The sequence below is a fragment of the Balaenoptera acutorostrata genome, chromosome 1, assembly GCF_949987535.1.
Source record: "Balaenoptera acutorostrata chromosome 1, mBalAcu1.1, whole genome shotgun sequence".
NCBI classification, from domain to species: Eukaryota; Metazoa; Chordata; class Mammalia; order Artiodactyla; family Balaenopteridae; genus Balaenoptera; species Balaenoptera acutorostrata.
This window is the reverse complement of record NC_080064.1, coordinates 122,498,793-122,758,412: the sequence shown is the minus strand read 5'-3', so window position 1 is coordinate 122,758,412 and position 259,620 is coordinate 122,498,793. Positions and strand designations below refer to the sequence as shown.

Genomic DNA, 259,620 nt, shown 5'->3' with positions numbered 1-259,620 from the left:
AGACATATTAATACGTCTTTTGTTACCCAAACATTGTTGACCGGAGTGTTTCAATATTCACTTACATAACAAATTGCTGGCCACAAGCATTAGTTTCTGCAAAAATCCTCCGGTCAATAATGTGTTAAAAGAGGAAGAGAGAAAAGCTCTTCCAGCTTCTAGCCTGTGATCACCTAGTGTCTTAGAGCCCTGCTGTCTGCTGGACAGTGACCTCCTTGAGGGTAGAAACTGTGTCTAACTGACATCACAGCCAGCCTATACAGCCCATCTTGCTCAAGTCACCTTCCTGCCATCTGCAGAAACAGGACTTAATGGATACACAATTCTATGCCCCTTAGGGTTGTAGAGTATACAACCTGAACAGCCGCACATGGCTTACCTTCTTCATACCACCAGAACCTGACCTGGGGTCTGGCATGCAGTAGGCACATAGTAAAAGTGTGTTGTTGAATTGGGTTTCACACAACTGGAAAGAATTCCCTAAAGGTTTTTGTGATGGCAGCTGCGTCATTCCGCATCAGCAAGTTGTCCTCTCAGAAAAACCCCAGGGCTAACTCTCCAGTCCAAATATATTCATCAGTGATCAGGCAATTTTCGAGAAATAAAAATTGCTTTATTCCTGGGAAAGAAAAGTTTAGGGATCCCTTAGACTTGGACATTAAACAATGGAATTAAAATCAATTATGCTGTTTTTTTCATTTTGTTTTTCATCTGCATTTATTTGTGAACCATGATGAAAATGATTGGGGTGGGAGGAGACTAGAATTTAATGCTGGGCTCCCTGACCTCTTCCCTCTGCCAGCATAACTCACTGGACATCTTCAGCTGCCTTATAGGTAGCATGGGGCTTCCATGGAAACCCATCATGCCCCAGGTGTGATAACCCGAGTTCCATTCCAATCTTTGATCCCTTCCTCACTGAACCCTAGCTCTTGCCTGGAGCAAAATTCAGGCTGATGAATGCCCAGCAGGGCGTCTGAACATAGATCACGTGGTGTCTCCTGGAATTGTTGCCCCAGAACCCGCTGAGTTAGGCAGGAGCTGGTCAGGCATCTCTCCCCAGGCTTGTCCCATGACATTCGGGGTCCCTAAGGCCACCTCCTTCCTGACCTGGTCCCCCTCACACCCCAGGATGAGTAACTGAGTGAATGTTCAATATTCTTTAAGGCTCTGATCCACAGCAGCTACGAGAAGCTTCTAGAGCCTACACCCCGGATGAGAGACTTTCCTCATTCAGCTCACGTCACTGACAAGAGGAGTCGGCTCGTGGAGAGAACAGATTGTCCCAACAATGCTGATTAATGTTCCCTGAGACTCACAGCCCCATACTCCCCAGGCTGACTTACACAGATAACAAAATCAGGGGAGTCAGTCTTGTGTTCCCAAGAGTTCTCATGGAGCCGGGACTCAAGGCTCCGGAGTGAAGAGTATGGATTCTGGACACAGCCAGCCAGAGCCTGGCTCCTGGATCCACCTGCTGGTGGTCTTGTGCTTGGGGGGAAGTTGCTTCACCTTTCTGGCTCTTCTTTCTTTCCCTTATTTGCAAACATCAGATAATAACACCCACCTCGTAAGGATAAAAGATAAAAAGATGCAGGAAGCCCAGTGTAACGGCATGCATGTGCCTTGGCACAAGACATACTTGAGTCTGAGTCCTGACTTTGCCATTCGTGATGGACATCAGTCTTGCCAAGCCTCAATGACCTGATCTGTAAATTGGGATAATTATACTCTTTGCCCTAGGATTCTTGCCAAGATGATATAGATAATGTGTGCAAAGCTTTTATCACAGTATCTGACATAGAAGATGGGCAAAAGTATTAGTTAATTTTCTTCTGAAGTGTGAGACTGTAGTTAAAACTTGATCTCTGGTTCTGAGATTACAGAACATTCTATTCCACATTCTGGTCAGGATCATCCAACGTACCGTGCAAAGAATCACACCATTCTGGTTTCTCGTTTTGGTTTAACCCCTGTATTCTAGTTTGTATCTTCATCAGTAAAATGGGACTAAGGCCCTACTTACCTATCAGTGCTGACACTACACATCACAGGGGAGAGCCTTGTGTGAGCTGGGAAGGCTACACAAGTGGAAGAGGTTTGGAAACTGTAGAGCCTATGTTCTGAGTTACACGCTGGAAACTAGTTTAGGATGTTGCCGTGGTTATAGACAAGGGCTCTGGAGTCAGCCCAGCGGCTTCCGTTCAAATCCCATCTCTGATCACTGAGTGACCTTCGGCACGTGACTTAACCTCCTGGAACTTAGTCTTTGCAAACTTAAGACTTTGTAAACTGGGAATAATAATATTACCTGCTCATGGGGCTTATTGAGAGACTTAAGTGAGGGGATCTATGAGACACACAGCCCATGGTCAGCTCTCAATTAATTTCAGTTACAGTACCTATTATTACTGATCCAGATATTTTCTACAGGATTCCTGCTCTGAAAAGAAAGTCCTAGACTCCATGGAAAACCCCCTCTCCACTTCTCTCCTCCGAACCCTTATTCTTCAGCCTGATGGCTCCCCATATTAGCCTCTTCCTCTGTGTTTACACTTCATCAGTGAAACACGGTCCCCTACCTTCCTCAGATGGTGGCTGTGGAAATGAGTGAGATAATGTAATGTATGTGATGTTGTACATTATGAGGGATTATTAAAAAGATGCCATTTGCACAGCACACATTTCTTGGCCTTGGCCACTCCTGTTCATATCATTCGGTGAAACCAATCAAATGATATTTGATGATAATTTTATGTTACTTCCTTGCTCAAAAACTTTCAATGACCTCCTTTTTTCTGTTAGGCAGTAGTTCTCATCAGGAGGCAATTTGGCTACCTCCCCGCCCCCCAGGGGATGGGAGGTTTAGCAATGTCTGAAGAGGTTGTCACAACCGGGGGAGATCTATTGGGTAGATGCCAGGGATGCTGCTAAACATCTATGACACACGGGGCCGCCCCTACAACAAAGAACTATCAGCCCCCAAATGTCAATCGTGCTGACAGTGGGACTCTGCCCTCACGCATCACTAATGGAACAGAAAACGGAATGGAATTTTCCTATTGTTTTACAATTTTGGCTCAAACCCCAAGGTGAGGCCAGGAGGTCCCCTCATAGTCTAAAGAGGAACTACTAGATGCTTCCACACAGGACTTATTAAGATAGATGAACTGATGTATGGGATTTGTGGGAATGTAAATTGGTGCAGCCACTGTGGAAAACAGTATGGAGGTTCCTCAAAAATTTAAAGATAGAACTACCATATGACCCAGCAATTCCACTCCTGGGTATATATCTGTAAAAAACAAAAACACTAATTTGAAAAGATATATGCACCCCAGTGCTCATGGCAGCATTATTTACAATAGCAAGGTATGGAAGCAACCCAAGTGTCCATCAACAGATGAATGGTTAAAGAATGTGTGGTATATATACAATGGAATACTACTGGCCATAAAAGGGAATGAAATTTTGCCATATGAAGCAACATGGATGGACTTGGAGGGCATTATGCTAAGTGAAATAAGTCAGACAGAAAAAGACAAATACTGTATGATATCACTTACATGTGGAATCTAAAATAAAACAAACTAGTGAATATAACAAAAAAGAAGCAGACTCACAGATATAGGGAACGAACTAGTGGCTACCAGTGGCTGTGGCAGGGAGCGGGGGCAATACAGGGGTAAGGGATTAAGAGATACAAACTATTGGGTATAAAATAAGCTACAAATATTAATTGTACAGCACAGGGAATAGAGCCAATATTTTATAATAACTATAAATGGAGTATAACCTTTAAAACTTGTGAAACACTATATTGTACACATGTAACTTACATAATATTGTACAGCAACTATACTTTAATAAAAGAAAAAAAATGTTGAGCTGATTCTGTGACTTTTACCCTATACTTCTTGAGCCAATATTCATAGAGGATTGAAATTGAAGAATAAGGGGTACTCGGGGGCAATGCTGTGGCTTTACCCCACCCCTTCAGGGGGCCCAGGAGGGGGAAGGGACCCCCATATCCAAGCCAAGTGAAGGGGACAGAAAAGAACCCCTTCATTGAGACTGGATGCAGGTACCTACGAGAAGGGGAGGCTGGTCCCTCGCTCCTGGCTGGATGCTTGCTGAGTGGCAGAAACACAGAGCCACCTTGATGGGGGTGAGAGAGTGCTTGGAGAGGAGATACCTGTGAACATACAGACTGATGCCTTCTTCTTGACTAGAGCACTCTGAAGACAGGAGTCCATCTTGAGGGTGATGGTGGGGTAGAGAGAGAGGGCAGCAGTGCATGCCTTACCCCCCGTACTTGGCACGGTCAGGATGCGTTATTTTCTTTCAGTCAAGTGAATATCCTGGAAGAAAGTCATGCTTAGAATACCCAAAAGGTACCAAGTTCAAGGGGATGGCCAGTCAATTTCAAGGGACCCCCTTAGTAAGAGGCCACTGGTTGAACTCCTATGGGCAGTGACTAAGGGTCAAACAGAGATTGACATCATCTCAAACTGGAGGTCAAGCTGAGCATGCATTGGATATACCTGGTTACTGGGCAGCGAAACATCCCCGTGGGGCCTCTTGAAGAACTCACATATGCCCCTAACAAGAGACATCTGGCAGGGACTTGCTACACGAAGGCACTGATAGCACTTCATCCTTAAGAACTTTCTTAAGAACCTTCCCTGTCTTCCCATCCTTTCTCCAGGGCCCCGATTTCCTGGTGGAGAGAGGGAAGGAAGACCCAGGAGAGGAAGGAGGGAGAAAAGTGGAGGAAGAGTGAAGGAATAGTCCTCACCTTCCTCCCAGAGCAGGTCCCTGGGCCAGCGGTCAGGCCGATGGGAAGGGACTTTGAATTCAGTGTAAGACTGAAGTTCAGATTCGACTGGATTTTTAACGACCAAAGTGAAATGTTCTAAGCATTGCCTGAGGCACCATCAGTGGGCAAAGAAAGGAGATACCACAGGGCAGTTTGGAGGCTGTGGCTGGAAGAAAGAAAGCCCTTTCCTGTCTATATCCCACTGACGTTAGAGGCTTCACAGTACCACTGCACTGGTCAAAACTGGGGCCAGCGTGCACCACCTTGACTCTGCCTTCTTTGGTCGCCTTGGCAATGCCATGTCCACTTTCCCCTCGGAGTCAGCCCAGATGGCCCATCTGAGCCCTTCGGCCGAGTGCATCAGCTGTAATGATTTCATTTTGCTTCTGAGATGAGCCCAGGCTTTCTAGCAGGACAATCAAGGCTCCCCAAGGCTAGGTCCCAAGGCAAAACTTGCCAGCTTTCTCTTTCTTACACGTTGCCCAGTGCTCACTTCCCCCCAGTGTAATCTTTCTCCAACAACCTGCTGACTATGTCTTTGCTCAGATTGTCTTCTCTGCCTGGCACGACTTCTGCACCAGTTGCACTTATCCAAGGCCTATTCATCCTCTAAGGCCAGCTCAAATGCAACATCCCTAGGAAGCTTGTCCTGGTCTCTCTGTCTTTGTAATTTTATCGTTATTTGGGGCCTCCATTTTGATTATACTAACATGGTGTTCTGCATTATTGGCCATTTGTATGTACTATCCACTTTACTTGTAAACTCTTTGAGAGCAGAGATCATGTCTGATTCAACTGTGTATCCACAACAACTCTGAGCAGAGTGCAAGGTGGTGTTCAAAACATGTTTAGTGGGATTGGTACCTTTGGCTTCATTCCCAATAGATGGCAGCCCGTTGCAAGTAGAAGTCCCATAGCAAGCCCAGGAACCTCCCCATTGGAGCCACGAGTCAGAAAACCAGCCTTGGGTAGACTGTTAACAGAAGGTATAAGGTCCCCACTGTCTTCCGAGTTACTCTTCATGGCACGGTGGGCAGTGACCAGGAAGTTGAGGCACGTTCTTTGTCTTCAAGGAGCTTATAATTGAGAAAATAGAAAGCACAAAGATCACAGGATACTGAGAAATGAAATGTCTATAGCATTTTGGAGTTCACAAAGCACATAAAGGTCTGCAATTGTAATCTGGGCTCAGAGAAATAGGCAGGGGAGCTCTTGTTATCCCCATCTTAAAGATGAAGAAACTGAGACCCTAGAGATTCATGACTTGCCCCAGGACCTCCAGGTGGGCAGTATAAGGACCTCAGCCACCCTCACTGCCAATGGAGAGCAAGTGCCACTGAACTCCAAGGTCTCTGGTCCTATATCTTCAGCACTACCTTTGTATTTGATGCCCAAGAAATACACGTAGGTTAAGGGATTGATAAATACAATAAGCAAATATAAAATAATAAAGTGTTTTTTAATACATGTGGGACTTGGGCAAACAAATCACATTTATGTTTGAAATCTTCGAAACTTTGGCTGCAATGATATATTCTTTGGATAGTTCTCTTACATTTGTCTTCAGAACTGATTTAGAGGTCACCTAAGAAAAATGGTCTCATTGTTCTAAATCAAAAGCTCATTAAATGACAACTGCAATAACTACCAGAGGACCCAGATTCATGTCACCCCCATCTATCCAGAACCCACTATACACTAGGTCCTGGGCTCTGTACTTTCGTACCTCCAGCTATATTTCATCCCTTATTTAATAGATTTGGCTGCTTCCAAAAAAATCAAATATACCCTATGTGAGTACTAATTTGTCACCACTGATGTAATTCAAAAGACTGGGACTCAGGCCCTGGAGGATGCTTCCCCTAAATGATCTCAAGGTTTCAGGCAAAAAACCAATAATGCCTTCCCCCCTGGAGAAAGATTGGGGCCCCTGATACAGGATTAATTTAGGGCGTTCCTGGGAGGGACTGAGCAGGGAACAGAATAGAAAGCACTCCCCTCCCCCTTTCCCCAAGGCAGGCAGGAAAGGAGAATCTGGGAAAGGACCCTCACCCCTCTCCATGGAAAACTCCATGGAAATGTCTCTCGTGACAGTTTTGGAGCGCACAGCCATCTCCGACCACATTGAGCTGGCCCAGGTCCAGGCCCCCAGGGGAGGATCTTCTCGGTCAGCGCAGCTGCGGGAGGCTTGTAACCCGCTCAGCCCCAGCTGAACGTTCAGTGCCAAGATTGTTAGGCATGGGCGCCCTCTGCTGCCGGCTCGGAGCATCACAGTCACTTTCCGGAGAAAGCGGCTTCTAGGAGGGGCGGGATTTTTAAAATGGAAAACAAATAATAGTTTGAAAAATGAACCTCAAGTGGACTCAGAAGGTCAAATAGGCACTCACTCAATGGAGGTTTAGCTTCCGGAGAAATGGGCTCAGAAGAGGAATCTCAAAGAAGAAAGAATGGAGAATCTCATGGAGAATGCTTAGAAACAGGAGTTCGTCTAAGCTGGGAAGGAACAATCTTCTGGGTGAACGAAACACAGACCTGTAGCTGCTAAACCACCAATATTACATATGGAGTCCAAGGACAAGGCCACGTCAGGACTGGTTCATTGCAACAAGGGACGTTCCCATGGCAACACTGACAATTAGACTTCATTCTGAGAGGTAGAACTGGGGACTTTTGAGAGTGACTGAATGTGAGTCTTCAATGGGACTGTGTTATAGGGTCTGTTGCTCTTTTCCTGTAGAGGCCATGTGCCAATTGCAGTGTAGAGTGTTAAAGTGCTAGATCAACCCTTCCCAAGTGTGCAGAGACAGACATGGACATTCAGAGCAAGCTGAAGTCGTGGCACACTTGGAAGTAGCAATGCTAACGTCAGGCTACCTGGTGGAAAAAAACAAAGGACAAGGAGTCAGAAGACTGGGGTCCCCTCTGGTCACAGGCAGCAGGCTCTGTGTCTGACCTTGGGCAGTCACTGGACCCCTCAGGACTTCAGATCCCTCTTCGGCAGGGCCAAAGATTCTGACAAGAAGATCTCTAAGGTTCTCTCTACCTCACTGAATCAATAATGTCTTTTAGAAATTGATTGATATTTTATTCCATGACCTTATAAGGAAGCAGGGGATCACCCTGAGCTCTCAGCACTGATTCCAGAGGAAATTCTGAAAGATCCTATATCTTAGAAAGTCCCGAATTTAAAGGATAAAACAAATAGATTAAAAATTGTTAAATTATTAATTGAGCACCTGCACCTACTATGGGTTAGTGTTCTGTCAAATGATAGAGCTATATAGCTGGTTTCTAACCCCAGTGGACATAACTGAGTTTATCCTTCTCAATAGATGGCAAAGAAGACCATTCAAGGCACCTCTTTTGTTTCTTTTTCCCCTTCATCTGCTATCTCAAATCGAAATCCTCCCAAAGGTACCCTCTTCTTATGTATTTATAGTAGGTCCTTGAAAATCCACCTTCCATTTGTTATGTCTACATATGACATCTATGGGAAATATATAGTATTGTTTTGTATGTTTTAAAAATGTACATGGATAAACAACAAGGTCCTACTGTATAGCACAGGGAACTATATTCAATATCCTGTGATAAACCATAATGGAAAAGAATATATATATGTATAACTGAGTCACTTTGCTGTACAGCAGAAATTAATGCAACATTGTAAATCAACTATACTTCAATAAAGTTTTTTTAAATGTACATGAATGACTTTTTGGCTATCAATCTCCTTTTGATTCCTTCTTCTTTGTTTTACTCAGCATTATGCTTTGAGATCCATCAATGATGCTCTACGTAGCTCTAGCCAATTCCTTCTGATTGCTGCACACTATTCCATTAGAGTCCTCAGTGGTCTAGAATCCTTTCCCATGACAGGCACTCTTGCTCAGAGTCTCCTTGTTTACCTGTATGGGAGTTTCTCTGGGGCCTATCCCAGTGGCAGGACTTGCCTAATTGTAGAGTAGTCACATGTTCATTTCACTCATACTTCCACCCTGCTCTCTAAGAATTTCACCAATATATGCTACCACCAGTGCTTGAGTGGCCCATTTCTACACATCCTTCCTTGCATTTGGTCAAATTCTTAATTTTGTCAGTGTGTTGCACATCAAGTGAGACTTTTCTCTGAATTTCCTTTCTCTGATTACTGAAAACGTTGGGCTCCATTCAGTGTTCTTCTTAGCCATTCAGATTTCCTCTTCCACGAATTTCCTATTTATAGTGTTCTAAGGGACTCGACCAAATTCTCTTCAGTGACCCAAAGCCCCCCAACATTCCCAAAATTGATTATTTTTTTCTTTCTCACCGGAAACCAATGGGCTCAGTAAGTTGTTCCTGTTATCTCTTTACTTAAATAGACTACAGCAAGATTTATATGCTTCCTCCAAGAGATAAATTTCACATCTTGGCAACAAACAGAATACATCATGCATGCAAAGATCCTATGAGAAATTTTGTTCAAAATGTGGACCAGCTTGCTGTTCATTGCAGCTGCTAAAGAACAGAGAGGAGGCTGCTTGTTTAATGAGCCTCAGGTGACCAATGGGATTCTGACTAATTGTTAACACTGCCAGTCATTGCTACCCTAAGAGGGTGCTGGAATAACCATCTCTCACATTCTGAAGCAGACACATAGGTACAGGTAAGGCCCCTAAAACTGTCTGGGGGAAGGGTCCAGGTTTGCTTGGGCACAAGAAAAAGTAAATCTCAGGAAGAGGACTGAAATACAAATGGTAAATCTCTGGGTTGAATGATAATGTGTTGGGTAGAGACTAAAGAGGAAACTGAATTAAAATTTGAAAGGATCTCAAGTTTCTGCTTTGTTGCCTATCTTAATTAAAAATTAGGCCTGGCCTGTGGGGGGCAGGTGTTACTCTTTTTTGGCAAGTGCCCAATATATATGTCCCTCGTCCAGCTTTCTATTGTGTTTCTTGACCTTTACTTACAGAATGGCAGGAGTTCCTTAAATAATTTATGTATTATACCTTTGAAAACTATAGATGTTACAAGTGTGTTCTCCCAATCTAATATCATTTATTATCTTGAACAGAATCTTTAATTTTGATGTAGTCAAATCCATCCATTTCCCATTTTATGGTGTGCAAATCTGGAGCCTTGTTGGAGAAATCTCTTTCGTCCCAAAGTTTTAGAAACATGTTCTCATTCTAAAGTATGTAGTAAATTAACCTCACCACAGACTCCAGGAGTCAAGTGAGGGTCCAAGTATCTGCTTTGTAAGGGGTAGATTTAGACTGGAGACATGACAGGCTTTTCTTCCTGGATTAAAGATGTCCAGATCCACAGTGCAGGCTGACTTGATTCACCCCAGCCCCTTCCCAGGTGGAGAAGCCGGAGAATGGGCACCTGAAGTGGTGCGAGTGGCCCTGCTCGAGGGTTCATGCCATGGGTCCCTGGAGCACGTGGCTCACGCACTTGAACACACACAGGACGAGGCAGCAAGTCAGGGCTGTGCTGATCCACGTTGTCGGAAGGGTAACGTGGCTGAGCGATTGCCTGCTCGCTCCATTCCCACCAGTCAGACTAGTCGCTTTCCCTTCCATGAGGAGGAACAAGTGACAGGACAGAGAGGGAAGCTGAATGGTTTTTCCAGTACTTCTATCTCCCGTCGAGAAGCAGAAGCCTTTCAGCTTTGGGCTGAGATGGCAATGTGAGATTAGGAAGAGGAGGGAAGTGTAACAATTCCTCTCACTAGATAGTCTGAATATCTTCATATTACAGTTGAAGAGAATGAGGCTCAGAGAGGTTGATAACTTGTCCATGGTCACACAGGAATAGTACAGCCAGAGTTCAAAACCAGCTCTTAATTTCTCCTCTGTGACCCCAAACAGAGGGACGGACTCTGATCCCCTCCATGCTCTATCTTCCTCAAGTCATTGCCTCCCAGGATACTGGAGCCTCGGTGATCACTTGTCACCGTGGCCTGATCTTACTGCTGAGAACCTAGAGAGTAAAGGCACTTGTCTGAAGCTGCCAGCAAATCAGAGGCAGAGGATGTGTGTCTTCCAAACATGCCAGGAAGGGTTCTGCCTAATTGCTGGATGCTTTTAGTCTTGAGCTTCTGTTCCAATGAGACTAATGTAAACAACAGAGACCCAACTCAAACTGACTTAAGCAAAAAAGGGACTGTATTGTCTCCCCAACAGAAAAGTCTAAAGGCAGGTCCAGCTCTAGGCACAGCAGGATCTGTGCACCTGGATGGTGTCTTTTCAATTCCACGTGCCATCTCTTGGGTCTGCCTTTCTCTCTGTTAGAGCCATTCTTGGTAAGTTTGACCAAAGAGGACTTACCAGGAGCTCTAAGTGGGCATCCTGGCAGACCAGCGACCCTGGCAGAAAGAGAAGAGTATTTCTCTCTTCCCCTATTCCAGCAGAAATCCTGGAGCAGGCGTTCACAACCTCTAACTGGTTGAGATCAAGTTCCAGAACAACACATGGGGAGGGCGGTAGGAACAGCGACACCTGAATCACAGGGGCTGAGAATGTATAGGGGTGGTTTCCTAAACTGAAATGAAAACGGAGGTATGGTCACCAGAAGAGGTGGGAATGGATGCTGAGAGGCCAAAAAAGCAAGATGTCAACAAAACTGGCAAATGCAAGCTGCGGTCACCTATGTTATTTCCCTGTGACTGCATCTGCTGTAATCCCGGGCACCTATGCTGCACACACACGGCATGCCGGACACTGGGCTCAGGGCTTTATATACATGACCTCACTCTGTCCTCCATGCCCTTCCGTGAGGTGGGTACCACCATGAGCCTCATTTTAATGATGCGGATAGAAAAGCTCAGGGAAGCTATATTACTAACTCAAGGTCACATAGCTAGTAAGGGATGGAACCTAAACTCAAACTCAGGAACGCCTTCACTTAAATCACATACCATTCACCGCTACGTAGACACTGTTGAAATAAGACAGCTAATCCCAGGGAAAGAGGACTGCCTGCGTTCTGCAGATAATACAACATAAGCCCTTCCCCCCACCATCATTGCCAAATTGTAGAACAGAAAGCACAAATCCATACTTTCATTGCCTATGATTTCTGTCTTGAAATTCTGGATTTCCGCTCCACTCACAGACACTTCCTCCCTTGGAAAAAAGCTGACCACCCACGTGGGAGAGCCGATGTTATAAGGGGACAGCTGTTTGGGGGTTGTCCATGGCCGGAGACACACTTTGTTTTAAAGCTAAAGAAAAATATTCTTCCCCCCCAAGCTGCCTTGTTCCAAACTGGCTACACCACTTTTGTTCAGACTTTCCAAGCAATTTCATCCTTGGGGTGGAAACAGAGCATAGAATGATTTGGAGCAAAAGGACAATTTGGGGACAATTATAAGTGAGTGAAAACAGAAGGTTATAATGGATGTTGTCTTTCAACCCTTAACTCCGGCATTTTGTAACCAAGAATTCTGTCCCTCAGGTTTTGGTGGTGGGAACGTAATGCCGAGCAGTTGTCTGGAACTGCTTCTAGATGTTCAATAATTAGAAACAGGGACGCTGACTCAGGAGCGCATCAGTTGGGTTGCAGAGCACCAATTCACATACGAAAAAAAGAAAAAGAAAAAATGTGGAAATGTGCAAAGATGAAAGTTGAACAAAAATGAACAAATATTTCCTATATATTTTTAAAGTGACTTGTAGTTCTCCTTTCAAAATTGAATTGTCAGATGTCTAAAGTAAATTAGTCCTATATGAGGAATGAGCTGGAAGCAAAGTTGAAAAGTTTTCAGTAATGACGAGAAGGCGAAATCTTCTATTGGGGGCACATGGTCAGTGCAGGGAGGCGGCGGGGTTTAGGAGAAACTCAGGTGACACACTAGGATGTTGATTTGTCTGCAAAAATGTATGTTGAAATTTGGTCCAGGATGGGATCAGGCATGTTTCCATTTCCTCAAAGAGCTTTAAAAACTGGAAAACACCCAGCTATTGTCCATGACCTAGACACAGTCTTCCTGGAGGCAGAGGAATGCTTTTTGGGGTGTCCCTTCCAACTCAATGGTTCTTCAGGGCCTTTCCACCTTATCATGGGTGCCGCAGCATGGAGCGTGTGGAGAGGCTGTGCACACGCACTCACTCACACATACACAGGCACACGCAGAATGTAACCATTTAGGCAGCGCCGCAGGATGCGGTAGAAGAGAGAACAAGAGGCTTCGGTGGAAATAGGAAAATTTCCCACAGCGTGGAGCAGGGCTGGCTTGCGTTTTCCACCCATGTAGGAGTGTATCATTTGTAGCAGCTGCAGACGTCACAGCCACTGGTTTCTGTCTGAGTCTGTCCAGGGCAGATGAAACCACGTGACAAGCAGGATGCAGACTCCTGGATCTTTATCTGTCTCGTATCCCACTCTGCTCCGCTCTTAGGAATATTCTGTAAGCAGACATGACCAGAGCCTGGCACACTGTTAGTACTGGGTTGGCCAAAAAGTTCATTTGGGTTTTTCTGTAACATCTTATGGAAAAACCCAAACGAACTTTTTGGCCAACCCCATATATAACCTACTGTGCAAATGTCTGTTGAGGGAATAAATGACACTTCTCAGACCAGGGTTAAGGGCTGGTCTGGGGCTGTCCCAAATCTTCAACACAGAGTCTTCTGCATCTCCAGGGAGTATTGAGTGATGGAGTGCTGGAGCCAGGGCGGAGGTGGGGGGGGGGGGGGAGAAAAGACTCTACACATTGAAGTCCGGGTGTCCTTTCAGGGGGAGCCACCCAAACCTCTCCCAGGCAGCTGACTGTTGCCTTGTTCACACCCCTTCTTTGTACCCAAGGGGCTCGCCAGAGCACATGCGCATTAACAGAGGGGCCAGAAGGACCTAGCCCTGATGCTCAGCATTAAGGGGGCCTTTGGAGAAGTTTAAGAAATTTAATACTCATCAAACAGCCACTATATGTAGAACAGACGTTTACTCTACGTGAAATTCTATGCCAAGTAACAGGGTGATGCATAAAGTACTATTCTATTTATGAAAAAATAACTGTATATGGGTTTATATGGTATATATAAATGCATGGAAAAAGAAAGGATGTACATTATTAATGATAGTTACTTCTGGGAGCAGAGTGGAATTAGAGGTGGTACTAAAGTGTACTTTTACTTTATAATCATCTTCTCTACTTCTTTTCACAATGAGCATGTATTTATATATCACTTCTGAAATTCTCCAAGACATTTGTCATTTCTTGTCATTAAATACTTACAAATGTATACATATTTGTTTATCTTCTGTCTCCCTCATGAAGACATGAAAACTATTTGGGGGATGTCAAGGACCAGGAGCATCTATTTTGTTTACCTTTGTACCCCCAGAACCCCAAACAGTGTCTGGCACAGAGTGTTAAATATATATTTATTGATTAAATGAATGAATTATTTATAAAATAAAAAAATTGGAAAAACATATGTGCTCCAAATGGAGGGCTTAAGTCTCTGGAACAGAGCCTGGCTCATGCTAAGTAATTAATGTGTGAATTTAAATTAAACACTTTGGTGTAGAAGGCTTGGTGCCTGCTCTTAGAGATTTTAAAATCCAGACATCCACATTTATAAGCATGTTACGAAACAGATTATGACAAGTCTCATAAAGAGGTACAGACAAAGAGTAAAGGGGCTCAGAAAAGGGAGCTGCAGTTTCCAGCAGAGGTAATCAGAGCAGGCTTCATGGAGAAGGTGAGGCCTGAGAAGGATTTGAAAGATGATATCATAGTTCCTGGATCTGCCATACAAATTACTACAAACTTGGAGCTTAAAACAATAGAAATTAATTTTCTTGCAGTTCTGGAGGCCAGAAGACCCAAATCAAGGTGTTGACAGGGCTGTGCTTTCTCCAAAGGCTCCGGGAGACCCCACTCATCGCTCTTCTAGCTGCTTGTGGATGCCTGGCAACCCTTGACATTTCCTGGCTTGTGGCTGCATCTCTCTGATCTCTGCCTCTGTCTTTACATCACCTTCTCCTCTGTGCGTGTCTGTCGAATATTGCTCTGCCTCCCTCTTGCAAGGATACATGTAATTGCATTCAGGGCCCACCCAGAAAATCCAGGATAAAGTGCTTCTCTCAGGATTATTATTAATCACTTCTTCTGCCACATAAGGTAATATTCAAGGTTCTGGGGATTAGGAAATGACTATATCTTTGGCGGGGTGGGGGGTGGATTTTTCTACCAAACACGGATGGAGAGGACTTCGTGATGTGGAGGAGAGAAGAAAGGTGTTCTAGGTGGAGAGATCAGTATATACAGGGCTCTGGGAACAGGAAATCACGAGTCATGTTCAAGGACTGGTAGGTGGTTTGTTCAGTGTAAACCTAGGTGTGTGAAAGGGAAGAGTGGGCAATTCTATGTCTTAGCACGGTCCACCCTCCATATCTGTGGGTTCCACATCCACAGATTCTACCAACGGTGCATTGAAAATACTGAAAAAAAATTCCAGAAAGTTCCAAAAAGGAAAACTTGAATTTGTCATATGCCAGCAACTATTTACATAACATTTATATTAGGTATTATAGGTAATCTAGAGATGATTTAAAGTACATGGGAGGATGTGCAAGGGTTTTATGCAAATACGATACCATTTTATATAAGGGACTTGAGCATCTTGTATTTTGATATCTGCGAGGGGTCCTGGAACCAACCCGCCTCGGATATTAAGGAATGACTGTGTACACCCCCAAGAATTTGAAAACAGCGACTCAAACAAATATTTGTATGCCAGTGTACATTGCAGCATTATTCACAATAGCCAAAAGGTAGAAACAACTCAAGTGTCCATTAACAAATGAGTAAACAAAACATGGTATATTCATAAAAAGGAGTATTATTTAGCTATAAGAAGGAATGAAGCTCTGATACATACTAAAACATGATGAACCTTGAAACTATTGTGCTAAGTGAAAGAAACCAGACACAAAAGGAAAAGTATTGTATGTTTCTACAGATATGAAATCTCTAGAATAGGCAAATCCATCAAGACAGAAAGATTAGAGATTACAGGGCTGGGGGAATTGGGGAATGGGGGATTCCTTAATTATCATAGAGTTTCTGTTTGGGGTGATAACATTTTGGAAATAGATAGTGGTGATGGTTGCACAATATTGTGAATAGAATTAATGCCACTGAATTGTACACTTAAAAATGGTTACAATGTACATACATTTGTCAACACCAAGAGTGAACCCTAATGTAAACTGTGGACGCTGGGACACATAATGGACATATAATGCTGTGTGGGTGTAGGTTTATCAGCTGTAGCACATATACCACTTCAGTCGAGGACGTTGATAATGAGGGAGGCTGTGAATGTGTGGCAGCAGGGGGTATATGGGATATCTTGGTAACTTCTGCTCCATTTTGTTTTGAACCTAAAATTGCTCTAAAAAATAAAGTCTATTTTTAAAAGGGTGCAACGGCACATTTTATGTTATACAAGTTTTACCACAATTAAGAGAAAGAAAAAAAAGGAAGGAGTGGGTCTTATGGGTGAGTGGGAGGCGGGCATGCGTACCAGGCTGAGGGAATGGAGTGGAAAAGGGGTTCCCTGCCTAGAGCCTTCCTCAGGGTCCACACAGCCATCTCCCCGATGCTGGGAATAACAGGCACGGATGTCTCAGAGCTGCATCTCTCCCTGCACTGGAGGGGGCCGCCTTGCCCAGAGTTATGGCCCCTTCCAGGTGGCAGACTGTGACCAGTAACTGGCTGACGTCTGAACCCTTGTCTTAATTTGGGACCACTCTGCAGAGCCATCCGAGATCCAGAACGCCGCATCAGATCAGCAGAGACCTCTGCTACCATCGCATGTGGTCCAGCTTCCCCACTCCCCAGCCTCCGGCCCATCCCGCCCTCACTTCCTTACAGGTCTGTCTCCTAAGAGGACTCCCCAGTAAACCTTCTGCATGCAGTTCTCCCATTGAGAGCTGTTTCAAGAGGACCTACCCTACAACAGGAGCAACTGGGAATTCTGTTTTGGTTTTTAATTTAGGGGTGGCAGCCTGAGAGCTGTGACTTGGGGAGATCATCTAGGCAGAACCACATAGGATTAGTTGGAAGAGGAGAGAGCAGGGGCAGGAAGGTCATTTGGGATCCCATCAGAGGACCCAAGGACTTTCAGTAGGATGTTGGCAAGAAAAGGGAGAGAATAGGAAAAACAATTAGAGGCAGAATTGGCAGGTGAGGGCGGTTAACTGGATAGAGGCTATAAGGTGATGTTGAGATTCCGAGCCTGAGCCACTGGCGGTGCTGGTTTTGACCATCACGGGGCATGCGGGGCAGGACAAGGATTGCAGTGAGACGATGGTGGGTTTGAGATGCCGATGGGGCACCCTGGTACCCCAGGAAGAAGAGAGGACACGGTAGTTTAAGGTCTCCCCCAGGATGAGAACAGAGGCTCAGGACAGAACTTTGGGGAATATGCACCTTTGAGGAGAAATAACCAGTGAAGGAGGTGAAGAAAGAGCATATACAGCCAAGGAAGCCCAAAGGGGAAGCTGAGTGAGAGAGTCAGATGCTACAGTGGGAACCAGGGTGGCTGTGGGTGTGGCTCTGTATGCGCTTGTGTGCTAGCAATTTTTCTCAAGAAGAACAAAATGATGTGTCCCTGATTGGAGTGGGACCTGGCTCTTTTTTTTTATTGAAGTGTAGTTGATTTACAATGTTGTGTTAATTACTTCTGTATAGCAAAGTGATTCAGTTATACATTCTTTTTTTAATATATTCTTTTCCATCATGGTTTATCATAGGAGATTGAGTATAGTTCCCTGTGCTATACAGTTGGACCTTGTTGTTTATCCATTCCATGTATACTAGTTTGCATCTGCTGACCCCAAACTCCCACTCTCTCTACCCCCCCCCCCTTGGTAACCACAAGTCTGTTCTCTATGTCCGTGATTCTGTTTCTGTTTCATAGATAGGTTCATTTGTGTCATAATTTAGATTCCACATATAAGTGACATCATATGGTATTTGTCTTTCTCTCTGTGACTTACTTCACTTATTATGATAATCTCTAGTTGCATCCATGTTGCTGCAAATGGCATTATTTCATTCTTTTTCATGGCTGAGTAGTATTCCATTGTATATATGTACCACATCTTCTTTATTCTTTCATCTGTTGACGGACATTTAGGTTGCTTCCATGTCTTGGCTATTGTAAATAGTCCTGCAATGAACACTGGGGTGCATGTATCTTTTGAAAGTATGGTTTTCTTCAGATATATGCCCAGGAGTGGGATTGATAGATCATATGGTAATTCTATATTTAGTTTTCTGAGGACCCTCCACACTGTTTTCCACAGTGGCTGCACCAACTTACATTCCCACCAACACTGTAGGAAGGTAGAACCTGGTTCTTGAACTCTCATCCCTCAACCACCCTCATCTATTCTCTCCTATACTTTACCTACTTGCACCTTCCTGCTTTTGAGGGTTCGTGCAATTTGAAACCCAGATTGCCATCCTTGGTTTGACCCCCTAGAAGCCATTTCAGGCCCCATAGAAGCCATAAATATATATCCATAATAACAAATACCCAGCCCAATCACTGCAAAGTATAATCTTAAAATATATTACTCTACATAAGGAATCTAAAAAAAAAAAAAGGTTCTGATGAACCTAGGGGCAGAACAGGAATAAAGACACAGACGTAGAGAATGGACTTGAGGACATGGGGAGGGGGAAGCGTCAGCTGGGACGAAGTGAGAGAGTGGCACTGACATATATACACTACCAAATGTAAAATAGATAGCTAGTGGGAAGCAGCTGCATAGTACAGGGAGATGAGCTCGGTGCTTTGTGACCACCTAGAGGGGTGGAATAGGGAGAGTGGGAGGGAGATGCAAGAGGGAGGGGACATGGGGATATATGTATACATATAGCTGATTCACTTTGTTATACAGCAGAAACTAACACAACATTGTAAAGCAATTATACTCCAATAAAGATGTAAAAAAATAAAATAAAATTGAAAAAATATATATATAGTACTCTAGCTTCTTATAGAAATATCACCGCAAAATGACAATTTATCATTGTTCTTTCTAGACAGGTCCCTTTTGGTGAAACTAATTTGGGAGATATTATTTCATCGTTCAGTGATATTTATACAAAGATCTTGAAAATAAAATGTCCTCATCATTTCAGAGCTAGGAAATGCTTGCCTTTCCACACCATCTCTTATATTTTCTCTTATAGAAAACTAAGGACATTGTAATGTACCCTTATTCCTATTTTTTATGTTGGCCCTCAGGATGCTTACGGTCAACTGTGGGAACACCTTCCATTTGGTCTTCTGGTACAATCACTCTTCTTATCTCTCCCCTTCACCCCAGCCTTCTTCAATACCTGTCCCTTGGCCTCCTTCCTTTCTCTTAATAGTTTGATGGGTAAAAATGTCATTTATGGTACGTCTCTTCAAATTCTTTTTGGAGGTTGGCAAGATGTAGAAACTAATTAAGTGGGTGATGAAGTCAGGTTTTGGTACCCTGATGGGCAGATAACTGAGTTATTTGGGATCTCGGGCTTCGTCGACACTTCTCAAGTCACACCACAGAGGCAGTGGCCAAGATATAGGTGTGGCTTGTGGCACCAGGACTGTGTCCAAAACATGAACCTCCCTGGCACTCTGTAGCATGGAGGAGATGGAGGTTGCATGAGGTTGCTATGCCAACAAGGGGAGCAAAGGCAGCCGATGGATGCCCTAAGTACCTTCAGGCAAGAGAGACTGGCCTTGGAGAGAAAGACCACACTGCTGATACCACCCTGGATGTTCCTGGTGTGGCTCAGGAGCCACAGGGAGGGGTGTGGAGCCAGGTGAGGCTTTTCCTCTGTTACCTTATGCAGCACCGCCTGTGTTGATGATGAAGTAGGTGTTAGCCTTTGGTTGCCTTAATTGGATGGCTAATTTGCAGCATGATCCTACTAGACTCCTAGGAACCAGAATATACTCACCCATCAATAAGCCACACACTCTGCCCTCCACTGTGGGGTCTGGCACTAGGACCAGGCAAGTACCCAGCAGCTTGGCTGCAGCATGTCAGCCAAGAGGCCACCCTGAGCTCTGCCAAGAGGCTGCGGGGAACTGGAGGTCATCTCTGCTGGCTCTCTGGCACTCCTGTGGCTTCTCCTCCAACAAACCCCACAGCTAATGCCCCGGGTGTCAGGAGGACCGTTGTAAACGCAAGGAGGCCCTGGAGTACGGCTCTATCGAGAGCCAGATCTGAAGAAGCTTGGAGGTCGGCTCCTAGTTCTGTGTGGGTCAGGAAAACGTGGCCTGGAAGATGGGACTTGACAGTGAGAACGATGCCCAAGGCAGGAGCGCAAGGACCATCTTTATGACGAACTCCCTCTGGTCCAGAAGCGTCACCTACCGTGCATGTTTAGGGGCTGTCCCCAGGAAGTCTTCTGCTTGCTAACCTTCCTAGCCCCACCAGCCCTTTGTACCCAGAAAAGGAGGCCTTATTCACAATGGTATCGCTTGAGAAGTGGGTTTGGAGCCCCTAGGAACCCCACTGCCCCTCTGGAGCCTCTGACTTTGAGTGGCCCCCAGAGTTCTGATGGACCTGTTTCTCCCAGAGGTCTGAGGTGGACTCTGGAAATGGCCGGAACGCACTTGACCAAAAACAGACCCCAGCAGTGTTAGTCCGGTGGCCTTTCTGAAATAACAGAAAGGTGTCCTGGAATGATCTAGTCCGATGATACCCAAATCTGCCCATGTATCAAGTCCTTTAAAAAAAAAAAAAAAGCCTCTGAAAACTATGTAGTCCTGTGTGCTGCCCGAGCCACTGAATCACATCTCTGAGGGTGGCTGGATATTTGTCTGTTTAAAGCTCCCCAGGTGGTGCTCATGTGTAGGCCACGTTCAAATCCAAGATGCTTCTTCCACTTCTGGGCAATGGGCCCAGAAAGGTGACTCACCAAGACTGGAGGGGCCAGGCCTGGAGCCCGAGACTTCCAGCACCCAGGCCAGTCTTACATCACCCGTGACCCTCAGGCTGCCCTGGCTGAAGCCTGCACGCCCACCCGCACTGCACCCCCAGGGGACCCCCCAACCAACCCCCCAACCCCACTCAGCTGCACAGCAGTGCTTTTCCATGGGTTCATGCTATGCCTGCTCTTTAACCTGCTTTTTAGGAAAAAAATGTGTTTACTTGTCTCTCTGATTCCCTCATTAAATCATAAAGTCCATGAGGCCACAGACCACAACAAATCAAACTCTAAGTCATCATTCCAGAACAAGGGCTGAGGACCCCATGGGGTCTGGAGAAATATAAAAGTTGACTCTCTTCCAGAGTAGGAGACGTCATAGTATCGTGGAGAGGGAATCAGCTTTGGAATCAGTTCCTGAATCTGAGCTTTGAATCCCGGCCTTGCTGAGTTTCAGTTTCCTCAAGTGTCAAATGAGCCTCAGAGGGTTACAGTGCCATCACAGGAATTAACGTAGGTGGAAGCATCTGGCTTATTAGGTATATGATATTGGTCAGGATAGGCTAGGTTTGCTGCTATAACAAACCTCAAAATCTCAGTGCATAAGACAAGGCTTTGTTTCTCTCACACACTACCTGCTCAAGGAAGGGGTGGTAGACGGTGGGACTCTGTTGATGGTAGGCACTCTGGGACCCAAACTGGCAGGGTCTCCACAAGCAGCTCAACATCAGGCTTTGGGGTTCACAGTGGCAGGGAAATAAAACACGGAGAATCACACGCCGGCTCTCGAAAGTTCTCCCCTAGAATTAACATACATCATTCCATTCACATTTCATTGGCCAAAGTCAGCTGCAAAAACACATCTAACCTTGAGGGACACGTGATCAGAAGGAGAAGAGAATCTGGAACCTTGAGGAGCACTAGTAATGCCCACCCCTGTATGGAAGGACTTATTATTGTCCAGGTAGCAGAAGGAGACATGACCACAATGAGACTACAGCCCAGCCTCCTGGACTCTCTTCAGACGCTGAATCCCATTCCTAGCGTCACGCAGCTGTCGATGGGCAGTTTTCTGTTGCACGAACTCCTCTCCCTTCCGAGTCATTTGCTTCTCCACCAGTCAAATGCCAAAGAGAAACATTGCCAATGCGTTACCAAAATGTCTGAGCAAATGGAATGAAATTCCACTGTCAAGCCGTGCAGTTCAAGGATTGTTCCTTCTTGCAGGGTTCATAACTCCTGTCATATTTCTAAATGGCTTATGCTTGTCAGTAATAGTCCTTCCTCTGTAAACAATGGAATTTGAGGTATGACTTAACAAAAGATATATCGTTTTTCAATACATGCTTTTGACTTGGGGTGTAAGTTTACATTATGGGTCCCTGAGCAGTCATTTGCAAAGACTTCCTCTTACAGCCAGCCTCCTCCAGAAGAATCGTCATCATTCTCACTGGGGGAGCCCTGGATTTTGGGGGGTGTCCCAGCTCTGCAGAAGCTGCTCTGACAGCAGGTCCACTGAAACACTGATGAATTAAATAAAATCAAAAAGCTCAGGGGGAAGAGGGGAGAGATTCAGCAACCGAGACCCTCCCAGCATACGTAGGATTCTTCCCTAGGAATCACAAACGTACCTGGAAGTTCTTTTAGTGACTGATTATATACGCATATTATACTGTGCTCCTGCTATAAGTCAGCTTTTGATCTAGATTTCAGGATGTGCCGACGAGTGGAACAATTCTCTGCTCTCATGGAGTTTACATTCTGAGAAAAGAATAGAAAAACAAACAAGGGGGCCCATAGGTAAAGAATTCTATTTTATGTAGAGTCCCTGAGGAAGACAATAGTGCAAGGTAAGGGAAGAGAGCGTGACCTGTGTTGGGGAAGGGCAGTGCTATTTAGACAGAGTGGCTAGGAAAGACCTCCTGAAGAGGAGACGACTGATCAGAGAGGTGAATGAAGAGAAGGTGCCAGGGATGCTAAGATATGACAGAGTATTCCTTTCAGAGGATGTGTGTGTGTAAGGGTGTGAGTGTGTGTATAAGTAGCAGTGGTCACAGGCAGGGCAGGTTATAAGCCATCATATTTTGTGCAGGTTGGCACATTCTTGGGGCACTAAGTTGTACATGCCATACAGACAGGGGTGACAGCAAGCATCAAGGCCCTGAGGCAGGAAGTAGCTTGGCTTGTTTGAAGAGCAACAAGAAAGTAACAGTGACTCAGTGACCTGGTGAACAAGAGGAGGAGAAGGAGGGGATGAAGGGCCACACTGAGGGGAGCCTGTTGTCCATGGTGAGGCTCAAATTCTGATGCACCAAAATATAGCCCTTTTCAAAGCCCACACAGACCTTCATCATCCAACACCACTCTGCTGTACAAAGGGGCACGGTTGCCATAAGCAACTGGGGAGATTCTGGTCATGGCAGGCCCTGGGGTTCCGGCAGGAGAGAGCAGAGCTCCATGAAAACCCTCAGTGTCTCCCGGAGGCATTTTATTTAGCATGACTCAGTGGCTGGCGTGGGAGGAGGGCAGATCCCCTTCCCACCCTCCTCACTTCTACCCACCCCACCCCACCACCCAGCCTTACGATTCTCAGTGTTTTTTAATCTACTTTACTTCTGGGAAGTTTCCAGGGCTCTTACTGAGCCCTGCTAAGAGCTTGAGGATCTGAGGGAAAGACAGGAGCCTCTCCCTCTTTGGATGGATTGTAGGACCCTGGACCACAGTAAGTGGGGAGCTCTGCGAGCTTCTAGCCAAAGGTCCTGCTGGTCAGCCCTGAGGTGGGACGGGAGTTCAGAAAACAGACCCATCCTTGTCCAGTGCATCCTCGCCCCCCATCTGCTGACTGCACTGCATCGGCGGCCCGGTAATTGTTTATCTTGGCATTCCGGGGTAGTAGGTCAGGTTAGATTCTTTTCTCTCAGATATTCTCCTGACATCAAAGTGGAAGGGATGTAAGGTAAAAAGAAATAAATCGGGGAGGATTCCGCGTGCTTCACAACTGCTTTCATGTCTGGGATGCGCAGGAATGCCGGGGTGGGCACAGATTCTGTTATCTCCCCCAGTTCAAGGAAGGGTGGTGGGTGGGAGTGTGGTGTCCAAGGGGAGAAACGATCTGGACAGATAGCAGAGCAGCAGGCTGCATGAAAGCAAGAGTCAAGGGCAAGATTTTTCAAATTGAGATAGCGCGGTGGATAACACAGGGCTCAGGCTGAGCCATAAAGCATGCAAACTGGTGGGAGGTGGCCCCATGGTGGGAGGAATGCAGAGTGACTGGGAATGTCGATAGAGGGGGCTCTATGGCTTATGTGTGACCTCTGGAAGGGCCCAGCCCCTGCTGCAGCCCCCATTTTCTACCTGTGAAGTAGCATCTTTAAGTACGGCATTTTCGGGTATTCAGATCTTCTTGAATACTTCTGACTTGGGGACAATTTATTCTCTTCCAAAACAGCAAATGGTTAACCAAAGAGCTCAAAGCGAGTTCATTTTCCTAGCTTAGTTTTGGTCTTGGGCCTCAGAAGTTTACAGTCTGATGGAGGAGACGGTGGGAACATGTGGCAGAGATTGCAAAAATCTCAAGCAACACACGGTGAAGAAGCAAAGTGTTCAGTAGAGAAGGGTCTTAAAAGAGGGGTTCCCTGGAGGAAACCATAGAGGATCTGTCTAGGAATACTCCACAGAGGAGGAAACTTTTAGGAGAGGGAGGGAGCTTGTGGAGAGAAGGCTGGGGAGCAGCCAGATGATAACATTTGAAAGGTTGGGAGGGTTCACTTCTGTCCTTGTTCCTGAATGCGCCTGTGACAGCACAGGCACACAGGGCTCAAGGCAAGTTCAATTTTTAAAAATTTCTCCGTGCCTCCTTCTTCCTTTAAATGAAATTTATATGCTTTTTTTAAAAAGTGCAGCTTTGCAGTAGCCTCAAAAAACTTCAAAATGGTCAAACCACTTCACCGGAAAGTTCTATTTCTAGGAATGTATTCCAAGGAAATAATCAGAGTTAACAGCTACCTAGGTGCAGGTATGATCAAAGCAATTATTTTATTATAATTTATTCTTTATTTAAATAATAATTTGTATTTTGTTCTCACAATAACCCTATATGGAAGATACTATTATCACCATGCTGTGTGTGAGAAGAATGACATCTATGAAAAGTTAATTTGCCTAAAGTTATAGTGAACAAGTGGTAAAGCCAGGATTTGAATCCACATCTGAGTGATCCAAAAGCCTATTTCCAACCTCCACAATTTTCTCCCTTTTTAGGGACAAACACCATGATTTATGTATAAGGATTGATTAAACCAATTACGGTTCATATGTCATATATTATAAAGACGTGAAAAACGACATTGTGGGACACTTCGATGTCATGGAAAACAACGTATAATATGTTATGCTAAGTAAAAAATAGATTATGGGACATTGTGCACAATGTGAGGCTAATTTTTGGAAAAAACAGAACAGTGATTAGATCATAATAAAATAAAATGATATTTATTATATGTTAATATTGGAATTGTGGATGATTTTTATTTTCTTATTTATGCTTTCTGTAGTTGCAAAACTTTCTTAAAAGAAATGACAGAGAAAGGTAATTTTTTACCTTTTTTTTTTACTTTTTGATAACTATTATCACAAAACTGTTTCTTTTTTTTTTTTTTTAAAGCTTGATGGTATTCACATTGCTTAATTTGTGTCATGTTTTATTTATTTATTTATTTATTTAATTTATTTATGGCTGTGTTGGGTCTTCGTTTCTGTGCGAGGGCTTTCTCTAGTTGCGGCAAGCGGGGGCCACTCCTCATCGCGGTGCGCGGGCCTCTCACTATGCGGCCTCTCTTGTTGCGGAGCACAGGCTCCAGATGCGCAGGCTCAGTAGTTGTGGCTCACGGGCCTAGTTGCTCTGCGGCATGTGGGATCTTCCCAGACCAGGGCTCGAACCCATGTCCCCTACATTGGCAGGCAGATTCTCAACCACTGCGCCACCAGGGAAGCCCGGTTTGTTTCTTTATTATAAAATGAATATATGATCAGTATTAAATTTTTGGAAACTACCTAAAAGCAGAGGAAGGAGATAGTTACCCTAATCTGGATACTTAGCTGTCCAGGGACAACTATATTTGTATATTTCCTTTCAGTCATTCATCTGTGCATGTCTGTTTAATGGTTTATTTTACATAGCTGTGCTCAGGTTTAAATATGAGCTATGTCGTTTCAGTAGCAATTGGGAGCAAGAAAGTTTCATTTTTTTTTTTTTTAAACTCTGTAGTGACTTTTATATATATATATATTTCGGCTGCGTTGGGTCTTCATTGGTGCACACGGACTTACTCTAGTTGCAGCGAGCGGGGGCTATTCTTTGTTGTGCAGGCTTCTCATTGCGGTGGCTTCTCTTATTGCGGAGCACAGGGCTCTAGGGCACAGGCTTCAGTAGTTGTGGCACACAGGCTCAGTAGTTGTAGCGCACAGGCTCTAGAGCGCAAGCTCATTAGTTGTGGTGTGTGGGTTTAGCTGCTCCGCGGTATGTGGGATCTTCCCGAACCCGTGTATCCTGCATTGGCAGGCGGATTCTTAACCACTGCGCCACCAGGGAAGTCCAAGAAAATTTTCTTTCTTAACTGTCTTGCTCACTTGACCCTACAAGTCTGTGAGGGCGGAGGTGATTTTTTTTCTTGTTCTTTATTGTATTTGCAGCCCATAGTTCAGTGGTGTCACTTTGTAGATGCTCAATAAATACTGACCAAATGACAAAGTGGTGGGGCAGGGGAGGGAGTGGCTATAAAGTTTTGCATAATCGGAGCAGTTCTGCATTGGAAGAGTTTGGAGAGAGGGCCTCGAGGTGAGGCAGGCAAGATGGGGAGCTGTGGAGGAGGATCTGAATGCGTGGTTAAAGATTGAGACTTGACATATAAGGCCACTGGGACTGAATCCGATCTTCCACGTGGGGATGTTACAAGATCAAAATCAGGCAACGGAAACGCGATTCTGGCAGCTGTGCCGAAGCTGGTGGGGGGAGGGGAGCAGCAGAGGGAAGGAGGCTGGAGGCAGGGAGGCAGAGAGGCTGTCCTCGCTAGTTCTAGCCAGAAGACTCTTGACCAGATCACTGCCTGGGGAGGTTGGGCTGGGACTGGGACTTGTGAGAGCTACATGGAGAGGAAATTTCACTCTGAGCTCTGCTTCTAGGGACCCGTCGGTCTGAGCGGGGGAAGGAAGAGTCCAAGAGGATGTGGGAGGGCGGGGCTCAGAGCTGGAGAAGCTCCGGTGCCAGCAGCAGAGTGAAAGTGCCGTTTAGGCAGCACCCCGATCCCCCCACCTCTTTTGGCTTCTCGGTTGCCTGGGTGTACAGAGGAACAAATTTGTGGTGTGGAAGGATTCCAGGCCAGTCATCCATCATCCACAATGAATACTCACTGAGCGCTCATCACACACTCTGCAGCCTCACCCTTTCCAAGAGAGAGTTCTGGAAGTGGTCCAGGGGTCTGCCCAAGGTGACTCGCCAGATTCTCCCTTGAACTTTGCTCCCTCTCTTGCTCTGTTCCCCGGTTTTCTTTTAATTCAGAAAAAGCAACAACAAACAGTTCCCAGCGCCCTCCCTCCATCGGCCTCGTCCCTCCCTGTGGTTTGGCAGGAAAAGCGCCTTGGCTGCCCCGGAGATTATCTAACGCCGCGTGCTAAGGGCTGAGCAGCTGAGCCTGCAGGGCGGAGCCCGAGCGCCCCTGGGGAGCCCCGAGTCTCGCCAGCGCCTGCCCTCCACGGGGCGACTCCTCCCTGCAGCGTTCCGGGCCCAGCGCAGCGGGAGAAGCTGGGCTGCCTGCACCGGCCACTGAGCACCGGCCGCCCTGAGCAGAGGGGAGGGGCGGGGCTCAGCCCACCAAAGGCAGATCGACAGCTCACCCAAGCCTCAGTTTCTTCATCTGTAAAATGTGAGTGATAGAACCCGGCCTACTTACAGGTTTGCTGTCAAACTCAGATGCAGGAAGTCTTCTTGTAAGCGCTCTGAGTACTGTGATTTGTATTAAACAAGTACTAGTTTTTAATATTATTCATTATAAGTGGGAGTGTGCTCAAGCACTACCTTGAAAGGTAATATGAGGGGAGTAACGGGCGATTTTCTTCTCATCCATTCTTGTAATGCTGTGCTGGCTTGTCCTGACAATGGGCTTGCATGCCCCCATGTATTAGAACTTTTTACAATGATGTTTTCCATTGATTATTTATGCACTATTATGGACCGATCAAATAAAATATTTCATGTTTTAAAAAGCGATCACATTCAAAGCACAATGAAAACCCATAAAATTAGAAAGGCTTGCTTAATGGGCTTATCAAATTGAACTCAATAGACATATAGGACAGTTGAAAAATGGAGATATAATACCAAGGAAGGGGATTTAACACAAAATGCTAGGAGGCAAAGCCATGCTTCAAGGGTTCCATGAACAATTTTTGGAGGGTGTCATTCCATGCCGCTTTGGAATGCCTGGAACGCACACCTGGCTGGGTCTTACTTGGAGACATCACCCTATGCTCCCACCACACCTGCGTCTATCTTGAAGCACCCACTGTCCTGCTCTGAAACCTCTGCTTTCCTTGGCAGTCTCCTCCAGCAGTCTGTGGGCTGCTTGGGGGCAGGGAGGGGCTGGCATGAGGCAACCTTGCAGCCAGCTGAGAGCCATAGAAAGTGCCCCACCAGAGATCATTTGCATACTGAATGGGTGGATAGGCGTGACCAGCGAGTACAGTGGGGGTGGGGCACATTGTGGAGGTGGGTGGGATGAGAGGATCTTTTACCCAAACGGTCCCCTCTCCTCTCCTTTCTTCTCTCAACACGCAGGATGGCTGCAACATCCCAGCCACATGAGGTAAGTACAACAAAGGTGAGAGGTTTGCTAGTGTGATTGACTCAAAAGGAAACAAGCTCTAATTGTTGCCAGGCTTATCTTGTGATCCATTTGGGTAATTTCATTTTGGAAGGTGATTAACTTGTGAGCGTTCATGAAATATGTTTTCAGCCCCTCTCCTGTCGGCTGATGGAGCCCACCCTTGATGACTCTAAAGGGAGTCTGGGAAACCTATCAGATGATCACAGCCCAGGGGGATCTGTCTTAAAAGATGGGAACACGAAACCTGCTGTCAGTACTGCATGAACTGGGAAATCCAAGGGGATTTCACGCCCAGTAGCTGGGTTTTCTCACCTGAAAAACTGAAACTACTGTGTCTGGCCTTTGTGCATCTCTCAGGATGAGGGAAAATATGAACTTACAGAATTTCCCATGGGGAGCTTTATGGAGAGAACATGACAAGTCTGAGGCCTGTGTGCTTTGTCCTGCCGGTGACAGACAGCCAGCCAGGAAAGGGAGAGATGGTGCCGCCCCTCCCGCTCAGGTGGATGGAGGGGAGCAAGTCTGATGATGGACATGCGCAGAGCTGAATCACGGATCTTCCAAGTAAATAGGTCAATGTATGAAATATAAATATCTACTCTTAAATAACACAGACTTGGAATAAACCATTGAACATCTCTTTAAAACACACAGGGAATCAGTTCATAGCAAATCTAAACTCTGTATATTTCTTTTTACTAAGGAAAGTTGTTTTTCTTTCTGAAGGTAATATGTACCCATGAAAAATTCGTGTTCACTGAAAAGTAAATGGAAGGGAAAAAAAATCCATCCTAAGTCGTCTAACTCAAACTTTAACCACTGTTAACCTTAGGCAACCGAAGTCATATGCAAAAGTGTTGGAATGCTGCAAAACATCACCAGCGTAATCTCTAAACCAAGCCTGAACAAAGGACTTCATCTGGCTCTGTCTTTTGGAGGCTGGAATTCTTTGGGGGTCCCCAGCTGAGTCAGCAGCACTCTGGAGAATGAGCTAGATTCTCTGGTCTCTGTTAGGCCTCCTGATGAGGACAAGCAGGTTTGAGGGCAAAGGCCATCTGCTACTGGAAGGAGTGGTGACACCCCAAGTTCCAGTCCTTAAGGGGAAGGGGGTTTGAAAAGAGGACATAAGCCCCTGGAAACATCAGTGTACATGGACACCACGAGGCAACCGAGACTTTGAATATCCATGACTTGATTTGGCTCCACTGGGGTGGTGATGGTGGGAGGACCAATCCTAAGTCCTGGCTTGTGATTGGAGAGGAGACGCCAGTGTGCTGTGAAACTGACGAGGCCCAGCTGGGCCCCTGCAGCCCTTTGAGATCCTGTCTTACTGCAGACCCGGTTTGCTCTTACCCTTGTCCTCCAAGAGCAAATGGATACATTTTAGGCTTGGGGTCTGCCCTGACATTGAAGTACTCGTGACACGTATGGGTGAGAGGCTTAGCTTACATAGGGTACTTTGGGGCCACACTATAAATTAAGGGAAGAACTGAGACTAATTTATGAATAGAAATAATAACTGAGAGTTGCTTCACAAGTTACTCAAAGAAATCTGGAGGGAAAAAAGCAGTCCTGGGCAAGAATGTTCAACATGCGGTGGACCAGATGTAAGGGCTAAAAGAGTTTCTTTTAGGGATTGTTTAGGACACTTCCCAGGAATTGTAGCCTGTGCATCCCATCAGCTCCGTATGAACAACTTGGAAAGAACCATGGCAACCTAGAAAATTTCACTTGTCCTGCCTACAATTCCAGGGTGAGCGTTGACAGATTTTATGTAGGAGTAGCAAAAGTCCACTTGTCACACCCTAAACCTCCAAATTACCACCCATCCCCTGCCTCTGCTTTCTCCCCGAGCAATGGGGAAATTCACTTTTGAGGGTGGTTCCTGCTTGCAAGAGCTGATATCAGCTTTTGTCAGAGGATTCTGGACAGCCCAGGTTTGCAGGAGAAATACACACACACACACAACCAGAGTCTCCTGCATTCAGAATTGGTGATCATGCAGAAATGTTCCCATGTGAAATCCACCTTCACACTGAAAAAAGAAAAGGAAATACAGGTGAATGGCGAGAATAAAATTATGGAGATTGCTTAAACTACTTGAGAGCAAGTAACATTCAAGGCATTTTAAGATATTCTTTGCATAAAATAAAATGTGCTGGTTACAACAATTCAAACGTTTAAAGCAGCTCCTCAATAACTTGAGTTGTCAACACATCTCGCTGAGAAATTCTAGACAAGTAATATTCTGGATAATTGGTTTATGAAAATTCAAACAAATTGAGTGCCCTCTCACCTTAGTAATCACTCTGGAGGTTTTATGGGAGAGGGCTGACTTAGAGACTCATTACTGACCTGTCCAACAGAATAGCAATGCCCTCAGAATTACTGAGGGGGCCGGACACTGAATGCCCCTCCTCTGAGCTTTCTGTGTAGTTGATGTATTCAATTTTCTTCCCCTCTTGGCCACCTCTGTTCTCCGTTGTCATTTCCTTTGATTGACAATGTATTTCTAATCTAAATTGTCATTTCAACCTTTGTAGTCATAACTATCTAAAATTTGGTTCCTTTGTTTTCTCTTTTTTTCCCCTTTAATTGCTGTATTTTGTGCCTCAGTGTCCTCATCTGTAAAATGGGAACAATAGTAATACCTATCTGATTTGGTTGTTACATAGATTACTTATGTAAACTGTAAAGCAGTTGGAGTAGGGCCTGTCATGTAATAAGTTCTCAATAAATATTAGTTGTCAATGTTGTTTGATGTTACTAGTATATAATTACTATGATATCTATTTCCTCCTGCTCTTCTTGATTTGGATGCTGGCAGAGTTTCACTTTACAGGCATTGACAGTCAGTGAAGCCCCCCTTTCTTTTGGTTAACAAGATAACCAAATCTCAGCAAATTTCCTGCTTTTGGCTATTTGGGGATATTTTCATTGCTGCTGATGCCTGAAGGACTCTTTGATTACTTCTAGGTTTGTGGGTTTTCTTGGCAGTTGAATTGAATTAAATTGAATTGAGAGATTAAGTGTCTGAGTGCTGAATAATGAGAGTGTCCCTGAATTTGAAAATAATAATAAAAGTATATTTCATTAACAATTTTAATAGTCTGGACTTTCCAGTAATTCACTTTTGCCTTATTTCCAGGGTAAGAATGAGACAGGCATGAAGGGAAGCAAGTGCAAGGGCCCTGAGGTGAGATTATGTTCAAGAACATATGGAAGGAACTAAGACACCCATATTTTCAAAAGGATGGGGAGGGATTTGAGATATCTACAAGGCCATAGTTAAGCAGATTTGGAACTCAGATTTGGAATAGTGAATGTTCCAGATGACAATAAATCACACATTTATGTTTACATTTATGTTTTAAAATAGGCCAAGATCAGCGAGAAGGTTTTATCTCATTTGTCAAATCCAGCTGATTTGAAGTGGCTGTCTGGAGCTCGCTGTGGAGCAACGAGTGCATGTCAGCTGAGTGCTGTGATCATTTAGTTGTGTGTCTGTATGTGGGTGGGTAGGATGGAAGGGAGGCCTCATATTTGCCATCCTGGAAGTAGGATGGTCTCAAGAGAAGGCATTTATGTTATATTCAGGTTTCCAAGAGATCTCTTTTTTAGCTGACACTGGAATAAGAGCTGGGGGAGATAAGTACCTACAGTTATTCCTGTCCTTTCAGCCCTGACTGTGTCCACCCCACCCTGATCTGGCCACTGCACACACCTGCACCCTCTAATTGGACAGCCAGAGTGAAGAGGGAGAAAAGAGGGCAGAGGAAGATCAGAGAGGTGCTCAAGAAATATTTGCCTCCCCCAAAATTTCTTGGGAAGGAGACTCAAGCAAGAAAGTTGAATTCTTATTGTTCATTAGAAAATGAAGTGAATTCTTGAAACAGGGATGCATACCTAAGTCTTCTGGGGATGGGTTGTGTTTACCCAGGCACATACCTCTTCAGAAGAGGTGAGAGTGGTTGACCAGTTAGCTTCTCTGGTCGGTCCTAGGATCTTGGCGCCTGAGGTCAGCTGAAGACTGCGCCTGGGATGATTTACCCAATGTAGTTTCAGTGCCCTAGTCCCTAGGGTTGGTTTTCTTCTTACAGGCCTCTAAAACCTCCAATAATACAACCTCTCCCATCAATGACCCAAGAGCTTACTCTTGGTAGTTTGAGGAGCCAAGGCTTGGCTGGGTTAAGTACTCAGCCTTCAAACAAAAAGGGGACTGAGGTGGGTCAAGCAAGGCAGTGGCCAAATGGAGAAAAAGCTGGATAGAAAAATCAGAAAGAAGAGGGAGACGAAGATGCTAAGATTTGCTTAACTCCATAGGAATGTGGGAAAAGAACATAAGGATTTGGGTAAAGTAACTTTCATCTTCAATGCAGCTGAGCGCCCCAGTGGGCATGGAGGCTGGGAAGATGGCCCTCATGCCTTTGCAGCGATCTGCCACCAGGGGGCGCTCTAGTTCACAACAATGTCCAGTGCTGCTAGAACCTGGGTGGGAGGCATTCTGGGAAAAGAGGGGCAAAGACTTAATTAAAAAGAACCCAGTAAAGTACTTTGGTTGAGCCTGTGCTTCCCAGCGAGGAGGTTCTGTTTTCTAAATGCCATTGGCGACACTGTTTGTCTTTTCAGTGGCTCCTGAAGAGAGGGTTTGACTACGCTGGTGGAGTTGATCTGCAAAGAGCCCAGCTGGGTTTTAAGTGGAGACACATCGACCATGACCTCCCTTTCCTGCTCAGTCCCTGCCGGCCTCCTTTTCCCACTCTTCCCCCGGCACTGATCCAAGTCTGCTGCCAGGCATTGTTATTTCAAATTTTATTTTTCACTGGAAAATAATTTTTTTTTTTTTTTTTTAAAGTTTTACTTGATTTTATTTATTTATTTATTTTTTATTTTTGGCTGTGTTGGGTCTTCGGTTCGTGCGAGGGCTTTCTCCAGTTGCGGCAAGCGGGGGCCACTCTTCATCGCGGTGCGGGGACCGCTCTTCATCGCGGTGCGCGGGCCTTTCTCTATCGCGGCCCCTCCCGTCGCGGGGCACAGGCTCCAGACGCGCAGGCTCAGCAATTGTGGCTCACGGGCCCAGCTGCTCCGTGGCATGTGGGATCTTCCCAGACCAGGGCTCGAACCCGTGTCCCCTGCATTAGCAGGCAGATTCTCAACCACTGCGCCACCAGGGAAGCCCTGGAAAATAATTTTTAATTGAGATCCTATCAGCTCTAAAATCTGCTCCTGGCATTAAGCTCCTCCTTCCTTTGTAGTCTGGTCTTTCTTAAGTGGTAACCACTAGACAGGTTTAGTCAGGCTTGAGCAGGTAGGGAGTTCTGTGCCCCCTTCTCTCCTGCCCAAGGTGGCTTCTTGCTCTTTCCTCAGTTATGGTGCTGCCTGGAAGGAACCATGTCTGAGAATTAGGGCTCTCTGCCAGACCAGAAACAATTTCAAAGCGAAAGTTCGACTCTCTCGCACCAGGCCATTGTGGGGCACTGGGCACTTTTATTTTTCTGGGTTCCTTTGTCAGGATGCGGGGGTTGGGTGGGCTGGGTGAGCGTGAGCAAGAGGGACAAAGGCCAGCTAACCTGCATTCTTTAACTCCTCCCCCCCACCCCCCCGCACAGTCACAGAGCTGCCCTGCTGGACAAGGGCAGAGAGAGCTAGGGTCCCAGGCCGTGTGGAGGGTCCCAAGAGTATGAGACCTCGGACACCTGGTGGTGCCCATTTCTCAGCTTCAGGCCCAGTGTCTTTCCCATGCAGGTGCATATTAGGCATTTGTAGACTTAATTTTTCAGGTGGGCCTTAGAAACGTCTGTGATCCAATAATCACAGTTAAATGTCTTGTTAGTTTTAGACCTGAGAAGAGTTATGTATCAGTCAGAGCCAGTTAGGACACAGAAGCCACCCCAGTTACTTGAACAGTGAGAATTTAATATAAAGAATAGTTAACTAGGCATCACATTGCTAATTGCATCACTGAAGAGGCAGGAAGAGAACACTAGGTTATCACATATGTAGCAGTTGCAAGAAGCTCTACCACCCATAGGGCTCTGGGGACAAAGGGAAGAAGTTGGAACTATAAAAATTAGAACCTTGGAGGAGAGGCCTAGGGAACCCAGGTCCCTGACCTTGGAGGATGGGGCACGGCCAGCTGGTTTGAGTGTCTCTGAAGTGGACACGGGTAGCTGGCTCTGTGGTGTGGAGAAGATGCAAAGTGGATTCTGCTGCTCTCAGGGGAAGGCATCATTACTACCAGGGTGAGGAAGCATTGCTGGGGCGCCCCTTAGAGCAACACGGAGGAGTAAGGAAGCCCAAAGAAGCAAACTTCTAGGACGAGGTGAATCCCTTCTTCTACTCTCCTGACCTAGCAGAGCCTAACATGGAAGCATCTGGAAAACAGAAATGTGGTTTGCAGAGTCCTGGACCCAGCATGACAAGGCTGAGTTTAGAGCTGAGAGAGAACAGCCTAAAAACGGGTACAGTTTAGAGCTTGACTGGAATAGCAGAGGGGGGTCAGGAGTGGGCAAGATGGGAGAGGGACTCAACCAGAATTTTTTTTTTCGTTTCCTTTTTTTTATTGCTGACACTTCAAGACTAACAGGTTTGATGATCAACCACTAAGATGTCAGACTGGCTGCCTGGGGCCAGGAGGCTTATGTGGGTTCCTGCACTGTAAGACGGCCCCATTCTTGACCATCAACCTAGAGAAAGTTCTGTGGAAGCTGGCAAGGCATTGAGGTCTCTGAGGGCTGCTCTCCAAAGCTGGGAAGGCCATTGGAAATACTGCAGACAGGAGAGGGCCGCCCTCTTGTGGAAACCTGTGGTTCTGCAGGAGGGTGTTGTGACCTGTGGTTGGCTGGCGACTTCACCTTCCCATCTTGAACTCCAGGAAGGACCAGCTGGGAAAGGTCAATTTGATCCCCTGATGCAGATGAGAGGAGCGCTCACCACGGATTCATGGTGACGATGCCTTTCTTCAAGAGGAATAAAAGTCTCATCACTGAGATCTGGATCTATTGCCCAAAGAACCTAATGGCCTGTTTGTCCAGGTATAGACATCCAAAACTGAGAGAGACAAGGCCATCTCACACAGACGTCTGCTTTGGGTCTTGGAGCATCTTTTAAAACAGAGGTTGGGGGCTTCCCTGGTGACGCAGTGGTTGAGAATCCACCTGCCAGTGCAGGGAACACGGGTTCGATCCCTGGTCCGGGAAGATACCACATGCCGCAGAGCAACTAAGCTCGTGTGCCACAACTACTGAGCCCACATACTGCAACTACTGAAGCCCATGCGCCTAGAGCCCGTACTCTGCAGCAAGAGAAGCCACCGCAATGAGAAGCCCGCACACTGCAATGAAGAGTAGCCCCTGCTTGCAATTAGAGAAAGCCCGTGCGCAGCAACACAAACCCAACACAGCCAAAATAAATAAATAAAATAAATAAATAAATTTAAAAAATAAAATAAAACAGAGGTTGGCAAGCTTTTTCTCTAAAGGGCCAGATAGTAAATACTTTAGGTTTGCGACTATACTGTCTCTGTCTCAGCTGCTCACTTCCACCATCGTACTGTGAGAGCAGCCATTGCCGGTCACCAAATGAGAGAGCAGATTGTGTTCTGATACAATTTTATTAGGGAAACCGAAATTTAAATTTCATGTAATTATCACATGCCACAAAATATTATTCTCCTTTTGATTTTATGAAATTATTAAAAAATGTAAAAACCATTCTTAGTTTGCAAGGCTTACAGAAATAGGCAGTGAGCTGGGTTGGGCCCATGGCTAGAGCTGATGGGCCCTTGATTTACAGTGTTTAACAAGTCAGTCATTGGGTGGTACCATTGTGAGCTAAACTCACTGAAGCAGCTTCTGTGTTACCTTGCAATTCTAGGAAGTAGCTGTGTACCAACAGGATCCAGCTCCTGGGGTCCCATGGGCCATGGGGCCAGCCATCTCTTGGTCCCCTGTTTAAAGGTCTGAGGGGGTGTCCATGGGAGAGACTAAATTTTACCCTTTTCCTAACTAAACCTCGTTCTCATTGAAATACATCTCTGGGTTCTAACAAATCGAGGTGTTAACAAATCGGAACCTAATATAGTTTGAGGAGTACCACAGTACTCAATTTCCTCATTGATAAGAAGAATCACACCTGGATATCTTTAAACAATATACCCCTTAACCAAAAATATGGGTTTGGTGACAATGTGATTTTTATATGGTTTACCAGGAACTCAATCCTTTTGAAAAGCAAACTGCTCCTGTACTGTAACTTGCAGTCAAGGTGTGGTTTTGTTTCGTGGCTATTGAAACCTACAAGTTGAAGATTTAAATGGAGACAGGATGAATATGAAGAGCTTTGAAGGGTTTAAAAGGATTTCTTGGTGGAAAAAAAAGTTTCGAGCAGTGTTACCTTTTAGGTAACAAAGGGAGGAGTTAAGGATCTGTATTTGTGTTTTCTTTGACGTACTTACGTAAAGCAACTCTGGAAGGATACAGAAAAACTGAATATCTGATAGATGTTGGGGAGAACTGTGGGAAGGGGGTGGAAGGGCAGCCTCCCTGCATCTGTTTTTATTCCCTGATTTTTGAACCCCATCAGCATCTGCCTTTTCCATTCTTCCTCCCCACCTGTCAGCAGGGCCTGACTCTGCCAGGCTCTGAGGACACAGAGCTCCATAGGACACAGATGTGTGTGTTTCCAGTGAAGGAGGCAGGCATCTAAAGGAAAACTGGTCATGTCATATGATAAACGCGAAACAGCCTGTGAAGGGACCCAGAGGAAGTGCTAATTACCTGTCGGAGAGCATCAGAAGTAGCTATTCAACAGGCCAGAGAAGAAAGCTGGGCGGAGGTGCTCCTGGCTGAGGACACACAGCCTGCACCCAAGCACAGGGATGTGCTGGGGTGATGTCCGGGCAATGTCTGTCTGAGGCTCTGGTGGGAGCAGAGAGTTAGTGCATGGAGTCGAGTGGGACAGGAGAGAAGCGAGCAGGGGAGAGGGAGAGATGATGCTAGAAAAGTTGACTGGGGCCAGAGAAGAAAAAAATCGAGACTTTTCTTGGGATGGGGGATGCGTCAGAGGGCTCCACGTGTATGTCTGAACACCAGTGATGACGGCGTTTGGGCAGCAGCTGCAGCCCGGAGGTGCCCGCATCTTTGAGGCGGGAGGTGGGACTCGCTGAGCCCGGGGACCCTTCCTTCCAGGGCTGACTTTTCATGACTAGGTCAGTGTTTCTTCTGTTTATGTGATTGCCAACCCTGTCAGCTGAGGCTCTGCCAGGTGCATGCAGAACCCTCTTGTTAACGCCCTACCTTCTCAGGGCGTGAGAAATACTATCTGCCCTGGGGCTCCGGGGAGAAGATGCAGCCCCGGGGTGAAGCCACTTTCCTGTGCCTGGGAGTGAGTCAGTGATGAAACCGAAGGCTGCTACCCAGTGGGAAGAAAGATGAGACGCTGAAGAAACTCCAAACTCTGATGGCTGTGCTCCGCCCTCCCCACCCTGCCCAGATGTTCTGGGAGACTCTGGCTGAACTTTGGGGCACACCCATCCGCGTTCCTGGCAAGCATGGCAGCCCGGGGTGTTTGCACTACCTGGCTTTGAGCTGCTGCTGGCCCAGAACCAGGACGGGGTGGCTTAGTCCTGCTGAGGACACTGGGCTGCCTGGAATGTGTACGGGACCTGCAGGTGGGTGCCCTGATGTCGCAGCAAGGATCCGAGGCCAAGGTTTGTCCTTGAAACTTGGCAGCTCCAAACAGGGGCAGCGTTATTTTTCAGGCTGACGTTTAGGGTGGGTCTTACTCCACTTACATATGAAATCAATGAGATAATGAATGTGAAAACATTTTGAAAAGTCACCAAACTTCTTATTGCACCCCATCCAGCTGCTTTTCCTCCTGCATTTCCCACTTCTGTCTCACCATTACCCCAAGCTTCTTCGATTCCTTTTCTCCTTCCTTCCTCCTCACCTCACAATTAAACAGACACTGAGCTTTTCTGACTTGGCTTCTGAGATGTCTTTTACATTCATCCCCCTTGATTTCATGTCTGCTGCCCCTGCCCTGGTCCAGGCCCTGGATTTCTTACTTATACTAGAGTAGTAAAGTTTATCTGTCTACCTCCCTCTTCTTCTTCCTTTGAATTATCAGCCACACTGCTACCAGATTTAGTCATCTTAGAACATATGACTAAGTATTTTACTCTGCCAGTCCCAAACTTTCAAAGGCTTTCTATTACCTACAGAGTAAGAAATTCTAAGGTCCGGTATTCAGCCCTCCTGGCTTGCCTCACTTCCCTGTGTTCACAGAGATCTTCCAACTCACCTTGGCTGTTTGACCTTTGTGCTTTCACTCAAGCCCTGCCATCTGCCTGGAATGCCTTCATTTTCAATAACCTCCTGACAAATTTCCCCTCCACTCTTTAAGGTTCAAAAAGGATTGTAGATAAATTATTTACGGGATAAGAAAGGTGGAAATGACTATATTTTAGATGCATCAAAGAATCTTTCTTTTTTAATGGTCTTGTTAATGTATTCATGCAGGAAATATTCATTTTGTGCAAGAAACTGTGCTGAAGATTGGGGTGGAAAGTTTCACTGTTTACCCACTTGGGCACAGGGATCTAGAGCTATGAGGATGAAGGTTACAAACAAACCCACAATCACAACTCTAATACTGGTGCAAAAATATCTGTAGAGTAGCTGTTTCCCTTTTTGCTCTAGCTACCAGGAAGCTCAAAGGCAAATTTGACTCTCAGTATTCATTTGCTCATTCAGACAGTCACACATAACAGGTGCCAAGAATGTACTCAGAACAATGTTAGATCAAACTAGGTGAGCAAGACATAGACATAGCTCCTGCCGGCAGGATGTGACCATTAACACATATTCAGCATGTCTGCATTATCCATTTTCTCTATTCCCAGTCTTGTAGTTCTATTTTATTTGTTTGTTGTACACAGCTTCAGTTTTATGTTAAATTCTTTTTGGAAAAAGAGAGATACAATCAGTATATAAAGGTAAAAATGTTCCAGCACTGTTAATGAGGTCACAGATTTGATCTCTATTGCCATGAGCTATATAGTTTTGTTCTTTTATTATAGACTTTCTCCTAAAGCCAACTAGACATATAAATATAATTGATACACAGATGTGATCAGGGCAATTTTGTAGGGCTTTACTTTTCTCTGTTTCGCCTTGTAAACTCAGAGTGACATTTAACATTCTATCACGATCAAAAGATTAGCCCCGGGTTATTATTTGGGGGGTGATTTGCTTTTCTGTTCCCAGTATATAATTTTAATTTTTATAAAATCCGTTTCAATATTGATAGTATTCATATGCAACCTCAAATCTTTTTTGGAAACCACATGGGATATATTATGTAAATAAATTAACAGTTGAATAAACAGGGCATATTCATCAGAAGAAATGAGAGGGTGTGTAGGCTAAGGGGTAAGGGGTGTCCTCAGTGTTCTGGCAGCAGCCACTCTGGTTTCATATCCTTGATGGGTGAAGATGCAGGTGGGGTTCCTTCCTTCCTGAAAATACCTGTAAGTAGCTGGGGTCTTACTACTGGGTTGGTGGAGGTGGTCTCTGCATCTGCTTATTGCAGAGCTGCCTCTGGGCATTGCCTGCCTGGGGGGCTTGTTCAGAGCTGTTGTACCCTAGCACTGGACACCCCAGTGCTGCAAAAGGCTTTAGCCAGGCCCCCCCAACTGTTCCCCTGGGCCTTGAATCCAGGGCTCTCCTCCCAATCCACATGCACGTTCACCATTCACTGCACACAACTGAGGTGAGGTGGGCAGGGGAACCAGACGCAGGATGTTAACAGACCTGTCTCTTCACAGATCCTTCTCTATTTAGGTGCCTGGGGAGTTTACTCCTTGTAACCCGTCCCCCATTACATCCAAGTTCCTGGTACCTAGTGTGAAGTATCACATGTAGATGTCAAGAGGGGGCTTGTCAGAACCCAGGAGTGAGAGGCTTATGCAGGAAGCCTGCAGTCTGGGGGCTTGTTAGGAGCACGTGGGATTGTTCCAAAAGAAATCCCTTCTCAGGCTGTAGGTGGAACTGAGAGCCAGACAGCACCTGAACTTCACTCAGTGCCAAAGACTGCCTTCAATTCAATTCAGTATTCAGTTCAGTTTAATTCCAGTCATATTCTTTGGATACCACTGCCTAAGTGCTAGGTACTAGGGCCACAGATGTAAATAAAACACAGTCCTAGAGATGCTTAATGTCTGATGATGGTGATGATGATGGCATCTGAAATTCATTGAACTCTTACTACATGCCTATTACTTAGGTTGTATGTAGTTTTCATTTAACACACAGAGAAATAACTCAATTTTATCAGTTTATTCAATGGGGAAACTGAGGCTTGGAGAGATGAAGAAACTTTGCCCAAGGTCATCCTAAGTGGCAGAGTCAAGGCTCAGTCTCAGGTCTGTGTGACCTCAGGACTCATCCTGTAACCACCCTTGCATCCTCCCAACCAGAGGGCACAGCCTACCCCAGGCACAGAAATGCCTCAATTACCCAGTGACAACTGCTGTCATTAGACACATGGGCTCTGTCTAAATGCTGGCGTGGCTCCTGTTCGCTCATGAGAACAGGGCAAAGCCAAGATAATTTTCCTTGAGAAACTATATCTGCTCATTCATGGGGAGGTTAAAGCGAGACAGAGAGGATATCTGAACTTCAGGTTAACCAGACAGATAGTTAGATGTTTCACATCCATCTTCTCTATTAACTCTTGAGGAATATTTTATTCCTTTCCTTGTACAGGTAAGGAAACTGGAAAATGGAGAGGTTGGGTGATTTAAGATTAAACCGTTTACAAATGTCCCAGCGGGGATTTGAACTCAGACCTCTCTGTTCCCAAAGCCCAGGCATGTTCATTCCAGTACACCCAGTTATGCCATGGAGTAGACTAAAACTTTAGGGCATTCTCCATGGAGTCAACACATATTCATTGGGTCTCTTTGGTATGTAAAGCATCGTGCTGGGCACAGGAGGATCACAGATGAATCCGACATGGATCCTTTCCCGAAGGACCTCACAGTCCAAGAGGCAGATGAAGTGGGCACATAGATGATTCTACTACAAGATCCAAGAATGCGGTGCTTTAAATGGTGCCTTTGTTAACCGGGATGAGTCTCCTCTGTGCCTCGGGCTGTCCTTGTCATGTTGGTGGGAGAATCTGGCTTAGGCATCCCCTGATTTCCCTCCTTTTCAAGCAGCTGGTTTGGGATACCCCCCTTCACCCCAGAAATCCCCAAGGCACCTTGTCCTCCAGTTCCTTCGAGAGATCTGAATGTCAACGCAGGGCCAGGAGGTTCCCGGGAAAAGAATCCAGAGGTCAGGAGAGTTTGTATTCCCAGTGTGTTCCCCGCCACACGAGTCTTTAGCCGCCCCCGTTAGCGTACTGCCTTCTCTGTCTAGGCAGTAATGTGTCTGCTTTTTTTCCTCTCGCTTGAAATGCACTTTGACATTTTTTAACAAATAACACAATTTTCCCTTTGTGTTTCCCTTAATAAAACACAGAAATGAGAGCAAGAAAAGGAAAGTAAAAAAACATGTTCCTGTCATCTCCACTCTGTAGCAGGACGTCCTTCTCCCTCACTTTCTGTCTCCCTCCCACCAAGCATCGGTCTTCCCACCCCTTTCCCCAGATCTCAGCCACAAAGATTCACGAGTCTGATGGTGTCGCCTCTCCGTTTTCTGCCATAGAAAAGGGGTAGCTCCACGGCTGGTCTACATGTCTCGCCCGCATCTTCCACAGATCGCTACTTGACTGGAGACAGATGAGGGGAGAGAACTTGAACGGGATCAGGGCGCCTCCCACTTGAAGAAGTAACCCCCCACCCCTGGTTACGAGGTTCCGGCACACCCTCTTGGGGCCCCATGGTTACTCCTCATTCGTTGCCCTTGCCTGTCCTCCCATGACGGCAATTTCTGGACCAGCCTGACAAGGACTCTACATTTTCTCCTAAAAGCGGAGTTCTGGGCTTAAGACACAGTCCCTGGATCTCTTGGAATCTGCTTGAAGTTGCAAGATTCCTGACGTTTGGAATGGCTGTCTATCTCTTACCAGGGATAAATGGAAGTTTCCACACTTGAGGCCAAACACCAACTGTATAATTGCAATCTGGGGAAGATGTGGCCTACCAGCAGCCCGTGTGAAAAAGGACTGAGCAGGTTTTGTTAATAACATGTACAATGTGAGTCAACAGCGGCCAGCCACCGAAAATGCTAACATAAAATCAGACCATGCTAATGAATGTTTTATGGCCAGAGAAAGGAGAGGAGGCCCTGAACATAGGATCACTGGAAAGTTGCAACAGGTCTGGCTGCCATAATTTATGAGAGATAGAGAAAAACTGGAGCGGGTTCAGAGAAAAGTGAACAGGATGGGGGAGGCCGCTCTGCCCACATCTGACAGATCTTGGAACTAGGATTTGACATTGTGAGTGCCCAGCCCTGAGCAATCAATGGACCTGAGGTGGCAATTCTAGGGGAATGAACTTGACCATATAAATAAAATAGTTGTACCAGATGAGCTTTAAGGTCACTTCCAATTCTGAAAGTGAAAAAAATACTTCTTTCTGATAAAAGGGAGAACACGGCTTATTTTTCATAAAGAGCTTCTGGACGGTGGCTCTGTGGTAACTTTTTTTCATTAAAAAGGTAAAATAATGGTGTTTGAGTTAAAAATGGAAAACCATGAGGCATGATCAGGAGGATTGTTCACAGATGGAAATATGCCTGTTCACTCATTCATGTCACTGGGTTGACTAAGGGCCAAAGTGAAACAATAAGGGGTAGGAGTGGGATTCATGATCCCTAATTCATTGGTAGGGGTAAAATAAATCATAGAAGATAAAACTCCGAATAAACAAGGTGTATCTATATTGGTTTAGACACATCACTTGGACACATCAGCTAGTCCACACCTAGACAAATTCTGCAAAGCACATAAGGATCCACTGGTTCTACTGGCTATCCCATTGTCCAGAGGAAGTCTGATTCTACAAACTTCAGACAGTGGGGGGCCTTACAGACCATATTAGTATAGCCCCGTCATTTCAGAGAGGAAGTATTGCTGCCCAGAGAGGTGAACTGATGGCCTGACTGACCCAGTGGCAGAGATGGGAATGAAACTGAGGTCCTTTGATTCCTGACACACTGTGTTTTCACCTTTACTGCAGCGCTTCCCCCCTCCCCCCCAGACAGTGAGTGCATCCCTCATCCATCAGTTAAGTAAAGGGTACTTGTTGATCACATATATGTGCCTAGCTCTGCACCGAGGACCCTATGACTTATAATGTATAATGACATACAACTCTGTCCTGGAGGTGCCCAAGGGCCAGCTGGGGAAAGACATTCCTACCAAACCCTTGTGTAATCTACACTAATCAGGCTGCCTTCCAGATGCAAGGACCACTGGAAAAAAGTTGGGTCCCAGATCCAGTGAGAATCTACCCACTTTCAGGATATTCTCTAAAAGAAACATTCTCACTACTAGTTAACATATTTCATAAATTCAAGACCTTCAGTGAAACCAAAACTCTGCTGGACATTTAAAAATATTCTTTATGATTGTATTTGCCTAACTCTTTTTTTCTTGCCTAACTTCTATTTTATGTATTCTCCTAAGAATACTTGTCATTCATATACATTTTCTTCACACCCTGCTCTATCTGGGGTGGCAGAAAGGACAAAGGACAGGTGTCAGGGGACATGCCACTAGCCATCTGGTCAGCATCAGAGAAATCTCCCAGCCCTGCTAAGCCCCCCAAAATCATCTGAAACAATGGATAAAACTATTTGTTCTGCCTACCTCACGGGTTTATTGTAAAGATCAAGCAAAATCATGTATGTGAAAGTACCCTGAACAGTATAAAGCAGCGTTCAAATGTAAAGTATTAAACTCTTTGCCCTTTTCCCTTGTTTCTCTGAAGTGATATTCAGTGTTTGGCTTGTGCTTGCTGGCATAAAGTACTGAAAATGGGGTCACTGCCCCTAAGCACATTGCAGCAAGTGCTGCCGGTACTTTTTCTTTTAAAATAAGGAAATGGTCCTGTCCTTGGAGCAGGTAATAGAAAACGCTTGCTCTGTGGCATGTCCTCTGCTCAGGTTCACCCTGCCAAAGTGCGTGGGAATTCCAATTCACTTCTGTTCGGTTCAGGAACTGAGGGGCCCCCAGAGAACCCCAGAGAACTGAAACTTCCCGTAGTATTCAGGTACCCTCTGTGCTCTGTTTGCCTCACCTGTAATATTGGGATAATGTCTCCACCTCACAGGGTTGCTGTAAAGATTAAATGAGTTAACTGTGTAACCAAGCCTGGAACAAAATAAATGTTCCATAAATGTTAGCCAGTGTCATGTTTTTTTTTAATTGAGCCTCCACTTGAAGCCCAGGACAGTGGTAACCTCCTGAGATACATAGGAGACCCAGTTTGTGCTCCTGCAGGGGCTAATGTTCTATCACTGGAGGCTAGGGTTAGGAGGTGTAGTGAGTTAACATTTCCCCCCAGATACTTTGCTCCCCTTAGAATGTCCCCTTAGCTGACTTCCAGCGCAGTGTTATTCCGAGCTCATCTCCTGGGGGTCAGATCCCACCTAGTCGCTACCAGGAGCCTGATTCGAGCTCTGGCCTTGGATCCTCGGCATCTGCCTCTGTGAACGGCTTTCGAACTGAAACGGTGAACGGGGTTTTGAGGCCAACGGAAGTTGGGAACTCGTGGGAGCCCTGGGTGACCAAGAAGGGGTTTGAGTAGTTCGGAGCTGCAGGGTCCCGCAGCCACGCGCGGCAAATAGCTTCTTGGCCTTACCGGCGGCCCGGGTGAGGTTTGCGGTGCTTTTACCACTCGCAGTGGTTGGAGAGCGGCCAGGGAACCAGCGTGCCGGCGCCGCGGTCCAGGTGGCGTGGAGATCTCTGCGAAGGCGCAGCGGGGGCTCGGGGCCGCGGGCGGCATTGGGGTCAGCGCTCCCGGAGGTAGCGGTTACACGTGGAGGGCAGGAAACTTTGCGTGCCCGGGAGGTTGCAGCGGCCGAGGGGCGCACCCGGCGGTGGCCGCGAGGTTGGGCTGCTCAGCCAGGCTGGGAAGCGAGCACCACGGGCCCTCCACGGGACGCGCTCCCAGCCCCCTCCCTGCGCACCCCACCCCCTTCCCTCCGCCGCGCACGCAGCGCCGCGGCCCCTGTCAGAAGCGACCGGATCCGCCCCAGCCAAGCAGGGCCCGACTCGCACCCAGGACCGTGGGCCTCCGCCTTCCCTCTAGCCTGGGAGAAGCATTGGGCCCTCCCCTCCTCCCGAGGAGCGACGCGGGCGTGCAGGACGTCCCGAGAAGGCCGGCCGCCCGCGGCCACGTCCCGGCCCGGCCCGGGCGCGCCGAGGAGCGGAGCCAGGGGCCGGCGCTCGCCCCGGCTCCCTCCCGGGCGCGCCGGAGCCGGGGGCGGCCGCTCTGGCTGCAGCCTCGAGGGCCTACGCCTCCCCCGGCCGAAGCTTCCCGCGGCGCTCGGCAACTTCATTCGGCTCCTGCCACCGGGAGCGAGCTCACCCATCAGGTAAGGAAGGCTGCCTGTTCCTAGGCTCCAGCTCGGGCGGGCGTGTTTCTGAAAGTTGATTTGAAATGCATCCAAGAGTGAGCAGGGCCAGCCGCGGCTCCTCCCCGAGGCGACTTCTTTGCTCCTGCAGACATTCCCGGCACCGGCCGACCGGCGGGAGGACCTCCCCGCGCGCCCAGCACGCCCGCTCCTGCGCGCCCCCAGCAGATCCCAGTGCCCTGAGTCCGGGAGCTGGCGGGACGCTCTCCGGGTCGCTTACTCTGCCCCTCCTCGGCCGGGGCAGGTGAGGGACGCAACACGGCCGGTCTGGGCACGGGCTATAGACCTCGTAGTTCCGCGTGCCTGGGCCGGGCCCCGCGAGGGAAAGCACCCACTCTTTTTAATCTCCATCTTACCCCAGTAGTTGGGTTCCTGCAGAGGCGTCCCTCGGGCCCCCACTAGTATAGGTTGGGGCGGAGTCGGACTCGGGATGGGAAACCTGGGCTGGGGACCGGGTGGAGGGGGTTGGGGGGCAGGGGAAGGAGAAACGCAGTTGGGGGGCGGAGGCCTAAGTACTTAACGCGTTGACTTCGAGTGAAATCAGATCAGTCAGAGCAGTTCGCTGTGACTCGTTTCTCTCCTCCCACCCCACATTTCTCTTGGCTGGACTCTACCCTCCCAGCTCATTCTGGTCACCCTGGACACTCCCTCCGTCTTTTCCCAAGAGTGCGGCGGCTTCGGGCGCCGCGTCCCAGAGGGCACAGACGCCTAAAGCGTCGTCTCCTCTCCTCTACAGGTCCTCCCGGCCCGGCCCGAACATGCTGGACGGCCTGAAGATGGAGGAGAACTTCCAAAGCGCCATTGAGACGTCGGCCTCCTTCTCCTCGCTGCTGGGTGAGTATTCAGGCCATGCGCCTGGGCGCACCGTCTTTCCGCCAGGCCCCAGCTCTGGAGCCCAGCTTCCTTGGACCCGGTCGGCAATAGGGGAGCTAGCGGCCCGCTTCACGCACTCAGTTGAGCCCACTCACTGTCTAGCCGTCAGTCTCTGTGGGTCCTTCCTACCCTTAACCGACAAGCCACCCCAGGCCTCACGCATCGGGCACCGAACTCCCCAGAGCCGCGAGGGGCGGGCGAGATTGCTTGCAGGCGTTTGAGTGGCAAATGATTAAAAATACCCAGGACTGGATTTTTAATCACAGAGCTGATCGACGTCTCATAAATGCCGCCGTCTTCTCCGAGGCTTAGGGACGAGCACACAAACCCCAGTCACGGAGCACCCAAGTTCGAGGCGGCTTCTCGCCTCCAACCAACTCCAGCCCCAATCTCAGCCTCAAGCACCGCGGAGAGGCTTTTCCGGGCCGGTGGGCAGCGCAGCGCGGGGATTAGCCCGCGCGGCAGGGCCCTTGCCTCGGCTTTAATTAACTGGAGCCGGATCTCGGGTCCGGCGTGTCGCCCTCCCTCCCGGGTCTCCCCAATCTCTTCGCAGCGACCACGGAGGAGCGGCGAGCCCAGGGCCTCGACCCACACGCGGGTCTAACCGAGCTGAGGCCAGGGATTCCCACCCTCCACCCCGCACCCCGCCCTCGATGCTTTTCAAGTTTGGTGAATGGGTGTTTTAATTTTTTTTTTTTAGCGGGAGGGGTTTTCGTTTTGTCAGTTAAACCTCTTGCCTCTTTCCCTGACTCGGAACCGCTAGAGCGGGGCGGAGGCGGAACATGAGCCTGTTCGGCTAGCGAAACCAGACTGAGGGAGGAATCCCCCCCAGCTCCCCAGATGAAACGAAATCGCGTGCACCGCGTTCCCCCTTTTCAACCGCCTTTTCGGAAACTTACCGACTCCACACAGCCTCGGAAGATCCAGGGCGTCAGAGCTGGCCCAGACCTGGCGCAGGGCGCGCTCGAACTTCTTGCGTTCAGCGGGCGTCGCGGCTCGCCCGGTACTCCCTGCCCGGCCCACGTCCGCTCTCTGCGCCCGGGTCGTGGCCCTAGACGCCGAGAAAGGGCAGAAAGAATAGGGAACATTTTAAAGATCTCGCTACTTCTAGTCCTCCCTGCCTGAGCCCCAAGGTGACCGGCCCCGCTCCTGAGCCGGTGGCTGCGTCTCCTAAGGGGAAGGCGACCGAGTAGCAGGGGAACTGGGAAGGGTCAGGCCCTTTGGGACACCACGCGCAAAGGTATGGTTACCCGGGGGACTAGGCCTTCTTTAAATAGCTGTGAAACGTGCCGGCAAAGCGACAAAGGTGGCTGAGCATCCCACCACCCTCAAAAAAAAAAAAAAGCCGCCCCCCCGCACCCGCAAACTAAAGGGACAAAACTGACAGAAGTGCAAGGGTTGGGACGGAGAGGAGTCCCTTTCGCGCTGAGTCGGTTTGGGTGCGGTTTCGCCCTCACGCGTGGCTGCTGAGCTCGCCTGATTCCCGGAATCCTGGTCGGACACTCCGCGGCGTCTCCGAGTCCTGCTTCTTTCCATTTTTTTTTTTCCCTTCCCTCCATTTTGATGCTTCTTAATTATGAAAAAACCCATCTGTAATTTGCGCTCCAGCCAGCAGCTTGGGGTTCATTGGTTTGAACAATACTTAGCTTGCCTAGGGCGAGAACAGTATTTTTCTGCACGCACGGGACTTTTTAGGAAGCAAAGAAAATGTAAAGTTTTCTTTTAAAAAAATAGAACAGAATTGCGTTTTAGCAAAAGACAAAACCAAACAACAAAGTAGAAAATTCTTTTTACACACTCACAGTTTTAATAATAGACAATAGAGACAAGCATAGTGAGTGATTTAGTGATTACGTGATAAACTTGGGAGCACACATTTATTTGCAGGCCGATTTTACAGGATGTGCGCACGTTTGCGCGCATACCAGGGTAGGTTTGATAATTAAAGACCACTTATTGATTTCTGCCCCCTCCCCTGGTAGAACTGAAACCTTTCCACATAGTCCCTGTTTATTAGAAATGCCATTTGGTTTGATTTTGCTCTGCTCTCCAAATCTCAGCTTGGATGTTTAGCAGGGGGCTTCCCAGGGTGGGAAGACACGGGGGTAAATAGGTGGGTGTGGAGTGATCCGTAGCTGGTCCGGGCCGGGTTTGGCCGGGATGCTGGGCCGGCTCGGCTCACGGGCGGACGTCTGTTGCTGCTGTAGGCAGAGCGGTGAGCCCCAAGTCTGTCTGCGAGGGCTGTCAACGGGTCATCTCGGACAGGTTTCTGCTGCGGCTCAACGACAGCTTCTGGCATGAGCAGTGCGTGCAGTGTACCTCCTGCAAAGAGCCCCTGGAGACCACCTGCTTCTACCGGGACAAGAAGCTCTACTGCAAGTATGACTACGAGAAGTAAGTGCCCGCGCCTCGGAGCGTGTCCCACACACTGGATCAGCGGGCGAGGGAGACTTTGTCCTTCTTTACCCCTCATATGCTTCTGGAAGGAGCAAGATGCACCCGAGTGCCCAGATGCGCAGGTGCCCATTCACCCGCATCCTCTACGCTCCCCAGGGCGGCAGAGGACTGCGCCGGTGCACGCAACCACGGCCCAGGCCCCGCAGAAGCGCAAGGGATGGCTCCCGCTGTGGTCTGCTCGCCCAGTTTTCCCGACCTGGCCATTCCCCGAGGACACTCCTTTGTGGGTACTCCCACCCCACCAATCTTGTTTCTCCCCTCCCTGCTTCACGGGGGTGCCCTTGGGGGCGGTCAGGGGCCCACCTCTGCTCGCCGGCTCCCGCTCCACCTTACCCACCTGTCTGCGCCACCCACGCGCTTATGCGCAGAGCTGAGGTGGTCTTGATTCCATAGCTTGGGTCCCCTGTGCTCCTACCTCGCTTGGCTTTGTCCACTGGGGTCCCCGACAGATTGGGCTCGGAAACACCGCTGCTGCCCCTCTGAGCTCCGCGGCAGCGCACACCCCTTTTGCTTTTTCTCTCACTGTACTCTCCCCAGCCCCTTCCCCGTTGTCTGCAGAACCCTCGGGCCATGGGAGCAGTTAGGCCAGGCCCTCCATCCTCCACCTCCTCCCTAATTCCCATCTGGATATGTGTTTCTGCCACGCCGCAGGTTCAGTTCCCTCCCATCGACGCAAACGTTCTGGTATGTTTTGAGGAGAACTAGGAGACAGGTATTTAAGAAAGTGGGTTATTTCGATTCTAGATCTCCATAATGTCTGAAGCCTGGATGAGGCTGGGGAGTGGGAGTTTGAAGGATTTCCTGGTTCCGGCCAGGCAGGCCCTGAGTTGCTTAGTAGACCTAAGCGGGGGTAGGCTTGGGGGGGTGGGGGGGGACTGCCTTTCCTGGTCAAAATAGCTCAATAACAGGGACACTGACTTACCCGAGCTGTGCGGGGTATTGAAGCAAAGAAACGTGGCTGAAACGGGGGCCTCTGTTTTTGTACCCGAGGACTGGATAAGTGACGGAGTGCCCTCGGGGCACGGGCAGGAAAATTCTGCATTTGTCACTGGTGAATGAAAGGGACAGCACTATATGAGGATAATCAAGGGAGGGTTAGTGTTCCTGAAAAGCAGTTCCTATCATGTTATTAAAAACACACCATGAAAGGAGGTGTCCAGGAGAAGTCTCAATGTAACAAAAAGCTCTGAGAGAGAACAGAAATATCTTCTTTTCTGATTTGCCTGGGCTCTGAGGTTTCCTACAGACTGACAAAGCAATCAGATGCAGTGACCACACACAAAAAAATTCTTTCTGCTGCTCACGCGCCTTTGCTATAGCAAGCTTGAATTTTACCCCCATGTGGATAGAGTACTGGGCATTTCGTTTTGTTTTGAAAAGATAATTTTACATTTCTCAGCACACAAAAAAATAGGTGTTTGATTTTGGATGAGTTGGGCAATACAGAAATATATAAAGAAGTGAAAATGCATCACCATTACCCAAAGTGGTGATTACGGTTTCAATTTTTTAAAAAAGAAGATGTGGTTATATCTGTTCTTGATTGTTTAGTACTCTAGTGTCTGAGCGAAAAGTGCTGTTTTTAGGTAATTAAGCAGATTTTGTGCACACAACCTCAAGTACCACCTTTGGATAAAGCTTCTGGTTGATTGCTCTTTTTTTTTCTTTTTTTTTTTTTTTTTTTTCCCCTGTTGCTTTTCATCTGAAGGTTTTGGGATTGTGTAGTCCCAATCTTTATCTTTGTGCTTATAGATTACCAAAATGTCCACATCCTTCAGGCACAACACTAGCAAATTCAAAAGTATGGGAGCTTAGGAAAGGATTTGGGTGGTGAATTTCTATTGTTTGTGAAAAAAAAAATCATGAATCAAAGAAGGCTTAAGGGTCAACACAGCTGTCTGGCAAGTCAAATCTTCTTTAAGGAAGTCAGGCTGTGTCAAGAGGAGAAGAAACAGTTGTTGTAAAGTACTTAACACAACAATGTCCCCTCCATTTCAGCCTCCCAGGTTTGGAGCGGTTTGGGCTTATTAGCCCACTAGGGTCAGTTCTCCCCACACAAAGCTATTTCTGCAAAGGGAAAATTGCAGGGATCAACTTGCCAGCTGTTGGCCAGAACCAAGAAGATTTTACAGAGTAGTGTGAGCTACATTGTTTGGAGAGGTGTTGATGCTACAGTGAGGGTTTTTAATGTTGATTTTAACATATATTTTGGAAGCACAGATGGCCAAAATGGAGTTGCTTGTCTCTTTAGTTCACTATCAGCACTTGTCTGTGCCCAGAGCCTCCACTGTTTTTTCAGATTAATTTTATTCCGTTTTTCTCTCCTCTGTTCCCCATCCCAATCCCGTTCTTCTTTAACCAAGCAGGGCTGTAAAATATTTAATAATCTTAATGGCATTCATCTGCGTGGTAGTTGCTATAAGAGAAGAAAGGGTGGTTTGTTTGTTTGTTTGTTTTAAAATTAGGCTCAAGACAAATTCCTTTATTCAACAAGCTCTTTGAGCTTCTACAGGCAAGGCACTAGGCTAGGGGATAGGAGGATACTGAGAAAAAGTCTCGGAGCCTGCCTTCAGGAGGCTTATAGCCTAGCACTTTTTCCATCTATATTATCCTAACTGTTGAGTATTTCTTGAAAACCTCTACTGAGACTGCAGGACTAAGTATTGAATAGAAGCTGTCTGGAATGACCAGAAATTTATCCTCCAGGAGGATGCAATTCAATTTTAGATAACAGTCATGAGACAGTCACAGAGAGCACATTTCCTCTTTAACAAATACATTTGTAAAAATAATTTTTGCTTTTTTTCTTTGGATCTTTTTAAAAATTTGAGGCCCAGCCAAGGCAAGTGGAAAGGAAATTAAGATGGAAGTTAAAGTGATAGGACAATGGTGGTGGTAAATTATGGAACAGTTCATCGAAAATGAATATTCAGGCAGTGCCCTTGTCTCCAAAATTCATGGAGTTCAAATGCTGTTTTTACACATCAAAATAAAAGAACATGTAGCTAATGTACAGTCTTCAGTGAAGTTCATAAACATAATATTAACAAAGTGGGCTTATCCTATTTAGCCATTTGTATGTGCATTTCTGGCCATTGAGCACTGTTGCATTTGAATTATTAGCTGCCTATTCATGGTGTCAGGCAGCCAGTTAAAAAGTGAAAATTCTACTCTGTCAACTAGTTGTTACACCTTCTTGATGTCAAACACCATATTTGTCTAATTTTAAAGAATTGAATTGACAGTGACGTCTTAGACGTACAGCCATTCATTTGAAGACTTCAGGGTATTTTGTTAAATATTTGTCTCATACACTGTGACACTCTTAGGAATAATTTATCTCCTCAGCATCCAAAACAAATAAGCATTTAAGGCTGGAGTGCAGAAAACTGATTTATGAATGTCCAGAAATTAGGAACTGGAGGTGACCTTTATTGTCCGTGACGTGCTGTCAAAGAAAAATAACTAGTTCGGTGGGATGGTACATGCACAGAATTGATGAAGGGGCATCATGTCACATAAAACATCAGGATGCTATAGGTGTGGGTGTTTAAACGTCGGACTCAGCTGTCTTCAGCGTTCCCGAAAGTTAGCAGACAACCAAAGTGTTTTCCAGCCTGGGGATCTTCTACTTACATAACTGTTGTTCCCTATTTAACTGAGTCCTCTAGGATCTGGTTAGTTTGGAGTTTTCCCTGAATTTGTTCCAAACAAATACTGTAGTTGGACTTAAGTTGGAGAAAGAAGAGGCTGCTGAATAACAGGAATGTGGTAATACAATAGATAATTAAGCCTTCTGGAAGAGATCCCACATTTAAATCAAGTTTATATTGTTTCTTTCATGTGCCTGGCGGCTCTGTGTGTCAGGCGGGGCCCTCTCCCCTCACATATGAAGTTTATCATTACCCCTTAGATTGTTCTGGACATCCTAGGAGCAGTGTGGGATAGTACTGCTGTCATCAGGGCTGCTCTTATAACATCATAACTCCCCACATGTCAGCAAAGTGCAGGCCTTGGGAAACCTTCTCTCAGAGGGCCAGTCCATGTTTTCTCCCCTTTCTTTTGGAGCAGACCAGTTTTTCTGAAGAAAGGGACTCCAGTGAACCAAAGTACATATCCCTCACTTAGAGCTTTCTCTGTATTTTTCTTTCGACCTGCTGATTGGCAGCCCCGAGGAGAAAATGGCTGAGGTAATGATTTCTTTTAGGATCAGTAATGAACTAATACTGCATTTTATCAAGGTAGTGTAGCCTGTGTGTGTAGGGAGGAGGGTTAGTTTGGTTTTATTACTGTGACATTACTTGGAGATCAAAATTGGGCATCAGCTCCTCATAAAAGAAGCCCACAGATGAAATTACAGAGGCAGTTGTTAGATTTTTACTCTATCTTTTGTTGGCCTCACTCCTGGCGTAATAAAATTTAGAAATATAAAAATCAAACACAGCTAGGTAATAAATTGATGTCTGCATTAAACTGCAGGGGGGCTTAGCTTGGGATAAGCACCGTCCATGGGCTGTGGCTGTGTTTGTGCAGGCTGACTTATCTCTTTTTTTATTTAGAGGGTGATTGGAAACACTCCTTGTTCAGAGGTGTTTTCTCTTTTTATATGTATTGATCCATAGGTAGGACTTTCTTTTTTTTTTTTTTTAACATCTTTATTGGAGTATAATTGCTTTACAATGGTGTGTTAGTTTCTGCTTTATAACAAAGTGAATCAGTTATACATATACATAGGTTCCCATATCTCTTCCCTCTTGCATCTCCCTCCCTCCCACCCTCCCTATCCCACCCCTCTACGTGGTCACAAAGCACAGAGCTGATCTCCCTGTGCTATGTGGTTGCTTCCCACTAGCTATCTATTTTACGTTTGGTAGTGTAGGACTTTCTGAATCTCAGACTTAAAATGTTGAAATAAAATTAGAGAGCAGGAGTGGATATTAATAGTATTCTGGGGATTAGATATGAACGTTGCCTTTCAGAGTAGACTTGTGGGATTCTTTTGATCCTTAACATAAATGGAGCACATTAAAAAAGTTATTTATCCAGTTTTACATATTGTAGAGTTCTGGGATTTTGTCATCTACCTGGCTAAGGAGTTGCTTTTGCTGTTCAGATTTCAGTGACAAGAGCTTTTCTGATGGTTCATTGTTTGTCTTGCTTTTTAGTTTCATTTTTCTTATTTATAACTTTTGTGTGACCTAAAATACTGTTACTAATTTTAGAGAGCCCTCTTTATTGTTGTTTTTTAATTCTGGGAAGGTTTTTTGGAATTAATGAGTAGGTACTGTTTCTCTAATGAGAACAATTCCATTCATTAAATTATCAGCTAATTAATTTTTATGGTCAAAGAAATTATTTGGGTCCTACTGTTTGGAAGTGAGAAAATAGACAAGGATTTAAAATACTCATTATATTGCCGGAAATTTATTAAAGCTTCTTAGAGTAAATTGATATACAAAATGTCATTGTTGCTTTATATCAAGATCGAAGTAACCCATATTGAATCACGTTAATTTGATTGTTAAATATAGTTGTACAATACTGGGAAATGAACTATGGGGGAAGAAGTGCAATCACATCCACCATAGAAAGGTTTAAAAGTAATTTCCGCCTTAACTATGAAATCTTAGCTTTACTTTAATGCTTTGCAATTTTTTTGTTTATACCTTTCTAACATGGAAATTTAAATGCCCATATCTTCGGATGGGAGTTCTTGGTAAGCCACTTGCAGGGTGGGGTATGGAGGATTGGGGGCTGTATGGGGTGGGCAGTGCCACCCCTCACCCCACCCTGCACAGAAGCAGAAAGGGTCCTATGTGGGAGAGTCCTGTCCAGTTTCCAGCATGCCTGAGGCTTCCCCCTAGGAATGAATGCCCTGTATGTTTTTCTGAAAGTTTCTTAGCAATGTGTAGATCAGCGTTACCAGCAGCCTTTTCAGATTCAGTTTGGGGAAGTTGGTAATTTTAGGAACAAAATGTAGAAAAGGTTCTGGAGAAAAGAGGCCCTTTTCTCCTTTGTGCCTGTTTTCTGGAACCCACAGAGAAACTTGGTACGCCTCACGATTTACATTTTCTCCTTCGTCTCCTTGACTAGTGCGATGTGGGACAGTTTAGTCAATTTATCACAATTAGAATTAGTTATGTTATCATTGACCAATGTCAGCTGCAGCTTTGTGTCTCTTTGTCGTATATTAAATGAAACCCAGCCAACTGTCTTGCTGAAATGAAGCAAACACCTTCCAAATGTCAAATTGTTATTTTAGTCAAGCACAATTATCTGTCTCTATATTTTTAACCAAGATGAAATTAATAAAATAGCTGTGGCCCTGGCATTAATTAGCAGGAGGATTAGAGCTATATCAGCTAAAAAGGAGGTGTAAACACTATAATCTTGCTGCATGTTTGTTTTCACACTACTGAAAATAAATAAAATGAGACTTAGGACAGGGATTAAGTTTCTTTTGGCATTAGACAGCAGATGCAATTGGAATGCAGCAGAAACAGTGAAGTATTAGTGAAGACATTATCAGAGGAATAAAACTGTGGCCCAACATTGGTTTCCTACCTTCTGGTAGACTTGGTCCCATTGCAAATAGCCCCATCTGGGCAGTTAAAAGAGGATTTTTAAAACCTACCTCCGTGCTGTACTTTTCAGTTGCGACCCAAGGCAACCAGATCATCTGTAGAGCTTGTCACCTGGCTGCCATGCTCGGGTTCGCTAGAATTTAATGGAACCCTTGCCAGAATCCCCATTATTGCACCATAATGTCATAACAACTAAAAATACAAAATGGGCTGTGCTTCTCCTAGTCCTTAACTGAAGTCACATGAAAGAGTTTGGTCTCTTCTAGCCTTTCAAGATTCCAGTTGGGGGATCCTATTTTTGGATAACAGTAAATATGTCTGGCTTTTCTGACTCTCTAGGCCTCCAGTGGCTTTCTACCCTGATAGATTTGTATTTTATCATCATTACCCTATAATGGACAAACCCTGGTAGGTATCTGGCCACTGTGGATTGGACTACCTTGTCTGATGGGCCAGTTAAACTCTTCATATAAAAAAAGATCTTTGACATCCAGCAGTGCTAGGAATGGGCCACATGCCATATCTGACTTCACATCTAGCCCCATCCCATTCTGCCTCCCCCTCACTCCCCTATGTCCTGTGGAATTCTACTAACTTGACTCTTGCAAGCACATGATATTACTTAACACCATCTCATCAACTGCCTCATTTTTCCCCCATGCCAAGTTTATGGACTGTTAGTCCTCTTTTAATTTTTCTCACTTGGAGGAAACAAATTCGACTTTTAGATACACAGCATAATGGTCCACCCAGTTGTGGAGCAGGGCTCAGCTACAATACCTGATGAGGGACATTACGCTCAGGTTTGCATGATCCCATGACCACACTCTTTGGTTGACCAACTGGGGCCCCTGAACATCTTTCTGAGTGTGCCTGGCACCTTCATGGATGCTGGGTTATGTTTTTCAGTGGGTCGGAGAAGTGCCTGAGTCTGACGTTGTCACCAGTAAACCAGGACGAGGAGTCGTTTGGTGAGAAGCCTGGCTAGCACTCTGATAGTGTGTACTCACTCTCAACTTGTTTTGCTCCTTCTTTGGGTGTCACACTTCTCCAACCTGGAAAGAACCATCCCTTATCTCTCGAGCACCAGCGTCTGCTGCTGCAGTGAGAAGGGATCTTTGGAGCGGCCTCTCTCCTAGTTCCATCTGGCCCCTTCAGTTACACGGTAGCCACTCCTTGACTCACAATTCTCTTGCCTCCTCCCTATCAAGCCTCAGGAACTTTTAAAAGGATTTTTCAAAACAAAACAAAACAAAACACCCCCTCCTGAACTCCAGATTAGCCTCTTAAGCTCATTAAAGTTCCTTTAAATACCAAAATGTCGGGCTCCTGGGGACTATCCCCCCAAACCATATTTTCATTCTTAACATTGTTGTCCTCATTTGGTGTGCAGCAGATTAGGGCCAGCTCCCTCTGGGCCCATAAACAGTCCCCTCTCTCTCTGTAGGAGGGTCCAAATATGTCTTTGTTTGAATACTCAACAGCCTAAACCTGAGTGGAAGCTGATGCCGCCTTGGCCTGGGGTCCCCAGCTCCAGGGTAGAGAAGAGGTTGATGTCACTGGGGACAGACAGGGTGGGACCCAGTAAAGGGAGTGGGCAGGTGAGTGGACAAAGTGTGGCTCATACAGTTTTCAGGAGTTTGGTAGTCATTGAGCCCTCTCCCAGTCAATGGGAAGAACCAGTGATGGGCGAGATTTAAAGGACTGTCCTTGACCTAGAGAGTCAGCATGGCTTTGGGATCCCTTTTGACTAGGACCCAACAGAAACACTAGAGTCCAGTTTCTGTTCAGCTGACAGGCATTGCTGGCCATCATTGTCCAGAGGTGGATTTTTACAGCTACACCTGCGTTTTGCCTGATGCTCTCTCTTTTATTGCAGCCTCTTTTCCAAAGGGCCTCCTCAATACATCCCACCCCGGTCTCTGTCATTTCAGGCTTCGTTCCTTAAAGCTGGCTCTTGGGGAGAGCTTTCTGGTTTTGACAGTGGAACAAATCCTTTTTAACATAACCATCGAGAGTTTCCTCCCCTGCTGCTGGCTCCCCCTCACCCCTTCTCCTCCTGCCCCTCCTCACATTGTAGCAGGGATTCCTGTTGTGCACGTATTCCCCAGTACCATGCGCAGTGACGGCTACCGTCTTCACAGGGATAAGGGCTCAGAGACATAAACCATGCCATGCTAGTGCCTCATGGGCGGTACCATGAAGTAGACATTGGAAATCCAAAGGGGAAGAACATCCCAGGAGACCCTTCCCTGCGTGTCTTTGGCCGGAGTGTTGCTTGGTCTCTGCAACTATCTTTCCCCTGGGGCTCTATGCACCTGGAAGCCCTCAGTTCAACCACAGCATGGGTTTTCCAACCCCATTTTCAGAATCTTAGCTCAGCCTTGCCTTCTTGCATGTCTTATGCTCAGAACCTATCTTATGACCTTTTAATTTTCAAATTATGCTGTGTGCAGGCTAGAGCCTGCTCTCCGCTAGCTGTCAAAATGGAGAGGATGTTATGAAATAATTCACATCGGGATGTACTGTGATATTCTTCCAAAGATACTTTTTAACTGGAAGGGTGTTCAGTCAGATTATTTTCTTTGTGTTCTGTTATTGGTTGGGTTCTTCTATTTTAAAAGTCCACGTCCATAGATGGAAGGGGTTGGACAGGTGGATATGAATGGTTTGGGCACTCCACAGCTCTCTGCATTACTGGAAAAATAATATGAAACACATGTCCTACTGTCAAGAGATATCCAAGCCACAATTTCCTCATCTATACAAAGGAATAGAATAATAACAACCTCATACGGTTATTGTGAGGATTACATAAGGTAATGAACTTGAAAAGCCTTTTGGTAAAATGTGGAGAACTATACAGGCTTGGGTATTATTATTGTTGGTTTTTTAATATGAGTAAAAGAATACATACTCTTAGAAGCTGTGTACAATAACACAGTCTAGTGGTTAAGAGCATAAACTCTGGAGCCAGAGTGTCTGGGACCAAATCCTTGCTCTGCTGCTTGCTAGCTGTGTTACCTTGGGTGAAGGTCATGCTTTCTCTGTGCCTGTTTCCTCTCTCTAAAATGGGGATGAGAATAGTACCAACCTCAGAAACTTCCAGTTATAACATAAATAAGTACTAGGGATGTAATGCACAATATGATAAATATAACTAACACTGCTGTATGTTATATATGAACATTATTAAGAGAGTAAATCCTAAGAATTCTCATCACAAGGAAAAATATTTTTTTCCTATTTATAAAAAGTTTGTATCTATATGAAATGATGGATATGCATTAAACTTACTGTGGTAATCGTTTCATGACGTATGTAAGTCAAGTCATTATGTTGTACACCTTAAACTTATGCAGTGCTATATGTTAATTATATCTCAATAAAACTAGAATTAAAAAAATTGTACTAACCAACCTCATAGGGTCATTTGGGGTTAATATTTTTAAAGCATGCAGATCAACGATTGGCTCATAGAAAATGCCATCAAAGGATGTGTTGAAAAAAAATGTATCTTTTTGAATTTTCAAAGAGCCTTCACAGATATTATCTTTATTGGACCTTACAACAATTTAAAAAGTTAGATAAGGAGAGGTGGGTTTTTTTTTTTTTTTTTTCCCTTGCATTTTGTAGCTGAGAGAGAAGCTGGGATGCTATCCGAAGCCTCTGACTCCTGGTCCAATGGCCTTTCCACTAAATCACACCATCTGCTCCTTGAATTCTGGTGTTCACACCCCAGTGAGATCACAATTCTCAGTCTGTCCTATTGAACTAGCTCTTGGAAAACAAGTCCCCACCTGCTAGATACTTGAGCTTTCCGGCAGCCTTCCGACGGTCAGCTGTTTATATATTCTGTGGTTTTAAAGGAAGTTTTTTGGATTTGGGGAATGCCTGAGTGAGAGTGTGTGTGTGTGTGTGTGTGTGTGTGTGTGTGTGAAAGCTGCTAGTGTACACTCGTCACTCCTGTTTATCAAACTCCTCCGTAAGCGCAAAGCTGTCCTACCCATCTCTCCTATTCCATCCCATCTGCATCGGTCTCCACTGTCCGCCAGCATCGCTGTTCTTCCACACCAGAAGAATGACACAAAGGGAGACAAGCATCCGTTTTCCTCCTCTCCAGCTCCCAGAGTTTGCTATTGGTGACTTTTGTTCTGGGAGCCTGTCTGCACATTTGGCAGCAGAACTGTTAACTATCAGATCTGGAGCCTTCTAGGCATACTTCCATTGGGACTAGCCAGCAGCTGTCCATCCATTCCTCAGATAACCCCTTTCCAAGTTTTCTTCTGAACTGTGCTGTACTTTCAAACAAGCCTCGGCCTCAGCTAGGAAAGATCCCACTGTGCCCCCGTGTGAGGCTGATTTCCCAAACTATTCACTCCCTCTTGTTTACTACTTGGCCTGGCTGTATCGAAAAAGGGATAATGGAATCTTGGGTTTTGAGGAAATTAAGTATTCCTGTATTGCAGTATTTCTCTCACCACTGCCGACACTTGGTTCTCTTAAAGGTAGGTCCAGTCAATTTTAGAGAGATGAAATGTACATTTGAATTTAATCTCTGTAAACTGACGTTTAATGAAACTAGAGATTTCAGGTAATACATCAGCAATTGGAATGCACTTTACCTAGTTGTATGTGCATTTCTCAAATTTAGAACTAAATGGAATCTTATAAACAGTTGGTTCATTAATTAAATTACTCATGCATTCCTTTAATCATCAGACTTATTAAATTCCTGTATGTGACAGATATGTAAAAATGAATAAAACAAAGCACTGATGTATTAACTATCTAGCAGAGATTGCTTAGAGACATAAATTAAACAGAGGCTTGAAAGAAGAGTAAAATTAAACAGAGGCTTGAAAGAAGAGTAAACTTGTTTTAAGAGAGGCATGGCCACTGGGACTGAGTACCAGCTTATCTAAATCCCTTGGTTCCCTATTGCTATGTGCTATTCATTATCTTTACAGTGCTTATCATAATTTGAAGTACATACTTATTTGTTGGTTTACTATCTGTGTCACAAGATCATAAGCTCGGTGAGGGCAGGGACCTTCCTCTTTCTGTTTCGTTTTGTTTTTTAACTCCTGTATCTCCAGCATCTTGCATGGTTCTCGACAAATAATAGGCATTAGACATGTTGGCTGAATGGATAAACGCATCAATGAATGACTTGCTTGGGGTTGTTGAGAAGGCTTCATGGAAGAGGTGATATGTTAATTGGCTCTTGGAGTGTGAATGGGAATGTGAATCATTCAGGTGGAGATGTCCAGGAGGCAGTTGTAAAAGAAGATCTAGAAACTATCCTGGACAAGAAGCTTTAAGATATGTTATCATATAAATATGAGAAGTGCCCAAGGGGATCCTACACAGAGTGAGAAGAGGCCCAAGGGTGTAGCTTTGGGGAGCCCTGGGAGAGGCTGTGATGAAATGGCACGGATGCAGGAGAAAACACCAGGGTGAGTGGGCTTCTGGAGGACAGGGCAGAGGTGGGGAATTTTAAAAAGTAGGGCCACCTATTTGCTCTTGGAATTGGCAGTGAGTCAGTGGTAACCTTGTCAAGAATAGCTTTGTCAGAAGCTTGGAGGGATCAGGACAACATTTTGATGGGTTTTACAATAAAAGAAAGAAGAAATGGAGTGATATGGCCAACTTTTTTGAGAAGATGGGTAGTGGGAGAAAGATGGGAGGGAAAACAGTACCTGGGGTAGAGGTAGAATAAAGGGGAGATGTTTTAGGATAGGGTAGTTTTGAGGCTATATGATGGCTAAGGTGAGCTTTGCCAGGAAAGGGAGGGGGCTGAGGACCTGGGAGAGAGAGGGGCCTCCAGTTGATAGAGGAGAAGCTTGGAGAGGGTCAGGGATACATCTAGGGTACATGTTGAACTCCTGCTTTGGTCTTTCCTAACCATTCTTTCCCTCTGTTCTCTTGTGCATTTCTCTGTGGATTAGCCAGAACTGATCATCACTGAACAGAGGCCAGCAGAAGGTGGGTCCATTTCCCATCTCTTCTCAGGATCTCTCGTAAGGTGGCTACTGCAGCTTGCCATGTAGCTTCTTTCTCGAGGTCACCCTGGTTCATGGGCCGAGGGGTGGCGGCAGAGTGGGGCTTCAAGCTTGAGTCTTTCTTCAGATCCAGTTGTCTTGGTGTAAAACTTACTTATCATCTTCCTGTTTCTGCTCCTCGACCGTGCAGACCTCTATTTGGTTACAGCATAGTCCAAGGTATACAGTACGGGGCTGATTCCCCAGGACACGTGTTCACATCTCCCCAGGCCAGGAACTAGCCAGTTGTGCTTGGCAACTAGACCATCCATACACCCGTCCATTGATAGGCTTTTGCTTCCCGTGATTCTCAGGAGAACGTTCAAGAGAAGGGGCGTCCAGGATGGGGGCACCATTCTCCTTATTGACCAGACCACAGTGGCTTGGTCTCTTAACCCACTATCACTCTGTTTTACCGTCTTATTCATGTGGTTGGTTCGTATATTTACTTTCCCAGACTGGAGGCTAGAGTGACCTATAGTGGATAACAGTGGGTTTTCAGAATCCTTGAGCTTCAGTAATTCCTTTGCCTCTGCTTTGTCTGGGTGGGCCCGGGCAAATCATTTAACCTCTTTGAGATTCTCCCATTAGCCTCAGCGCCTTTACCTCGAGCTCTCTGAGGTCTGGAGCCCGATCGCAAACTGCCTGATGTGTACAGTGGGGGAGAGGGAATGTTTTTGACAAGGAGTGGGAGAGCAGTGTATGGTTGGGTGGGATTCCTTCCTTAGGTCTAGGGCTGTCGTATCTGTGTGACCCTAGGAGAGGAAAGGTGACAGGGTCATAAGGGGCCCGGCCACCTAACTTAGAAGGGAATTAAACTAAAATTGGTGCTATCAAGGAAGCTGAGTATTTTCCAATGGCTCTGCCTCTGTGGCCAGTAAATTCAGTGGAAAATATATCATTCAGTGATACGTTATTTGATATCATAGACACCCAACCGATTCATGGGATGAATTTTTCTGCTTGTCACCTGGCTGTAAGAGCTCCATTTAGACCGAGCTCAGTAGTGCTGGAAGGGAGAATTGGGTGGAGAACTGTAATACAAACTGCAATACTTCATGATGTATTATTTTTCAGTTTCCCTCTTGACAGTGAAAGGGCAAGGGCCAAATGGAATGTACTCTTTTAAATGGCAACATGGACACAGTGGGATTCCTGGAAAGCCATTAGTAGCCAAACCTAGTTAATATCAGCTCAGGAAAACGCTCTTCATCACTGGCCCCTTTTCTCCAACTCAGTTATTAAGGGAGTTCCCCAAGGAGCTCCTTTAAAATTTTAATGATGTACGGTATTGCAGAGGTTGAACTGTTACGATGAGGTGATTTCAGCTTTTACCCTGCCGTTGCTGGTTAATTAGAGAGGAAAGAAGGTTCTGAAGCTCATATTACCTGTAACGTGGTAAGACCCACCATCAATAAAGTCACATGCCATGGAATCCAGGGAGCTCATATTCCTGCCTTTTTACCAGATTGAGCTAATTCTGGGACAAGATGGAGGGAGAATATGTCCTGCCTGTGGCCCTCCAATTGTTTGTGGCTTTCGTCCAGATAGCACTTATTCTTCGAATTGAACAGTGTTTTTAGGAGAAGCTAATGGAGAGATTTGTATCCAGGGCCTTGGTTTGATGTTGTAATTGTGCCTGAGGAGGTTGGTCAGTCCTCAACAGCCACCTGTAGCCTTCTTGAACATGAAGCATGTGCTTTGAGTTGCTCTTTTTCGGGGGTAGTAACACAAACACACACAGACCATATTCTGTCCCTTTGTGTAACTGAGGACGTGCATAAGTGGGATCACTGGGCAAGGTCAGAGTTGTAACTTGTGGCCAGATAACTGAATCAGTGTCTCTTGGTTTCCATGGAGACCCAACCCATGTCTTCAGACTTACCAGCACCAAGGGATAAGTAAATGAGCTAATCAGCCACAACCAAGCTTAAAATCCAAGGGCATCAGTACACAGTGAGTGATCTGCATATGCAGGTGTGTAATGGGGAGTACAGCTGGGGGTGACGATGGTGTGGCACAGTGGCTGGCAATTCCCAGGTTGGTGGCTTCTGTCTTACATGCCACGTCTCCATGTACCTCACTGAGAGCCTAATTGATGGATCAGTCAGCATTTAGGAGTCCTATATTTCAAGGGTCATTTCTAATTTTAAAACCCTATTTGGTATCGGATATCCTGGGGTTTTTTTTAAAAGCCCATTTCTTATTTGGCTTTTTAAAAGTGGGAATTCAGATTATTATCATTTTTCATGTAAGGTCAGTTTTCAGTTTTCCCTTCTAAAAGGTGACCCCAACTTGACTCGGTTTCTTTTCTCTTTGCTTTGAATTTACCGTTTAATTAAGGAGGTGGATATATTCAGGGTAAGATTTAGGATTGTGGCCCAACCCTCCGTTTTGGTCAGCCTGAAAGTAAATTTTAACTTTCATTTACTTTACTTATTCAGCTAATATTTGTTGAACACCTGCTGTGGGCATTGTTATAGGCACTTGGGGTAGAGCAGTGAACAATAAGAGAATTCCTGACTTTACGGAGCTTACCTTCTAGAGGGGAGGAAAGACAATAAACAAACAAATAAAATATGTCTCCCCCCAGATCTCCCCAAGTTTGACTCCTTCATGTGTTTACTCAGATATCCAGGTACTTAATATTGCAACCCACCCTGACACTCTTCATTCTCCTATAACTTCTATATATTTCCTTTTTCCAGCTGCTAATCACCTTCTAGGTTACACTGTAATATACTTCTTTATTATGCCAATATACTGTTCCCCCCATTAGAATCTAAGCCCCATGAGAACAGTGACACAGGTCATGCCTCATTTAATAAAACACTTTGCTTTATTGTACTCCGCAGAAATTGTGTTTTTTTTACAAATTGGTTTCTGGCAACCCTGCATCGAACAAGTCTGTTCGAGCCATTTTTCCGACAGCATTTGCTCACTTTGTGTCTCTGTGTAACATTTTGGTAATTCTCACGATATTTCAAACTTTTCCGCTATTTTTAGATTTGTTATGGTGATCTGTAATCAGTGATCTCTGATGTTACTATTGCAAAAAGATTATGACTCACTGATGATGGCTCAGATAATGGTTAGCGTTTTTTAGCAATAAAGTATTTTTAAATTAAGATATGCACATTTTTTTAGACGTAATGCTATTGCACACTTAATAGACTGTAGTATAGTGTATATGTAACTTGTATATGTACTGGGAAACCAAAAAATTCATGTGACTCACTCTGTTGTGCCAATCGCTTTATTGTGGTGGTCTGGAACTGAACCTGCAATATCTCTGAGTTCTGTCTATTTATTTTGTTCACTGATGAGCGCCTGGAACATAGTTTTGTTTACTAGTCTGATGCCTGGAACATAATAGGTACCTAGTGATCGTTGTGGAAGGCTTGGAGCAATTTGATTCATCAGTAAAGCTGTCTTAGACCCATGGTGAACAAAAGTGAAGGCAAGAGGATGATTCCAAGATATGCCACCTGAGCTGAGTACATTTACTGATATGGCCAAGATGTGAGGAGAGTAGGGGAGAGGCAACAGTGGACAGTGGGGGAGGCCAGACTTTTCTTGTGTGTGGACAAGATAACACATCTACTTCTTAGCTCCATTATTTTATTCCTTAAAAACTTACAGAGAAACCAAAAAGGAGGGGGAAATGTAAAGGAGGTGAGTGAAAAACCCAGCAGTGTTGATGTTTGGAAACCCTATTTGGAATAGAGGTTTTTAAACCCAGGTTTTGCGTCAGGATATTCATGAATCCCTTGCCTTATTTTCCCAGAAGAGAGAGAGAGAGAGAGAGAAGAAGACGAAGACATAGGTGTGTGTGTGTGTGTGTGTGTGTGTGTGTGTATGTGTGTATGTATGTTTCTGGGGGAGAAGGTCCATAGATTTTCATCAGATCCTGGAATCTTCTTGTGGTCCCCAAATGGATAAGAGTTAGTAATCTGGAAGAAAAGGAAAGTTTTAGGCGGATTCTCACATGGAGATTGCAGCATTTTAAGAATGGGCGGCAGAAAAACCCCCTGCTTCCCCACATGGACAAGGGTTCGAATCCCAGCTCTGTTACTTGGCAAATTAACCTCTGAGAAATCTTCCTCCTTATTGCTAAAAGGCAGAAGCTATCTCTTTACCTATGTTATAGGGATTAAAAATTATGCATGTCTATCCAGCATCTAGTAAAGATCCTCACTAGATTGCAGCTAATTATACTAATAATTTACTCACTAATGTTTAGCACTGCCAGCCAATTGTAGATTATGCCCATATGGGCAGTTTTATTCTCAAACCAGTGGTTTGTTTCTTTCATTACTTTTAAACCTCAGCATTACTTTTCTAAGCATTCTCAGTTGATATACCTAATATTTTAAAAAGATATAAAGGCCGACAGATTGCCTTGTGAAGTAGAAACACACATCAGATTCCAGAAAGAAAAATCAAGAGCAAGAAGTACTTGGTTTGAGAACAGGAGCTTTAAAACAGATAAAAATCCACTTACCCTTGTGGGTTCATATGAACTGACTGATAAACTTAAGCTGCAGGCATCCAGTATTTATTTGTTACATTAATCCTAAACTGAAAGATAATTAGCAAATTTGTTAAGTAGGCTTATGTTTACTCTTCCTTGCCAACAATTATGATCATTTGTTGGCAACTGAAGGTTGAACTGAGTTATACGGACTTGATTACAGCTGTCAGAAGGAAATAATGCATTTGAATTTCACAAACCTGTGAACTTTCCAGGTCTGGTATGATATTCAACAGAGGCTCAGTCTCTCTCAGAAGGTACCTGTAATGACAAGACTTATCAACTTATTGATCATCCTTTTTAAACAAGGCCATAGAATAAACCCTAATTAATCAGTTTGCTAATAGTAATTTTGTGAATGGGCGTATATGCCAATTTTCAAATGTATCTATGGCACTAATTAATTTATGCATATGCTGTGTGTTTTAGCTTTTATGAGAGAGTCCAAAATCTTTGAATTTGTATTGTATTTTAAAAATCCCATATGATTTCTCTCAACCCTTCTAATATTTACTTGGAATCTACCATGCAAAACTAGTGACACTGGACTTTGAGAGCGTAAAAGAGAGAAAAGCCTAGAGAGTCTGTGAAAACAGACACTATATCATGTGATCATCACCACAGTCTCATTTGAGATGAGGAAATTGAGGCTCGAAGAGGCTAAATGATGGTCCCAGTGTTCCATGGGTTCTGAGCCGTGTAGAGGGGAAGCAGGCTCAGGCTTTCTAATGGCAAGTCCAGTGCTCTTTGCCATGTCACAGCTGCTTTGTCTGTGTGGCAAAGCCCTGGGGATGCTGCCTGTTCTAATCATCAGGCTGTGTGGAAAGGTCATGCCAATTTCTTCTGTGAAGGTTTAAATTCAAGCAGTTCTAGGACAGTTCTGTTGCTGAGCAGATAGGTTTAAGTTGCTCTCTGAGAATAAGTGAAGTGATTTTTCTGGACACAGTAATGCAAAAATTCCATCTGAGTACCTGACACAGTGAGCATTGATTGAGAAACAAAACCAGCAATGATGCTGTGTTAACTTGGAAAATTGTCCTTTCCATCATTTCTTTGGGTTTGGGTGCACGTATAGATTTGACCTTTATGTATCCTGAGTGTAAAAAAAAAAATTGTATGTATTGTATATGATCTTACATATATATGCATATATACTTATACATGTGGAATCATTGGATTTTAGAGATGGAAGGTACTTCATAGGTCATGGATAGTATAATAGTTAAGAACAGAAGATTCCCAACAGATTTCCTGATTTTTAATCTTTGTTTTTTAAGTACCACTCCTATGGACAGCATTTAGCTGAGTCTTGCTTTTTTATCCATTCTGATAACCTCTTTCTTTTGATTGAACTGTTTTAGTCCACTAGTATTTAATGTAATTATTGATATAGTTGGATTTCAGTCTACCATATTGCTATTATTATTATTATTTACTTTCTGTTTATGCACTCTGTTTTTTGTTCTCCATTTCTCCTTTCATGCTTTCTTTTGGTTAATGGAATATTGTTTTTAGAATTTCATTTTTATTTACTTATTGGCTTTTTAATTATACCTCCTTAGATTATTATTAACTTTTTCTTAGTGGTTGCTCCCAGGATTACAGTATGCATACATAACTATTCACAATGTCCTTAGAGTTAATATTGTACCACTGCACATAACATGTAAGAATCTCGGAACTACTATATACATCTATTTACTCTTTTACCCTGTTCTTTTTTGCTATAGTTTTTAGTATTTTTTATTTTTTTCTTTCTGTTTATCAGATTGGATAATTTCTACTTACCTATATTTAAGTTCATTAACACTTTCTTCGTCATCTCCGATCTGCTGTTAGGCCAATCCAGTGAATTTTTATTTCAGATAGTGTACTTTATAGTTCTAGAGCTGCTCTGCCCAGTACAGTAGCCACTAGCAACATGTGGCTATTTAAATCTAAATTCATTCAAATTAAATACAGTTTAAAAATTTAGTTCTTCGGTTGCAGTAGTCACATTGTAAGCACTCAATGGCCATATGTAGGTAGTGACACATTGTTTTGGACAGCAAGGATATAAAACATTTCTATTATTACAGAAAGTTATATTGGACAATGCTGTTAAAAATCTCCATTTGATTCTTTTTTATAGTTTGAATTTCTGTGATATTAGTGCCTATCTTTTCATTCTCTTAAGCACATTTTTCTTTATGTCCTTGAGCATAGTTATAATAGATGTTTTAAAATCCCTATGAGCTAATTCTAAAATCTGGATCATTTTGGGGGTGATCTCTGCTGATTTTCTTTTCTCTCGAGTATGGGTCATATTAATAATTTTATATTGTATCCTGGACATGATACATTGTAGATAACCTGAATCCTTATGTTCCCTCAAAGAGTATTTGTAATTTATTTTAAGAAATTTCCAGTAGGTAGTTAACTTGGATGAACTCAAACTGCAAACTCTGTCTTCCCTTTGGTGGGCTACACATGGAATCTCAGTTCAGTTCTCTGATCCTTAATTGGCAACTTGGAGTCTACCCAGCACACATGGGGTTCAGGGACCAGCTAGAGATTTGGGGCTCCCCCTCTCTGGGTAGTTCCAGGTTTCTTTTCTCACTTTTAGCTGCTGTGGTTGCCCTAAATTCTGTCCTTTGGTCCTTTTGGCCAGTAAGACTGTGGCTTTTTCATCTGAGGTTCTGAGTCACTCTGTGTGTCTAAAAGCTGTAAAAACAGGAAAATTACCCAGTTCTAGTCAATTCCTCCATGCACTGATTCCTCTTCAATGTCTGCCTGCTTTGGGTCATCATCTGGTGTCTTCACATAGTTGTTTCCTATATTTTGCCTAGAGTTTCTAGTTATCTGTGGGAGAGCTGGTTTGATGGGATCTACTTAGTCATTGCTGAAGAGGAACCTTATTTCAGATCTTGAATCAGCCACTTACCATATGACCTTGTTACTACCTTTTATGCTTCAGTTCTCTTGTTTGTAAAATGGGAATAATAATACCTACTTTGTAAGATGAAATAAGTGCAGTAAGGGCACTTAGGGTTATTTCTGGCATAGAGGCATTGCTCCATGTTAGCTGCTGTTAATATTACGAGTCCCGCCTTCTCATTTAGCATCTGTGGAAATCATATAGCTGATCGGTGACAGAGCCAGCACTGGAACCCTAATCTCCAGCTGGGCTGCACATACACTCCATGTGCATACACAAGAAATATAGCAGTCTTAAAGATAACCATTTGCCCATCAGTAACATTTTTAATTATTCAGTGTGTTATAACTCTATAAATTATTTTTTTTCCATGGGAATGATTTTTTTTTTGAGAGGTGTTTCCATGGGAATGATTCTTTTGAGGGGTGGGTGAAAGGCCAGTCTGACAGATCCTAGTAATAATAGCCTTTTCTGTTAGACGCCACCAAAACTTTTGTTTCCCATTTTGTTCCCCATTTTGTTACCCTTTATTCACCTACATCACTGAGAGGCTTTTTGGGGGGAGTTATTTTGGCATATGGGCACTTACTACCTTCAACTACATTGTTCTGTTTTCTTTTCCTGTTTAATGGAACTCTCTTTACTTTGTGCATGAATTAATCTTTACTTCCACTCTCTTTACTTTGTGCATGAATTAATCTTCCCAGACCCATGTCATGCTCGTTGCCCTTCACTGAATGGCCTTCAGGTTGCTGACCTGTTTTAGGGACAGAGAAGCCCAGTCTGGCTTAGAGATCAAGCCAGGTGTTTGCATATCCAGCTCTCAGCTCAGGGCTCTCTTTTACTATGGGGTAAGGTCTTCCCTGATGCACGTTGATACAGTCATGCCCACCGTTTTGTATTTTGAAATTTCTGCCCCAGAGTAATAAATTGCTTCTCTCCTGGCGATTGTACCATGAGCTGAGATTGTCCTCGGAAGCCATATTCTTTCCACATGGGCTTGAGATAAAACAGGAGACCCAAGAGAGTTGGGGAATACAGTATGCGTTTCCCTTTGTTATGCAGCAGGAAACCTAGTACACACTGGAAACACACTGGAAACCTAGAACACATTGGAAAGGTGAAGTCTGCCCTAATTGTCTCTGTGAGTATGACTGAATTGCATAAACTCAGTCACTTTGCATAGCCTTATTCTCACAGTTGGGCCTCCAGCAGGATGCCGGCCATCATGGGCACAGGTGCTCAAGCCCTAGAGCTGGCCCTGCCAGGTGAATCACCTGTTTGTCTTTGCTGGGTTCCTGACCAGGTGCCGGGACGGACTTGCAGCGGGGTGAGGGCACCGTGGAGGTATAATGGGGAGCTTGCTTTCCAGCCTGTGGGGCTTGTATGTTGGGCTCACTTGTACCCACTTGTCCACGTGTGGGAGATAGCCCTGTGCCCAGCGACAAGATGACAGCCGTGCATATCCCTCTGTGTCCTGCTTCAGTCACATGCTGACAGGCTGTTGCTGTAGCTGGGATTGACATCAAGATGGTGAACCCACAGTCCCCAGCACTAATCACAGGAGCAGATACTTGGCCCGATAGGCACCTGGTCACAATACAGACACTTCCGTGAGAACTCGTGAGAAGGAGCTGAATGGGGGTGCAGCTTGGTGTTTTGGTTAATAAGTTTTCCTTTCTCCCAGTTTGTGTCTCATGCTTTCCTCTCTCCTTCCTCTCTCATTGCTCTTCCTCTCCCCCAGTTTCCACCCCAGAGCCAGAATGAATGAAGCCATGCAATTTCCAGGCCTCCATGTTTGATGGAAATATTTTTCCATTAAAGTTCCTTGTTGGACTCGCTAAGTAGAGATGGTGGCTGCAGGCAGCTTTGGCCTCTCCCCACCTTTGAGAATTGCCCAGTCATGGCCTCTTAGGGAGAAGGATTTACAATTGAGACAATGCGGCTTTCACAGCTTTTAATTACACTTGACTCCTTCCAAAGCCTCCTGCTGGCAGTAGCTACCTTGTTGAAAAGGGCCTGGATTTGGGCTGAGAGCAGTGTGGGAGGCCCTCCCTGGCTGGGCCATGTGTCCAGACCCTGAGTGGCCCCTGCCATCCAGCTGAGTTTCTCTCCCTGGCGGTGGAGGGCTTCGGGGAGAGAAACCCGAGGCTGTCCGTGGGGAGGTGAGCTCTAAGGGTGGAGTGTTCAGAGCAGCTGAGGAGGGCCACCCTCGTGTCCTGTGTCCTTTTTGTTTGTTTGTTTTGGCCGTGACACATAGCTTGTGGGATCTTAGTTCCCTGACCAGGGATCGAACCCGTGCCCCCTGCAGTGGAAGCGCGGAGTCCTAACCACTGGACCACCAGGGAATTTCCCCCCATGTCCTTTGAGGTGGATGCTAGGATAGGATTTGGAGTTTGGTGCTACGCTCTGAGATTCAGCAGCACCTTGGTTGCCCTGCACACCCAGAGGGCTGGTGTGACACTCCATGGCTCTCTCTCTGAAGTCAGGCTTGGTTCTGTTGAGGTCAGGAAGACCTGGGGCTTTTTCTGGGTGTCTATATCTGCTGTCACAGCCCCTTGAACATGGCCTGGGCCTGTAGCTGTTTCTGGATCATGTGCAAAGGTCGAGTTAACCCAGGGTTTGGGTTGCACTGGGGTCTTTTCTCTCCTTGGGGTGCTGCTTCTTTCTCCTCTTGGTCCCTCTGTGGTCCTTTCCCATAGTCCTCTCTTTCTCTCTCTCGCCCGCCTTCTCCCAACCGGTGAAAGCATCCACTCCCCTAATTGCAGCTGGCATCCCTTGGAAAGTGATTGTTGAATCCCAAACCTAAAAGCTTACCTCTACCTTAGTTTCTGGACCCATGTTTTCAAATTTCTAGCAAGGAGATTGAAACCAAGTTGTTGAACCAGTGAGTTCGGTAGGGTTTCTTCATCTCAGCCCTGTGGACATTTCGGGCTGGATAATTCTTTGTGGCGGGGCACTGCCCTGTGCACCGTAACGTGTTTAGCAGCTTTCCTGACCTCTCCCCACTAGATGCCAATCTCAACTCTGACAATCAGGATATCTGTAACCATTGCTGTGTCTCCCCTGGGGGGCAAAATCTCTGCACGGTGAGATCCACTGGGGTGTAGTGATACTAGTCACTGAAATGGGGACCACGTGGAACTGAGCAGGTTTGGGGAAATAGATGAGTTAGGTTTTAGAGATATGATAGCAAGGGTGTTGGTGGCAGACAGGATGAGGAAGGCCTAGGGAGAGCTGGGGAAGAAAGATGCGGTCACTTGCAGAAAGAGGTCAAAAGGCCAGGGTCCAGACTGGGTGCTTCTCTTAACCAGCCAGCCTAGTCACTTGACTTAGTTGAGCGCCCGTTTCTTTATCCATAAAACGAGGAGCTGGCCTAGAGGAATGTTCAGGTTCTGCTGCCCCGGGGACTCTTTCTCCACTTGTTTCATTCCATTGACCAATTCGAAAAGGCTGCCTTCTTCATGGATGGAACGATTCCTTCGAAGGGAAAGAAAACAGGTGAGGGAGGAACACACTTGCTGGGAGGCTGGAAGGCACTGTGGTTAATAGTGCCCTTATTTGCAGGTATTCCTAGTTGATCCTAAGAGAACCACACATTGCCTAGAGGGTGCAGTGAAATACTGAGCCTCGGAAGCCATCATATGGAAATTGGACTCCTGACAGCTCAGGCATGTCCAAAACCCAAATATCTTCCCTCCTGTCTCATCTGCCCACTTCCCCTCCTCCCTCTCTCCAACTCCTTTAATCATCATTTCCATGCAGCCTCCTCCAGCCTATTGGAAAGATCTGGGAGGCCGGTGATGGATTTGACTGAACAGTGTGTAATATAAAAGGGCAGAGCTGAGCCTGAAGGGACTGGGGACTGCCCGAGCTCCAATATTGCTTCCTCCACCAGGGCAGTGCTGGGGAGCCCCTCTGGGATTACTCACACGATATTACTGCCACCGGTGAGGGTGGAGGGAGGAAGGGGAGGCAGGCAGGCGCGGGGGAGGGGCTTAGGAGAGCTGCCGCAGAGGCGGAGAATAACAACAACACTGATAACGGCAATATTTGAATAATAGTAAAAATAGTAATAATTGTGTTTTCCAGGTTTATTAACTTTGGGGAGTCTGGTTTATTAACTCTCCTGGCTTATTAACTTGGAGAAGTCACTATGCTGGTTGCTGCAGACGCCTGAGGCTTGCGGGTGTGTTTGAGTTCATCCGTCTCAGGCAATCCAAGAGAAGGAGGGGCACAGGAGAGAGGGAAGGAGGCAGGAGCAGTGATATTTGAAGTAATTAGAGAGACTTTATTGAAATCAAATGCACAGGCAAGAAATGGTAATTAACTGAGGGAAGAGGATGCTCTGTTCTCTTTCATCCAAGGACCGTGGGGCTGTCATAGATAATCCGCATCTTGGGGGCACTGGAGAGATTGTGAAAAGGCAGCGCCGGAAAGAATACTTTAAAAAAAAAAAAAACCCAAAACAGAGATCTAAATTGAACAGAGCAGGAAGGAAGCATACTTTTCCTCCTCTAGTTACCACTGGTACAACATGTCAAAAAAGTAAAAGTAAAATAAAAAAGATAGAATGGTTTAATTGGAAATTCAAGTTCCATCCCAGAAGTTATTCACTCCTACGAATAATCCAAGACTCACTAAATAAGGGAAGAAACTGATTATACAGATCTGGGAAGGTCAGATAGAAAACTTTTGATGAGTTACAGTGAGGAGTGGGATCTTGGGGGGGAAATTTCAGTATTTTGAAACTGACATCATGGTATTGACATTAGGAATCAAGGTTGCATTTCCTTGAGTTCCCTTTGGGGGCTGTGCAGTTGCCTTTGGAGGGTTTTGGAGATGATGGGATGGTGGCCATCGGCGCTAAGGAGTGGGATGGGCTCTTTGGAGAGACGTTCAGCTTAACCTAAGGAAGACTTTCTAACATTGCTTTTGAACTTAGAGTCAGCCCTTTATTATGATGGTGGCATAGAAGGCGCTACAAAATCCTTATATTGAATATATATTTATTACCTACTGTCTTTCAGTACAAAAAAGAAAACTGGCTTAACTAGATGAGTTTGAGATCAAAAGAGCACTGGATTTGGAAACAGAAAAGCCAGGTTTAAAAGACACCCTTTGAACCTCAGTTTCTTCATGTGTAAAAACGGGGCAAATTATGTCTCTGGCAGGGTTGGTGTAAGGATTGCAGGAGATAATGAAACCTGAATAACGTTTTGTAGGCTGTAAAGAGCTGTACACCTTTAAGATTAGAAACAGTGATTGTTATTATTACTAGGTATTGTTGTTTTATGATTATGAGGCTCCGTGGTTCTAGTTGCAAACACTCTTTTTCTCCCAGCATCTCTGGTGGTTTTGCTTTATGTTCACCGTCCTGGAGCTGGACGATAAGGAGCTGCAATGTCAACATTGACACAGGGATTGCTCTGTGTCTGGATGTATTCAATCAGTAATTTCGCTTGCAGCTTCCTTTGTCAGTGCTTTGAGACTCATGGCCAAAATACACTGTGGACACGCAAAGTCTCTCCTGTATTATAGGGATTTACTTCTAATTAGGAGAGTATCAGGTTGAGAACTGGGCCCCTCATCAGGGTAGAGCCACTCTTGGGCTGGTGGAAGGAGGCTTAAGCTAGAGCCCTGGGTTGAGCTGTGTGGTCCAGGCTCCCATTAAGCCCAGACATTCAGCCCCAGGTGGGCCTTCGTCTTCCCACGCTGACTAGTCTGTGCTCATCCCTCTTACCTTCTGCAGGTGGTCTGTCCGAGAAGGCAGGGCTTTCTAACTATTCATCCCACTTATCAGCATTTATTCCCCCAAATCTACTGAATGCCTGTTATGTGCCAGGCTTGAGTCTTATTTTAACAAACCATCCTTCTCACTGATTGGTGTCTGAGTTAGGCTGTTGATGCGGCCACACTATAGACTAGGAAATAATGTGGGTGAATTTTGCTCTGTCTTTAAAAGAGAGATGATAAAAAGATAACTACAAGTATTTAGTGGGCACTTTTCATTCATTTAAACCTTTATCCATTCAGCAAATGTTTGCTGTACTGTTGTTGGGCTTATGGGAGGGAATAAAAGAAACAAGACAAGATCCTTGCCTTTCAGTGTCTTATGATCCAGTGAAGGAGTTGAAAGCACAGATGGGAAAGTATTGGAAACAGTGAAATCAACAAGTGCAATAGTGATGGAGTATAAATTAAACATGCAAGGGCTTATCATTTAGGAGCAAAGGAGTCACTAAAACAGACTGAAAAATAAGTCAGGGAAGGTTTTCTAGAGGAGGTAAGTTTTGACTTATGTCTTTAAGAAAGCAGTTGGCCGAGACCAATGCTTCCCAGCTTTGCTGCCAGTGGCGGTACAAACGGTGCGTTTACCTGGCATGCAGGTGCACATTTTGTATTGCAATAGGACAGTTTTTACTTTTAATGTATATAGAAAGATGGTAACATCAAACCAAGGATGTCATGGTAGTGATATAAGGTTTCTGTTTTAAAATATATCTGTTTAAGTAAAATAAGTGAATTGATTACAAATAAAGGGTTACAGTACTACGGGTGGTGAGATGCTTGGCGTAAACCATGTCTGTGACATGAAAATTCTTGGAGCTTAGGAAACACTGGCAGAGATGATATTATCACCTTACATAGGTTTAGTGCTTTACAGTTCACAAAACATTTTCATATATTTTATGTGGTGTATCATCATAACTGCCCTAATAGTCCAGTGCACTGACTGGGCAGGTAATATTACCCTGGCACAAAGTAGAATTTTAATATGTATGTTTATTAATTGAATTTTGACCACCCATTTACATGTAAGGAAATGAAGCTTGGAGAAGTTGACTTACCCAAGGTGAGACATCTAGTAAGTAGTGGTCTGGGATCAGATCCTGATCCTTTTGTTTCTGAAACAGTTACTCCATGGCAGCAGAGTAAGGGAGGTGTTCCAGGTAATGGGGATGGCATTTGAAGAAATGGAGTTAGTATTAGCAAATTGTGGTCTGACCTAATGGGCACAGCAAGACACTGGTGTACTGAATTAGGGCATGATTACACATGAATTGAAAAATCAGGAAAGATAAGGATGGGAATAATTGGAGAAGAGTTTTCAAAGACTAGGTGTTAAGGAAACGTGGTGGGTTGTTCATTATTATTATTACTATTGTGGTAAAAGTCACATAACATAAAATTTACCATTTTAACGTATACAATTCAGTGGCTTTTAGTACATTCACAATATCTAATTCCAGCACATTTCCATCATTCCCAAAAGAAACCTTGTACCCCTTAAGCAGATATTCCTCTTTCTCTCCTTCCCCAGCCCTTGGCAAACACTGCTCTGCTTTCTGTTTCTATGGATTTGCCTATTCTGGATATTTCATATAAATTGAATCATACAATATGGCTTCTTTCACTTAGCATAATATTTTCAAGGTTCGTCCATGCCATAGCATGTATCAGTACATTAATTCTTTTTATGGATGAATAATATTTCATTGTATGACATACCACATTTTGTTTGTCATTCATTCATCAGTTGATGGACATTTGGGTTGTTTCAATCTTTTGGCTGCTATGAATAATACCGCTATGAACATGCACGTACAAGTTTTGTTTGAACACCTGTTTTCATTTCTCTTGGGTATATACCTAAGGGTGAAATTGCTGAGTCATATGGTATTTCTATATTTAACTTTTTGAGGAATTGTCAAACTGTTTTCCACAGCAGCTACACCGTTTTTTATTCCCACCAGCAGTGTATGAGGGTTCCAATTTCTCCACATCCTCACCAACACTTGTTGTTTTCCTTTTTTTTTTTTTTTTTTTTAATTATAGTCATTCTAGTGGGTGTGGAGTGGTATCTCATGGTTTTGATTTGTATTTTCTTGATGGTAATATTTTTATACACAGTTGACCCTTGAACAACATGGGTTTGAACTGCACAGGTCCACTTTATATGTGGACTTTTTTCAATAGTAAATACTACAGTACTACATGACCCTCAGTTGCTTGAATCTGAGGATGTAGAACAGTGGATGTGGAGTAACTGCCCATAGGGAGGGAGGGCTGACTCTAATAAGTTATAAGTGTATTTTCGACTGTCTGGAGGGTTGGGTCCCCTAAACCCTGCATTGTTCAAGGGTCAACTGTACTTATTAGCCATCTGTATGTTTTCTTTGAAGAAATGCCTATTCAAGACCTTTTTTTTTTTTTTATAAATTTATTTATTTATTTTTGGCTGTGTTGGGTCTTCGTTTCTGTGCGAGGGCTTTCTCTAGTTGCGGCGAGCAGGGGCCACTCTTCATCGCGGTGCGCGGGCCTCTCACTATCGCGGCCTCTCTTGTTGCGGAGCACAGGCTCCAGACGCGCAGGCTCAGTAGTTGTGGCTCACGGGCCCAGTTGCTCCGCGGCATGTGGGATCTTCCCAGACCAGGGCTCGAACCCGTGTCCCCTGCATTAGCAGGCAGATTCTCAACCACTGCGCCACCAGGGAAGCCCCCATGTCTCTCTATTTATTCAAATATTTTACATCTTTCAGTGAAGTTGCATTTCATCATAATGATCCCACATATTACTTTTTAGGGTTATTCCTATATATTGTATGTTTTCCTGCTGCTGTGATTAAAATCCCCCTTTCTCTCTGTCATAAATTTTGTTACTAACAACATAGAAAAATTATTAATTTTTACACATTGTCCTCTATTTTACTAAATTTATTAATTTCAAGAGTTTTTCATTGCTCTCTTGGTTTTATTCACTTTCAAATAATGACTGTAGGATCTTCTTAATTCCAGCTGTTGTATGTTTCTGTGTCTGTTTTATCTACTTTTTAGACAGAACTTCTTTAGTGGTGGTAATAGGGAATATTCTTGCCTTTTTCCTGGATTTTAAGGGGAATGAATGCCTTTTGATTTTTTAAGTATGGTGTTGGCTGTAGGTGTAAGGTTGACATTCTTTTTTTTAATATTATTTATTTATTTATTTATTTATTTATTTATTTTTGGCTGCGTTGGGTCTCCTTGCTGTGTGGGCTTTCTCTAGTTGCAGCAAGCAGGGGCTACTCTTCATTGCGGTGCACGGGCTTCTCATTGCAGTGGCTTCTCTTGTTGTGGAGCACAGGCTCTAGGTGCACGGGCTCAGTAGTTGTGGCGCACGGGCTTAGTTGCTCCACAGCATGCAGGATCTTCCTGGACCAGGGCTCGAACCCGTGTCCTCTGCATTGGCAGACAGATTCTTAACCACTGCACCACCAGGGAAGTCCCCTGACATTCTTTATCATGTTAAGGAATAGTTTTATTTTCTATGAAAAGGTTGGTGGGCACTGGTGTGTGTGTGTGTTTTTGTGAGAGGGAGAGAGGGAGATAAGAGGTGGAGGAGAGAGAGAGAGATCTCAGCTAAATTACATTCAGCTTCAAATAACAGAAACCCAATTAACCTGGCTTAAATGGAAGTGGAATTTGTTTTTTTCCACATTATAAGAAGTCTGGGGGTAGGCAGTACTGAGACGGTGCCGCGGCTCATCAATGCCATCAGCAATCAGGCTCTTTCTGTATTTCTTCTTTCCATCCTTAGCTCATAGACCTTTATCCTTACGGCCAAGAAAGGCTGCGCAGCTCAGCCTCGCAATCACATTCAAGGCAGGAAGAAGATGAGGATAGGGCTAAAAGGGAAGGGTAAAAGCCCAAAGAGTCAAACCAGCTGAGTCTTTTCTCCTCGGAGCCACTCAGGGGCTTTCACTTTATCTCATTAAGTCAGATGGATAACCCTTAACAGTACAAATTGGGAGAAGGGGCATGAGCACGTGGGTTGGGTCAACCAAGCAACAGCAGTGTCGCAGCTTGGAAGAAAATCGCTTGGAGACCCTAGAGAAGTAATAGAATGCCTTAGCATTCAGTACTCTGAACCGGGGGTCAGTGGCTTTTGTTTGATTTTGAATTTCTCCTCTGACCCTCTGTGCCAGAATGGGTAAGTTACATAACCTCTCTGTTCATGGGGTGATGTCTGCCTTGGCTATCTATCTAGGAGGCTGCCTGTGAAGTGCAGATGAAGTCAAATCCTAAGAGTGCCCCTATTTTCGTTCTTTTTTTGCATTAGGATAAATTTTTTTGTGTTAATGAGTACACTTCTCTTTCTTCCTGATTTTTATGGCGTTATTATTAAATTACTTTTGCCTGAACGGAGCCGGAAGGTGAACAGGATGTCAAAAAAGGTAACATGGACAGCTGTTACCAACAGGGATGATTCCTTTGAAATGGAGTGGAAATAAGGTGCTAAGAGAAAAAGCCAGAAAGTCATCTCAACTTCTGCGGAACCAGGGGAAGGGGGCGGATAGAACATGTAACAAAGCTATGTAGTACTTTGCCCCAATCTGCTTTGCCACCCTTCTCTGCCTTGGGGTAAGAGAAGTGCCTTGCTTCACAGTTTTATTGGGAAAAGCACCCTCAATCATGTTGCTTTGTGGCAACTATTAATTGCTTCCTGAATTCAGACAGCATAAATAAAGTAGGTTGCCAGGGAGTGAATTACCCAGTGGATAAATGGTGGGTCATTAATGTAGTGTTGACCCTGAACCTGGAGGATGACGTGAGATCTACGAGAGCTCTCAGGAAATTTACCAGAACCCATTTCAGCTGGAGGTGATGTGTTTTAAATCCCTCTGTAATGCAATGAGGGGAATCAAATTAGATAATAGTTTGCAGAAATCTTCTGGGCCTGGAGCCCCACTCAGAAGGATTTTATCCTCTTGTATTATCATACTTCACATTTTAGGACTATACCTGTGTCCCAGTGTCTCCCAGAATGGCTTGATTTTCTCCCACATGGTGAAACTCAGAACTGACGCATCTGAAATGCCTTGCTCTGTAGGTGTTCTCTGTGCCCGTTTTTATAGTTATTTTGTATTAATAAGTAAATTCCAATTTTGTCTTATTCTGAAGCCCAAGATTTTAACCAATGCAAAGAGAAGGGTACTTTTAATATGTAAGTTTATCCATCCTCCTGCCTTCTTTGTAGCTTTCTCCTGTAAGAATATGCAAGATTTCATTCCCCGGGAAGGTAAAACATAGTCGGAATAGTTGGAGTGTGTGTATTAATTGTATTTCTGGGTATTTGTATTTCTATAAGTCTTAAAAAGTAGAATTGGAACTGTTTGGGGGTTTCATCTCTTTACTCTCCTCACTCTGCCTGGGTTCCACAAAGTCAGAGCACCCTCGAGGAACAGAATAATTAACAATGGTTGAGGGCTGTGTGTGATGTATATGCTGGGTACATGGTGATGGGGTGGGTGGGGTCAGAAATATAGGAGAGAGGTCACTTTCTTTTTGGGCATTTACAAGTATCAATTCCATAAATGATCCTATCAGGGTAGTTTTTCCTTGAGTTGTTTTTTTTTTTTCTTCTTCTTCTTCTGGTTTTTCTAAACTCACTTTCACTGAACCAGATTCTGATCAGGAATGTAAATATGCCAGAGGGGAAGGGGCACCTCAGTCCTGTTGAGGGTAGCAGGAGGGAAGGTAGAAGCCTTGCCTGGGTCCCGGGTGCACCTTGGGACCCAGGTGCTGACTCCTGCCGGCTGCTGGACTTCCCTCAGCCTCTACCTTCTGCACGTCCATTTTTCCTTGTGCTGTAAAAGGACAGACACATCTGGCTCCACTGCCAGCTGCATGTGTGGAACTCATGTGTCTCTGGGAGCCCCACCTGCATGTGCATGCAAATGGGGGCAGATTAACATTAAAGATTCCTTCCTCTGGCTCCACTACCCATGTGGGACCTTTAGGACCCTGCAACTCTCCTCAGGCCCCTCCGCATCCCCAAGGCACACACTCCAAAGTATTTCTGCCTGTAGCTCTACCGCCTGTCAGCCCCAGCCTCCAAGCAGAATTCTCCCGACCTTTCTGTCCTGTTCCAGCTCCTCCCTGCATGAAGCATCTTGAGGGAGAGTCACAGGCCCTACTGCCAAGGGTGCCTACTGGGAGGCTGCTGGTGTGGGTCCCGAGAGGTGGTGCTAATCCTCAAGTGACGTGGGGTGATGGTTTCACGCGGAAGCGGGTGTTGTGCTCTGTCCCTGGGCCCTGAGGCAGCAACACTGGTGCTCGCAGCCCTCTCCACTCTGTCCTCACCCATCTCCCTGCCGGCTCTCAAAAGAAGTTCTTGGGGCTGGGAAGGGGCAGGCGCTGTGTGACCCCTTCTGTTGCTCAGTGTCTGCCTGTCTCTCTCTCAGACCTGTGTGTGGTCTCTCTGTCTCTTTCTCTCTGTCACACACACACTTGTACATACACAAGACAAAAAACCCACCATAAATGACTAAGCCACACAACTTAGAAAAGAAAAACCTTCCTTTTTTTTAAATCAGGAAACGAAACACCCCATGCCGCCACGCCACACAACTAGACTGTGGGCGACGGGTGTCTGGTCATAACAGCCTGACTGATTCTGGCCCTGCTTTGAGAGACAGACAGTGGGTCCTCACCTGAACAGCTCTCATCTGCCTCCTGTGAGTGTATCTGAGGCACTACCGTGGAGAATAGCCCTGTAAGAATTTCCATTTTCAGAACTCTTGATTTAAACCCAGTACTGCTGAGAGGGACACTCCTTGAATACTTTTTAGGCAATATCGTGGTGAGGATTAACTCTCAGCTGCTGGAGTCAAGGTTTTCTAGGAGGGGGCAGAGGTACTTGGGGGGTCACACGTGTCAGGAGATGTGTCAGGAGCGCACGGGACTCTCCAGAGCCTCTTGTGCCTCCTTAGTGGTTTTGAGTTTCCGCCAAGGGCCCCTGCCAGCCAGAGGGGCCAGATCTTGACGCTGTCAAGCGAGTAAGTACAGGATGGGGAAACCCTGCTCTGTGCTTCAGACTAACACAGAGTCAGGGTGACAAGGATTTAGTTTTACAGTGTTGGATTAAGGACCAAATACAAGTTGACTTGGATAATTTTCTCCTTGCTGGCTCCTTAGCTACAAGTAATTTATTCTAACCTTCTTCCATAATGCCAATTACAGCTGTTAGCACATACTTCAAAGGCAGGATTCAAAATACAAAGCTATGGTTAGGATTTCCTGCTCTGAGATCCCAGGGGGCTTTAAACCAAGGTTGAAGTTGGTGGAGATGAAAGGGAGTGGGGCTTTTCCTCAGTGTTCTTTGGTTAGTGTGGATGTTGGGAGAGCTTAGGGAGGGTGGGTAGAGCCAGCCCAAAGAGGGTGTGGCCAGAGGCAGGGCCAGTCAGGAGTTATGCATGTGGCCTGGGGTGACATCGCCTTCCTAAACATAAAGGCTGTGGTTTACTAGAACCCTGATGTTCGCTAAACAGGGAGGGGTAGAGAACACAATGAAAGGCGAAGATGAAGAAAGAAAACAGGGCTATTAAGAGACAGAGTTAATTGATAGACATGTCTTGTTGGACATGTCAAGAGGGGCAAACAGTGGAACTCCTGGCTGTCCTTTCTAGGGCAGGATTTCTGATCAGTCAACCTGGGGGATGGGTGAGAGAAAAGGGAGCTGTGTAGCCAGTCCATCAGGAGCCTCTGGGGTGTTGGGGTCCAGGGCTTCTGTCTGGGAGGAGGGGAAACTGCCTGTGGTCACTGTGCCACTAGCTGGTGTGAGATGGACTCCATGGACTGTTATCTGCCAGCTGTGCCCTAAGTCCAGTAACGCTCATAATTATTGGGTGCTTGTTGTGGGGAAAGGCAACAGGCTTGGCCACTGGAGAAAAGAGAAACTGACAGTCTTGTATAAAGGCAGGAGGTCCTAGAGGTCTCGTGGGTCTGGAAACCATGGGCATCTGTGTTCTTTGGTCAATCACTGAGAGGCTAAAGAAAAGAGAAAAGGGAGTGAATCTCAGAATGGGAGGTAAAACAGAAAAATAAAGGTATTGGGAGAAAAAAATATTTTTTAAAGGTAGAGCAAAAACTAGAAGAAGTAAATGAAGAGAAAGAGAAGCTAAGAGGCAAGGAAGGAAAACAAGATGCAGGACTAGCTAGTGAGGGGGTCAGTCTGTTCTCTAACCTTCGGTTACTGTACCCTGTCTCTTGTCGGATCATCAAACCAGGAGAGGGTGACTTAGGAAAAAGCTACCACTAACCCGGAGGTACCCTGCACTTAAAATGCAAGCACAAAACCAGGGTTGCTTGAGCCCATTTTAAAGCATCCTGGGCCGTTTGATTCTTAGAGGCTGACTCAACGAAGCCCTGTATCCCTTTGGCCGTGCTCACTACTTTGGCCTCCAAGGGACAAGCTGACAGTGTGTTCTGAAGCTCAGAAAAAAGCATGTGGTGTCTGTTCCTGACCCCCACCCCCCCAAGGCATCTCCCACACAAATGGCTGAGACAGTATTTATTTCTCATGGAGGTGTCAGCTTGTGGAGATGTTTGCTGCCTCGTTTAGGCGCTGGCTTGTGTCCTCTCTCTGTTTGCTGTTAACCCTCCCTCTCGTGGCTGTGGGCTGAGGGCTGGCCCCGGCCAGTTCTGGCTTAACCCCTCACTGCCTTCATCGCCTCACTGCACAGTCCAGCCCTGGCTTCTGAGGGCAGCTGGGGAGATGGCAATCAAAGGATTCCTCCAGTAATTTTTTTTTTTTTTATCTTAGATGAAAAAAATAAAAAGAAGGGAAAATGTTGAGATTTTCTAAAGAAGGCTTTTCCAGCTTCCTAATAAATAAGACTTAGCTGTCATGTATGCTCCCATGAGACTGACTTGTGCACTCTGCCTCTGTGGACTCACCTGGCCTCTGGCTTCTCTTGAGTTTGACCAGAAAGAGGCGATGATAGCAGAACTGAGGGCAGAAGGAGGAGGGCTGGGTATTTATTCCCCTGCCTCCATCCTTCTACAGTCCTGACATGTTGGCTCTGTCCTTTCACCAAAGCCATAGCTGCTGTCAGATGTGCTTTTTTTTTTTTTTTAATTTATTTATTTATTTATTTTTGGCTGTGTTGGGTCTTCGTTTCTGCGCGAGGGCTTTTCTCTAGTTGCGGCAAGCGGGGGCCACTCTTCATCGCGGTGCGCGGGCCTCTCACTACCGCGGCCTCTCTTGTTGCGGAGCACAGGCTCCAGACGCGCAGGCTCAGTAGTTGTGGCTCACGGGCCCAGTTGCTCCGCGGCATGTGGGATCTTCCCAGACCAGGGCTCGAACCCGTGTCCCCTGCATTGGCAGGCAGATTCTCAACCACTGCGCCACCAGGGAAGCCCCCAGATGTGCTTTTCACACAGCTCTCTGGGTGCCCGTAACTGCTTCCTCTCCTCCACCCGACCCCAACCCCCAGGCCTAGGGATGGGCAAGCTCCCTGAAGCTCCTAGCCGTGGGCTACTGTGCCATCCTTGGTTGCTTTCCTTAAACCCTCTCCCACACCAATGTAAATAGTCCTTCTAAAAACTCTTCTCTGTTACCTAACCCAACAACAACAAAGAGGAGAGGATATGTGCGCTTGCCCAAGTATGAGGCTGGTCAGTCATTCCTAAAATGGTTCCTGACACCAGGCAGCCTCTTCTGTCAGTTTTGTCCGGCTTTTTCTAAATGAAAATTTAAGCATGAGTTGGGGTAAGGAGTGGAGGAGGTGGGTTTCTAGAGTTGAGGATATGTGTGCCTCTGATGTCAACCTGCTGGGCCATTCAGCTGGGATGCAGGGCCAGCTTCATGGGTGTGGGACCCGTGCAGTCACACAGAGCCCTGTGTTCAGAAGGGTCCCACATTTGGTTTAACTCTTTGCTGTCCCATCTTGAAATTCTTAATAATTGTCTATAATTATAATTCTTAATTTTTATAATTCTTGCATTTTCACTCTATCATGGGACCCCATAAATTATGCTGGTCCTGCTGGTATAAACTTGCCTATGGACTCTATCTTGTCTCCAACTGGCATAAGTTGAGCATGACTCATCCTCTGCCAGCCATGGGGATATAAGGCTGCAACTAGAGTGTCATTTCTTCAGAAGACTTTTTTTTCTCCCCCGCTGGTATGTAGCCTCTTTGAGATAGAGAGCAACCATTGAAAGATAATTCCTCTGTATTTTGTTCAGTTTCCTTTTCTCCACTTAAAAGTCTGAGTATAAGTTCCCATTATCTATTGCTGCATAGCAAATCACCCCAAAAGTTAATGGCTTGAAACTATAGCTGTTTGTTTTGCTAATGAATTTGCAATTTGGGTAGGGCTCAGCAAGGATGGCTTGTTGCTGTTGGATGCGATGTCGGCTGGGGTAGCTCAGCTGGAGACAGAGGACCTGTTTCCAAGATGGCTCACACATATGGCTGGCAGGTTGGTGCTGGCTCTTGCCTGGGGGCTCAGCTGGGGCTGTCAGCTAGGGGGCCTGATTCCTCTCCATGTGGGCCTCTCCACACAGGGTTGCTTGGGCTTCCTTACAGCATGGTGGCTGGTTTCCAAGAGTGAATGATCCAAGAAACAGGAAGTAGAAGCTGCCAGTCTTAAAATCTGTACCCAGAAACTGGCATGGTGTGACTCCCATGGTCACTTTTGCTGTCACAGCGCCCACCCAGATCCATGGTGAGAAGATATAGTCCCAGCTCTTGATAGGAAGAGAGTCAAAGAATTTACGATCAGATATCTTTAATCTTCCACAGTAAGCATGCTTATTTTATATATGAAAAAATTCAAGGCAACAATGCAATGAAATCTTTCTCAGAACAACCGCAAATCTGGGGCAGAGCTGGACTCAGTGCCTGTAAGCTCCTGATTTCCCAGACTGTACTCTCTCTAGCATATCATACTGCTATTTTGCATAATCTAATGAACCGTAATAACTCTTCTCTGTCCTTGTGGCCCCGTTTTTCAACCTCAAAGCACATTAGAATAGCAGTAAGGGAGATATTCCAGTACTTTTGTTTTGAAGTGCTGAAACAGAGTCTAGGCATTTAGAAAACAAAGGAAAACACCAAAACCATAAAAATAGAAGCAGTTCTCATTTGTCTTGGTCGATTAGGTGATGTGGGGAGGATGTAACAGCACATGGTAACCTCATGTTATAGTGACAGAGTGGGTAGCCCAGGACCATCTGCTTGAATGCCCATGATGGTACTAGGAGGCCCCTTGTGGGTCACTTTGAAGCTATAAGTTAAGATTAAAGGCTCTTGGGGAACTCTCAGGCCTCATGAATGGCATGCCACACATTGTGCCCTCTGAGAAGTTCCTGGGGGAGTTGGGCTTTATGGCAACAGTTGCCTCCCATCCTCTTTCGAAGAGCTTGGGTACCTTTGTGCTGATGGAGCCCAAAGATGAAGAGCTCACTTTCCCAGGAGCCTCTGGGGCAAGCATACCTTTATCCTTCTCCCTCAGTGCAGGGTCTACAGATTAGAACTTTTCCAGCCCAGGGTGATAGCCCTTAATCTTTGATGACAATTCTGGGAAAGAGATTGATGATCTCCAAACTCTGGAGTGTACGGGCCTTTGTAGTGGTACTTGGGATACCTTTTCTATCTTCAGGCATGTCTGTGCAGTAACTGCAGGGACATGAAGTAGTTAAGAGCGAGCTAGTGGACCTCCACATCTGTCAGTTATAGTACCTGGGGTTCTGAGGGGCAGGGTACTCCTGTCCTGCCATCTCTTAGGTGGAAGCAGAATGGGCTTGGGAACTTCCATTGGTTTCAGAATCCAGTTGAGTATAGGTTTCTTGCCACACAAGTCCACATGAAGCTGGGAATGTGGTATAAGCATGACTGGGCCCGAGGCTCTTTTTGCACATAGAGATACTTTTCACGTGATTATGAACCTCTGATAAAGTACTTATCACTTCAGGCCTATGTGCCTCTCATGTTGAAAAACTCAGATGAATAGAGGCACTTTTATTCTGACCACTCTGGTTCCAGCCAGGCATTCCTAGGGAAGAGTAAGGGACCCCGGGGAAAGAAAAAATGTGAATCCTGTTGATTGCAATGCTTAGTTCTTGGGATTCCATTACATCTGCGGAGAAGATTCCAGATAAGTCTTAAACTCCTAGAATGTCAGAGGAAGTGGGAAAGTCAGAATAGAAAGAGACTCCCAGATTTGGGGGACGTTATAGCAAATAATGTCAAAATGGCAGCTTTTGTATAAAAAGTTCTTTCCCTGTCCTGTGAATGATGAGATTTACCCAAGATTATTCTAGGAGTCATAATCAAATACAATATCCTTTCCCAAGTCCTCGTCCACATAACATCCCCTCTGGATTACCAAGTACCTACGTCTGTGCAGATGAAATGCACTGAGCTCTCCCAACTCTTGGTTCTGCCATTCAGCTGTAATTACTTTCCAACCGACCTCAGTGACCCACACCGCATACCTGCATGACTCCCCAGATCATTCGCTAAGATGTGACAAGACCAAAAATACAGGGGCAGAGAGAAGGAAGGGCGGGAGAGGGAAGGTGTGTGGGCCACATCTGCACCTCTGCCCTGTTGGGTGCAGGGCCCCTCCATTAATTGTTCATTTTACACAGGCACTGATCTGCTTTGTCTCCAGTTCCCTCGGGGTTGTGATGATGTCCAGGTACCCTTGATAACTCACTTTGATGTACTGCTCCATCTTGGGTGCCCTGTGGATTTTGATGGAGGCAGCTTTGAGTTTGAAATGCTCCATCTGGTGACTTTCTATTAAGTCAGAAACAAAAGGAACAGGCAAAGGAGGTGCTTCTTATCCTCTTGCCCTCCTCATTTATTTTATAACTTGAAGCATGCCAACTCTTCCCATCCTGGAAGAGAGCTTGGGTGGGGAACAAGGTGAGGATGAACAAGAGACCAAGTCTGGGTTGGAAAGCAAGTATCATAGTCACCCATCACTGGTGAAGAATTTGAGTTTATACTGCATAAAGCTAGGATGAATCAGTGGGGGGTCAAGGGTCCTTGCCTTCAAGGAACTATCAGGCCACTGTAAGGGACAAGAGTCTAGAGAGCCTGAAACTCTGTGAACCAGGCAGAGAGCAATAGCCTTTGGTCACCAGACCAGGATTCATATGATCACTGCCACTTACAGGTAGTAGAGCTTTGGGCAACGTCTTGTATTCCTGAGGCTTTTGTTCATCTGTAAAATAGGGAGAATATTTTTTTTTATAAATTTATTTATTTATTTATTTGTTTTTGGCTGCGTTGGGTCTTCGTTGCTGCGTGCAGGCTTTCTCTAGTTGCGGCGAGCGGGGGCTACTCTTCGTTGTGGTGCGCGGGCTTCTCATTGTGGTGGCTTCTCTTGTTGCAGAGCACAGGCTCTAGGTGTGCGGGCTTCAGTAGTTGTGGCACGTGGGCTCAGTAGTTGTGGCTCGCGGGCTCTAGAGCGCAGGCTCAGTAGTTGTGGCACACGGGCTTAGTTGCTCTGCAGCATGTGGGATCTTCCTGGACCAGGGCTCGAACCCGTGTCCCCTGCATTGGCAGGCGGATTCTTAACCACTGCACCACCAAGGAAGTCCCTGTAAAATGGGGAGAATATTTGTGCCATGAGAGTGTTGTGAATATATGACACGTCTTTGAGACATGACCATTCAGTGTAGGTAGACAAGCATTTTTCTCACTTCTGTTTTTTTTTTTTCTCATTGAGGCAGCAAGATCGGATATGTCTTCTCTCTGGGCCTTTACAATGTGGTGATTTTTGCAGAGGTTGGATGCTGTGGTTTGGTTTGCCAAGACCAGCCCCCTACCACCAAGTTTATAGCTCCAGACACAAAGAAGTGATGGTTCCCATGGGTCATGGGGAAGGTGGATGGTTCACTGGTCTTCTTGAGCACCTGGCAATGTCAGATGCCCAGCGTTTCGGATTCTTCCCTGGGGAAGCTTCTGAGAGCCATGCAGGGAGTGCAAATTACCCTGAGAGTTTATAGCAGGAGATGAACCTACAGGAAGAATTGGGTGGAACTTGGCTAGAGGCGGGGGAGGGGGGGATCGGAGGTGTGGGGGGAGGGTTCCTCCAGGGAAAGGGGAAGAAGCCACCATGCAGACCATTGTTGCTATTGTTAGATCCAAGGCAGAAGGCCTGGGAGAAGATCACAGGGTGCCCTTGCATCTTGGACTGAGAGGTAACAAATGAGCTGATAGTCTGCCCTCCAGCCCCCCACCAGGACTTCTTGGTTTTGCCACTGGGGGCTCTTGCTAGGCAGCGATGCCTTCCCTGCCAGGTTTTTGTTATTAAAGTTGATCCCATGTATCAGAGAGTGGAAAGCAGGCCTTGGAAGTCAGCATCCAAGTGGGATTCGAGGCTCTCTATAGCAGCGTGTGCCAAGGGCTGGGGGTGGGGACGTGCGGCGAGCTCTCCGCTCAGCATCCAGGAGCGAGCCCTCAGCATCATTCACTCTGTCAGGGTATCTCAGTGGTAATCACTTCCAAATGGCTGTGGGGTGGGGAGGGGGCTCCCCTCCAATCACCCAAGGAATGCCTTGACTCGGGACGGAAAGGGAGGTTTTCCATAAGCAGCTCCTCTTTCCAGAGGGGACGGAGGGTAGAATATGAGACGCCTGTGAGCCTCTCTCAGTGTCATCTAGAATACTATCCATTGCAACAGAACAAAGGGGGAGGGAACGATCATCGAGGGTAGTGTCAGGTCCCATCGTCTGACCTGGGAGGTGCTTTCAGGATAAGCAGCTCACCCCTCTAGAAACGACCATCACGTCTTGAACGTCTTCTGGGTGGAGATTGTAAGAGTGTGTGCACAGACACAGACTCTGTCTCTACATGATAGACAGGTGCTGTAAAAGTCACCCGTCATACACATACGGACCAGAGCTGGAGAACATAGTCCAAGGGAATCCAAATCACATATCTGGGCGACCAAACCCACACTGTTCCTTACTAGCTATGTGATTTTAACCGAGTCACTTAACTTTTCGATGCCTCGATTTTTCTTACCTGTAAAGTAGGGAGTATAATGTCTGTTTGGTAGAACTGTTGCCAGGACTCAGTAACAACACTTGGCAGAAAGTGCAACTCACCAAGTGCGTGCTTAGCGTAGCTTACAAACCTGCTATGGGAGAATTCAGTGCCTTTCCCAATGCTTTACCTTATACACCTTGCTGCCTGCGGTTCCTGCTGGGTGCTTGGCAGTGTCGCACATGAACGGCAGATCCAAAACCTGTCTGGAGCTTTCTTGCATTCAACACTATTTCCTCTGTTTCTCGCTGCAACCCTTATCACTTCCATCTGCAGCAAGGAGCCGTGACGAGAGGAGCTGGAGTGATTTGGCCACGTGGCTCGTGTGTAGGGTATCCTGGGTGTTCTCAGCTCTCCTCCCAGGCATGGGTCCTCAGAGGGCTGACCCTGGGTTCTCTGGCGTCCACTGAGAACCCCCGAATGGCCACCGGCCTGGCCTCCTGCAGTGAGGATGTGTTAGATGCGTGTATTTCACACTTGGACTAATCCTTTCTTCATTAATATGCTGACTGGTTTTTCCTCAGAACTCTTTCTTCCATGGGTGATCCTTTCCTTCTTTTCCCCTCGCGTTGGCAAGCAGTCTCCAGAAGTCCTTCTCCGGCTGCTCGACCTCCAGAAATGGTTCTGTGTCTCAACCTTTATTAAGGAGGAAGGGGGAAGTAGCATTCCTAACCATGGTTAGTGGTCTTCAGTGTCTTTTTTTAAAAGTTAAAATTTTAAATGTGCTGTTGCTCAGGGACTATTTTCATTTAAGGCCTGAGTCCAAATACCAACGGTGGAATGAGGTACATGCTGTTAACTCGCTGTACTTCTTCTAGGTCCTTCCACCCATGGGCCAGGCTCCTCTGGGTGGAAATCCCCAGGAGGTATGTGCAGAGTTCCAGGACCAGCTGACCTAGCAGAGGATGGCTGCTTAGTTGCAGACTCAGAAGGATCTGTCAGAAGGGTATTATTGAGGTCCAGAGGTCACAGGCAAATCGCCTAGTATCTCACCAGCATCTTTATTAAGTATGTACACACTGCACGGCATATCACCCCAGAATTCCTTCTGTGCGTAGCATGACCCTGGGGATGCAGGTCCTGATAATCTTCTTTATTCTGTCTGTGGCACAGGCATGTTTGTGGCTAATAACTGTCTCGAGTTGTACTATGGCCTTGGGCTTGTTCAAACCAGCCCCTCCCCCCACCCCTTTTTAATTTCTATCTGGCACCTGCGCTATCCAAAATTCTTGTGGAATGGCAGTCCAGTTTTCTGAACAGCGGATATCTGTCAGATTTAAGCCTTTTTGGAACTAGATTCGGTGAGGTTTGGATGGACAGAGTTATGAGGGCCAATGATGTAATATAGATTGATTTTCACACAAAAGTTCGAGTTCCTCTCTCACTTTCTTTGTCTCTTGCTCCCTATTATCTTTCCTCTTGCTTTCTCTCCACTTCCAGATCTGTGCCCTGGCATTGCTTCCTGTGTTGGTCAGCAGAATGAATTTCCTGCCATTTGTTTCACTGTCATTTCTGGAACGAGAAGGGAAGTCTGGCTTGCCTTGCCTACACCGCCTGATTCCCTTGCATGAAGCCACAGGGAGTTCTCATTACCACTGCCCATATGCACAGACACAGCATCTGTCTTCTGCCCAGGAGGACACAGGGAGAGTGGCTGCCAGCAGCTCAGGCCTGAGCCCCCATCTCCTGCTGACCACTTCGCTCTGCATGCTGCCCGGGCAGGGGGACGGGGAGGAGAAGGAGGAGGGTGGCATGGTACACACAGCTTCCAATAAGGACTGGAGTGAAAATCCTGCTGATGGTGGGAAGTCGGGCAGAAGCAGCCACCACCAGCCACCTTATCTCTGGGCAGTGTCAGGAGCTGTATCCTGGGTGTGTGATGGTGTGAGAGCCACCGGCAGGCTAGCGGTGAGGTTCAGAGACCATCTGCGCAGACTGCACTTGGGAAGGAGCCATCACCATGTGATATAGATAAATGGGGGAAGAACAGGCAGACGATCACGTTTAGCTTTTAGAGAGTGTATCGGTTAGCTATTGCCACAGGAACGCAGCATAACAAAGCATCCTGAAACTCAGGGACTTAAAAAAACAAGCGTTTACTTTTCTCCCTCGTGGGTCTCTGGGTTGGCATGATTAATCTGTTTCAGGCTGTGGGCCATGTGGACTTGGCTCCAGGTGTCAGTCTGGGTTCGGGTCTTGTCTACATTCCCTTTGGATCAGCAGGCACTGAGCCGTGTTCCCATGGAGGATGATAGCAGCCAAACCACATGTGCACATTTGCTCACATTCCATTGGCCAAACAAGTCTTACAGTGAAGCCCGAAGTCAGTGGGGGAGGGAAATTTACTCAGTCTCAAAGGGAAGTGGTGGGAGGGGAGTGAATATTTATTGTGTGTAGCTGGGGTACAGGTCCAGGCAGAATTTGGGCAATGAGAAAGTTAGCTTCTTTGGATGCACATCTGGGTGAGAGGGCAGCACTGGTTTCCCATGTGCCGTGGCTCTTGGCAGATCAGTCCTTGTCCTCCACACTGCACCTTATCTCTTAGGCCCGAAATCTAGTCTTCACGCTCACCATGCTGTAGTTTTCAAGGAGCTGCCATTATGGGCTTTATGCCTGTCCCTGAGACCAGTAATAAAGGTAGAAACCAGGTTTGAGTTGGATGCTGCCAGCACTTGGGTTGGATTTCTTCATCTTTGTACAGTTGGACCTCTGTGTCCGTAGGTTCTGCATCTGGGGACTCAACCCTGAGGATACAGAGGGCCAACTGTGCTGCAGCATTTTGTATAAGGGTCTTGAGCATCTGCAGATTTTGGTAGCTGCAGAGAGCGGGAGGCTGGAACCAATCCCCCGTGGATACCGAGGAATGACTGTATTTCTTTTTAGCTACCAATGGGTATCCAATTTGACCTTTCTGCTGTGGAATGTGTATTTGGCCAGCTCCACCCAGGAGCCGTGTCAGGAAGAAGAGTGGTTGTAGGGTCTTTTCTGCTTCCCGACACTTACCCAGCAACCTGGTCTTGCCTCAACCCTGAATGGAGGGGTTTCGTTTTAGGTGCGATATTTGGCCTACTAGGTCCTTTCAAACTTAAGCCTCAAAGTTTTCCTCTTGGAGTCTTTTTTTCCCTCGTGCTAATTTTCTAGAACATTCCATCCCAGATAGTGCCACAGTCAGAAGTTTTTCCCCTTCTCCTCTCTTGCTTGCCCAGTCATGAATTTCTAGCAGAGGAACCCTTTCTCCAGGGCCCTGTCGCTGCTGGGTGGCAGTGAGTCCATCAGATCCCGTTACTTGGGCAGTGTGCTATTTATCTGAGTCCCTCCTACCTGTAGACCAATCCAACTGCATATTTCTATCTCCTTCCTTCCTGTCCTCCTTTCCACGAACACCTACTTTGTGCTGGCACCTGAGTCACACACTCAAGACACACTCCTTGCTCTTGGGAGACCCATACTCCGGAGGGTCCATGAGACAGGGAATAAAGATCAATATAATTCAAAGTGGTAAGTGTAGTTGTGAAACAATGTACAGATCACAACTGGAACTTGAATTAGATGCATCCCAGCCTGCTGGCGGGGTTTGGTGGGGGGTGGTATTGCGTGGAAGGTGTCCGGGAGGAGGTAATGACTGAGAAGAATTGGCCAAAAGGAGAGGAGAAACTTTCCAGGCTGGTGGGATGATGTAAGTCGAGGCATCAGGCAGGAGGAGCATGCCAAGCACCAAGAAGGAAGCAGCAGTTCAGCGGTGCTGGATTATAGATGTCACGAAAGATGGGGACTGTCAGGTGATGAGGTGGGGAAGGCTGACAGCAGATCACAATCCTTGGATGCCATGGAACGAGCCCTGTTTGGGGACCCATTGAAAGTGGCATTTGAAGCAGGGGAGTGACATGGTATATAAAAGAGTGTTAACCACGTACAATTAGTTATAATTATCTTGGTTTGGCGGGTAGAAATAAGGCATAGACTCAACAGCAAATAATTTCCATCTTTCACTGCACATCCAAACCAGTCCTGCATGCCTCAGATGACCAAGTTTAGAGGAGGCATATCTTGGTGAGATGGTCCCACAACAGGAAATGTAACGTTTTTGCAAATAATGGAGAGAAGGCTGAACTAACTCTAATGGCGATTTTGTGTTCCTTTTTCTTTCTGAGACTGAGCTATAATCTTGGAGGACAAGACTTTTTTGAGAAGGAGAGGCTAAAATTTACATGGCACTTGCCCTGAACCCAGCACATCCCATGGTCCTCTCAATCCCATGAGGTAGTTTCCGTTATTGTTCCCATTTTACAGATGAGGAAACTAAGGCATGGAGAGGTTAAGTAACTTTGCCAGAGTGACCTAGTTAGGAAAGAGTGGAGCCTGGCTTCACCACCTCTGTTCTGACCCTACCTCCAGACCTGAGCTTCAAACCAGTATGTGGCACAGGGTCTACCTGTCACCCTCTTCTCCCTCCAGGCCCAGAGTCTGTACAACTTGGATGGAGGGTGTGATAAACTCTGCATTTTAAGAAAATAACATCTGGTCTAGGATAATCCCACAGAGATACCAGACAGGACATCCTGTGTAGAAGACATGGAAAGTTTTATGTTCTGTAGCTACTGCCTTGGAATCCCCCCTGAGCTCCAGAGCTTGGACCAAAGGCTACTTAGAGAGATAATTGTTAGGCAGAGGGGTCTTAGAATCTGGCAGAGCACCGAGTATGGAGGAAGTGGCTTCTTTCTCAGTCTTAACCTTGGCTCCTTACATTCCTTTCTGGTACCTGTCTGCTTCCCATCATGCTTTCCCTCCTCGGGACCTGGAGGGCTGGCTGTTGGAGGGGAGAAGGCTTGGGCGTAGGCGCTGTCTGGAGGAACAAGTCATTGGGCTGCTGAAGCCAAGTCCGTGACCAGCAGGATCCCAGGAGGGTCAGCAGTTTGTGGTTACTTGGCCACTCTTCCAGCTGAGGAATGTGCTTCCCCCTTCTCATCTGTCTTGTGCTTTTGTAAATTTTGACGAGGATCCATGAACAACCCAAAGCTCCAGAGTGGGTACAAGGTCAGCCAACCACAAAGCATTCCCAGCCCCCAGCACATTTGGAGTAAGTCAGATGCCACTTGTGAGCCATAAAGGAGATGATCACGTGTGTGGATAAATGCCACAGGACTATGGAAAGATGGGTGCACAGGGAGCCTGTCCCAGATTTACCTTCACATCTGGGATCATCTTGGAGTTCTCTGTCTGTCTGTCTGGTATTGTAATCTCAGCACAAAAGGAATGTTCTCACCAGCTCTGCATTCCTGGTTTTGGCCCAAGATGTATGAAAATTATACATTATCTTTCTCCTCAAATCTTGAGAGTTTCATTAATATTATTTATATGATACCCTTCCAAAGATGATTTGAGGCATTTATAATCATATCAAATGCTATGGACCGAATGAATTTGGGGGAAGGGACAGTCATATGTTGAACCTTAATCCCCGATGTGATGGTATTTGGGGATGGGGACTTTGGGAGGTAATTAGGATTAGATAAAGTCATGAGGGTGGGGACCGCATGGTGGGATTAGTGCCCTTATAAGAAAAGGAGGAGACCTGAACTCTCTCTCTGCCATGTGAGGACACAGCAAGAAGTCTCCATCTGCAAACCAGGCAGCAGTTTCTCACTAGAAATCAAATCTGCCAGCACCTTGATCTTGGACTTCCCAGCTTCCAGAACTGTAGGAAACAAATGTTTGTTATTTAAGACATTCAGTCTGTGGTATTTGTTATAGAGTCTGAAATGACTAGGATAATGATTCAATAAAATGATTGAAATAAGAATAAAAGAAGGAAAACAAGGGTGGTGTGGAGCAAGAGGTATTCCATAAAACACAGGCTCAGAGGAGTCATTCAGGTGAACATACGAAACTTAGTTCTGAACACTGGAAGCCAGCGGAGAAAGCAACTGTTCTGAGTTACATGGGGCTCAATTGCTAGCAATTGGCAGCCTCCCTGGGCATCTGGAGAGAGAAACTTCCCCTGGCACTTTTCTCTAAGGATGAGGAATCATAGGGACGATTATCCCAGGGTCACTGGGCAACTCAGTGGGCAGTGATTTTGTGAAAATGCCTTTGCCACAAATTCAGTAAGAACTGCTACCTTATCCATCTTCATGGCACTCAGGTAAAGTAAAAAGGAACTGGGCACAGACATTTTTGTTGGGCGATAGAGGACACTGAAGGCAAGGACATGCAATATCACTGTCAAGGGTAGTCAGGGAGTGAGGAGGAAAGGTGAGACCAGCATCACGGACATCTCAGAACATTCTCTTCTTTCGGTACGCCAGTGCGAGGGAACACGAGAAAGGGGGGGAGGGGTTGAGGGTTTCCTCTTGTCTCTGCTTTCAGACTGTCTGTCTCTGTGGTGTTGGAAAAGTCACTTAACTGTGGTCCAGCAAAATGTGGGCCTTGCAGTCCCCTCTTCTATAAAATGAGAAGACAAATGATGTCCTGAAGCTCCCTTTGTACCCCAGCCTTCTATGATTTGGTATTTTTCCCCCTTCCCTGAGAGCCATAAACTGGAACCCAGTGAAAGAAGTCATCCCACAAAGAAATACTTCATCTTGAAAAAGCAAGTGTCTTTCCAGGGATAAATAACTCGGCAACAGTTGAAAACAAAGGAGAAAGAAAAAGAACCGATTTAATCCGTATTCTTTCTTTTTTAGTCCTTTCTGTTTTCACTATCCCATTGCTTTTGCTCCTGATTTTGTTTTCTTCTTTAAGTACCTCTTGGAACCTGGCTGTCAGTTTTGACACTGGGGGAGCGTATTTAGCAAAGCGTTCTCACCTTTTTTTTCCCTTTTAATGCTGAATTCCATCAGGTTGGAAACTGCTTGTCTGTGTAAACAGGGAGGAGGGCAGTACTTCGGATGGGTGTTGAGGAAACAGAGAATGGTTACTGAAGCGATGCGGTACATTTCCCAGATCCTTCTTGTCCTCTGTGTGGGCATGTTTATGTAAACTTCAGGTCTTACAGAAATCATAGGATGTTATAGTATTGCATTGGCAGAAGGGTGTATGCTTGAGGCGAGTGTGTGTTGGACTGAGGCTAGTTTTGGGGTATGTGTATGTGCACGTATATATGTGGGGGACCTCTGGGGTGGCAGTATTCAACCATACAGGTGCCAGGTGGGATGACAGGCAGGTGGGTATAACACCCGATAGAACCCAAGCCGTAGAAAGTTCACTTGTTAAAGGGAAAGGGATATTAAATGGCCCAGCGGGGGCTTCCACAGATGGCACAAGGTAGCTGTCCCACGGCTTCTCACCAGGTTTGGGATTGTGTTAAGCCGGTCCTGAGAGTTGGCGGTTTTGAGTCAGCATCGTGCATATTTGCACAGTGGGCAGTGAGGAGAATTTTACCATGATTTCAAATGTAAGGAAAACAGATAACTGGTCTCTAATTTATTCGAGGGTCAGAACCTACTGCCATCAAACTCTTGATCCTCAGATTCTCTTGCCCTTAGATGCCACCCAGGAGCTTCTCTGGTTTAGTTCCCCAAGATGCTAAGTCCCTCTGTAATTTGCCTGGGTCCACAGGCGTCGTGGGATTCGTGGACGCAGAGAAGCAGGTGGGGTGGGGAGGGGGAAGGGAGAGTTCTGGGCATTTCTACGATATTATATGCAAGTGCTGTGCAAATAAAATGCAAATTAAAACCGAGTGCTCTAGCACTGCGCAAAGGTGATGCAGATTTGCTTTTAATTTCTCTTCTGTGCCGTTGCGAGCATCGTGGAGGCATCCGTGGAGCAGTTGTGGGGCGGGGGAAGCAGGGAATGGCAGGGAGAAGCTGAGGCTGCTTTGTGGTCAGTTGTGGACTTGGCAGTGGGTCTTCCTGTTTGATGCTTGAGTAAAGTATAAAGTGCAGCTCTTCTGAGAAGAGCTTATGACAACTGCTTTCACCCTGGAGTTTTCTCTGTGCTTAGAAATGAGTGAGGCTTGGGAGAAGGGAGGAGAGGACTTAATTGGGGTCAGGTCAAGGTTCCGATGGGGAAGAAGGTTGTGTTGGGCATTTCTTGCATGTCTGGAGAACTCCACTGAGGAAGACCCTGGAAGCTGCCTGATCCAAGAGAACATCAGTGATGGGAAAGTCCTTTCTAGAAGGTCAGTGGGAGAGTTAAGACAGTGCTGCGTCAGGCCTAAGGTTGTGAGTACATTTTAGTTGATGGCAGCCTCAGATCGGCTCTGAGCTCAGAATGATTTGAGAACTCAGGATGTCAGCTGAGAATGGTATGGGTTGGGAAGGTTGGATTGGTGAGGCGGCTGGCCTGCTCCCATCTCTTGGTGTCAGGCTCAGCAAGCCTTCTGGTGAATCGGAATTACTGCATGATTAGCTCTTCCCAAAGGGGCCTGAGGGAAGAGTCTTCTATCGCAATGACCTTTGTCCCACAGAAGGTTCTAGGGCAGCCTGTCCTTGATGTCTAAACCAGTGATCTGACAGTCATGCTTGGTCAAGGCCAGGCCCCTAAGCAGGACTTAAAATTTTCCTGCCTGGGAGGAGGTCTAAGGGGGAAAAGAAAGGATTTGGGAGATGAAGTCAGGCGTCAGTCATGAAGAGCTAACTGCCACCTCTTGGAAGCTACTAATAGTATAGTTCCAAAAAGAATACTTTTCTTTCTTTTTTTTTTTTTTTTTCAGTGTGTTTCTTGGTTGTCCCATTATCAGTCATACATGCAGGAGCTCCAAGAGAAATATGTTTTAACATCCTGAAACTGAATTATTAAATGGGGATTAACTTGGTGTTGACTTTTCTTCATGGCTGATTTGCAGTATAAACTGGGTTTAAGGCATCTTTTACTAAACCTTCTGGATTTTAGTAGATCGCATTGGATGAGCCATTCATTAAAGATTTCATGCTGATGTTATTTGTTTAGGCTTTGATGCCCTTTTTCTGTTTTCCCTCCCCTTTCATTCAATAATGATATCTTTCAGGCAGAGAATACCTTCCATCCTGTGGTATTAAGGGCTTTCCATGATGGAGAGCCTGGCCCCATGGCCAGCGGCTAGGCAGGAAGTCAGAGGACTTTGGTGCCCTCCCTGCCTGACCCCCTGATAACCAAGCAGCTAGGATTGCAAGGATGGAGCGGGTGCCAGACTCCCTGTTTGGTAGATGTCTCCTCCAGCTGCTTTTTAAAGACTGGATCCATTAACAAGGGAACTCACCTTTACATTTTGCTCTTAAATTTTCCTCGTTTTACTTTTAAATGCCCAGAGAGAAGTAATGGCTTAAATTCATACAGATATGTAAATGTCCATTACCACATTCTGGTCAGAGAGCAGATATTGAAGGGAAGAGGAAGGATAGGGTGTCTGGGGTTGAGATACACCAGAAGGACACTGGCTTTTTAAAAATCATGAGTCTGAAACATGAGACTCTGAGTCTCATTTTTTTTTCATCTACAAAATGCGAAAAATAAAAATCTCTTGGAGTTGTAGGGGTTAGTTAAAATTATTCTTGTAACGAGATCAGCAGAGAATAGATGCTCGATATCCCCTTCCCATGTGCAGACACAGTTCACATAGCTGAAATCAGAGTGTTGGCATCACTTTACATATCAACCTTACAAAACAAGCACCTTTTTTGATTCTGTAGTCCCTCTCTTTTTCATTGTGAGTTGCTGTGCAATATTATGTATGGTAATTTGCTAGACTCATTGTTGGTTAATTTGGCTGTTTCTTTTTTTTTTTTTTTTTTGACATATGTTACATGGAGCTTATTTATTTATTTATTTATGGCTGTGTTGGGTCTTAGTTTCTGTGCGAGGGCTTTCTCTAGTTGCGGCAAGTGGGGGCCACTCTTCATCGCGGTGCGCGGGCCTCTCACTATCGTGGCCTCTCTTGTTGCGGAGCACAGGCTCCAGACGCTCAGGCTCAGTAGTTGTGGCTCACGGGCCCAGTTGCTCCGTGGCATGTGGGATCTTCCCAGACCAGGGCTCGAACCCGTGTCCCCTGCATTGGCAGGCAGATTCTCAACCACTGCGCCACCAGGGAAGCCCCCAATTCGGCTGTTTCTAAAAGCTGCAGTCCCTTCTGTGGGCTTTGGAGCCTCCCGTTTCAGGGACGATTCAACCTCGTGGGGATTCATAACACAGAGTGCTGCCTCGCTTTCCTTTGGAACACGGTGAGGAGAGGTGATCTTAGCTGGCATGGAAGCATTTCGCACAGACCTCAGCCACATCACACCCTGGCCAGAGGTCAGCCACCAAAGTCCAGAATGGCACTTGGAATGTCATTCCCAGCCCTTTGGGCCCCACGTTCTGCAGCTGAGCCTTCCGACCGTATGTGTTGGGGCCCCGGGCTACAGCAGCACGGACATCCTGCTGTCTATTTAGAGCCCTTGGGCTGACTGTGCAGAATTCCTCCCTTTGACCCCACTGACAGCAGCCTCAGCCCCTGGGCCACACGCCTTTCAGCTGAAAGTTGCACCTGAGCCTCCAGAGTCATTTCAGTCTTCAAGTGATGGAGGCCCTCGCTGGCCATAAATCTTTGAGATGTCTACTCATTCATACAAGAAAGAATACGTGTGAGAGGGAAAAATGTCCAAGGCCTGGACCCCACTGTACGAGATCTGATTTAGTAACTTTGTGATGGGTGGCAGGCATCGGCTGTTTATCCTACATTCAAGGTGTGAAGAGAATGCTCTAAAGGCGCGTGGAGAAGAAACAGTTAATTCTGAATGGAGGCAGTGAAGAAGGCTTCGCAGTCAAGGTGCTGTCTGGAGCTGGCTGTCTAAGAACCAGGCTCTTCTCTGCTGAGCCACACACACGTACTGTGGCGCTTGACCGGACATGACGTTTGCATTTTGCAGATACCTCTCCTTTGAGATGGTAGACTCTAGCGTGCCCTACAGGACCTTCCCAGTTTCCTCTCCTGCCATTCCCTGCCTCACTGTTTGTGCTCTGGTGTGCATCTCTGTACCTTGCGTATGCTCTTCCCTGTCTGGGATGCCCTTCCCACTTTTTCTCAACTGATTGACTTCTGTCTGTTGTCAGACTCCTTCTTTTGCACCAAGATTTTGCTAGAGTTGACGAACATCCTATACAAGTTTGACGCTCTCTGTTTCACTGTTTCTTTTGAAGAGAGACGTCTAAGGATGGACAGAATTTGACAGGAGGAGGTGAAGGAGGTTGGGAAATAGCATTCAGCAAAGGGGAAAGGTGTAAGCAACAGAGGACAGAGTTTTCTCAAGGACTGGCAAGCCCCAGCGGGCCTCAGGGCATAGGGCTTGGTCAGGGTGGTGTATGCGGCTGGGATGGGGGTTTTAACAGGCTAAACTTGGACCTGGGGCTCTGGTGTGGGGTTTTCAGCAGTACTATGATGTGATCAAATCTATTTTAGAAGAGAAAAACTGCACTTTTGATGGCAACATGGAGCATCTGATTGCTTCAACAAATCTCAATTGGAAAGCCATTTTGGAACTAATTAAAAATAAAGAGAAGAGGCCATATTTTTCAAATGTGTGTCCCGTGTGTGTGTATTTAAGCAATTTAAAAGAACTCACAAGCAAGTTAGATTTTATCAGTTTCTATTTATGTATGTATTTTGAGTGGGATTGCTAGACTGGATTTTTAGTCAATTCTCTCAAGGTTTCAACTATTTCCAACCAGACTTTTCTAGCCAAAGAAATATTTAGGTGGAGAGAAGAATAAACGTGCAATATTTTCTCCTGTTGTTCAGGATGCTGCCCCAGACTTGGTGTGCAGATTCCAGGCCCATATGTTCAATTCGCTCCTACCAGCCACATGAACTTTATGTTTATCCCGGCTCTCCTCCCATCTGCCCCTGGGGAGGGAGTTTTCTCCTGGGCTCGTGGCTGAGAACCGCCACTTGGAGAGTGTTTGCCTTAAAGAGCTGGGAACCCTTGCCTTTTCATTTATGGATTTGATATCCAGTGTTTCACCCCCTCTCTCTTGAGGAGAAAAGTATCTCCATTTTTACATACAAGTAGGTGGAATTTACTATTATCCACTGATCATGCACTTCGATTTTTTTTTTTTTCCAACACAGCACAAACTCTATTCAGTGGCCAAAGAATGGAGAAGTGGGAACTAAGTTCACATGTCAACTTCTGATTTTGGTTTTGACGTGGATGCCCTTGTCCTTGGGAGGCCTGGGAGCTTATATTTGGCAGTGGGAGAAAAATGAAACTTCATGCTTGTTTAGGTGATATCATTAGATTATTTCTTTTTAAAAAATCATCATATCTGATTATAAAAGGGCTTCATATTTATTATAAGGAATTCAGAACACGTAAAACATCATGAAGAAGAAACTAAAATCATCTGTCATCTCACTATCCAGAAATCGCTATTAATGTTTGGATTCCAGCCTCCCATCTCCCATGGTTTTTTTTCCCTCTGCCTATGTATTTTTGTAGGGATCATATTATAACGTTTTATAATCTGCTTTCACATTTGACAATTTATCATGAACACTTTCCCGTGTCATTAAAAGTTCTTTCACATTTCCAACATTGTTTAAACGGCTGCATAATATTAAATTGAATTTATGTACCGTATTATCCAGGTGTTGGACATCACTGATTTTCTTTGCTTTAGGGATTCGGAGCTGCAACTCATGGATAGGTTTCAGATTGGCATCCATGCATCCTCTGTAATTGCATGCAAACATTCACGCGCATTTGATTTTTATGGGGAGAAGGACCATATCTTTTATTAGAGAGTCAAAGGCTTAATTGCTGAAGGGTCAAAAATGGAGCAGACATTTACTTAAGTTAAATTCCTAGAAGGGAGATTACTGGGTCTAAATGGTCTGTACACTACCACCAGCAGTAGCTAAGGGTGCTTGTGTCCCTGCACCCTGGCCAACTCTGACCAACCAGGACCGGCCCTCGGCATTAACCCCATTGAGATTTATCATCAGGTTGTTACTCGTTGTACTGGCTCTTTACTTGTAATTTACCCTCAAGCATTGTTGAGTTAGTGCTGCAGTTGGAGTCACAAGCACCCCAAAACACTGAGGTGTTTGCCGAGGTTCAGCTGGAAGAGCCTGGGTTTGTAACTAGAAGATCTGGGTTTGTGTTCTGTGCCATCATGGCCACGTCCCTTGCTGGGCGGGCCAGACAGTGTGGTGGGTAGGAACTTGGTCGCTAGGTTCAGACTTGATCGTGTTTCCACTTGGTGCCTCTGCTTCCAGCTGTGTTACGTTGCACAGGGTGTGTAAGCACTCTGTGTCACAGTTCCCTCATTTATAGAATAAGGGTCTAACATTAGTGCCCATTTCACTTGCAGGGCTGTAGCAAAGACCAGCAAGAAAACCCTTGTATGGCTCTTAGCTTCGTGTCTAGTGCATAGCACGTGGTCAACATTCATTACCGATCACTATGGGGTGTACCATTCTTCAGGTCATTTCCTCTCTCTGAGTCTTAGTGCTGATGTGGAGAATCATAGCCTTTTAGAGCTGGAAAAGGTCTTAATGATCTTCAGCCCACATCTCTTATTTTACAGATGAGACAGCTGGGTTAGGCGTGGTGACGTGACTTGCCCACATTGAAACAGGGGTGATCATGCCTCCTTGTTCAGAGGGTTCAGAGGACCAAATATTGAGTGTGAAGTTCTTTTTTTTTTTTTTTTTTTTTTTTTTTAAATGCTAAACGAACGGTAGGTAGTCTTTTTTTTTTTTTTTTAATGAGGATCTTGAATCAGATGCGTATGTTTTTGATTGATTGATTGATTGATTGATTTTGGCTGTGTTGGGTCTTCGTTTCTGTGCGAGGGCTTTCTCCAGTTGTGGCAAGCGGGGGCCACTCTTCATCGCGATGCGCGGGCCTCTCACCGCCGCGGCCTCTCTCGCCGCGGAGCACAGGCTCCAGACGCGCAGGCTCAGCAGTTGTGGCTCACGGGCCCAGCCGCTCCGCGGCATGTGGGATCTTCCCAGGCCAGGGCTCGAACCCGTGTCCCCTGCATTAGCAGGCAGACTACCACTGCGCCACCAGGGAAGCCCGAGTGTGAAGTTCTTTTAAACTCCTACACATTAATCCGATGTTAATTAATCATGCACGGACTGTGTGGCCCCTGAAAAAAATAAAACTCAATAGAAATTGGCTAAGTGGAACTCTAATTGGTTAAATGGACGCTTCTTTAAGCCCTTTGTTCCCCTGAGGACATCTGCATATAGCTTTGACCCAATAAGTGTTTTTGATATTGCCAATGAGTGTGAAAAGGGCGTAAATCCCAAGACACCAGGCTGGTGTAGAGGGTCATCTCTATCCCTGGGTTGTATTTGCTTGTCTGTGTAAGTTCCTGGGTCTTGTTCATCTCTGAGAACCAACACTTTGCACACGTTTTGAGGGAATGAGCAAGCGAATGATTATATATCTAGAAGAAATAAAGGGGAATGATTTTCATCATCAGGTGTTTTTTAAAGTACAAATCAATCAGACCTGTTATCTGGTAGGTGTGGATTGATGCCGCAGTCTGAGCACTCCTGCTGCACAGGTGGCCTTCCAGGTGAGATGCTGCCTGCTTTACTCTGTATGGGCCTTAGAACCCCCTCACTTGTCTAACCTGTCTTTTACTTCCCTCTCTGCCTCTTGGTGTATAACAACTAATCCTACCGCTGATTCACTTTCCTGAGCCTGGCTTCCACCTTTTAACACAGACCTCTCAGTGTGGTTCTCAGAGCTTTTATTTATTTTTAATTTTTATTTTTATTGGAGTATAGTTGCTTTACAATGTTGTGTTAGTTTCTGCTGTACAATGAAGTGAATCAGCTATATGTATACATATATCCCCTCCCTCTTGGACCTCCCTCCCACCACCCCCCGCCAGCCCACCCATCTAGGTCATCACAGAGCACTGAGCTGAGCTCCCTGTGCTATACAGCGGGTTCCCACTAGCTATCTGTTTTACACATGGTAGTGTATATATGTCGGTATGAAAACAGTGTTTCCAGAATGGGCAACTATGACTTAGAGCTGCTGTGAGAGCGATGTTCCCAGTAGCTGTATTCATTTTGATTCACTCCACAGTGTTCATTGCAGCACTGTTTACAATAGCCAGGACATGGAACCAACCTGTATGTCCATGGACAGATGAATGGATAAAGAAGATGTGGCACATATATACAATGGAATATTACTCAGCCATAAAAAGAAACGAAATTGAGTTATGTGTAGTGAGGTGGATGGACCTAGAGTCTGTCATACAGAGTGAAGTAAGTCAGAAAGAGAAAAACAACTACCGTATGCTAACGCATATATATGGAATTAAAAAAAAAAAGGTACTGATGAGCCTAGTTGCAGGGCAGGAATAAATATACAGATATAGAGAATGGACTTGAGGACACGGGGTGGGATGGGGAAGCTGGGGCGAAGAGAGAGTAGCATCGACATATATACACTACCAAATGTAAAATAATTAGCTAGTGGGAAGCAGCAGCATAGCACAGGGAGATCAGCTCGGTGCTTTGCAATGACCTAGAGAGGTGGGATAGGGAGGATGGAAGGGAGGCTCAAGAGGGAGGGGATACAGGGACATATGTATGCATATGGCTGATTCACTTTGGTGTACAACAGAAACTAACACAGTATTGTGAAGCAATTATACTCCAATAAAGATCTTTTTTTTTAAAAAATTTATTTATTTAATTTTGGCTGTGTTGGGTCTTCGTTTCTGTACGAGGGCTTTCTCTAGTCGTGACAAGCGGGGGCCACTCTTCATCGCGGTGTGCGGGCCTCTCTCCAGCACGGTCTCTCGTTGCAGAGCACAGGCTCCAGACGCGCAGGCTCAGCAGTTGTGGCTCACGGGCCCAGTTGCTCCGCGGCATGTGGGATCTTCCCAGACCAGGGCTCGAACCCGTGTCCCCTGCATTAGGCAGGCAGATTCTCAACCACTGCGCCACCAGGGAAGCCCTAAAGATCTATTTTTTTTAAAAAAAAAAGAAAAGAAAACCCCCAGAATCCTGCAGAAACATGATGCCAAATCCTGCTTTTTATAGTTGGTTTATGTTGGTTGTCTTTCAAAGCCAAAAGTGAGTGTGACTGCCTTTGCAAGGCATCCCTGCCCATCTTAGTCAGCTGTGAGCAGCCGTACAGAAGAGTGGTTGGGAGAACAGGTTCAAATCCCAGTTCCACCACTTACTAGCTGTGTGATATTAGGAAAGTTATTTCTCCTCTCTAGCCAGTTTCTCATGTATAAAATGGAGATGATGACAGAACTGACCTTGTGGGGTTGAAATGAGGACCAGAATGTTTAAAACAGTACTTGCCGCAAGTAAGCATTCAGGATTAGGCATCATCATTATTATTATTAATTTTTTTTTAATATCCAATCCAAGTCTTTATTTTTTTTATAGTAATCTTTTATTTATTTATTTATTTTTATATTTATTTTTGGCTGTGTTGGGTCTTCGTTTCTGTGTGAGGGCTTCTTCCAGTTGCGGCAAGCGGGGGCCACTCTTCATCGCGGTGCGCGGGCCTCTCACTATCGCGGCCTCTCTTGTTGTGGAGCACAGGCTCCAGACGCGCAGGCTCAGTAGTTGTGGCTCACGGGCCTAGTTGCTCCACGGCATGTGGGATCTTCCCAGACCACGGCTCGAACCCGTGTCCCCTGCATTAGCAGGCAGATTCTCAACCACTGTGCCACCAAGGAAGCCCCCCATCATTATATTTAATAATAATGAGAGGAGCACACTTGGCCACACTAAAAGTCATAGACGATTAGATATTGTCCAGTTCACTTGCCTCATTTTCTAAATGAGTGATGGGCCCAGACTCAGTCAGCTGGTACATCACATACATGGAAAGAGGCAAGCCCAGGCCTTGAACCCTCCTCTTCACCTCTAAGCTAGGGACAGAGATCTGCTACTACTTTACATCAGTGTTTCACATACCTTTGATCGGTTTCTCCATTCTGATGGTCACATCTTTAAAGCCACCACTTGTGCATTATATCTCCGTCAGTGCCTAGGACCGTGCTGTAGACCAGAAGTTGGCATTCAGCATTAGCTGGCTGCTGGGTTACTCAAGCATGGGGCTGTGCAAATTGGATTTATTGCTAAGATGGAGAGTACTGGCAACATCTGGAGCGTGTAGGGTAACGATAATAAAATTCTTAGAACTTATATTAGTAACTTTAAACCATTTCTAACCATTTTAACTGTGAGCAATGGAATGGGCAGGTATATAAAATGGTGGGGGTTTTTTTAGTTTTCTAAGAGTTTATTTTTCTTTTTGATCCGTAATGAATTTGTGTATTTTAAATAATGGTTTCTTTTAAAAACATTTTCGTTTTTCACATTTATTGCATATGTCTTTAATTCATCTGGAATTTATTTTTGAATATTTAGTCCATCTAGTCTTTCCTGCCTGATTTGCATTGCTCTTTCTATCACATATAATGTCCCCATGTCTACATTGGTCTATTTTTGAGACTTTTTTGTTCATTTTTCTATTTTTCCAACTCTATGCCAATGCCACACTTTCTTAATTATTGAAGATTTTTATAAATTTTGCTAGCTGTTTCTATCACAAAAGGTAAGGTAAACAAGGAGTCCTGGTCATCACCTGATCTGGGTAAGAGTGCCCTTTGCCAGCCTCCAACCCTCTACTGTAGAAGTCCAAAACCTCAGTGCAACCAGCCTCCATCCAGCCATACAACGTCTGTCAGCAGGAGCCCTGGAAATCTTCCCATGAGATGCAGTTAAAGTGGTGGTATATTTAAGCAGAAGCTGGTTATAAATTTAGCAGAGATATTGGAAAAAGAAGGCTAGAATAAAGGAACTCCATAACCTTTAGTCCAGTGGTTCTCAGGCATTACCATGCATCAGAATCACCTTGTTAAAACAGGCTTGATAAAACATAGATTGCTGGGCTTCACCCCTGAGTTTCTGATTCAGAAGAGAGGAAAGGGCAAGAATTTAATTTTCTAACAAGTTCCCAGGTGATGCTGATGGGCTGCGGACCACACTTTGAGAACCACTGCTCTAACGTCTCTTAAGTCTGACAGTCTGTAATCCTTAACACTCCTTGAGAGGCTCTTGTTGTCTGCTGTGTTCTCAGCACCTAGCACAATGTCTGACCCATAGTAGGTGTCGTGGGCTGAAGATGTCCCCACAAACACGTCAGGTCCTAAACCTTGCAACCTGCCAGTGTGATCTTATATGGAAAAAGGGTCTTTGCAGATGTGATTTAAGATAAGGATCTGAGATGAGGAGATTATCCTGGATTATCCAGATCAACCCTAAATGCCATCACAAGTGTCCTCATAAGAGACAGAGAGAGGGCTTCCCTGGTGGCGCAGTGGTTAAGAATCTGCCTGCCAGTGCAGGGGACATGAGTTCGAGCCCTGGACCGGGGAGATCCCACATGCTGCGGAGCAACCGAGCCCGTGTGCCACAACTACTAAGCCTGCGTTCTAGAGCCCGTGAGCCACAACTACTGAGCCAGCTTGCCACAACTACTAAAGCCCACGCGCCTAGAGCCTGTGCTCCACAAGAGAAGCCACCACAATGAGAAGCCCGCACACCGCAACAAAGAGTAGCCCCCGCTCGCTGCAACTAGAGAAAGCCCGCGTGTAGCAACGAAGACCCAACGCAGCCAAAAATAAAATAAATAAATTTAAAAAAAAAGAGACAGAAGGAGATTACACACACACACACACACACACACACACACACACACACACACACACAGATGATGTGAAGACAGAGGCAGAGATTGGAGTAATGCAGCCATAAGCCAAGGAATGTCAGCAACCACCAGAGCTAGGAGAAGCTTTTTCCCTTGAGTCTCTGCTGATACCTTCATTTCAGCCTAGTGAAACAGATTTCATACTTCTGGCCTCCAGAACTATGCGAGAATAAATTTCTGCTGTTTTAAGTCATCAAGTTTGTGCTAATTTGTCACAGTGGCCATAGGAAATGAGTATAGTAGGTATTCAATAAACATCAATGAAATGAATCTAGATGCAGGTATTAGGATGCCCATTTAACTGATACATAAACCGAGGGCTTGATGTATCTGGTCCAAGTACTGTACATGTTTACTGCAAGGGAGACCCAGATCTGTCACTTACTTCAGTTTCCATTCCGCCAGCCTGGTGGTTTTCACCCCCAGTTGCACATTAGCACAATTAAATTCGAATCCCTGGCCATGGGGGCCTATGCTATGTTATTTTTTAAAAGTTCTTCAAGTAATTCTAATCTACAGCCAGGGTTGAAACGGCCGAGACCAGGCTCGTCATAGAATCTGGCTGATCCTCACGATGACTGTTAAGGGAGGCTTTGAGTCTGCAAAGTACTCCTATAAAATTTAACCTCCACCGCGGCCCTCTGAGGCAGGCAGGGTGGGTGCCGTCCTCTTTTTCCAGATGAATTATGAGGCCAAGGAGAAGTTCGATGATGCAGAGTGGCTGGTCCTCCACCCAGACTCAGCCCTCTGACCCACACCCGGCGCTGCTTGTACCGTGTGGTACGTCAGCAGCCCAAGCAGTCATTTGTGATTGTGTGCACCTAATGACATTTGCATGGATTGTCGGTCCTGAGATTCTGGACATTGGAAACAGGAACACTTTCATATATTGAATCACCTAAAATGTGTGATGGGAGAAGAGGTCGGTGAGCTTTGAGGCCAGGGAAACTTGGTGACATTTCTTCAGAAGGCATTTCCAATTCATCCCACGTCAGTTCCTGGGGCACTTTGCATCTGACTCTTTGGCCAGGCTTGGGTGCCCAGTGGCCCCAAATATGTGTTAGTGTCCTCGTCAGCCCTAGGATCCCACCTGGGGACAACTCGATCCGCAGTGCCATTTTGTTTGTATAAATATCAGGGCTGCTGGCTCTCGTTTTCCATCAACGATCAGAGAAAAGTAGTCGACCACACTTTTTAGGGACTTTGGGTCCGTGGTTTTTAAGGTGTATCAACAGTACCCCTCCCCTAACTCCAGATGGACACATCATCATAACTTCATAAATGTAACCACAAAAGATTAGATGAAGGCACAGGGCAAGGAGGCCGGAGTCTCTGGTGTGGGTGTTTTGAAAGACACCCCCTGCGGGGGGCCAGAAGTCTGTTTGCTCTGTCCACTTGGCCCAGCTGCCAGCTCCTGTGATTCACTCTGCCAATCGGATATTACCTAGTGATTTTTATGGAGTTCAAGCTAAAGGAAATTTGAGGAAGAGATCACTTCCTCTATTTTAATTAGAGTTCTGAGACTGCACCACTGCACATCTGTAGCAGACTGGCTGCTGGGCCAGCACTGAGGCCCCATGAATTTTAAATATCTGGAGAGGTTTATTTGAAGAGCTGGGTCATGACTGCCGCTGCCGTCTGAGCGTGTGTGAGCGCACGCGCGCACACACACACACACGCACACACGCAGGCACGGTGTACCTCGTACAGATGTTTGAACAGTCCCTGGAGAACACACGTTTTGTGTTGTAATAAAGGAAAACACAGTCCTCAGCTGTAACCTAGGAGACATGGGATCCCACCAGAGATGGAAGCAAACCGCATCTTGGCTGCTTGCAGGAGCAGCCCAGGAGGGCCTTTCCTCCTGCAGGCATCCCATTGCCTTGTAGTTCCCAGTGGCAGCTGCCTGCTGTTCGCTCACACATACATCCCTGGGGAGAAATCAGAGCTAAGTGGTTGTTACAAAGGGGCGAAGGCTTTGACTCCCACGGCTAGTCACAGAAACGTTTCTGGCTCAAACACACGACAGGCACTGCTCATTCCAAGACACCTTTCTGCCCCTCACCTCTGAGCGTATTTTGGAATCACAGGACTGGAAGGGGACTCGGGGGGGGGGGGGGGGGGTGGAGACCACCTACCCATTCCCCCAGTGCCTGTCAATTCTTCCTCTGTGTTGGCCCGGCCCGGGAGAGCTGTCCACCCAGGCCCCAACCTGGGATGGGCATAAATATTGTTATCTCCATTTAATAATGTGGTGCTAGAGCGTATTTGTTCCAGGGGAAATGACAGCGGTTTTAAGCCTAGTGACTTGGAGGTGATTTAAACCCCCTCATCTGGATTTGTTTAACACACTTCAGTTTTATTATTCGGTTTTCATACAGGAAGTTAATGAATAACTCAGTCTGGCCCTATGGCTATACAACCAAACAAGGGAACCTGGCTGGGAGTTCATTCTCAGGACAGGCGTACCTCGATTTACACAACAGTGGCATTCTTGGGAAATTGGCTCTACATCAGATATTTGAAATAAAAGAGTTTTTAGAGGAATTTAGTGGTCAATTGGTTTGTTGTTGTTTAGTAAAACCAAGAACGTGGATAACTTTTCCCTAATTGACTTTTATAGATTTGTTGGGAATAGAGTATTCCTCAACAAGACTCTTGTATTTTCAAGACTCAGGTGGCAGGTGTGGCCCTTGTAGGAGGTGTTGCCTGGGAGGTGAAGGAAACAATACTATTAGCTTCTAGAATTTTGGGATGGGAGACCTGGGTGGGAAGACCCAGCTTCACTCTTCCTGGACAAATAACTGGAGTCTACCAGAGCTCTAGAACGCAAAGGAACAAAAGAGTTAACAGACGTAACTCACTGAGGGCCCAGTTCCAACTAAATCTTGTCACTGCCTCGTTTTTGGCAAATCAGTTTCTGAATTTGGGCTTCTCTCTTTAAGGGGAGGTGTAGTCCATACGCCAATTTACCTTCTGGGAGTGGAGTGAGAAAGACTTCAGTGCTTCAGGCCCCAGGGAGAAATGAATTCCCTTGTATGTGAAGAGGAATTCTCAAGTCACTGATCACATTCTGCCACCAGAACAGTCTTCAGGGTCTGATGAATTGGGCTGAATCAGATGGATTTTATGGAAGGCAGCCTGGCCCACACTACCTGAGGCAGCTGGCTAGGCAGTGGAGTAGGAGGTCATTTAGACAAGTAGTAGTTTGCATTTTTAAAGTTTCTATGCTTCCTGTTATCAAGACAAATAAAATGGGACATTCTTTTATTTTTCCTGTTAACCTAGTCTTACAATTAATTCCCATTGTATGTATCTCCTGGGTTTTAACCTAGTTGGGTGATAGGAGGGGGCGGAGAGATGGAGAATTTAAGGTAGATACACCTTGGAATCTGCAGTACTTAAGAATTGCTGATTCCCTTCCAGCATCAAACATTCTTTGCAGACACAATCCTGCAAATGCTCAGAACACCTCTTAGAGGTATTTAAAAATGCAAAAGGGGTTGTCTTCAGAGCTGGATAGGCCGCAGTTGAATCCTGGTGCCACATGTGATCTGTTTGGTCTCTGGCAATGTGCTTTTGTAAACCTCAGTTTCCTTACCTGTAAAATGACTCTATAGTAATAACACTGCAGGATTCTTGAGGATTAAAGGAAAGTATGGAAAGTGCTAAGTTTAGTGCCTGGTACATGGTGGGTACTCTCCCCTCCACCCTAGATACTCTTGTTCCATCTTTACTGAATCAAGGGAAACTGAGGCACAGAGAAGTCAAGGGAACTTGATCAAGGCAAAGCCGAGCGTGGAATCCTCAGATTCTGGTTTTTGAAGCTGTGTGCTTTCATTGCCCAGGTACACAGCGTTGGGGTAATTTAGACCTATTGAGGGTCCATCACGAAATGAGTCCAAGGAACTGGCAGGTCGACCCACTCTGGCTCTTCCTTGGCTCCTGTCTTCCTGGTGAGACCTCTGAGGTCAATCAGGGCACTCCCTGCACAGATCCAGAGCCTGCCAGGAGGAAAAGAAGGACACTTATATTTACTGAGTGTCCACGTAACAGGTGCTTTACAGAAGTTAACTCACCTAATACAAGAACCTTCCATGGTGGGAATTATTGAACCTAATTTTATAGATGAGGATATTAAGGTTCAGGGGTTTTAGGTAGTTTGTCCACAGTCACAGAGATAGTGAAAGTGGTGATGGGAGGGGTCAACTCAACCCCCTGGACTTGAGACAACAGCCCTGCTGCCAACGTCATCTCCCCCTGCACAGTGACTGCTCAGGGGTCCTGCCTCCTCTTGGACTCAGCCTTTGAGTCTGGATAAGTCCTGTTTTTTTTTTTTTAACTGGCCAAGGAGAGGGGCTGCCATTTTTCTAATTAACTAGTCACACTCTGACGGACTCCAGGGAGTAGCATCACACAGCTGGCAAAGGTGGGATATCGCATAGCCCCTGCCCTTCCTCCCAGTTTCGCTCCAGACAACTGAGCCACCTCAGACATACAAGGGCCCATCAGGCCAGAGAAGGAGTTTGAAAAAGAAGCTTACAACGCTTCTGTTGGTAACCCGTTGCTGTGCTTAACAACCCATCCTGCTAGAAACACTTCCCTGCTTGCAGCCTAAGCCCAGCCCGTCAGGCGGAGCCCGTTCCCTTTCATTTGGTCCTCGTTGGAGATGGTGAACAGCTGGTCCTCATGGGCTCCTTACTAATCCTTCATGGGGAAGCCCATATGCATGCATTCACCTTGGAGATTTCAGCCTTCCCTTGTCTTCTGGGCAAGAAGACTATACTCCCTGGCAGCCCTGAGACACAGAGCAACTCTTGACCAGAAAAGGCCTGTGGCATCTCAGGGCTGTCCCTTATTTCTTTTCAGAATGGTCCCTGGTTTTGTGGGTGTCATGGGAAGGGACAAGAAGAATTATAGAGTGATAATGTTTAGACTGGAAGGAGTGTGACATGCTATCTCATCCACATCTCATTTTACAGAGGGACCTCAACCCACAGGTCCAGACTCACTCAGCTTGGGTAGTAAGTACGGAATAGAGTTCTTGCAGAACTTTCTCTCCCTGAGGATTTCCTTCCAGGTGTGGGATGGGCCACAACTGTGAAGTGGAGATGAGAATTCTTTCATTTTCCTCACTGGATCCCTGCATCCTGGCTGGAGATCCTGCTGCCCATTCCACGTGAACATTTAAATGTGAGAAATACATTTATTCTTTTTAAGAAGAGTACTCTGGGTGTGTGACTAAGGTTTAAAGGACATTCTTTCAAACATCAAGCCCTTCTTACCTGTCATAGCTTGGCAAGGTCAACTTCCATTTTTCCTGTCAACCCATTTCACAGATGGAGAGACTGAGGCCCTCTGATTCTCCTGAAGGCCATGGGTGTTTACCCCCTTCGGTAGCTCGTGGTGCTGGGGGCCATTGCAGGCCGGTCAGAAATCTGAACACTTTCTGCCAGGTCCCTACAGGCTCTTCTCTGCAGGAAGGAAGATCACCCAGATGGAGCCTGCCTTTCTTCCCACCCGGGTGCCCAGGCGGGCGCTGTGCGGCCAAGGCTTTATAAAGGGAAGGTCTTGCGTGCTAGCAAACCTGCTTGCGCTCAGCAGAGGTGCCCATAAATCTTGCTGAAAACAAACGCTTTAAAAGAGGAGGAAAGTTTAAGAGGCCCTGTGGGCATATTCTAATCAGTGCTCGCTAATATCAGCCAGCTTGGATTTAGAATGTGGTGTTCCCAGCGGAGGGGGCCTTGGGTAGGCACCATGTAAAATGCCGCCGGCTGTAATTAACTCTGACCTCCTCCGCCTGCCGGCTCCTCGCTCTTAATATTAGCTTTGACTCCCAGAATGAGCCTTCCGTGTTTGTTGTTGGGATGCGTTCTTTAAAATTCATGGTTATCAGCCCTTCTTTTGCTCCTATCCTGACCCAAAATACACACACACACACACCCTGAGCCAGGGTGATCGATGGTATCAAATGAAATCAATAATCGGGTAGATCTTTGCAGTCATTGAAAATTCCATTTATCTCAATAATGCCAATAATCCCTACATTTACAGCTTATACTTTACAGTGTGCAAAGTGATTTTATATATTTCATTGTTCCTCATTACAGCCCTTTCAGGTGGGCAGGGCTGGTAGTATGTTCATCCACCAGATGAGAAAAAAACAAAGGCCAGAGAGGGGGACGGGTGTTTGGCATCCCCTGGGTAGTGAGTGGCTGAGCCCCTGATTCAAATTTAGGTCTTTCGATCTCAAAACTGTTCCTTAAATACTGGTGTTCAGATGGACCATAGAGATAGTTTGTCATGATGGAGGGTGGAGTGAGGGGGAGTGAATTTGGTCTTTTCCTTACTTCCTGTCAATTGAGGCAATAATTATTCAGCAATTTCTTTCTTCTGCCTCCTGGCAACAAAAGGATATTAGACATAAAGTAAGCATAGGCTTGTGGTGTGTAATATCTTGTGGACAATGAGAATAATGAGAAAATTCTACCTAAACGTCTGTGACCATGAATGTGTGTTTGTGTGTATTTTATTGGTTAGAAGAGCCATACATTTGAAAATGTTCTGAGAACCTGCTACATGCTGGGCTCTGTTCTGGCCACTCAAATGTGATATCTCTGTTCATTGAGTTACATTAGAGCTGGAGGAGACAAACCAGGAATAAAGATGCAAATAAGAAAAACAGGGCTATGTAGGGTGATGTATAAAGTGACCAGATGGGTACTTTAGGGTGGGTGATCAGGGGGCCTATTGGGGCTGAGATCTGAATGCCAGAGGGAACCATCCATGTAAGGGAGGAGGAGAAGGAGGAGGGGGAGGGTGAAGAGGGCGGGGGAGGGGGAGGAGGAGGAGGAGGAAAGGGGAGGGGGAGGAGGAAGAGGGAGAGGAGGAGGGGGAAGAGGAGGCAGAGGTGGCAGTGGTGCTGGTTGTTCGAGGCAGAAAATATGGCCAGTGAAAAGGCCCTGTGTTGGGAGCAAGCTTGACCTATTTGAGCCCAGAAAGAAGGCAGTGAGGCTGGAGCTGAGTGAAGGAGGGGAGAGTGGCATGATATGGGGTTGGAGTTGGTGGCAAGGATCAGACTGGAAGTTTAGTAAGTCAGAGCAGGGATTTTGGATTTTATTCTAAATCCAGTGGGAAATCCCTGGAGGGCTTTACACAGGAGAGTGAGCTCTGATTTACATTTCCAAAAAGACCCTCTGGCTGCCCTGTGGCAGGGTTTAGGAGGGCAAGAAGTGGAGGTACTGGTGGAGACAGTGAGAAAGGGAAGAGCTCTGGACATGATTCAGAGGCCTCACGGGACTGGTTGACTTAGATGGTAGGGTGTGGAGGATAAAGTGACTCCTAGGTGGGTGGAGACCCCACTAACTGCCACGTGGACAATTTGGGGAGTAGATGGGGGCAAAGAGTTCTGCTTGTCCGTGTGAAGTTTCAGATGTGTGTTTTACATCCAAGTGGAGATGTCAAATAGCAATTGGATATGAGTTTGGAGTTTGGAAAAGTGGCCAGAGATAGGGCTTTGGGATTCATCAGCCTGTAGATGGTATTGAAAACCATGGGGATGGATGGATGACTTGGGTAGAGTGTGTGGAGGCAGAGGAAGCAGAGGCCCAAGACCCAGGGTTTAGTCTCCAGCAAGAAGCAGGAGTGTCAAGGCAGGGGGCTGGGGGTAGAACACGCTATGAGCTTCCTTCTATCCATTGCCGGAACCCCACTCAGCGGTTTCACAACTGTGGGCTATTGATCACCATGGCCTGAGTGAGAGGTTGATTTATCAGTGAAAACCCATTACGATCTCTTGGGGGAAGACCCTTAAATTATGTGGATAATTTAAAAGTCTGTAGAATCACTTGTCAGTCAACAGGTAACTTACTGAACGTACACTATTGGTTAGGTGGTATTCTGGGCAATATAGCTTCATTTTCAGAGGACAGTGCATTGTGGCTTCACACACACACATACGCATTTACACGCATATGTGTGTGGTATTATTACTTGTGGGTCCATGTGCCTGAGTGGGCGTTCTGTGACAGACAATCGCTGCATACACATAAATGCAAAAATGCACAGTTGCAGCCGTCATCCGTAAAGCCTGCTTTCTGCTCGGTGTGGAGTCACCCTGAAAGTTCCCTTGTCCTCACCTCCAGCAATCCTGGAGTCTCTTCTGTCTCCTGGGGATGGAGCTGGACTCTGTTGTTAAGCTCTGTGTTTGACATGTTTCCTGGCTTCCATGTTGGCTGTGGTCACCTCTTAAATCTGCAGACCTGAATCCATGAACATTTCGGTCACCAGTCTAAGCAGACTTCAGCTCACAAACTGGTTAGAGGTGCTGGTCTGTGCTTTGGGGTTGGGTGTAGTTTCTCAGCTGCAACTTTTCAGTGGAGATGAGGCTTCAGGGAAGCCACATGCAAGAATCTTCAAGAACTAGAGTCCTGGAGATTTTTTAGCAAGTTTAATGTCTTGCATTTGTGGATGAAAAATGTCAGCTGCTATATCAGTAAACAAAGGATGTTGCAGCCATCAAACCATTAGCCACTGTAGCCGTTCCCAGCTATGCACCGTGAAGGGATTCAGGATGGAGAGAAAAGCAGGATGCTGGCCATAGATAGTTAAGGTGCCTATTAAAGGAGTGATTTTAATAAGCCCAGACTTTTGCATCTTCCCATACATAGGAAAGCGCTAAATTCATTAACTTGAGATGTCTGTTTTCTCTTTAATTAATAGTAATCTTTTGATTTTCTGACTACCTGATTTTTGTTGCGAAAACTCCTGTATATCCTGGCCCCTCCCTTACCTCTTCAGAGCAGTCCCTCAGAGCTATCTGAGAGACTGCCTCCCGGGCATAAGTCCTCAGCAAATTTTCCGAATAAAACGTAGTTTTCAAATTTTAGGTTATGCATTTTTTTTTTCAGTCAACACATCTTCTTTCTCAGAGGCAATGAAAATATTTTCTACTCCTTATCCCATTCACCCCTGAGAGAGCCCTGGAAGTTCAGTGAGAGTAGGAATTGTTATTCTCAGTTTATGGAGAAGGCCCCTAACAAAGAATCCCGTGTGAGGTCCCAGAGTTAGCAGGGGATGCTGGTGGGACTCTAGCCACCAGGGCCAGTTCTCCATATCTTGGAGTGAAGAGGTGCTTTCTCCTACAGGAAAAGTATTGCTCTCGTGAAATTTGCAGAGTCCATATGTAAGGAACCCAATCTAGTCTCCGGACCTTAAATTCCTGTTCTCCACCAACTGTTACAAAAGGGTCCAACTAATACACGAATCCTGGGGTATTTGGGTACAGGATAAATGGGATAACATGGAGGGGGAAGGGGAAAGAAGGAGTGAAAGCTGTACTAAGTAACAGTGGAGTTCAATGATGTTTTTGTTTGATCTCAGATCTATAAGCCTGCTTCCATACCTTTTGCCCTTTCTACCTAGCCTTATACATTCTGCAGCACAAAACAGACTGGACCACAAAAACATGCCTACTAGTTTATCAAGCTGGCTTTCTACTTGGGTACACAAATGCTAGTAATACTAATGATAACCATGGCTTTAAAAATAACACTGACTGTGGTATTTCCAAAAATAAAAATAACCTCAAGTTTGAACTTTCACGATCCTGGTCATAGAAAGTCTACGACAGCATTGAATAAATGTAAGAGGTGTCATCTGAGGTGGAATGGTGAGACGTGGAGGTGAATCCCAGAACTCCACACCCTTCATCTCTAAGCCGTCAGCCTGCAAACCGCTGAGGACCGGCCTCAGAAGATGGCTCGTCAGAGCAGGGGGCTTTGGGGTGGGGGGGGCAGTTGTTCTTCAGGGTTAGGATCAAATTTAAAAGCACCACCATTTACCTTGGTTGCTAAGCCCTCCTGAGCCTGAAGTGAGGAATTCTGATTGGCAGAATCTGTAGGAATTTAGACAAGGGGAACAGCACGGAAAAACGGGAAGCTTAGGATGGGGACCCTGGCTGCAAAGCAACTCAGTGCTTCAATAAGCCCGAATCTGCTGAGAATACATTTTACAAACATGCAGCTAAGTTGGCTGCCTTTGTTTGGGGGTTTGTTAAGCATTATCTAAAGAATGCCATGGTTCAGCCTGCTCGGTGTGAAGTCTAATTCTTCCCCTTTCTGGAGCCACGGCCTGGTGTGTTCAATTTTTCTCTCTCCGTAGGGCTGCAGGCGCTCTGGTACTCCAGCCAAAAAAACACTCATATTTTAGCAAGCTTAGTCCCAGTCTGGTTGCCAGGCAGTAAAACGAGCACTTGCCTGCCCCGGGGAGAGGGGGACCGCGAGATGGAAAGGGGTCATGTAAACGGCTCGCTCGAGCCCTCCCCCTAAATCTCCACTTGAGAGTCTTTGGGGCAGTTGATATGTTCATTGATGTGGAGAGACACTGCTGCATAGGCCCAAACTGTGGTCGTTTGTCAGAACTAATACTACAGATTATTTTTATTATTATAGAGATGCTAATCAGAGGATAAGTTTGCCCTCTGCCGCTTCTGGAGGGCGTTAGATATACTCATTCGACTGATGTGGTTTTGGATACGCAGCACGGACCCCGTTTAACTAAAGGGGAAACTGAGGCATAAAGCAGCTGAGTTTCTTGCACTGAGGGAATAGATGAATCCAACGTCAGCATCCCGTTCCCCTCAAGGGAGGGCAGCGTTGCAGGTGGAGTTCATGTATCTTCTCTCTGAGATCTTCTCTCCAGTTTCCCTGCGGCGCAAGAGGCTGCAGGAGAGAGAACTAGCATGCCCTTCAGTCCTGGAAATACTTCTCTGTGACTGATATTAAGAAAAGGGCGCTGAGATAGGCCCTCTGGCTCTTCTTCCAAGTCTCCGCTGGAACAGGAAGCAGACTCGGGCCAGTGCTTGCTGACTGCAGTGCTACTTTTCAGGAACAAGACCTCTGCCCACTGGATGAAGTCCACACCCGTTTATTTTTCACAGACCGTGGGGTTCCTGTCAGGGAAGAACCGATTTCAGCCACGACTGGACAAGTCTGGTGAGTTTGCGACCCACAGTGGAAAGGCTCCTAGTTCTGGCCTGGAGCTCACTGACACAGGAAAACGTGCTGAATGCCCACAGGATGTACAGCTGGTGGTGGACATTTAACTTCCGAGCTCCTCAAGCCCAAATTCCAGAAGAGGCCCTCACAAACAGAGAGGAGGCTGCCTCCTTTGTCTCCTGCCTGGTGCTCTCGGGGCTGAGGTTCCCTGCGGGCCTCAGATAAAAAGACTCACGCCTCACCTTCAGGACCCTCGGCACTGGGTCCCCTTTAACGCTTTGATGCCTTCCTCTTGGCCTGCAGGTAAGTTTTCTCTGGGTGAAGGCTTTTTAATGCTGTGCTCCCCACTGAGGGCCTGTGTACTGAATTTCTTTTTTAAACAACTGATTATCAATTTATTAAAAATGTTGACCTAAGCATCTGCAATGGTGACTTCAACCTCAACTCCTGGCTCAATACTGATGGAAGTGGTCTGCTTGATAATCTCAGGAGGCCTGTGCAGGTCAGTGAGTCGCCTGTGGATCCCCATCTGGAAACGATCCCAAGTCTTAGAACCTTCACCACAAGGAGTTTTCCTTGTAGTTATTCTCAGAGTCCTGGTAGGCATCCGAACCGGTCCTTTCACTTTGGGATTCTTTTCCTTCGCACCTCTGATCCGGTCGACACATACCTTCTCCAAAGACTTCACGTTGCGGCTGGTGAGGGTGATTCTAATCTGGTGAATCGCCACGCCACCTCTGGCTCCACGGAAGTCTTTTCTGGTATCTTTAAAAGCCATGGCTGCGGCGCGGCTTCCTGATGGACTTGTTCCTCAGTGGGGGTGAACAGCGGTGAGTCAGGGGCAGGAGCGGGTGGCCCGAGGCTCCGCTGCAGTGGCGATTGCATCTTCCTCAAGGAGCCTGTGTACTGAATTTTATCTGGTTCTGCCACCTCCCATCCAACTGCCAGTCAAGCCAGGAGGTGGTCCAGAATCAGGTGGTATGGGCTAGCCCCGGGGCGTATGGAACCAGTGAGGTTTGGAGAGACTGCAGGTGAAGAGGGAGGTCAGCAAGAGAGAGGATGCAGCAAGCGGGCAGAGAGAGAACACCTGTGGCAGGGAAATCCCTGTGATTGATGAAGGGCTTGGCGTGATGGAGGTGCCGGGAAGAAGTGAGGGGATGTGAGAAAGGTTGCTCTGAAAGGCAGGAGAAACCTACTGAAGGAGAGCCTGGATTATCGTCACTTTTCATTCTTTCATAGAGTGGCTGCCGAGTGTCTCCTGGGTTCCAGGCGCAGTGCTAGATTCTCAGCATACAAAAACGAATAGGGCACGGCCACATGCTAGATGTTGATAGCTAGATGCCTCCAAGACAGTTAAACGTGGTGAGGTTATGGACCTCTCTGAGAATGTGATGTAAACTGAGACAGTAAGTCAAGGTGGTTTCGTGAGCGGGGGCTCTGCAGCTAGGGCTCCTGGTTTGAATCCCAGCTCCACCGCTGTTTGGTTCTGTGACCTTGGCAAGTTATTTAGCCTCTTGGTACTTCTGTTTCCTCATCTTTAAATGGAGGATAAAAGCAATTTGTATCCCTATGTAAGGACTAAATTAGCTGCTATGGGTTAAGCCTTTAGAATAGCAACTCCTGCATGGTAACTGACATTAGGTATGGTAGTTATTCCCAGAAATTCACATTAAGCAGCTACACACAAAACCATGCAATTTCTGGGGGATTCATAGACCTCCTGATGCCCAATCATAGACCCCTGACTAAGAATCCTAGTTATTTCTTCACTTATGTCACCCAACCAATCAGAAGAAGCTGGATTCTTGCCCTGAAGGACAACAGATCCCATTCTTTCTCCGCCATTCTAGCAGGAAGCATTTTAGGTGCTGTGGGGTGCCGTGGAGGGTGGAGGTAGGGTGCACCCAGCAGAAGGATGAGACCTGCCTGTGGCCACAGTGGACGGAGGGAGGCAGATTCCAGGAATCTGAAGCCCAAAGAGGGCTGGTGCAGCAAAGGAGGACTTGGGCATTCCTGGCAGCCGGGTGCTTTGAAGGATTCGCATGGAGCAGTGACAACGCACGTCAGATCCGTCTCTGATCCGAACATACACTTGCCCGCGGTGAGAGGGAGTGTGAGATGAAGAAGACCCAATGAGTGACGTTATCCCAGGTCTGGTTACCCTGTTTGCGGCCCCTGAACAGTCTCCCAGACGCTGCCACGGCCCTGGAATGCCCCTTCCTGGGCGGAAGATTTGGCAGAGATGCCCTCTCAAACGAAGCTGGCACTCCTGGTTGTGAGCCCTGGCGGAGAGTGGAGGGATGGGCAGATGCCAAGATAACTTCATTGAGTGGACGTGCCACCCACAGAGCCTTTCTGACCCCCACCTCCTCCTGTCGCCAGCGTCTTGCCACTCAGCCCTGCCCGGCATTCGGGATTCCAGCAGCCCCAGCAAACTGGCCACTCCACCCCGACTTGACTTGCAGCTCTTACCAATGAGCCCTGCAGGTCCCTTCCCCGGCACTCCCCATTCCTGTCTCAAACAGTCGAATATAGGTCCCAGAGCTGTTGCACGATTGTACCCTCCTTGCAGCTCATTCGTACCCTCACCGTACATTGCTAGGAATCATGTACACCGTTGTGGCATGCCTTGAATTTGGCTGATTAAAGATTTTAGTGCCCAAATCTTGGGCTCAGTGGAGGCCCTTACCTCTACCTTTCTATATCTCTCTACTGCTCAGTGCCCCGTTTCTCCTGCTGTCAGTTGGAGTTACCAACAAGAACGCTCGCAACACCAAATGATGTGTATGGAGTTCCCCCGTCCTTTGTAAAGTGTGCTCACATGCGATATCTTACTAATATCATCCTCCGTCTTCAATCATGAGTAAATGCTTTTTTCCAACCACTCTCTTAAGAGCTGAGGAATTTATTTCAACCAAGGAAGCCGGTCATCAGTCACACTTGAAAAATCTTTTTGCTTTTCATGACAAATGTAGAATAACATTGTCCGAGGTGATTTTAGCAGCCGAAGTCAGGAGAGAGCGGTTATAACCTCCAGTTTTGAGTCCTGTGTTCACCCTGGGTTCGAGCATATGGTTGTGGGACCACTGGCCATTCATCCTCTTTAAGTTACCCATCAAGTTACATGTGCTGATTCTTCCTGGGACCCACGGCTGCATGCTGCGGCCGGGCTTTGCCAAAGACTGCATGGGGGAGGGTGGAGGGCAGCTGCCTCTTGGGCAGCACAGTCTGGCTGGAATCTTTTTATGTTTCAAGAGCTCTTCATCAGCAAGGGTCTGATTTTAAAATGCCGGCAGGCTCTTGTTAGCAGAGAAAGAGGGACTTGTCTTAGCATTAAAGACCTCTTGAAGGGCAGGAAAAGGCAGAGAGGGTTTTCCAAGATAGACTGTGACCGGGGAGCTGAAGTTTGGCGAGGAGAATCAGAAAATGCATTCTCAGGGCGTGATACTGAGTGCAGAGGAGGGGCCCTAGCAGGGGTATATGTGAAGGAAGGTATTGCGATGTGGTTAGAAGTCACCTGTAAGTGAGGAGACCGCTGTCACCCCCGTCAGATTTAGTGTGACATCCTTTGGCATTTCTTCCTGGGGTATTGCTCACAAATGCTAATGGGCAGTTGCATTGGGCTCTCTAGCAGAGCCCAGACTGCTGCTTGTTGGGGAGGTGGGACTGTTATTCACACTTGCTAATGAATAACTTCCCTTAGTGTATTAACCAACCAAGTCAAACAAGTGACTGTGGGCACCTAGAAGCAAATTACTTGCCTGGTAGAGGCCCAGCCTGGGACTGAGATTGGGAGGACTTGAGGCCTGTAGCTCTTCAGTGGCAGTTTCAGATGTCAGTCTGGCTGTGTTTGATCCATGAGGAGGCTCACTGATTGGAAACCATAGGGTTCCTTCCACCATTATCCCCAGGGTTCCTACAAATCCCGGTCTAGTGTGTTTAAATTAAAAACTGAATTAAGACCCAAAACACTTCACTCTGGCAAGGTGAAAGGATACTAGAACTCCTAAAAACAGGTAAGGAAGTGGGAATTGCTATCAATTATTGAAGGCCTACTATGCTTCAGCCAGTGTGCTCTCTCTCTCTCTCTATTGTTGTATTAAATCCTGCCAACAACCTTATGAGGCAGATTATCATCTCCACGTTACAGATAGGGAAACTGAGGCTCAGAGAGGTTAAGTAATGCACTCTTGCCTGTGAATGGGTTCCCACCAGTGTTTCACCTCTAGGGGAATTTCAGTTTTTTGCCTCCATGGCACGTTACGTCCGTGACCGCCATGGCAACAATGCCATAAAGTTTCAAGGGACTTAGCAGCCCTGAGGCTGTGGCTGGAGACTGCGTCCCACAGCTCTTTATGAGGGTGGTGGTCATCCATCAGTCCCGCTGCCACTTCTGATTTCTGCAGTAAATACTCACCCCTGGAGCCCAGCTCTGGGAAGGTGGATTAGCTAAGGGCAGCGTGGTCGTTTCTCAGTTCTTAGAGAGAATCAGCAATCAGCCCTGACTTCTATGCCCCAAAACCAAAATCCCAAGTTAGTTCAGTTCAATTCATTTTAATTCAATCTGACAAACAGTTAAGTACCTCCTGTACTGTACGTGGCTAGGTACTATGCTATGTACTGGGGATTAAAAAAAAAAAGGAATAGTGTTCCTCTAGGGACACAGTGTAGTGAGGGAGACAGATACAAGCTGATAGTTATAAATTCAGTGACATAGACCAAAGTAGATGCGTAAAGTGTTCTTAGACCATGAAGATGAGAGGGTAAATACATATGTGTGTAGAGGTCCTGAGGGTGGGAATGGAGGATGGCCAGGGGAGGCCACAATTGGACCTGAAAAGTAGAGAAGAGAGAAAAAGTCATTCCGGGAAACCAGGCAGGTGTGCGCTGCCCAGGACTCAGGGCAGATACATCACCGTCAGGCTAGGATGAGATTACGCTCACTTATCCTCTCTGTGCCCAGTTGCCTAGTCTGTAAGATGGGGATGATCGCTGTGTCTGACTCAGGGTGGTGATGAGGAATAAATGACTTCATCTAGCGCCTTGAGAAGTGTTTTGGGCATGTAAAGCTTCAGCGAGCGTGAGTTGCTAGTGCTTGTTTCTTGTCTTCACGTGGTGCTACCTTGTGGCATCCCTCTGTGGTCCTGTGTGTTCTCCCAGAGGTGCCAGATTTGTGGTCAGCAATCCGTTGAATGTCTTCTTGCACCCTCATCTTATTTAACTCTTGTATCATCACTTAGCTTTTCTCATGCTTGTGCTCTGAAACTCCAACTAGAGGTTAGACTTCCCTGTGTAAGGAACAGTCTATGTTTTTGTGATACTCATCACATGGAGTGACTCAGTACAGTGGGTGCTTAATAAATGCATATTTATTACAAATAAGATAATGTATGTAATAAGATGCAATGTGTTTGGTGGGGGCCACATTCATATCAGGAGAGACAAGATAGCAGAATTAGGCAGGTAGGTGCTCATAGGAGCCCAGATGGGAAGGTGAGATTTGCCTCAGTGGACAGGCTCCAAAGGATCCCTGATGGGTTGACCCGCCTTTCTTGAAAAATTTCTCCCCTTTGAGTCGATTGCACATTTGTATCCGCTGGATGAATGGTCTTTGTGTGGACACAGAGTATCTCAGGACTTGCTGTTAGGAGGGGCTTCTGGGTGGTATTGGGTTCCTATGAAGCTGTCAAGCAGGCTCCCTTCATTAGACCACACATGCTACTCATCCTTTGTAAAGGGCGGGGGAATGAGTCCCTAGGCGTGACAGGTCACTCAGTGATGGTGATGGCTTTACACATCCCTCCTCCAAGAGCTTGCTCAGGAAGAGTTCTCCATCAGCTGGACACAGCACACTGGGACTTGCCTAGATGGCTAGTGCACAGAGTCCTCCTCACACCCCCTCAGGGGTGCTCTTACCTGCGCCAGAGCAGTTAGTGCTGTGACTCCTCCCGCCTCGTGTCTCCAGCTGGGCTGGTGCAAATCCAAACCACAGAGTGCTCCTCCCAGGACAGATGGGAATGTGGGTGCGGTGCATAGGCTGAGCTGTGCAAAGTCCTCTATTTCCTCTCCCCATGCTGCCAGGGATGTGCTTATAAATACCTCTCCGTGGGCCGTAGAGGAATGTTCACGGAAGACCTAAGTCCTGCCTTCTTCACAGCCATCACTCTGGGGACTTCCCCAGGCTGCGTTCACAGCTGAGGGCCTTGTCAGCCCCAGGCTCACCCTCACTAGCCTCTTCCTAAACCACACCATCAATAACTATCGCTCATATCCCCAGGCGGACCCCTAACAAACTAGCCTGACTGCTCTGGGCCTCCTGGGGGCTTCTGCGTTTCTCTGTGCCTCTTATTTCACCGGACAGTGGAACTCAGCCAGCTCGCTTCCCAGGCCATCCTCATCTTTCCGCCCCTTCCTGCCATCGCCTCTCTCCACCCACGCAGCCCCAGTCCTTCCAGCTCCCCCACAGTGGTTTTCCATCTGTGCTGATGGAGGTGAGGGCCGTTGCACATTCTTGGGCCTGGGGTATGCACTTGTTTGAGCCCGGCGGAGGCGGGGACAGGCTGGATGGCAGGGGAGGGAGGAGTGGGTGAGGGTCCTTTCCACAGTTTGGTTGCCACCCTCACGTTGGCCCTGCTGCTTCTGATGAGTGAATGAGGCTGGTTGACGCTCCAGCCACCGATGTAACCAGATCTCCGAGGGCTCTTGAAAAATGGAGTCCTCTTCAGCAGCAAATGTTTGCAATTAACTTTAACATATGGTGGAATTTGTTTTTGCGTCCGTAAAGCATGATAGGCAGTGAGAGTCTGGCAGGGAACGCACCCAGCTTGTCACGCCCCGGGCCGAGCTGGTGGGCGGAATCTTTCCACTCGATTTACAGCACGGAGGCACTTGGTGAACTGAGTGGTCACCGATGGGTCAGCCGGGGCCCTGAGCCCTCCCTCTGGCTGGGCGCATCCTCTTCCTTCCAGGTGTTTCTACCTGCCCAGCAGCAGGGTAAAGTGTGGTTCTCTTCCTTTTTATGACGGGGTCAGCAGCCGCTGGTCTTAGTGACCCTTGCTTCTCAGTTTTGGCCACTGTCTGGTTCCTGTGCTCTTGGAACACTGTGCCTTCTGCTGTCGGGCTGTCCTGCAGGATCCAGAGGCTTTGATCAGCATGCAATAGAAAACATAGGTCAGCTCTGGGACCAAATCCCAGGTGAACTCTATGACTTAGTAGGTATTGGGCTGCAAGTAACATGAAAATGAGTGATTGTAGGTTTAAACCAACAGGAGAGTGATTTTTACTTAACCAGAAATTGGGAGGGATGCATTTCTATGTTGGTTTGGCAGTTCAACCGTGTCATCCACGGTTTGGATCCAACCTCTCTCCAAATTCCTACCCTCTATCCTCCATGTGTTGACTTCATTGTCCTGTTTGTCACCCAGTGCCTGCAAGGTGGCTTCACATCCTCATAAGATAGGGCCCAGAGTGAGAAGGAAAGGGCTGGGACTAGAGCTTTCTTCGTTGTTTGATTCTGAGAGGAAAATCTTTCTTTGAAGTCCCCAGCAGACTTCCCCTTATATCTCTTTGGCCACAACTGGGCCACATACCCAGCCCCCAGGTTAGTCACCAGAAAACGGGGAGAGATTGGTCTGCCTGGCTAAGATCACACGCGACTTATCCCTGGAATGGGGTACATTGCTGCCCATCAACATTGGGGTTCCCTTAGTGAGGTAGAAGTGGCGACTGGGAAGGCAACCAACGGTGTCTGCTGTGGTGCTCCTCCACTGGCAGAAAAGGCAAGGGTCATTGGGCTCGAAACTGCTGGAAGGGGAGAAGTCACTCCTGGGAAACAGAAGTGTGTGGGGTATGAGATGGCAGTGGTCCACGCCTGCCCAGGATTCTTTTGCATCTATCCTGCATGCTGGCCTGACAGGGTTCCTCCTACAGTGCTGCTTGCCTCTGCTCCAAAATGTGTGGACTTGCATTTCCTATGAAATAGAGGTCAGACTCTGCTTAGCATTCAAGGCCCTCTCTATCTGGCTCAAGATGGCCTCACATCTCGCAGGAAACACACATTTCATATTTTATCTCTTGATACTCCTCTGCGCCAAGCAGGTTGCAATCAAGCTAGTCTACTTTTTTACCTGCTTACCTCACCTTGGGCTTTTTGTCTCTGCATCCTAGCTCACTCTAGAGTCTCCATTTGGCATGTAGGACACTGTAACAGGCCGTTCAGATTTTCTACTTATTATTTAAGGTTCTCGTTTAAGTCATCATTTCTTTGGAGAATACTGCCTTGATTGTCCCCAACTGGAAGTTTCCTGAGTCTTCTGTGAGTTTCTGTAGCTCTTGTTTTCAGTGTACCCACATGAGCCACAGAGAGCGCCGAATGGGCAAGGATGACTTCATAGCGGCGTTTGAGGCTTGAGCTGACCCTTAAAGGCCGGGCAGGATTTAGTTTGCTGAGAGAACAGAAGCCATGCCACGTAGTTGAGGGGGCAGGATGCAACTGTGAATAAGAACACACCAGGGTCTTCACATTCCTGCTTTTGCCTCACCTTCAAGCACCTTAATACTTTCTCTAGGAGCATGTAAAGTTGGCTCATGGCCAACATAATGGATAGCACATATATAGGGCATTTATATCATTGCAGAAAGTTCTGTTGGACAGTGCTGATCTGGAGGGTCGCCCGGGGAGGTATCTAGTGGGGCTGAAATCCTGATGTCCTTTGGTGCAGGGACAGTTCCCACGTTTATTCTGTTAGTTTGCTGAACTCTGACCTGGCAGTCTCTAGTGTGGGGATGGAAATACAGAGCTGTACAAACAGGCCTTTGAGAAGCTGGTTCTCAGCAGGATATTCCCATGTAGCCCTGCTCTCAGCACTGGGATAGGTAACACCCTCTGGAGCCAGTCTCCAAATTGAGAGTCCAGAGTATCTCACTCTCTTTTGTCTCAGACCCTCCAAGGGACTGAAGTGTGCTTAAAGAGGTAATGGAGGTAAATGATGAAACAGGAGATCCATCTCTGGGTAGCTCTTGGTGAGCCTTTGGTGGCTTAGCCAGGGATGAGGTAATGAGTCTAGACTCCTGAAGAGGCCACACACCTGAGCTGTTGGGGATTTCTCTCTGTCCTGTTCTTTGACTTTGGGTCCAGTATATAGAAAGCATGGCTCCCTTCTGGAGATTCTTGTTGCCTGTCATAGGGTCTTTGCAATAGCTTTCAAAAATTTTCATAAAAATATGAAGCACATCTAGATAGCTAAAACCAGGCTATGTACATGTACATAAAACCTGGTACGTGGACTGTTTTACAAGCTGTTTTTAGTGATATCCCTTCATTTGCTGCTGAAAACTGGTGACGTGGTTTTCATTAACCCTATTTTTCAGTTGAGAGATTCAGGCTCAGAGAATTAGTTAGCTTGACTGAGGTCACACGGATAGTAAGTGGTAGAGTGGGGTCTCAAACTCATGCCTTTCAGTGCTCTTCCCACTACACTATCATTTCCCTTTAAATTATATTATAAAAAGATATTTAGCATCCCTTCCACCTTACTTCCTATTTGTACATATTGCAGTAGATGTGGGAATATTTACTAGCAATCCTACTGAGACAGTAACAATCTCTCTCAAAGCCATTCCTAAGGCCTCAATATTTTGCATGTTGTGTGAGGTGCAGGGCTTGGTTTATCCAGTCTCTCCGCTCACTCTTGAGCCAGCTGCTCCAGCATTCATGACTGTGGCTTTAATGTTAGCCCAAGAGCATCACAAGAAGTGTAAATCTGAGGCAAAGGAAAATTACTTGGATAGAATTACCATATGACCCAGCAATCCCACTACTGGGCATATACCCAGAGAAAACCATAATTCAAAAAGACACATGCACCCCAGTGTTCAATGCAGCACTATTTACAATAGCTAGGTCATGGAAGCAACCTAAATGCCCATCGACAGACGAATGGATAAAGGAGATGTGGTACATATATACAATGGAATATTAGCCATAAAAGGAACGAAACTGGGTCATTTGCAGAGACATGGATGGACCTAGAGACTGTCATACAGAGTGAAGTAAGTCAGAAAGAGAAAAACAAATATCGTATATTAACGCATATATGTGGAATCTAGAAAAATGGTACAGATGGACCGGTTTGCAAGGCAGAAATAGAGACATGGATGTAGAGAACAAATGTAGGGATACCAAGGGGGGAAAGTGGGGAGGGGGGATGGTGGTGGTGGTGGTATGAATTGGGAGATTGTGATTGACATATATACACTAATATGTATAAAATAGATAACTAATAAGAACCTGCTGTATAAAAAATAAATAAAATTAAATTAAAAAAATGAAACTATAATTGCAAAAAAAATTAATAAAGCCCAATTTTTATCAATTGTCATTTAAGCAATCAGTCAAAATAAAAGTTACCTCAAAAGTCCCATTTAAGAAAAAAAAAAAAAAAAAGGAAAATTACTTGGCAGATTCATTGCCAAATATTAGTGCTTTGATTTATGTGGTTTTGACTTAAGCTTGGCTCTGCTTTTGATTAGATCAAACAATCCAGAGTGGTCCAGACTGGGGCTCCTTTCAGTATGACTTTCCAAGAATTCTACCTATAGCACCCAGGAGGCTTACCTCGCTCTAAGTTAAGGCCAGTTCTTACTCCATGTGTGTGCTGGGTCCTATGGGATACCCACTCCTTCACCGTGGATGTCGCTCCAGCTCCAGCATGTCTCCCCTACCTCTGACATCCATCCTGAAGATTCCCCTCATATCACATCATTCCTGTTGGCAAACATTCCATAATTACTCCCATTGAAACCATCCTGGACCCTATATACCCCTCCAGCTATCACTCCCTTTCTCTATGCTATTTCACAAAACTCCTTGAAAGAGCTCTTTACTCCTGTGTCCCCATGTCCCCCACTCCATTGCGCGCCCCCCCCCCCCGGCCATCCACCCTCCCTCACCACATTGCCGAGCCCAGTGGTCAGTGCTCAGTCCTCATCTTCCTGGACTTGTCAGCAGCACTGGATGGGTTTCATCCCACCTGTTTCCTTGAAACACTCCCTTCACTTGGCGTCCACTACACTTTCCTGTTCTTTCTCCTGTCTCTTGGTCACTTCTTCTCAGTGTCTGTCTCTTCTTACCTGGAGTATTTTAAAAACCTCCTATTGACCTTCCCCTCCCTACACATAGCTCTCCACACAGCACTGATAGTGATCCCGTTAAAACTTTATCCCATTAAAACTTCATCCTTATACCCCAAAGAATTGAAAACAGGAACCCAGTCAAGTTCATGGACATGCATGTTCATAGCAGCATCATTCCCAGTAGCCAAAAGGTGGAAACAGCCCAAACGTCCATCAGTAGATGAATGGATAAGTAAGTGTGGTATATCCATTCAATGGAATATTACTTAGCCATAAAAGGAATGGAATACTGACACATGCTTCAACGTGGATGAACCTAGTAAACATGCTAAGTGAAAGAAGCCAGGCACAAAAAGACACATACTGTATGATTCTATTTATATGCAATATCCAGAATAGGTATATCAATAGAGACAAAACACAGATTGGTGGTTGCCCACGTTTAGGGGCAGGGGAGAATGGAGGGAGGAGAAACTGATTAATGTGTTAAGGGGTTTTATTTTGGAGTAATGGAAATGTTTTGGAATGAGATAGAGGTGGTGCTTGTACAACACTGTGAAGGTACTGAATGCCCCTGAATAGTTCCCTTTGAAATATGTTACGTGAATTTTACCTCAATAAATTAAAAAGGAAAAGAAAAACTTCATCCGGCAAATCACTCCTCTGCAAAACACCCTCCACTGGCTTCCGGAGGAAAAGTTGAAGTCCCCACTGTCATCTGCAAGGTTCTCTCTGGCCTATCTAGCCTCTCCCCCATAACTTCTCCAGTCACAGCTCTTACCACTCTACCCCTTGCCCACATCATCCAGCCACACTGGACTCCATGCTGTTTCCTGCTTCTACCCCAGGGCCTCTGCACCTGCTGTTCTCTCTGCCAGGAAGGTTCTTCCCACAGGTAGTGGTAAGGCTTACTCCTCACCAGCTCCTTCAGATCTTTGCTCAAACATCAGCTACTCGGTGAAAATTACAACTCCTCACCCTGGCACACTTCCCATCCTCTTTTATGCCTTCCTTTTAATCTACCGCACTCATCTGACATTCTATTTGGTGTCTGTTTGTTTTCAATTAAATGTAAACTCCAAGGGCTGGGATTTTGCTTGGTTTGTTCACTGTTATATTTCTAGCACCTAGAATGGTGCCTCGATATCAGCAGCTAGAATCGTAGGCACTACACAGTTATTTGTTATATGTGTGAATAAAACCTTTTCCATAATGATCTATAATTTGAGTTTCCCAACTTCCTTTTCAATATTTGCTAGTTGTGAAGACCTCGTGTCCCTTTGTGAGGAATGCTGCAAAATTCATTATTTTTTCCCCAAGCGTGCCCATAAATTAGTTGGTCATGACCTTTATGTTGTTTTCTGGTTGGTGAAGATGTGTTGTGGTGTATGTTCCCCCTCTTTTTCTCTTCCCCTCCCATGGCTGCAGTTTGGGCAAAGAATTTTTTTTTTCACGGGGCTACTGACCTTTTCTTAGAGGGATTCGGCCCACGACTGTAGTCTAGGTAGCAATATGTTTCAGTGACAATAACAATTACCAAATGTTCTTCCCGTGTGGCTCTTCTTGGTACAGTTGGGATGGAGGTTGATGCTAGTATATGCAGCTCCTTCCTCACAGTGAAGAAATGAGCAGGGCTCGGAGAAACACTTGTTCAAGTGCAAAATAGTTCTTGCCTTTTCCTTAGAAGTCCCTTCTTCCTGGTGGACAGGGGCAAGGTCTACAGGCCTTTTGAGAGGCATCTTTGTGAAAGCTCCTCTGCCTACTCCCTTGCCCAAATGAAAAACAAACCCCTGTCTTTGTGCCTAGTTGAAGTAATCTGCCTGGCACCGAGTGATGAAGGTAGGCATTTCTCCTGTAACCGGCACGAGGTCCCTCCAGCCTTAGGTTTTGGCTTGGAAGAACCGGTCTTCAAATTCCTAATTGTTCTTAAAATTCTACCTGGGAACCCGGAGTCTCCGAGAAGCAGGGAGGTGGTGGACTACTTTATTAGCATTCTCCCTTTGATCCCTTCTTATAGACTCTGAGAGCTCACTGCCCTAAGTGCAACAGAGACACCTCTAAAAGCTCATGTTCTCTTCAAGACTTCCTCTGGCTTGGGGACACCCTAGCTGGTCATTATTTATTCCCATGGTAGGGAGGGGTTGTTATAAATTATTTTTTTTTAACTTCCGGCTGTAGTATGCTATGAAACCAAACTGGATCCCCAATCTAAGGGAGTGTGTGTGTGTGTGTGTGTGTATGCACTCACATCTGTCCACATAACTTGTACACATAACTGGTCACTGTGATTCCAAGCCAGGAATCCTGTTTCACAGAGATTTTTGTGGTTCTTTAGCTCCTCATGTCTGTCCCTGTTCTCTAATCCTCTGAATGGAGCTGGCTGTGGGGAGCAGAGCCATATGAAAGGCATCCAAGATGAAAATTATATCCCAGACTTGCACACGAATGTTGTGGTTGGGGTGGAGGTTTGCTGGCTGCTGCTGCACACTCGCCACTGTTCCTCCTGGCTTTTCTGTTCTTCCCCAATTCCCACTCGCTTGTTTCTCACACGTTTCCAAGGCTGATGCTCTTCTGGGTTAGACCTGGCCTGGGCCTTTGATCTCAGAGCCTGGGCTCTCTCTCTCTCAAGAAGTGGAGGGCAACATCTGGCCTTTCCTTTCTAGGTATAATATTTCAGTAGAGTTTACTGATATTACAATATAGGTGTAGATGAACCTCATTCATCTACCTCTGCCGTATCTGGAGCTTGGGTTGATACTGGTGGTTGATAAGCATTGCCTTGTAGTCACATAGACTACATTTGTAAAGTACCATCCTACCATTTGATTAGGCAGCCCTCAGAGCTAAGTTAAACAATGATACAATGGATCTTTGGTGGGTTTTAGCATTGACAGACTTGATTTGAATCCTGGCCCCCCGCCCCCAATTACTAGCTGTGTAAAGTTGAGCAAATTACTTAAACCTTCACAAGCTTCTATTTTCTCATCTATAAAATGGGAATAAGTTTTGAGCAGATGAGTGACATGCTCTAATTTAGTTCTTAATGGGATCGCCCTGATTTCTGTGTTGAAAATCAACCTGGCAGGTGGCAAGAGAAGCAGGTGGTCCATTTAGGAAGCTGTTGAGGTAATCCAGGGAAAATATGATGGAAGCATGGCCTACAGAGGGAGTAATGGAGATAAGTGATCAGCTTCTGGTTATACTTTCAAGGTGGAGCAGAAATGGCTTGTTGACAGTTTGAATATGAGGTGTGTGGGAGAGAGGAGTCAAGAATGATTATGAGATGTTTGTCTTGAGCAACAGGAAAGATGTAGGTGCCGCTCATCAACAGAAAAGTGGAGACTGTGGTTGGTTGGAGCAGATTTGAGCCAGGGTGAGGTAGGCGGGAAAAGATCAGGAATTCTACTTTAGTATGAAGTTTGAGATTTAGAAATTAGAAATCCAAGTGAAGGTATTGAGTGGATATATAAGTTCGATTTAGGAGAGTGATCTGGGGTAGAGATAGACATTTCAAAGTAATTTAGCAGATACATGATACTTAAAGTAATGAGATTGGATAAGATCACCAAGGACAATGAGTCTAGACAGAGAAGGGGATGAAATATTTCTAGGTTAGGGAGATGAGGGAAACTAGAAAGAAGACCAAGAAGGAGTGACCAGTGAGATAGGAAGACAACCAGAGAGTGAATGGTCCTGAAAGCCAAGTGACCCCAATGTCAAATGCTGCTGATGGGCTCAGTGAGATGAGGACTGAGAAATATGGAGGCCATGAGTGACTTTTACAGGAACGTTTTGTTAGAAAGAGTAGAATAAGTGCCTGATTGGATTGGCCTTAAGAGAGAGTAGAAGGAGAGGAACTGGAGATAGAAAACAGAAGTAGGGGCTTTCCTGGTGGCACAGTGGTTAAGAATCTTCCTGCCAATGCAGGGGACACGGGTTCGAACCCTGGTCTGGGAAGAACCCACATGCCGTGGAGCAACTAAGCCCATGCACCACAACTACTGAGCCTGCTCTCTAGAGCCCCTGCTCCACAACAAGAGAAGCCACCACAATGAGAAGCCCATGCACCGCAACGAAGAGTAGCCCCCCCCGCTGCAACTAGAGAAAGCCCGTGCACAGCAACGAAGACCCAATGCAGCCAAAAATAAATAAATAGAATAAATAAATTTGTTAAAAAAAAAAAAAAAGAAAACAAGTAATTTATTTTTGACTTTTTTCTACGAAGTTTGTCAAGCAAATTAGGACATAGTTGGTGGAGGAAGTAGGATCAAGAGAAGGATAATTTTTTTCCTAACACTGGAGAAATTAAAACAATATATTAAAATGTTTACAGAGAGGGAAAATATATGACATAGCTTTTGAGTAAGCCTGAAGTGGTGAAGTCTAGTGTCTAAGTGGAGAAGTTGCCCTAGATAGAGCTTGGATGGGATGAGGAAGTCCTTCATATAATACTTGGCTTCATATAACTGTATCCTGACTACAGTGGGTTAATTAAAAAGGGATTTTATTTTTCTCACTGAAAGGGAGTCAAGAAGTAGGGAGTCCAAGGATGGTGCAACTGCTCACAAAAGTCTTCAAGGATCCAGGCTTCTCTTCTCTTGCTCTGCATCCTTAACAGGAAGCTTTCATCCTTTTGGTACCATGATGACTGTTTCATCTCCAGATGTTATATTTTAGTTCCGGACAGAAATAGGGAAAGGGTGAAGAGCCAAATGTATGCACCCGCTGAGGCTGTCTCATTTCATCAAGAGAACAATAACTTTTCCAGAACTTCCTGCTCATACCTCCCAGTAGAACCCCATGTACTGCTTCACGTGGCCACTCCTAGCTGAAAGGGAGCTTGGGCAAGTGAGATTTTCAACTGGGAACACAGTCACCTAGATTTTGGTTACAGGAGGTAGAGTATGAACAATCACTGTGTCTTCCAGTTTTTTTAATTAATTTTTTAAAAATTGTGGTAAAATACACAACATAAAATTTACCATCTCAACCATTTTTAAGGTACAGTTCAGTAGCATTAAGTACATCACATTGTTGGGCAACCATTACTACCATCCAACCACAGAATTCTTTTCATCTTTCAAAACTGAAACTTTTTACCCATTAAACCATAACTTCCCAATCCCTCCTTTCTCTACCCACTGACAACCACTATTTTACTTTCTGTCTTCATGAATTTGCCTACTGAGGCTATCTGAGTGAAATCATATAATATTTGTCCTTTTGTGACTGGCTTATTTCATTTAGCATAATATCCTCATTATGTTGTAGTATGTATCAGAATTTCCTTCCTTTTTAATGCTGAATAATATTCCAATACATTCCAAAGTATGTACCACATTTTGTTTATCCATTCGTCTGTTGATGGACACATGGGTTGATTTCCCTTTTTGGCTATTATAAATAATGCTGGCATGAATATGAATATACAGACATCTGAGTCTCTGCTTTAAATTATTTTGGGTATATACCTAGAAGTAGAATTGTTGGATCATATGGTAATTGTATTTTAAATTTTTTGTGGAACTACCATACTGTTTTCTGAAGCAGCTGCACTATTTTGCAGCCCATAGTGCACAAGCGTTCCAATTTCTCCTCACCAAACTTGTTATTTTCCACGTTTGATAGTAGCCCCCCTAATGGGTGTGGTGTCTTCCAGTTTTTAATGGGTGAGGAGAGAGATGAAGGATAAAAAAGGGTAAAATGTTGAAGGGTAAAAAGAAAAAAAAAATAAAATATAGAGATAAAAACTGTCTCCCTTCCATTGGGTCATACTTTGTTGAAACCTTTCTGGAGCTCTCAAGACATATGGAGTCTGAGTCAAAAGGAAAGCAATGCAATGTTATGGGAAAGAGGCTGCATCAGAGGTTCAGGACACCTGTTTTTTTTTTACTCTGAGCTCCATACACCAAAAATGCCACAACCTGCTGTGATTCCAGTTTTCTGTGTGATGAAGATAATAGAATCAGATAATAAAATCTGACACCCCCCCCCCCTTTACTTCAGAGCTGAGATGTTACACAAGATTGCACATGCTTTGAGATCTTTGAACTAAAGCCATTCTGGAAATTCAGATTATCCGGAGATATTTTCCACCCCTCACATGGAAAGGGAAAGTCCTACATGGCGCTCCCTTTGGCTTTTATGCCACAGTGGGAGATTTTTACTCAGATGGTCAGTCAGTGTTTGTCTTTCCTTGTCTCCCCTTCACCCAAGAGTGGGTGATCCTTGAGGAGAAGTATTACAAGTGAGGAGGAGGAGGGTAGTAGTGACTGGCAATGTTTTAAACCAGGGGTCCCCCCCAATCCCTGGACCACGGATCAGTGCTGGTCCCCGGCCTGTTAAGAACCAGGCCGCACAACAGGAGGTGAGCGGCGGGCAAGTGAGCGAAGCTTCATCTGCTGCTCGCCATCGCCCCCATTGCTCGCGTTACCGCCTGAACCATATCCCCCCAACCCCGTCCGTGGAAAAATTGTCTTCCATGAAACCGGTCCCTGGTGCCAAAAAGGTTGGGGACCGCGGTTTTACACATTATCGTGTGCTGGTCACTGCACCAGATGATTTAGAACTGGTCTTCAGAATACATCTAGTTCCTAATATAATGCAGTTGATATCAGTTGGTTCTGTGAGGAGCTTTGGATTGTGACAATGTGGCTTTTTCTTTTTTTTGGACATATATTACAGCGGTAATAATGAAAAGTGATGGTGACAAAAAGCAAATGGGATTCATGGAGAGCTCGGTGTTACCCCTGCTGGGATCTCAGAATCTTTCCCATCAAAACATCATCAATAATGTCCTTGTCCTTCTTACTATTAATACACACACACACACACACACACACACACACACACAGAGCCCAGGAAACATACATTCTTTGTAAGCGTATACATTATATTGGCCACGTGCCATCCAGTCAAGCCAAAAATTGTGGAACAATAGGAATCTGTGCCCAGAATATCAGCTAAAAATACCTCATTCCCTCTGCTCTGTTCTTTGCTGGGTATGTTTAAGAGTGTCCCAGGAGGCTAATGAGGATGAAGGGAAAGGAAAACTGACATTTTTCAAAGGAAACCAAACCTTTAATTCCCTAAAAAGGAAACATGTATTTTCTGTATGTCTGTTTTATGTTTCTTGCCATTTTTGCATGTCTGTGTGACAATATGGAAAGTCTGTAATATAAATCGTGCCACCTTGGCTTGGATTATTGGAATCCATGCTTTTACCGCAGTCTTTTGCTCCATGGCCTGACTGGTAGACAGCTTCCCAGGTTTCGGCAAAGAAGAGGGAGAGGGGAAAGTGAGAGCTTCTAAGCAGGAGAGACTCACTGACATACACTATCTGCTCATTCAGCTGGTTAGGGCACTACTTAAGAGCCTGGGGGACACATTTCCATCCCTAGCTGGGCCATGTTATAACCTCTTTCATTTCGTGATCGTTAACCGAGCCTCAAGTTCTGGCTGGTCCTCTCAATAATCTGAACTTTCTCTGTGGTCAGGAGTAGTCACTGCTCCTTCTCTGGCCTTGGTTTCTTTCCATTTATAAAGTGAGGGGATAGGTGGACTGATCGTGGGGTGGGGGGGTCTGACAGTTAGGGGCACAAGGCAAGAATATGGGCATCTCAGTGTAGGTTCATAAAGTGGTCAGCAGCCTCCGTGAGAGGCAGTCATCTGAGAACTGAAGTGATACGGGCAAAGGGTCTGTTCCAAACACTTGTCAGATAATGTCAGCGTTAACCAAATAGCAACTGTTGGCTCTGGTTGGTCAAACATGGAGCTGCCGACTTCCTGAACATATGTTGGGTGTTGGGCAATGAAAGTGGGTGTTGGTCGACACTGGTTGGCTAATGTCAATATTGACTTTGGGTTAGGGTAGACCATAGCCATGGTTGCCTGAATGAAATGCACCCTGTTTCCTCTCGAGTGTTTGTCCTTTCATATTTGTCCATTGGTCTCTTCTCCGATAACATATGAAAGGCTTGTTGAAGTTTGATTTAATCTGTTATAGTAATGAAGAGCAGAGCCTTGAGATGCTCATGAAGTTCTATTTTTGGCTCAGTTGGCTGTCTTGAAATAAATGATCTTATACAAATACGTACGTGGGCAGATACGTTAAATTGGTTTCAATAAAGGGAGTTAAGAGCTGCCACTTACCGAGAGCAGCTAGTATGTATCAGATCCTTCTGATACATTATCTTATTTAAGCTCCAAAACATCTTGTGAGATAGTTATGATCTCATTTTATAGATAAAGAAACTGAGGCTCCAAAGGAGTCTATAGCTTGCTCAAATTCTCAAAGGTGGAATCTAGACTTGCATCCAGGTTCTATCAGACTTCAAAAGCCAGGCTCTTCCCACTCTGCCTGGCTGATTCTGGAACAGATGCTTTGTGAGAACAAGAAAAGTACTTAGGCCACCCTTTCGAGGTAAAAGCTGCCCATTGCCAGCAACATTTGCCATCAGTGGTGAGCTATTTGTGTTATCCTGCACTTCTCGGTGAAGCCAGAGCCTCACAGAGCCTCTGGGACGTGCAGACATCACACTTAGCGGTTCTCATCCCATTGTATGGTCCTTCTTACAGCTCCCCAGGAGCCCCAGGGAGACAGAGACTCTGATTGGCTCTGCCGGCCACTTATTGTTTTCCATTTTCTCCCCACTGCAGAGTCTTGAGACTGTCTCTTATAGAAGATCCTGCCACTCCTATTGTCCCTGCAGACTTTCCCACCGCCCCAGGACCACGGGCTCCATTGCTTATTGTGGTGGTGTTGGCTCAGCCTCAAGGACAGAGACCTTGAGCCAGCTGACAAGGTTGCTTGTGTCACTACTTCTAAGGCCACAAGCCATGCTTTTGGTTCCCAGTACTTTTGAATACTCTTCTCTCTCACCATCTCTCCTTCTTTTTAGCCACATGGTCTCCCAGACTCCCAGCAGCAGATTTTCCCGACAGACAGTTTTGGCATATGGCCAATCCCTGTCTCGGTGCCTGGATGACCTCAGTTACCAAGTCAACATGGCAGTTAATGCATGCTGTTATGCTGCCCCCTGGTGGAGAGGGTGGAAACTGAGTGATAGGCTGATTATTGCGTTCTTGTTAAAGAGCTGTACAAAACCCCCCTCCTACTTTCTAGACCAAAGTGTTCATATATCTGATTAAAAATAGTGTTGTCAGTGTCTGTGGAAAGGCTGCATGATCTGTAGTTGTCTGCTGTCCAAGGCTAAAAGTGTCTCTGATTTCTTATTTTGGTGGGAAAAAACTACTGTTAAGGCCAGTCAGTTGACCTTAAGTTTGCATTAGGGTTTTTCATGTATTTATTTTGTTTTCCATCCTTCCACTTAATTGTCTATGGTGTGGAGGCTTTGAGAGACTCCCTTTGAGGTCTGCAGTACTCTGGGTCAAGGTTAATGAAGATCTCAGTCTTTCCAAACATACTCTTGATTTAGGAACCTTCTACAGTATTTTAATGGGGGCTCCCCTTATATTTCTGCTCAGCCTTCCTGAGTCTCAAAGCCCTTACCCTGGGATAGATCTGGGTTTGCATGAGGCTGCCATGTTTAGTATTCCTGTATATTGGAAGTTGTGTCATCAGCCTGGAGAGTAGAGGTAGGGATAACGTGGCATCTAGTGTCTGGTTTCTAGAGGATGATGTGGCAGGAGGTGGGAGAGATTGGAGGGAGTCATGGGAATTCATGGGTGAAAAAATCAGATGCATTGATACTGAGAAGAAAATTAAGCCTCAGTCAACCTCTTGGATTTTACTTTGATACATAGAGCAAGAAGGCATTTCATCCAGCCATGCCAGAACTGTTAGTTGGGTAAATCCAGACAAATCCTGTGTGGATAGGCTGCATGCGAACCCTAACCTGAGGCCATTAAACCATATGGAAACTCATACCCTAGTTCCATTATATTAGCAGGACTGGTCCCCAAATCCACAGCCAACACCACCAAAAAGCTGACTGCTGACATTCTTGCATTGTTTACAGCCTTGGTCCTAAACTGTTTTCCCCAGTCCTTCTCTTTCCATGCTTCTTTATCTCATCCTGATTCTCCCAGTCTCTGAGATCCATCATCTCTTCTTTTTTCACTAATTTATCTCTCATATTTCATATTCAGCTCTTTTTCTCCATCCTCCTCCTCCTCCTTCTCCTCATCATAATAGTTACCATTTTACTGAGGATTTACCATGTGCCAAGCACTATGCTAAGCAGTTCTAATGTGTCAGTTCAATTAATTCTTATTGTGTCTCTCTGAGGTTAAGTCCCCTTATTATTTCCATTTTATAGATGAGTAAACTAATGTCGCCATAGCCTGATCAAGATCACATAGCTAATAAGTGGAGGAGCAGGGACTTGGATCTAAGTTTATTTGATTATACCATGTTGCCTCCTTGTCCTACTATTTCTACAGCTCAGTCCTTCTGGCTGGGCTTTCTTGGGTCTTTCTGGGTCCAACCCCCATGGCCTACATTTCTGCCTGTACTCTGAAAACAGTGACCCACCAAATCCCCCAATGACTGGGATTCCAGCAAGAATTATCTTGTTTCCCAATCTTTTTGGAATCAGAGTAGACTCTTGGGCATGGTGGTGTTGGGTCTAAGCATCTCCTGGACACTGTTTGTTCTTAACCTAAATCCATAGAGGAGAGGGCTGTTTTGGGGATCCCTTCAGATACTTTGGGGCCCAAGAGACGAGTAGCTTGAAGGAATCAGCTTGGTTCCTAACTCCTGCCTTTCACCTGCATGTGGGCAGCAGGGTCTCAGGACCTCCTACAAAGCCATGGGCCTATCCAGGAAACTTCACGGGAGCTCAGGCCTCCGTCTTAGCTGCTTGATCTTTTTATTTATTTCTCCTGTGAAAAGAGTGCTAGAGAGGATGTATAAAGAAGAACCTATGGATCAGCCCTCCCAGAGTGTCTCTCTTGTGGAAGAGAGGCATCATGAACCAAGCTGAGCTGAAATATGGCAAGGTTCTCTTTGAGTTCATAAAATAGTCCTGTTTGCTCTTACTCCACAAATTTAGTGAGGTGATGAATATAAGAAACACCACAGTTCTTGGCACCAAGTGACTATTCAATGAGGACCAATTTCCTTTTTTTCTATCTTCTACAAGCTTCTTTTTCTTTGTAGTAAAATAATTTGGGGGATGAAATATATTCTAACCATTAGGACCCCAATATTCTGATTGTGGAGTGATTTTCTTGAGCTCACATAACCAGCATCAAAGTCCAGGTGTCCACAAGGGGTCCTGGCATATTGTCATCTTTCTGTTGTAACTCCTACAGTGCAGGGTGTGCTGTTGCTTCCCAGAGGTCTGGCCTCTGTCTTGATTGCCTTAGACATGTTCTCTAGGAGTTTCTCAAGTGTCAAGCCTTCATATCTGCTTTGGAAACATTCTTATCTCCTTAGCTACAGAGCAGGATCCCCAACCCTATAATAAAAGCATGAATCATAAAAATGGGAGTGAATTAAAAAAGTATGCAGCCTATGGGCTTCCCTGATGGTGCAGTGGTTAAGAATCCACCTGCCAGTGCAGAGGACACGGGTTCGAGCCCTGGTCCAGGAAGATCCCACATGCTGCAGCGCAACTAAGCCCGTGCGCCACAACTACTGAGCCTGCATTCTAGAGCCTGCAAGCCACAACTACTGAGCCCATGCACCACAACTACTGAAGCCCGCACACCCTAGAGCCCGTGCTCCACAACAAAGAAGCCACCACAGTGAGAAGCCTGCACATCGCAACAAAGAGTAGCCCCTGCTCGCCACCACTGGAGAAAGCCCACGTACAGCAACGAAGACCCAACGCAGCCAAAAATAAATAAATTAATTAATGAAAAAATAAAGAAGAAATTATCCCACCTAATGGGTTTCAAACATGCCTTAGGAGCAAATTGATTTCTTCTTGTGTATTTGTATAAAATATATCTATATATACATATATCTATATACGTATGTAATATAAATCTTTTCTGGAAGTACATATATATTTGTACCATACAGATAGGAAGAAAGAGACTATGTGAATGAGTTGTTGGTTTTAGCTGGTGTGTGTGTATGTATGTTTTGTGTGTTTGTGTGTCCGTTCATACATAACCTCATTTGGCCTTACCTGTTCCATATATGTATATATATGTATCTGTGAGTGATATGGTTCTGGAAAATACCTGGTTTGGAGAATTACCATAGCAAGGCCCTGTCATGCTGAAACACCATGTGGAGACCTGGATGTAGGTGCGGGTAGAGCGAGCTTCTCTGGTTGAAAGGAGGTGCACGGAATAAAGACTCTCCCCTTCCACAGCCTCTAAATTCTTGACGTAACACACTGATCTAGGGCAGTACTTTTCCACTAAAGATAAGAAAACTGAGGCCCAGGGAAAGATGGTGGCTTTTCTGAGGCCTCTTGGTAAAAGAAGAACCCATGAGCCCAGGTCTTCCTACATCAAGTCCTGTGCTCTTTCCCTGAATCAGGTCACCTTTTCTTTTCTTCTTTGTTACCCTCCATGGCACCTAATACAAGAAACACTGTTTCCCTTGCATTATCTTGGCACATTGTGGTGGGAGGTTGTGCCTTGTCTAAGGCGTGCGCTCTGTGTGGCAGCCCCGCCAGCTGTGCATCCCCGGGGTCATCTCCTGGGTCAGTGCCACACTCTTTGGAGAGGAAGTCATGCCGATGTCAAAGCTGGGAGAAGTCAGCAGAAGGACTCCGGCTGCTGAGGAAGAAGTGTTCTCTCAGTGTAGAGCTCAGGAAACTTTTGAGCACAGAGAGCCACCTTCAGGGCCAAAAAAAAAAAAAAAAAAAAAAATCCACAAAGGTCAAAAGACAGAGGCAGGGCAAATAAAAAGAACTAAAAATTGTGCTCTTCCTTATAGGTCACAAAGTCCTTATACCTGTTTTCATTTAGTCCTCAGTAATCCAGGAGTGTCAACATCATCATTGCCTCTTCCATCTGAGCAGACTGAGACTGCCAAAGATTAAGGGATGAGCTCTGAGTCACACTGACTGCTTGGAAGTGACAGAGCCTGCCGATTCTGGCTCTCCCACCAAAACTACAGGTTGTGCATCTTAGAGCTTGTGGCTGTACTGGGAGAGAGGTAGGCAAGGCATAGAATGGAATTTCAGCCAGCCTCTGTTTCTCTGCCTGGTAGAGGGAGTGGGAAAGGGCCAGAGGGAAGAAGAGAATAAATAGGTGTAGAGGGAGGGAGGGAAGGAAGAGAAAGAAGATTTGGCGACCCCTAGCCCAAGCCAAGTGGATGGGGCTGTGCTTTGGGCCATTCTGGCTAGTCCTCTCCTACATACCCCAAACACACCCTCCTATGGTCATTGGCTGACAGCCTGCTGCCTGCTGGAGAATGTGAGCTCCCTGAGGTCAGGGCAGCCTTGTTTAGCACTCCATCCCTATGCCTGCCCCACGGAGAGTGTTCAGCAGAGGAGGGAGAGCACTGTTAGAGAGCTTGGGCTCTGGACGCTTCTCCACCAGCTGGATCCTGTTATCCCCATTTTACAGGTGAGGGGATCAGATGCAACAAAGAGATAAAGAATCATTTGAAGAGATTTCAGGGGTGGGTGAATTTCTAACGGTGGGCAAAGTTGAGAGTTGTTATGTATGCCCAGATGAGCTGTGCATTTCTGGAAACCGTGCTTAGCTTTCTAGGGCACAGGCAGGCTGCCAGGCTCTGAACCCAGAGTGAGGTCTCATTAGCATTCAGAGGCCAAAGTCACCGTGGGGGCCGCCATCCAGGGCATTGGGAAGAGACAGGCTGTGTTTTAATTACGACCTGGACTTTTGAACAAATCCTTTTCTCTGCTTGTCTGAGCCTTAGAGAAAACAACTTGTGGGAAGTGTGTAGTCGGCAGCTGGGTCCACAGTGGTACCCATACAGCTGTGTACACATCTGGCACACAGGTGGTGGACTGCGTGTGCCTTTTCTCCTTGGGTTGCCCTGGGGTTAGTGAGGGTAACAAGAGCCAAAGCAGTAAGGTGAGGTCAACCTGGTCTTTACCCAGAACGGGGCAGCCGATGCAGAGAATGGAGAGAAACGGGACTGCCCCCCTCTTATGGGTCTGTATCCCACCCCTCGCCCAATCATGACCATTTCACCATCTGAGCCCAGACAATCCTGCCAATTCCTCTGGCCGTTCCTGAGTCAACATGGTGGGATTTCTTTGTTGAGCTCACCCTAACCCTCCCTTCTCCAACTTGGGGGAAATTTTTGGAGTGGGGGATGAAATTAAGAAGGGAGGAGGAAGAGGAGGAGATTAACAGGGTAGAAGTTAGACAAGCACAGATGCCACCACCTGCGGCTGTGGATTCTCAAGAGCTTGTTGACTCCTGGGAGCGTTTGCCTTGAGTCTGTTTAACAGTTCATTCCTGGGGAAGGGGAGGAGAAGGAGGGCTTGGGGACAAAGGGCCTTTGACCGGCTCCTGTTAAAGTACTGATTCGTTTGCTCAGGTTGGCAAACAGTGTCTAGGGACTCCGGGCCAGGGATGAACTGAGTGGTTTTCTGTCGTATGTACAACATCCAGCATGGGGGGAGGGGAGTAAAGGCAGTTGTTCAAGGGCCTGGGGCTCCCTGAGGTTCAGACATGGAGAGCAAAACCACCCTGGGCAGCTGGGGGAAGGGAGGGGGCAGGGGCAGGGCTGCTGGTACCTGGAGTTCTGTTTTGGGGGCTGTCACATACCTTGTTAGTGGTGAAAGAGCCGCACCGGCCCTTGAACTGTCTCCCAACCTCACCCCCCTTTCTGAAGCTGAGAGGCAGAGGGAAGGTATATCAGGATGGGTGTTTCTAACGTGCTTCTGATGGCCAAGGGCAGGGAGGATTGGTGTTGGGGCCCAAGGCCCGGGTTAAGAGTGAGACCACACATGCACTTCTCATCCCGAGCTGTGCTAGAGTCACCTGCAAGCTGGCCTCTGTCCAGGGAGGCTGTTCCCTAGTAGATGCATGGGAGGCGGCTTCAATCCCTTCTCCAAGCCTTGGCTTCCTTCACGCAAAGAGTTTGAATGGCCTCCCTCTTTCTTGTACCAGTTCCCTCCTTGGGAATTCCTCCTTACCTGCTTTTCCACTCTACCCTCAATACTCTTTCCTTCATCCAGGAAGCTTCCAAGATAAACACACTGTGCACGTGTATAGACTTAGGCATCAACTAGTACAGATTTAGAGCTGAGAAGTGATTAAATATTATAAACAGACTATGGCTTTATGCCACTCTGTTTTGTATTCATGAAACATTGCTTTGTATCATTCTTATATTCTGTTTCCCAAAGGTCAGTCCCTCTGGGTAGACATTATTTATCTGTTTGTTTCTTTGTTTGCTGTTTCTCTCACTATCATATGAGCTCCATGGAGGACGGGGACTTTGTTTTGTATCATCTGTGCCCACAATAGTGCCTGACACATAACAGACACTCCACGAAGACTGGTTTATGAACATGAATGTTGCTGGGTGGGGCTTTCTTTCCCCACCTCCCTGTTAAGACACAGTGTCTTGTGTAGTGCACAGTGGATGCTTCTGAATCAATGAGAGAATGAATGAAGACTAAATGAGTGAGTGAATGTATGAATGAGCTTTTGAGATGGGATTGGCCACACTTAGGCCATCATGGCGGATGGCCTGTCTATAGAAAAATGCTCTTCAGTTATTTATGTTTCCTTGTCTCCTGCCGAGCGAGGTAGGGCTCATGAGCAGAGCAAGGTGCCTTCAGCCCCCTGGATATCCTCTGAGTCAGCTTGTGTCTGCCTTTGTGATGAGAGGAGGGGTGTTTGGAGCTTTATGAATTCACTCTGCCCATTTTGTCTCCGCTCGGCACCATCCTCTCCCTTATACCATCTGACCTTCCCATGTCTAGTGACCCCTCTGGTATGTGGAGACAAACAGAGAGTGTTTTTGAGAGAGATTTCCCTCCCTACTGTGCTACTACTTTAAAAAAGAAAATAACTCTTTATTTTGGAAATAGAAAAATGAATGAATCCCAGAGCTATTTTTAGGGTCTCTTATCTCTGTGCTTATACCCAAGGCTTTGACAAAGGCAATTATGTTATCATGAGGCAACTTAAAAAAGAGAAGGAGAAACGGAGAAATCTACTTTAGATTTTAATCTTTCATAGCCTGCCCTGAACTCTTATTGATCTGGGGTGACCGGGAAGAGATGGGCCACCTTTACCGGGAACCTACTGTGTGTCAGCTCTGAGGCCAGGCTCTTTGCACATCTTATTTCAGAAAAGGGTGAGCAGGTGAAATCAACAGGTCAAATCAAATCAACTTTTATTGAGTACCCACCATGTGCAAGAGGTTGTAGGGCATATAAATATTCCATAGGCCTTGTTCTTGGAATGCAGGCTGTTGGCAAGATAAATTATAAACATGGGAAAATTAAATAATAAGGCAAGATTAAGATATTTTAAGTCAGCATTAGGAAGCAATGCTCTTGGGACTTTTGGAGCTGGAAGAGATTGTCTGGCCTCACATCTTTCACAACAGCAAGGTTTTGCAGACAGTTGTCTGCAGAGTGGGCGGCAGAGCCCAGGCTTCCAGATCAGCTATTCTTGTGTCTTGAAGCATCTCCAGGTAACTGCCCAGTGACCAGCACAGACAGGTCATGGTGAAGGTGTTCAGAGGAGGTGCGGGCACTCCGGAGGGGTGTAGGGGAGGTCCGGGAAGGATTCAGGGAGAAGGTGGGAGCAGTTGTGTCCTGAAGGGTGGGTTGGATTCAGGTAGATTAAACAGAGAAGAAAGGGCTTTGCAGGAGGGCGGCAAGGCATAACAAGGCCCAGAGGTAGGAAATCAGGAACGTTGTGCACAGGTGTGGTGACATATCACCATCCTCCAGCTCTGGCCGCCAGGAGCCTGGGAGCCGACCCCATGCTTCCCAGTCTCCAAGCCCTAGATCTGTCCCCTCCTGTCTGGCTTCCCTGCTGCTGCCTTAGTGCCGCCCCTTGTCACCACTCAGCGGCTCTCCCTCACTCATCTCTCCAACCCCAATTCCCCTCCACCTTTCATATTGCAAAGAGTTCCTTTTCTAAAACAGGCTCTTAGCGTGTTAAAATTGTCCAAAGGCTTCTGGTTGCTTGTCAGATGCTGTCCAGCCCCAGTGTGCAATCCGGTCATGACTGGCCTCACCTGTCACCCTTCTCCAGGCCCCCAGCCTCCAACCTGGTGGAGGACACAGCATGCTCGCAGCACAGCATGTACTTGCAGGACGTCAGGCCTTTGCCCAGGCTGTTCCTTCTGTGGGGAACCCACTCCCCAACCCCTTCAGGCCTGCCAACCTGCCCACCTTCCTGTCTTCCGTTTGACCAAGATTTATTGAATGGGTAATAAAATGCAAATCCCCCTGCTGACTCCCTGACAGTTAGTTGTCTTCTCTTCTGTGTTCCCGGGACCCTCTAGTTATTTGGGCATGTTTGTCTCTCCCATTAGCCTGAGCTCATTTCTGGAAGGGATTTTCTCTTATTCACCTTAATATCACTAGTACCTACTGCATCCGCCTGGCATAGATAGACACCCTCTTCGTGGTTGGTTGAAAGTAAGTGAAATGAGATAAGAGTTAAGTCCTGAGAGCTGGGCTGAATCCACTGAACGTCAGGCTGGGTAGTTGGGATGCAGTTTATCTCTCAACTAGATTACACCTCAGAATGCCCTGGGGAGCTTGTTAAAAATTCACATTCTGGGGCCCATCCTTTTGCATGCTGACTGGAGCGGGCCTGGACCTTTTTGTTATTTTGTTTACGTAATCGCCCCCCTGGGGATTCTGGGCAGCCTGCCTGGCACCAGTCTGTGGGGCATCCTTTGGGAACACTGTGCCGTGGACCACGCCAAATACACGCTGGGCCTCAGCTCACCCTTCTTCCGGCACCTCTCACCCTGCTTTTCTTAAGCCTTTGAGAGAGTAACTTAACTGAATTCTTTGGTGCAACCTCCTCAGGGAATAAATCATCTGGATTTAAAACCTAGTCCATTCCAAGCCTCCTTGTCCCAGTTCTTGACATTCCTCTCGCTGTTGACTTGAGAGGAGACCTGGGACCCAGCCATCTTTCTCACCGACCTTGCTTTGCTTTCTCCCATGCTGCCAGGCTGTTTGCTGTCAAATGTGGGGGCTGCTTTGAGGCCATCGCGCCCAACGAGTTTGTGATGCGGGCCCAGAAGAGCGTGTACCACCTGAGCTGCTTCTGCTGTTGTGTCTGCGAGCGGCAGCTCCAGAAGGGCGATGAGTTTGTCCTGAAGGAGGGGCAGCTGCTCTGCAAAGGGGACTATGAGAAGGAGCGGGAGCTGCTCAGCCTGGTGAGCCCGGCAGCCTCAGACTCAGGTGAGTGCCGTGCGGTGGGCAGGGGGGGAGGGTGTGGGAGAGTGGGGTGTGGTGGCAGTCTGCATTGCTTTCTCTTTTAGAGGGCCAGCCACCAGGGCACCCTGGTCCCATGGCAGAGCAGCGCTGTGCATTCCAGGAAGTTTCTTTGTGAGCTTGGAGTAAGCTCTTATCAGTCAGGTATTGCCATGATGATGCTGCATAACAAATTCCCCCCCCGAATTCTATGGTGTATGACCAGAAACACTTATTCACACATCCACAAGTCTCTGGGTTCATGGAAGTGACTCTGCTTCACACTGAAGGTCTTCAAGTCACCTGGGATCTGCTGATCTCAGCCGAGCTTAGCTCTAGGCTGGAGACCAGGTTCAAGTCTGCTCTGCGTGGTTCATGCTGGGGTCCAGGCTTGAGAAACAGCAGCTATGGGGCATAATTTCCTGGCAGTGGCAAAAGTGCAGGAAGGCATGCTCAACCGTGCAAGCACATTTCAAACCTCTGCTCATATCATGGCTGCTAATATTTCACTGGCCAAATCAAATCAGAAGATGAAACCCAAAGTCCAGGGAGGGGAAGTACACTGCATGTACTGCGAGGCCCTGACAGGGTAAAGATACATAAAACTATTAAAGAGAATGATGGATTGGAACCAATTATTCCATCTGCCACAGTCACTGAACTACTCTCGCCTTTGTTTCCTCATCTGTCATGTCGGAAAGCTGGAATCTGTCTAATTCTTGGTGGGTCACATAAAGAAAGCATCTAGAATATACTTGTTCCACTCACCCAAGACTGACCCACCCTCCCTGGAGAGGGAAAAGAGAGGAGATGGCAGAGGTCAGAGTCCTTTTAGAGCAGGTATTATAAGGCCAGAGAAATTAAAACTGCCCAGGAGAAGCATGGAATGCCTTCCCAGGGTGTCTGTCCCACAGGGCAGCGTGTGTTTTAGCCTGGCCTCCCTTTTCCTGGAAGAATCTGGAGATCCGATTAGGTGATATCCATGTAAACTTACTAGTTTTTGCCACTGCCAATTCCAGTCCAGTTCCAAACGCCTTACCATAGCTTACAAGGCCTCTGGAATCTCACTCTGCCCAACTCTTCAACCTCGTGGGAGCCTCTGACCCCTCCCCTCTACACTCAGCAGACATCAGTGTCTCCACTCACTTCCACATCTTAAAAGTTTCTTCCCTCTCTGCCTCTTTCCCTTACTCTTTTGTCTTGCTTGCATATCTTTTAAGCTTCTTTCTAGGGCCCGCTTCATCGAGGAAGACTCCTATTCCCATGTGCCGGGTGAGTTTACCCTTAACCTCTCCTGCCGTGAGATGGATCCTACTTGATTGGAGTTGCTTGCTTGGCTGTTTGTTGTCCTTGCCAGAGTGCTAAGCCCCATGAGGGACCGTGTGTGCCTTTTTTACCACTGTATCCACAGGGCTTAGCACAGGCCTGGAACGCTGATGGTGCTTGATAAAATCTGTGTTAAAGGATGAATAAACACATGGAACAGAAGTCCTATGGCGTGATGCTTGAGTCCGAGAGCTTTGGAGGTAGTCAGGTGGGCATTCTGACTGCACCACTTAGATCTGTGTGACTTTGGGCAAGTTTCGGAACCTCTCTCAGCCTCAGTCTCCACGGCTGTAAAATGGTGATCATCGTGCCCACCTAATCATTTTATTTGGGGGAATAGAAGATAAATGTATGTAAGTGCTGGTGCTTATTTACCAAGTGCCTGCTGGTGTTGGCATCTTCATCGCAGTTGTGTTTTGCTTCCTTTACCTCCCAGCTGGTTCTTCTTGCCTGACTCTGCTTGCAGCCACAAGTCAGCTGACACCAGGACAATCCCAACTTCTATTGGATTCATTAGACTTAAGTTTTCCTGGATGTTTTAATCTGAGGGAAATTTCTCCCTGTCGGTAACACTGCCACTGACATACTGAACGTCTCACTCTTGGGTAACTGGGCCCATCCTAAACTGAGCTTCATGGCCTCCACTTAGTAGCTCATCTCATCCTACTTTTCCTTTAGGTGTCATGCTGTACCCACTCACTAGGTTTCCTCTGCAGAATATTGCAAAATCTTCAAATTCCCAAGGGGCTCAGGTGCTATGGTGATCAGAATACCAGCATGACCTCAGAAAGACGCAGACCCAGAAGGACATACCATTCTTTCTCACATGGAAATAAATGCTGTGGTCTAGCCTTTCTTGCTACACAATTGTGTGGGTCTTGACCAGTGTTTTCCAATTACAGATTTTAATTGGCTACAAACAGTATGAGTCATTAGTGTATTGCCCTCTCCCCATGTGCAAAGACAAAAAGAAGTTGGATCTAAGTAGTATTAAGAGTATAATGTTCAAAGACTTGTTGTTGCCAAGGGGGAGGGGACTGGAGGAGGGAGGGGTTGGGAGTTTGGGATTAGCAGATACAAACTATTATATATACAAGGGATAAACAACAAGGTCCTACTGTACAGCACAGGGAACTGTATTCAGTATCCTGTGATAAACCATAATGGAAAAGAATTTTTAAAAGAATATATGTATATGTATAACTGAATCACTTTGCTGTACAGCAGAAATTAACACAACATTGTAAATCTACTATACTTCAATTTTTAAAAAAGTATAATGTTCGGAGTAAGCAAACTGCAACAGGTCCACTTTTCTAACCACATTTTCAGCAATACGTTTTGTAGTTCCGGGCATTGCTTTTTTTTTGTTTTTGTTTTTTGTTTTTTTTTGTTTTTTTTGGGCCGGGCATTTCTTTTTGGGGCTGATATTCACAAACTGTAGCTTTCCAGTTCACTTATTCATGTATTCGTTCAATAGACGTATCTTGAGTGCTTGCTTTATGCCAGGCATGGTGTCAGGCTATGAATGACAAGAATGGCATGGGGGTGGGGAGGTCTCCAACCCACATCAGATGAAGGAACTGGAGATATTTAGGCTAGAAAAGTAAAGACTAAATGAGGACATAATTATTGCCTTCAAATGGTTGGACCAGACCTGTTTTTTTTTTTTTTTCTAGCTTCAGAGAGAAGAATTAGAATTCATTCAATTCTTTAACAAAATCGTTGAGTATTTATACTATAGATGAAAAGGCAAAGGGAAGTAATTTTGACTCAACATAGGGGATGTTACGATGTCATTCTAATTATAAGGTTTAACACAATGTAACTACTCTGGAGATACCCAATTGTTGTAAGTAATATTGGAGAGGTGGGAGGGGAGGATGATGCCGGAAGACCTCTGTTGCCCCCTTCAGCTCTAAAAAACTATCATTGTTTTTGCAGCTTTAAATGAAATGACAAAGTCTCAATCAGAATCAAATATGTTGTCTGTATCACTCATTTTGTCAATTACATAAATGTTGCAACATGAAATGTTTTGTGCTGCAGCCTCGCTAATGAGAGGAAGAGCTTCTAGAGAATAGGGTTGTAGCTTTTAATTCCTTTAACAAAGCTTAGCATGATGCCAAGAGAAGAGTAAGTGATCAATAAGTACCTAATGAGTTGAGTTAAATCTTCAAGAAAAGAAGTCCACCTCGTATTTACAGAAAGCAAACAATTTTAGGATCTGTCCCAATACAGATACAATTTTTCCTCTCATTTCTGTCCTGCGTGTTTTACATATTGTAGGTGCTTGATTAAATATTTGTTGAGTGAATGATTGAATGACTTGTCATCTTTAACGTTTTTTTTTTTTTTTTAAGTTAGGTTTTCTTTCTTTTTTTTTAATTTTTATTTATTCATTTATTTATTTATTCATTCATTTATGGCTGTGTTGGGTCTTCGTTTCTGTGCGAGGGCTTTCTCTAGTTGTGGCAAGTGGGGGCCACTCTTCATCACGGTGCGCGGGCCTCTCACTGTAGCGGCCTCTCTTGTTGCGGAGCACAGGCTCCAGACGCGCAGGCTCAGTAATTGTGGCTCACGGGCGTAGCTGCTCCGCAGCATGTGGGATCCTCCCAGACCAGGGCTCGAACCCGCGTCCCCTGCACCAGCAGGCAGATTCTCAACCACTGCGCCACCAGGGAAGCCCCATCTTTAACGTTTTTATCAATGGCTTGGATGAAGACACCGAAGGCAGGATTATTCGACTTGCAGATGGCACAAACCTGGCAGGGAGTGCTGGTGTGACAGCTGATATTTGCGATGTTCAATAAGATCTTGACAAGCTAACAGAACAGTACAACGTCAGCAAGATGAGATCTAACCATTGGGTTCCAAAATTCAACAGTAATTATATGCAGTGGGGCCTCTTTTCATGGAATTTCACACGGGGTTTTAGTTGATCATAAAGTCAATAGGAACCAAAAGGCCATATACTGCATTACTAGAACTATGATGTCCCTAACATGTAATTACAGTTCCTTTTTTTTTTTTTGCATTGGTCAGAGTACATTTAGGATTTTTGGTCTAGGTTTAAATGATGCATTTTAGGAGGTCACAAACAAATTAGAGAAAGTCTTGAGGAGAGCGATTGGCTCGTTAAATGGTACATATCTAAAGAAACTCAGTATATTTAGTTCTGTAAAAATAAGACTAAGGAGATAAGAGAGTCACACCCAAGGGTGTAGACCCATGTACTGGGAGTGAAATGACAGATTTTGGTTCAATATAAGGTAGAACTGTGTCCAAAAAGGGTGCAGACTAGACTCCCTTTATGGGGAATAAACCTGCTTGTCTTTTAACATTTTAATTACAGTGTGTGGGTGACTGGGTTAGTGACCTCTAGGGCTGCTTAAATCTAGGATTTTAGAATATATGCTGCTGACTGTTCCAACTTACACAAAAGCATGTGACACATTTAGAGCTATATGGGACACCAAACTCAGGAGATAACTCAGGTGCTGGATGTTATTTTCTTGTGTGGCCAGAAAATCCTCCTTTGTCCTGGTCCCTGCTTTGCCAGTGGCCTTGAAGGACCCTCCCAAGCAGTGGAATTGTATTTGTAGCCAGAGTCAGACCGTTTTCTTTGGGTTTATTGGGCACCTTGGATGCCAAGGGCCTCCAGGATAGACCTGGCAACATTCATGCCTGTGCTTTCTTGATCAGAGAATCCTGGGCTCTGACAATAATTGGTAGGCACATTAGAGGTTATCTGGTTCAGACTCCCACCAGGAGCTCATCCAGCCTCTGTCTGAGCCTGTCTGACCATGGGGAGCTCTTGACCTCACATTCTGAGTGTGGATTATCAGGATTGTTAAACTGAGCCCCAGTATCTATTTCCATGTGTAACCTCAGCCTTGGCCTTGGTTCAGCTTTCAGAAACTCACAAAATACATGTCTCCCTGACATGTGGCAGCCCTTCGAGTTAGAGACAAGAGTCCCTTATGCTCCCTAAGTCTTCTCTTTTCCTTTCTAGTTCTTCCTCTTTCCTCCAACTATTCCTTAGAAGAGACTCTTTGCTCTATCTACAAAAATACTATATTCTCTTTAGAATGTACTGCCCAGAAGGGGATAAAATCTTCCATATGTGGTCTGAACTAGCACCATGTTATTATTACTACTTGTCATGGACATCATATTCTATTGATGTCATTAGCTTTTTTGACCTAGGGAACGGGGTGGAGACTTGGGGGCTGACTATAGGCCATCAGGGCTTCTGGCTCGTCCATGTTGCATTTCTTAATTATCTAGCCCTCTTATTTTCACATTTTCTTTTAGCATCAGAGTTTGTCTAAGAATGTCTTGTGTAGCGATTTTTAAAAACTTTTAAAATTTTGAAATAAAATTTTAGATTTATAGAGCAGGTGCAAAGTGGGCCAGACTTTCCCATATACCCTTCACTCAGCTCCTCCTAATGTTAACATTTTACATTTAAATACACATTTTGATAGACATACCATGTAAACCAAGAAATTAACATTGGTACAGCTCTATTAACCAAACTATAGACTTTATTCAGTTTCAGGAGATTTTCTACTAATGTCTTTATCCATTCCAGGATCCAATCTAGGATACCATGTTGCATTTGGTTTTATGTTATATTTACGTTAAATTGCCTTTTTTCTTCATTTTTGGGATCACTAGAAATGCCTAGTCAGAATTTCATTTTTGCCTCTCCCCCAGCAGTATCTGTTATGTTTTATTTCCTTTTAGCATCTCTCACCATAGGATCCATCTGTTTTTTGCTTATTTGTTTTAGGGTTCGTTTGTTTATCATTTTAAGATTTTCTTAACTGAAGAAGAGAATGCATTTTAGATCGTGCCCAGGGTTTATTCCTTGGCTATGATTTTCTCCCAGGGTTCAAACCATTACATCCTCTTGGTACCAGCTCTTCCTTGGTCAGACCAAAGTCCAAGAATAGCTGGTCTTGCATTTCTTCCTTTTTCTTCTTAGAGTTAAAACTGTCAGCAGCCTAAGGCAGGATTCTTTTTGATGCTCTGCTTTTGTAGAGGGATTGTCCCAGAAGAAACCTGGGTCATGAAGTTCCATCATGAGAAGCCTTTCTGCAAAGGAGGTATTATGTTTTGGATGACTACAGCAGTTCAGTAGCCTCTGTTTATCGGGTTGTCTGGACAGCACTGAAAGGCTTATGCTGCTTCTCTCCTTATGGTCTGCACTCGCCTGGCCCTCGCACAGTGTCTGGCATGCAGTAGGCACTCAGTAAATGTTTGTTTATTGTGTGAATACCTGTTCACGTTAGCCTCTGTGGTCCTTAGCAGAGAAACACCAACCAAAAGTATGACTTTCTTCTTACTGGGGCAGGAATGAAGATTATTCACGCATACCAGAGTTTACGAACCCTTCTTCCTTCTTAATTTTTCTTAGGATGTGGGATATTGCTGCTTTGAACGATCCAGATGACTCTCTTGTTCTCCTTGTGTAATACATCTCTCTCTCCTCCTCTTTTCATTACCACTGATATTTAGATACTGGTTTTCATTTCCTTCTACAACCTTGGAACTGATTTTTTTGTATTCATTACAGAAATATTTCAGCCTATCTTGGAACTCTTCTTGTTCTTCAATAAATTAGAATAGAGAGGCCGCAGTTACCTCATGAGTTCTGGAAAATAGTTGACTGTCCTGCGGGATTATCTTGTCAGCTCATAGTCATGAATTTTAAAATGCAAGGAAAAGTCAGCAGGAGGTATGAGGAAGTCTCATTCTCCACCTGGTAGTAAAAAGGGCTTGGGATCTAAAGTTAGACAGATCTGAATTTGAGTCTTGCCTACACTCAGAAGCAGCGTGATCTTGGGAAAAGTTACAGGCACACCCTGGAGATGTTGTGGGTTTGGTTCCAGACCACCTTAACAAAGAGACTATCTCTATAAAGCAACTCACAAGAATTTTTTTAGTCTCTTAGTGGGTATAAAAGTTATGTTCACACTACACTCCAGTCTATTAAGTGTGCAATGGCATTATATCTAAAAACACAATATATATACCTTAATTAAAAAATACTTTACTGCTTTAAAAAAATGCCAAAACAGTTACAATAGTAACATCAAAGATCACTGATCCCAGATCATCATAACAAATATAATAATGATGCAAAAATTTGAAATACTGCGAGAAGTACCAAAATGTGACAGAGACATGAAAGGAGCAAATGCTGTGGCCAATACAGCGCCGACAGACTTGCTCAATGCAGGGTTGCCACAAACCTTCCATCTGTAAAAAAAAATGCAGCATCTGCAAAGCGCAATAAAGTGGTACACAATGGAATGAGGTCTGCCTGTACTTCTCATCTCCAGGACTCTATTTCTTAATCAGTAAAAAGTGGATCATAACACTTCTTTTGTGGATTTCTGTAAGAACGCAGAGAGGTAATGTGTATCAAGGGCCTGAAATTTGTTGGATGCCCGGTAAATGGCAGGTGTCATTATTATCTCCTGGTGCAGAGGCTAGCATACTTCTGGATAGCTCATGGCTCATAAGCTTATTTCTCCAAAGATCTATCATTTCACAAACGTCTCATCTTCTGTCTTTGCGCTTCTATTTTAGATGCTTCTGGATAGCTGACCCGAGGGCATCTCAGGGTAGTACAGAGGGCCTCTCGTTTGGGGTGGCTAGGATGATGGACTGGAGAGGGATCGATTCACTCCATGGGCCTGCGTGTCTCAAAGGTACTCTCCAGGCTTTGAACATTAGAGATAGCATTGCACCCTGGAAAGTCAGTGCAGAAGACCAGGAGGTCTTGCAGTCGCTTCTGGGACTCAGTAGGAATTTCAAGCAAGAATGGAAAGGATGTGTTGAACTCAGCCGCCGTTCTCTCTTGCAACACTCATCTTTGAGTCCAGGAAGGAACACTGAACCTGACAGTTACCCGTTAGAGAATGCATTGTATTCCTGCAGAGGCCTCAGCATTGCTCTGTTACATGCCATGATCTATTTCTGTCCTTCCAGGCAGCAACCTAACCAACCTTTAATCCAAGAGATATTTCTTACAGACGCCTACCCCATGTCAGTCTCTGTGCTAAATGCTGTGTTTTAGTTGCAGAAAAAGAAGGACAGAGGAGTTAGAGAATACTGAGCAACTCAAATCAGAAAAACATCTCGAAGCCAGCCTCCTAATATCAGGGGGAACAGTGAGGCCAACCTAGTTGATATAAAGGGGCTGAGAGCTAGGAAAAGAGACATAGCCTGGAGATAAGCCTTGCCATCCTTTCCTTTAAGAAACAAGGGGGTGAGCTATTATAAAAACAAATACAAAAACAAAAAACCTTGAGTAGATATTAAAATACTTAGATAAACATTATAGTTGTTAAGAAATCCATTTAAATTCTACTTTATATTTTCTTCTAAAGCAGTGTGTTCAAGACTCCTCTACAAGAGCATTTTCCAGAAAATTTTAACTGCAGCTCAGTAAAAATACATTTTTTAAATCATGCCCTAGCATACACATTTATGTGTGTATATGAAATAAAAATTCAAGTTATATTGATTTACTGCTTAATCTACATGCTGATATTATCCATTATATTTATTTTTTAATTCTAGTCTTAGCCCACTCTATTAATTTCATAATCCATTGATGGATCATGGCCTGAAGTTTGAAAAATACTGCTTCAAAGGGCAGTTACTTTCAACCCTATCCCCAGGTTTTGGAATTATAAATTCCTCAAATTTCAAGCTAATGAATATGTTTTAATCTTCTGCATATACCCACACTGTGTCAGGTGCTGAGACTAACACACCAGAGACTCAGAAGATATTGTCTGGCCCCAAAGACTTGGCTCAATGCCGTGCGTAAACACGCAATAACTGTTATCTGTTTTCATCTTTGTTAGTATTATTAAGGAGACATGAAGAGCACACATATTTATATCATGACTAGCACAAAGGTCTTTGTGGACATTTTTTGATTTTCTAATCTGGCATCTCTGGATAGTAGGCAGAGGCAGTTATAATTGCCTGAGCCTCTCTAGTTTTTTCCAAAATCAAGTTTTGTCTTTTGTTAGTATCACAGCCATGAAATTGATGACCAGAATTATTTGTTGCCCTCAGTCTGAGGCTCAGCGCTTCTTGTCTCTTCTGAACCTTTGTCTTCCAGTGTATTTGTTTTGTCTCCCTGTTATAGATGGAAAAATAAGGACACAGGATACTTGAGTCGGGGATAAGCCAGAATAAGAACTTAATTCTACCAATTACCGAGTCAGGATACTTGATACTCAGCCTTTGCTGTAATTATGAGTTGGGTAGAGTTTATCTTTGGTGCTTGAAAAGTTACAGGCAAAATACAGATTATGCGTTATCTCTTTTCTGCTGAACTGTAATTAAATTTTGGATATGTGCTCACACTTGATAATTTTGATAAAAACCAAAATTTAAAACTAGTGCAACGGCTTCAGAGCATATTTAATCTATAATAGTGTGCTGTGTGCATTCATTTCTCTTGCACAATCCCTGTAAGAAAAAAAAATTGGTCAAGTGGACAATTGATCATTGTGATCTTTGCATGATGAAGATGGTGTTAACAGTTATGGACCCCTCACTTTGCACAAAGCATTGCCTTAAGCACTTTACATGAGTGAACTAACTTAACCTTTATATCAAGCTGGTGAGGAAGGCAATGTTATGATAATTCCCATTCTACAGATTAGGAAGATGAACATGGACAAAGTATTAATTTGCTTAAGGTCCTACAGCTAGTAATGAAAAGAGCCAGCATTCAAACGCAGGCAGTTCAGCTCCAGTCTGATTCGTTAAGAACTGGGCTGTATTGCCTAGTTGATAAAAATGTACACGTGTATTAAAATTGACCTCATCACGTTTTGTTCTCATGTTTCACTGACAGCTCTCCCTGCTAGTTATGGCAGGGCTCCAGGTACTCTGTCAGACTTACTACCTGAGAGACCCCAACTGAAAAATCTTTTCACGTACAATTAAAGCAATGAAAACGAGGTGATTTGAACTGAGTCTCCACTCCCTTTCAAATCAATCACAAGTTTGCCTTCTGTTCTAACCTCTGGTTTCTCCTTAATAATTAATATAATTAATAACTATCACTATACTTCACATGCACACCTTTTATAAGGAAGTAGGAGGCTTTCAAGGATCCAAAGCCAACATGATGTATGAATGTGAAAGTACTTTAAAAGTATGCATAAGGTACTATTATTGTTTTTTGTTGTTTTGTTTTGTTTTTACAACTACTCAACAAACGTCTGTTCTGCTCCCTATGGCTTATTTGATGGCAGCAGGAAAAAACAGTTGCTCTTTTTGTCCAGATGAGAGGTATCAGCCATCCAAACCACAGTCCTCATTAATTAAATGGATAAAAGTACAACGGTGGAGTAAATCAGTACATATAAAAACTTTTTCTAACAGGCTTCTACAGGCTGACCTGGAATGTCCTGTCGTCTGCTATAATCCCACTCTCAGGAGAAATGCACTCAGATTAGTCTTTCTGGCAGCAGTGATGAAATTTGTGCTTCTGTCTATCCATCTTTGTATCAGATCCTCTTTGGGTACAAGGGCAGGGCTTTGCAGTGTGACTGGTGGGTGTTAGGAGTGAAGTCTCTGGCCATGCAGAGCCAACCCATGACTTTGACCTTTCATGACCTGAGCTAAATAATCAGAGACTCACTTTCCTTTACTATCATGTAGTAAAGATGGGGGAGGAGGTGCAGAAAAGACGCCGGTTTTCTTACATTGACTTTCCAGCCAAGTCTGTCAACTTTTAGATTTCCTACCAAGAGTTTTCATGATGGGTCTAAAGAAGCTTTAGACAGTATATGGAGCAAAAGGAAGAATCACCTACAGTAGTTCCCTGTGTCCTGGTATCAGTGACCTAGGAAAAACCCAAAGTCCAGTTTACTAAGGATTGGTGGCAAGCCAGGTTATGGCTTCCTCTGAGCACTTTGATATTTGATGCTGTAAAAGTATATGGAAGACTGAGCAATTTAAGAACCATTTGGATTCTTAGTGGTCCAAATCCACTTTGGACATTGCACATTGGGATCCAGAGCTGTGCTTTTCTCTTCTTGGGGATTTGAGTAGCATGCGCCTGTGTGCATTGGGTAGGATCAGTGGACCAAGCTGGCGTTCAAAGTGAATGTCCAGGTATTCCTTCTTAGGAATCATAAGTGGCGGGGGCGGGGGGGAAGCAGTGACTGAACCAACTCAACATCCGTTCCATCCATAGAAATTTGCTGAGTGCCTGCATCAGGCAAGGACTGGGTTTGGGGCATGGGGGGGAACATGTAGAAGTATATGAGGTTTGACTGATGAGCAAACATTTTAGAGCACAGACTGTGTAGCTGGCCTGTTATAGGTGGTTGAGTGAAAGCTCTGCTCTTATGAAACATACTCTAATGGAGGGAGACAGTCAATAGCCAAATAAATAGATAAATGAGATTGTATGTTCAAATGAGAGTTACTCTTCAAAGTAGTCACCCTATAAAACTTATTCTACATATGCATTTTAAAAAATACTTTGGACTCCTGTGGACTGGGCCTTGAGGATTTAATGGGTCTGGGGGTACAGCCTGGGCTTCAGGGATTTTTTGGAAGATCCGTGGTTGACTCTGATGTGCAGCCAGGGTTGAAAACCACTGATCTAGTCGAAGGTGAAGCTCAGGGGGACAGAGTTGGGGCACCTCAAGCAGCTGTTTTTCCCAACTGCAGAGCTTTGGTGCTGAACCAGATTCTAGAATTAAGACAGAAGGCAGCTTTTTCATTAGAGTGAGAAGGGCGGTGAGATTTAGCAAAGAAAAATCCAGTTAAATTTGAATTTCCCATAAATAGTGACTAAGTTTTTTGGTATGACTATATCCTATGCCATGCAAAGTTATTGTTTACCAGAAATTCAAATTCAACTCTGTGTCCTGTATTTTATCTGGCACCTCTAGATACAGTGAGCGTCTAGTGGGGAGGGGGTGTAACCAATAGGGTGGTGATTGGTGCTGGAGCCTGCACAGGTGTATAAATAGATGATTGATTGACCGGTTGGTTGATGCTAGCTAGAAAGCGAGAAATGTAATCCTGTCCCAAGACACGCGAGTTCCCATTTCCCTTACGTGTGCGGGTTTGGTCCCAACCTGGCACGAGGAGTTTCCCTCTCTTGGGCCTTAGAGAAAGGCGGCGAGTGGGAATCTCCCGTTACCTTGGCAACTCCCTCCTGCAGTCAGTTCACAGCCCTTTGAATGACGCCCCTGCTAGGCGCTCACCAGTCCGATTTCTTTTCTTTCTCGCTCTCGTTTTCCCTCCGAGCTCTCAGGCTGAGCCAGCGAGCCGAGGCGGGGCTCCCCGTGCCATGAGGCCGGGAGGGAGAGCAAGGTGTCGGGCGCCCCGGCAGATCCGGGCACCGCATTCACCCGCTCCTCCGGGGCCCTTTAGAAATGTACAAGGGCGAGCGCAGAAACACACACGGACAGCAGTTTTATGAGAAAAATGCAGATAAAGAGCCCGGCGGTAGGGCCATATGTTCCCCATAATCTCCAAAGCCGTCACTTCAATTAGAGCCTCCCCTGAGTTCTAATGCCCGGTCCTGAGTAAACAAGCCGCTCTGAAAGCAGAACTCGGTTTCCAATTAAAAGTGTACTAACATTTCTCCTTTCCTTAATTCCCGCCGAGCAAAGCCCCGCGCGGGCGGAGGCGCGCCCGGGTCGCGGCGAGGTCGTCGCCGGTCCCCACCGCCCCGCGCCACCGCGTTCCCAGGTGACGTCAGGCGGGCCCGGGATTAGGGCCCACCCTGCGCTCCCCGCGCCCGCCGCAGAGTTAATTAAAAGTAATGCCACGGTAAATCCGCCGCTCTCTTCTGGTGGAGCCGCCTTCGCCCGCGGGCCAGCCTTGGAGGGAGGGCTTTCCGAAGCAGGTGCTGGGGATTTGCGTGTGTGAGTGTGTGTGTGTGTGTGTGTGTGTGTGTTTGTTTTAAGAGGGAGGGGCGTGTTGTTGAGTTTTGGAGGCTGAGATGACCTTCCCCCCCCCCCCCACCCCGTGCCTCCACCCCTGCACGTGCACTCGGATGGGGACAGACAGAGGCACAGACACATGCCACCTGAACTGGGCTTTCCTTTTGGCTCCCAGGGGGCCTATGCATCCTGGATTGGATTTTGTTCCTGGGACTCAGGACTCCTGCATACTGGGCTACAGATATCACTTACTGATTTGTCTCCCCCCACCCCTTTCATGCCCCAGCCTTGAGAATTCTAAGAGCATAAATAAATGGTGGCCAGATCTGAGTTTATTTAAATAGCAGGAAAGCAACTTAACACCAACTGGCCTTCTTTAGGAGCTCTTTGGAGTGCTGAATCTGAACCTTGCAGGTCCTTCAACCTCTACATTACGGCATTCTAAAAACTTGGTTTCTATGGATGCTTTCTGTTCAGCAGAACTGGTTGAAAGTTGCCTGGTTTCAGATGGGAGAGTGATTGCTAGATTAACTTTCTGGCCTACTCTCTATACCATGAAAGAATCAAAGAATTGAAGCCATTATCTGAAAAATTCCAGAAACATCAAGAAGCAGAAAATCCTCAGTAGATCATTCAAATGCAAATGGTTTTCCTTCTTTCATGAATTAGCTACCCAAGTAATTACTTTAGTTTTCAGCTTGGCCTTGATGGTGAAGACCTCAGAGAATCAGTCTCACTAAGTCCATGACTTTGTTTATTCCTTACTCTCTGATTGACGCTAACTAAATTAAATTGAGGCCAGTTCAGCAAACATTTTGAGGACCTATCTATCTGTCAGACTCTGGGTTAGATACTAGTGATTACAAGAGGAAGGGAAACAACCTCTGTGTTGCAAGCTCTCAGGCTCCTCTGTGGATAAGAAACTCCAGTAACAAAATAATTACAGTAAAATATAATATGTGTGTATGTTATAGTGGAGGTACAAAGTGCTGTGATCGTAGAGATGGGATCAGTAATTCCTCTTGGGGTGTTTATACGTTATTGGGGCAGAGGGATCAGGGGACTGTTTTTAAAAATGCTCACAATGGATGTGACATAGTAGAGTGGTTTTGACAGAGTATGTCATCTTCAGGTGATGAAAGGCAGGTGAGTACATTGTTAGAATGGTATAGCTTTGCATGTACAGAGTTGCCGAAATAGGAATGTATCTGGCATGAGAGGAGGGCTGGAATGTAGGGTTCCTCTGCGGCAGTGGTCCCCAGCCTTATTGGCACCAGGGACTGGTTTTGTGGAAGACAATTTTTCCACGGACGGAGCAGGGGTGGGGGGGCGGGGGGGTGGTTCAGGAGGTAATGCCAGCAATGGGGAGTGATGGGGAGTGGCAGACCTCCTGCTGTGTGGCCTGGTTCCTAACAGGCCTCGGACCAGTAGCGGTCTGAGGCCCAGGGGTTGGGGACTCCTGATCTGGGGGTCTGAGATCCTGGTGTTGGTGAATGGCAAGAATGATGCCAAAATGTGAAGTGTTTTGTGTAGCATCTTATCTTATCCTGATGGTCATTCAAAGTCTGATCAGAACTTTGTAAACACAGTAGTGACGTTACTCAATTTGTGCTTTCAACTTAGAAGTATGGAGGGTGGGTTGGAGTTGAGGTAAGACTGCAGTCAGGGAAGCTGGGCAGGAGGTTATTACCATGTTACAGGTGAGGGATAAGGCTTGAACCAAGGCACGGATTAGAGAGAGTTTTCAGAGAATTCTTTCCTTCATTTATTTATTCAATACCAAGTGAATCTCTACTACGTGCCAGGCATCATTCTAAGTGCTGGGGATACAATGGTAAACAAAACAGGCCAAATATTCACCATTGGGGAGCTTAAACTCTAGAATTAAGTGATGTTAAATATAGGAAGAAATGCTGAAGTTGAGGGTGACTTTGAGGTTTCTAAATTGAATGAATGTTGTTATCACAAGCAGAGGTAGAAAGTTCAGAAAAGAAGGAAAGATCTAGATAATGAATTCAGGTGGGTCGTGTTGAATTTGAAGGTTTTTGTGGACCACGTGCATGTGGATGTCTGGTGGGCAGTTGAACACATCTCTGGGATTCAAGAGGGAGGTCAGGTGTGGATTTGAGGATCACAGAAACACTGAGGGTTTAAAACTAGGTAGTTTTTCACCAGTGTCTCCACTGATGCAGTTGTTTGAGTCTGCATGGCTATGGGAGAACAAATAAACAACAAAACAATAACAACAGCAGACATCAAGTACAACAGTGGTTCTCAAAGTAAATATATCCCAGGACCACCCGCATCAGCATCTCCTGGGAACTTGTTAGAAATGTGAATTCTTAGACCCTACTCAGACCTCCTGAATCAGACGCCCTAGGGGTGGGGTCAGAAATCTGTGGGTCTGTTGCCCTGTAAAGTTTGAGAACTACTGAACTAGAGCAGCCCATACAGCCTACCAGATACAAGCCATGATGACTATAGCTCACGCATGAGCAGTACTTGTTAGGACTACTGAATACAGAAACTGACGTGTCTACATCCAGGACACCTGTGGGTTGTTCTGATTCCCCCAGGGAACATGTGGACACAGACATTAATTTACACCCTGAAGTGTTATGCCTTGATTCCAACTTTTGTTTTCATTCTAGTATAATCTATGATATTGTGGGGCTTCTACCCTGTCTCATTCACCTCAGATTCTGATGAAGGCAGTCTTCTGTTTGTCCATGTTTTTATTATATCCCCAACCATACTATGAATGAGCGGATATGAGAGGACCTAGGCATCAGATAAGGCTTGACAAAACAGTTTCTGAAATTCCTTTTAACTCTGATTCTGTGGTATGAATGACGCTCACACGTGCACACACACACACACACACACACAACCATTCTACAAGTCCCTCTTTATTACCGTCACCTCCAATGTCATTCATTCAGGCAACCCTTGAACCCATCCTCTGTGAGCAGCCTCAGACTGGTCACTCAGGGAGCATAAAAGATTCAAAAAACACCACCTCAGTGGTCCAGATGGACCTTAACACACTCGAATTGACCAGCAAATAATACATTATTGTCTGAATAAATTGACAGTGATTTGATGTACGTTCTAGGTGTTTGAATTATTTTAGAGAAGAGAGAAATTGATGAGGATGGGAGTAGTCAGTGATTCAGTTAATGCATTGTTTTAAAACAGAGGCTATGCACACCTGGATTTAATTTCTAGTTCTTCCACTTGACAGCTGGTGACCTGGGGTAAGCAGTGGGAGCTTCCCTTCCCTCACTTGTGAAATGGGCTGTTGTGAGGCTTGTACAGGATAATATGTATAAAGTGTTTATTGTGGTGTCTGGCACAAAGTAAGTGCTCAATAAAGAGAATTTGTCATTGTACATATGCATGGGGGACTTTTGCTTGTCCTTTTGACATCCTATTCATACACTGGCAAAGGAGAGTGAGGAAATCCAAGAAGTGGTGACATTCCAAGGACATCTTCCGACTCACCACAGTGCCCTTTTCACGTGGTTGAGAAGCTGTGGGTTAGGCGGCCTGACAGTGATTCGAGGAACCACAGCTGGCATTACCTCATCTAACAGCTGGGGTGTGATGAGAGGGAATTCAGGCCCTCAAAGGAGGGACAAAGGACACCAGACACAATCCCTGCAAAGTGGAACGTGCCAAAGGGGGAGTGTGACATTGATTCTAACACTTTCCCCAAGAATTCGTTTAGATTCACGTATATGGGGCAGTCTGGTTTGAATAGTGTTTGTTTTCTTCATAAACAAACTACCACTTGGGAAGCTCCTCACCTTTGCAGAAGTATGTGCCTCCCCCAGCACAGATGAGGCAAAGATATCAGACGTTTCCTACCCTGAAAAAAGTACAAGGAAGTGTTCACTCTCCATCACTCCTTCCTTTGCTCGTGTCTCCTGGTTCTCTGGGATGCTGTAAGCCTACTCCATACTATCTGTAAGAGAGCTCCATGGAGACTGCGTTTTCCCTCCAAAAGGCTGGTAGAATCATGCACTGGCATTTTTCTGGTGCTTTTCCTGGGTTGAGAAAGGGAATGGAAAGGCCTCCCTCTCTTTGATGAACCCTGGGTCTTTGAGCCAGGACACAGTAATTGCCAATGCGAAGGGCTCAGGGCAGGGCTGGACCTCTCCCCAGAGTGTCAAGGCTCCCACAGGCCTCTGCACACCCTCATCTGGAGCCTTTGCTGCCCCAGCACAGGGGCATTTCCCCAGCTTTCCCTACACCATGAGCCATGGAGGCAGGTTTTACAGAGTGTTCCCCACGCTGTTCATTTCCTTTGACTTTGGGTGTGCCCAAGGACCAGAAGGAGGTTTTTCCTTCTCCTTGTCTGAGAGCTCGTCCTTGAGAGTCAAATGCATACGACAGACTGGTTTCAGTCACTGTAATGCCCTAAATGCATTTGGATAGTCTATGTAGGCAAATTCCCTGTAACAACAGATTTATAATCCTTAAGGTTCCAGAAAGTTGGGTGAAACTTGTATCTCAAAGGCTAGAATTCTCAAGTTATAAGCTACAGAATTTATGATTTCAGAACAGGTTAAAATGCCTATTACATTAGTGTAAGTAGGGGGGAAGGATTATTCAGATATAATAACAATGGTTATAATTTTGCATCAAACGTAGGTTCATGGAACCCAACTAACTTGAACTCTCAATGAAGCAGAATGTCATTTGAAATCCTCCTGTAGTATAAAGAATGAATTAATCAGAAAATAAATGGATATTAAAGATTTATTTCAAGCAACAATCTTGAAAAAGTGTTTTTCCAGAGCTAGTCCCCACTCAGCCCAATCTTCTAGACTTTCTACCCTTGCAGTTGTATAAAGCAATTGTTTATGTTTAAAACAGTATCCTTCAGGACTTACTAAAAAATTGAGAACCATACAGAAAAGACTAATTTGGTCTATAAACTTAGTGAAACAGGAAGATGGAATAATTTACTTTAGAAAACTTTATATCAACAGATGATAGGGGTGTTGGTGCTCAACCCTTCAGTTGGAGCACATGGAGGTAACAAGAATAGCACTTTTCTACAACATCAGTCCTGGGGTTCCTGCCCCAAAATGCACAATTTAAAACAAATAATGAGGAAACATCAGCCAAACTCAAATTGGTAGACTTTCCATAGAATATGTGGGTTGTATTTTTCACGAGAGGAGGCTCACGAAAGTAAAAGGTTGAGGAAATGTCCCAGATCGGGAAAGGTTATGGCGGCGCAGCAACTAATTTCAGTGTGGGTTCCTGGGCTGGACTGTGGACCAGCAGGAGGCCATCAGAAGGACAATTAGCAAAATTTGAATGAAGATTCAAATTTGTATTGTATTAATGTCACTTTTTATTTTTTAATTTTTATTTATTTATTTTTTTTTTAACATCTTTATTAGAGTATAATTGCTCTACAATGGTGTGTCAGCTTCTGCTTTACAACAAAGTGAATCAGTCACACATACACATATGTTCCCATATCTCTTCCCTCCCGCATCTCCCTCCCTCCCGCCCTCCCCATCCCACACCTCCAGGTGGTCACAAAGCACAGAGCTGATCTCCCTGTGCTATGGGGCTGCTTCCCACTAGCTATCTATTTTACGTTTGGTAGTGTATATATGTCCACGCCACTCCCTCTCTTTGTCACATCCTACCCTTCCCCCTCCCCATATCCTCAAGTCCATTCTCTAGTAGGTCTGTGTCTTTATTCCCGTCTTGCCACTAGGTTCTTCATGACCTTTTTTTTTTTTTTTCCTTAGATTCCATATATATGTGTTAGCATACGGTATTTGTTTTTCTCTTTCTGACTTACTTCACTCTGTATGACAGACTCTAGGTCCATCCACCTCACTACAAACAACTCAATTTCGTTTCTTTTTATGGCTGAGTAATATTCCATTGTATATATGTGCCACATCTTCTTTTATCCATTCATCCGATGATGGAATGTCACTTTTTAATTCTGACAATTGTACTGTGGTTATGCAAAGATATCATGATTCTTAGGAAATATTTAAGTATTTAGAGGGGGAAAAAAAAGAGTAGCCCATTCCCTGGGCAGTGGGTCAACAAAGTTTTATGCTGAGGTGTTCACCTATCAGCTGAGCAGGAGCCTGACTCAGAACTGTCGAGGCCTTTCCTCCTCTCACTACCTATGATGGATACTTGGTGCGAGGAAAAGCACTGAACTCTGAGCCAGGAGACTGGGAGCCTGTAATGCAGGCCGCTACTACTAGGTGTATGATCGTGGACACGCTCCTTCACCTGGCTGGGGCTCAGTCTCTTCAACGGTAATGTGAAGTCATTGATCTAGATGTTCTCCAGGTTCCTTTCTTCTTTGATGGTGACCTGTTTCTCAGCATGTTCCACCAAGGGGCAGCTGGAAGGTAAGTCATAATGTTGTGTTTATGTGCTGAATTGTGAACAAGGTGACATGGCAGTGGAAACCTGTTGGTTTCACTTATCTCAACTCATGCAGGGAGTTATTGCCTTATATCTAGGGCTGATCCCATCACCAGGAAAAGTGAAACTTGAAAAGTTCGTGGGAGAATGTTAAGATTTAGATTGTCATCTAGAGAGAAATTTGGGGGTGTGTGGTCCTTAGGCATTGCCTAAGTGACAGTCTTGCTCTCTCCCTTCTATAGCTATTGATATTAAGTCATTATAATAAAATTAGAAAAAAAATCACAATGGAAACAGAACATAAGCACAGAGGTTTTTGTTCACCATCATAAACACCTTCTCAGAAGGTCTCAGTCAGCATTTTTCAATGTGAGCTCTATTGGCATTTTGGGTGTGACAGTTTACTATTTTGCATCTATGGCCTCCATGCACTAAATGCCAATAAGGCCACCAGTTGTTGTCACAACCAGGAAAAAACTGTACATTTGCAGATGACCCTGTGGGACAGAACATTCCTGATTGAGAACCACTGCTCGATTGAGTGATCATAACCAGATAGCAGGTTTGCTAATATTCTTTTTTCGTTTAAAAACATAGAAGATTGTGTTGAAAGGAATCTAAGACATCACTTCATAGTTGAGGAAACTGAGGTTAAGTGCCTCATCCAAGGCACTGTAATTATTGAAGGAGGCACGTTTAGTATTAGGCTGTCTCTCACCCACTGCAGGGCTCACCCACTGACATGGTCAAAGGGATGTTTGGGACCAATAATTTAAATGACTGGAGGGCTATCTATAACTTCTATTAATGGATGCCCTCCTCAAAGTCCTGAGCCTGAGGGTTTTCTAGAATGACCAGTTCTTTAACCAGTTTATCTGGTTAAGAAAACTTAGGTGTCTAAGCAGAGCCAATGCTGTATTTCATATTCTGAGACACTTTTACTGGCTGCATTTTAACATATCCCTAATTGGGATGTGACTCACAGTTGATGTGATGAGAAAGCATTGTATCAAAGTTTAATTTGTCACATTTTTTCCTTGGTGGTCCATAAAACACTGACATGCTTTCTAATTAAAAGCATCTTATAATTGATGAAATATGGTAGATAATTTCCAGGACAGGTTGTAGAGATCATTTCAGTTTTATCTATCCCTGAAGGTGTTGCAGCATGTGGCAAAACCTGTCCTTTTAATTATTTGGTCTCAATGTGACACAGTAATCCAGGTATTGGAGACAAATTGAAGAGAGGCTTTACAAGTAAAAATGATAAGCTGTCCAATTTCTCTCTCTTGTCCCTGGAATAAAGTTCCGTTGAAGTCATTTCTGGCCTCCAGTTTTTGTCTGTGGCCTTTTGGATCTGGCCATGGTGCTGACTGCTCATAGACCTTTACTACTGATTTCCAACAAATCCTATACCTAAAATCTAAATCCTGGGGCAAACAATTGCCATGTCTTGTTACTTAATTGCTACTCTGGCATAAGCCTTCAAAAGTAGTTCCAAGGAAAATAACAAAGGAAGTGAGGGGGTGATTTGAGCTAACTTAGGTTTCAGTATGGTTAGTGAAATGGAGTGTCTGGAGATACTCACCTGGCAGATGAAGGGACAGTTGCCAAACCTGTGAAGTCCCTTGTCAATCTCGAGATCTGTATCAGCCAGGGACGAGCCAGGAGGACAGAACTGACTGTCAGCATTTAAAACAGTTTAATACAGAGAATTGGTTACACGGTGATGAGATTGTTGGGATGCAAACAGATGGGGATGGTGAGACAATCTACAAATTTGCAAAGGAGAGAAGCCTCAGAGTGACAGGTGATGTGACTTCTGTGGACATCTGGTGGAAACAAAAACTACAGTGGGATTCTTAGGTGTGCCTTGGAGCCATGCAGGAGATGCAACAGCTGCCAGAGGAACCACCCAAGGCAGAAGGGGGTCGAGGGAACACTTTGGTTTCTCCCTTTCCTCTGTTTTCCTTGTAAATGCCTCCCTTTGGCTGGACCCAGGCAGAAGTAGCAGCCTGCAAGGGTCAGCCCCCAGGTGATACATAGGACACAGAGGAGAGGCAAGGAAGAAATCTGAGTGCCAAGGAATTGCACTTAACCTGTGAAACCAGTAAAAAGAGATGAAGAAGAAAATTAGAGACATCTAAAATGGTGGAAAGAAAATTTAAAAATCAGTGTGTGTTCACAAAAGTGGAGGCCTTCTTTTGTGTTGAGGAAAGGCATGTCTCTTGACTTCCTAGAGACAGGGAGCAAAGTATAGAAAACAGCCCTGAACTAGGAAGGTAAGGGACGGGGCCTGTAACTCTACTTCAGTCTTTGCCACTGACTTGCTATGGCTTCCCATAGTACTGAGAACAAATGCAAAGTCTCCGTCATGGCCTGTGTGCCCTAACCTGGCCTGCCCCTGCTTCCTCATGTCATCTTCTACCTCTCTCCTCTTCAGGGACTAGGACATGGCCCTAGCAGCTGAGCCCACCTGGTTCATTCTGCTCCTCTGCTGGGGACATTCTGCCCTGAGCTCTCATGTGGCTTGCCCTTTCTTGTCACCTTCAAATGTCACTTGCTCAGCAGGAGCTCCTCTGACCATGCTATCTAAAATGTCATCCTTAACTGTGGATTTCTCCATCCCAGTCACCCTGTTGTAAATCTCTTCTCATTACTTTTCACTATTTAAATTCTGGAATGATCTAGTTCGTTCTGATTTGATATGTTTTCCCCAAAGATAGGTAGGTTCGCCAAAAGGAAGGAGTCTCATCTGTTTTATTCCCCACTGTGGTCCCCAAACCTAGAACAACAGTGGCCAAAACGTTATGTGGGGTCAGTAAATGTTTGCCGGAGTAGTGAACCAAAGAATGCCTTTAAATGACGTTGAAATTAGCTACTTGTATGATGGTCTCCCTAGTTTGAGACTGAAGTGTTTTTCCCCTTTCCTTCCTTCCTTTTTTTTTTTTTTAAAAAAAAGCAAAAAATGTTGGCCATTTCTCATGTTAGTAAGACCCTCTTGGATAGAGTATATGATATTACTTTATGATTACATAGTTGTAACTGAGAAAATTAACATTTTAAATTTCTTAAATGTTTGCTCTGTGCCCAGTACAGAAAACTGAGATTTGGAGAAATTAAGTACTTTGCTTCCAAAAGAGCCAGCATTGAACCTAGGTCTCTGATTTCAAAGCCCCTACTCTGAATCATTTCACTGTGTTGCTTCTGCATTTTAGAAAACTAAAATGCAAGAGCCCTCTTGATCAGCTCCACTTACTCCTTTGCTGTCCATGCTCTGCTCTCTCTCTCTTGTGTCTAGAATATCCTTGCCTCTTCCTGTTTTATTTTAAATTTATTTTTGTTAAATCCAGCCTATTCTTTCCACAGTCTTCTTGAGTAATCCCACCCTGATCCCCAGTGACCACATTTGCTGCCCCTCCACTGAATTCTGCCCAGCATCACACTCTGATGGGGAATTCTCCCCATCAGAACACTTCTCCTGCTGCTTTGTAAATGCCTGCTCACCTGCTCTCTCCTCCACTAGCCTGTACATTCTCGGAGCCAGCACTCTGTCTTGTTCATGGATGTATGCTAAGTACTTTGCAAAATAAATATTTTAAAAATAGAGAGTAGAATGCTGGTTACCAGAGGCTGGGTGGTGGGGGATTTGGGGAGATATCATTTAAGGGTGCAAACTGGGAACTAGTAGATAAATAAATCCTGGAGATGGAATGCACAGCATAGTGATTATAGACAACAATACTGTATCATAAACTTCAGTTGCTCACAGACTACATCTTGTTTCCACCACAAAAAAGAAATGATAATTATGCAACATGATAGAGGTGTCAGCTAATGCTACGGTGGTACTCATATTGTTGTACACCTTAAATTTACACAATGTTGTACATCAATTATATTTCAATTAAAATTTTTTTAACTAAAATTTTTAAGTGAATGCATGAATGATGGAAGTATTAGGATCCCCCTGTATATTGAAAAATATTTATTTATTCCTTAAAATAAAGAATCTATGAAACTAAGAACCCTTCTTCACTGAGAGAATAAAATTCAGCTTTGCATAAAGAGTTTGATCCATGCACAACTTCTTAGGTGTACATTCATTCTATAGAACAAGATGTGTGATATAAAGAGGAGCTATATTAACTTAGACCCTGATAGCAAGGTTAAGCTGCAGCTGCTGTTACAGCCCATTAGCCACCTACATTTTCCCAAAGCTCAGCTGTATCTGTAATGGTAGGGTATTTCCACATTGTCAAGCTTCCTGATAACCTCTTGCCCGGCTCTCACTGGCATCAGCAGAGATGAAGCAGCTGACTGCAAAGGAGGACTCATTTAAAGACTTGGTCTAGGACATTAAGCTAAATGGACACATCTGATGACATCCGTGTTTTGTGAGCAGTGCATAGCTTTGAATCATTTGGGTGAGGCAAGCAGAAGGGCCGCCCAGCCCTTTGCTTCAATCCTGGAAGAGGCAATCCTGAATAGAGGGCAAGAGAGCAACTCCACACGAGGGTGAGGGAGAGCTGAATCATCCCCCTGAGTCCTTTTAGGGGCTCACCGCTCTCTTACCAGCTTAGGTGTCCGTGGCTTTGGTGTTTAGTGGCCATGACACTTGACAAAGAGGCAGATCTGACCCCCATGCTTGGTAGGGTTCTTCAAGACGATGCATACCAAGGACTGTCCCTGCTTATGTCAACCTTAAGTCACCACACACTCAACCCCACCTTTCCTCTGTGTGCACCATTATTATTTTTAAAATTTGTTTTAGTGAGAACATTTAAGTTTTACTCTCTTAGCAAGTTTCAGTTATAAAATACAGTGTGATTAACTCTAGTCACCATGTTATATGTTAGATCCTCAAACCTTATTCATCTGGAAGTTTCTACCCTTTTACCGGGCTCACCCTATTTCCCCCACTCCCAACCCCTTGGCAACCACTTTTCTACTCCCTATTTCAATATCTGGTCGTTCTTAATGTTGCCAATTCATGTAACAACTTAAAAGCAAAAATACTTTGAGGGCCAACACTGTCAAGGCCAAAGTAGCTAGTTTGCAACTTCTGGTTTACACTCGCACACCATTATTTTTAGAGGGAAACATTTTTAATCATAATTTTATTCTCCCCTAATTATCAAAACTGGCAGGAATTACTCTGAAGATTTGGAGTAATTGAAAGGATTTGAAGGCCTCTGTTAGCTGAAAGTAAGAATGTGTTATGATTGCCAGACCTCCCTGTGTATGCGTGCGTGCAAGGGTAGGGGTAGGGGTAAGGAGGAATGTTCTAGATCAGTGATTTTCAAAGTGTGATTCCCGGACCAGCAGTGTCAGCATCACCTGGGAAATCATTAGAAATGAAAAGTCACAGACTCCGTCCCAGACCTACTGAATCAGAGACTCTGGGTGTGGAGCCAGCGGTCTGTGTGTAACCAGCCCTCCAGGTGATTCTGAGGTGTGCTCAGATTTGAGAACCAAGTTTAGACTTGAATTCCAGCGGTCTTAGGTTCAGAATCACAGTATTCTTCCTCTCATCCTCATTTCAACAGTAAACTCCATACTTTGCAAGTGATGACGGGACTGCAAAGAAGAGTTTTTAGGGTTAGAAATTCAAGGCTAACTAATTACACGAAGCATTCGTGATGGTGCTATTAGCAATGATTTCATCAATATCAAAACCATCTTGGGACACACAACTTCACTTATGGGTAATAACCATAACTGCTCTGCAAATTGTTGTGATGGAGTTCACTGCACAGTTATACTCAGTTGATAGTTAATTTAGGGAAAGCTCTTCCTGTGATAAATATTGGTTTTCCTCACCCAATCTGTGTTCTTACCCGTGAAGAATCACAGCTATGGAAATGTCTGTTGAAGATCTCTCAGTTAAGGAAGGGCAGCCCAGCTGGAAGGGGCTGAGGGCCTGCTGCCCGAGGGCCCCGTCCTTCCCACAGCTGCCCTTGGAGACTGTGCCTTGCAGTGCCCTAAGGAATGGCTGGAGGACAAATTGCATGGTACCTGCCCCACAGTGTTGCCCTCCCTCTGTCCCATTTCCATTTTCTTTTCTTTAGTTTCCTTCCTTCCCCTTTCTATCCTTCGTTATTGTATTTTGGATTTTTCTTTTTCATGGCTCACTTTCCTTTTCTCCTTGTGGAAACACAACTGGATGGGTACTGATGAAACAGTGGGCCATCAGTGGAATCAATGTCAACATGAAAGAGAAATGCAGATTGTAGTTTTTTTTGTTTGTTTTTTGTTTGTTTTTTTTTTAGCAGAGGCCTGATCTGAGCTATCATCCTTCTTTTTTTAAATTTTATTTATTTGTTTATTTATTTATGGCTGTGTTGGGTCTTCGTTTCTGTGCGAGGGCTTTCTCTAGTTGTGGCAAGCGGGGGCCACTCTTCATCGCGGTGCGCGGGCCTCTCACTGTCGCGGCCTCTCTTGTTGCGGAGCACAGGCTCCAGACGTGCAGGCTCAGTAATTGTGGCTCACGGGCCTAGTTGCTCCGCGGCATGTGGGATCTTCCCAGACCAGGGCTCGAACCCGTGTCCCCCGCATTGGCAGACAGATTCTCAACCACTGCGCCACCAGGGAAGCCCCAGATTGTAGTTTAAGGGAAGTAAATTTCATTCCAGCTGAGCCCCAAGTATGGAAGTAGCTTGTAATTCTATAATAAGTTCTGTAACCACTGGAAGGTGGTTGGCATTGGCAAATCTGTGAAAAATGGAAAGACTGCAGCGTGCCTGTTCGTGCAGCACATCACTTCATTCTGTATTAACTGGACACCAACTACTAAAACTATTAATCTCCTGAGTGTTCAGCGTGGTGGTGTATGTGGAGGATACAGAGATGATTTAGATTTGATCTTTGTTTTCTAGAAGCTTATTCTGGTTATATAGAAGGTACACAAACTTATAATGATGACAGTTAGCCAGCATTTGTGAAGTTCTTATCATGAGCTTAGTGCCATAAATACTGCACATAAATTGTCTATATCATTATTATAATTATCCTACTGGGTAGGTGCTATTAACCCCATTTGACAGATGGGAAACCAAGACTTAATGCAGAGGCAACTTGGCCCAGACTACTGGCTAATAAGTGATGGAGCAAATATTGATATTTAAGCCCAAAGCACTGCTCTTAACCACTCTGCTGTAGCGCCTCCGGGAGTATGTCATAATGGAATTTCTATATTCAGTGCAATTTTTTTTTTCAAAAAATCTTAGCATTTGTAATATTGTTTTTGGCTAAAATAGTTGGAGAATAATGTAAGGCAACATATAAAATTGTCTTCTAATTTGCATATACTTGAGTAATGAAAACACTGGAGGTAGACAAACACGTGCTCCAGATATGTGGAAAGGGAAGAAATTGACATGGGAAGGAGTTGAGGGAGGCTTTAGGAGAAGATAGATTTGGATCTTCTTGGTGGTACAGAATTATGGAACCGAAAGAAGCTTCTCCCACCGCCCCCAGTCATTCTTTGGCACATTGCTTGATTTTATTTTATTAGCATTTAACATTATTAAAGAACAAATTTTGTGTTTCTTTAGTCCTTGTCTCTCTTCTCCCACTAGAGGTAGGAGAGCAGAGGCTGTCTGGACCTTGTTCACTCCTTATCCTGTGTCTAGAAAGGTGCCTGTACGTAGTAGGCACACTCATGATGTAGTTGTTGAATGACAGGAGTTCCGTATGAGGAGTGTGAGTTTCATTGTCAGTGGAAACATACAGTAAGTTCATGAGCACTCGAGGCATAATGAAAATAAAAATATTTAAAAATCTTACATTTTTATGCTATCTTACAAAATTTTTTAAAAGTGCTTTTACTTACTCCTGCTATTGAATTCATAATCCTATCAGGGTAGCTTGGCAGGTCTTTATTCCGCTGATTTTACAAATTAGGAAGGTGGGGTTCAGAGAGGTTAGGTCATTTGCTTTAGGTCACACAGCAGGTGAGTGAGTGGTGGACATAAGAACAGAGGCTAGGTGTCTGACTTCACTTTTCCCTTCTCTTTTGAGCCTATCAGCAGTTTGTGGAATGGTCTAGAGTCTGAAGGCACAGACTTGGCTGGGTATTGGCCTCGGCTGCCGTTCCAAACCAGCAGAGGGCCTGCAGAACCAGGACGTCTCCACCAAGGGGGCAGGCATTCAGATCAGCTGTGGTCCTCTAGGCAAATTCTCTCTGTGGTCAAGTCCAAGGTGAATTTGTCCAGGGAGGACTCACTTCTGTGATAACATTTAGAGTGTGAGCCAATTCACCCCAGCTCCGCAGTAACCTAGAGCAGGAGGTCCCCAACCCCCAGGCCGGTCCGGGGCCTGTTAGGAACCAGGCTGCAGAGCAGGAGGTGAGCGGGCAAGCGAGCTGTCTGCCACTCCCCATCGCTCATACCGCCTGAGCCATCCTGCCTTCCCCACCCCCCCACCCCCATCCGTGCAAAAGTTGTCTTCCACAAAACTTGTCCCCGATGCCAAAAAGGCTGGGGACTGCTGCTGAACTAGAAGATTGTTCCTTTGGGTCTTTTTTACTTTGGAAAGATAACTAACCCTTTGTCTCCCATCCCAGATAATTTTATCCTCCTGAAGACTAGTGATTAATGCAGCAAAATTGGACTATTCCAAAGAGGTATGGTATTGATCCACTTAAGTCAGTTCCTAAATCGGAGCAAACACACTCCAACCTCATTAATATGAACCAAATACAATGTCATGCATGTCACACCCATGCCTAGTGAACCATCGGGCTGGCGGATTAATGAGCTTTTATTGAGACTGAGAGCAGAGCCCCGAACATCTGATTCATCTTGTTATGAGGTTCCCGGTCTCCTTCTCTGGGGCTGGCCGAATCAAGACGAGCAAGTTACGGTTTTTATTTAGTATATGCATCCGTGCTTGATTGGAATACAGTGATGTAGGTGTAGAGGTGTCTTCTGATATCTCGATTACCAGGATTTCCAGTGTATGACAAAGCTATGCATAGGTGCTTTGAGCATTTACACCTCTGCTTATCAGTTTGGGTTGCATGTGGCCACGTTTTCATTAGGAAGGGGAGGAGAAAGGGATGGAAAACCTCAGAGAGGACAAGATGCAGAGTGTGTGTGTCTGTGTAGAAGGGGGGAGGGAGTGAGGCAGGGTAGATGCCAGCACAAATCCTTTTTGAATGCCAGAAGACCCCAAACTGGTGCAAATTCACAGTAATTCCACCAGTCAGTACCAATACTGTCTCTTTTCCCTACAAACCTCCCAGGCACAAGGTTTCCCTTTCAGGAGCACGAGCCAGCCGAGAAAAGCAAAAGGAGAGGGGTCCAGGCTGTGGCAGGCGCCAGCACTCCCAGAGTAGAGACCCAGGTCCCCTCGGGGGGCTGCCTGGATGTCGGAGCTGGATGCCCGGCTCTGACCTGCCTTCCCCTCCCCCTGCCTGGCACAGGAGTCTCCATCCACCGTGGGCATCGCTGAACAAAGGTGTCTTTCTTGGGACCCTTTACCCACAAGCTGACTCAGGAGAGCAGCTCGGCTTCTGTCTGCCCTGCTCTTGAAATGCCTAGTGCCCTGTGACTGGGGAGTGTCCCTGTCCCTGAGTGGGGTCGCAGTGGCAGGGGGTGCCTGGGGAGAGTGGGTAGGAGTGGGGGGAACCTGGATTTAAACTAAGCTCTGCCCCTTTTGGACTGAAAAAAATGGCTTTTCCAGCAGGAGCTCAGAATGTGAGTGGACGATCCATACCCCTCAGAAAGCCTTCCCTTTTCTTTCCTCACTCTTTAATAACAGTGATGCTGCCTGCAGTTGGGCCTCACCTGATGTTCTGCAAGTCACAGGTACCCTTGGATCTTCACAACAACCCCAGAGGCAGCTTAGGCAGGAGAGGGGAAGTGGGAGTGGAAGACGAAGCATCCCAGCTGTGTGCCCTTGGGCAAAATATCACCCACCTCCCTGGGGCCTGGTTGACTCATCTCTCATCTGTAGTAAAAAAAAAAAAGGGGGGGCGATAATAACACATTTCCTGCCTCCTACTGTTTGAATAGAAACAATGAAACAATGCAATTGTAAAGTGAAGCCCAGGCAACTATTAGCTAAGGGAAGGGGCTTTTTATTTCATCTTGTAGATGAAGAAATTGAGTCTCGGAAATGTGAGGAATTTCATTTAGGGGTACACAGCTTAGTAGCAAAATTAGAACTAGGATCTAGGTCTCCTATTTCATGGCTAAAGTTACTTTCCACCACTCCATAGGTTCTTTGGATATAAAGAGTGATCTTTTCGTGGTCTTTGGCAACCTAACATCTAGATTGTCCCCACTCTTGGTCTGGGACATGCACAGGTGACTGTCATTTGCTTATGCCTGATTTGCTGGTTAAAAAGCCTGTTTCTCTGCTCCCTGTAGGAGTGTCTCAGGCCTGGGCTTGGAAGCAGACAAGCTTTGCATGAAACCTGGCCCTCCCACCTAGGCCCTGTGTGTTGGGGGAGGTTCCGGAAAGTCTCTGAGACTGTGTTTATTCCTTAGGTAGGAAAGGAGTTCCGCCAGTACCTGCCATGCTGTGTTGCCATGGAGATGAGATGAAATGTTTACCCTGCACACGGGGCCTGGCACACAACTGGTTCTTGGCATGTGGGCATTGGCTTCTTCTTTTTCAGGGCCCTTGTCTAGTGCTGAGACCTGAGAGACTCTCTCAGCCCAGTCTGCAAAGTGGACCTGGTGGCCTGGTGGTGTCACCCACACATGGACACAGCAGTCTAGCAGCTGGTGTCTGTGCTTTCCTGATCCATGGTGCCCTGCGCTCTGGGTCCACAATTTTCCTGTGTAGTTCCAGCCACAGAACTCCCCCCATGTCTCACCATTGCTAACAACATCGGCTCTGGAACATCAGGACCCCTGGAGTAAGCTCCACGTGGCCTCTCCACCCTGCATTTCTTCTCCCCTCAGAAGTGCACCCTCTGCCAGGGCCTTGAGGTCTCCTGCATGCCCATTCTCTCCCCTTTTCTCCAGTTCAAGGCTGAGCCATTCTCAGAACCCCTGCCCTCTCCCCTCTGCTTTTCCAGATCCACTCCTCCCTCCTCCCTTGCATTTAGGCTCCTGCCTTTACTAGCTCCTCTGGCTCTCTGACACCTCTCTTTCCTATATGCCTACATTTTAAAATTAAAGTATAGTTGATTTACAATGTTGTGTTAGTTTCAGGTATATAGCAAAGTGATTCAGTTTTATATATATATATATATATATATATATATATATATACTTTTACAGATTCATTTCCGTTGTAGGTTATTACAAGATATTGAATATATAGTTCTTTGTGCCATATAGTAAGACCTTGTTGTTTATCTCTTTTATATATAGTAGTGTGTATCTGCTAATCCCTAACTCCTAATTTATCCCCCTTCCCCCCTTTCCCCGTCTATATATACCATGCCTAAAGAGCATAGCCAAATACTATTTTATATTTATTGTTTCACACGTGCTAACTCTAACACAGTTTTCTGTTCCTTGAGAGCAAGGGGTCATCTCAGATCTCTCTCATCCCCTTGCAATGCAGTGCAGGGTGCTGAGTACCTAATGACATGCAAGGTACTATAGGATGTACCTCATCTATCGGATAAGCCTCACTTCCCGGGTCAAGGTCTTGCTCCCATGCCGTTAGAAGTTCTCTGTGGACCTGAAACGCCCTCTCTGTCCTTTCCTGCCTGGCAACTTCTGTTCATTGTCTGTCGTTCACTTTCACCTCGAGTGACACCTGTACTATGTCACCTTCCCAGTCCCCTCCTCCAAGTCCTCTAAGCAGAGCTATTATTTTGGCATTGTATCTTTCTCCCCTATTAATCTGGGATCTGTGAGAACAGAGGGCAAGTCTTAATCATCTCTGTAGCCCAGAATTGTCCTTGTTCAGTGCGTGATACACGAGCCCACGGTAAGTGCTTACTGAGCAGGTGATTACGTGAACAAGGTGCAAGGCAAATCTTTTCCGGGAACCTGACTTGGGTCTGAGTTGAGACCTCCTTGAAGAACTCTGTGTGAGGCAGTTTCAAAACAGTAGCTGCAAAGACTTTGCTCTTCTAGAGAACTTCACCTACTGCCTCTTGAATGTGAAATGCTGCCTTGCACCCAGAGTTCTGCCCCGGGAGAATGGAATTCTGAATCATTCAGGACAGGGCAGTGACTGAACTAGTTTCCTATATATTCTGTCTTCATAAATTCCTCCCTTGCTTCTTTCCCTCCCCCCTCCACCCACCACAAGTCCCAGACCCTTCCTCTTACTCCCCCGGCCTGAAGGACATTTATGAGGCCCATCACGTGGGAAGCATGTGAGGCCTGTTCCTGCCTCTCCCTTCCCTAGCATGAGGGTCTCCGGTCCTCCTCCTTCACCGTCGCCTCCTGGGCCAAGCTCTGATATCTCTTGCCCTGTTTATGAGCTGTTGGGATTTTTCCAACAACCTGAAATGAATCTGTGAGGCCCCACAGGTAGTACAGCCTGTCTCGGGGCCATAAACCATGGCTGGGTCTTTCATCTGCCATTGCTTATGTCATAAATGAGTGGGAGGACCAGGCAAGGGGGAAGCAACAGCCTCCGAGCAATTCCAGATTTTTTTTTTTTTTTTTTTTACAAGAGATGGGAAAGAAAGGCCCTGAGAAACATGTTCCAACTTTGTGCCAAGCAAATTCATTTCACCCTGGTAGGCTGTGCGTGGAGACTTAATCTCTGGACTTTCCCTCTAGGAGTCAGATTTATGCTGCGTTTGTGTCTAAATGGCCTCCAGGGATGCTGACATTTGTTGCTGGAGACAGCAAGTGGTGTTCCTTTCATCTCCGCTGAGGGGTGTCAGCTTAAATTATGAGGGATCGCTCTGGCCTGCGTCTGGGTGTGGGAGCCTCTGGCAATGCCGAGGGGCTGCCCCTCCTTCCGCTTCCGCGACGTCTCTGCTGTTGGAAGGTTTTTCTTCATCTCCTGCTCTCCAGTACTCCTGCTGGCCCTGGGAGAAATCTCCTGGCTCGTTTAGAACTTTCCTTTCTCTTGGACAAATCAGTAAGTGTATATTTCAGGCACCGCCTGCGTTCATGGAGAAGTTGGCATCAGAGTCAGGCAGCCCTGCCCCTGCTGAACGAGGAGATGGGAGCCTCCCTGAACAGCCTGGAAGTTCCCCGAGGGAGTCAGAGGGCACTGCTATGCTCGTAATATTTACAAGCCGGCAGACCGAAGCTGGGTGATGGTTAGCGATGGTCTGCATTCCCCTTGGCAGCTGGGTCGTGACATCTGTCTGCACTTTGGGACATGCCCAAAGGCCCTTCGTTCCTCCATCTTCAGAGTTTCTCTTGCTCAGATCTGCCGGGACACCTGAAATTCCATAGTGGTGACTGTTTGGTTGGAGGCATTCCATGTCTATGTGTTATTGACTGTGGGAGAGGACACTTCAGACCCTGCTAATCCCTGACTCAGTGTAGCAGATGAGCAGTGCTTCCTGCCCCCAGAGTCAGAGCGTGAAAGCCTGGAACACAGGATATGTACGTTTTGATGGAGAACGGGTCAGGAGAGGTCTAGGGCAGGGGCCAGGAAACTATAGTATGCAGGCCAAATCTGGCCTGGTGCCTGCTTTTGAAATATAGTTTTATTGGAACCCAGCCATGCCTATTCGTCCTGTCTGCGGCTGCTTTCGTACTACGGTGGCAGAGTTGAGTGGTTGCAATTGAGGCCATAAGGCCTGCAAAGAGTAAAATATTTCGCTCTCTGGCCCTTTACAAAAAAAGTTTGTAGAGGCCTGGTCTAGAGCATCTAGTGCTTCTTGGAAGGCAAAATGGGGCCCTTAGCAGACAGAAGAGAGAGATATTGAACAGCAAAAAGGAGGAATCAGAAGAAGAAAATGCACCACAAAAAAACGATAGAAACACTCCAGAGACAAATCTTAACCTCGTCCTCCCTCTGCTCCCACTTCTGCCCCTCCCCCTTCTTCTGAAAACACATGTTTTCATCTCTTTCTTCTCACAGGGATGTAGAGAGAATGAATGAGCAGTCGCCTGTGATGCTGTTTACATCCTCCAAAAATGGGCACCAAGGGCTGCCCTAGGAGATGGCTCTTGCCCCCACTGCTCCTTTCTGCTGTTCTAGGATGGGATAGCAGGTCTTGGGAAGTGTGCATGTATCTTAGGCAGGGGTAAGTCCAGAGACAGTACGAAGACATCAGGGAACTCAGTCATTCAGTTCTGGGGCTCCGAACAAACTTCAGCAATCACGTCTTCCTTCTGGAACCAGCCCCTTGACCACCGCCCCCCTTCCTTCCCACAAGCACTCACACACGCACTTTCCATAAAACCAACACTTAGTGTGAGCTAGGGTCATGTCTGCAAAGAGAGAGGAATGAACTCTTGTAGTGTAAAACCTTAAAGCGAACTCCCATCAATGTGCAACTGTTAATAACAGAAAACATGGGTCTCAGATTAAGATCACTTCTTTTGAAATGATGATGATGATGATGATTTACGAAGCATCTATCACACTCTAGACGGTGCTAAACCCTTTACATACATCATCTGATGTAATTCCAACAACACTGTCACGTTCTCCAATGAGAAAATTGAGTCTTGGGGATTTGTTCAGAATCACACCTCAGAACCGGCAAGGCCAGAATTGAAACCCGAGTTAGTATGGCTCCAGAGCCCGTGCTTGTGGACACCGTGCCATCTTGCTCCCCTGAATGTTGTCAACATATATGAGCCATTACCATGGAATCCACATTAATTTAGATTTTGCATTTTCATTAGTTACATCATCCTAGTCATCAATATACATTGGCATCAAGCTATGTGACTGTAAAAGAATCAGACTGACCCCGTGAGATGTTTGCAAATACCATTTTAAGGACAAAACTGGTATAAGACGAGTGGTTTCTGAAGATGATACAATTGCATTTTAAAGTAAATTCTGTACTTTGGACTTTTCATGTATCTGTTCTAGACTCAGCTCCTTGTGGTGACCTGCCTTGCAGGAGATCTACACAATCCTTGGCGTGGGGTGTCAGCCACGTTTCCTCAGAAATATTACTGAAGGCATCACCAGTACCAGAGGAGCATCCTTTTGACCCCAAAGAATCCACCGGCAGAGAGAATTACTGACGTCACTCAAGACTGGGCTCTGGGGGGGTGGGGTGGGGGTCTCTGAGCAGCAGGAGGTCGGGCCCAGCAAGGATGAATCTGCAGAGTCAATGGCCTCCTTTTTTCTACCTTTCTTCTCTTGTGGGGTCTTCTTAGTTCCCTAAGGCTTTTAGTTCTTACATGCTTATTTTTTCCTTGCCATTCTGAAAACCTCCTTCTAGAAAGATCCTAAATACCCTTCAATACTGAGGTCTGACTGAGATCAGCTTACTGAATCCCCCCCCCCCCCCCGCCTCCGATCAAGGAAAGAGCAGCCTAAGAATTGAAGATGCCAGAGTGGCCACTCCTTGTCATGAAGATTCTTCTTTAATCTCTTCTTCATTCATCTTGTGGTTTTTTTTTTCGACTGTACTATCAAGGGGAGTGAGGCAGAGGGGAAAAGACATCCTTCCCACAACATCTAATAAGAGCTTCCTCTGTGCCTCTGTGTTAGTTGCTTTGCACACAGCAGCGCTACTCCTATGCCACCCCCTGGTGGGTATTCTTGTCTCCAGTGCAGGCTCAGTGCAGGATGTCCCTTGCACAGGGCTGTACTTAAAACAAGGGATAGAGCTGGATGGAGACCTAGGTCTGCCTATGTCAGACCCTGTTCAATTACACTGCAAGGGTTGTGCCCTCAAGGAACTCAGAGGTTCGTCTTCCTTCACGTTCAAATTGTATGCCTAAAAGTTCATAGAGGAAAGAATCTTAGCCATTGCTCTTTCAGATAAAATAAGGTTTTTGGGCTCTGGCAGAGCCAAAAATTAGAACTCAACTAAAGTCTAAACTAAAACATTATATGCAAAGAGCATCTTTCCAGAGGAGGGCGGGATGAGGAACAAGGATGTGTAGCTCGCACACGGTGGGTCACCTCATGTTGGATTTCTTGAAGTGGCCAGAAGGGGATCAGAATCAGGGGACTGGAGCTGGGGAAGCTCTTGGGACAAAGGTTTCTACTGGAGGAAAGAGGGCAGCTGAGCTCTGTAAAGACCCAGAGGGAAATGAGGGTCTCATTAGGGTAATGTGGGCACACAACTGCCTATGGCTTTTAATGCTGAAAGTAGGAAGGAGTCTCTCTCACATGGGTATTTCCCAGACCCTAGAAGCATCTTCTTAGGAGTGTGAAGTCTATGGGATACAAGAGGTAGCCTGGGAAAGAATGTCATATATACTGAAGGCTTTATTTCCTTCAAGTTACTGCTTATAGAGTTGAAATAATTCACATAAATATAGATAAATACAGTTACTTTAATAGAGAGTTATTTATTTTATAGACAGGCAGTTTTGACTAACTGCCTGTGTTATCTGTACCTGCACGTAGTCTAATGCTGGTCTTCTGTGGCCTTTTAAACAGTATTGTTTTCTACCTCCTGGCACTGGCTAGAATTTCAGACATAGTATCTAGGAAGTTATATGTAACTTATCCAGGTCTAGAGTTGAAAAATGACATTTAAGAAATATTAACCACCAACACTTACTGAGCATTTATATGCTAAGCAGCCTTCTGAGTGCCGTCTTGATAAACTCATTTAATCCTCACAACAACCCCAATGAAGTAAGTTCTCCTATATCTCAATTTTGCAGATAAGGAAATTGAGCCATAGAGAGTTAAGTCACTTGCCCAAGGTCACACAACTAGTAAATGTGGAGCTAGGAGAGCCTCCCGAGAGAAAGTCCTGAGCTGTGATGGTGGACTTCCTGGTTCCTGTCTCCACGTTTTAGAAGTTTTTCCTTAGCCCTTCCTGGGGGCTTTGGGATCATTATCACACAGGGTGTTGCATTCATGTCTTAAGTCATCCTTGGAACGTGGACCCAAGTGTCTTGTTATGGAATAACAGCCAACTCAAGGAAGTGGCCTTAAGGGACTCAACACGTTGTTTTCTGCTTCTTTCAGGCAAAAGTGATGATGAAGAAAGTCTTTGCAAGTCAGCCCATGGGGCAGGGAAAGGAGCCGCTGAGGATGGCAAGGACCATAAGCGCCCTAAACGTCCCAGAACCATCTTGACAACCCAACAGAGGAGAGCATTCAAGGCCTCGTTTGAAGTATCCTCCAAGCCGTGCAGGAAGGTATGGGGGGGGGAAGAAGGGAAGAAAGGGGACAAGGTCCCTCTTCTCTGTGTGCACCCTGGACTCCTCTGGGGTGTCACTGGGCACCTGGGGGTCAGGGTGGGAGATGCTGTTCGGACAGAGTCTGGGCAGGTGGCCTTGAGCCCCGTTGGAGGCTCCAGGGATCACTGCAGCTGTGGTCGGGGTCATGGTAGCATCTCCCTGTGCTTTTGGGTATGCATACCCACTCCAACTGTCTACTTGCTCACACCTTTCATTTCATGGAGAGCAATGGGGAGAATAACAATAAGAGGTTCCAGTTGGGATATAGATTGAAATGTTACAACAGAGTAAAAATACAGTGGCTTGTGGCATGTATTCTTTTTCGGTCCAGTTTGTTCTGCTTGAGGTGGTAATTTTGGCATTCATCCATGTTGTGGTTCATCCATTTTTGTTGTTACATACTATTCCATGGATATACCATGGGTTGTTTGTCCATTCACCTGTTGATGGGCATGTGAGTTGTTTCCAGCTCGGGGCTGTTACAGATAGGGCTGCTGTGAACAGTTATGTAAAAAAAAAAATTAAAAATAAATACAGTGACTTAATGAGATAGGAGTTTATGTCTCTCTCACATCACAGTGCAGAGATGAGCAATCCAAGACTGGCCGAGAAGCTCTGTTATCTGTCACATGGGTCCAAGGGGCTGCTCCAGGTGTCACCATTTTTTCCAGCCACCATGGTGGAAAGAGAAAGTCGGGGCAAGCAGCTGCCCTTTTAGGGACATACCCTGGGATTTTTTGCATAACTTTCACTCATGTGTATTGGCTAGGGTTTCATCCTGCAGTTGTACCTCTTGCAAGGGGACCTGGGAAATGAGTCTATCTGGGTGTCCATATGCCTTGCTAAAACTTGGGGATTCAGTTGCTAAGAGGAGGAAGGAGAGAATGGATATTGGAGACAATTAGTAGTCTCTGCCGCAAATAGCTGCGTCCATTTATTAAGTACCCACCATTTATTGACTCCCTGCTGTATGCTGGGTACTGTCTTTTATGCAACAAAAATAAGAAAAGAAAGCTTTCTTAAAATTGAAATTGAATTGAAATTCATAGAAGAAAGACATTTTAAATTTCTTAGCATCCATCCCTAGCATCCCATCCCTTAGCATGCCTCCCTCTCTGTATGAATCGGCTTTTGCTGCAATAACAAACAAAATCTTAGCGGCTCCCAGCAAACATTTATTTCCTGCCCCTGGTCTGTGGGTTGGCTGCGATCCAGCTGGGCTCAGGTTCAGGCCTGCCCCACTGGTCTCTCATTAAAGAATCCAGGGCAGTGGCCACCTGGGGCACACGGGTCTCATGACGATGGCAGAAGGCAAGAGGCCAAGTCACACTGGGCAGTTCCACTGAATGGCTCTCCTTGAGTATCACCCACTTCACATCCACTTACATTCCATGGGCCAAAGCAAGTCATGTGGCTAAGCCACTGTGAGTACAGGGGCAAGCATACACCCCTCCATGGAGGAGGGGCGGGAAGGATGGATATTTGCTGAACAATAATACGGTCTCCCACCACTTCTGCCTTTTGAAAAAAGTTCTCCCACCTGCAGAAGACTTCCTTTCCCTGCCCTCGCCGCCCTCTAAGCTCTGGGAGAAGAGCTGGTAGAAAGTGAAACAGCCCCAAGGTAGAGGTGCACAAGGACCAGTTCCCACTTCCTCACTGGTTTACTTGTTCTCCATGTACTAAACTCCCAGCCTCTGTATGGCCTGTACCCAGTGCTTGTCCCTGGGCAGCGTCTAGGCCACCAGAGGGGAGGAGATGTGTACACTGGACCACTGGGCAGAAAGCTCTGAGGACCAGAACAGAGGGGCAGCCAGGAGCTGCCGGAAGAGAAAGGTCGCCTGTGTCTGGGGGATCAGGCAAGGCTTTGCGGAACAGGTGGGTTTTGAGCTGGGCCCCTGAAGGATGGATAGGGTTTCAGCAGGTGGACGTGGGCCCCTGGGCATACTGCTGTTTCAGTTGGCGTTGCAGAAGGACATGCCTGCAAAATCTTCTCTAATTATCCTGCTTCTCCTAAGCCTCAGCCCCAGTGGCATGATAAAGGTGAGCACTTCCCAAGGCCTCCTGCTTGCTCTACATATGTGTTTATTCAAGGAGCTCCTACCATCTCATCTCCTCCTCAGAATCTAACCAAGAGGGGGCAGTGTCTCTCAGGACCACTCTTGGGAAATCTGTGCTTCTTCCCCCTTCCCTTCTAGCCACTTTGCCAGCCCCTCACCAAATGCCTGTGTAGAGGGCAGATGTTGAAACACGACTCTTCATAATAGGGACCCTGATTGTCCTGTCTCCTCACAGTCCCAGTACATGTGCCTGCATCAGCGCCGTCTCTCTTGCTCTGTCGGATCCCAGATGGCTCTTGTCTTATTTCCTTTGGGCAGGGCTCACAGTGAATATGAATATTCATGAAACACCCAAAGTGACCGAAAGCTATGAGGGACGAAACCAAAAATTTAAGTCAGTGAATTTAGACGGGAGAAGAGAGCAAGAGAGAACCATTTGTTTTTTTGCAAAGTGATTTTCACCCTCAGTTCTCCTTAAGTAGGTTAATGCATATGCCTGGCATACAGCTAAAAACACAACAATAGATTTGGCTAATATCTAAGAACCACCTGAAGGCCTAATTTCCAGAGGAAGAGAAACCCAGGAACACCTCTTGGAATGCACATCAAAATTAATGCTTATTCTTCTCTTCATTTACCCGGGTAAGGACCTCCCCTCCGCCTGAAGGAGAGCAATGCTCTTGTGTTTGGGGTTTTGCTGATCACCGAACACTCGCCAGCTCCTATGTAAGATGCAACCTGCTGGCCTCCCCATGCGCCACGTAGAGAACGTTCTGCCTTCTACTCTGAGATGCCAATGTTTCTGTATGTCTAATGTTCCATTTTTTCAAGGTGAGGGAGACGCTGGCTGCAGAGACAGGGCTGAGCGTCCGTGTCGTTCAGGTGTGGTTCCAGAACCAGAGAGCTAAGGTAATCTGCTTCTTACGTCCGTCTCTGTGGGGCCGGTTTCCTGAAGCAATAGTAGGACATTGTTTTTGCCAGCAGGTTTTCTCACCTCAACTCATTGGATAGGATAGTTCTCTTGATTCAGAAATTTTGTGATCGGCAGTCATTTCAGCTATAGCAGCCCCGCAGAAGGGGGGAGACGGGGCAGTTGTTTTAGTGAGATGGCTTTTATGTTCCTAGTGGCTGTGACTGTGAATCTGGCCAGCCATCTGCATGAAGAAATGCCTTTCTGTGTCTTTTGGTCGAAGCAGGTTCTTGAACTCCCATTCATTTAACACAGATACCAGAGTTCCTCTGAAGCTTCAGAGGGAAACCTACATAGCGCCCACACGATAGGTCTGAGACAACATTATAGCACATGGAACGGATGCCCTTACTCACCTTTCCCAGTGCCCCACCCTTCCCTGATACAGGCCCAAACCATCATACTGTCTGCTGGATCCTACCAAGGCCTGTATCCCCCTGCCACGGTCTTTTACTTATTTTAGACCTTTACTTATTTATTTTCCTACCTGTATACATGCATGAGTTAGTGGCCCAGTTCTCTACAGCCCTGATCTTTAGTGGGTGAACTGACTGGTTAACATATCATTTCCCTCACTGAATTCCTCACACCAGGGCTGCTGGTGTGTATTCCACGGTCCTTTCTACGAGAGGATTTCATGGTTCAATAGGCTTGAGAGGGCCTATAGCCTATGGATTCATAAGCAGAGAGCATATTTGAAGCTCTGAGAAATCTCACAGTAAAGAATTTTTTTAAAAAATCTAGTGTTCCCTACACACACACACACACTCAAAGTGTATGTTAATGTCTCATGGAACCCTAATGTTCCACAGAACACACTTTGAGAAACATTGGGTGACAATGTTCCTTCTGGGAAGCTTGTGTGTTAACAGGGTGCTTTGGGAGTCAAGCTCCTTACCTAGAGGCGTGCATCTCCTGGTAGGAGTCTCTGTCACAAGGACCAGCAGATAGGGGGACCAGCCTCATCCCAAATCACACCCTGTCAGCAGGCCCTTGCTGCACATCTAAGCTGGGCTGAAGACCCCACATCCCCTCACATAAAACTGTCGCAACATAAGCAGCAGGTTTTATTTGCTGAGAGGAAATCCCTCTTCCTGCTAAGACCAGCCACGCTGTTGCTTCCCAGCCAGCTGTCTTTCCACGGCTGCAGTGTAAGAAGCCCTCAGCCGCCACGCATCGGGCTCAAGGCGCTGTTCCTGATGTGTGGCTCTTTTCCTGAGTAAAAGCAGGGGAAGGGGTCCCTCTGCTTTACCCACGAGCCGTTCCCCCCTGGCCTAGCCGCAGGAACCTGCTGCAGGCCCCCTGACCTCTAATCCTGTGGTCCTCCCCTCATCAGATGAAGAAACTGGCCCGGCGGCAGCAGCAGCAACAGCAAGATCAACAGAACACCCAGAGGCTGAGTTCCGGTAAGCTGGAACCTCTCCCGGCCAGGCCTCTCCCGCCAGGGCCCTCCATCCACCCAGCCCTTGGAATGACATTTCTGAGCTCCGTGAAGCCCACTCCACACCTGCTTGGGCGATGGGACCTTCCAGGGAGGACCAAACCCTGAGAACTGTGAGAGGGTTCTGCAGGCCCAGAACTGCGGATTGCAGGTGGCCCTACCCTCGTGCAAAGCCCCTTTGCCCAGACCCTGCTGCAGTGTCAGGGCACTGTCAGGCCTACCTACAGAGTCAGAGACATGGCCAGTTTCTCATCCTGCGTGGCCCTTCTCCTTCCAGGCAACCACGATCCTAGATCAATAAGAGATGGAGCTGGGGCTGGAACCTGTCTGTCCGATTCTGAGTTCCGCTCGGCCACGCTGCCTTAACTCACCCTTACCTCCATGTACCTTCATTTGTTGTTGTTGTTTTTAATAGGGGTGGTGTGGGGATTGGGGAGGGTGTGGAGAGGGACAGGTTGTGGGACCCTACAAGGAAGTTAAAAGAAAAAAAGCAAGAATAACTATATTAGGACAATGTCATTCTTAAAGGGATATGCACTGCCCCCTCCCCATCTCAGCTGTCCAGCAGAATTTCCTGAGTGGTCTCTTTGCACCCTAGAGCAGGGATTCTCACCCTTTAACGTGCACCTAAATCACCTGGTATTTGGTAATGTATAGATTCTGATTCTTAAGCTCTTGATGTGCCCAGAGAGTCTGCATTTTTAACAAGCTCTCATTGCTGCTGGCCTTGGACCACACTTGGAAGGCCGTGGAATGTGACATTGGTTGTCTGGCCTCTAAACAGAGCCCCTTGTCCTTGCATGGACCTTGCCTTGTGCTTGATACCTGGGCTAGGCTCCAACGAGAATCTGACTCTTGCAGTCAAGAGTTCTTTTTGCTTTTGACCTTCCAGGCCAAACAGTATCTTAATGGCAAGATAGATGGTCGGAGAGAAGTGAAGCAAGGGCACGGGCCCTGGGGCAAGGTGGAGCCCGTCAGAAGACCTGGATTTGCCCCAGTTCCACCTCCCAATGCTGTTTGGAGATCTGGGAGCTGTCGTTCTGTCTCTTTGCACCTCAGGCTTGCATCCCTAGGGGAGGGTAACGGGGCCTGCTAGTCCTATCCCACAGCGCTGTGCGCCTCAGAGGGGGTTACAGAGGTGAGGGGGCTTTAGGAGGAGCCGTGTAAGTTGACTCCATATAGGTCAACACGCTCAAAGGGAGGAGAACTCATCAAGGCATTATGAGCACACAAACTCCTAGTGCTTGGAACTTTGAAGAATTCTATGGGCAGCTCCTAGGGTAGACTTAAGAAGGTGGCAGATGGAGTCCCTGAGAGTTAATGGAACTGTGTTCAGAGAACCACAGCAGGATGTGGAGGCAGGAAAGGAGTCCTTTTCTGATAAAATTCTGTACACGAGTGTAGCGAGTTGTAATTCCAAAGCACATACACACGATCTCGTGGAGTCTTCGTATCAGCTGCACGAGGTCCGCTGGGCCAGTGTCGTGAACCCCACTTGACGGATGGACTCCTATTGGGGTAATGCTGGAAGGATCTTTAGATGCATCCACTCCATTGGCTGCCAAGCCTGCGTGTAGCATCAAACGCCTTTGTTTTAATGATGTAGTTCAAGGAAGCTCTCCAAGTACAGCACCCGCCATGCCTATCCTTCAAGGCAATCCCTGATGGCCCTTGGTAGGGCACAGACTGGGAACCACTGATGTCACCTCAACCCTTCTGTTCTATAAATGAGGAAACCAAGATCCAGGAAGTAAAATGATGTAGCCATGGTCACACAACTTGTGTGGTCACAAGCCAGTGGGGCATGTGAAGTTTAGAGCTTGTTCTGTGGCCCTCCCTCCCTCCCAGCGTGTGATGCTGGGCTGCACATGGAGAATGATCTGCCTTCTTCTTTGTCCCACAGCTCAGACAAATGGTGGCGGGAGCGCTGGGATGGAAGGGATCATGAACCCCTACACCGCTCTGCCCACCCCACAGCAGCTCCTGGCCATCGAGCAGAGCGTCTACAGCTCAGATCCCTTCCGACAGGGTCTCACCCCACCCCAGATGCCTGGAGACCACATGCACCCCTATGGTAAGAGGGACTCAAGCCCAACAGGGACCTCACACAACTTGCTTGCGTGAGTTTTTCATCCCCTTCCAGACACCTCTACACAGTTCCTAGATGCTCATTAAAGTTCCAAAGCAGAATAAGTGTCCCACAAAATACTGCTAGAATCACCTAACTGATGGCTCCAGAAGAAAGACCAGCACACATACACATTAGTCATGCTTCCATTTATTCTCCTTTTCAAAGCTTCTTTTTTTTTTTTTTTTCTTCCAAAGCTTCTTATTTGTTAGTTTGAATAGGAGGTTGTGTTTTCATTGTAGACCTGTTTGTTGGGATTGAACTTCCCAAGTCTTTCATTTCATGCCAGGTACCACACTTACAGGTTCATAAACATTATCAGCAGTAATATAGGCAGAGGCCTTAACTATGCGAACTCTCACATAAGAAAAAATATATTGAAAAGCACAGAAAACAGATGTTTGAATTGGACTCTCCTATTATGGATACTAGTAGGTGTTCTAATGTAATTCCTGAAACATAAACTGACTTGTGAAGTGAAAAGTATCTCCTCCCAGTCTCACCCCAGCCAAAACGGAGTTGCTTTAAACGCAGGGTATGGGGACAGCTGAGACTCCCCCATTTTCCCAGTTTGCTGTTTAAGCTGATGAACAGAAGCTGGGGCCTGGGCACCCTGATGGGGTGGGCAAGCTCTGGAGTGGAAGGCTGAAGTTCAAACTCAGTGGCAAACATAGGCCACTGCATTTTTATACAGAGAAGGTAAGTGGCCTATGTAATGCATTCATCTGTACTGTGAAATCTGCAATTGTTAACCCTGATAGCTAAAAATAACGTTTTATTCCGCAAGCCTTCGAAACATTAGTATCAGAGATATATGCCTCAGTGCACAGATTGTCAACTTCTTTTTTGCCTTCATTAAAAAAAATTATCTATAATGTTAAAATCAGCCCTATCTTCCCATGTGATGCATTCAGCAAACACTTGTTAAGATCCAGCCATTTGCAGGAACGTCATTGACCAACCTCATTCATTCATACACATATAGATATATATATATGCACGCTCCAGTGACGGCCATCCTCTTGCTCCCTTAGAAGACTCATGTAAGGTCTGTACCTGTCTTCACCACTATGCAAAAACAGGGCAAATGACTTTTTGGGTTTTTTTGCAAATTCTTACATATTCAGAGTCCTAGGGGTCTTGTTACATAAAGGACTCCTGTGATGAATCCTTCAGTAAAATGAAGAATTAAAGCCACATGACAATTTTTATAAACTGCAGGTTTCATCTTTCCCATTTACTTGACGTAGAGGTGAAATGTACATCCTCAAGGTTCCGGTCACAGTGGTGCCCCAGCTGTTGCTCAGTTTGCCTTCCTGGTTTTTTTTTTTTTGGTCAAAGATGTAAATCAGTTGAGTCTGGGCGCCTAACCTCCCTTTCCTTTGCAGTACAAATTTGGGGAACCAGCCGGCACTCAGTATACTTGTGCTATTTGAAAGGACAGGTGTTATCACTGGAGGATTCGTGCGCATCATTCTCAGAGCTGATGTTTGTTTTCTTACCATCCCTCCTTCAAGAACCATTTTTGTGGCCAGAGTCCTCCAGAAGCCCTTGCCCCTGTCTCCCCAGCCTGTGGTGCTATGTCTTGCCCACTCCGCACCCTCACTGTCTAGACATTCTGACATTTGCTTATGCTGCACTCAATTTAGCACTTTGTTATATCCTAGTGCATATTATTTTCAGTCGTTGCACTTTAGACGTGAGCCCCCCCTAAGGAGATCTTTTGTGGACAGGGATTTTGCCCCCTCCTACTCTTCTATGTAGCTCTACCCTCCCCCACCCCCTCCCCAGCACCCAGTAGAAAGCGCCCCCTGGGGGATGTGCTCAGACCACGCTGGCTGAATTCAGCTGAATTTCCGAGCACTGAAGGAGTCCCTTCTTCCAGACCCTCACGCCCGTGTTTCCTCTCCCTTTCAGGTGCTGAGCCCCTTTTCCACGACCTGGATAGTGATGACACCTCTCTCAGTAACCTGGGTGACTGCTTCCTAGCAACCTCAGAAGCCGGGCCCCTGCAGTCCAGAGTGGGAAACCCCATTGACCACCTGTACTCCATGCAGAATTCTTACTTCACCTCTTGAGTTCGCCCCTCGAGTTCTCCGGCTAGGCTCCCATTCTGGAACAACCAACCGCATTACATGAGGGGTCAGCTGGCTTTAGGATGGGGAGGCAGGGAAGAGGTGGGCTGGGGAGGGAGTTTTGTCCGGGATGCTGTTGTATAATGATATGGTGTAGCTCGGCATTTCCAAAGACTGAATACATTACGGATTGCATAGTTTAATGTTTCTGATAAGAGTCTTAGTCTTAGGTATGAAGATGTGTTTATCATTAAGGACAGGGATTTTAAATATAGGCATTTTCATGCAAACTAGATACCTAGAGACCCCTAACAACTTCCCACCATTTTTGGGGAAGCTCTTTTCAAGAGGTGCATATGTCTACCCGTCCACACACCCACAGACAGACAGACAGACAGATAGATAGATGTGTGCGTGAGTGTGTAACCTTTCATACTTTATCATCAAAGTTTATTCCTAAGTATAACAGACAGCAACTGTACAGCAAAAAGTAACTTTATTTTCAGTGTGAACTATATTTAAGGAAATGCTTGATGCACTTAAGTTATAAAATGAGATAATTTACTTTTATAAACTTTATTTTGAGTTTGAAGAGACTTGTGGGCAGGGCAGAGGGCGCTGCTCCACCGAGGCCCCGTAGCTTTGAGTGCTTGAGTTAATTCTGTTTTCAGAGAGTGTCACTGAGGTCTGGAGAGCAACTCTGTGTGGCTGACGGTATTCACTGGTGGATCCTTGCTCCGTTTGAGGTGGATCCTTGCTCCGTTTGAGGTGGAATCACTGGGCTTGGGTGGGACAGAACAATCCCTGATCATGTCCTTAGAAAATTTAAAGCCTAGATTCTTCGGCTTTCTTTGAAATTCAGACATGTGGCTGATGGGCAGCGCTGAGAAAGTCAATTCTGCCCTTGAACTTCACCATCTGCAAGTGTGAGACGAGGCTGATAGTATGTACCTACCTCACTGGGGACGCTGAGGCTTCATTCAACCCCAGGACACATGAGCAGGGCTGAGACTAATATCTGATATTTGCTTAAAATACAACCAGACCAGCCACTTGGCAAAGGAGGATACCTGGGGCTGCAGAGCAGGAACCTGAGGGCAACTCTGCCTGCCACGGGCCCTTCTGCAAAGCCTGCGCTGCAGATACCAGCTCAGGGCAGCTTGGGGGGATGCCAGAGGCCTTCGATGGGAAGGAGGCTGTAACGGATGGGTTGGACAGGGCATCATCATGTTCTAGACCAGGGGCTGGCAAACTACAGCCTGCAGGCCTGTGTTTTATGGCCTGCCTCCTAAGAAGAGTTTTTACATTTTTAAAGGGTTGTAAAAAGCAAGGAGGAGAAGAATATGCAACAGACTGTATGTGGACCAGAAAGCCTGAAATAGTTACTATCTGTCCTGTCTGGCTCTTTTCATAAGAAGTTTGCTGACTCCTGTTGCAGATGCTCTGTTTGCTAACAACCTCTTGGAGTTCACAGAGGCAGAGGGGGTCCACTTGGAAAGCCAGGGCTCCTCCTTCCGGCTCACTTTCCGGGCCACTGAGCACAGAAGACCCAGCTGCCATTGTACACAGGGACAGTTCCACACCCTGTCCTCCAGTTGTGGTGCTAGGATGGGCTACTTCTGTGATGGGAGGCCTCCTGAGAAACCAGAATGAGTTGATGGGGAAGACGGAGGACTCCTCCAGGAGAGGCTGGGACAGGTTTGGCCTCACTCCTAGGCATGTCACCAGTCATCAGAGCTTCGGACGCAGCTACTTGTTCCCATCACTCTCTGCCCGGCCAGAGGGAACACGCCCCCCTTATGGTAGAGCCGATGTTGTATGATTTTTGTGCTCTTTTTTATAATTTATGCAAACCACCCAGAAACCCAAACCAGTCTGTTGAGTGAAAATCATGCAGATGCTATATGGCTCCACAGGCTTCCGTGGTGAGGATCAGTTGGAGAAAAGTAGCAGATATTTTGTGAGTGAAAATGAATAGAGATCCTTATTCCACTCCTTAATGGCATACCAAGATGAAATTAAAAACCTCTTACAAACGAGCTGGTGTTTATTCAGGGGCAGGGGTGATGGGCTGGGAACAGGGGGACCAGGATGTTTTGTCAACAGTGGGGGAAGCTTTGCACGAAGGGAAAGCGTGACTAAGTGACGACAGCAAAACAGAAGGAGAAAGCGGCTTTCACCCTCCTGCCAAGATGGACTCAGAGACCTCACTCCTTACAGACACCCCTCCAGAAGGAGGCACTGGCAACACTCCATCCTCACCAGCAAGTTCACTCAAGGCAGAGCAGCTGTGATACGCATTGTGGGAGCATTTACTTGGAAATCAGAGCAGAGTCATGGGGCAGGAGAAAGGTTCTTCATGCAGGACTGAAGGCAGATGCCTTGCCAGGGACAGGGTCAGAGCAACAGACAGTATGGCTCCCCTGATAGATTCTCCCAACATTCTCAACAAGTTTAAATGCGATGTATGGATGGGCAAAGATTATGCTTATGGAGAAAAGAAGTCAGGAAACAGTGTGGCTGGAAGACCAGAAGACATACTCAGAGGGGAGGCACCACTGTTCTGCGTGTTCTCTCACCCGCCTGCAATTGTTCAGCCCTTCCACCCCTGTCCCTGGCTCATCCACCCCACGGTAGAAGCTGGCTCTGCTTCTCACGAGGGCCTGGAAGGAGAGAGATGTGGGCAGGTGGAACCCACTTAGGAGGCCTCTATCTCAGACTGACCTCCACTAGGCCAGCCCTGGTTCCATCTCCAGCTTTCCAGACAAAGCTTAGGGATGAGACCTTCACCCCTCATATTTGCCTACTTGACAACTACTTATCCTTTAGCATCAGCCTAGACTTGACCTTCTCAAGGAAGTCTTCAGGGCTGGGTTAAGTACCTGTGTGGAGGAACTGGGCTAATGCTACCTGCTGTGATCACCCCTCCCAATTTTATAATAGCTCCAACACAGGAGAGATTTCTATTTTTGCTCACATGAAAGGCCTGGGAGGGAGTTCGTGTGAGAAGGGCACCTTTCTTCCATCCAAGATTTCACTGGGGAATGGTTGTTTCCATTCTTCTTTTCTCTCCCCTTCCAGCTGAAAGTGGGTGTGTCTGGATCCAAACCCAGCTCCTCCCCTTACTCACTGCGTGGCTTTGAGCAAGTTACTTCCCCTTGCTGAGCCTCTGACTCCTCATCCAAAGGACAGGCAGGGTCCTTGTCACTAGCTACCTCAGAGGGGTGATGAGGACAAGTGAGAAGACACATGCAAAGCACTTAGCCTTGCACTGGGCACATGGTGAGTGCCCCATGTGTTAGCTGCTGTGCCAGGGACCAGACCCTGCTCTCGGGGTTTGGTCACTGATGAAAGGCTTCTGGGAGTCTCAGACCACATTTGAGGAAGAAGAAGAGCACATCCAGTTTCACTTGAGAGGGAGGCTCCTAGTCAAGCCTCACCAGAGCTCCTTTAAATCTCAGAGTGGGTCTTCTATATAGCCTGACTTATGGTTGTCGGGGAGTGGTTTTACGGTTGTCGGGGAGTGGTTTGTTGTGTTGTTTTGTTTTGTTTTGTTTTGTTTTTTAGAGGCATGAGGATAAAATTCCAATTCCAAAGACACATTAAGAACTCTGACCCCCAAGGAGAAGCAGTCAGGTCATAGGTGATTCCTCCAGCCATCTGTCACCTGGGGCCTTAGACATTCGGGCTGAGATGAGAGTGAGAGCCCAGAGCCACAGGCTGAATAGGAGAGTTCTGAGTTGACCTAGCATGAGTGAAAATGAGAAGAAAGTGGAATGAATTTGTCAATTCCAAACTCAAAGACAAAATAAATTTTTAACTGAACCTCCAGTAAAATCAAAGTATTTCTCTCCTTCTCTCCCCTCTCCCATCTCCTCACATACAAATCCAAATATATTCAGTCAATCCAAGTTGACCTGTGAACTGACATGATTTCACTAGAATAAAAACCAAGTTAATACCTTGTTTTCCTGCATCCCTTTGTTTTCCATGTTGCAACATTCTGTTCAATGACAAACAGGGGAGAGCTAGCTTTAGGGCTCAAAAAAAAGGCCTTGAGACATTTATGCTAAAAATACAGACCCTCTACACATGGATGATGTGGACCATTGGCGATTCCCTGCCCTTGAAGTTTATGCCGTATTTGAAGTTCCCTAAATAACCTTGAGCAGGGCTCTGAGCCTCCATTTCTTCATCTGTAAAATAGCGCCAGTGACACTTGCCCGTTTTACAGGTTGGTCACGGTGAGCATCAAAGGAAGTAATTAACGAAATCTCTTTGTAGACCACAGTGCTGTACAAACAGGAGGGCTTCTTAGTATCTTGTCTCAGGAGGCGCCTGCAGGTGGACCGCTTGGGGATCACGGCATCCAGGGGAGCAGTGCTCCTGTTTGGGTGGAGGCTCCCGGCAGGGATGGCCCGGAAGGAAATCAGGGTGATGTTATCAGGACAGTGAACGGAGGATCAGAGTGAGAATATCTTATTTCCTCTCAGGAGCTGTGGATTACTTCTGCCACTGCCTGAGGGGCCTTCTCCCCTCCAGGGGTGGATTCTGGGAAAAAAAAAAAAAAAAAGAAAACTAGGATGGCCCAGCCCCTAATGGATGGTGCATTAACTAATCTGTCACTATTTTTAATCTCCCCCCCCCCCCCGTCACCCCATGTGCCTAGGAAGGGAAAGGTGGAACCTGCCCCTGATTTGTGGTGGGAATGACCCTCCCTAGATGGTTGTGCAGCTGATCACTCTGGCCTTTTTAGCACCTTATTTATTCATGTATTTAATTCATTCAGTAAGTATTTACTGAGCACCTAGAATGTGCCAGGCTCTGGGATGGGTCATAGAAATAGAGGTGAGAGAAAGAGGCATTGGCCCTGCCCTCGTGGAGCTTACAGCTTAGTGGAGGAAATAATCAATAATCAAAAATGCTAATAAATTTAACTTGCATAGTATCAAGAGCCACCAAGAACACTAAGAGCTATAAGAGAGCAGAATGCAGGGAGGCGTGACCTAGTCAGGAAGGTCAGAGAAGGCTTCTGTGAGCCAGTGATGATGGAGCTGAGACTTTTTTCATCTCTCCTAGTGCCTTCCCCCCATCAAGTATGTAGTTCTGCATCTCCTTTCTGTAAGGTCTTATTCTAACTGCCATGGGTGGAAAGAATCTGATGAACTAATGCCCTCCAAGGTGTTCACTGATAAGGCCTAAAGAAGTTGCTTATGGTATCTTTAATGCAAAATGTCTTCAGAGTCAAAGGAATGGACCACTGTCACTCAATCAACACTGTTATTAAGCTGATTGTGGACATTTGCTGCTTTTTGGCCGTCCAGCCTCCATTCACTCTACTGATAACATCACTCTGATTTCCTTCAGGGCTTTGACCTTTCTGCATCAGGGTGACTTGGGTTGCTGTAACCAAGAAGCAGGGACATATAATCAAAGCTAGGCCAACAATTTCCTCCCAGGATTGACATCTGAGAGAGTGGCACAGAGTTGGAAACTTGTTTGGAGTTAGTTCATTTCTGAAGGTGCTCCTGATGAGATGGCCAAACAGTTCCTGTTGTCTGGTTCCCAGAGTTGCCCTGCTCCCCATCTGCTGCCAAGACTGAGTTCCAGATACCTTATGATTCTGTGAACAATCTTTCCTGCTCTTCCAATAAAGACCCTTTTTGCGCAGGTTAGCCTGAGTTGGTTTCAGTTGCTTGCAGTCAAAAAGCCCTGACAAAGCTACTTACCTACAATTTGTGTGGTGTTTTGCATTGTACAAAGGGTGTGTGTGTGTGAGGTCCTTACCACAACCCTCTGTATTAGCCTGGGCTGGTGTTACTTCCTTCCTTTTATAGATGAGAAACCTGTAGCTCAGAGAAATTAAGCCCAAGGTTGTAGAGCTAGTTAGGGTCGGAGTGCATTTTCTAATTTATTTCTCCCGGATTTCAGTTTTCTTTTGTTCCCCCAGCCCTGACTTCTAAGTGTCAAGATACTCAGAAGTTTAGAAGCACATGCATGCCAGGGATGGTGAGAGGTACAGAGAAGTTATGATACCTTTCCTCCTACAAGGAGCCTACAATCTACTTGAAAGTAAAAGATGTGCAAACAAACTCAACATGTATGCCTATATATTCCAGGTGTCAGGTTACTGGCATAGGTAATGTGTGCTTTGGGCATTCTGAAAAGAGAGAAGTTATTGGGAAAAGGTAAGGAGAGAAGAGGCTTTACCAAGAAGGTGGGGCTTGCACTGAGCCTTCAAAGATGGATAGAATTTAGAAAGGTAGCAAGAAAGAGGACATTCTGAACAAAAGGACCAGAGTGGGTACTAGTACAGAGGAAAGGATGCAAGGTGTGTTCAAGTACAGATGCATAGAGACCATTCTGGTTGGAGTGGAGGGGTGACTAATGGTGGAATTTGAGGCATTGAATGAGGTTGATGGTGAAGCTGTTGGTGACAGGAGCTTGTTGCCAGTGATTTACTAACACAGATCAAAGATATCCTATTTCAAGGTGTGGCTGAGGCTGCTAGTCATTTCCCTTAATCTATTCTCTCCTAAAACAATACCTTCCACTTCTAGCTGGTACAAGGTAACTTGGAATAAAGCCTACATTTCTCAAAATCCAGTGCAGTTAAGTGTGCTCATTTGGTTAAGTCTTGACCAGTGAGATAAGCAGAAGTGTCATATGGCATCTTTGAGGTAACTTTCTTAAAAGACAAGTGGCATGTGCCCTTCCCCTCTTCTTCTGTGTCACTGTCTTCTTCCTGGCTGGAATGCAGATATAATGGCTGGAACTGGAGCAACTGTCTTGAGGTCGTGAGATGAATTTGTGAATGGAGGCCACACATGGTGACACAACAAGGTAGAAAGAACCTGGATTCCTGAGGACTTCTGAGAGCCACACTGCCATTCTAACCCTGAACTATCTATGTCCTAACATATATATGAGAGAAAAATAAACTTTCTTTTTTTAAGTTACTGTAGTTTTGTGTTTCTTTGACTCATAGTTAAGTCTAATCCTAACCCAGTTAGGAAGAAATCTAGGCTCATTTTGTTCCCCTCCTGTGGATAAAAAGTGAAATGTCCAGACAATATATTCCTAGGTAATGGGAGTCAGCCGAGGCAAGGCAGATAGACGGTGGAATGATAGTCTTGTGATTTAGAATATACAGATGATCTAAAAAGCACAGACTTTAGAGCTGTGTCCTCTTGTCCCTTGAAGAAAGGGATGTCAAGGTGGCTTTTTTATCTGCTCACCTCGTCACAAATTTCTCTAAATATCTTACATATATTTGGGCATCTACAACCAATGTGGAACTTGTTCAGATTACCCAGCCTCCTGAAGGAGAATGAACAGGCAATGCTATACACTGTTTCCTAGATACCCCAGTTTTAGCCACCAGTGTAGCTGTAAAAATCATTTATTTATATATATATATATATCATATACATTCATATTCATGATTTAAATTATTCACATATATATGTACATGCATATATATGTACGTGTATAAATACCTGTATTTACATATGCATATGTATGTACATAATGTGTATACACACACATATATAACACATATTTATGAGGAGATTTGGCCAGAAGTCACACTCCCGTGGCTGGCCAGGTATTTTCTCTTAATCCTAGCCCTAAGCTATAATTTGGACAAATCCTGAGAATGGTTATATCTGTGTGTGTTGGGGACCCAGAAGACATGAGAGTTGAAAAGAAGCAAAATGCTCTTTTAATTTCCTGTGATACACAGACTGCTTCCTCCAACCATCTGCTACAATCTGGGTGAGAAAGCGGGAAACAAGAGGCTGAACTAATTAGTCTAAGGAAATTTGCTCCTACTCTGAAGTAGGAAAAAGGACGTAAAGACACCTAAGGCATCTGGTCTACCTTATTCTGCCTTGAACAGATAGGCCTGGGTGGAGGACCAATTAATATGATTAGAAGAGAATTAAGGCATTTGGGAGGCCAAGTGGAGTTGATTGATCACAAATCATACATCATGCCAATAACAAACAATTTATTGATTTTAGAGAGGAAACTTTGTTCCCCTAGTCTCATGTTTCTGTGAGGAGAGTTCCACTGGAGAAACACTTCTGGCCTCTTTCCTTCCCTCTAACTTCCTTCTCCCTGAAGGAGTTGCATAAAGTATCTGAATGATGGTTTGGGGAAAGGAGCTGAGCATGCATGGCCCTGCCCTGCTGAGTCTGTGAGTCTTTGGTGTCTCTCTGTGGCCTGGACTCAGCATTAGGTGTTCCTGGTTCATCCATGTGGAAGGTTCTTGGGACAGAAATGCAGTTTGGGGAATAGTTCCATTTAAGGCAATTGTGTTACGGATCTTGAATGTGGCTACAGATCTAAACTTCATCCTTTAATTAGATTTACCAATAAAGCTGATTAAAAAAAAATCTCCATTTGGCTGATTCCTTTGTAATATTTGCTGGTTAGTCACAAACTTGGGAAGCAGAACCAATGATGTTATTTATTATTCCCCAAAACTCCAACAATTAAATACCCATTAGACCTACTATAAAAGTTTAGCAATTGCGTGGCAAATCTAAATAAATGTATTCATTCATCCACTAAACATTTTAGGCAAACTTTTTCAGAGCTATCTCTGTGCCAGTCACTAGGCTAGAATAGTGAGTATGAATTTTAATTTGAAAACTCAGCTTTATAAGAAGCATATCTGTCTTATTTTCTATATGGCAACCTAGTCTAGTTTCAATCCCTTTTCCTCTAGGCTGGGTGTCCCTCTCCTTGGCCATGTTATAGTCTTGGGTCTTGGGCAGGGTCAGTGTAGCCAAAGATTGAGAGAAAGGGGCCTATCTGGTGATGGCTGTCATCCCGAGGAGCCCATCACCACGGTCAATGCCATCTACCTTTTTCATAGATGTCAGGGTCCTGACCCACCTTGCAGTGGTTTCTGTTGGGTCTTCTGATAACATTACTAGGAAACCTATGTGATATCCCACCCTTTTCCTTCTCCTAATCAAGCCAGGGATCCCTTTTTTTTTTTTTTGAACATCTTTATTAGAGTATAATTGCTTTACAAGGGTGTGTTAGTTTCTGCTGTATAACAAAGTGAATCAGCTATACATATACATACATGCCCATATCTCCTCCCTCTTGCATCTCCCTCAGGGATCCCTTTTTAATATGAGAAAAAGCTTTTCTTCATTGTGTTTTCAATCAAGACATTTTCCCCCCATGTCCTGAATCCTTACTCGTTTGCCTTTATTTAATTCTGCTGCACTAAAAGAAAATAATATTTTAGAGTCACATATTTTCCTGCCTCACTAGGTTCTGGAAATAATTAATCTTTCCCCACAGAGCATAATTCTAGCTGGTGAGAAAAGGTTTGTAAATAAATCCTTATGGTATAATTGGACTTTTTGCAAGGGTGTGTGCAGAGTTCCACAGAGGCAAAGTGAAGAAGGAGGGTTAGGAATGACATCACGGTGGAGGTGATATCTAATTGGGACCTTGAAAGATGAGGGGAATGCCAGGAATAGAGGGGAGGACAATCCAGAAAGAGCAGAGCACAGTGTTGGGGGGACTGCTATTGTGGCTAGAACACTGCAGGCAGGGGAAGAGGGGCTGGGGAATGGCTGACCCAAGGCTGTGAAATTAAATTATGGCCTTGTGGGCTGGGAAGGACCTCAGATGCTGCCTTAGCAGATGGGACCTCATCTACCAGGCATTAGAAGTTTTTCAATTCAGCAAACATCTCCTGAGCATCTACGAGAAAGAGACACTGCTATGGGATGCCATAAAGATAGACACAGCTTCCATTCTTATAAAGCTTAAAGGGTGGTAAGGAGGCATGGCATATTATTAAGTATTTTTAGTATATTTATTTAAGAAAATATTTGACAGTTTATTTAACAATCTATACGAGACAAATAGATACAAAACAAAGTACAGTCAGCAATATAAAAAAACAGAGACCTAAAGTATAGATCCCAACAAGTCAGGACTCCAAACAGGTCAGCCAGCTGGGTCCCTACAACCCCCAACAGTCAGATGTTTGGAAGATCTAGGGTGATGGATTAAACTTTTCACTTTTCATTCAGACATTGACCAATGGAGAAACAGACACGACTTAGATAGATATGACCTCGGTTCTCTCTTTCTCATTCCACGGAGATGGGGAAACCAGTGTAGAAAAAACACAAGAGCACTTTGGATCCAGACATGCATGCTTTGTCATTCTGCCACTTCTAGCCACACGTTTTCCCCCTCAAACCTGTTTCTTATCACTCAATGGGGATAAAGATGCCTGGTTGCCAGATTGGTATGAGGCGTAGAAGCATGAGATCAGTAGCAGCATTTAATCTGGGGGCAATTATTGTGGTCACTCTGGGCAAAGGAATGGCCTGGTGTAGGGGGATGGGAAAGGGGAGAAAGGGTACTAATTGGGGGAAGGATTTCGTGGCAGAAGTCACAGGACTCGATCACTGATCAGACAAGGGAAGAAGAGAGAGAGATTAAAGACCTTTTGGACCTGAGTGACTAGAAACACGGGGATGCCTTTGAAAATCGGCAACACCAAGTAAATCTTACCACGTCCCGTCTTCCTTTGTGGAGGAAGATTGCCTTTGATGAATACAAACACAGAACACGGAACTGGGTTCGAACCAGCCTTTGTGGGATGTCAGGCTCGCGTCTGGGATCCAGCCCGGCCAGGGGAACGGCTCAGAGGGCGTTTTTCCAGGGAGGCTGCTCCGTGCCTGCCGTGATTCCAGGGCTGCTGCTGCTGACAACTCTGGCAGAGCAGGAAGCTGGAGAGGCTCAGAGATGGGGGTCTTCTGGGGGGAGATTCCAAGGGAAATGAAGGTCTCCTCAGGTGCCGGAGGGTGGGGAGAGGAGAAAGGATGAATTCGGGATTGACCTTCCTCTGGGGATTGGGACATTCCATCAACAACCCCTCTTTTGTCCTCAGATCTTGCCTGATGGCCAGGCTGAGATTTGCTGGGAGATTATCTTTCAGGTGGGGAGTTCCATGTGATGTTATCAGGAGAGGGCAAGAGCCTGCTCTGAGTGATCTTATGTTAATTACCTCGCTTTGCAAAGGCAGGCAGAGACCTTGGCTTGGAGTTAAATGGAGGGGTTTCTAGCCAAGAGAACAGTCATTATGGGGCAGAGAAATGACTCGAACCAGGGCCTCTGCTAACCTGAACATCAGATGGTGAAGTTAGGCTGCAGTATACTGCAGTGTCCACTAGGAATATAATATGAGCCACTTGTGGAATTTAAAATTTTCCATTAGCCATGTTTAAAAAAAAAGTAAGAAGTAATGGGTGATATTAATTTTAATAATATATTTTATTAAATACCATATATTCAAAATATTATTTTTCAACATGTCCCACTAGCCACGTTTCAGCTCCTCAATAGCCACATGTGGGTAGTGTCTACTGTATCAGACAACACACATGTAGATAATTTGGGCCAAAAAAATTTCAAATACCAAGTGGGTGGCAAAAAGGAAGATGTTGTAGCTCTAGCTTGAAATATCTGAAAAAGCTGTTCCATTGCAAATGCAGTGTATTAGCATTTCCCTCTTGTTACTGGCTAAGGGCACCATAAGTTGAATTCTCTAACTTTCTTGCATCATCTCTCTCTTTTCTTCTTTCTACCTCCTTTTACCCCGTATTTGCCAAAAAGAAAATGCTAAAATATTGAGAGAACAAGGACTTGGTCATGTTTGTGTAACATTATTCAAGAGGAATCATAGCACATAGTTGTTGAATCTGGATAAATCTGACCACCAGCCGGCATAAAATCTTTTCTGCATTTCATTCCTTAGGGTAGCTACCTACAGTTTTTGAATTCACTGGGTAATTGCTTGCTCCTTGGCCTATTTATGCAGCTGACTGTTCTATGTCAACTGGTCCTGGATGCCCTTAACTAGGGAAGACATATCAGGGACAAACATAAAAATGACCAGTTATTTCTTGCTAGACATCATCTCCACACCTCTTACCCCTAATTCCTAGCACAGTGCCTGGAATATACCAGACATTTGAAAACTATTCGCTGAATTAAATGAAATTTCCAAGATGTAAACACTTGGCCTTTGCCCTAGAAAAATGGAGAAAGATATATTTCATTCAGATGTAAAGCCAGCAGCGGTGCCTGCTCAGTCACCAGAAGAGATGGGTGTCACTGGGTCAGCTGTTCATTTATTCCTTCAGCAAACATACCTGAGCACCAAATATGTGCCTGGCATTACATTCTGCATCAGTGTATAATGATGAATCACATGAGCCCCGCCCTTGTTCAAAAGAGAAGCGGGTACACAAAATTACAATCAGTACGTGACACACATTGAAATAGAAATTTGTACCAAGGAGCGTGGGAATATAGGAGAGGGCAAACTTAAATCTGCTTGGGGACTCGGGGAATGCTTTGCAGAAGACGTTCAAGCTGTGTCTTGGGAGGTGAGAGGGAGTTGGCCTGGAGACCAGGAGAGGAATGGTGTTCTGGGTTTAAGCACCAGCATGATCAGAGGTAGACAAGGGTGCAGGGAAGGTGAAAGAGGCTCGAGAGAGATGACAATTATCTGCTGTAGCTAGGCCAGCAGCTTTCAAACCTTTTTGTCTCAGAGCCCAATTATACTTTTAAAAATTATTAATAAACTCAAAGAACTTTTGTTTGTGTGACTGTATGTATTGGGATTTACCATCTTAGAAATTTAAACCAAGAAAAATGTAAAATATTTATTAGCTCCTTTAAAATAATGATAATAAACTATTATATGTTAACATAAATACCACATTTAAAAATAAATAACTATATTTTCCAAAAGAAAAATAATTTTCCATTACCTTTGTTTTACACTCTTCACATCTCTTTAACGTCTGGCTTCATAGTGACAGCTGGACTCTCATATCTGCTTCTGCACTCAGTCTGTTAAATCTGGCTTCATGCAGATACATCAATATGTGTTTGTAGGGAGGAGTATTTTAATAGTCTTTTTAAGATTATGTGGCTATTCTTTCCTGTTACTCCCAAACTTGACAAGTTGTAGTTCCTTAAAAGTTATTTGAATCTGAAACCATGCTGTCTGTTACGTTAAAATCCATTAGTACCTAGCACCTAGATCTTGGTTTCTAATACCATTCTCTAATACAAGGAACTGGGGATCCTAGGAGAAATGACTGATTCTAGTAGGACTGGGGCAGGATATATACAAGATGATCCTTAACACATACACACACACACACACACAATGATGGGGGTACATCAAAGGGACACGGGAGTCAACTGAAAGAGCTGCCAGTGGCCAAAGCTAGAAAAACTTAAGCAACAAAGTTAATAAAGAAGTATTGGATTATAACCCAAAGTATAAAATAAGTATGAATCCATATTGATATATATACATGAATGATTGAATAAACAAATAAATGGAGGAGAAAAGATAAATCTCCCATGTGAACAATTCCAAATAATTTATATGCGTACTCTGCCTGCTAGGAGGGGGAACTTAACTCCCCACTCCTTAAGTGTGGGCTGCAGTTAATGATTTCCTTCCAATAAGTACAGTATGAAAGTAGAGAAAAGAGTAACTTAATGGTAGAGAAACCTTACAAACACTACCTCAGCCAGGTGACTAAAGCGAACGTAACAGTCACACATCAGGTTGACAGTATATACCTTTGATATGATGTGATGAAAATACCACTTCTGTGGTCTTTATCCCCAAACCCATAACCCCAGTCGAATCATGAGAAAAATGTCAGACAAATTCAATTGAGGAACATTCTGCAAAATACCTGACCAATGTTCTTCAAAACTATCAACGCCATCACAAACGAGGAGAGTCTGAGAAACTGTCAGAGCAAGAGGAATCGTAGTGACTAAATGTAATGTGATATCCTGCATGGGGTCCTGGAATGGAAAAAGTTAATTAGGTGAAAACTCTAGAAATCTGAATAAAGAATGGACTTTAGTTGATAATCATGTGTCCATATTGGTTCATTAATCATAACAAATGTACTATGCTAATACAAGATGTTAATAATAGGGGAAATTGGGCACAGGTTATGTGGGAACTCGCTGAGCAATCTTCATAATTTTTCTTTAAATCTAAAACTGTTATAAAAAATGAAGTTTTTTTTAGACATGGAGAACAGACTTGTGGTTGCCAAGGGAGAGAGGGGGTGGGGGAGAGATGGATTGGGAGTTTGGGATTAGCAGATGCAAACTATTATATATAGAATGGATAAACAACAAGGTCCTACTGTATAGCACAGGGAACTATATTCAGTATCCTGTAATAAACCATAATGGAAAAGAATATGAAAAAAGAATATATATATATATATATATATAAAACTGAATCAATTTGTTCTATAGCATAAACTAACAAACACAACATTGTAAATCAACTATACTTAAGGGAAAAAAAACTTTAAAAAATAAAGTTTATTTTAAAAAATTCATGGGTCAATCTTGCACTTTGAATAGATTTTTTAAATCCATGGTTCATTTTGTAACATCGTTCATTGGTCTTTTGGAAACTATTGATTCCAAAAGAAGTTCCAATCAAACTATTGATTCCTCATATTGATTCTCTGAGCTAGACAACTCTTCCCAGCATTGACACATTTCATTACACCATATTCAAAAACATCACATTTGTTAACATCACCACAGATCTCATCAGAACAGTCTTTGAGGACTGGGGAGCTGTCAAGCTCACAAGCACATGGGAGTTTTCAAGGGTCTCATTTTCTTTTGAACACTCGAATTTTATCATTGGCAACAAAAACTGTCAGTTTGTTCCCCTTGAATTGACAAATTCACCTTGCTCAGTTTTGAGAAAATGTCTAACAAATACCTAAATTGGCATAACCATTGTTTGTCAGTCACTTTTTCAAGTAAAAATGGTACCCTGCAGGAAGAGCAGCTTGTTCAGCTCACACCTTGAACAATCACATAAGGGCTTTGTGTGGATGCAACGTCATCCATCAGTAAGCAGCTGAAGCACTTTGTGTGTACTTCCCATAGCATCACACCACATCTTTAAAAAGACCCGTATTCAAGGGTTGAGATTTAAAAAAATTAACCATTTTTACTGGCTCATCTATTACATTCTTTTTTTTTGTTGTTAAATATCTGTTAGATGAAATCATCAACTTTTAGAAAATTAATTAACTTATTTTTGGCTGCGTTGGGTCTTCGTTGCTGCATGTATGCTTTTAGTTGCGGCGAGTGGGGGCTACTCATTCTTGTGGTGCGCGGGCTTCTCATTGCGGTGGCTTCTCTTGTTGCAGAGCACGGGCTCTAGGTACTCGGGCTCAGTAGTTGTGGCTTGCGGGCTCTAGAGCACAGGCTCAGTAGTTGTGGCGCAAGGGCTTAGTTGCTCCACGACATGTGGATTTTCCCAGACCAGGGCTTGAACGCGTGTCCCCTGCATTAGCAGGCGGATTCTTAACCCCTGTGCCACCAGGGAAGTCCCTCATCTATAACGTTCTTAAATGAAAGTGGCTTTTAAAACAATGGGAGTGTGAGGAAGTGAAGAATGCGATGACTACTAGTTCAATGTGGGGCTACTGCCTTGATTCGGGTTAAGGCTTCTGCGGTGTTACCAACCATTTCTTTACGAGCACTAAGCAGACCAGTGACATGAGGGGCTTGTTTTATACCAGATGCCTCTGACAGCAGTGGGGAGGATGGATTGGAGGGAAAGCGACACGAGACACAGCTGTCCCAACGACTGCTCTGGGCTCGCCCCCTGCCCCGGTTGGACCTGCCAACCCCAGGGTGGTGCCTGTCTGTGGATGCTTCTGTCAAGGGCACATGGGTCAGTACAAGGCAGGTTGTGGGTTCTTGCCCCATGAGCCTCTAGCCAAAAGACCTGGTCCATCTTTCTCCAAGCGATGTGCTCTAGGGCCTTGGTGCGTCCTGTAGTGCAGTAGAAGGAGGCTCTGCCAGGCTTCTCTAGACCAGGGGGTCCCCAACCGCCCTGTTAGGAGCCAGGCCGCACAGCAGGAGGTGAGTGTCTGGAGAGCGAACAAAGCTTCATCTGCCGCTCCCCATCGCTCCCCATCATTCTCATTACAGCCTGAACAATCCCCCCCACACCCCACCATCCGTGGAAAAATTGTCTTCCCCAAAACCAGTCCCTGATGCCAAAAAGGTTGGGGACTGCTGCTCTAGACCCTTCCCAGACTCTACTTTTAAGCCCCACCCCTGCATCCATAATAACAATGGTGTTTATCCCATTGTTCATGCAAGCAGGGAAGGCTGCTCTTTCCCTATGTGTGCCCTGAAGCCAGAGTGATCTTTCTGAAGGCAAACTGGACACCATCGCTGTGGCTTTCAGCATCCACAGCCTTGTCTTCTCCCCCTTCCCTATGCCCTCCAAGTTCTTGTCCCCAGAACTCCAATCCCCCAGCCTGCTGCACCTTCTCCTGTCTCCAGGTTTTTGCCTAGGTTATTTGTCGTACAGCATTCTACCACCACCGCACGCCTGACTAACTTACTCATCCTTCAGGTTTCAAATTAGATACCATGTCCTCCAGGAGGTCCACTGCCCCTCCTTCCATGTCCAGGCCTCTGCCCTTTTTCAGGCTCTTGGAGCCTCCACTGGGCTGTGTCATGGGCTACAGGAGGTGGGATCCGGTCTGTCCTCCACTTTTGTACGTCCGACCCCCAGCCGGTGCCAGGACTTACAGAGGTTAAAATCTGCCAGAATGAAAGGGTTTGGCTTGTCTCTCTTCCAGCTCTGCCTTGGCCTTGGCTTCATAAGAGCTCAGGGCCTGACACACGGTGGTCTCAGATCAGAAAACCAACCACAGAAACAGATTTCTGTTCTCAGTGGGCATAAGAGCAGTAGGGAGTGAGCAGTAGAGAGTCAGACACCCTGAGCTCGTAAGACTGGCTCTGGACTGGACTCTCGTGTGACCTTGTGAGACTCCTTATGCCTCAGCAGAATGGTCATAATGCCAGTTTCTGTACCTAAGGTGACAGCAAGAATTAAAGAACACAAGCATGTAAAATGCCGGGCACATAACGATCATCCAAGAAAATGTGGTTCTTATCTTTTTGTTATTATCCGTCACTGCTATCTCTTTTTGACCCTTCAGTGCGGTCAGGGCTGACTCCACCCTCTAAGTGTCTCTACATCCCACCCTCCTGGGGACTTTCGGCTACAGCAGTTGTTGCTGTGCCACCCACGGCAGCCTGAGTCCCATTGATCCTAGAAGCCTCTCAGCCCTGTCCCAGCTCCCCGCCCTTTGGGTCTGAAGCACACGTGCTGACCTGGGACTGGTGCCTCCTGGTAGCGGGGAGGGGTGGTGGGACCCGTGTTCCAGCAGTGTCTCTGCCAGCCGCTGGTCTCAGGCAGACCGCCTTGGGGCATGTGGGCTTCTCCTGCTGGTGTGGCCCTGGGAGGGCTGCCCCAATTCTTCTGACATGTATGGATGGAAAGGCCGTCTTCCTGTCCCCGTGTCCCTAGCGGCCCAGCTGCCTGCTACTGTGGCTAAGCCCAGGTTGGATAACATTCCTAAACCTCCAACCTTTTAGACTGGGTTCAGGGTGGGGGAGAGTCAGAAAGGGAAGACCTTTCTCCTAAGGTGAACAATGGGTTTAGATTGCAGCCCACCCCCAGCCCCCAAGGCCCTCTCAGTTTCTTGACCTGGGCCCATGCATGACCTGACTGTGCCCCCAAGGGAAACAGGTATCTCTGCCCCATCACAGTCTTCATTCACGTTCATTCAGCGATACAGGACCTGCCTGCTCCCATGAGGCCGGTGAAGCTTATTGTCAACACCCTTTCTGCATCCTTATCTTTGCAGGAGAAAGATTTTGTCTGCCATTCAAGAGGTACAGACAGTAGCCAGAAGGAGGGGAGGGGTTTATAGCCCTAGAGGCCTCCGGAGGCAAATGATCCAGAAACATGTTTACAGGGAGGTCTAAGACCTTGGGGCCAAAGCATTCGGGGACCAGCTAACATTTGCATAAAGCTTTAGTAGGTGACCAGCCACTTTCCAAGCAGAGCTGCCCTTGATCCTCACCACCACCATGTGATGGGGCCTGTTCCCTTTAAACTGGGGAAATGGATTCCCGCTGCTTAATTGACTTGCCTAAGGTTCTAAAGTTTAGGGCCTGGACTTAGTCTCAGGATTTCATCTCCACAGACTACAGACTTGAGATTTAAGGCCCTAAACATGCAAGCACCTGGGACATAATCTGTGCTCTCAGTCTCTCCTGCCTTCCTCCCTTCCTTTCTCTCTCCTTTCCATCAAATATTTAATGAGTATATGCTAAGTGCCAGGCATTATAGGTGCTGAGAATCTAATGAGGAGAAAAAAAACACCATCCCTTTCATTGAGCTTACTGTGTAGAAGTTCTCAGTGGTGGCAGGGAACCCCTCGAGAATTCCATTTTGGAAAGTAAAAGTATTTCCCAACATAATTATGCATGCCATTTGCATTTTACAAGTTACATGTATCTTATTCAGAGTGCTAATTTTTAAAAAATTGGCTAATAGTGAAAAATTTTTTTGTTGTGATTTTCATTTGCATTTCTCTGATTACTAATGTGCTTAAGCATAATGTTCACATGTGTGTCAGCTGTTTCTGTTTCATCTGTGAAGTGCCTAGGTGAGTGATCCTTTTTAAAAATTGTTTTGTACTGATATGTAGAGTACTGTTAGTAATCTGGATATAATCCTTTGTTTATATACATTGCAAATATATTCTCCCAGTTTTGTGGTTTTCTTTTCACTCTCAATCCTACAGATGAACAAAACTTTTTAATTATTTTACAGCTTTATTGAGGAATAACTGAAGATAAAAAAATCACACATATTTAATGTATACAATTTAATGAGGTTGGACATTTGTATACACCACCAGACATCATTACCAGAATCAAGGTAATAAACATCTATCACCTCTAAAAGTTTCCTTGTGCCCCTTTGTGTGTGTGTGTGTGTGTGTGTGTGTGTGTGTGTGTGTGTGTATTGTAAGAACATCGAACATGGGATTTACCCTCTTAAATTTTTTTGGTGCACAACCCTGTATTGTCAGCTAGAGATACTATGTTATAATGCAGATCTCTCGAACTTCTTCATCTTGTATAACTTTAGCCTTACATCCACTGCACAACTCGTTATTCTCCCCAGCCCCTCTCCTGGTAACCACCTTTCTATTTTCTACTCCTATACTTTTGACTATTTTAGATAACTCATATAAGTGGAATCATGCAGTATTTGTCCTTCTGTTACTGGCTTATTTCACTGAGCATAATGTCCTCCAGTTTCATCCACATTGTTGCAAATGGTAGAGTTTCCTTAATTTTTAAGGCTGAATAATATTCCATTGTGTATATATATATATATATATATATATATATATATATACCACATTTTCTTTACCCATTTATCTGTTGATGGACTTTTGGGTTCTTTACATCTCTCGGCAATTGTGAATAATGCTGCAATGAACTTGGGAGTACAAATATTTCTTAAGATCTCAATTTCAATTCTTTTGGATACACACCCAGAAATGGGATTGCTGAGTCATATGGGTAATTCTATTTTAAAGTTTTTGAGGTGCCTTGAAATTGTTTTCTATAGTGGCTCTACCATTCTACATTCCCACCAAGAGTGTGGGAGAAATTGAGTCAGAACTCAAGGCGGATCTCCTCAAGGTTTCCCTTGAGTTCTCAGTTAACACCATTTCCTTTTATTCCTAAAGGTGTTCATTTTCACCCTCCCAGAGACACCGTCCCATGTCAAAATTCTTGCTTTGTCTCACTTTTCAGAATATCTCCATCTTTATAACATACAATCACATTTTAGTTTTCCAGACTTCTCAGTGGTGAACAAGGCTCTCACCATTGCTTTTGTTCATAAAGAGCACAAAATGGAAAATGTTGACACGCTTTTAAAAATTTGAGCTATTATTGACATATAACATTATATGAGTTTTGGGGGTGCAACATAATGATTCAGTATTTCTATATATTGCAGAATGATCACCACAGTAAGTCTAGTTAACATCTATCATCATACATAGTTACAAAAATTTTTTTTCTTGTGATAAAGACTTTTAAGATCTAATCTTTTAGCAACTTTCAAATACGCAATACAGTATTATTAACTATAGTCACCATGCTGTACATTACATCCCCATACCTTAATCATTTTATAACTGGAAGCCTGTACCTTTGGACCCTCCTTCACCCATTTCTCCCACCCCCTCTCCTCACTTCTGACAACCACCAATATGTTCTCTATCTATGAACTTGGTTTGCTGTTGTGTTTGTTGTTTAATTCTACATATAAGTGAGATCATATGATATTTGTCTTTTTGCATCTGACTTATTTCATTCAGCACAATGTCCTCCAGGTCCATCCATGTTGTCACAAATGTCATGCAAGTTTTTATGAGATGTGACAAAGGGAGAATTCATTCCAAGTGAGAAGATGGTATTTCAACTGGGTCTTAAATGATGGGTTTCGATAAACAAAGGTAAGGTAAGTACATTTTAGGCAGAAGGAACAAACTACTTGGGCAAAGGCAGGGAGAGGTGCAGAACATTAAAGGTGAGAGGGAGCTTGAAGGCTGAGTATGGTTTTGCACTGTGATGCAGTGAGGGGAGAGTGGCGTCTGCAGTCGGACTTGTATCGATGTTGGAGGGTGTGGTGAACTTAGGGCTTGGCTCTTCACACGGAAATGGAAATAGCAATACTTCATTTATAGTATTGTTGTGGGTATTCAGGGAAGTTCATATAGCAAGCAAGGCACTTAAAAAGCACAAACATTGTCTACAGTGTAACCCCTACTCTTAAGAGGAAACCAAGATTCAGAGAGGTTGTGACTAGTTAAAGCCTCCTGATGGGTTAGAGGCAAGACTTCTTTTCACTATAATTTTGCTGTTAACCCACACTACTTCCTTCTTCGGAAAACCTGTGCTTTCTTTTGTTAACTTGCACGGTGACTGTCTACACATACAACTGCTCAAACATGTTGACCAATGGATGGGTAATTGGTTGGATGTTTGGTCCGGCCACCTGTATTACAGGCAGCACTTTAGGATTTTTCTTAACTGTGTCTCCTCTTTACACCTGTTGTAAATTCTCTTTGCCTGAGAGAAACTGGGCTGGATTCTTGTATGCAGTGTTAGTGTTAAATGGAATAATGACTTCCATTAGAAAAACCCTACAATATCCAGAAAGGTGTGCTTGGAAGCATGACATGAACTCCATGTTTGGGAGGCACATGAGAGCAGGGTATCCCATTTTGGCAGGCAGGCAGGAAAACAGCAATAGGGACAGGGAACCAGATCCCCAGTTCCTGTATTAGTTTCCTGTTGCTTCTGTAAACATTGATCACAAACTTAGTGGCTTAAAACTACAGAAGTTTATTCTCTAGCAGTTCTGGCAGTCAGAAGTCTGAAATGAGTCTTCCAGGGCTAAAATCAAGGTGTCAGCAGGGATGGTTCCTTCCAGGAGGCTCCAGGAGAGAATCTGTCTCTTGCCTCATTCCACCTTCTAGAGGCTGCCATCATTCCTTGTCAATCCTTTGTTCATCACATCACTCCAGTCTGTCACTTCCCTTGTCACATCTTACTTAGGTAGTCAAATTTCCCTTTGCTCCCTCTTGTAAGGACCTTATGATTACGTTTAGGACCCACCTGATTATACAGGATAATCTTCCCATCTCAAGATCCTGACCTTAAACAAAGGCTCTTTTGCCATATACGGTAACATTTACGGGTTCCAGGTAGTTAGGATGTGGATATATTTGGGGCCATTATTCAGCCTACCATGCCCTCCAAAGTGCCTCCTATCTGAGTACATCACCTCTCCTGGGCACAGGAGGGTAACATAAAATCTTCCTCTTGCAGGTGTACAGCCCTTGACAGTGTTCACATGTATCATCTCATTCCATCCCCACGACAACCTCGTGTCACTTCATACATGAGGAGAAGTGATGCTCAGGGAAGTTACGTGGTTTGCTCATTGTCACATCATGAAGTCAGTAATCTTGCAGCCCTTTCTTCTACATTTTACTGAGCAATTAGGTTTACAGCTGGGGCCCCCTCCCCTCACTAGATCCATGACACAACAGGCCCGGTGTTCAAATGTTGGGTGTTCTTAGAACTAAGAAAAATCACAGGTTCTTGGATCTCAGCTCTTTGAGAAGATTAAGAAAAAGGGATTGTGAGAGTCCTCCGTTCTCCTACTCTTACAAATAAGAGAGAGATTAATTTTTTCTAATATTCTCAAGATCTAGTCTTTGACCTTTCCGTACATACATGGTCCTACGCAGAGGCAGTTCAGTTGCAGAAGTAGAACACGATCTGCCTTGGAACTCAATTTTCTAGACAGAAACAAAATAATTTCCAAAAGTAAGAATACTCTAATGTGATTTAGGCATAAGTTACTGGACCCTTTTCTCAGTTCTATGCAGCTCTTGCCATCAAGTAACCATTTTAGGACAGTTTAGACAAGAAGCTGAGATAAATTATAAATAGTAATTGGTTTCTATCTGCATCCTAATCAAGTCAAATAATTGATTAAAATGCCAGAAGTTTGGTTAGAAACATTCATAAATGGACTTAGTGCATTTTAAAATCAAATTGATTGGTATCAGTATAACCCCTGACAACTGGTTGATTGTTTCAATCCATGAGAAACAAAACAAAGTCAAAATGATTCACCCTAACTCAGTGGGAAGCCCATCTGGGTACCAAACAGTGCCCTGTTTTGATGTTATTCCTCACTTTCATCCATTAACTTGGTGTCATGTTGGCCCAAGTTCAGTAAGGCTCTGAGCTATCCATTGATGTTTTACCACATTCCCAACTCACCAAATATTTGCACAATCTTTCACTTTTCTATCTGAACATAGCAGGGCATCAAAATGTGGGACAGTGTGTTGATTGGGTTAGGAGTACAAGCTTTGGAGTCAGCCCCCACTGGGTCTAAATCCCCAGCTCTATTCTATATTGTTAAAGGGCTGTATGACCTTCAGGAAGTTACTTTATGTCTCTGGATATCAGCTTTCTTAACTATAAAAAGGGGAATAATAATAGTACTGTACCCACATCAGAGTTGAGAGCATTAAAAGTGATAATCCATTAAAGCACTTTAAATTGTGCAGAGAGCATTAAAAAATACCCTCCAAAACGTTACTTATTAAACTTTAAATGTGTATACTTCTGAAGCAGTGCGGAAAAAGAGTTTACCCATGAAATTCAATAGAAAATAAGCAAGTAATTCTTAGACTTACTTAGACTAGTGATGTCAGAGATTTCCAGGCATTGTGATTGGTGATGTAACTATTTTCCTCCTTCCAATGGTATTTGCGCCTCAGCTCTGAGCAAATGGTTACCAATATACCCCAAACAAGATTTTTTTTAAATTAATTAATTAATTAATTTATGGCTGTGTTGGGTCTTCGTTTCTGTGCGAGGGCTTTCTCTAGTTGCGGCAAGCGGGGGCCACTCTTCATCGCGGTGCGCAGGCCTCTCACCATTGCGGCCTCTCTTGTTGCGGAGCACAGGCTCCAGATGCGCAGGCTCAGTAATCGTGGCTCACAGGCCCAGCCGCTCCACGGCATGTGGGATCTTCCCAGACCAGGGCTCGAACCCGTGTGCCCTGCATTGGCAGGCAGACTCTCAACCACTGCGCCACCAGGGAAGCCCCCCAAACAAGATATTTTTTATACCCACTAAAACAGTAGGTACATCCTAAACAACAAACTTTGAAATTTTCTCTCTTCCAAATTATAGTGAGTAGATTGCATGTTATCCAAACTTTATCAAATAGGTCTGGGTTAGGGGAATCTGGAAATCTGCAGATCAGAACAAACCTACTACTTGTGGTTTTTCATTAAGAAAGTTTTCTATCCATCAATCTATTCCTGGTAGGTAGGTCAGTCATTAAGATCTCTGTTGTTCTTATTTATGTCTACAAGATACTAAGTCATTCGGTTAGTACACGTCTCCTCTTGGTTTCCTCAGACAGCAGAGCTGAGTAAAAGGTTTAACAGAGGAGAAGAAAGGAAGCAGAGCAAAGCATGGGCGGAGTCAGCTGGTCACCAATACAGGTGACTCAAAGCACAGCATCAACAAAGAAGGAGCTGGGAGGTGAGTGGTGAAGTCTGAGGTGAGGGCTGTCCAGTCAGACCTCCATGAAGCCGGTTGCAGCAGTTAGGGAAGAGGGTCTGAAGAGAGGCTAAAGGGGGTGTCCAACAGAGGGCATTAAACACACATACCAGTAAATGTTCTTACTGTACCCAGGACGCAATGCACCTGGGTTAAAAGGACGGAATGTTTTCTTTTCAACCAGTTCTTTTGACACTGCATAGTAGGGCTCTGAGAAAATGTACACAACTAAATGTTGACACATTTGTATTTTTTTTCCACTATGGACTTAGTACTGAAACTAAATCAAACTCCTTAAGGCCGTTCTTGCCTCTATTGTCCAGTGAATGTGTCTGTTCTATTAAGTGGCTACACCCAGTGCAGTGCCAGCTGATTTGAGTTGGTTTCACGCTGGGTTCATATTAGCACTCTTCTTTCTTGATGGGGCCCTGGTCTCCACCTTCCCATTCCAGTATACTGTGCCCTGGGCCTCTGGGTCGTGCTTGATGGACAGTTGTGAGTGCCCCACCCCCAGCCCATCTGGTAGGTTGCTGGGATCCATCCAGACCCCTCCCTTGCAGAGCACACTTTGCTCTCAGGATGCCATCCCGTGCCAGCCTCTCATGATGGAGGATGATGTGCCCAGCATGGCCCTCTGCTCCAGGTGCGCACACACGACATTCCTTGCCGCCTCTGTGCCGCGCTCCAAATGTGCTGCCCCTCCCCAAATGTGCTGCCCCTCCGTTTGAAATGCTCTTCCCACAGTCTCTGCCGTATTTCTTGAACCACTTACAGACTAACTTTTCATGATGCTCTCCTACTCGGACCTCATCATGCAATGATTCTTCCTTTTCTCTGAATACCAGCCATACTTGATAGATGTACGGTCTCTATTTATACTGTGTCTGAGGAACCATCAATTCAGTCGTAAAGCTGGTTAACCTGCTGTCCCTTTAAAAAAACAAACAAACCCAGAAAACCCTGATTTGTAGTGCTTGCTGACTTCCATGAGGTAAATACTTGCATTATGGCCCTTCCAGCTGCCAATAGTATAACAACCAGGTAGCAAAAGTCCTGAATATCTTACCATGGGCTCTTGACAGAATTCTCTCTTTGTCTTTGACTTTTGAGAATTTGATTTTAAAGTTTCTTGGTAAAGTTCTCTTTGTATTTAATCTATTTGAGGTTCTTTGGGTTTCACAGATCTGGATGTTTTTTTCCCTTCTCAGATGAGGAAAGTTTTCTGTCATTATTTCCTTAACTAAGCTTTCTGCCCGCTGCTCCTCTGGGGCTTCCAGAATGCGTACACTGTTGTGCTGGATCATATGCCATAATTTCCACAGGCTTTCTTTATTCTTTTTCATTCTTTTTTCTTTTCGTTTTTCTGGTTGAGTAATTTCAAATGATCTGTTTTGAGCTCATTGATTCTTTACTCTGATAATTGAGTCTGCTATTGAGGTTCTCCATGAAATTTTTCAGTTCCACCATTGTGTTCTTCACCGCCAGAATTTCTGTTTGGTTCCTTTTTATGGTTTATATCTCTTTGTTAAACTTCTCATTGTGTTTATATATTGTTTTCCTGATTTCATTTAGTTGTCTGCATCACTGATCTTCAAAATAATTATTTTGAATTGTCAGGCAATTTGTAGATCTCCACGTTTTTAGGAATGATTACTGGTGCTTTATTTTATTCCCTTGGTGCTAACCTATTTCCTTGATTTTTCATGACTCTTATAGCCTTGTGTTTATGTCTGTGCTTTTGAAGAAGTAGGCATCTCTTCCAGTCTTCACACACTGTCTTTGGCAGGGAAACCCCTTTACCAATCAGCCTGTCCAGATATTCATCTGGTGGTATCCATGACGTGCTTGCTGCTTGAAGTTCTCAAATGGGCCAGTCTGGTGCCTGGATCTGCAGGAGCAGGCCTGGAGCCTGGGTCCACGGGGGGCAACTAGGCACCGAGGAGTACTGGGGGGAGCCTGGTGACTGGGTCTGTAGGGGTGGGCCTGGAGACTGGGCCCACAGAGACAGGTCTGGACCCTGGGTCTGTGGAGGTAGGCCTGAAGCCTATGTCTATGTGGGCTGACCTGGAGCCTGGGTTCATGAGGGCTGGCCTGGTCCTGGGCAGGCCTGGAGCCTGGGTCAGTGGGGGCCAGCCCAGCCTTGAGGTCTGCTGGGGCATGCCTGGACCCTGGTTCCCCGAGAGCCTGAGAGTACAGGGGAAGGTCTGGCACTAGGGAAGGCCTAGACCTTGGGGCCGCAGGGGCTGGCTTGGAGGCATGGTCTGTGAGTGCTGGACTGATACTTGGGCGGGAAAGGAGCCTGGATCCATGGGAACCAGCCTGGCGCTGGGGCTAGCCTAGAGCCTAGAACTGCAGAGGCTGTCCTGATGCAGGGGTGGGTCTGAAGCCTGGGTCTGTGGGTGCCTGGGGTGATGGGGACCTCATGCTGGGGTCCACAGTGAAGTTCGGTGCTCACTGCACTCTCTTTCTCCCACGGGGTGGGTGTCTCTCTCTGTAGTGCACTGCCCAGGCTTGGAGGAGGGGGGATGAGTGTAACGTGATACTGTCCCTTCTAACCTCTTGAATTGTCTTTTCTTATTTCTGTGCTCCACCCATGTGCTGTAATCTCTCATCTGGAATCCTTAGCTCTTGTGAAGGTATTTTTGTGCATGGTTAGTTGTTCAAATTGATGTTTTTGTGAGAAGCTGAATGTGGAAACTCCTATATCTCCATCTTGTTGACATTACTCCTTTTTTTAATTTATTTTTTCATTTTTATTTTTTAAAAAATTTAATTGGAGTATAGTTGATTTACAATGTTGTGTTAGTTTAAGGAGTACCAACTTATGGTTACTGGGGGTAAGGGCAGGGGAGGGATAAATTGGAAGATTGGGATTGACACATACACACTACTATATATAAAATACATCACTCCTGGGGCTTCCCTGGTGGCGCAGTGGTTGAGAATCTGCCTGCCAATGCAGGGGACACGGGTTCGAGCCCTGGTCTGGGAGGATCCCACATGCCACGGACCGACTAGGCCCGTGAGCCACAACTGCTGAGCCTGCGCGTCTGGAGCCTGTGCTCCGCCACAAGAGAGGCCGTGATAGTGAGAGGCCCGTGCACCGCGATGAAGAGTGGCCCCCGCTTGCCGCAACTAGAGAAAGCCCTCGCACAGAAACGGACACCCAACACAGCCAGAAATAAAATGAATAAATAAATAAATTAAAAAAAATACATCACTGCTTCTTCTGATTAGGGATTTTGACTCCACCTGCAAATCCCTTTTGTCATATAATATAACTTAATCACAGAAGTGACATCTCATCAGATTCACAGGTTCCACCCACATTCAACAGGAGGGCATCCTACAAGGTCAAGAGTCATTGGGGTTCTCTTAGAATTCTGCTTCCCACAATGGGGCAAAAAACAGTATCTTCTTCAAAAGGTTGTGAATTATATATGAAAAGCATTCAGAATAGTTCTTGGCACATAGTAAGTGCCCAGCAAATGTTAGTCAAAAGAGCATTACTAAATGTGAGATTTTTTCAAAGAAGGTTTCTTGGATTATTTACCTTGACTCCAGAGCCAAGTATCACTGGGAACTCAATAGATGTTTATTAAGTGAATGCATAAATCTACCTCATACAAGTGTATAAAACAACATTTCACCAGTATAAGCAACTTGGAGGTCATCTGGTCCACCATCTGCATTTTAAATGTAACAAAATTGAGCCAAGGTTGGTGAGGTGACGGTACAAAACCACTGACTAGGGGCAGAATGTCCTGTAGGTAACAAACCTCATGATTCTCTGTCTAATATCTTTCCCTGTATTCAACTGCACTGCAGACATTGACCTGGAATTACTCTCTCAGTTATTTTATCCAGTAAGACTCTCAACTGCCTTAGGGTCAGGGCAATGGTTTCTACTTTAGTGTCTCCTAATAGCACCCAGTGTAGTGCTAGGCGAACAAAGGGTAGATGGACTGAGTTACTCTCTAGGTAACATCATGGGAGTTATCTGACTATATAATCAGTTATGGTGCCAAAGACCGACTCTATCTTTCCCTACGTACCAGCGAGATTCTCAGTATGATCTTTCATAGCAAAACAGATGACTTTAAGAGCAAATAAGCCTTTAGACACTTTCCAGTAGAGGGATGCCCAGGTTATATTTTTGCGCAACATCAGTTCCAGAGATATTAATAAGAATTATTCTTAAAGAAAATTGGTCACTCACACCTCCCTTCTACCAACTCTCTTCCCTGGTTTATTTTATTTCATAACACTTTTCATCATCTAATATCCTATATACTTCTCAATTTTTTATGTTGCTTTTAGTGTCTCCCCCATTAAAATGTAAGTTTCTTGTGGGAAGGCATTTCAGTGTGATTTTTTTCCTGCTTAATCCCTAGCTCCTGGAACACTGCCTTATATAAAGTAGATACACAATAAATAATTTTTTTTTAAACATCTTTATTGAAGTATAATTGCCTTACAATAGTGTGTTAGCTTCTGCTTTTTAACAAAGTGAATCAGTTATACATATACAATATGTTCCCATTTCTCTTCCCTCTTGCATCTCCCTCCCTCCCACCCTCCCCATCCCACCCCTCTAGGTGGTCACAAAGCACCGAGTTGATCTCCCTGTGCTATGTGGCTGCTTCCCACTAGTTATCTATTTTACATTTGGTAGTGTATATATGTCCATGACACTCTCTTACCCTGTCACATCTCACCCCACCCCCTCCCCATATCCTCAAGTCCATTCTCTAGTAGGTCTGTGTCTTTATTCCCGTCTTGCCACTAGGTTCTTCATGGCCTTTTTTTTTTTTTTTTCCCCTTAGATTCCGTATATATGTGTTAGCATACTGTATTTGTTTTTCTCTTTCTGACTTACTTCACTCTGTATGACAGACTCTAACTCCATCCACCTCATTACAAATACCTCCATTTCATTTCTTTTTATGGCTGAGTAATATTCCATTGTATATATGTGCCACATCTTCTTTATCCATTCATCTGTCGGTGGACATTTAGGTTGTTTCCATGTCCTGGCTATTGTAAATAGAGCTGCAATGAACATTTTGGTACATGACTCTTTTTGACCTATGGTTTTCTCAGGGTATATGCCCAGTAGTGGGATTGCTGGGTCGTATGGTAGTTCTATTTGTAGTTTTTTAAGGAACCTCCATACTGTTCTCCATAGTGGCTGTATCAATTTACATTCCCACCAGCAGTGCAAGAGTGTTCCCTTTCCTCCACACCCTCTCCAGCATTTATTGTTTCTAGATTTTTTGATGATGGCCATTCTGACCGGTGTGAGATGATATCTCATTGTAGTTTTGATTTGCATTTCTCTAATGATTAATGATGTTGAGCATTCTTTCATGTGTCTGTAGGCCATCTGTATATCTCCTTTGGAGAAATGTCTATTTAGATCTTCTGCCCATTTTTGGATTGGGTTTTTTGTTTTTTTGTTATTGAGCTGCATGAGCTGCTTGTAAATCTTGGAGATTAATCCTTTGTCAGTTGCTTCATTTGCAAATATTTTCTCCCATTCTGAGGGTTGTCTTTTGGTCTTGTTTATGGTTTCCTTTGCTGTGCAAAAGCTTTTAAGTTTCATTAGGTCCCATTTGTTTATTTGTGTTCTTATTTCCATTTCTCTGGGAGCTGGGTCAAAAAGAATCTTGCTGTGATGTATGTCATAGAGTGTTCTGCCTATGTTTTCCTCTAAGAGTTTGATAGTGTCTGCCCTTACACTTAGGTCTTTAATCCATTTTGAGTTTATTTTTGTGCATGGTGTCAGGGAGTGTTCTAATTTCATACTTTTACATGTTCCTGTCCAATTTTCCCAGCACCACTTATTGAAGAGGCTGTCTTTTCTCCACTGTATATGCTTGCCTCCTTTATCAAAGATAAGGTGACCATATGTGTGTGGGTTTATCTCTGGGCTTTCTATCCTGTTCCATTGATCTATATTTCTGTTTTTGTGCCAGTACCAAACTGTCTTGATTACTGAAGCTTTGTAATATAGTCTGAAGTCAGGGAGCCTGATTCCCCCAGCTCCATTTTTCGTTCTCAAGATTGCTTTGGCTATTCGGGGTCTTTTGTGTTTCCATACAAATTGTGAAATTTTTTGTTCTAGTTCTGTGAAAAATGCCAGTGGTAGTTTGATAGGGATTGCGTTGAATCTGTAGATTGCTTTGGGTAGTAGAGTCATTTTCACAATGTTGATTCTTCCAATCCAGGAACATGGTATATCTCTCCATCTATTTGTATCCTCTTTAATTTCTTTCATCAGTGTCTTATAATTTTCTGCATACAGGTCTTTTGTCTCCTTAGGTAGGTTTATTCCTAGATATTTTATTCTTTTTGTTGCAATGGTAAATGGGAGTGTTTTCTTAATTTCACTTTCAGATTTTTCGTCATTAGTGTATAGAAATGCAAGAGATTTCTGTGCATTAATTTTGTATCCTGCTACTTTACCAAATTCATTGATTAGCTCTAGGAGTTTTCTGGTAGCATCTTTAGGATTCTCTATGTATAGTATCATGTCATCTGCAAATAGTGACAGCTTTACTTCTTCTTTTCCGATTTGGATTCCTTTTATTTCTTTGTCTTCTCTGATTGCTGTGGCTAACACTTCCAAAACTATGTTGAATAATAGTGGTGAGAGTGGGCAACCTTGTCTTGTTCCTGATCTTAGTGGAAATGGTTTCAGTTTTTCACCATTGAGGACAATGTTGGCTGTGGGTTTGTCATATATGGCCTTTATTATGTTGAGGAAAGTTCCCTCTATGCCTACTTTCTGCAGGGCTTTTATCATAAATGGGTGTTGAATTTTGTCGAAAGCTTTCTCTGCATCTATTGAGATGATCATATGGTTTTTCTCCTTCAATTTGTTAATATGGTGTATCACATTGATTGATTTGCGTATATTGAAGAATCCTTGCATTCCTGGGATAAACCCCACTTGATCATGGTGTATGATCCTTTTAATGTGCTGTTGGATTCTGTTTGCTAGTATTTTGTTGAGGATTACAATAAATAATTTTTGAATGGAGAACGAAATGGGCTTGGGAAAAGTTGGGTTGAGAAAAGTTAGACTAGATTCTTTCCTTCAGAATTTCTCACAGCCTTTATTACAAGAATATGTGTCAAGGTTCTCTGAGATGGGATGTGGTGTATGGCAGCACTTCCCATGAATGATCACTAACATATCAAGGCACAGCACTGTGCAGAACACAGTGTATGAAGCATGCAAATTTTCTATCTTATTTTTCCAGTGAGGGACCTGAGACCCGGGAGGATGAGTGACTTACCCAGGGTTCCAGTCTCATTCTTTGGGCTGGAACCTCAAATCTGCTGACATTCAGACCATTGCTCTTTCAACTTCACTCTTCCTGAGACATCATTAAATTAATTTCTCTGCCAGAAAATAGCTATGTTTTAAATGATTACCTTGGTCCAAAAATCTTTTATCAGGTGGAAGCATGAAACTTGATAGAACAGTTCCCAACTATAAGGAAGAACATAAGATACTTAAATGGACATATAGATCAAATCTCAGTATTAAGAAAAAAATGCCATTAGTCATCTAAATTCCTTCTCTATAATGAAATTTAATTATGATTATACTCACCTGAAATTGAATTTTCAAGAATTTAAAAAGAACATATCAAGCATTTAACCTTCATGATGAATTTGAAAATAAGAGAAAATGTAATGAGCTTAGGTAGTAAAAGAGGGAGATCTCTTTCTCTCTCCTTCTCTCTGTTTCTGTTTCTGTCTCTCTGTCTCTGTGCTCTGTCTGTGTCTGTCTGTCTGTCTATCTCTGTCTCTGTATCTCTCTCTCACACACACACATACACACACACACTTATTTTACTTCTTTTGCCTTAAGATTCTGGAACTATTTTGTTCAGTGGTGAGAACTCTTTGAAAGAAGGATTGATGGTGGTTGGAGGGTCACACAACATGGTGCAGTAGAGACAGACCTGAACCTCCTAGCAGGGAATTGGGTTTCCTTCTATCTCTGTCACTAACCAGCTGTGAGCCTCCTGGCAAGTCATTTCTTGGGTCTTAATGACCGGCGGAAAAAGGTTATTTTACTGCTATGAATAGTCAGTAAGAGCTGATGAATGCTTTTTCCTTTGTTGCAATAGTCAATGTAGGTACTAAGCTTAACCTGTAAGACTAAGTTTAACCTGTAAGACAATAGCTCTCATGAGAATCACCTGGAGTGCTTGGCAAACATTGGCCTCCAGACCACATTTCCAGAGATCTCTATTTAAGAACTCTGGGACAGGGCCCAAGAATCTGCAGTTTTAGCAAACACTCCTAGAGATTCTGATGCAGCTAGACTGAATACCATGCTTTTGGAAGCATTGTTCTAAAGTTGTAGAATTTCCATTGCAATTGATCAGAAAAAGCACCTGTGTTTACAATACCAGGCTGCCATGTTACAGACTTATTGCAACCTAATTAAGAACACTATTATAGGGGGAAGAGTAAAGCCAGGGAAAATGAAAAGATAATAGTAAAAGTGGCTGACAAGAGAGATTAATGATCTCCAGTCCCCATAGCTGAGCAATGCCCATGGGTTCACTGAGGGCTCTTGTTAGGCCCAGATAAAGATAGAGGGGAAAGGAGAAATGGTTTGCTGTGACCCAACCATATCAGCCAGGCTATATTGAGTCTTGACAGCTCTCTGCTAGGTTGGTATAACTTATTATTCCCACTTTCCAAAGGAAAAAATAAGACTAATGACTTGTCCAAAGTCACATAGGTACTAAACAATAGAAGCTAGATAAACAAAGCTTTTGTGCTCTTCTTCATATACCACACTGCCACTATGTTAAAGAATGCCCGTGAACATATGTATGGATGTTTCTCCGGGCTTGGGGTAGATGGATTAGAGAGAAGAAATTGAATGAAAGAAGAGAAATAATGGAGGGAGAGAAGTAGAAAATGCAGAGAAAGAAAACAGTATCCATGGTGAAGAGTATCATAGGATTACTAATATTTCTAGTTGGGGCAGGGACAAAGGCACTTGGAAAAGCTGAAAAGGAGGGGACAGTGACTTTGGGGCTTGAAATCCTCTTTAGAGTACTCCCAACTCCTCTGACTCAGGTAGCAAATCCTGAGGTCAGGAGTGGATTATACCAAGTAATATAAAGTGTAAATGATGGATACGGTTCAAAACACAGGCTGCCAGGGATATTTGTATTTTAACAGGGAAGGAAATACTAAGCCAAAGGAATGCATGTCTAACTGTGGAATTTCAGACCATAAAGCACAATTAGGAGTGAGTAAAGTGGCCTCCCCATTGCATCTAAAAGAAAAAATCCCATGACAGAGGCTTCCTGCTCTGCTTCTGCCTACGCAGAGGAGAACGGGGCTTTATTCAAGCACAGATTAGACACTTCTCTGAAGAAAAGTTGATTTGTTGGCAACACCCTGAGCTTTAGAGATGAATTTTGGGGTTGAAAGAAGGCTGACCTCAGGCCATTATCTTCTGATTAATGACCCATTTCTTTCCTCCACTTCTATTCCTGTGCTCCCACAGCAGGCAGAGCCTTTCTTCCTGTTCAGAGTAGCCCCAGGCTGGCCACTGAGTGAGCACCTCACACAGCCACCTGCAACTCCTTTATGTGGCTGGTTACCCAGCAATCAGGGAGGCCTATGTTTTCAGGGCACCCTGTCCCTGACCTGTAGAAGGTTCCTTCATTTAGTCCAACAACTCCTGCAAACCTTTTGAGGTCTGGGATCAATGACTTCAGCAAATGATATCCATGCTCCTTGAAGAGGTGCTTTTAGGGAGTGAGGCTTTCACCCTCTGTCATTTGATAGGAGAAAGTTTACTTTGCTCTTAAGCCAGCCGACTGCGCAAAGATGCATCCCGGAGGACGCTGCCTTATGCTGCTTCTTCCAGATGCCACTAAGGGATTGGAGGGTCAGCTTTTTTTCTTATTTTCACTTGTATATTCATTGACAAATAGTTATTGAACACCTAGTGTTTGCTAGTCATGGCACTAAGTACTGTGAGTCCTCGAGGAGCCCACAGGCTAGTGGGGGAAGACATATAAACAAGCAGGAAATTATAATCAGTGCGCTAAATGCAGAGATAGAGGAAGAGCAGGATGCTCTGGGACACATTTCCAGGATGCTCAGGAAACACGTAGGACACAGACCAGGGCTTCAGAGACAATGTCCTGGAGGAGGCGTCAGCTAAGCTGCATCCTGCAGGACCATCCAAAGGTAGTGGGTTTCCCTGGTGGCGCAGTGGTTAAGAATCCGCCTGCCAATACAGGGGACACAGGTTCGAGACCTGGTCCAGGAAGATCCCACATGCCGCGGAGCAACTAAGCCCGTGCGCCACAACTACTGAGTCTGCACTCTAGAGCCCACGAGCCACAACTACTGAGTCCATGTGCCACGAATACTGAAGCCCATGTGCCTAGAGCCCGTGCTCCACAACGAGAGAAGCCACTGCAATGAGAAGCCTGCGCACTGTAACCAAGAGTAGCCCCCGCTCACCACAACTATAGAAAGTCCGCGCGCAGCAACGAAGACCCAACGTAGACAAAAATAAATAAATTAAATAAATTAAAAAAAAAAAAAAGGTAGTGAGGCAAACAGGGGGAATGTGGGAAAAGGAGTCTTCCAGACAGAGGGATTAGCATGAGAAAAGGCCCAAAGGCCAGAGAAGTGTTGCATGGTGGAGAAATTCCCTAGTGGTTCAGCAGCAAGAATGGGTAGGGGGGTGTTGGAGAGAAAAGTTTTAGAGGTGAAGTAAGGTGGGAGAGATAAGCAGGGCCAGCCCATAAAGGGTCTCATAAGCTTTGTTTAAAAATTGACTGCTATTCTGAGGGCAATCCAAGGTCCGTTCAGAGACTCACTTGCTTCTTTGTCCCCTGTGTCATAACCAATGAGTGTGAAGGACGCATCCACTGCCACTTCCATCACCAGATCTGCCATGGGCATGGCAACTGTTTGCTGGTTTTCAAGAACCTTCCCAGCCATCACCTCATGCCATTCTCCCAAGAGCCCCAGGAACGTTCTCTATTTTACCCTCACTTTACAGATTTTCAAACTGCAACTCAGCAAGGTTAATAGACATGACTCAAATCACATAGGTAGTGAGTGGTAAAGACAGGACATAAATGCAGGTTAATGGTAAGTGACAATATAATAGGTTAATCAAGAAAGATAATATAAAGGGGGCAGAGTTCCTGTGAAGCTAATGAATCTTCAGTCTTAACACAGCTCACTTCCATGGACGCCTTCAAAGAGCCTTGGAGAAGTTCTAGGAATGTGTTCAAGTGGTCATGGGCTTTTGTAAAATTTGCACAGTGAAATGGAATTAAATGGAATCAGTTAAGACCTTCTCTTCTCTCTGCCTTTCTTTCCATCCCATCTCCCTCAGTGCTGGGTGGTGCTACAAGAGCAATTTTGAGGTTTGGTTAAGGAGCAGTGGATTTGGGATTACAGTTGTTTTGGGATTAGTTCTTTCTGCGGTCACTTCTGTGTACACTCTAGCCAAGCTGGTACAGAAATGGCTCCCACGAATATGCCTACTACCCACGTTCCAGTTCACTGATGAAATGAAGATGCAGGGCCAGAGATCACATCACACCTGGCACCAGAAGTATGTAGATCACGGGAGTGAAAGAAGACTTGAAATATACGGACCCAGAAACTAGTCTTTGGAAAATTCTTCCAAACATCAAATTGGAAGTGGGGAATTTGGCTCTTGTCAATGACTAATCAAAATGGAATTTTCCTCAGGTCAGGAACATACTTAAGGATGCAATACATGCAATTATAAATACACCCACACCCGCTATACATACATAGGTAGAACGTGTGGGTGTGTGGGTATGTGAGTGTGTAATGAGAATTACATGATGCAGAATCTATCAGAATTCCTGATTCCTGTGTTTATAGGAACAAACTGTAGTGGTAGTACAATACTGAGTAAATCTCTGTGTGTTTATATGTTTTCTGCATCCCACCTATCAATAGTAACAAACTTTAATTAACCATGCTAAAAGAAAGATGAAATTATCTTTTTATTCTGTTTGGTAGAAAGCATTACAAAAATATGTATGCATACAAAATAGTATGTAGCTAAAAATGTAGGGAACGTATAAAAATGTATCAGGCAGTTCATTCACAAAAATGTGTTTTTTTCTGGATTTTGCAATGTTTGTTGTACCTGCCAGCTTTTAAAATTCTATAATTCGTTATTTCTTTTTTCATTCTATATAAATATTTACTTTCCTATCAAATTTGAATTATTATTTTGTGTTCTCTCTTTTAAAAAACCCCTCCCTCCCCTCCACCTATCCTAAACTGTATAATCTGATCTGCTCTGGCTACATGTATTGTGTAAACCCTGGGCTATTATGGTCCGGGGGAGTTGAAGCTTTGGCTGAGGTGTTGTTTGAGCTGGGCTTTGATGAAGGATGAAATTTTCTGTTAAATGTCCTAACCAGTTATGTACCAGTGAGTTTTAGCCATAAGACCATTTTGTAGAATCATAAGAGGATCCTACAGAAAGAAAGGGATTCTAAACAGCCAGCATGGTCCAATATAGCCATAAGGAGATAGTGAGTCTTTTATCCATGTGCCATGTGAATGTCTCGGCTTTCCTCACACATAGAATTGAAGCCAACTGCTGGTAATCTTTGTCAGTAGGACCTTCAGTGCTGCTTTAAGTGGGAAAGGTGGTCTAAGGCTCAATAATCCAACGTTATACAGTTCCAAATCTGCCCTCTTTCCTGTAAAAGACACTATTTCCCTCTATGACGACCAAATCTTTTCTGGTCTAACCCTGCTGTATCAAGCTTTCAGTCCTATGGTTCGTCCACACAAGGTTTGCTCTGCATCACGAGTTATGCTGTCCTCAGTGTCCTGATGGGCCCACAAAGACTGAAGACAAAGCTACATCATCTTTTCCATCCAATGTCAACTCCAGGGTTGATCCGCATCCTACAGAAGCCTATACAGGGTTTTGGCGCTGGAAGTCAGGAAAGAAAATGCTCTAATGACTGCAATGTTAATAAGGAACCAGCCTAAATATGATTTGTCCCTCACAAAGGCCACTCTGTCCTCGGTCGGCCGCATGGGAATCCTGTTTCAGCTGCGGGTCCGGCCACCCTGGCTCGGCCGCTGTCTTAGCGTGTGGAGCAGGCCAGGCCCGCCTGATAACATCACTCTGGCATAGTGGAGCTTTGTGTACTTTCAGGGCTCTGGTTACCTGGGGCAGGCAGGATGCAGGCTCGGTGCCGGAGGCCAGGAGGGAGGCAATGACTAAGTAAAAACAAGCATGAAAGGGGAGTGTTTTGGAAACCCCAAAGGAAGCTTTCTTCCCCTCTGTATCCTCAAGGTGCTTCCCAAGGAGGCTGTTCGATCATTGCCATCAAACTCAGCCAAGAAAAGGAATTTGGGCAAGATGTTTCAACCGTCAGCTGCTTTGGGTTGGTGCGTGCGTTCCTACCCACAGCTGGATGTGTGCCAGCTTGCTAACTCAGCCGCTTCTCCTTAGTCCCTGGAACCTTCTCCGTGTGACAAATCACAGGCGAACTGGCTTCCAAACTAGGGTTGGGTTGCCTGCGACTTCTTCATCTGAAGCCAACAGCCGTGTTTTTGCCTTCGAGCACCAGTCAGATGGTTCTTCAAGCTTTCACTTCAGATAAATGCAGCCTGAGAACGCTTTTCATAAATCATTTTGCTCAGCCCAGGGCCTATTCCAAGGAGACTGAGTTGGATCAACAGCTCGTTTGGGGAGAGCCGGAGTCCTTCCTGGGAATGAGGTCCATTCTCTGAGCTTTGGGCTAGAAGCTGCAGTGACATAAAACTGTGGGAATATCGAGTGCAGGCTATGGGGACTTAGAAAACAAACTTATGGTTACAAAAGGGGAAGGGGGGTGCAGATAAATTGGGAGTCTGGGACTGACATTACTATACACACTACTATATTTAAAATAGATAACCAGCAAGGACCTACTGTATAGCACAGGGAACTCTGCTCAATATTCTGTAATAACCTAAATGGGAAAGTAATTTGAAAAAGGATATATGTGTATGTAGAAACAAAAAAAAAACAGCTTTGTTGAACATATGTGAGGTCAGAATAAAGACCCCTGGTAAATTCATGCAATATGCTTTGTACACTAGTAAAATTCATCAGGGTCTCTTGGAATGCAAAAATTAAATAAATAAAAAAAAAAGGGCTTCCCTGGTGGCGCAGTGGTTGAGAGTCTGCCTGCTAATGCGGGGGACACGGGTTCGAGCCCTGGTCTGGGAAGATCCCACATGCCACGGAGCAGCTGGGCCCGTGAGCCACAATTGCTGAGCCTGCGCGTCTGGAGCCTGTGCCCCGCAACGGGAGGGGCCGCGATGGAGAAAGGCCCGCGCACCGCGATGAAGAGTGGCCCCCGCTTGCCGCAACTGGAGAAAGCCCTCGCACGAACCGAAGACCCAATACAGACAAAAATAAATAAATTAATTAATTAAAAAGAAAATCCTTAAAAAAAAAAAAAAAAAAAAACTTTAAAAAAAAAAAAAATAAAATGGCTGTCATTTCCTCATTGTGAAAAAAAAAAAATGTGTAGGCTGTGGGGTTAGCTGTCATCACCCCTCAAGGGCCCAGGCCCTGCCTACCTCGTCTTGTCACCTCTCACCCCAGGTGCCCATGTCCTCCCGTTCCCCAGAGTATTCTGGTGTGACCCATCTGCCACATTCTGTGCCCCCCCGGGTCTGCTCGTCACAATCCCCTTCACCAACATTTCCTAATGCCCCATTTCCCTTCCCTGTGAAACACGAAAATGTCCCACGTCTCAGAGCTTTGAGGTCCAGAAGAGCAGAAGAAACAAATATAATAAATATAACGCTAAATATGAAATACAATGCTGAGGTGTTATATGAGTTTCCTGGGATTGCCGAAACAAATTACCGCAAACTCGGTAGTTTAAAACAAAAAAAACCCTATTCTCTCACAATTCTGGAGGGCAGAAGTCCAAAATCAAGGTGCTGGCCGGGGCTGACATTCCCAAAAGCTCCAGAGGAGGGTCCTTCTTTGCCTCTTCCAGCGTCTGGGGGCTCTGGGCGTTTCTGGGGCTCTGGGCATTCCTTGGTTTGTGGCCATGTCGCTCCCTCTCTGCCTTTGTCTTCACCTGGCCTTCTCCCCTGTGTGTTTGTTTTCTCCCCTTCTCTCTCTTATAGGGGCACTAGTTCTAGTCACAAGTTCTGGGTTTAGGACATGAACGTACATTTTGGGGGGCCATGATTCAACCCACAACAGGAGCAAAAGGCAGATAACGCACTAAAGGGTTATCAACACTGTACCATATTTGCATTTTTATTTATTTATTTATTTATTTATTTATTTATTTATTTATTTATGGCTGTGTTGGGTCTTCGTTTCTGTGCGAGGGCTTTCTCTAGTTGCGGCAAGCGGGGGCCACTCTTCATCGCGGTGCGCGGGCCTCTCACTATCGCGGCCTCTCTTGCTGTGGAGCACAGGCTCCAGACGCGCAGGCTCAGTAGTTGTGGCGCACGGGCTTAGTTGCTCCGCAGCATGTGGGATCCTCCCAGACCAGGGCTCGAACCCCTGTCCCCCTGCATTGGCAGGCAGATTCTCAACCACAGAGCCACCAGGGAAGCCCCATATTTGCATTTTTTTAAAGTGAAACTTCACTGTTTTAATTTGGAAGAATGCTACATGGTGGAAATTTCCGGCATCCTCACAGGGAGGCCTGTGCAGTAGTTTGGGGCAGGATTTTTGGTTGGTTGTTTATTTCCTCCGATCACACCAATGCTCTGCCTCATAAGTGCCACTTGAGGAGAAGAGCTTCAGGGTTGCCTGAGAGTGAGAGAATGTGGCCCCTGAGCAAAGAGGGGAGTAGCCAGTGGGAAGCTTGCTTTCCTAGGTTGCTTTGGAAGAAGTGTCATCATCCTCCGAGGAGCTGGAAGGGGACGGTGGGGCTGTTGACAAGGGCTCTGCGCGAGAGATCCGCTGGAACTGAGGGCCTGCTTGCAGCTGTACTCTTGAAAAATCGCTGTCCACAGACAGGTGGCTACATTCCAGCTGGTCCTGGAAGAAATGAGGAAGAAAAAAAGGGGTCCCATTTTCCTAACTCTCAATACTTGGTCTTTCCAAGACAGAGCTGGCCAGGCCTTCACACTTCTAACTTTTCTAAAGGAAGCAGACTTTGGGAGGACTTTTAGCCCCTTTGGAAATGTGTACAGAATACAGTTCATGAATTCAGAGAACGTACTGTTCTTCCTGCTTCCTGGATTGCCTTTCCCTCAGGCATCCACGTGGCTCTAGAGTGACCGCCTTACCAAGAATAGCATCTTTATCCTCTTTCCTGTTCATTTTTTCCTTCTAGCACTCACCATCCACCTTGAGGATAAGACTTTGTCTGGAGCTATAGTAGAAGTTTGGGAAATACTTTTGATTAAATAAATAAATTATGTCCAGACAATAATGAGTATGCAGTATGTGGGTCTATCATGTAAAGTTCTAGGAAATGTAAAATAATGTATGGGGACAGGAGGAAGAGACTACCAAGTGTGAAGAGGAAAGTTTGAGGGTGTCGGATATGTTCATTATGTTAATGGTGGTGCTGGTTTCTTGGCTGTATGCATATGTCAAACTTATCAAATTGCTGTCTTTAAATATCTACAATTTATTGTATGCCAGTCATATCTCAATGAGGCTGTTAAAAAAGAATAAAAATTAGATATAGAAAGAAATAAATGAACTGTGGAACTGGAAGGGATTCATAAAACCATCTATTTGACATAGCCACCTGCCATCAGATAGGAAAAGTTTCATTGTCATCCTTATTTTCTGGTAGAGGAAGGTGAGACCTGGAGAGGTGTGATCCTTATTTTATGGTAGAGGCTTGAGATCACAATATTTTAGGACATGAGGAAATAAAGCTTGAATCTTGTGATTTCCAGTTCAAGGATCTTTCTACTAACCATTCAACCATTACATCAATTTCTCTTTGGTTTAATTCAACCTAACTCTCCATCTTCATTAACAATTGGTTTTCCACTGGGGGTGAGATAAGGAAAACTGTAGGGATAGTGGGAAAATGTGTAGAGGTGTCCTTCAGACACGAATGGATGCCAAGCGGAACTCAGCTCAAATACTCAAATTCTCAAATACTTTGAGTTGAAACGTGCTGTTATGATGATAATAATATCAGCTGCTGTTGTGTGTTGTGGGGGAGGGGCGGGGGGTACATGAATGTGTGTTGGGAGGAGACAGTATAGAGAGCAGAGTAGTCAAATGTTTTCATAGTAAGCTAGTAATTTTATTGACTCTTCCCTGCCTGTCTTATCTTTGCAAGGATCACATTTTTTTTCCCAGCAGCTTTATTCCCCAGGCTCTTTGGAAATTAAGATTTCATTTCTTCTCTCCCTCCCCCTGGCTGGCCAGCCCTCGTGCCCACTGATCCTTACCAGGAGAGATGACCTGCAGGGAGGCAGCTAGCATGCGTTTCCCTCTTCCCTCACTACAGCTGCCCACAAGCAGATGCATGTTTTATTTCTCTCCTAATTCAAGAATCACTCTTTATAGGAAACTGTTCCTTAGTTGGGCTTCAGAGACTAAAGATAAAAAAAAAAAACAAAAATCCAGAGAGACCTGTGGAGATGATGAAAGGCTTGGATAAGCGCCCTAGAAGAAAATGGAAAGAATTGGTGCTCTTTGCCCCAGGGAGAGGGGAGCCTGGAGGAGGCGATCCAACAGGGCTGCACAGGCGCATGGCAAGGTACTTGATGAGGCCTTGACTTGGTGGGTGAGGTGGAAATGGGGCTGGACAGGCGGCCAGGTCTAGTTCCAGCCACCAAACATTGGCAACTTCCATTAACATTCCTGGATCTTGATTTCCTTATTTTTAAGGTCTCTAAACACTCTTGCAGCTCTGTCTTCCTGTGATTCTAGACATCCCCTTCATCAATCTTAAAAATAAAAGCAGGGAAGGAATGCTCTAATTTTTGTTGCTTCTTCCGTACCCAGTAAAGAAATAGTGACATTTGCAGTGTTTGTGCGGATTTGAGTTGAAGTGCAGTGTAGTGCCATGAGTGTGGACTCGCCTATCAGGCAAACTCAGGTGAAAATCTTGGAGTGCCCTCTTATTGGGGAAAAGTGCTTAACTCCTCTCAGACTTGTCTTCTAGGAAATGGGAATAATGATGCTTCCTAATTAGCTTGTTGGGAGGATTAAATGAGATAAGTGATAATAGCTAGTATTTATTGTACTAATTTAGGTACTGGGTTAAATGCTTTTCATGCGTTTTTCATTTAACCTTGTGAATTTAAGTTATATGGATGAGGGAACCACTTAAGATCAGAATAATGCCTAGGTTTATCTGGATGCAAACCCCAAATTCATAACCATGATGCTACGGCATCCTCACTAACCTCCCTCTCATTAGGAATTTGCCACAATTGTACATTAGATTTCTTTTTAGCCTCTGTAGGCTTCTGAGTGACACTTTATTTTTCCAACTCTTTCCATAAAAGGAAAATAAAGAATTTTCTTTGATTATGAAAATAATAAATGCATAATTTTATGTTTTTTTTAAAATGCAAATCTAAAAAGCCAAAAGAAGAAAATGGAAATTATTTAGGGCCCATCTCCTAGAGAAAGCCATTGTAAACATTTTGTTATATGTTCTTCCATTCTATTATGTATATTTTACTACATATATGCACTATTTTCCCCCAAATAACATCATTTTGCTTTTCTGGTTTTGTAACTGGCTTTTTTCCCACAATGATATATTATGAATAAATTTAAATGGCAATTTTTAATTCAACAAATTTTCTTGAATATCTATTATGTGTCACGTGATACATCATGGAAGTAAACAAATTAAAATCATACTTTTTTTTTAACATTCCTTTTTTTTTAAATTTTTATTTATTTATTTATTTATTTTTGGCTGTGTTGGGTCTTCGTTTCTGTGCGAGGGCTTTCTCTAGTTGTGGCAAGCGGGGGCCACTCTTCATCGCGGTGCGCGGGCCTCTCACTATCACGGCCTCTCTTGTTGCGGAGCACAGGCTCCAGACGCGCAGGCTCAGTAATTGTGGCTCACGGGCCCAGTTGCTCCGCGGCACGTGGGATCTTCCCAGACCAGGGCTCGAACCCGTGTCCCCTGCATTGGCAGGCAGATTCTCAACCACTGCGCCACCAGGGAAGCCCCCAAATCATCCTTCTTATGGAGGTTACACTGTGTTGTGCCATGCAACCAGCAATAAGCATAATGAAAAGCAAATCATATAGTGGCTAAAAAGATGATATGTGCCATCAAAAAGAAAATAGAGCAGCATTTGGGTTACATTTTTAACCAAAGACCTTATTGAGAAGATGGCATTTGAGCAAAGACTTGAAGGAGGTGAGAGATTTAGACTGTGGCTGTCTGAGCATTCCAGGTGGGGAAAACAACCAGTGGTGGCGTAAGAAGGGGCAGAACGTGATCGGTTTCTGTATATGCGCGAAAGCAAAGCCAGTAGGATTTTCTGACAGCTCAAACGGGGAGGCGTGAGAGAAAAAAAGGCATCATGGAAGACCCCAGGGTTTTGGTGTCAGCAAATGGAAGTTTGGAGAAGACATCAATGGAAATGGGGGAAGGTTGAGGTAGAATAAGTTCTGGGGGAAAGATCAGTGGTCAGTTTCTGACATATTGGATCTGCAATGTCTACTGGGCGTCCAGTTGAAGATGTTGGATGTACACTCTGTAGTCCAGGAGTGAGAGTGGGGCTGGGGGAGAGACAGACAACGGGAGTTATCAATATATACATGGTACTTAAAGTGATGCACCTGCCTGAGATCACCAGAGGAGAGCAAGTATAATAAGTAGAGAAGAGAACTAAGGTTGAATCCTGGGGGACTCTAATGTTGAGAGTTTGAGGAGAAGAGGAAGAAAGCATAAAGGAGCCGGAGAAGGAGGAAGCAATGAAGTAGAAGGAAAGCCAGGAGAGTGTTGTGTCTGGAAGTCAGAAAGTGTTTTAAATGTTTAGAGGAGGAGGGAGGAATCAACTGTGTTGAATGCTGCTTCTGAATCAAGTAATATGAGGGCTGAGAACTGACCATGTGCCTACAGCTGTAGTGAGTGCTGAGGGTGAAGGAGCCTCCAAGAGCTTCTCTGGTTCTTATTTTATTCAATGGATTATAACCCATTACTATTATTATTAATTTTAATGTTCATGTTGTCCTAGATTTGGCCATTGGGAGCCCCTTCCAGCTGGCCCCTGGGTCCTTTTCACAAGTCCACACTATTCTTGGAGCTCGTACTTATTTTCTAATGGACATTTCCAATTGTCCACTATCATAAGTGCTCTACTGAATATCCTTGAACAGACATCTTTGTATCTTAGGCCATTTGTTAAACTTGCTCTTATTTCAGAACATATACTGACTATTTTCTTTTAATTTTCTCCCATGCATGCTTTTTTTTTTAACATCTTCATTGGAATATAATTGCTTTACAATGGTGTGTTAGTTTCTGCTTTATAACAAAGTGAATCAGTTATACATACACATATGTTCCCATATCTCTTCCCTCTTGCGTCTCCCTCCCTCCCACCCTCCCTATCCCACCCCTCTAGGTGGTCACAAAGCACAGAGCTGATCTCCCTGTGCTATGCGGCTGCTTCCCACTAGCTATCTATTTTACGTTTGGTAGTGTATATATGTCCATGCCACTCTCTCACCCTGTCACATCTTACCCTTCCCCCCCCCCCCATATCCTCAAGTCCATTCTCTAGTAGGTCTGTGTCTTTATTCCCGTCTTGCCACTAGGTTCTTCATGACCTTTTTTTTTTTTTCCTTAGATTCCATATATATGTGTTAGCATACTGTATTTGTTTTTCTCTTTCTAACTTACTTCACTCTGTATGACAGACTCTAATTCCATCCACCTCACTACAAATACCTCCATTTCCTTTCTTTTTATGGCTGAGTAATATTCCATTGTATGCTTTTTATTAGTATTGTCTACTTCATTCCCTTATAGTGAGCATCTGTGTTTTTTTTTCAAAACAAAAGTTGCTTTATTGTTTCTGATTTTCATGCTTACTGAAAATATGTCAAACAGAATAGGAAAATAAAATTTGAAAACATAAAAACTCACCAGACTGAAATAACCCACTGATAACTTTTGGTGGAACACCCTTCCAGACATTTATTTCTCTTTGTATAACATATAACTATATCTGGTGTGATGTGTACATCCATAACTTCGGGTAATGAGATCATAATCATACCAAACAGATGTTCTGTAATCTACTGGTCCCCCACTCAATAGCATAGAACATGCATTTTAATATATACTAAAACAGAATATAACTAGCTTCTCAAGTAGAAAGATAATGACAGTGGTTTCCCCACATGGGTGCTACATTTTCTCATTTTATTTATCTGATAAATATTTATTGAGCACGTACTCTGTGCCAGACTCTCTGATACCCTCTCCCTACTTTGATATTAGATATGAGTGAGAATTTGGGTAGTCATTATTGCTATTCATTAATGTTTAGGTTCTCCTCTCCTTCCAGACATGTAGTAGGATCACACGTCCCCATGGAGTTTGGGTGTGGTCATTGGATTTGCTTCAGCTAATGAAACGTGATCAGGTGTCACTTCTAGCCCAAAGCCGTGGGACCAGTGCATGACTTGCCACCTTTTCTCCTTGCTGTGGGTCTCTGGAAGCACATGTTAATATAGAACTTCTATCAGCCTGGCTCCACAAATGAACCAAGTTCCCTGCCAAGTCCATTGAGGAAGAAGTACACTTTTACAACATTAAGTCACTGGGATTTCGTGGTGAATTGTTACTGCAGTCTACCCTCTCCTATGCTGACTGATAGTGTCTAACCAGCTATTAATTTACCTAGTTGTGTTAATAAGAGATTTTGACATTTGCCTTGCTGAACACCAGATATATGATATTTATAATTTGTCACTGATCTACCAGGCTAATAATTTTCTGGGTGAGACATGGCAAATTACCCTGAACCAAGAGCATGATGGGAAAGAAAGCTGCAGGTTAGTCACTGTTCATCAAAGTGTGGTATGAGGAACACCAACATCAGATTCACCTGGGGTGCTTATCTAAAAATGCAAGTGTCTAGACCCCACCAATAAAAGAGTCACCAGCTCTGTGGTGTGCATTTCGAACAAACTCTCCAGCTGGGATTCAAAGCCACTAGTGTGAGGAGTGATTAAGGTCACACACTGACACAGCAATTTGGGGACTGTTGCAAAAGGAGTTCATTAGTGCCAAATGAGTACTTCCTACATGTCAGAGATTACGCTGGATCCTGGAAACACAAAGACTGACAGAGTTCCTGCCCTCGGGAAGCTCAGAGACGATTACTGTGGGAGACATTTGTATAAATAAATAACTTTAATCATGTGTTAGGTTGGAAGCTTCTACAAAGATGCAGTGCAGGCCCCAAGGTAGAAGTGGTGGTCCCTTGGGATACAGTAAGGCACAGAGGTCATTTAAACTGAGGGGAACAGTTGTGTTTTGAAAGCTGTTATCAGTAACAAGAGCCTAATATGATGTGTAGTGAGGAAGGAATCCTGGGGTGGTTTTTGAAAAGAAAGTTACATGGTTAAGGAGTGGCTGGGCACTATATTTTCAGCTTTGAAGAGAGTGACTAAAATCAAATACATCATCTTCAGAGATTTGTCTTTGGAGATGGCAAGGAAGGGAAGCACTTGGTTATTTGGGTGCATTTTGGTGGAAGTGAAGAGAGGGGGCTGGATCCAAGCAATCAGGTTTGATTTGGATACCCATGTCTTTGCTTTCTGTGTCATTTCCCCCTCCCATTCCACCTCTCCCCAGAGATCTCTTGGTGTTCTTCAGATGAAAGAGACCTGATACGAGAGATGCACAGATATATTCACGTTCTGGCAGCATTTTGCAGAGAAGATTCCTACTTGAAAATAACTGAAACCATAATAGATCATAGATCCAGGCAGGACTAGAAAAAAATGCTGATTGGCCTACAGATAAAAACCTGGGCCTGAGGATTCAACACTAGTGACAATAATCTTCTGAGGATGGGGTGTATGGCCCTTTGGTCTCAGGTTTAATTTTTTTTAATTTATTTTTTATTTTTAAATTTTTTAATTAATTTTTATTGGAGTATAGTTGCTTTACAATGCTGTGTTAGTTTCTGCTGTACAGCAAAGTGAATCAGTTATGCGTATACATATGTGGGATGAATTGGGAGATTGGGATTGACATAGATATACTACTATGTATAAAATAGATAACTAATGAGAACCTACTGTATAGCGCAGGGAACTCTACCCAGTGCTCTGTGGTGACCTAAATGGGAAGGAAATCTAAAAAAGAGGTTTAATGTTTCATTAGCTGGGACATAATAAGATCTTCCCTTGAGATTGGCTTGAAGGAAAATCAGATGTCCTACCAAAGTACTGTGGCTGGTACTTAGGAAAAGTGTTGACCTCTCTTCCTAAGCCTTTGTATCTGCCCTCTGTAAGACTGAGCAGCTGTCACATGCTATCTGGTGAGCCATTGCATTCCAAGGACAGATAGTAGAACTCACCACATGGTTCTGAGGTTCCTTAGCTTCTCCAAAGTAAACCCATGCAGAACTGGGCAAATGGAGAGCTGATGTCCTAAAGCCACATCAGCTGAGGAAGTATTGCAGAAACCAGGGAGGGTTAGCCTGAACCCTAGGAGAGTATCACGGGAGCCATGAGGGCTGCAAATATCAGAAGGGTGGTTAATGAAAGAATAAATGGATTTTATGTAAAGTTGTCCAGCAGAGTGTCCAGCAAATAGTGGAAATTCGATAAGCTCTAGTTTCCTGTTGTCCTTTTGCCCAGGGGCAGAATAAGGACCACTGCGTGGAAAATGCAGGAAAGAAGACATGGGCTCAACATAAGGATGGATTTTTAAATAATTATAGCTGTTTAAATATGGTATGAGCTATCTTAGGAGAATGCACTCATCTTCATAGTCAACGACAATTACTGGAACATCATCTAAGTGTCAGGTGTTGTATTAAGAGTTGAGGATACAATGATGAATAATATGTAGGGCTCACTCTCTCAGAGACCAATAGGAGAGACAGATATGGCTGTAAACAGATAAATTCCAATGCAATAGGCTCTGATGGACTGAAGGGAAAGTGCTGAAGGATCACAAATTATGAAGTAACTGATCTGCCTGGGGGAGTTGGGAGAAGTTTTACCAAGCAGATGACACTTGATCAGGGTCTTGAAGGATGAATAGGAGTCTGCTATTCAGTGGTATGGAGTGCCTTATCACTGGAAGGGTTCAGACAGAGACTGAATGGCCGCCTGTTAAAGGTGTTGCAGAGGGATTTCTGGGGAGGTGGGAGACTGGCCTGGGTGACCTCAAGGTCCTTCCAAATCCAAGATTCTATGAAAGAGCCACAGTAGTAGAACATTAGTGTACTAGTATATATGTTACCATCCATCAACACATAATTCCCTATTCTCTGCCTCATGGGGCTAGAGGGGAGCTGCTGTCAACCTGAAGAGAGTTTATGATGGGATCAGGAAGGGGCAGGATTTATCTTTTCAGTGCCCTAAGGGTATGTATCTCTTTACACTTCTCAACTGAGTGTACTGAAATGGGAAAGTAAGATGGACTGAATGAGAAAACAAGGAGAGCTGGGGATGGAGGAGAAAGCTTTGCCCCTCTGCACATTTGGCAGAGCTGGGGGGGGGGTGTTCCCTTATGCCCAGGTGGGCTTATATCGCTCCTGGCTGTACAGAACAGCTGAAGCTGCCTCCTTTGCTGTAGCTCTGCTTGCCTGAGCCAAGGCAACCATCTGAGGCTCTCTGCCTGCCATGCAGCACAGACTGTGTCCTGCTAAGAAAAGCAATGGTGGCAAAGGAGAAATTCCCAAAGAGAAAAGTGCATCCAGAGTCTCTCAGCCTCGCAGCTGAGTTTCTCGGCTGGAGAATACTTGAATTGTTCACATTCTTGACTCCGCTCAGGTGAGCACAGGTGCACTCAGGTGGAGCCATCGTCCTTTTTCTTCACCTGTGGGGCTGAGAGGCCCCCCTGACAGGCGGGCAGACAGACCTGCTATTGTCGCCTGCACGGGGTGGTATATCAAATACATCTTAAGAAGGGCTTGGGGCTCGAGACTCTTGGGTCTCCTAAGCACAGCCCTATGGAGAACCCTAAAAATGTAGGCTCTTTTTCTTGGGGTGGAGTGGGGGAAGAGCACTGAAGCAACTGAGTCTAGCCACTTTCTGAGTGACTTCTCATGGTCAGTCAAATGTAGAAATAAATCACTTTACTTCCAGCTTCTCAAACACAAACCTTGGCTTTCACACTCGTTAAACTCTGGAACTAGTTAACACATCAAGTTTCTTCTGGGATGTCTGTCAAGAAGGATTAGCAGCCAGTTGATGGATGTGGGTTCAGACTGCAGTGAACTTGTAATATCCACTCAGCTCACGAGAGCTGGCTCTGTGTCCCCTGCTGACCCCTGCAGGCTCCTCTGAGTCAGTAGGAAATGCAACCTGATCTGATGGACTGACTATATGGTGTGTACCGACTGTGTCTTTCCTGTAAGCCAGTAATAATCCTGCTATTAATTTTTCTAAGGAAATATACATGCATCTGCTTATTTTTTTTTGCCAAAAGAAACACAGAAAGAGTAAACCTCAAACTCACGAGATTAGTTATTTGCAGGGAGTGGTGGGAATGGAGTGCAAAGAATTGGGGAAGGACAATTTAAAAATACCTTTTTGAATGATAACTTTTGGAACCAGGTCAACGTTTTACTATGCAAAAAAGTTAATCAGGAAGGATGGGGAAGAAATGGAATAAAATGGAATACAAACAGATACAAATGGGTCTATTTACATTTCGTATGAAAAACATAATCACACCAAAGGAGGAAATAAAACTAATCCAAGTGACATTTGACCACAGTATTTTCACTATATAACCTCAATCTAAAGTAAAAAAGAACCATAAATAAATATTGAACTCTACTTAGCAGGTTTGTTTTTCATAGTGGTGTGGGTTAGCAATTTTTTTCTTTTTTTAAAATTGAAGTATAGTTGATTTACAATGCTGTGTTAGTTTCAGGTGTACAGCAAAGTGATTCAGTTGTGTATATCTTCTTTTTCAGATTCTTTTCCCTTATAGGTTATTACAAAATTTTAAGTATATTTCCCTGTGCTATACAGTAGGTCCTCATTGGTTATCTTTTTTCTTTATATACTGTATGATTCCATATTTATGAAGTTCAAGAAGAGGCAAAACTAGTCTATGGGGTTAGATATCGAATGATTGCCTTTGTGGAGGAGGGCAATTAATAGGAAAGGGGCACAGGGAACTTTCTAGAGTTATGGCAATGTTCCTTGTCTTGAACGTTTGTCAAAATGCATCAGACTATCACACAAGATTTGTTTGTTTCGTTGCATGCCATTGTATCTTTTTTTTTTGACACGAAAAGTTTGAAGCTTTTATTAAGCAGTTACTTTAAGATAATTGATTCTGTACTCAAAAATTTCAAAATTTCTTGCCTCAAATTCATCCACAAATACAAATATTCAGGCCTATTTTTCGTTTTTTTCATTTTTCTTTTTTGTAGAGATATGGATGGACCTAGAGACTGTTATACAGAGTGAAGTAAGTCAGAAAGAGAAAAACAAATATAGTATATGAACGCATATAAGTGGAATCTGGAAAAACTGATGTAGACGATCTTATTTACAAAGCAGAAATAGAGACACAGACGTAGAGACAAACATATGGATACCAAGGGGGAAAGGGGGGTGTGTGGAATGAATTGGGAGATTGGGATTGACATATATACACTATTGACACTATGTATAAAATAGATAACTAATGAGAACCTACTATATAGCACAGGGAACTCTACTCAGTGCTCTGTGGTGACCTAAATGAGCAGGAAATCCAAAAAAGAGAGGATATATGTATACGTATAGCTGATTCACGTTGCCATACAGTATAAACTAACACAATACTGGTTATCTATTTTATATATAGTAGTGTATATATGTTACTCCCAAACTCCTAATTTCTCTCTCCCCTCCCTTCCCCCTTTGGTAACCATAAGTTTGTTTTCTATGTCTGTGGGTCTATTTCTGTTTTGTAAACAAGTTCATTTGTATCATTTTTTAGATTCCAGATATAAGCGATATCATATGATATTTATCATACTAAGTGAAGTAACAGACAGGGTTAGCAATTTTGAAACTACTGTGTGAGTGTTTCAAGATTGGGCAAATAAGTATTTTGTGAATGGAAGCCAGGTTACTCACTGTCAGAGAAGGAAGTTACAAATATGGGAAGGGGAAGGGCTAGAATGCACTGGTAGTATTGATTTGAATGGAAGTACCAGTATAAACTCATGTTTTCTCTATATGTATATTATGCTTAATATATACACAGTTTACCCTTGGACACCACAGGTTTGAATTGTGCAGGTTCACTTATACACAGATTTTTTTCAATAAATACATACTACAGAACTATATAATCTGCGGTTGGTTGAATCTGCTGATTTTGGTAATTGTACTGGGGTGATATAAGAGAATGTTCTTGTTCTTGGGAAATATATAGTGAGTTATTTAAGGATAAAGGGACATGATGTCTGCAACGAGAGAGACACAGAGAGACAGAGAGACACAAAGAGAGAGAAAGCAAATGGGGCAAATTATTACCAATTGTACATCTGGGTAAAGGACATACAGCTTCCTTTGTACTTTCTTATAACTTTTCTGTAATTTGAAATTATATCAAATAAAAGAGTTATGACATAAAAGAGATAAATTTTAACTATTATGATGATGATTATCCTTGTGCCATCTTGCACTGGCTTGGGGAGAATTAAATATCGATTACATTAAAAGAATTTCGATTTGTATTCTATTTCCGCATGTGCAACATGCTTTCACATTTGTTCCTTCATCTGATTCTCGCAACAGTCTTTTTTTTTTCTTTTGTCCTGGTACTGAATTTTATTTTATGTTTTTAGCAAAACAGCATCCTTTTATATGTGAATTTTGTAGTCTCTTTGACATAAATGTGATAAATGGTATGAAGGTTTTGACATAAATGATGAGATTTCTGGTTTGATTGCTTAGTAGTTATTATTTAAAAACATGATGCTTGAACTAGGCATAAAGGTCACGTTTTTTTGTTACGGTAGATGAAAACAGTAAACCAATCATACATCCTTTGAATTATGCATTTTCCACAGGAAACATCTCACAGATTTTCAACTCTTTCCTCTGGTCAGTCTTGAATTATCTTACTCTTCTGTAAACATTTTCCTAGAGCTATGGCAAAACTGGATAAATCTGACTTCCTCACAACAGTCTTCTGAAGTAAACAAGGCTGATATTTTACAGGAAACCCAAGTTAGATACCTTAAGTGCATTTCTCAACCTCACAGAACTAGAAAGTGCCGAGGTCCAACTAAAAGTTGGACCTAGGCACTCTAACTTTTAGCACCCAGTTTCCCTCGCTGCACCGAGGTCATGCCTTTGACCTCAGCAGCATGCATGCTCCCTACCTATCAGGCATGGAGGGCAATGATTAGACTGTGATGATGTTTGCACACTCTGCCCTGTGTCGCTGCACCTGTCTTGGATGAGATCTTTCCACAGTGTAGCACAGTGTCATATGCATTGTGCTATTTAATAATTGTCTTGTAGGTGGTCATACCGGTATCAGAGCCTGGACTTTACTATGCATACAGATTCAGGTCCCTTTCTCCTCATACATGCCCACACCTTTTTGCTGTCTATTAAGTAAAAGACTAGCAGCTTGGGATACATTGAGCTTCTTAAATTCTATGGCTCCTTTCTTTCAAATTGTTCGATCCCAAGTAATAAAACTCTGCCCCTGAGGAAGGGTCCTAGGCATGTGGACAGATATTATAGTATGGGCAGGAGGTGAGCCAGTGGGCAAGTCAACAATGGGCCTTGGTGATTGGTGAAAGGTGCAGGTCCTGAAAATGTTCATGCTATGGTTCTAGACTCTTTTGCTCAGAAGAGTCAAGATTAGAATTTCAGAGGGCTTTCTCTCAGTGCTAAAGGAGGCAGGGAGTGTCCTGGGATAAGACTTTTTTTTTTTAATATAAATTTATTTATTTTTGGCTGTGTTGGGTCTCCGTTTCTGTGCGAGGGCTTTCTCCAGTTGCGGCGAGCGGGGGCCACTCTTCATCACGGTGCGCAGGCCTCTCACTATCGCGGCCTCTCCCATTGCGGAGCATAGGCTCCAGACGCGCAGGATCAGTAATTGTGGCTCACGGGCCTAGTTGCTCCGCGACATGTGGGATCCTCCCAGACCAGGGCTCGAACCCGTGTCCCCTGCATTGGCAGGCGGATTCCTAACCACTGCGCCACCAGGGAAGCCCCTGGGATAAGACTTTTTAAACTTGCAACCAAAAACTCCCCAGATTTAACTCCACTGAGGCCTATTGCAAGCCTTGATTTCTTTGTATAGCCGTTCATGGTCCAGCCTGTTCCACAGTGTCTTCCTGTTCTGAATATTTAACCCTCTGATCGTCTGTGCCCCTCATTTAATTCTGATCACATATTACCTGTTCCCAGTCTTTTTCCTCCACCATTTATCTGAAGCAGCCCTTCTTAACCTTTGAGGCTGTGACCAGGATGCAGATACACACATACACCATCTTACTTGTAATTTCAATCACCTCCTTTTTCTTACTCGTTTCTAGTAGGAGTATTAGGCACAGGTGGTGATTTGTTTGTTGTTTTGTTTTTTTTAACCATCTTACCTGACTAAGTACAAAGAATGCCAGTGCTTGGCTTCAGGCCGCAGCACTGGGCGTCGTGTGCGTTGTGTTCGCTCTAGAAGCAGCCAGTAGCTGTACCTCTTCTGCTGGTCCCTGACCAAGCTTGGTTCTTGATGGACCCTGGTTTAGCCACTCTCCCATCACACTGGGCTTCTATGAAATATTGAATTCTTTGTTCACTTGAAAAAGGTGGGCAGATAAAAGGTAGAGATAAAAGGTAGAAAGCATGTCTCCTGACTCAATTTTCACCTCCAGATTCTTTTCTACTCATTCAGTCCAGCCTCAAAACACCTGGATCATTTTCCTCTGTGATGCTAAACACCAAAATTGAATGCTGAGTTCTATGAGTTGATTAAAAGTTTCAATACTGGGCAGACATACCTTTAAAAATTATACTGCGAGCTTCTGAAGCACTTCCTATTTCCTAGGGATGTTTGGAGATAGATTACACCCTATTTGGGAATGAACTTGGAGCTTCTTGGGAGAAATTATTACCCAACACTCTTGAAAATCTTGTCCAGATTTGCCAGGTGGCCAAAATTTTATTCATCCTACAAAATTGATGTTAACACCCTGCCCCCATATTTACCAGTGTTACATCTTAATCACCAGGTTGTCTCCTCCTGCTTCTCCTCACTTCATGAGGATGAGTGAGAATTCAGGGCTTCTGACTCCATGTCCAGAGTATTTTCAGGGCACAATGCAGAATGAACAATAATAACGTGGATACAAAGAAATATACCCTAGAGTTCTGCCTTGAGGAATGTACGATGTAGTTTGAGAGGGAGATTTGTGTGTACCATGTCTAATTCTGCGTGTCAGCATTTTCTAAAGTAAGTTCCTTGGTATTCTAATTTCCCAGAAATCTGACAGATGCTACATGGGAGAGAAAACTCACCCATTTATTCATTTTTTAAAAAAATTATTGAAGTATAGTTGATTTACAATGTTGTGTTAATTTCTTCTGTATAGCAAAGTGACTCAGATATACATACATATATATTCTCTTCCATTATGGTTTGTCACAGGATATTAAATATAGTTCCTTGTGCTATACAGTAGGACCTTATTGCTTATCCATCCTATATATCATAGGTTGCCTCTGGCTAATCCCAAACTCCCAATCCTTCCCTCCCCACCCTCCGTCCCCCTTGGCAACCACAAGTCTGTTCTTTATGTCTGTGATTCTGTTTCTGTTTTGTAGATACTTTCATTTTAGATTCGTATTTTATGTGGCATATTTTAGATTTCACATATAAGTGATATCATGTGGTATTTGTCTTTCTCTGTCTGACTTACTTCACTTAGTATGATAATCTGTAGGTCCATTCATGTTGTTGCAAATGGCATTATTTCATTCTTTTGGATGACAAAGCTCACCCACTTATGTACTTGGTGGCACAAACCAGCCAACCATTAGCCAGCCACTCACGATCAAGGACTTTTAGGAAATGCTGGCACATGATAGAAACTCAGTAAAAAATTGTTGAATGAATGCATCAATAAACAAAATCCTGAGTGAAACAGAGTTAAATGGTATGGTGGGTCAGTTGCCCCAGAAGCAGACCCTGAGGTGAGGCCATACGGGCAGGGATTTATGAAGGAAGTGCTCCCTGCAGAAGGCAGTAAGTGAGGCAGGAGACAGGACAGAAGTGGAAGAAGTGAGGCAGGGTATAGTTTCAGGTGATGTCTCAGCCTCAGTCTCAACCCCAGGAAACTCTGAGGCTTACATTACTTGGCAGAATTTGTCCTACTCCAAGGCAAGGAGCTAGGCTTCCCAACTCCTGCCTCAGTCATCACTGGCCATGAGCCTCCCAGGGGAATGTGAACTCAGTACTCCAGCTCTCAGGGCCCCTATCAGTTCTCTGAAGAAAACTGTGGGGGACACAGAGGCTGGCGATGAGTATGAAGTACTGTAAAGAAATCTTGGAGGTCTGGATAGAGCACTGACAATGCAACTCCTCAAAGCCTTTACTGTAATACATTGATATAAATTGTGAAGAGTCAGGAGAAAGATGAAACGCTCAATGTTTTCCAAATTTATTTGGCCAGGAAGTCCATTCTGTTTTCCTCAATGCTTCTCTTACTGGTTTTCTGTGAAACATTCTTTGGGAAATGCTGCTTACATTTTGCTCTCTCTTGCAAATTCTAAGGGTTTAGGGAGACATAAGATTAAGATTGTGTAAATGGGTTTGGGTTGGCCAATGATTTCCTAATTTACAGTACTTTCCAACTGATTAGCCTGCATGTGGTTGATTTTAGGTAATATTGAATACTTCTGAGGATGGAAGATATTTAAGGTTGCCTGAGGAAAGTGAGGGAGTGATGGTACTGTGGAATTTCAATGGCATTTTGGTCTTGGATTTCAAAGGCCTAAAGAACATGTGTACCAACAAAGTGAGTAGATATAAAATTTTTTACATACAAAAAATTAAAAATTATAAAGTACCAAATAACAGGATATTTAAAAGATCTTTCATTTCTAAATATCCAGCTGAGGAAGGTCTAGTAATTTTTTCTCTTTGTTATACCACTGACCGCCATTAATCCAAGGCTGAAGTCTGGCTTTGTCTACTTTTTCTGGAGAGCTGAGAATTAAGACAGGCTGTTCCAACTTTGAGAAATCAACCTCAGATTGAAGGAAAGAGAGTAGAAGGGAAGGAGAATGGGAGGATGGGAGGGAGGAAAACCCACACTGATGATCATGGGACAAAACAACCAACCACTGTAAGGGCAAGTTACACTTACACCCCTGTCCTGAGGGGCTTCCACTTCCAGAAGACTGTGAGTTTATATCTTTAACCCAAAACATTTCCACATTCAGGAATGGAGGGATTTTATCTTAGTTCCTCCAAGTGCCAAATGGTAGAGGCAATAGATGTGTCCTGTACAAAGTTATTCTGCAAGTGTAAAATTGACAGATTGGTTTCTCACATTGAGATTTGCAAAATGACAGCAATGCCTGCACCCAACTACGATAATGGTCAACTTTCAGATTACAACAGCTTTTCATGTGAGAGGATTCACATGAAAACTCAAACAGTGAAACATAAATGCTCTCACTGACTAATGTCCCAGAAGGGATGGTGATTTTCAAATGTTTTTGGTATAGTTCCTATCCCGGAGATGGATAATTTGTTCACTAAGAGCCTGCTGCCTTAATTAGAGGGTTATCTCTCTGAAATGCTTGTGAAGCATGGGGTTTTGGTTTACTATATTTACTGGTGGAGGGCAGGGATGGACAATTTCTGTGCCATAGGACTTCAGCTTTTACGTTTGCATGATATCTGGGTATACACACATTAATCTGTTTTAAGTGTGTGCCTGTGTATATCCGCACATAATTGTGCTGAGATCCAAGATGACCAAGAAGGGAAATTTCCCCAATTATGAACAATTTCACAAGTGGGAATAGGATAGTTCACATGGGATCTGTCATATAAATCTTTGTTTCCACACATTTCTGTTACTCCCTGTTTAGCATTCAGTGATTCAGCATTGGCTGCTAAAAATATATTTTGGTCCTTGCACTCTTCTTTCAGTGTTGTTTTCTGGGGTATGTGAGTGCCCTCTGGCGGGCATTTGGCTGGGAATGTGGAGCTGAGTATGCTCCTTGCTCTGCGATGGAGGACAGACATGCATGGACCTTCTGTGAAGAGCAGGGGCCAAAGGCAATGGGATCCAGCTCTCCCTATTCTTCTCCACTCCTGCGATCTCTCCACAATCGTTTCAGAAACCATGCATTGTCTAAATCATAGCTGTCCAATAGAACTTTCTACAGTGATGGAAATATTCAGTTTAGCTGTGCTGCCCAGCATGGTAGCCCCTAGCTACTGAGCCCTTGAATGTGGCTACTGAGCACTTGAGGAACTGATTTATTTTTTTATTGAGGTGAAATTCATATAACATAAAATTAACAATTTTAAATTGTGCAATTCAGTGGCTTTTAGTCCACTGTGCCACCACCACCTCTATCTAGTTCTAAAACATTTTCATCACCTCAAAAGACAATCCAGTATGTATTAAGCAGTGGCTTTCCATTTCCACCCTCCCCTCAGTCCTTGTCAATCAACAGTCTGCTTTCTGTCTCTGTGGATTATCTAATCTGGATATTCCATATAAAAGGAATCACACGATACATGACTTTGTGTGACTGGCTTCTTTCACTCAGCATAATGTTTTTAAAGCTCATCCGTGTTGTAGCATGTATCAGGACCTCGAACCTTTTGATGGATGAGTAATAGTCCTTTAAATGTATGTACCACATTTTATTTATCATTTCATCCATTGATGGATGTTCGGATTGCTCCAACTGGTAGCTATTGTAAACAGTGCTTCTATGAATATTCGTGTACAAGGATCTGTTCAAATACCTGTTCTCAATTTCTTTGGATACATACTTAGGAGTGGAATTGCTGGGTCATATAGCAATCCTGTGTTTAACTATTTGAGAACCCACCCAATTGTTTTCTGAGGAGGTGAATTTTTAGTTTCATATAATTTTAATTAACAATTAATTAAACAATAATTAAATCATTTAAATCCCAACTTTGCAAAAGCCCTAATGATTCTACAGCACCTTGATTCTTTTTGTGCAATAGAGCAGGATGCTTAAGAACTATCCAGGCAATATTTAAAAACATACTCATGCGGGGAAAATAATTCCATAAATATCCACAATCTTAGCTTTTTTTGTCCTCTCTGCATTATAGGGAATTAGATCACAGGTCAAAGAAAGTCAGGATTGAAAGTGACCTTAGAGGACAATTATCCCAGCCTTGGCATGTTACAGATGACGAGACAGAGGCCCAGAGAGGTGACACTTTGTTCATACACATTTGATGGGCACCCCACTCAGGGCAAGCTGGGGAGCTTCTGAGGCAGCATGTGAATGCTGGATGGCAGCTGAGAGCAGGGGGGCAATAGGAGGAAAGGGAGGATGGAGGTGGTTGATGCAGTGAGACCAGCCTACTGTATTAGCCAGAGTGTGGGCTCTGAGTGTGGGCTCACCTACCTAGGTTTAAAGCTAGACTTCACTGTATCCTAAAGCCAATCCTATTGGTCCTACGTTCAGATATAACCTCACTACCTCTATCATTACCAAGCCTAGTATACTGCTTTCCACTTGAATCACCATCACACCCCCCATCCCTTGCCACTATTGTCCGTTTGCAGTCTATTCTGCCCCAGCAACCTGATATATTCTCATTGCACTTAAATTCCCGGGCCCTTGCCATGGATGCGGCAAACGTATGTATGTGCTCCGGTTACCCTCCAGCCTCATCTCTTATCATTGCCCCTCCTGTTCTCTGCTCCAGAAGCAGCAGTTTCCTCAGTCTTCCTCCAACCCGCAAGTGCATTGTGCACTTGCTATCCTCTTTGTCTAGGATACTCTTTCCAAAGATATCTTTTCTCTGTAAAGTTTTTTTTTATTGAAGTATAGTTGATTTACAATATGTTACTTTCAGGTGTACAGCACAGTGATTCAGTGTTTTATATATATATATATTCTTTTCAGATTCTTTTGCCTTATATGTTATTACAAACTATTGAGTACATTTCTCTGTGTCATACAGTAGGTCTTTGATGGTTATCTATTTTACATATAGTAGTGTATATATGTTAATGGTTCCCTCCTGCCCTTCATTCAGGTCACTGCTCAGATGTCACCTTATCAGAGAGCCTTCCCCTGAGCATCTGTATTAATGGATGCCCTTTCACCACCATCATCACTCTCTCTCCCTCTCTCAGTCATTATGATTCTCCATAGCTCTCATTACCTGGAAGTATGCTATACATATTATCTTCTATATAAAGTTATATTATTACTCCACTAGACTGTGAGCTCTATAGGGGCCAGAACTGTCTTTTTGTTTTCTGTTGTGCCTAGAACAGTGACTGACACACAGAATGTAAAGAAAAGAAGTGAAGGAAGAAGAAAGGGAGGAAGAAAAAAAAAGAAGGAAATTTGGCAAATGAGCTAATCTCCCTTAAATCCCAGTTGTCTCATCTGAAAAATGGGATTAAGAATTATACCTATCTCATTTTTTTTAAAGAAATTCACGTTCTTTTATTTATTTATTTATTTTATTTATTTATGACTGTGTTGGGTCTTCGTTTCTGTGCGTGGGCTTTCTCTAGTTGTGGCAAGTGGGGACCACTCTTCATCGCGGTGCGCGGGCCTCTCACCATCGCGGCCTCTCTTGTTGCGGAGCACAGGCTCCAGACGCGCAGGCTCAGTAATTGTGGCTCACGGGCCTAGTTGCTCCGCGGCATGTGGGATCTTCCCAGACCAGGGCTCGAACCCGTGTCCCCCGCATTGGCAGGCAGATTCTCAACCACTGCACCACCAGGGAAGCCCTACCTATCTCATTTGAAAAGTGCTCAGTAAATACAACTTCTTGTTATAACTTTTCCTTTGGAGGTCGTGTCCTCATCACCTGTGTTCTGTGTGTCATCTCTGCAACAGCCCGGGAAACGCACTGTTGACCCTTATTCCTTCCACTTCATTCCTACCCAACTTGACCTGTCTGACCTTCCATTTTCTGCCTCTAGATGGCGCTCTTGACTCCGCCTCTGCTACACCTCGTTCCTTCACCGCTTTGCTCAGGGTTCCTGGTTCCTTCAGGTTCTCCACTGATTTCTGACCATGTGGCACATTAATGCACTGCTGGGACTGATTGCATATTTAGTATACACACGCACTTCTCAACTTTTCAACTTCTCAGGACCCTTTAGAACCATTGAGGTAATTCCCTGGCAGTCCAGGAGTTAGGACTCCGAGCTTCCACCGCTGGGAGCCAGGGTACAGTCCCTCGTCGGGGAATTAAGATCCCGTGAGCCGCTTGGCACGGACAAAAACCGCCCCCCCCAAAACCCACTGCATCTCTGATTTATATAATAAGGTAATATCACTTTATTACATCTGCCTCCCCAAACAGTAAGAATGAGGCTAGGTGATCTGTCCTCAATAGACAGTGACTGGGGCCCCAATTGTCTAAGATTAGCTACGATATCTACTAGGGGGTCTCCGTAGGTCAAAGTTTCCTGGGCTGGTCTCTTACCCTGAAGAAGAATGGGGCTGGTGGCCCGTCTTCTCACCAAGACATTGTGTCCTTTGTGACCTTGTTTCCTGAGCCGGAGGACCAGTCCTCTGGGGTACAGAAGATTAGCTCCAGAATGAACACTGCAAAACCTCCTGGAGCATCAGTTTTTGGGGTATAAGTAATTTAAGTCACTGTTGGAAGTAGAGCACAGATATATGAAGAAGTAGACTGTAATATCCTCATAAATTTTCAAGATCAAATAGTAATCTTCACAGAAACGTCTTACTTGTGGGGACTGGCTCAGCCTACATTCCCAGGCTCCTGGCATTCTTCTCATCCCCCAGAGGTACACGTTCTCACTCTCTTCTGTTCTTTGAATATTTCACTGGAATAATCTGAGGTGCATTATTGAGATAATATGCGCTGCTCTAGATATCTGCATGCTTTTCACAATCACAATGTGAAAAAGAGCAGCCCATTGCCAACAAATTTATTTGATTAGTGACTGTGGCTCCTATGAAATAGGGCCTAATAATCCTTAAACCAACACCTGTTCCAATCTCCCAAGAGCATTATCAAATGGACAAGCCTGGAGTTGATGTACGTCTTTTTTTTCAGGGGCAGGGAGAAGCTTTAATTATTTTGCAATAATTAATATTGGGAAAGAATGTTGCACTAAACACATCTTTAGTGTTTTGAAGTGGGGCCTGGGTATGCTTAGCTTTTAAGGTTCTAATGATGAATGCTTTACATTCTTTAGGATCCTATCAAGGTTTTTGGGCATTTGGAGCCTCCTTGACCCAATGATCACCCAGGAGTTCATAATCCCTCAATTGGTAAGATGATTGTGCATGAAAAAGTATAGCTTACCTTGGTGGTACCTACAGCAGCAAGCTCAGGTCCTCTGTAGGGGTCCCGGAGCTTGTGCTTGGGGCTGGTAATTACACTTAATAATAAGGTTGGTTCAGGGATTGTATAGTCAAAAATGCAGTCTGGAGAGTTCAAAAATTCATCTCGTGGCTGCTTCCCTGTTCTTCATTCCTGGACCAGCTTTCTCAAGTTACTCTTCTTTTGACCAAAGAAAATCATAATCACAGGGAAGGAACTTCAACCAAACATCTGCTGGGGAAACAAGTAGAGCTATTCACCTGCATAATCAAAGAGGTTCCTAAATTACATGGGGCACAGCAGTGACCTGGAATCCAACCACAGGAGCAGCCATACTGGGGGTCCTTCTCACTAATAGGAAGAAACTGACTGACGGGGAAAATTGCTTGTGGAGAGTGCTTAGGCCACATAACCCCCAAGTTACCTTAGTTCAGAGTCCCGGGCTAGCACAGCTCCTCTCTTAGGTAGAATTCCACTTAGGGAAGGGGGAGGAGTGGGTCGTAAGAGATTGAAGAATGATGCTTAATGGAATACACCAATGACAAAGGAAAGTTGAAATCTATTTCTGAACTGGAATCACTCCTTTGATCTTCCAGCTGTTGAAAGTTTGCTTTTTCACAGAAATCATCCATTCAGATAGATTGTTTGCTGGGCTTTGAGACAGTAGTTGCTTTGAAAAAATTAGTCTTCCTATTACTCACTGGCAGGGTGGTCCTAGGTTAGCTTTCATAGCAGGATAGGATGCATCTCCTTATGGAGCTCCCCTTTTAAAGCTCCTTCCTTTCACCTTATAGAAGCTAGCTAATAAGCTCTGGAAGAGGGGTGATGGCGCTTCTGGCCGACACATTCACCTCTTAATTCTGGCCTTCTGAAAAGGAGTCCTGATATTTTCCTAACCCATGAGTGAAGCCTGTTATGGGACTGTGAAGTCACACACCCACCTGGTGGAGTGGAGGCAGCACAGATGAGGGGACTTTGGGTGCCTCAAGCCAGAGCAGAGACCAACCAGCTCTCCTCTCTCACAACTAGGGGACATTTGTCCCTGAGTAGAGAGAGAAGCAGGCAGATGGCCAGCCACACACGGTGTGCTTGGAAGGAATATGGGAACTTTCCCTGCGCTGAAAGAACGTCTTTCTGCTGTCACCTGATAGCTGCAGTGCTGGGCACCCCTCGCGAGCGCCTTCTAGGGCTGTCACGTGCACACCATGATGTTCGGCTGACTTCCCTGTCACCCCTTCTAAATGTCCTTCTGCCATCCTCCCCTCTTGTAGCCTGTGCCGTCCTTCTTCCCTTCCTCCCTCCCTTCCTTCCCTCCTTCAGTTATTCCTTCATCCACTCATGACACAGGATTGGTGGGTGAGAAAAGTAGGAAGCAGACTTAGATGACCACACCGAGAAGTGATGATTGCTTTTGCTGCCCGTCTTCAGGCTGTCTGTTCATTTTCAAGTTCCAGTTCAAGGAGTTAGGTCTTGTGAAGCTTCTCCTAAATGCTCCCAAGAAGAGCCACCTGCTGCCTCCTCTGATTTCCATTGTCCTTGTTCAAACTCCCCTCGTTGCAGTTGCTGCTTTGTGTTATTATCTTATTCCATGGAGTCTCCCTACTGGCCAGTGAACACTTAAAGGGCAAGGATTAGTCTTATCGATTTCTAAGCCTGCAAGTGAACTCTGTTCTTGGCCCACGGCATGGGCTCCATAAGTGTGGATTAGATAGATGAAGGAGTGAAATGCATGACTGATCTCCTATTATCTGGAAAATAATGTCAGAATTCCTTAGGACAGCCTGCAGTACTTTGCCAGGTCTCTTCTCAACCTGATCTATTTGGTTCAAACCCTCTGATTCAGCCAAGATAAACTGTGTTGCCCTTCAATATACTACATACACTCCCACCTCCTTTTCTTCCTTCCTCCCTTCCCTCCTCTCTCTCTCCCTCCCTCCCTCCCTTCCTCCCTCCCTCCCTCTCTCCTTCCCTCCCTCCCCTTCCTCCCTCTCACTTTCTTTCTCTTTTCCTTCCTTCCTTCCTTTCTTTCTTTTTCTTTCTTTCTTTCTTTCTTTCTTTCTTTCTTTCTTTCTTTCTTTCTTTCTTTCTTTCTCTCTCTCTCTCTCTCTCTCTCTCTTTCTTTCTCTCTCTCTCTCTCTCTTTCTTTCTTTCTCTCTGCCCTTTTACCCTCTCCAACTGTATAATATCTACACATGTTTTACTCTGAGTTCCCATCTTGCTCCTTAGTGGAGACTGTTCAGTCTTCTGCAGCCCTACTTTCCTACTTGAATTACTCACAGGGCCCTTAACCACTTATACCTTGTAGCATCTCTTACAGTAGTTTTAAAATTGCTAGTCAATGAAAAATAACTTCTTAAGACTACCTTCTTGTCTCCTGGAAGCTTCCTGAAGACAGCGATGATGTCACATGCTTTTGAGGGTAGAGCTCACTCCCTCTGAGCCCATCGCATTACTGGGAACTCAGGAGCTGCTCAGGGCTGCTATTGAATGAATGAATGAGGCCAGCTCAGAAAAGGAAGACTTGGAGCAATCAAGTCATTTCCAGTTTGAGAGTAGTTTTCCTCTTCTGCCTC

At 45.0% G+C, this 259,620-nt stretch overlaps 1 protein-coding gene across 1 annotated transcript; it reads left to right on the top strand.

Annotated features, from left to right (window-relative positions):
- The first annotated feature begins 46,982 nt into the window (after positions 1-46,982).
- LMX1A (LIM homeobox transcription factor 1 alpha) lies at positions 46,983-195,158 on the top strand. Its single transcript, XM_007191073.1, has 8 exons — positions 46,983-47,058; positions 49,305-49,491; positions 149,321-149,553; positions 186,270-186,442; positions 189,373-189,450; positions 190,848-190,917; positions 192,856-193,026; positions 194,998-195,158. The coding sequence occupies exons 1-8, from the start codon at positions 46,983-46,985 to the stop codon at positions 195,156-195,158; spliced, it is 1,149 nt and encodes a 382-aa protein (XP_007191135.1).
- The last annotated feature ends 64,462 nt before the right edge of the window (positions 195,159-259,620 follow it).

Coding starts and splice junctions, on each gene's coding strand:
- LMX1A (XM_007191073.1), top strand. CDS start 46,983: ATGCTGGACGGCCTGAAGATGGAGGAGAACTTCCAAAGCGCCATTGAG. Junction 49,492..149,320: donor TGCAAGTATGACTACGAGAA/GTAAGTGCCCGC, acceptor CCATGCTGCCAG/GCTGTTTGCTGTCAAATGTG. Junction 186,443..189,372: donor CCTCCAAGCCGTGCAGGAAG/GTATGGGGGGGG, acceptor CATTTTTTCAAG/GTGAGGGAGACGCTGGCTGC.